The sequence below is a fragment of the Manacus vitellinus genome, unplaced genomic scaffold (genome assembly GCF_001715985.3).
Source record: "Manacus vitellinus isolate BGI_N305 unplaced genomic scaffold, ASM171598v3 scaffold_4_pilon, whole genome shotgun sequence".
NCBI lineage: Eukaryota > Metazoa > Chordata > Aves > Passeriformes > Pipridae > Manacus > Manacus vitellinus.
In genome coordinates this window covers 5,224,962-5,471,656 of record NW_021940604.1, presented here as the reverse complement: position 1 = coordinate 5,471,656, position 246,695 = coordinate 5,224,962, and the positions used below count along the sequence as shown (strand labels likewise).

Below are 246,695 nucleotides of genomic sequence, written 5' to 3'. Positions count from 1 at the left end.
CACTGCAGAAAAGGCCTCCAATCATGTGATTTTTCCAGAAGAGGTGTTAGAGCTTCTCCCACCCTGCTTTTCCGTAGGCACCTGTTTGTTTGTGTGGATCCCCTTGGAGTAGGCCTCCTTCTGCCCTGTTTTGTTGGTTGTGAAATCTCTCCTGTTCACATCATCCTACACAAGTTACTTGTTGCTTTTGTCCACCACTTCCTCATTTGATTGTTGGTCATCTGCTCCCTCCCCATCATGTAACATTCTGATAAGCTACTAAAGGGAGAAAAATATTTCTCTATATCCCAGCACAAAAAGTTAAACTATATTCAAATTGGTCTGAGGCATAACAGAGTTCACCAGGATCACATAACACATTTATCCAGCCACATGATAAAAATGGGAGGTAGAAAACATCCTGTGTATGTTAGCACTTGAATAAAAAATGACAACATTATATATGTACACTTACCCACAGATACAAAAATACCCACTAGAGGGGACATAACTGTATAGACAAAAGCAACAGAACAATAAAAATTATGTGACAGACGACTCCAATATTATTTTATACATCTTATACTGGGGATACAGTATGTGTGAACTGAGATTGTTCTACAAGATACAGTTGGATTATTATTGTATTATTATTAAGTTTAGGGCAATGCATCTTTGTTTTAAAATTGTTGACATTTTTTTAAATGCCTGCCTATGTGAGATGATTAATGTGGTGCATACTGTGTAGCAGTAGAGTGAGTAGAGAATTAGAGCCTCTGCCAGTTCACCTAGAGGCACTTATCTTTTATTTTTTCCCTTGGCGCCCATGCTGAGCCTAGGGGTAAGCTGACACATTTTCTAATATAAATTAAGCTCCTTTTTTTTATGTGTGTTGAAAATCTTGAAGGAAATGAGAAATGTGTGTAGGCACCAATACCAGCTGCCATTGCATGAAAGAAAGAGGTGACAATTTCCTGCAGATTCTGAATGATTGTTTCAATGCAGTTGGATTGGAGGTAACAAGCACAAAGATATTGTGCTGCCAGAAAAACAGGATCTGTTCTCCCCTCAGTCTCATGCAACAAGATGTAACATTTAGCTTCTGGCTCAACATGGCATCTCTTCACTGCTTTGATTTATTCCCACTTTTGCAAATCACTGTGGTATGCTAGAGGAGATGCATTTAGAGCCCTTGTTATAGTTCATTGAGTAGCACTGCTGTTATCACCACCAGAGGAGAATTTCACTTGTATCAAGACTGAGTGACCTACAATAAAGGAAAAATAATAATAAAAAAAAAAGTGGGGAGGTTTGTTGGACTAGGATGAAACTACATTTAGGTTGAATGAAAATCCCTTTATTACAAATACAATTTGAATCAAAATGGGAACTAGGAAGATTTGGCTTCCTGCCTTGTTTTGAATAACACTGAGCACACAGCAGCTATGATAATGTGAGTGCATGTGTAATGACTCTATTATTGTGTTTATATATGGAAACATCATTCACTGTCAGGGAAAATGAAAGATATCTTCATGGATTTGTCCATTCAGCTGCTTCAGCAGGAAGTGTTCAGCACTGTGTAGGAAAATATTATTAAATAAAATACAGTCATAACAGCACAGACTCACCACATCCTGTGACAGAAAACTAATCATAGACAAGGATCATAAATACACACATTAATTACTTTGGCTCTTACAATAAAAAGAGTGGTATTATAATGATTGAAGTTGTGTTATGATAATTTAAGTTTATTCACTCGGAATTGCAAATTGAAATACATGGGTTTATACATTCTGGTTTTCCTCCCTCTCCCCCTTCTCCCAAGTTGTATGTGGTAGAAATTATTTAAGTAATTTTGTTCCTTAGTTTACAATAAATAAAGAGAAATTGCCACTCTTAACAGGAGATCCATCACACAGTGTCTGTGCCATATCATCACCATTACAAGGACTCTCCTGCTTCTTTCCTGCTTTTAGGTATAATTAAACGGTTTAGAGGAAATACTGTTAACTGCAAAAAAATGACAAACTTTTCAAAGTTTCGAGCACTCCTGATTAACAGGAGATTTTATAGGAACTGCCTCACAGGCAGCTTTGTTGCTCCAGAAAGGTAATAGACTAAGTGACATGGTAGATTTATAATCTCGACTGGTCAACAATTTCAGTGATTTTTTTTTTTCTTGAGGGAAAATCACCTGAATTTCTTCAGGAACAGAGGAAAAAAAAAGAGAAAAAAGTGACAGTGCTTCCACCCAGCTTGCCCTATAAATACCAAAAGCTTAAATGAAACATTCATAGTCAGCCAAGTAATGAGGAATGCAAAACTGAGAGGGACAAAGCAGCATAGCAGGCAATGGGCAGCAGAGGGAAATTGTCCATAGGCCATCATCTCATCTCCTCAGACTTCTCAGGCAATCAAGTACCAGGCATGAAGTCACCTTGGTGACCACTTACAAGGTAGAGGGCAGCCTACTGAGGACTGTCTGGCCTAAACCTTCCTAGTGCTGGAACCTGTCTGAGATGAGGCTTTCTCACCTCAGTCAGGCTATCTGTTCTGCAGCAGCAACTCCAATTCCTCCTGTGATCACTTAATTGTCTCAGAAATTCTGCCTTCCTGCAGAATAAAATCGGGTGTCCATTTCACTAATGCTGCAGCCACATTATCCAGGACTATCTACTTACATATTATAGAATATGGTCAAATGAGAGTGGGCAGATGATTTGCATTTTAAAACTCTAACCAGTTAAGTCTATTCAACAGGAATCTATGTGTCCTTCAATCAGTCATCACTTGCAGTGAAAAAAATCTCAATTACATGATGGTCTTAATATATGGGAACAAATGTGTTAGTTGACATGGAAACACACTTTTCTCCTTTCAAAAGCAAGAAAGGACAAAGAAGCCTAAACTCTTTGAAAGATATATTAGTATCCTTTCAGAATACATAGAAGGAAACAAAAGTTGTATAGTATAATGAACAACTCAAACCAGCATAATTCAAAGGCTATCTGCTGCAAATATTTGCATCTATTATTTCTAAACAATAATGACTTTTAACATAGTAAGACATTTGTATTCATTGAGGATAAAAGCCCCGAGCCTGCCAATACTTACACATGTGTTTTACTAAGTTCAAACAATCTTTTTACAGTCCTAGAGGACTAAATATGGTTTCCTTTGAAGCTCATGCACAGAGAACTGATGTCAGGCTCAAGGCTGGGTCCTAAAGGCTGATCTCTATTATTCAGTTATTAAACTACCAGACTGTCTTGATTCTTGTCTAGAGATCGTTTCTCTGGTACAGTAATTCTGAATATGAAGACAACTTACAGTCACACTCGCCTTAAGGTACACAGATAAGATTGCACTTATACACCCTAATAAAAGGCCTGGTTTTCAGTGGTCCTACAGGTTTTATTAAGCAAAAAAATGTGTTTAGGGAGAGCTTTTATCTTTTTTTATTTAGGTCAAATGATGAATATGCAGATCTGAACATTTTATTCTGTGGATATATGCAAATAAGCAGGAGAGAGGGCAGATATGAGCCTGTCCTCTGAGACAGAATTTCTGGTCTCCAGCCTACTGCTGACCATTCCCCAGCATCGCTGCCTTAAACATTGAATCTCCTGTGCACTTGCTTGGGACAGGTTCTCTGCTGCTAAGGCTGCGAAAACCCTCACAGAAGTCATTACTGTCAAAAAATTGAATTAAATGAGACTTTGTGAGCAAAGATAAGGATGCATGCGCAAGGCCAAGTTAACACACAGTAGCTGTAGTGTGGATGCACACAGGAAATTTGCAGGTACCTATCTTCTTTAGATCTCACACACACACAATTCCCTCTTTCTGTAACAAGCATGATGTATTTATTCTCATGTTTCTAGGAATTCATCAGGGTTAAAAAAATTAAAGGCAAACTTTGAATTCAAAAGGTCGCAGGCACATAATCAACCTGCAACACATCACACTCATTAATTATACATTACTATACAATTACATTACATTTAGATAAAAATGTTTAGATTGAAGAATGTCTGCATTTGTTCATTAATATTATTAAAATATCCATGCAATTTTCTGAGTTTGCGTGCTGCTAAGAAAATTCAGAGGGCTATGCAGAATGCATACCAATGCAGAGTTAGCCATTTAAGATCACTCTTTTTAGATTCCTTACCATGCTGGCAAGAGGAAGATAGTTAAGAGACACAGTTGGACAACTTTGAATGCAATATCAAAGGTTTGAGGCTGAAACAAACAAATGTATGCTGTGATACTGGTCAACACAGAAGCTACTTAAAATATAAATCGTGCAGAGAACAGATAGATTTGACTGAACTGGACTTTGTGTAATACAAACGTGCCCAAGTACAATTTCACTGACAGGAATGTACATCAACTATTTAATTATGTGGTTGGCATTACAAAGATGTATCAATAGTAGGAGTCATCAAGCATAATCACAAATGCTGGCTGCCCTATATGTATTTGAGCACATACATCATCCTTCTACAGCATTGTGCATTCATAAAGGAGCCTGAAAACGCTTTAAAAATGGTCTGATGCTGAGAAGTGAACTGAAAGAGCTTTTAGTGAAACCAAAAGAAACTATCTGCTTGGCATTCTGCAGAATCAGACCTTTGTAGTCCAGAAAACAAAATTAACCAGAGTTTTTGCCAAAATGAGGACAGTAGAATTTGGCTCAATTAGACAATATCAGTGCAGATATTGAACTGAACTTTAAAAGAAAAAAAATTACTTCAAACTGTCTGACTTGTTTATAATGAAATAGCCAGTGCTTTACTACAGGCAATTGTCTTATTGCTATACATGTAGATATCATGAATAATAAAGTTTGTAAGTGGGGATACACCTTTTTGGGGATGGATGCAACTATATGCACATATATAATATATATAATATATATTATATTAATAATGTTACTATAACAGGATCCAGTTCAGCAGAGCGTTTTTCATTACGCTTAGTTGAAAGCATATGGGGGGTTTGTTTCAAGGGGTTAAACACATGCTCAAGGCTGTATCTTGAGAGCTTTGTTCAAGTGAGACACAAAATGCCTCCACAGGGAAGTTTCTGCTAAATTAGAAGAGACTTTTATCTCCAGAGAGTGCTGGACCTTGGAAATTAGTGACACTGAAGAAGAAATTGAGGCTTTACTAGACAAATATCACACACTTGGTAAAATAATGTGGCAAAAGAGCTAATTGTTCCTTTGTAGATGAGAGAGAGGAGACTACTACTGGTATATTGCAAATTGTTCTGTTGAACATCTTCAGATTTTAAGAAATTAGGGTAGAGAAGAGAGTCACAAAAGTATTCAAGGACTTCAGAAAATACCTTGCAATTAGAGGGCTCAATCAGTTTAGCACATCAAAAATATTTTAAGAGATTACTCTGTAAAAGCCATACAAGTACCTTTATGTGGAGAAAATCTAGGCCTGAGTGCTACTGTGGAAGATCCATCCTAACCAGACACAAGTATGTCTCAGTTAAGTAGAAGTACAGCTCGGTAACTGGGTTCAAATCACTGGCTGCTGCTATTTAAGAATCAGGGGTAAAAGGTGTAGTGGTCCCTTTGGGGTTCAAAATGCTTTGAATGTATGCTTTCTCATAATATCCTTGTCAAGTGGAAAATTTATTACTTCCAGTCTTAGATGGGAAATTGAGACATAGAAATGCTAAGTGATTTGCCCCAAGCTCTCAAAAGAAAGGTAAAACAAGGATTAAACCACAGCCTTTCAGGACCAAGACTGTTGCTTGAACTGTGACAGCAATCTTCATCTCCCATAAACTGTATTACATTTATTTGACATGACCCTTAAAAATATCTATGAGCTTTCCGACCAAACATAAAACTGAATTGAATTATTTTCTATCTTAATGGCAATGGTTAATATTGTTATTGGGCAGCATGGTTTGAAAGGCAAGTATTTTGATTCCCAGGACAAGTATGATACATACTTGCTTACTCCTACAATTCTATCTATGAGATAAAGTATTCACAGGAAAAGTAGATCCTCTGTCAGAAAACAAGTGATTTTTGTGATAAAATAGGAGGTTTAAAACAAACAAAAATAATATTTATCAGAAAAGAAACAATATTTGGGTTTTTTTACTGAGAAATATTATCCAATATCTGAACATAGATTTTGATGTTGGACTCAAGTCTGATCCTACTCTGAACAAAAAACACAGGAAAATGCTTGTTGCTTCACATAGTAACAGGATCCAGCTAAATACCAGACAGCACAGCATTGTGCTGTCAGGAAAGCCAAGATTTCATTTTCATGTAGGACAGATCAGAATACTTTCAAGTGTATTAAAGCCCCTCTTTAAACATTTCATGTAAAGAATATACAATAAAAATAATAAGGCTAGGTAAATAAGTAACATTCTGCTTCAGTTTCCTGGGATACACTCATTCCCTTTATAACCATTTGAGGCCATACCTCATTTGTTTGCTTTTTGATTTCTGCCACTTGCTTGTGCTTAGAGGATTTTCTAAGATTGCAAAGGGGGACCTGGTTATTTCTTATGTCTATCCTCCATTAACAGCTTAAAATAAATTCTAACATAACCAGATATGAAGTCTTCATCGTGACTCTTTATCACCTCACTTATTGGCTCCATAGTCATCCAGACTAATGGTATTTGGTTATTTCCCAGCTTAAAGGTACATTAAAGCTGTGTCTGCAATAATACTGTTTACAAGAGTAAATTCATTTCTTCTCATTCTATTCACTAGGATTTTCTATTAAATTAATGCTATGGGAGGAAAGATTTAGAACACTTCACATCCTGCAGAAGTAATCAGAAAACATTTATGAACATTTGCAGTTGTGATGGGAGGAATAGAACAGAAGGCATTTTATTATGCTGATTTTATCCTATTTCTTTTGATTGGTGTTAACTAGTATACAAAGATCCAAGGCTCATTGGAGAAAAGGGATCTGTGCATTTTCCAAATTTCCTGTTAATAAAATAAATTTGAGGGGGGAAAATGTAATTTATACCTTACTGTGTAAGTTCAACTCCACTAGCTGCCAACACCACAAAGCACTGGGGCATACTGTTAAGATGACGAATGAAAACTACTCTAAAAGACAATATCAATCTAGAAATTCAGTCATTGAAAGCCTGCTTCATGAACTGAAGCTAATTAATGCTCTCATGTAGGGTTGAACCCAAACCATCAGAATTACAGCAGCTCCACAGCTGAATTACTTTTTTAGTATGCTGCCACTTAAAATTCCACCCAGTCACTTTAAAAGGATGGAGCACATGATTAAATTGTGCTACAGGAAGGGAAAAGACGGACAATTAAAGTGAAAATCTCCTAAACCCCAAAGATTATCTAAGACATTTAAATACAAAATGACTTTGTATTGCAAAAAAGCTTTCTGAAGAAAACATCTTTTCATTATCTGCACAGACTTACTCCTTGTACAGCTCTGTTTAGAAGCTCTAGAAAAGGTACTTTTGACAGCTCAGTCTTACATAGGTGCTTCAGTAAAGGACTTGGATATCCTAGTATCAAAGCATAATGATGATGCTGACAGTATGAACTATGCAATTTTTTTAAATAGAATAATATTCATGTGCAGATGTCTGGAAGAATATAAATATGAAAATATGAAAATAAAAAACCAAGGGTAGACTGAGCAGATACTTTTACCTTAGGAGTAGGAAAAAACACAGATCATTCTTGATGCCTTAGGATTTTTAGCTTTTTGTAGATTTTTAATATAGCTGTGTAGTTTCTTACACTTTAGAAAAGCAGTTGACGTTTATCAAACATATTCTCACATTTCATATTGAATTGTCTAAATTCTCTAAGCTTGTTTAGGTTCTTTTTCAAGGAAGGTCTCTTGCAAACACATCCTGTTTAAGAACATATGCACCCTAGGCTGGAACAAGAAGATATCACCAACAAGATTGTAGCCAAAATAGCCTTGGATGCCCAGAACCTTAGAGAAGCTCCAGAGATAATGTGTGCCGGAAGGAGGAGGAGGAAGATGAGGAAGAAAGGGGTCTTGCGACCTCTGACTCAATTCCAAGGAGGGGTGCCAGGGGGGCAATTCCAGGGCGGATCTAGGGGCGGATAGTTCTCATATTGGATGGACAGCACTATAAAATTGTAGAACCCTTGGACACAGGCACATGCCTTTGTACTCCTTGTGCCAGAAGGCCTTCATTAAAGACCTGCTCTCTACCTTATCTATACTAATACTGCCTGGTGAGTCTTCTTCTCCCAATTTTCAGGCATCATTCTTAAGAAGGGTATGAATCTATAATATTTGCAAGTTATTTTCACATTTTGCAAAATGACTTTAACTGAGACACTGTCCATGACAATGCTTTCAAGTCCTTCTTATTCATTTGCATTCCTCGATGCTCTTGTTTGGATAGTGTGCTTTCTGAAATAGACAACATTTCCATGTGTGTTTAGGCTGGGAGAAGACAGTCAGATGAATATGACTATAAAACCACATCTGCTAATGTCTTTAAATGATGATACAGCTGCTGAAAATCATAACATTTAGTTGTCTAGGTTATCAACTACATCGAAATTATATTTACAACTGGATTTTTCATCAAATACATGGGATTATCAAAGGTAACATTTCAAAAGGAATTGAATTACGAGACTAAATCACATTGACTTTCGATGCAATGCAGGCATCTATATGACATAAATATGTGACATATATAGATTAGTATTTTCAATACTAAGCCGTGTCAAAGGCATGAGGCCTTCCACTGTGTTGGGAACCAGCACATTGTAATTGGGAAGAAGCCAAGGGAAAGGAAGGGGAAGAGAAAGAGAAACAGGGGGCACAGCATTTGTAGAGACTATTGTTTATGGAAGTATGGTTCTCCTTTCTGTCAGTAGTTAGGAGGCTTTCTCATGCTGCCTTGAAGGAGGATTATTGTCTTCTTCTGCCTGGTGTTTGCTTTTGTTGTGACATGCACACTGAGCCAGCTTACAAGACTCAAACCAGCATCGTTTTGTCAATCCTCTGTCATAGTCTAAAGATATGAAAATCTTCCCAAAGTGGAGCAAACATGGGCAACAAGGTCTTGGTCAGTGGCAGAATAGGTGACAGGGCAACAAGAACTGCAGAAGGCTGTTCTATTGCAGGTGGAGGCCTAGCAATAAGTCTTTTTCAGATGTGTCACATAAGGAGAGGGAATATTAGCATGGTGACAGCTCCTTCACAGATGTTTCATAATGATCTCTGAGGCCCATAAATGTCCTGGATATGAATAGGTTGTCTTTATGTGACTGGCATGGTGTGTGCCACCGGGCATAGACCTTCCATCCCTGACTATAGCAATGTGACTGAAGATGCCTACTGATGATGACTTAGGCATGATGATGATGTTCTTTTCAGACTCATATCCAGGACAAAATCCCTGCAGCTCAGGAGTTCTTCTCACTCAGAAGCATATTAATCTGATGAATCACTGATTTTGAAATAGCCATACAAAGAAAAGTTTCACTTCCAGCAATGTCTCTAGTTCTGAGAAAATTATATAACATGTAGAAAACTGATAGGAATTTTGACTTGCACTTTAAGACAACCAAAAGAATCAAAAGCCTAAGATCTTGAGCTGCTAAGTTTGTCAGCTACTCCTGAAGTTCTAGTCTCTGTCCCTCCTTCTGAGCATGGTCTAGTTTTCTCTGTCCACACACAATCACGGTATCATGGTACCAGGGAATCATGGTAGATAAGTGATTTAGGACAGGTGAATACCTGTAGCACTAAACCTGCATTATATGGGAAAACATGTTTAAACATGTCTTAAAATGGCTTTTTGTGGTCTCTTTGCAAACACATGCTTCTTCTTCCCAACACCCCCCACGACAAGTGTTATCCCATGCAGGAATGTCCTGAGGAGATATCCTGAGGTGTTCTCATTGGCCCCTTTTAACCCCTTCCTATTGGTTGTTAACCCCTTCCTGCGACCTGTAATTGGTTACCCTGTGAATCTTCCTAACCCTATAAATGTAATATCCCCAACAATAAACGCTCTCTTGCCTCCTCTCTGCACCAGTGTGCTGCCTCTGTGCCTGCCATGAGACCACGTGGGTGGAAGGAGGGGAGATCACCTCTCCCCTCCAGGCTCAGGACCTGAAGAAACCCCTGGCGCTGGAGTTCCCTTTCCCTATCCACCTCAAGCCGTTGGAAATGGTTCCTCAGATGGAAATGGAACTAGAACTGGGCCGCCCCACACCATGGGGGAAAGGGATCCAGAAATACCTCAGAAGAAATGAGAGGTCCTTAACTGATTTCACTGTGAGCAGTCAAAAACCCAATCTATTGTTCTCTCACGTTGAATACCCTTAAGTATATCTCAAAGGTTGCTGGAGAGCGTATAGAACTACAGTGGAAGTAGAGAGGTAGCAGATAACTGATACTGAAGAGACACCTCAGGACTTCCAAATATCAAATCTTGATTCCCTTTAAGACAAATCATACAATTGCAATAGGATTTGGGACAGCATTAGGAAGAGCAGGCTGAGGGAGGTGATCCCTTCTACTCAGAGCTGGTGAGACACATGTGGAGTAGTGGGTCCAGTGTTGGGCTACCCAGAATAAGAAAGATATGGATTTACCAGCATGAATCCAACAAAGGACCACTGAAACAATTATGGGTCCAGAGCATCTTTTATGAGTGAGCAGAGAAGAGCCTGGAGAAGAGAAGGCTCAGAGGGATCTTACCAGTGTGTCTTAACTCTCATCTACCTGATGAGAGAAAATAAAGAAAAAGAGATCCAGACTCTTCTCAGTGGTTCCTAGTGATAGGACAAGAGGAAATGGGCACAAACTGAAACACGTCTAGATTATCTCAAAAGCTTCCTTCCAATCTAAACAATTCTGTGATACTTTAAAGACATTGCTGTACTTCCTGTTTGCAATTTTACAAGTCTCAGGGCCATCTATGTAATTTTCTGCTTTTTCATAAGGTAGCACTGGGGAATGTTGAACCTGCAGAGAAAAAAATAGGGACCAGAAGTAAAAATGTGATCTGATTTAAACTCAGTTTGAAGATGTTGTAGAGTTGGATCCTTTGCCAGTAACCTACATCCTACACAGTATTCTCAATAGGGGTATAATTCAGCGTTGAGTGGTATTTGCCAAAAAGATGATCAGGTTTTGCTTTCTGATGAAAACCAACACCCAAGTGTCAGTAACTGTCATGTCTCATTTGAGATACCAAAGTCACTGTAGAAGCTGAAAATGTCATTTGTTTGGTGGGGAAACGGGGTTATGATACTCTGCTGCAATTTTGGAAAACAAGGAAGATTTGTTAAATTCAAGGTTGCACTGCTGAAACTAACCTTAGCAATTCAAATATGGGTCTTGGCAGAGGATCTACACGACTTCTCAGAGAAAACCTACCATAGATCTCAAAGAGGAAGCTACATGACTGGTTAAGATGTTGTCAGATGTGTTTATAATCAGGTCAGCTGAGTGCCTTTCTAACAATATGAAATCACTACGTAAGTGTAAGAGAACACTTTGTGAGGGGGTTATCAAAGACAACCAAGAAATACTTGCAGAATATAGTTCATTTAAGATCTCTGAAAAGTACCAGCTTGTAGTATCTGCCTTTTGTATTGATTACTAGAAGGGTACCGAAAACCAATTCGACCCACTCTGATGCTTTGAACTGATAAAATGCAAGAGACTTGGAGAATAGCCATTGAAAAAACAACCTTGAGTTAATGAAGGGATATTGGCAAGCTCTGTTATTCCTGAAAACCAAGAGTTACATTAACTGCCTTTCTAGTTCCTATATCCGCTGTATGTGTTCCATGTCCTGCTGCTAGGACTAGGTGGAACTTGTGGATGAGGTACTTTGATACTATGGATATCCAGACATACATCTTGATATACGATCTTGCAAACTGAGTCTTTGCACAGAAATCTCCTCAAGTCTCTAAGGACTTTTTCTCCAGCAGTGTCACATAATTGACTGCAGGCTTCAGTAGTATCTAAAAAGGTATTTAGACCCTGTGCAGCCTAGTTACTGTGGGTTTAATCAAAGGAAGTCTCCATTTCTCTCACATCAAATATAAGCCACTTCTCTTCACCCAAAGTCTCCCAATGTCCTATTTCCAGTCTTATTATGATCTCTTGTGCACTACTGTGACTCTACAAGTCAGTGAGCTACTTACCCAGGTAAAGCCATGCTTGGATTCCTGCTGATTTTAATTCCCATTTAAGGCCTTTTATTTGACACAGAAACAAAGCTTCCAAGGTACTTAGAACAATAAACCTTCAGTCTTGGCTGGATCTTCTCTAATACTCAGCTATCCTAGATCATAGCCAGATCCAAGCTTTCATATCCTCCTCTTTTACAGCTTCAATTCTAGCAGACTCCTCCTGTCCTTCAAATATTTTCCTAAATTCTTTCTGCTATCAAGTATATGGAGTCTTTCACAAGTGCTTTCTAATCCCAGTCTCACTTCACTCTTAGCAGAGTGGGGAGCAAGATGTAAAACTTCCTGTGTGTAACTCTGTGCCCAGAATGAAGCCTGGGGTGGCATGGTCTGGACAAAAACCTTAAAATGTTCTTCCTGCGCATTCCCAGCGCGGGATTTTTCTGTTCACTGCCAATAATATTATCACTGTGCTCACAACTACTCATATAATCAGATTATCATTATCATCTTGGATCTCTAATTGGGCCTCATTCCTGCTACACATTCTCAACATTTGTCTTGTAGATCTTTTCTGCACAACACCTGTAAGTAACTTCTTAATGTAGTTAAAAATCTCATCCAATTCTCAACTCTTATTATCTTGGATAATGAAACAACCCTCTCTCCAGCCTTTATAAATGCTTCCTTGTCCCACCTGTCATATCCATCCTTCATCACGTATCTACCTACCTTTTGCTTTGGCCTGATCCCTCCTCTCTTTATATCTTCCACTTCTTCACCTTTTATATTGTAACATATGTCACATACTCTCACATTCACTTGCCTCTATACAAGGTTTCTGAGCCTGCTTCCTGGAAACTTATTGTCAAGAGGCCATGGTTCATGAGAGCAGCTCGTGTTTCAAAGAAGCACCTTGATGTTTTTTCCCCTCCGCCTTTCCCGTAAACATCTGCAATGTTCCCCCACTGTACTCTTTAGAGTACTCTTTGTGATTCTGTGGGAAAAACGCTGCCTTGCTGAGACCACAGCTTGTTATGCTTACCACTACTAACTCAGTGCCTCCTTATTCTCTTAATCTGTCAGCATCTGCTTTTACCTATTCTTTTCAACTCATATGGCAAGGTTTTCCTGACAGAGGTCATATCTTCTGCTGTGCTAGTACAATTTCTGACATGCTAGAATTCTGCTGGGGGCCTCTGGGTGTAACTACAATTAAAAAAATCCATTATAAGCTTTGAATACAACATCGAATAGTATCTATTTAATACAGAGGGTTAGACAGGCACATTCATTAGCGGTCCAAGCAGAGGCATGATTCCGAATTAACTTCAAACGAGAATTTTGCAAGTGAAGAGTCAGAAAGAAATCAGTCTTTCCCCCATCCACCTCCATTTTCAGATCACAGTACGACAGAATGTATCTGGAATGAGCAGGTCAATGTTGCATTTTCTAAGATGTTAGAATATGTTGGTTTAAAATCAAATCAAACTAAAAAGACATAAAAGAATTAAAAAGCATTCCCACCTTTTAGAAATCAGCACAGTCAGCACAGCTTTAACAGAACTGCAGCATTTTATGCCAGGTAAAGTCTCAGAACAATATATTTAGAAAAACTCACACTGTTGATTAGGGGAGCTATCTCTTAGTGATGATTTTTGATTTGTCTTTAACACTTCTCTTAGTCTGGACAGAGAAATTATTCCAGTTAGCTTTACTTTCCCACACTCAATACTACAGCAGTGGTGGTTGTTTGTCCCCTTAGAAATGCACAGTCAGAATGCTGTGGCAGTTACGGCACCCTAATGATAGAAATATGTCATGGTTCAAACAGAAAATACAAATTTTGATATCACCTTCTTAGGAGCTCCCAAAAAGCAGAGCAACCATGATTATCAACCTACCCTTTCATGTGGTATATTCAGCAAACCCGAATCTCCAGGTTTTACTGCTTGGATTTTGTTTGCTGAATCTTCCTTTCTTGTTTACTGCAAGCATCTAGCATTAACCTTCTGCTTTTTATTTCTGCTAGGCGGACTATACAGCATTCATATTCTGGCAGCCTGATTCGACATAAGGACATCCAGTGGAGTCAGTAAACTTTTTGGTCCTTGCTAAAGATATGGTAGTTCACTTGTCGTGGAACAAGAGTGGCACCCAGTGGCCAGAAAGCTTGGTTCAAAATTCATGTCCTGAAGTTTCTGCTTTCTGCATTTTATAAATCCCTTTTTTTGAAGACAGAAATCCTTTCATGCTCAAGCTCCCAGACCCCATTCCCACCTCTGGACTTGAAAGACAGAAACTAGAGAGCTGAAGCTAAAAGGTTTTCTCTCTGTACTCTTTTTGAGTGTCACGTTTTCTGAGAGCATAGAGAATCCACCACAGGCGTTAGGCATTTATAAAGGGTATTGCTTATTTCTGAGGTATCAGATAGCAATGGACAAACATGGAAGAAGAGGAGTTCAAGGACCTCATCTAACTCTAACACGTTGTCCAGAAGACCTGATGAGGTAAACATATATTTTTAAACTGCCCTGCCAAAAAATGCGGCAGCAGGAAAGGAAAACCCAGGGACAGAGCCTGCTTTGTGATCTCCCCTCATGGAGAGGGCTCTGTAACGCTCCCAGCCCACGGGTGGGTTTTACCAGTTCAAATTATTGGAATGGAGGCATAGATGGTGACATGGTGTGGCAATGAACACCGTTACCTGTGTGACAGAACACATCTCGTGCTTCTCAGAGACTTAAGTAATTCTGTATTCATTTTTCATGATAACACAATCAGAGTACAAAAGTCTGCATTTCAGTTATGCAGTATGTTGTACTTTTAATGAATTTCTTTGTGGGTGCTGTTGCAAGTGAGAAAGCTTTTACTCTCCGTTTCTTTCTTTAACTTGGGAATACTTAATGCTTAAAACTGGAACATCAGTTCTGAAAACCTTCCATCAGAAAGCCAAAGACACAAACTCTCAAGGGAACATTCTCCAATATGGAGACTTGGGTGTTGTTGGGTGAGCAAGACCAAGCTCACTATAAAACCAATCTTTCAAAATGGTCTAAAATTCCCAATGATAAATGGGTGATAATAGTACAGCTGCTTGCAGAGCTATGTCTGGATTTTCGTTTTTAGACCCTACTTGCAGTGTGAAAATCCTCATTTCTACAGAGGCCAGCAGGCAGTGTAAGTGAGAGTAGTCTTGATTCTCCTCATTCCTGGCATTCCTCAAATTTTAACCCAAAATTTGCATTAACTGGTATTTCTTCTAAATGGTCTAACACCTAAAATAGGATGATCAAGTGAAAGTCAAAACTATTAACTAAAAATAAACTAACTAGTGTGGATGGCTACAGCTAGAGCTTTACAATGTGACTTGAGTTGATTAAGGGGCTCACAAATAAAAAGGCACATCAGAAGATTTGAGCATTAAAAGAAATTCTAATGTTTTAAAACAAATATAATGATTTTTAGGCATCTGCTATGGCAATACTGAAAGTCATGGATCTTTGTACTTCCTGAGATATGTTAGTAAAGACCTCAGCAGTCTAGTCAGAAATTTCTGCCAGATTTTTTGATAATGCAGTCTTTGTTCTTTGAGTGTTTAGTTTTTGCTACATGACATTATTGAATTGGTAACAAGAAAACTACTGCTCTTGATCCAAATGTGGCCTGATGGATCCCTAGTGGTAGACTGACAAAAGTAGGAAGATTTCCCCCATAGCTGGATTGTTTGGCTCTATGGGAAGAAATGGCTGTAGTAATAGTCAGGTTTATTTCACATTCAGTGTAAACATTGCAGTGAGCAGAACATTTATTTCAAAACAGGGACTAAAATGCATTGTCTACATCATCAAAGAGAAAGAAAACATCTTACAGATCCTTTACAGAGTTAATATTGAAGAGGTTTCATAACAGTTTTGCACTTTTTTGCAGTGCTTTCTAAAATTACTGTGACTATGCAAATGTACATCTCTCTGCTGTTATATTACCTAAACTTCTTCCCATTTGCTAATTTATTTTCTTCAGCATTTTATTTGGTCACAGAAGTTTTCTTGAGGGAGGGCAGTCACTGTGTTGTTTGTACAGTGCCTGGTGCGATGGGATCCTAACATCTATTTAGGATCCTTATGAGGTAGTGTTATAGAAATAATAAACATCTTATTTTAACAAACAATAGAAAACAATGTCTTTGAGAGCAAGCTGAAGAATAGAGGCCTTGTGGTATTAGATGTTGTTTTCCAGCATGTGGAAAATACAAGATTTTCTGCATCTAACCTCTTTTAGGTGTTAAATTTCCTTATCATTTTACAATGCAATCTGGACATTTACAACTTGTCATCTTATTTACCTTAATTTGATGAAAATAATTGTCAAACAGATTTTTCTGTGTCAGAATTGAGTAGAGTATGGCATTTCAAAAGCATGGTGTGAATCCTGTTTTCTACAACATGATGCTGTAACATAAAACTAGTTACAATACTCCCAAGCAACAAAAATCATTTTAGATCAGTAATACTGTACTTGCTCTTAGAGGGAGCTACTTTTAAGTTGTAAAAACCTGAACATAGAACCAGAAAAGAATTAGTATCCATTAATGAGCTCAGCAAGTCTATAATTTCCCACTGGTGAACATGCTTTGTTATCATTAAGGACATAACTTTGGTTTCAACCCTTGCAAAGCTGGCAGGTGAACCTGAACCAAAGCTGTAGTCAAGAAAAGAACAGTAAGAAATCCCATAATGGTGTCTCTGCACAATGATCTCAGAACCTGACCCTGCGCTTCTTCAGATGCCCAGTTTATCTTTCCCTGGCATCTACCTGATATGTGGAATATATGCTGAATGTTTCATTGTCTTCAAAATTAGCAGGCTCTGTCTGTAAGGTCAAGACATAACTGAATAATGAAATAAGTCAGATGGTGGATCGCTGCTATTCTCAAAACAAAGTATTTCTCCAGGATTCCAAAATTCTGTATTATTTTGTTTATGATTTTGTCACTCCTCTCACCTCAGAGGAATGAAAGAAAATAGATTAAGAATGTCTTTAATAGATTCTTGGGCTGAGCTCCAGTATGAAAATGTAATTGCCCAAAGTCTAACTTGAGAGGTCATGGAAGTTTTACTATTGCTGTTTATGGTAGTGCTCTTCATATTGCAGCCTCTTTCTACATATTTAAGGACTCTCCTGACTGTGGTGCTCATAACCCTTTGTTGTTGTTACACAAGTACCTTTGTGGTAAGTAATCAGAAATACCTGGAAGGGGCAACACTAACACATCAAGAGAGAAAGAGACTGAAAGAGTCACAGGGTGGGTGTCAGGCATTCACAGGAATGGAAAAATTCCTTCCAGCTTCTTTCTCTCACATCTTTTCTGTGAACTTTGTTAGGATCATAAGAAGGAAGTGCTCTTTCTGCAGACACTACCTAACTTGCAAAGGCATGAAAGGGCTGGAATAATTAGAACGAACAGAAAAAAGCGAGGAAGGCTCACTTTTCCTCTTGCATAATATGCAAGACTTAGTTGAAGACATCTTCTAGAAATGACCAGTTAATGCAATGAGTTAAGACTTTACTCATACACTTTTTCTTTGTGAGTTTTGGGGGGCCATCTTCACTCTCAAACCCATACACTACTACCCTCAAAGCAACTTTAGGAGTCTGAAAACATTTTAGCAATAAAGTGGAAGCAATTTTAGCAAGCGATTTTTCTATCAAATATTTTCTACGAGTAGACCTATTAGCACAGATTACTGTATTACATTCAAGTATTTCAGTATAAATCTATTATAGCTTGTTATTATTACAGTAAGAGTCACAGCCACATGAAACACCTGCAAACTTAGGCATGTGCATCTAATCAAGAAAAAGTGTGTACTTTAACCATGACAGAACAATATTTGTATAGAAAGTATACTCTATACTGAGTAGATTTGAGGTTGTGAGATTAAAAAGCTCAGCTTTGGTGATAATCAAGTATGAAATGCATTATTAAAACAATGCTCTGACATGACATTTTTTAAGTAGGGAAAAACTTTTAAATTGGTATCTTTTTTTGCCTGAGAGTTAAAATAGCCTGAATGTCTCAGCTGGTCATAAAGCTGATTGATCCCATGTCATTTTCCTACTTGTTCCTCCTGAGACACAGCCCATATTCCTTCAAATGTCTTCAGATTTTAAGTAGAAAAAAAATCATCCTTATATTAATTTCTTGCAAAACCCTTTTGGAATTGAGCTACTATCTTTGGGCTAGTAAAAAATATCACTTGAAGTCCCACACTTTCACCGACAGGTGGAGCTTACATTTTATATTTAATTTATAATGACTTTACACTCAAAAAATATATATTGAACCCAATACTTTATATCTCACAAACTCAAAACTCCAGTGTTTCAGATAAGACTAGGACCATAAGATTTTATCCCAATATTCCACTGTATGCAAACGATAAACCCTAGGCCAAATCCTTTTCTTGCTGATATCAATTGCAAAGTTCTCTGTATTTTTAATGACTGTGTAATTAGGTCCATTTTCATTTTTTTGTAAATGTGGCCCCTTCTCACTATATTCCTATTTACTCCGCCTGCTCCCTGGTGTTCGCACACATAATATTTATCTTCCGTGCATAGGTTTCAACTGCAAGAAACTTGATTGATCTCAGAACACGACTGAACCTGCATCTATAAAGAAATATTGATGTGGATATTGTGTATCAGCCCCCTTACACTTACTTCTTCCAGGGACAACACTAACATACATTGCAGCATCTGCTGTTATTATTTAACTAGAACGGTCTATTGATGGCAGAAGCTTTGTCTAATGCAGAAAGCTCTTTAGAATTACATCCATTATTTCTCCTGACTGAGAAATTACGTTTTGCAAATCCTTTAATGTGTTTATTTCTTTATATCTACCTAACAATATCTTTTTTTATTTCTGTCTCTTTAGTAACATTCTAGCTTTCTGGAAATATCTTAGCATTCAGTTGCATTGTCATAATAGCATGGAATGATACAGGCAAAATGAAAAAGAACTTCAAAATCCAATACTTGTTTAAAAGTGCTGTTCAGAAGGGAACTTCCTTAATCCACTGTGACAAAAGATATTGCAGAAATACTCTGCCAAAACGGCTTTTGCTGCTACCAGTGTATTTCAGGATGAACAAAACTGGAAAATGTCTTAAGAATATATCCACAGATATAGATATACATGCACATACATATAAGTACATGCACCTCTGTGTTGGCACAGTATATTGTAGCTAAAATTCTGCTGCAACATGCAATTGCTCAATTATATAATTTATTACTCTTAAGAACACTGCTAATTTTCTACTCTGATTAAGATGTGTATTGTATGACTCCAATTGTAAACTTCAGATATACAAAAACATAGAAGCAAATGAACTACAGGTTCTGATCACACTCTAGAATTAATCTCGATGCATGGAAATGAGCAGACAGTTGTGCAGTATTCAGACTAGCTGAAAAATAGCCTAAATATTGGTTCACTCAGATTAAAAAACCAAACTAAAACAAAATAAAGCTCCATTGTAAATACAGAAGACCAATTAAATTACAGACCAATCTGTAAATGTGAACCTGAATTTCCATTCGACTTCCATGGTTTTTGGAAAGCATCCTTTCCATACCCTTATGCCTGCTCCTGGAGCCTGCAGGTGAAAGGTTACCTGTACGCTAGAGTGTCAGACAAACCTCTCTGCCACAGAAATGGATAAACTACATTCTAATGCACAGTAATGAGAGAAAACAGTATTTGGTTTTTTATTGCCTAGAATCACCTTTGTTGTGGTATCACACTGGCACACACGGAGACAGTGCTATTTGGTGTCTATCCCTGCCAGCAGGGCCTAAGGTTTCAATGGGGCCTTCCATCAGCCTTAAGTCATAGTCTTCAGCTGTGCCAGGGGAGGTTCAAGTCAGACATTAGGAATGATTCCTTCACAGAAAGAGTGATTACACATTAAAATGGACTGCCTAAGAAGGTGATGGAGTCACTGCCCCTGGAAGTGTTTTAAGGAAAGACGGATTTTCTGTTTGACAAGGTGCTTCCGTCATAAGGTTGGACTCGATGATCTCAGAGGTCTTTTCCAACCCAATTGTTTCCGTGATTCCCTCCGAGGCCTCCTCCCTGAAAGGGAAAGCTTTCTGGAAGGTTTTTACTGTGGGCACAGCAGGGCCCAGGCTGGCACAGGCGCCCTCTCATTACTGGGAGCCGCAAACAGTTCCCGCCTGCCCCGGCCCGGCCCGAGCACCGCCCCCGCCACAGCTCCGGCGCCCACCGCGCATGAGCACGCGCCGCAGGAGACGCGCGCGCGGCCCCGCCCTCGCCGCGCCGAGTCCCGTCACGCGCCGGGGCAGCCGCGTGCGCAGCGCAGAGGTCCTTCCTCTTCCGGGTCGGCGCCCGCCGTGTACCGTAAGGAGCCGCGGCGTTTCTGGGGCGCTGCTCGAAGTGTCCCTTTCCGCCAGAGCCGGGGACGGGTTGGGGGGGGAGAGAAAGCGCGTGCGGGCGCGAGGCGCTCCCGGCCCGCGTTCCGCCCCGATGCTGCGTTGGGCCTTCCCCAGCAACGCCGGCGGCTTATGCGCATGCGCAGGCGGGCGGGTGCCGCCGCCGGGAGCACGCGCAGTGCGGTTCGGGGTGCGCGTGGGCGGGGACGGAGCCCGTTAGAGTCAGGCTGAGGGGCAGGGCGGTTGAGTGTCCCCTGTGTATGTGTGACGCCGGGAACTCGGTATCCGTAACGAGTCGTTTCTCAAGTAATGAACGGTTGACATGGAGCAGTTGTGAGGGGGCTTTGTTTTACTTGCTGCTTTGGCAAAGCTGCAAAACGGGTCTTGCCCAAATCCCCCGGAGTCATGCCGAGCATAAACACTGGATCCAGTAGTCAAAATACTGATGTTTGGAATTTAGCTCTCCTATCATGATTTGTAAATCATGTGTTGGTTTGTAAACTAGCGTCTTTAGTATTAATCAGAATTTACTGTATATAATAGAATCATTTTTGCAATGTCTCTCTAGGAGAAAGAAACCAGAGTTTTGGCTTATGGCTGCCCCAGGAAGGGTGGCAGCTTTCCGTCTGCCTCCCCTGCCAACTATTGGAGAGATTATTAAGCTCTATCGCCTTAAAGCACAGAGACAACTTTCCCAGAACTTTCTACTGGATTTGCGATTGACAGGTTAAATACTTTTTTCTAATATTTTTAGCTAATAACACATGTCCCAGTTTTCTTCAGAATCCACAGTACGGTTAAGGAGATATTTGCATAGTAACATCTGTCAGACTAATGGCTGCTCAATGGGAAGCCTTTAAAGACTTCTTTTAAAGTTTAGCTTAGAAAAATTTAGCTGAATTTTAGCTTAGACAAATTCTTTTTACTTGTTAATGCCTCAAAAATAGGTTTATTTATAAGTTATAATTTTAAGGTGAAACTACATTCCTATATAATATATGGGTTATTGGCTGAAGTGCAAAAATCCAAGCCTTTTACCATTAGGGTGCTATTATAGTTTATAAATTTAATTTAAAAATTAGTGTTTTTTCAGATTATTGTGTGTCAGGGAAAGTACTATAACTCACTGTGCAGCTTAGTTTGCTATATGCTGTGTTTAGGAAGGTAATTTGTTTCAGTTTATCAGAAGTGTTGTAGCTTTTGAACCCGTTACATTGTTCTGAACAATTGGGTTTTCTCCAGCTTCATGTCAGCAGTGGTGGACAAAGCTGGCACTGTTCAGTCCGTGGTGGGTGTCTTTACTGGCCTAGTGGTGGCTGGGTTTTGCAGTAACAAATTCGGTACAGCTTCATGTAGCTAATGATTTAAATACATTTGAAGATTCAGGCTGATAAAAATTCAGAACATGAAACTCAGTTCCACTTCCTGAAAAACTGAACTCTTACCCCAGAATAAAAATGTCTGCATGCATTTTAGTAAAGCCTTACAAGTAGACAAGTCTTCAGATATTTCTTATTTTTATTGCATACATAATAAATTGTGGAGTGAGAAGCATAATTCCTGTCAGTATCTTCTCTTCCCTGCGTACTCAGGATCCCTTTGTTTCATTGCCTATATTTTTAATCTTTGTTTTAGTCCTTAATCTGTCTTCTTTCCTGGCTGTCATACCTTCCAGTGTTGTATCCTTCCACTTATGTATAGGTATTCTTTCCTCACCTTTCAGCTGTCACACTTTGTATAACTACCAGTTGCATGTGTTCCAACTCTTAATTTAGTCTAGTTCCTCCCTCATAAAATTGTTCTGTACATATTACAATCTTGATAGAGCTTCACTCTAGTTTTCTTACTTAAATTTCCTTGAAATAGAGATACCATAAGTAATGTAATTTTATAAGGACGAGGAGTGATATTTTAAGATGTTGAACACAAATGCTTGTTTGCAGCACAATAATACTGCTAGCTTACAGATGAGTAATAGTGTCTTTTTATTTGATTCTGTAATGAGCACAATATATACTAAAGACATTAAACTAAAAATAGTCTTTTTTAAATAGTTCAGTGTATCTCGTAGTATGAAAGAAATCTGAAATCCTGTTCAGCCTAGCGGGTGTGCGATCATTTAACTGCCATGTGTCACTGTTTGTGTCTGTCCTGAGATAAGCACGCCTGTGTTTTAACAATAAACAATTACTTTATCTTAGTGAGTTGGATCTTCTGGAAAATAAAGGCTTAGTATGTTCTCTGTGTCTTGCAGACAAGATAGTGAAACAGGCTGGTGAGCTGAAAAATGCCCATGTTTGCGAAGTGGGCCCTGGGCCAGGAGGAATTACCAGATCCATTCTCAGTGCTGATGTTGAACAACTCCTTTTAATTGAAAAAGATGCTCGATTTATTCCAGGATTGCAGGTATTAAAAAGAGAATAATTTTTAAAAATGTATCCACAGCATTGAATAAGAACATTTTAAGAACACAGAAAGGTTCCAAGTGTCTCGTTGAGATCTCAGCATTAAAAATAGTTTTGGTTCAGTGGCTTAAACCGGAGCTATAATTTGCTTGAATATGAAGATACACAGTATAGCAATTAATTGCTCCTGCTTTCTCATAGCTCTTCAGGACCTGATCCTGCAACTGAATTAATGCCAAGGCCTGTTAGTTTTTTTGAGGTTGAGACATTTTGGGTGCATTTCACCATGTAGGTAAAATTGCAGTCAAAAGGCTGAACTTAATGTCCTTTGGTCTTAATTTTCATTTTAATGCTAATAATTAAGTTTTATAGAATTGGGAAAGCATATCTTCAGTTAATACATTCGAGATATAAGAATAAAGCAAACATTTATTTTACATTTTCAAGAAAACACTCAAACTTTCTTCCTTTCTTTTAAAATTGGTATAAGTTCACAAGTCATTGTGACATTTTTCAAATTCCATTTACTTGTGTTATTAAGTTTCCATGTTTATGGAAATCGGCTGTATAAATCTAGCAAGAAAAACAGAGTACAAAATATTTAAATTTGACTATTTTCTTATGCCTATACAGTCTCAGATTAGAGCAGTTCAAAGGGCTTTCCTTATATTGCCCTGTGTCTTCTGCACTAAATTGGCATTTGAATAAGTAGGTGGTTCACTTGAGGACTGCTACCATTTCTTTGTATGACAAAAACAATGTAAGGTATGAATGAATCCTGGAACCTGAATGTGCATGTAACTATGTCTTTTTAGGTTAGCAATTGATAACTCACACTATACCATCTTTACCTTATGAAGTATGAAACCTTCATGTTTTCACTTGAGTGGGGTCAAATCTGCATTTTTATTCTAGATTTCAAATTCTAGATTTTGAGAACTGGTTTGGGACTGAAGAGGATTTGAAATGAAAAGACACTTGCTTTAGTTAACAGAACTTTTTAAGTAACTTGGACATTTTTTCTGATCTCCCAAAATGCATCCAACTGTTTATTCAACAGTTTTCTCTGAATAAACTGTACTTTCCAGGGTCTATAATGAGCTTTTGGTATGTAATTATCTTTACTATTCAAATGAAGTAATGTTTGTTGTTATTTTTAATTAGCAATCTCCTCACAGTAGAAATGAATTTCTGAGATTACTGAACATAGAGACGGTATAACTTGGTAATGGTGAATGTGAATAAACAAGAAATGCATTGCATTCATTTCTGTTAAATTTGATATTCTTTTTTTCCCTACAAGTAAGAAGATACATAACACTGAGTCTTTCTGTTCTGATAATGTGGATTGTAATACCTATTTTTTTCTGGATTCTCATTGCAAACTACCAAAATCAGATGCTCATAAAAGGGTTGAGATTTTAATAAGACAAGATGTCAGAAATTAAAATAACAATTGAGGACTATTACTTAAAAATGTCTCTTTAGATACATTTAAAATCACTGATGCAAAGCATACAGCATTTTTCATTTTCTGTTTTCCAAGCCGTGGTCTCTGTTGCAAAACTGAAGTTCGGATTCTCTTTACTGCAAAACTGAATTACAGTGAAGAACATGTGTCCAGAGTTGAAGTTTACACAAGCTGAGTCTGCCAGTGTTCTGTCTCCCTCTTAAAGAATCATAACTGCCCTGTGCCACATGCCCTAGCAGTTTTTAGGCTGGAAAGATTTATGAGGAGGGAAAGGGACCAAGAGAGTGTATCAGATATGAAATGATTGCAGGAACACCATTTTATTTTTTAAACTATGCCCCTTGTGTTTCCTTTGTGCCCTTTTGGTTGTGTGTGAAGAATGAGAGGATCTGTATGATGGAACACTCTTGGCTGGTGTCCTTGGTGCACAGCAGCTCCTGGAACTGTGCTAGCTGCACACATTTTCCCTTAAAATGGAAAAAACTTCAATGGGTTTCCAAGTATTTTGAGTTAGAAATATATGACTATGATTTTCTGTTTACAAATTAAATGCAGTTCTCTTTTATGTCGTGTGGTATTCAGCAACCCCCAAACTCTTTTTGATATGAAAACCATTATTAAAAAATGACACTATTTTCTAACTTTATTTATATTACATTATCTTTCATCCTACTGTAGCATTTATAATAGTGTCAAAGAAAGATTTGACAAATAGGAATTTGTATGCCATATAATTGCTAGTGTAATGCTGAAAAATCCATTAAGTGGTTTGGAATTGAGGTTAGCTTTGTTTTTCTGTTTGGAAGTAATTGCACTTAAAACATGTAGGAACACTTAGTTTTTAGTTAACCTTTTATTTTAGCACTCTACGCAAAATTTCGTTGTTCTGATAAATAAAACCCCCAAACTTTTACTCAAAAAAATTTCACCCAGATATTTTGTGAACAGTATGAGAAAGCAGCACTTTCCTTTGGCTTAGAGACCGATGAAAGCTGTTTGTGCCCCTGAGCATATAAGCATCATTCTGACTGAAGATGGAACTAACAATGGTGAGCAGTTTATTTCAGCAGTTAGGCCACTGGCACTTAACTGTTTATGGGTTTGGAAGTGCAAAAGCAAATTTGTTCAGTAAGCCTTTTCTCATTATTCTGATGTAGGATCAATAAATAACCACAAATGTCATCTTTGAAAAAGTTGTCTTTGCTTTTGAATTGTGCTGTTTGTGTGTAGTTTCATAGAGAAAAGATTAGTACAGCATTAAAACAAAAATTAACTAATTTTGATTTTGGGAACTGACATCCGAAATTAAAGAATTGGTTGTCAAACCACAACTAGTTCTGACTTAAGATAAGCTGCAGAAGTGGGCTGGAGAAGCTGACAACAGTGGATTTTGTAATGTCTAGAAAGACAGAAATTTTTGAGATTTTCTCTACTGCTAGGTACTCATTCCCTCTTTTGGGGAAATTCCTTGGTTTTTAATGTTACAAGTATAGACTACTACAGGGAATCTCTTTCACCTTTTTCATGTAAAAAGAAAAATGACTGAATATTTTTGTAGTGTTATATCACATATGACTAAAAGTTGATGATAGGCCCTAAAGCTGTGGGGGAGACAGGATAAACAACACGAGCCTTGTTTCATAGGTGATGAATCTAAAAACTTTTCAAAACCTGCTGCTTGCGTTGTTGCTTAAATCAGGTGGGGTCCTGCTAGTGGCCTGTTGTTATTAATTGTTGTTGTTGAAGAGACTCTTGGCAGTCTTTTCAAGTTTGAATTCCCTTTAAAGATTTCTACAGGTGTGAATAGTGTTTACACAATTGCACATTAAACATTTTTCTAGTGTTTACTTTTTGAAAGTAAATACTAACTGATGGTGTTCTCAGTTTAAACTCCTATTGTGCTTTGTTGCATACTGAAGATAAAAATACAGCAATGGTTTCATTCCTGTTGTGGCTGAAACTGGAAATCAGTTTGGTTAATACTCGCTGTGAATTCTGCTTGCTTGTTTATAAACAGATGTTATCTGAAGCAGCTCCAGGAAAAGTGCGCATCGTTCATGGAGATATCCTGACCTATAAGATGGAGAAGGCTTTTCCAAAGCACTTAAAAAAGGACTGGGAGGATGGTTAGTATTTGCATTTGGTTTATTTCATTTTTTATGGCTTCTGAGTTAGTGTGATGATAAAGTTGAATTTCGCTCAGTGCAAGTGTTACTCTCTTCTGGTACATTTTGAAGATAAGAAAAGGCAACCTAACTTTTTTTTTTGTCCCTAGAAGGAAACAGAATTGTCTTCCTATTCTAAGACAAAACAGTGGAATTGGTATGACATTGACCTTAGCCAACAGTGTGTAGCTTTGCAGTTATTAATCTTAGAGCATCTTGACTGTACAATAACAACTCATGGAAAGTGTAAAAGCTGATCAAATGGTGTACTTCCTAGCATCTTCCTCTTTTTGAAGAAGCCAGAAATGACCACTGCTGTTGTTCCACTGAAGAAATTTCTGCATTTGCTTTGAAATTTTTAGAAAATTTGTCCTCAAAACCTAGTTTTTGCATCGTTTTGGTTCCAGCTGAATGTCTTTGGCAAAAGTATTTGGATTCATGTGGGTTTGGTTTTTTTTAAATCTGACTTTCCAATGGGACATTGTTTCACCCACCTTTTAAAACATGTAATATTATTAGATAAATCAGAGATGACCTCCCAGTCCCCTTTCCCAAATTTCTAAATTTAAGGTACAGTTGTTCTTTGCGCTGCCTGAAGAGCAGTGAACTGCTTTCTGACTTAGGACATGAAAGACCATGGCACGTTATGTTCACCTCAAAAAATTCCAGGCTGTATTTGCCCATTGCAAAAGGTAAGTGCTTCACAGAACAAAACTATGATCAAATGCATGTATGAGAGTGTAATGCAGTTTGTAAAAATTTACCTTTCTTGAACATACAGTCGTTGGTTTTGGATCTGATTGATTAGGGATAGGGTGTATATCTTTGTTATTGCCATATGAAAATCTGAAAGGTTGATGGGTTTTAGAAACGTACTTAACCATCTCTGATATATGTGTAGTATGACAAATATGCTAGAAATATCGCAGCCTAAAAAGTGCATAGTAAGTAAAGTGTGCCAGAAAAACAACTTGAATTTTATACTATCATCTGTTATTCATGTTATTAAATATTGTAGTATCTAAGAAACAGCACACTTGCTTTTGGTTTTTGTCCACCTCTGCTGCACTCCTGTTTCCACATAAGGATCCCTGCATTGAAATGAAATGCCTGCATTGTGTTATACAACACATGTGTATACTGATATGATCCATAATTGAAAAATAGGTATTGCTTCTTATGGACAAGTCCTGTACTTTAACACCTTTTTGTTTCAGAGGGCTCTATACAGAAGGAGAGCTCTACCCAGTATGAGTTAGGTGGTTGATTTGGGGGTTATTAAGGCTTTGTAAAATGCCCCTGGGAGGAATGTGTCAGACAGAAATATGAGTATGGCTATTTACTCTGTACCTAATGATCATAGTTTAAAATGACAGAAATGCTGTTGGAGCTTTGCTGTTGTAAAGTAGCTCGGCTGAAATCTACCGATCAGCTGAAAGTCATCTGAAAGCTACTGACTTATTCAAATGTAAATGAGAACCAAACCTAACCACTTTTTTCCAAGTAATTACTGAGATTAGTAACACAGTTTTGTTAGTGTAAGATAAGTATAAATGGAAAGGCATAATTTCAGCGTGGCATGATAAAAATTGTTTTCATATTTTAAGTCTAGTTTGATAGGCACGTACTTTTGTGTTATTTCTTGGCAAAATCTTATCAAAACTTTTTGACAGTTGTTTTTCTTCCATCAAATGTCAACAGAGCCACCAGATATACACATCATTGGGAATCTGCCCTTTAGTGTTTCTACTCCTCTAATCATCAAATGGCTTGAGAATGTTTCGAAAAAGGATGGACCTTTTACTTATGGCAGGACACAGATGACACTGACTTTTCAGAAGGAAGTTGGGGAGGTAAGATTTTAGCATCTTCCCAAAGTTGTACAGATGCTAAATTGAACAAAAATTTGTTTACATGCAACCTTTTGTTTAAAACTGCAAACAGAGTTGGCTTTAAAAAGAGAGGAAAGGGTTGGTTCAATTTTTATTTTATATGACTGTAAATCACAGATTTTGATGTTGAGTTAATCATCTACTTTGATCCTTTCACAAGTGCATAATTATTTTTTTTAATGTCTTATGGAAGGATATATTTCCTTGAGGTACTCTATCCTTTTCTGAAGTCTGAGTTCTTTGGCATGAATGAATTGCACAACACTCTTCTAATTTTAAATATCTTTCTTCTCTCACAGTCATTTATGTGCCATTTCGTCAGTCAGTTTTTTCTTACCTTTCTTTCATCTCAAGAAATACACTTACATTTATTTCCTTTGTCCTCTTTATTAAACACATTTTTTTTAAAAACACCTTCTTGAGATAAGGAAAAATGGAAGGTTAGCATTATTCCCACTTGCGATTAAACACTTAAAACGTGAGAGACTTGATATTAGAATTATTATTAGAATTATTAATGTATTGCTGCCATTCTTATGGGTGTAAAAAGGCACCAATTGAGTTGTGTCACCACAAGTCCTAGGGCAAATTGAGATTCTGCTTTGTATTAATAGTTATTTTCTTAAAAGAAGGCCAGACTGATCTGTGATGCAGTATTAATGCTAGATCAGTTGATACTAGGTTGACTTATTCCACAATGCTTTTAGACTTAACAGTTTATTTCTATTGTCATTGTATGAAACATGTAATAACAGAGACTGGAAGGCTTTTTGCTTTGTATGTATGGAAGTGGTCTGGCTTCTCACGTGCATCTCGCTTTTAAAAAGGTAAAAAGAAATTGCGCGTTAATCTGAAAACTGAATTTCCATCTAATTACTTCACTGTTTGCAAATACTGGGTTTTCTCTGTGCAGCCTAAATGTGTATGTTGTTTTAATTGTATCTTTCAAAGTAAAAATTTGAATAGGAAAATTTTGCTCTGCTTTTTTTCCAGCATGTAAATTAGTCATAATGATATATGAAAGTGCCATGTCTGCTGTCGTTTTTTGGGGTCAAAGAAAATCATATTGTTCTGTCATTACTCTAGCTTTGCCATCAACATTCAAGACAGGTAGTAAAGTATTTCCAGTAGGTGGCTCTAAAGACACCAGGGACAAACATTTGGTATGAAATAAACCAGATTTCTTAATTCAGTTCTGGGCTCATGTTTCGGGCATTAAAAAAGCCAGATCTATTTTCCAGAAGGACTTCATGTCATATGGGATTAGACCTTGTTGCAAAACATGGCTCATGGACTGTGATGTAAAATGCAATGTGATGATGGGTAAGATGCATAGTTTTGTGACCGCAGTAAAAAAATTGGCCTAACACTGCATGAGAGCGCTCTGTACTTTACATAGCAGTAACCATCTGCATACATCATTGGTGACACACAGACTACAGTGCTTCTGCACCCAGCGTGGCTCAATTAGATGCCAAATACCATGCATGCTTAAGTTCTTGTACTTAGAACACTGAGAAGTTAGAAACACTAGGAAATTGAGTCAGCTGTTCAAGGTCATGCAATGAAATGAATGTTAACTGTTGTTGAGTTTACATTCGGGGATCTCTTGATTCTCGTTCAGCATCAGTTGAAACAGAGGCCTTCCTTTGAAGACAAAATCATTCATAGTTTTTGGTTTACATTTCCATTATTGATCTGATATCATGAAAGAACATTGTTTGAAAGAGACTACTTGATTTTATGATTAGGAGAAAGAATGATAATTAAGATCCATGCCTTTTCTCCAGACCCTCTGGAGTTGCTTACGTTAACCATCGTTATTTGGCATATACAGTACCAGGAAGGAGAGAACAGTGTAATGCACATAATAATGAGTTGGTACTGATACTTTATGTATCTCTGGATTTATACTCTTGAAAGGGAAATGTCTTATACTCAAAAATTTGGGGTCCTCCTTGGATGTTTCTAAGTTAAGAGCCTAAGTATCAAAGAAAGTCTATGTATATGCCGTAAGCTCAGCAAAAGGGTAAGATGCTGTCATGGAATAGAGTGATATGCTTTGTAATTAATTAGAATAACTTGATATTAACAGTAGGAAAGTAAAGTAAGAGGCTTTTTTATTTATGGTCAGACTTTGTTTTGCTAGTATAGCAGGGAGAAAATAACCTTTGCCTTTCTCGCTGGTTGTATTTCTTGCTTTTCTGTTTCCTTGTAGCACAGCAGTGTTGGTGTGAGTTATGTCAGTATAGACCTACTACTGCAACCCACTCTGTTCTGATATGATTTGATTAAATGAATTAAAGCTGATAAGAACCAGCAGTTATGTTATGTGCTAAATTCTGAGGCTTGTTGAGGAGGATAAGGCCAAACATCTACAGCAGTAAAATAGCACTCTTGAGTTTCAAGCAGATCATTTTGTTTCTCTGTAGTTTACACCTGTAAAATTATTATTTACTTTGTGGGTAAAAATTTTTACCTTACCGCAAATTCCTCAATGCTTCATCTTAAATCTGCCACCTAGGCCAGGTAACTTCCCAGCCCACTTCCTTCAGAATGACTCTTATTTCAGTTTGAATAGGAGATCTTCGTCAGTCTCTAACTTTGAGTAGAACTGGGCAGATGGTAGTTGGGAAGTGAGGAGCTAAACTGTTTGATAACTAGAAGAGAGGTGTGTTAAAAGAGCTGAATACTTAATTGTTTTGTATCTAACATTGCTGTCTATAACACCAGGCAAAAGATGATAATAAAATAGGAAATAATTCCAATTTTTTGAGTGGCATACATAAGAAAAATTGCTATTTTGTTTTCATAACTGATGTAGGTGAAATATAAATACTTATGTTCTAAAAAATTGCCTTGTTTGGCAAAAAGTGGCTTGTGTACTTGTGTTAAATACTCCTTTATTTGATCAACTTTGCCAGTCTAATTCTTCATGTAGGTTACTTCCTGTGTCAGATTTTGCAGATTCGTTTATAATGGGGTTTTAATATGTGTTGATTTAAAGCACAATTTCGTTGTACAGCTTTTGTTGGAGAACAAAAGAAATAGCTGTTCCAAAACACAAAATCACAGAATATACCACATTGGATGGAACCCACAAAGATCAGGTCCAACCCTTAGCGGACCATCCCCAAGACTCACACCATGTGCCTGACAGTATCATCCAAACGCTTCTTGAACTCTGTCAGACTTGGTGCTGTGACCACTTCTCTGGGGAGCCTGTTCCAGTGCCCAACTACCCTCTGGGTGAAGAACCTCTTTCTAATATCCAGCCTAAACATCCCTTGACACAACTTCAGGCCATTTCAGGGTGGTTGACAGTGAGCAGCATCAGAAGAGATGTCAAGTATCACTTTGATTGTATTCCAGGTTAGGCTTATGAATCTTTTCTTTTGCTTCATGCCTTGCTAAAGTTTTAATAGTAGATGCAAAAATGTTACCTAGTTAGCTGAGTTTCGGCATGATTTACTTAGAGTAGTTTCAGGTGCTATCCATATTTAGAAGTAGGGACAAAGAAAATTTTGATAACTGAGATTCAAAACATACAAATATAGGCCAAGTTACAGAAGTATGGAAACAAACTTTTTAACAAGGCCTGTTGTGATAGAACAATGGGTAATGGGTTTAAACTGAAAGAGGGTAGATTTAAATATAAGGAAGAAGTTTTTTACAGTGAGGGTGGTGAAACACTGTAACAGTATTTCTGTTGAGAGAGGTGGTGGATGCCGCATCCCTGGAAACATTCCAGGTCAGTCAGGGCAAGGCTCGGAGCATCCGGATCTAGCTGATGATGTCCCTGCCCATGACTAGATGACCTGTGTATATGTGCCATGCACAGGTATGTTCCTGCTGATATGGTTGAAGTGGTTTAAGATGTTACTGCCCAGAGGTTGATGATGTTAAGTTACCCCTTCTGTAGCTGAGAAGCAGGAGCAACACTTGTTGCTAGGTGGATTTTTTGAGGGAAGTAAAGATTGGCTTGTTTGAATTGGCATTGGAAGGACTACAAGTGTTGCCATTAGGTCAGATTCATTTCCACTGTGGAGGATAAGGAAGCACATATCTTACTGCATTGTTAGACTTTGCAGTCTGGGTTTTTTTCAGAGAATGCTAATGATAGTGAATAGGTTTTTATTTTTTTTTTCTTACTACATTTCCTCTGAAACAGCAATGAGGCTAGTTTTAAATGCTGGCATATGCAAAAAGAATCACTGAGCTTTCTTTCCAAAAAGTCGTTGAAAAGTATTTATTTGCTTTGTGCTGAACTACCTTTCAGAAGAGTTGTTTAAAAAAATGAGAATCTTCAGCAATAGGCTTAGTTTTATTTTTCAGGGATATATTTTATAAGCATGGCAGCATTTCATGAGTAGGCTTTTTATATGAAACTACATGATGTACAGATGTTACCGGATATGCAAATTGGGGTTTAGTTTTTATTTTTTATGAGGTGGTGGTAAAGAAGAACAGGAATCTTCAAAATTCTCTTTCTGCAGAGTTAGTGTAATGTATTTTATCATTTGAGACTTGTTTTTTGTGTTTAAATCTTGTTTGTGCTAGCAAAGCACATAAAATGTATTTCTTGCCTGGTCACAAAAGTGTAGAAAACCTCTGACCAGGCTAGTATTTTAATAGTCTTTGTAAAAAAATTCTTGGGAAAATCAGAGAGTTACTAAATTGAGTTTTATGTATTAAATGCTCTCACGTTAGGCATTCTAAATTTATGTAAAGTAGATGCAGCTTCCTTGCAAGTATTGTACATGTAGACCAGCTAATAATGAAGAAATTTTGGTTTCTAGCTGATCTTGAGTTTATGGAGCTTTGCTTCATCTTGAAGAAGAAAAAAGGTAGTAATATTTGATACAGAAACAATGGAAGGAAAGGACGTGAGAATACTGTCAGATGGTGTAATGTTTGTTCTGAATTCTGCAGTCAGAATAGTTTTAGTTTTCTCCTGTGTCCATACAAAATTCTTTTGGCGTTCATTTAGTTCTGCAGAAGTTCAAGGAACTCCTTTTCATGTGCATTTGATTGCAGGACTAATGTTGTGAATCAGCATGGTATCCTAGTGAAATGCTGCTATATTGGAGAAAAAAAACTCTAGATCAACCAGGCATACAATTTGATGTGAGTTCTTAACTATTAACTAGTGGTGGCTTTTCTAATTTGATTATACTGATAATCAAGCTTTAATGTAACTGATCCCTTGGTCAATTCAGTATCACTGATGTACATGTTTTGGTTCTCCCGTAGAGGCTTACAGCTAATCCAGGAGGTAAACAACGTAGCAGACTGTCCATTATGGCTCAGCATCTCTGCAGTGTTGAAAACTGTTTCATAATTCCAGGTGAAGCTTTTGTTCCAAAGCCAGAGGTAGGTTTTGCTGTATTTATATGGGGTTTTTTTGTTAATTTGTCAGTCAAGCAACGTATCTCATTTTGAGTAAGGAACACAGTTGGCTGCTCTATTTCAACATGTCCACGCTATGAAGTGGAGTGATGTGAAATTCCTGTAAACCAAGTGTGCTTACTCTTAAGAAGTTGCTTTTCTTTTTGGTTCCTCAGAATTTGTCTTTGACCTTCAAACCTGTCTGCAAGATCAGCATATTTCTTTGGGTGATTGTGGAGAGGGAGATTAGGATTTAATGGCAGGATAGTCTGCTACTATTGTAGCATTTTTAGAAAGCCTGCTGTTTTACATTTTGCATTTATAAACAGTTTGGGAATTGTGCCTAGAGAATTTGATGGGTCTTTTGAAAGACTGCTTTTAATTTGTCATCTTTGTCAAAGATCTCTAATTTTACCATGTTTATAAATCTTTGTTTCAACGTAGTCATCTTTAGCATATTATACTCCCTCCTGATTGCTATAGCACTTTGTCACCTATATCCCTTTGCCTGTTTAAAAAAGTAACCATCTTTTCTACTTCCTGTCTGTGAGGCAGAGTGAGTAGAGAACAGTCTCTTTGTTGTCCTCTTATCTACTGTCACTGGTTTTTATTAATAGACATATGATTACAGGGGTCAAAAATTAATAAATTAGTCTTATTTTGGACAAGAATGTTTTTTTGGTTTGGGGTTTTTTTTGTAAAAATTTGTGCCTGACATTAAGGGAGGTCTGTTTCCCCTGAATGCATGTGGAAATCATAGGATCATAGAAATATTTAGGTTGGAAGGGACCTTTGAAGGTCATCTAGTTCCCATCCCCATGCAATGAGTAGGAGCATCTTCAACTAGATCAGGTTTCTCAGAGCTCAGTCCAATCTGACCTTGAATGTTTCCAGGCATGGGGCAGCCACCATCTGTCTGGGCAATATGTTTCAGTGTTTTACCACCCTCATTGTAAAAATTTTCTTCCTTATATCTAATTTAAATCAACTCTCTTTTATGTCCTGTCAAACTGCTGTTCTGTTTCAGAAATGAACTTGCAGCCTCTTAAAGTCCCTCTTAAACTGGTTGATTCAGCTCTTCATTACATCTCCATTTCATCTTATTGCAGTCTCTCTCAAGAGATTTTCAGGCATGTCTCTTGAGAACCTTTGGAAGGTTATTCTCTCTCATTTATCACAAAATTCCAGTTTTGTGGTGGTGGTTTCTCAATGGCAGATGCAATTTGAGTATTAGTAGTGCTAGTGTAGTCAAAAGTTTTGTGCAGCCTGTGTCTCAAAATTGGGAAGCTATAACTGATATTCCCATTTTCCTGTACTGAAAAGGCCATAGTTGACCAAGAGAGAAGTAACTTACAAAGTTGTGACAAATATCTTAGTTTAAGCACATCCTACAGTTAGTTGGTACTCTGTTGAATAAAAAAGCAGTACCACTAAATGCAAGCATTTTTTTATTTAACGTATTTCTTTGAGTTAAAACAAGAATTGCTTATACTGCAGATACAGAAAGAACAATTTTTTCAGACAGAACTGGCACCTGTTTTCACTATATTTTGTTTCCTTCAAACTCCTGTTGTAGATTGATTTTCTCAGTACATCTTCTCATAGAACCTGTTTCCTTGGAAAGGTCCTTCAGCATGTTGTGAATGAAGGGCTCAGTGCTTGATTTTTTGTTTCATAGCTATACAAAGTTCAGGTACTTCTGTATAAAGTTTCAGGAAGAAAAATCTCTAGTGCATGTAACCGATGAATACTTCATTTTGCTCATAGGATGCAATTATTACCTTTCTCTTATGCCCTCCTGTAAATTGATGCCTTTTGGTTATAATTTTACAGATGTTAATTTTAATTAACCTACATAACAATGATCACATCTAAGTGTCATGTCAAACCCCTTATTAAAGGTGGAGATGCATGTTTGTGAGAAGGAGTTGTTTACCTCAATTCTCACAATGTATAAATATTATTTCAACAATACTATGAATGTTGAGACATAAAAGACTTGGTTTATGGAATGGAACGGTGCTCTATGACACTGTGTCTAAGAAAAGAAATTTTGGCTTTTTGGTCATAGTTAAGACTGCAATACCAAATAACTGGTGATAGTAATATTAGGAACAGTACAAAACAAACTCCTTGATTAATACATAGGAAACTCAAATGGCTGTAACGGTCGTAAAAAAAGCAGATGTAATGCCATTTTGTGTATGAAGAATGAAGACTCTCTGTGAATAGATTCTGTACATGTTAAGCTCATAAAACAGTCTACTTTCCAAAATGCTATAGCAGAAGATCTTACTTCTTCCAACTTAATGAACATATAATGTTTAGGCTCCTTCATACTGCTTTAGCAAATTTCAGGCTAGTAACATGGGAAATGAAAGTTGTATATAAATACGCAGAATAAATAGCAGTTGGTTTTATTGAAAGACTCATCCAGCGTTACCATATTCCTAAATTTAAAGGCCTGAATTGTACCCCTTTTCCTTCATCATTATGGTTGTTGTTTAGGGATGTATTTAGATACAACATACCTTGCCAGTGACCAATACAAAACAAAATCTGTGTGGTGAAAGAAAAGGTTAAGGGATTTAAGATAATTATTCAAAATAAGGGAGTTAAGAAAATAAATAAAGGAGCAGTCTCTTTATGATTGTTGTATGCTACATTTTACAGTAAGAGAGTACATGGGAGTGGGCCTGAAAGAGACCCTACAGGGGTTTATATGCCGTTTGTTACAATTTGCAGGTGTTTTCAGAGTTATGGTTACATTTCTGTTGTTGTATTGCTCATCCTCTAACATTCATTGTGCAGTGATAGATTAGTAGCAATTGGTGAATGTCCAGCAGACATTTCTTAACAATTATCAATGAAACCCACAGCAGGTGGCAGTTTGGGGTGCGAGAGCTGTGTTTGGCAAGATCTAAATGGTACTGCTGATTATTCAGTCTGATATGCATATATCAGTATACAGTATACAGTGCAGCTAAGGTTTGGAGCCATGGGCTTTTGTTGTGGTTTTTTTTATTTGTTGGGTTTTTTTGGTGGTGGTGTTTGTTTGTTTGTTTGTTTGTTATGAAATCTAGTTACCGAGGCAATTTACAGTTGAAAATGAAAGGCAGATGTGTCTGCTTTTTAAAAACCATTGAATTGGGCTTCTTGGACAAATAATGTTTGAGCTTCTTTTCCTTGCATCATAACTAAGATAGAGATAAAACTGTAAAATACACTATAAAATCTTACATTATTGAAAGCCTGATTCGCTAAATAGAAAGCAGTTAGTCTTTAATCATCTTTCCTATAACAAGACATCGGTACCTTAATTGTACAGTCAGTTATGTTTGAAGATAGTTCCTTTTTCTTCAGTAAATGCTACGTGGAAAGTCAGCATGGTTTGAAAAATCAGCAAAATAAAGTACTTTTGTAGCAGACAAGTATAATTTTCTACTTCTTTCCTTTTTGTGGATGCCCCTATGAATTAAATACCTTTTATAAACATAACTGCAGCCCAGTTATAGGAAAAGTTAAGTGCTTGGTTATACATTCTTTGAAATAATCAAACTACACTTAGCACATAAAAAACCCCTTGAATGGATAGAAATAACTATTTACACATAGTCCTTCAGATTGTAACCTTCATTGCTCTCCTGCTCTGTGGATGGGAAATGGTGCTGCTTTGGAGGGTAAATCCATCCTCCTTGCTGCCTGTTAAAACACGAAGTGCAGAAAATCACACCTGCGATAAGCAGAAAGCCTGCTGAAATGAATCCTGTATAAACTGCTCCTCCTGGTTCATGTTTGCTGCTCTCTGGAATGGTCTGGTCCAGAAAATTTGAAATAATTTCTCTTGTGTACCAGGATGTTGGTACTAATCCAGAGATTCCTGCAAGAATGAAGCAGATTCCTCCAGCAAAACAAGCGTGACTTTTGCTGTCACTGTCCCCTCCCAACTTTGTGCATTTCATTCCAACTGTAGTGATGCAGATCCCAAATGCTGATAGGATACAAGACAGTACCATGGTGGTCCGTGCAGCCTGGATGTAGACGGGGAGAGAGAGAATGGAGTATTTCAGGGTACAGCTAAACATCCCAGTGCTGTACCATGTGCAGTCCATCCAAAGTCCTTGCATCTGTGTTATAGCTGTTATGATATTTGAGCCAACATCTGCATTTACCTTCCAGTTTGGTAGCAGGGTGGCCGCGATATCTCCAAAAACACCAAACAAAGCCAGAATAAAAGCAAAGAACTGCAGACTTGCTGATGCCATGATGATTATCTGCTGTCACCTTTTGTCTGTCCTTTCTCTCGAGAAAATGAGTGCCAAGCTGTAGCCCTCTGTGTAATAGGGAAGGGGGGGGGAGGAGAAGTACGAGGGGGAAAAGAAAAAGAAATCAGCAAACAAAAAACGCTTGCCTTTAAAATCAGAGCTATCTGAATGAATATCTGAACGCGACCCTGCAGCAGCTCAGCAGCTGTACACAAGGTACTTGAACAGAAATGATGGCAAATGGACAGTGTTTTAGAATTGCTTGTAAAAAGGAGCTGCTGCCCTTTCATACATGATTGCAAGCCATCAAGCAAAACTTATTTTACTGCAGTTGGTTTTGGTAATAGCAGACAGATTGCAGGCTTACTAGATAAATATGCATTGTAAGGGGAACATTAGGAACTTGCAGATTAGAAGTCATTGCGGTAGAAAAACACTGGTAGAAAATATATTCTTCAAGTACCTTATTTGTGTTGATGGCTGTTGTCAGCTCCTGACTATTGACCATTTTATAGTAATGTATACTGTTATACTCGCTCTTGTGTAAACTGTGGTTAAAGGTAACCCTTTATTCCTGTTACTTAAATATTACCTGTTCAACTTTTTAATAACTGTTAAAAAATTTCTTAGTTTTGAAGGAGAATAAAATTGAATTTAGTTTTTGCAGTATGTTCACAATTTAGTCACATGTGACTTTTCTAAATCAATATTTTATTTTCAGTCAGTGATTCCCATTCCTTGACTTAGAGCAGCAGTATTTAGCAAGTCATAAGAGTGAATATGATCTACTTCTGTCTCTAAAATGTGTTTTTTTTAATACTGGTATGAAACAACTCATTTGTGGAAGTGTATTTTTTTAATCAGTCTCCTGCCTGAAATAATTTGCAAATTTTCCACGAAGTGGCAGTTTTAAAAATTCATTAAAAAAAGCTCCCTGCTATTCTTGCATAAAGAGTCCAATTTCATTTGATGGATGAGAACATTTTAGGCAGTATGATAACTGTGCACCTGGGAAGATTGAACTTCTGCGGTTACATTAGCTGGAGACTGTTGGGATAGCAGATGAAGAACAATGGTTTGAAACGTCTGAGAGGAGGATTAGAAGTGTTGCCCTGCCCTGCCTTTTGCGTGGGGCTGTATAATTGGCAGGTTTTGTCTTTTATCATAAATAAAAAAAGGGCAAACCTCAGTCTGGATTATGCTAAGACATTCTATCTAAATATGAACAATAACATTAAAATTGGTCTTTAGCATTAGAATTTTTTGAAAAAACATAATAATAGGCAATAAAATTGAAATAAGTGGAACGCAAAATATCTGTAGCATTGTACTCATTTCAGTTCATGATACATAAGACAACAAGGTTTTGATCAACATGTTCTATCAGTCTTTAGTGCCACTACTTAACTAATTAATATATTTATCATCTATAAATATAATTATATTTAATATTATTATTCTCTATAATAGTATAATATAATCCTCTAGATCCTCTATACAATATATAATTTATATATTTATACTTTAATTTTTATATTGTACTTATTTCAGGTAATGGTTCAAGGATATGTTAACTCTGTCCAGCATATATATATTAAAAATGCTTATAGTTAAGGTGAGAATATTAACAACTACTCATTTTTAAAATCTTACTTCAAAGAACTGCCTATTTCCAAATCCCTCCACTTTGTTCAGATTGTGAAGAAGTGCTGTGGCAAATACATATTATTTGCTGTACAGGCCCATGGAAGAGATGGCTTAACTTCCTTTTACAGAAGGAACTGACACGTCCAGGTAGCTCAAAACTCATTCAAAAGCATATTCTGGAACAGCTAATTAGGGTCTTGAGTCAGCCTTTTTCATTGCTTCCCTTTTAAAATTTCAGTATATACAAACATGCAAGCATAAATGCAAAACACTGCAAATGGTAGCCGTACATTATATTTAATTGGATGAACCAAGTTAAAGGCATGATAAATTCAAGTATAAGCACTACAGTTGTAATTAAAAATACAGTCATGTTTCATTCCTGTTTGTGTAGGACTTACTGCTGGATGTGAGGTCTGAGATGTTTTCTTCAGTGTAGATGTCCTCGAAAATGCAGTTTCTCTTGAATGGAACTATCCCTTCTCATATAAAACTGCATTGGCATGTATTAACAAAATTTCTTGGAATGTTTTTTTTTTCTGTTCTCTACAGCAAGTGCATTACTGCTGTTTGTTCTCTCTCTTAGTTCCATCTACCCGAGAATAAAGGAGTACTTTGTTTAATGAGTTTTGTTTGAAAAACACTCAGTAAGGGAAAGCAAAGAGATTATGGAATAAAACAGACAGAGGCCCTTAGTCCTAAATACATAATGATGTTCAGGTTCTATGATGAAAAGTGTGAACAGTGATTAAACAAAGTAAAATCTTGAGAATCCAGAAACTGTAGACTTACAGAGTGGGGGAGGAAATCATTTAAGTTGCACTGAGAGCCAAAGAGTTTTTTTGTTTGTCAGTTGTTGTTTTTTTATCACAGATAATCTTATTAAAAGTTTAAATTTCCTAGAAAAAAACTGTGCAATTTATTTTAATTTGTAATTGAAACAGCAGGGCATTTTTCTTCAACTGCAGGCTTTATTTATCTGTTCCTGATAGCTTTAGCCTTCCGTAGGTCATCTTATAACTTATTACCTTTGTATGAGGCTGTATAAAAGAATGAAGGAATAAAGCTACTAATAAAGGTTATATGGTAACTGCAGCACATTGGAGAAGTGGGCTTGACAAGTTGGTGTGCGAAATCAAGAAGTTAGGAGAAAAGTCTTGCTCATTGCAGCAATGATACACACTGACTTCTGGTTTCCTGTGATTCTCTTTGTGAGCCCAGTGTGAATGGAGTTATTACAAAACTGTTCTTACCAGACATTATTGCTGTTAGTGAGTGGTGTAGTTACTTTGTGCTGGAAGTGAACCAAAAGTAAACTCTTGTATAGGAACAAGTTTGCTCTGAGATGCACGTGTCTGATGTTAGACTTAATATTTGTCTGTAGTAGATAGATAAAATGCTGCTGTTGAACACTTGGTTTGTGAAAGTGCTGGCTTAGAACTATCTCAGTAGGATCTCAAGCAGTCTGTTTTAATGAAGTTGTAATATGTTCTGCTTAGGTTTCAGTTCCCTATGAGTAAATTGCAGCCTGAGAAAAGGTTATGTGGGTTTGATTTTAATATAGCCCTGTCCCAAGATACATGTATTGCCCATTATGAGACTTTTACTGTCAACAATTAGTAAAAACTGTCTCACTTGAGTTTATTCTGATTTAAAGTGTTGATTTCATTAGCAAGGCAGCAGACTTGCCTGGATTAAATTGTACTCTGTCATGTGTTCCTCCCACCCTACCAAAACATAAATCTTCATTGTACAGATACACTAAAACAGTAAGGGATGAATAGTTGCTGTACTATTGACAGTTCAGGATAGATCAATTGAATGATTTTCATATTCATTAATTTGTAAGATTTGAGTGCTATTTTGTAAATATTTTTAACATACGTGGTGGGGTGAAAAGTGTTATTCATAAAATTGTCATCAAATTGACTTGTGTATTTTAAATATTCTTGTGTACTTTATTGGCTTTCATAATTCTACTCTTTATTTTATGCATATTAAAAAGGTTAATGAAAAATAGCATGTATAATTTTAAAGGAGTGACCAATTACAAGTGAAAAGTTTTCCCCTATATCTGTTGCTATAGTAACCAGGCAGCTTTCCTGGGGTCCAAAGAAAACAGCGTCTATAATGGAACTGAGAAGTGTTGTGTTTTGTTTCAGAGTCAGAAATTATTGCCCACTGGCCTTGAGATTGCAAATTGAGCTGTTTGGCTCTGAAGTGGTACACTGCATCTAGATTGTGTTCTTTTCTCCTTCAGAAATTTTTGTTAAAGACACAGTTCTAACTCCCAGAGAACCCTCGTTTCTCATGAGCAGTTCTGCAAAATTGAGGTGACTAGGAGATGCCACAGGGTCTCTGGTTGTTTTCTTTCTTACCCCTAATTTTGTGGGGGAAATACCTAGATTTATTTCTTGACAATACACAAATGCATGTGTAAATAAGCCCTTAGTACATGTGAAGTATGTATTTTCTCTGTTCAAAAAGATTAACTTTTCTTACACTTAGTGAGAACACAAGTTTTTTCTGTATTCCTATGGTCTTCCTCATAGGTAACAGCAACCTGTGGCAAAGGCAGAAGCTATGAATACTTGAAAATTAAAAATCTGTTTTGGAAAATACATGTATGTGCATTTCACTGCAGATTCCATATGTCAAGTTTTCTTTGTCACCTGATTTTTAAGTAAGTTCTTGTGCTTCACATTTTAGTAATTTTAAGTGGTTTTTCTGCCTTATTCTTAACTCTAGCTCTCAGAAAAGGTGGACAAGTAGAGAAAAAACATTCAGTAACATAAACTTGAGATCAGTAGTGCTAATGCTGGAAACATGCTCTGTTTCTTTTTTTTTCTTCATCAGCACCATTAATTGGTATTTTCTTTCCTTTCTCTAGCCAGTGTTTTTGTTCAGCTTTGTAAGTTCTGTCTACATGAAAAACCTAATGTTGTTTGGATTTTATGATTCTGTTGAAATATAGTACTTTGTGCGTTGAAGCAGTTGTACTGCGTAGATGTACTTGACAGCTGAGCTGTTCCCACTGAAAGAACAATTTGAATAGATAGTACCTTTGTGTCAGAAGAATATGTCCACATCAGAGGTTGCTATGAGCAGTTTGGGTTGAAGCAGTAGGAAAAACCTTTCAAGTACCCCCGTGATCTGGACTATCTCAATTGGTACACTGAGTGTGTGCTTAGAGCAGCAGCTGTTCTTTAGCCTGTGTGTGTCTCTTATTTCAATCAGAACTAGCACATCTTCAGTTCAATGCCAATTGAACATCATCTGTTCAATTGGCATTCATAGAATGCCAGTATTGGTTGTCAGACCTTTTAAAAAATGAACGATTGTCCGTCATATTAGCAGACTCTTTTAATAAGAGACTGAATATCTTTTAAAATCTGGTACTTAAAAATTTTTAGTCACTCAGTACCAGTACTTGTACAAATTGTACGAATTTTCAGTGTTCTCTTCCACAGAATGTTTTCCTTTTTATTGTTGTTAATATTTAGTTTGGAAGACAAACTTCTTTATTCATTACTGTGCAGAACTGGATTTTTAGCCCAGCTTCTGTTTTTTTAATACAGAAGTCTGAAGTCAGGGCATTTCTATATAATACAGTGTCTCTGTAGTTGCATCTCATATAGATATATACATATAGAAACCATAAAATGTGCACATATAACCTCAGTCTCTTTTCAGACACAGGGAAAGTGACTGTTCTGTCAACCAAGCTGATTTTAGAACTACACAAGAATATACCTGTGTGGAATCATTCAAACATAACTTTGGATTAAGTGTGATACACAGTTTAAATACAGAGTTGTGTGGTCACTTAAGATGAGTGCAAACTTATTTCTACCTACCATTCCTTTAAATAGGCTAGCATTTTAATAGTATGTTGAAAAGTAATTCCTTGGCTTACATTTTAGAAAAGCCCTAGAGCAACAGAAAACATACAGGGAATGAGTTTGATTTCTAATTATAATACTAATTTTCTCCAGCTGCCCTTCAGCCTGTATATCAAATATTGTCTAATTTGTGTATTATGTCAGAATTGTCTTGTGGAAGGATCTGAAGACAGAAGTGCTAATTACTTTCCAGATTATATGGAAGTTGCTTTAGATGGAGGAAGTGCCATGGGGAAAAAAGAACCAAGTACTAATGGCATTTGAACTAATTGGAAATATGTAGATAACTAAGACTAAAATTATGTAGGGCCTTGAAAGCTAAATCTTTATATCTTTATATTCAATACTACAACACTGGTCACTGCACAGCTGTGTTACCTGTCGCAATAATGTCTTCCTATCTTGTGCTGGTTTTCTGATGTCTGGCCAGTTAACTGAGAAGTAATCTGTGCCAAAGGAATATGTGTACTCAAATTTATCTTTCTTTTCCATATAGGTGGATGTGGCTGTGGTGCATTTCACTCCATTGGTGCAACCAAAGATACAGCAGCCGTTTGAGCTAGTAGAAAAAGTGGTTCGAAGTGTTTTCCAGTTTAGAAGAAAACACTGTTTCCGTGGACTTGAGTAAGGATTTTTAATGAAAAATTCTCAGATAATGTCTTTGTAAATGCATCAGCTACTAAATCAGTTAGCTATGCATTTGATTTTATTCCTCTCAGTTTACATTTGTCATTATAGTTCATTAGATCTTTCCTTTTCAGAATTTCTGAAGACAAATGCGGAGATTAATATCTTTCTGATTTAATTATATAATAATTACTTGGCATCTTTGTTAGTGCAGTTGAAGTTGTTAAAATCACTAGAATAAATTGGTCATCTTTTCAGTATTTTGTCTGTCTCAGAAATGAAAACAACCCAGCCCAACCACAAAAATTACTGCATGATTAAATTAAAAACCAAAAGTATCAAAATTCAGAATCAAAGATGGCAGTGTGAGGAGGTTTTGATGGAAGTTTGAAGAGAACATCATCTGTAGCAAATTTTACTTATTTGGGGATAATGTCAAAAGGTCAAATTCTTGTTTCTGTGCTTGCCCTTTTATTGAGCTCTTACTGGCTCTTTTAAAATCCCCATGTCTTACTGAGGAGATTTACTAGGTTCTCTAACGTGAGAAACCTGCAGTCTCTTCGCCAGAGTTCCTGTTAAAACTCCAACATAGCCACATGTCTGACTTGGTATGGGCAAAACCCAGCACTCCGCACTGTAGAATTTGTGACAGATGCTGTTAGGACTAGAAGGATGCTCCTGCAGCTTGGGCTAGCTGAGTTTGTTGGGCATAGTTTTGGTGTGATTCAGTCTAGAATTAGAGTGGATGCCACCTTACTGAACTACAAGCCTTATATGTCACTATTTTGAAGGTGAACAAAGAATTTTGCCACTAGTTTTGCTTTGGCTTTTTTTCTTGAGGCTATGAATGCCACTGATGTCTGGGATGCAGACATTGGATCTAAAATGAGTACTGATTTGCCTGTGTTAAGGTTTGAGTGTGCATTTGGAGGTGTTTAGAAAAAGAAGTATCCAAAGTCTAGATTGATTTGTATTTGATTTACAGGGGGGTGGTGGCTTTCTTTTTTTCTTCTTTTATTTTGTGTGTGAAAGAATGTTTCAGCGACAGTGTAAGCAGAAGGCGTGTGCAATCAGCCTGTATATGTTACGTACAATATTTTTGCCAAAGCTGAAAAAAAAAAGAAACCCAACTATTGTGTAATCTCAAATTGCTAATAACTGCTTTACATTCTTTTGAGGCAAGGAGGGGGAATCTGAACTTTTGGACGTCACGTATTCCCTAGCAGCTTATCATACTTTAGCCCTAGTATGCAGCTAAGAAACACAATCCTCTTACTCTTTAGCTGACCTGAAAAAAATAGCAAATTTTAGTGTACAATAAAGCTGCTAAGTTCATTTTAAGGTTATCTATCACATATAGTATATAGAAACAAGGTATAGAATCAGTTCACATTTGTCTGTAAATTCTGGCTCCAGGTATGTCTTTTAACTACCCAATCAAAGAATTACTTGAGGGGTATTGAAATAAGGATCGATCCATTTTTAACCTTGCTGACTTGGATGCTGAACTAATGGGTTATACAGAGCTTTTTTATTATTTTGTCTAGCCAACCTTCAAAACACATCTGGCGTATGAGAGTGTTTCTGTATTAGATGCACAACATTTTTAGATATTATTTATGTATCATAGGTACAACTTGAAAATTGGGACACACACATAAACCATGCCTTTATCTATAAAGAATGACAGAGCTGAACCCAAAATTTAGGACTCCTGCCATATTTTCCAGGTTCTAAATATTAAAAATTGTATGGTTAATTAAATAGTCTTCTCCTACTTCTTTGCCTTTTTTTTTCCTGGCATTAGAATTATGATATTAATGACAAGTGATAACAAATATCTTTCCCATTGGAATGAAATGGTCTGAAAGAAAGTCATACGGTTTGGATCTGATCTGTTTTGCACAGTTTAATCTGTTGTTGCTTTCTAAATATGAGACTAATTCTAAGAAGCTTCTGTGCTTGTATCCATACCCAAAGCTCTTTTTAATGTTAGCAAACAGGACCACACATGCACGGGTTTAATATATTTATGTATGTGCTTTCTATGGTGTCATAATTTGCATTTGCAGAAAAAGGACCCTCATATGTTTCCATTTGCTTAGATAATGAGTTATATTAAGAGTGCCAGAGCTAAAATAACGACATAGCTAATAGTAAACCTGTATTAAGTAAATTCTGTGTTACTCTTAAGGGAAAATTAATTGTCTGTCTGAATTGTTTGAATTTGGGTTTTTTTCTCCCCGCACCTTCTAGGACCTTGTTTCCTGAAAGTGGACGTTTGAAAAGAACAGAACAGCTGATGATGACAGCAAATGTTGATCCAACTTTGCGTCCTTTTCAGCTCTCCATGTCACAGTTTAGAAATCTGTGCAATACATACAGGAAAATGTGTGATGAAGACTCAAGCCTTTTTGTGTTCGACTACAGAGAAGAACTAAAGCAAAAGAAGACGACAAGGAATTTACTTAAAAGTACTAGTCAGCCTGAACAGACTGAAGAGGAAGATCAGTTGTAACAATTGTAATTGCAGCAGACCGATTTTTTTATTAGTTTTAACTCCTTGATCTAGAGGTGTTGATTCAGTAAAAGGAGGCTTCTATATTCCTACAGCTGTGTGGGTATGGAAGAACTACTTTTGAGAAAGTGGTAAAGAGAGAGGGCAGCTCTCTCTATTCCATTCAGCTGCAGACAAAAGGGAAAAGACAGTCCAGGTTATTTTTACTTCAGGGGAATTACTAGACCACATACCAGGAAACAAGGTATGTTGTGAGACAGGTAATTAAGTTGTGATACTTCTGAAATAATTGAGTTTTTTTATGAATGAAAGTGCATTACTGAAATGTAAGAAAAATACTTTTCATACTTCAGCATGTAAGACGGTGTTTGGGTTTTTGTGCTTTTGTATCCTGGAACATCCTACTGTACAGAGTAATCTAAAAAATAGAAGCCAAGGCTTTTATAAATACGCTCAAGTGACTGGCTTATGGGAGGATAAAGTGCACCAATTGCCTCAAGGTCTGCTAATACTCTTCTCATTTATGCAGAAGCAAAGAATTTGGTATTTAAAGCTCCAACTGTAGAAAAGCAGCACGATAAAAAGAAGAAAACATGGCTAAGTACAATACTTATTTGTCTTTTACTGTACAGATTGGTAGAGAAAATAAAAAATACAGTCAAATAAAAGATTACAGGCCAAGCTTTGTTTTTGTATTTACACATATATATAAAGTATAGACAGCATTGAAACATACAAAATGAAACTTCTGCACTGTTGTGCACTAAAACACATTAAAATAACTTAATTCTGCTTTAAATAAAGCAAACATGAAAACCAAAGAAATAAAATGCCCAAGGTATTGAAAAATTAATTTTGCAATGCTACTTCCCATTGTAAAGCCCTCTGCCACTCACTAGCACCTCTTCCACATTACTTAAAATACTAATGAGGCCATCCCCAAGAACACTACATCATCTTAATAACTGCTTGAAAGGGATGAACTAATTTACAGACCTTGGCCAACTTAATCTATTTTTGATCCACAATAAATTAAAATAACTTAAGAATCCTTTACAGCTGTTTTTGTGGAAAAATGTATTAGTGCACAAAATCAGATAGTAGTTTTCCTGCAGCTTCCATGAATTTACTAGTTTTAAAACAAAATGTTTGTTGAATTTTATGTGGACTTCAAATGAATGTTTTAAATAATCTGCTTAGAAAGCTAGGATTTTCCATGCCTCTCCACAGCTTCATAAAAACAATCTTCATTAACTACAGATGTTAAACTCTGAACACTAAATTCTCTCTCTAGAATAGAGTTCAGATCCAGGTTTGCAGCATCAGAGTGACTGTCAAGGGACTGGTGACGTTCTTGCATTGCCATTAAAGTTCCTCTATTACGCTTTGTGCTGTTTACTTTTCTCTTCACTGGGCAGAAATGGCCACGCACAAGCTTTGGATGCTGTCCTATCTCAAAGCCATCTCCCTCATTTTCAGCAGCCTGATCCCGTTCAGAGTCAGTACTGGGTTCCTCTGAAATCTTCAGCCGCTGAAACTGTATTTCAATGTCTTTTGTAGGACTGCCCTTCTTCAGGCTCTGATAATCCTCCTCCTCCTCGTCATCACTGAGAATATCAGATTCTTTGACAAGAACATTAGAAAAGTCGGATGCACAGCTCTCTACATGTTTATTGGGAGATGAGTTTTTGGGCTCCTGTATGCTCTCAGAAGTGTGGCAGCTGCTGCTCTGAGTACTGCTGCTCAGGCTGCACTCATCAGAGTCCTGGAAGGTACCTTTCCCCGGGTCACCATTCCACTCACTACTGGATGAATTCTTCAATACCTTCAAGGACCTTGTGGAAGCTGTGCAGAGGAAAAATGTAGATTTATTTTTTTCACCAAAACATCAGCTGGTTACACCTTCTACCTCAGTAGCCCACTGATGATTACAGTGTATGTAGTCTCATTTGATAATCATTCCAAGTCAGATGTGCCAGCACTCTGATACTGACAGTGTGATCCCATGCCACAGTTTTCATTACAACTACCCCAGAGCTATGTGCTTGCCTTCCTGTGTAATACGTAAAAAATACTCCACAAATTGTAGTCATAAATTACACACTTCTGCAGGAAAGAAAGACTGATTCAGGCAGGGTCAGAATGTAGGCAGAAGTTGAACTTTTCCAGATCCTGTGACGTTAAGGGGATTTTACAGAGGACTGATCAGAAAGACAACTTGAAATACTAGTAGGTGCTCTTTTAATTAAAGCCTATACTTAATTAGAATATCTGGTGGAATGCAGATTTAGTGCACTGAAAGAAGCAAGACCTCTGCCTTTTTCAAGTTTTAGCTATAAATGGTATGAGGGCTGAGTTACTAAAGGGAAAGAACAGAGGAAAGAACACCAATACCATGCCAAAGGGAGTCTGTTCCTTCCCAGCAAAATTAATTTAGGCCTTATTAAGTCTTCCCTGAAGAGAGCTAATGACATATCACAGTGTGGGGAGGGGGGATAGCAAACTTGCTTATCTCATCTAGCCCTTGTCACGCACTGAGTGGTGGAGAAACTACCTTCTCCCCAGCCTAAATAAAGCCATGGGATTTGCGGGTCTGACACGCGGCACTCTACAGTCATGGTAATAATTGCAAACCTTCTGCCAGCACTGAAGTCCAGACTATTTTTCACTTTGAGAAGGTGTTTCTTACCCAATTTGGCTGTTGCAGGTACACGATTTTTGAGTGGGACAAGGCGATCTTTACAGGTTTTCTCCAGCGGTAGCTCACATTTTATGTGACGTCTGAAATTCTCCCGCAAAATAGAACGGATCACCTTCACAATGTTACTTTTGTTCTCAGAATCACTGCAAGTTTAAAAAAACAGAGAACTTAATTTCACCCTCTGAAATAAGACACTGGGATAAAATCTGCCTCCTTCCTTTCTGCTGATGTACTTTAGTGCAGTGAGTTTTTTAATAGCTTATATTAGTAGTGGGCTTGCAGCTATCACAAAATCATAGAATGTTTTGGGTTGGAAAGGACCTCAAAGATCATTTAATTCCAACTCTCCTGACGCGTGCAAGGATATCTTGACATGTTGTTAGGCGTTTCACATACCTTGTGTTTCGAGATCTTGATTACTTCCTCTTAGAAAACAAGTTGACAGGTAAATTCTGTACCAAGGAATCACCACCTTAAGTGGTTCTTTATAAGAAAGTAATTTCTGCTAACCAACTGATCAAATCAATTACTTTGCCCATAGCATACTGGAACTTATGCTCATATATGTGCACAGATTTCTGATGTTAGATCACTGCACCAATTCACTCCCTTTTGAATTTGTTATACTTTATGCAGTTAAACACTTATGTAGTGTCTGGCTTCAAAGAGTGAGTACTGCATCAAAACTGCTGATGCAAAGGTGACATGGGGGGAAAACCTTTTTTAATTCCATTAATGTGATTTGTGAAATACAATCTCCACGTAAAGCTTACCTGCTGCACAACTGAAAAATTGTTTCTGGCCTGCCTTCTAGTTCTGACTTGGTGTGAATCAGTTCCCAGATACAGCTGTTCTCTGTTCCTATGCATGGAAGGAAACATTACTTGTGTATATACCTCACAAAGCCTTTGGCATTGTGAAAGTAGTAGAAAGACCAAGCTCCTCACTCCTGAAGGCAGTGTTAACATAGGCATGTGTGTATCCCCAGAAGATCTCACCCAAGATGGAACGCAACAAAAAGTCCCCTGAGTGCTCCTGTTGAGGCAGCCTAGCACTGCCTTTGATAACTTCTCTCTTGAAGACTTGCTTTCCCCTGTTCTTCCTGCTTCTCCATGCCTTCCAGCCTTAGAATGCCTTCACCCAGGTGTGCAAAGCATTTGTTTGTTTAAAGAACTTGTGACACTTTATAGAACATGCAGGAATGAATAGGAGCATAAAGATCAACTTGAAAATAAAAACATGGGCCTCTACTACCACAAATTACAGTCAACTTTGCCCTTTTTGGAAAAACATGAGGATCAGTGCACACACAGCATCAGGGTGTCACCAGGATGTCAGCTATGGTAAATCACCTTCCTGTTATTGGGGATTTCTATTCTGTCATTCCTTCGCATCTTCCTGAACTCGTGGAAGAAATCAACATAGCAAACTAAAAAAGTTTGTAAATGTTTCAAGCCTGTACTCCCTGACTGCAGAGACAACAGTGCATAGTATTTTCTCTACACCTGCCTGTTCCCAGAGGCTCCAGAAAGACATATGGAAGAAGCAGTATTACAGAATCCCAGAAAAGCATTTAATACTCAAGTATTTAGAGCAAGAGAGTTACCTGCTGTGTTCCCCAGTCGAACTTGAAGAGCAGATAAAGGAATCAGCCAACGAAATTTAAATGGATCCAAGTCCCCATAATTATGTGCAGCACGAACATTAGTAGGCTGCAAAAAAAACCCCAACAAGGATATTTCTAAGAAGTAGGAGAAAAAAAGTAGTGGTGTTTTGTGTTACTCTTAAAAGGCCTGCCTCTGAAGAGAAACTAAATTCATTACACTTTACTTCAGTCCCCTAAAAATGTGCTTGTAAGTGTAGTTGAAATGGTGATAGACACAACCTTGGAATTTGTAATTGCTTCAACTTTTAAAACCATTTGATTTGAATGGATAAAAATAATATCTTGCATATAAATACTACTAGGGAATAAGTTTCCCATGAAAGAATGTGCAGACTGTTGATCAACAGACTACATTAATCATGTAGCTGCTGCTGCTTTTAGAGCCCCTCCCATTTGTTACAATAAGCATGGCGCAGTACATCACTGTTGGTACTTGGGATGTACAACTTGCTACCTGACTTCAGCAGTCCAGGTTTGTAAGTGGGGACAGGGAAGGTTATGTTTATAATGTCCCTTTTCCTTTCCTTCCAGGATGATTGAGGGTCTATAAAACCAAGGTCTTTCATCTACACACTGTGTTAAGGTAGACCATCATAAATGCCATCTGGAAGAATTAATGATTTCTACATGGCAGTGTTTCATATTCCACCTGACAAAACTAACATGGGGCTCACACAGAGAAGATGCTGCTGCTTACTAAATAAAAAAAAAAAATATTTATTGCTATACAGATACTGAGCACTTCTTGTAGCTGGGATAGCCAGAATTCCAGCCTAGTGAGAGAAGGTGATGTTTCACCTGAGTGTCTTCACCTTCAACACCAGTATCTCACATTGGAGTAGTATCATAAACACCCACCACCTACATTGATACCAGACTTACCATTTTCTTTTTAAGTTTGTAGTTCTCCTTATACACCAGTATAACAGCCCTTTTAAAAACTAAAAAGATTAAAAAAAAGGAAGACTGTTAGTATTTTCATTGAATTATTACACCTATAACTATCTTGGAGAAGCTGATTATTGTAGTCATGGGAATGTGAGGGATGAGATAAGCAAACATTGAAAAGCACTTGCCCTGTATTAAGATGACAATTGGTTTTTCATCCTACACTTTCATGCAAGGGCAGTATTTTTTCCTCACATTTTGTTCCAAACATTTAGGATGAATCAATTCTATACATTTATTCTGAAACTACCAGCAAACTATCTCCTGTAAATCTTCACATAAACAAATACAATAGATGTAGATTACACAGAAAGTTTTCTTTCTGTAATCAGTGGACACTTTCAAGTGTAGTGAGGGGCCTATACCAAGCTGTGAAAAAGGACACTAAGTCTGGTCTTCCTGCAGTTCAACATTGGATTAATTGGAAACTGAGACATCTCAATTCCTACTTTCCTTCTGCAGGAGATCTCTGGCTTCCACAATATCCAAGCGGAGTGTCTCACTAATTTTATCTAATCTTTCAGCCTCCAGGGAGATGCCCATGTTTAGTGTAATTTGTAAGGAGGAACAGAAACATGGAGGCATTGAAGTTGCAGGTGAACCGAGGGATGGCTCTTCAGGGCAGTGCTGGATCCCAGACTGGACTCTAGGGCAGAATCAGCTCTATCCCTGCTCATGCACGTTTCCTTCCAGAGGAGAGAGGGGCAATAGTATGAATTTGAGTCTTGTCTCTACGTGAAGCTGGGATGCAGCCATAGCAAAGCACAGCATTAACCCCAAAGCTTGGCAGCTTTCTTCAGTTACACATACTGGATACATTTTCTAGGCTGCCTGCAGGGTGTTTGAAGTGAGGATAAAATTCAGTTTCCCAAGTGGCAGACAACCAGTCCAAGTTAAGCGTCAGGTCAGAGTCCTTTCATTTGTACGTGTCATGCTGGGAATTGTCCAGCATATGTAGATCACCAAGAAGCTCATCCAAGGAGCCTGGTAGGTAGTTTCTGTTTGTTCTGTTCAAAGCATCCTCTGCCCTAACCTGTCATGCTTCCCAGAGAAAGGGAGAAAGATAAACTTGTCTGAGAAAGAGAAACATGTCTGTCATCAGCTTGGAGTTCTTTTGTAGGTATTTATTCAGTGAAATATTAAAATAATGTTTTTTAAAGAAAGGGATGAGTGCCTAAGATATTTCACTGAAAGATTTAATTACTTAGGTAATGAGTAAATGATTAATTGTATATCTATTTTATTAAATAAAACTCTTGTTTGTATGCTCTCATTTCCACATTTGCTTTCAGGTTAAAAAATCTGGATGGGGATTTCAATGCAGTAGCTGTAAAACAGAAGTTAGCCTGAATTCACAAGAGTAGAATAAATCATGATTTTCCTACCAGCTTCCTTTGAAAGCCTCATTTAACAGATTGTTCTAAAGATAATATAGCCTCTTGAAAATCTCTGATTTCTGTAGTTTAAATATAGGCAAGACAGCAGCTGCAGGTGGCTCACAGAGCAAACAGTACCAGCAAGCCAACAAATAGAAACTTTTCTCATGTTAGAAAATACAACTGTGTATTTTTCAAATATAAGTCCACCCCAGATATCACATGGCTACAGGGAGCGGGTTTGGGGCTTTTATCCTGTGAGAAGGTTTAATGTGGTAATCTTTAGATTTGAAAGAGCAGAGTCATTAAGGAAGGCACTTACCAAACACTGTAAGTTCAAGGTCTTTTCTTGCTTTGCCCAGTGATGGGAACGGATTCAGCCATGAAACTGTAGAGTGCATCAGAAGTTCTCCCATTGAAAGCTCTGTCACCTGTATTAAATTATAACAGTTGATAATAGAAATAAACAGTATAAATATAAAATGTTCAGGAGTACATATCAGTAACTTTAAGGATCTGTTTTCTGTATTTACTCTGTCTACAGAAAGAGATCTACAATTACAGCAGGAAAAGTGTGAGTAATCGCCCTTTTTAAAAGAAGTAACAACTTTACTAAGTAATAGCCCCTAAGTTATAGAAGCTGGATAGAAGTTCTCACTATTAATAACTTAGAAGAATATTAAATTGACCTAATAACCTGTCACTTACATATAGCCAGTTGTGAACTGGCTGATTTAGTAGCTGTAAGTATAGAGTAATTAGTATTAATGACACTGCCAGTGGCAGAATTAATGGAGGTCTTGTACTCTGAGGCTCCTTTCTTCTGGGGACACAACATAACTCTGAAGAATCTCACAGACTGTCAAGTTTTGTTTCCCATAAGTGATGAGAAACCAGGTAGCCAAACGGAAATAAAACAACTGAGCTGACATCTCTCATATCTGATATCCAACTTTACAGATTTGATTTGCTTAGTGATTGTTTGATGTAAATGACTAAGTGGAGACCTTGCTGCCCCAGTTCTGGGAGATGAGTGCACACAGTTCTGCATAACTAATGGGTTTTGCTCTGACAAATACCCATGGATGCCTCAGCACGGGAAGTGTAGAGAATGAGAGTAACAGATCTTAATGTGAAACTCCTTGAATTGTCATTTTCATTTATACGGGTGAAAAAATATCTTAAGAACTTAAGAACTCTACAGCATAAAATCAAAATGCCTTAGGGCATGGATAATCTTTGCAACATTTTGAAAAAAGAAGGATTTTTCCTACTGAGAACTATGTCTAGTCCTGCTTGCAATTCATGTCAGTCCAGAAGGCGGCTCTGGTAGCTGTCTGAAAATTTTACCATAACCTAGTGACAAAAAGAAACTTGACAGGCAGATACAAAACAGAAGTCAAAATATTAAAGGAGAATGGAGGACGCCCAGCAAAAGTTAAGTTTCCAAAATTACCTCAAGAAGAGATGAAACCCCAACAGCTGGATAATGCTTCAAGAGTCAATAGAACATGTTTCTTCTCTTACCTCTTTTTCTGTTCCACTTTGATCTGAAACCAGTTGGTCAAATACAGTGCCATAATCTTCATATATTTTCTGCATCTCATTGATGTGACTTGCTACTTTTTCCATTGCCTTTAGTGCTTCTATAAGGTTTAAAAATTTTATAGACAGCTATGTAATTCAATTGTATTTTCTAAACGTGACATTTCTTTAATTAAGTTCCCCTTGAGGCAGGTAAAATAATGCTGTCTTCCCAAGCTCTGGTGAACTGAATTTTAGCTTTACATCAGTGCTTTCTCATAGTAGTAGAGGGAATACTTCTTGATCAGAGCAAGTAAAAAATGCTCATCTGGTGTCTTAAGTGCCTAAAAAAGGTTGCAATAAGCATTCCACTGACAAGCCTCCAAATGTTTGAATATGTATAGCAATAAGATAGTAACCACAGTTAAATTTTGCATCTAATAGATATAGGGCCACTAGGATTGCTGAAGTAATCTACACTCATTCTAGAATAAGTTACCTGATGAGCTTTAGGAGAAAGAAATTGCTTTCATCACCACAGAATGGACAAAGTTCCTCATGGACTGTATACATGAAATGAAATGCTAGTGGTCAGATTTTGTTTAAGTTTTGGGGTTTTTTTGCAAGCAAGATTACATTAGATTTTTGTGTTAATTCAGAATGGAATTGGAAAAGGGTGCTTCATTTCATCAGCTCTTAATGCTGCAACCTTTTAGCAGTTTGGCATCCATCCTGACCTGAAAGTAAATCACCTCCAGCTTGTTTGGGCAAGGGAACAATATCAGCAACTCCTTTGAAGCCAGTAACAGCCTCATGACTTTTTGCTGACAATGGATTTTTGCCTGAATCTATTTTGTGAAAATGACAATCGATCCATAAAATAAATGTCTTGATTTTCATCCACCAGGTGCTGACAGACCTGAACTGGAATTTGTCAGGGTGAACTCCCAAGCGTCAGAGCATAGAAAAGCAAGCACTCGAATGTGTGTTAGACAGATAAGTCTTTCTACATAGAAAGACTGTAAAGCTTTGATCTCCTCTACGGAAGCAAGAGTCAGAGAAAAACCTCAAACAACAAAAATTTCCTTCTGTGGTACTCTTAAACTTTGACACATTTCAAGAACTAAATAATAACCACAAGATGGAGCCTTGGTCAGTGTTTCTCAAGTGGGGAAAAAAAAGCAACACTGTGACCTGAAATGCTCCTGTGCATGAGGATAAAGACCCCAGTCCTACTTGCCAAGGCAAATACTGGGCATATCTACTTCTCAAAGGGACTTGGACACACCAGGTAGCTAAAAACACAAGAAACCTAATTATTTTTAAGGAGAGGGAGGGACTTCTCTCTAGGTTCTGTGCTATCTATCAGAATGCCTACTTGTATCTTCAGAAAGGGGAGGAAATAAAACTTAACTCATATTCATTCCTGTAGAAGAAAGGAAGAAGTTACCTGTCAAATGATAGTGCTCCTCACTCTCGTTATCTGTCAGAGACACCAGCTCTTTTAAAAGCAGAGGATATTTCAGCACTCTCTGAACAGGCTTTATGAGATATGACTCCAGTGTAGAAGAATGTTGCTTTGTGGGATTTCGAGCATCCAGAAAGGTCTTAAAGGCACTATCTGTTTTGGCTAGATGTAAAAAAAAGAGTTGGTCAGTTGAACATGGAGGTCATAGAAGCTACAATAATTGGAAAGCATGGAATTGCAACTTGAACCCAGCACCAAAACTCTCACCCTTTTCAATAGATGGTTTACAGAGTAGTATACACTATTCATTTCATAATAATTTCCTGCATGAAATAACATTCTTAAGGGCTGAGAGAGCAATTTTATCAAGGTGAGATTATTCCTCAATGTAATTTTTCCACTGAACTGCAATGAATGGTAGAGGAAGTAATCCCAAACTTATTCTACCATTTGTTGCTGCTTTTTGGAGTCTGGGTCTGCAGACAGCACAAACTTGTGGAAGATGTTTCTGTAGCTATCCAGGCTACGGCCTAGAGGTTACAAAAGGAATCTCATTCTTCAGGTCTATACATACTACAGCAGAACCTCTGATCTTTGCTCTTCCTATTGAAAGATACCTGATCAGTCCTTGTTTTGTACCAATATTCATTTTTTGATTTACCAAGTTGCAAGATTTTTTACAGTAGTTCACTGCAGTTTGAATTCATGCAAATAAATTACAATAATGAAGACAATAAATTACCTCTCTCAAGAACTTTCTGAACTTTGATGTGGTTTGCACAGAAGCCACTGTACAGTTTGAAGTGGTCAGCATAATACAGAAAGGAGCCTCCAAGGGAAAACAGCAATTTCTGAAATCAACACAATCAGATGTTAATTCATTGCTAGAATCCTAAATAAATATTGAGGAACATGACATGCAGACTCAATGTTGTGATTATCTGCTATCTTTCTACACATATCTTGTATTTTTTATGTATATATACATACACATATATAACATGAGTATACTACTGGTAGTAATTCAATGATGTTTTTGTATTTTGCTGAGTATAGAGGTCAGCCTACTTAGGCATAGCCTGCAATTTTCTTCTTTCTTCCTGAGCAGGTAACACCACTGCAGATATTCTGTTTTACTGTATATTTCAGGCAGCACAGGAACAAAAATCAACAGACATGTAACTATGCTGTGCTGGGAAAAAAACATGAGCAATAGGAAGCAAGGCATAAAAGTGCCAAAGCCAGAAGGGACAGTGTAAAACAAATACAGGATTGCTTTTCAACTGTTTTCCTTTTTTCCGGCAGGTGGTAATTACAGGGCACCTCTGATGTTCTTGGATGAAGAGGAGGTTGGGAAGATGTGGGAGGGATTGAATCACAAGAGAGAGGTTTTTAGAAAATGCCTCCTAAAGCAAATATAAAAAAGAGGAGTCGTGAGGGAGGAGGAGAGCAGCCCTCTCCCCTCTTTTTAATCAATGTTTGCTCCACAAAATGCAGCGAGTGTTTGGGACACCTGCCAGCAGTCTCGCTCAGTCCTGAGCCAGTGACTCCATTTCCCATTAGGGAAGGTCCTGGGTGGTGCTACAGCCATTTACACTTTGTAGGCCCTCTTCTTGGACCTCACATAAGAAAAGCTCCCAGTCTGTAGCAGGTAAGTTGAGAACAATAGGGAGAAGCACGGGCAGGGCAGAATTCAGCACAGCAACAATCACCTTTCTACAAAAGGAGTTGGGCATCACAAGCACTGCTAGTTTATAGAGTACTCAAAGTCTACTCTGTGTTTTCCCATGTTGCATCTTCTGCTAAGCGAAGATAAAACCAGGAAAAATAGCACATATCTTTCATTGCTGAATAGAAGTCTGTAAGCCAAAATAAAGCTTCAAACATAAAAGCAACCATATGAAACTTCTTAGAGCCAGAAACTTCTTAAAGCCAGATTTTCACAAACATTTTCAGGCACACTACAAAGTATGAAATGATGAAGTATTTACCCGGAACTGAGATGGTGTTTCCAATGTATTAAAATCTGAGGAAGAAGATATTCCGTCTTCAAGGGTCTCCAAAAACACCTTCTGGAAATCCAGCATTTCTGGCAGACTGCCGAACAAGGACTCCATCTGTGAAAAACATCAGGCTATGAAGTACAGCACTCCATAAGAGTAGTCTTATGAAAACAGTGGACTAAAGAGACGTAACACACAAAGAGGTTGCAAAGGCCACTAGTGTCTTTATTAATACTTTTCAAAGGGGTTTTATAAAAAAATCCACACAAAAAGTGAAGATTTCTTAGCAGTTAATTCAGAAGAACAATTAACCTTTAGGAAAAAGAAGTGATGCACGCACGAGACAAAAAGGCACTGACTGCTATAATTCCTTTTTTGTTATCTTTGTTGTCTGCTTTTTCTATCATACTCTCAGTAATGAAAAACCCAAGTGCCAAGGTCTTAACCCATAAAAGAATGAAAAGCATGTATTTCAGTTATCCCTCACCTCATCCTGAGTGAGGAAGGTTTCATTTTGAAGGGGTTCCAAGTACAGCTCAAAGAGGCAGCTCAAGTCCTGCAAGAAAGAGTATTTGTTCACTTTTTATGTAACATTTTGAAATTGCTCTTTTTGTGACCTTGAGATAGGGGTAAGTTTTGGGAACAAAATAGAGATAAAATTAGTTTCCAGTAACAAAATCACTTGCATGTTGTTAGCACTGAAATTATTGCTAAATTAGACACAAACTGATTCAGTATAATGTTTTTGTTTCATCCTTAAAGCTTTACAGCTTGATTATAACAAATTATATTTTACCCTAGCATGAGGAAAAAATGTTACAGATGATGGTTTTCTGTTGAGTCCCTCTGTTCATGTGTGTTAGACAAACCATATTAATAGCCACTCATTTAAACATCTGTAGTAAAATTCAGGGGGACATGTAGTATTTTAAAATCCTATTAGTTAATAAAGTACTCAGTTACGTTGTCAGGTGGATGTGATCAAGGGCTTTTTCAGTCAGCTCTTCAAGGAACTGGTGCTACTTTTGAATACTTTAACTATCCCACAACAAAGTATGATGTCAGAGCTGGGGCCCCCTGCACAGCTTTCCGACTCCGAGAAGAGAAACACCAGAAATTCTATGTAGAAGGAGTAACAAGCAACTACCTGAGAACATCACAATGAGTATGTGCAACCTGCCAGGATTTTTCCTGGTGCAAAATTTCATATAAATCAGTGATCTCCATGGTCATGCTTTGTTCAAGCAATTCCTCGAACAGAAGCATCAGGACATACATGGGGGTCCATGTTCCATAAAGCTTTCTCAAGCTTTAGAGCATATGGCTGTATCAGTATACTGGTGGATGTACAAAGACAAAGTGTGTTCTCTTCTGCAAACATCATTGCAGCAAGTGCAACATCTGTAACTATGTGTTTTGAGATCCAGTAAAGAAGATGACTCCTCTGTGCTAAAGGTCAATGAAATCAATGTTTTCATGTTTCTTTTGGCATCCAGTCACATCAATTTGGGGTTTATAAAAAGAAGAGAGATATATCTAACAAATTACGGACTTACCAGTCAGAGGAGAAATAACATATGTGTGATGCTACAACCAACTGGAGTTGTGACTTTTAGCTATTTTCCACGGTTAAACTTTTTTTCTGATTTGTAGGCGACTAATCTGTTCTTCTACCAGATTTATTTGCATCTTGAAAACTAGGGCAACATTCCCTAAAACCTGTTTTTGTATTGCAGGTATCTGCTCCCCACAAATTAGCACTCTCCGATGTAACTACAAATTGACTAGAACTAATGCTACTACATCAAATCCTACAGCCCCTGTTACAGGAACAAGCCTGCTCAAAACAACAGGAACAAGTAGATAAGCAGACTTTGTAGCTTATGGCCCTTGTTGAGGGCTGGTTATATAAAGATAAGCATGAAATATTAAAGAACATCCACAAGTTATGGTCAGCCTCAAAAACAAGGCTGTAGCGAGCCAGACTTTATTTTTTTTTACCTTGACATAAGATTTCTCAGTGTCCATAAGTTCTTGGATGACTTTTCTCAATCTATCTGCATCAGAAAGGTGGCGAGCCAGTGGTCGTGGAGGTGGATCCTGGTTGTCCTTCTGTCCTTCCATACTGCTTGCTTGGACTTCTTGGAAGTTCCGGCACAATGCACTGATCTGTTCCGCACTCTGTTAAGTCAGAAGAAAGAGACAAACGCCAATGTTTTCAGAATACAAGCTCTACTACAATTATTTCTAAATTCCTCCAATTTTGGTCTTGTTCCAAATTCAGGGGCCAGAGCTTGCCATTGATTTTTGTCTGATGTGTATCTTGATAGCTTTGAACAGCTTTAATTTATAGCAGATCCAGATCACAGCAGTAAAATTAATTTAAAATTTTCTAGTGATTTTCCAGTGCAAATTATTTTCAGTCTTCAGAGACAAGCTTGTGAGATGCAAAAGATGAGAGAGCAGATATACTTTGATTCTTATGACAGTAGCTTCACACTGTTTTCCATCTCTCTTATTTTGCAACACTCACTGCATCAAAATAGAAAGAATCAGTAGATAAATATCTTATAAGCATCGAGAACAATTCTTTTGTCATCTGCTACCTATATTGTGTTGTGTGTTTTGTTGTTGCTTTTTAAACAATGAAACGTGGAACTGAGGATTCAAATTCCAATGTCCTGCATTGTCAAAAGATGTTCAGATGCTTTCTCTCCAAGGAGTCAACTACATATCAGGATCTTTTGCTTTCAAAAAAGGCAAACGGAAACCTAAATCTTTGAGATTCTTTAGAGGAATGATAAAAATGAGAAAAAAAACAAAACAGAAAATTTTCAAGCCAGGTAGGAACTGAAGATAGAAAAACAACAGTTAATCTTGTAAGGTAAAGATGGAAGAGAAAGAGATATTTCTGACATTATGAAATAGGTAATTTTCTCTTGTATGACCACCACTAATATCCAAGAGCAACTTTTGCAGGCAATAATCTTTAATGTTTAATTTGAAAATTATTCCACTGTTCTCTTTCTTACAAAGTATTTCTCTGAAAGCTAAAATATCACTATCATTACCCAATTTTACCTTAACAACACCTTGATACTACATGAAATATTTCTTCAGTGCTTCTGTCATTCAGATACTCACTAAGAAACTGGACAGTTGCATATGTTGTGCCATTTATCACCTTGTATTTAGCAAATGTATTCAAATAAGGACTTACATCAAGTGTAACTCTTGTTTCAGTGAAGGTATCAGGACATGAGTGCATTTCAGAACTGTCTGTAGTAATTTACTCCACATGCTGTTTCAAGTGATCCTTTTTGGGTGGTTCACCACTGATTACCTGTGTAACTAGGTTCACCAACATACTAGGCCATCAAATGAACAAGTGCAGAAGTTATTCTACAAATGAGTTGAGCTATACAAAGCCTTCAGTAGGGTGGAGGCTAAATGAATTTGCGATATTTAATCTCAACCATTCCTGTGATAAAACACCTATATGATGAAAATAAATGTTAAAATTTCAGATATTTGCCATGTAGTCCATATTACTCTGTAGCTTCACATCTTCCAGTTTTAAACAATGCCACCACTCTAAAAAAAATTAAGTTACTTTCCTCACCGATACATGCAATCAGCTTCACGGTTTTGTATAATGACAGTTTGCAGGACTATAAAATTTAGATACATTTAGTATTTTCAACACTTATTAGGACCCAACAAAATGCAACAGAAAAAATTGAATGGTGTTTGTTGGAATTACAGCTGCACACCGATGAAATACATTTGAAAATCAGAGTCAGTCTGTGAAACTAAAATTAATTAGTGGTTTGGAAACAAATCACAACTTAATTTAGGAAGAGGGGTGTGTGTGTATGCATGTTATTTCAAAGCAACTTCTAAACAGCTGAATGCCAAAGTACTTCAGTTTTTTTTCTTTGTTTCTGATGTCAGAAAGGTTTGTATTTGCATCAGAATGTCTCAGATGTTACACTCTCTACAGCTGAAGCTGCACGTGGGCAGCTTGATTTACATCAGCCTGATGACTGATCAAGGACACCAAGATCAAGGATGCAAAGCAGCCTGTTGAAAGAAAGTCATAAGCATCATCACCAGGCACAGTTTTACAAGGAGGAGTTAGAAGTCCTCTATTCCTCCTCAACCACCTTCCCATAGAGAGAAGGCAGACATTGGGGAACATGCTATTTCTACATCTCCTTCAGTTTTGAGGTCAGAGCTGCATCTGTCACCAAGAAACACTGGATAAGAAAGCATATGGAAATACATGATACTCCTCAACATAGATACTTTTTGGTCATGTAATTTTTATGTCAGAAATTATTCTGTATAACTGGTCTAATCCCAAAGCACAGGATTACCTCTCAGGTACAGCAAACAAGCACTGATTTTTATAAACTTTAATATGTTCCTGAAAATACATGCAAATTTGGCATTAAAAATATTGCTCTTGACCTCCCGTGCTGCTCACAGGATCTTGTCCTTTCCTGAAGTCTTGCTGCTCTCTGTCCTTCCCTTTATGTGGAGATTCCAGACTGTGCAATATCCAGACATCACCCTTTGTACCCACTGTGGTATTTACATTTGAGTCAAAGCAAGCATGAAATGCTACATGATCACAAAAATATTTCACATTCACTCATACACATTGCATGGACCATAGAAGATGCAGGAACCCCTTTTGCCAGTAGAAGCACTTTTTCTTGACAAAGAGCTTAGCATTAATGAGAAACTTCATAGTAACAAATAAGTACGTATAAAAACAATTCCCACTTCATGTTTCTTCCCGAAACTCCCTTACCACCCAGGCTGGGATCTCTACCTTTTTTCCCCAGTGCCCTGGATGCTACTTTCTGCCTCCAACACTAAACCATTTCCTGCTCTTTTAAACTGTTTAAAACAGATCTTTTCTAGAAAGACTAGTGACAACCCCTAAGAACATCTCTTTTGTATCTTGTATGCCTGGGTAGGGGAGGCTCAGCCTCTGCCCTGTAACTGGCTGCAGCTGGGATTTCAAAGCCACCTGGGCATTCTGGATGTCAAATTAGAGCTTGGCAATCAAGTGCCCTTAAGCCAAGAAGTCTCAAGAGGAACCCCCATTTGATACTACATATATCCACTGTAATATTGAACTAAGGTAGGAATTAACCCTGAATTTGTCCTGACATTGACATTGCAATGTCTAACACAGGCAGATTTGACTCTCAGATGCAACTGATAAATGCCTTGAGAGCACACAGCTGCTGTTTTTATTTGCACAAGACCAAGACTGCCTGTACTTAGTAAATGGTAAAAAAAGTATTTATGCCGACCTTTATAGTGTGTAGCTCATTAGAATAAAAACATTTAAATCGGTAAAAAGAAAAGTCCAGATGACTTACTGTGGACAAGGCTGCAAAGTAGTTGGGTACAGATAAAAGTTGAAAAGAGAGTACAGTGGAAGTAGCAAACTTCCTTCAAAAATCCATCACTTGACCTTACGTATGCCACTTTCAGCAGGATGTATAGGGGATTGCAAGCAGCTTCAGCTTACCTTTGGCACTGTAGTGCAGACAGATAAGGTTAAATATCCAAAATTTAGACTAACAGTGCTAGAATAGGGAAAGAGAAATGGAGTTTATGCCTGGTTTATAGAAAAAACCCAAGCATTTCAAGTAGAAGGAAGCTAAGCGGTGTTGTGCTGTTTTATTGACCATATTTAAAGATTTTCTAACAAAGCTGTATAAACTCTTCCACACATCTAGCAGTCAGGGGAAGCAACCTCCTGTCCCATACTTTCTCGGCCTCTAAGAAAACAGAAGGATGTTTAGAAGTAGCCTTGAAACACAGTTTTGTCATCCCTGCATCTTTGAGACTCAGACTTAGGTCCCACATCCTTTTGTAGGGAGTATTCCCTGTGACTGTGGACTGCCCATAGTAACCTTAGAAGGAAAAGTTCCAGTCCACATAGTTGTAACCTTGAACCACTGCAGAGGTGCTCAGCTTGTCAGATGGACATGAAAGCACATTCCATTTGCAATAATACCTGTGATAAGAAATACTACAGATTATTCCCCTAAAGAGAATAAAAGGATAATCTTACAAGGATGTCTTACAGATTTGCTTTGCTCCTTGCAGACAAGCGTATCATCATTTGAGGCTGTGCTATCCCCACCAGAGTAACAAAACTCCATAAAATTAATCAGTGAGAGAGCAGAAGACATTAATCAGCAGTGGCTAAGAACTAGCACAATGATTTCATGGCTACCCTGTGACTTTCTACCAAATGATACTGATGGAGCATAAATGCTGCACAAGGTCAATTAGTGTTATGGTGTCTCTGCACATTGCTATTTACTTTACCCTCATTTATACATATCATGTACTCCATCAGTCTGTCAGGATTTGTTTGAAAAAGTGATGGAAAGGAATATTTTGAGTAGTCTTAGAAAACTCTACACAGCTTAAGAAAGACTCCTTAGTGAGGTGAAAACCATGCATGCCCTTTGAAGAGTTTTCAGGTTTCTGTACCATTGTGCAGGGCACTGACCACATCTATGGGGTGCATCACCAGTCCTTTCCTATCCTAAAGAGGAAACCTGGTCAGAAAAATCCTGCAGAAACAGATTAGGCTTATGCCCTCTACAAATGAACAGCTAACAGCTCAGCTCTGTCTGATATAGGTAATTCAAGGAAGATTGAATGCACTAGTCAGCAGAAGAAATACAATTACATAGAATTTTGAGAAATTAACAACTGGCCAGAGATGCCTTTACATCTCTCACTCTGAGTAAAGGGACATCTTGGAGATGTCCATCACTTTTACTTTGTTGGGAGGTACTTCTTTCCAGAACAAAGTATAGCCCTAACAGCCTCTTTTTTTTGTGGTTGCAACACTCTATGGACATGTCTGACATCTCCTCAGAGATGTAACCAAGAAACATAAAAGGCTAGAAAGTTGCAGGCCTTAGCTTCCTTAAAGACCACTGAAAAAGGTTGCTTTATGTTACACTGTTACAATACAGTACATCACTCCTCTAATTTGTTCATTAAAACTGAAAAATGTCAGCAGTGTTTTACTGAAAAATACCTTGTGGGATTTTCACCATAGATGTTTGGGCAAGAGCGATACTCAGCTTTGGAGCAGCAACAAAGCTAAAACAAAGCTTTTGGAAGCTAAAACAAAGCGGTAGCCTCAGTCATCACTTATCTTCTGCTCCTTCTCCTTCTTTACCCAACTTCAAGGCCATTCACTGCTGAAATTTTATGGGTCTGTTTTGTTTCATTGTATCTCTTGCATGTCTTTTAATTGAAATGTTTAAAACTTTGCTAAAAGAAGGATATTTTTTGAAATGTCCACTCCACTCAGAGCCTTCATAGCAATAAGTGAAGCATAGTTAGAGTTATGCTTTAAGGAGGAAGAAGCAACCCCTACACACTGCAGTATGAGATATTGCCATGCTAGACACTACCAGACTATAGAACAGGCGAGGAATTAACAATGAACTTCTGTCTTTGAGTTAGAATTTCCCAATTTCAAGGAGATTTAAGTTAGCAAAGTCAGTAGATGTCACCAACCTCATTTGGAAATCACAAGTACAATAAGAAGAAGGGTTGATGACCCAATAACTCTTTCTGGACAGCACAAAGGCCTGAGAGAAGGCTGAACATACAGTTGTGTAAAACAGCTAAGATGCAACCCACCTGATGTGGTGCCTGAGCTATTGATACTTTCATGGTGGCAAATCTTCCCTCTCACTTGCCACACAGAAAGATGTCCATCTTTCTCCTCGAGTACAAAAGAAGTACCAGTGGTGACTGAAGTACTTGACTGAATCTCTAGTTATAAACCAAGTCACGCAACATGAATCTGGGCCCAAGAGCCTGCATCGACCAGGTCCTCAGGACTAGCAGCAACCACTGAGGTCAGAATTGCTGGGCTCAGCTTCTCTAATATCAGTCCCCAGTGACACCTGACCCAACTCACACCAAAGTCAAAAGGAAAACAAAGAAATTTCCACTGCAGAACATTAAATCCTGACTATACAAAATGTAAGGATGCGAGCAGTAGGAAAACAAAGAGAGAGGAACCCTAAAACCCCGGTCACAAAAAGGAGACTCTCATCAGGTAATATCAAAACACATAAAAATTTTCCCAAACCCTGATTTTGTGAAAACATTCAGGCTCTTCCATCCCCATGCCCTTATCCTGATGTTGTCAATTTTACTGCAGAAGGCTCATGTATTTTTCTACCACCTGTGTAACATATTTACAGCCTTCTTATATTTCCCCAGCAATATTTTTTCCTCCCTATTTCCACAATCCTAATTTATTTGTGAAAAAAAGAGAAACAGTTAAAACTTTCATGCTACAGTTACTTCCAAATTTCCCTCAAAAATCTTTTTAAAACCATCCCACTTCTTGTCAAAATATGGATCTTAGTCCTTTCTCTGACAGATGCAAGAAATAACGATTTGCTGGAGCCTAGCAGCAAACAGTGCAGGCAACCAACCCACCCTTCCCTCCCTCAAACTTCACAAAGTCCAAACCTTTTCCCATGCAGACAGACTACTGGTATAAACTCACCCACCAACTACATGTTACCAGAATCCATTATTTGATTACTGGGACAGTCACTATTTATCAAGTACTGGCAGCTCAGCATGCTTCTGCAGCCCCATCACCTTAGCCTGATTAAGCAGCACCCCCAGCTTAACCCATGCCACTGCAGAACTCACCACAGAAAACATCCTGTGCAGAGAGCCGTAAGCTGCTGCTGCCTGCTGCTGGGTTTTGCGAGCCAACGCTAAACTCTTAGCTCTGGTTTTACTCCTCCTGAAGGCAGGCATTGTGGCTTGTGAATACAAACTTTGCCAAAGGAAAAGGGCCCTCGGAAGGAAGTCATGAACGTTGTGATCCCCCCACAAACACACCTTCTCTCTGAGCTCAGCTGCTCAAATTTCTCTTTTGTGCCGATTAACAAAAATCAAAGGCACTGACAACATCCCAGTGCAACGGGGTTAAGCAGTGCATGAGAGCACAAACAGACCTGCTGTGCCTCCCTTTATTGCTACAAATACAGGGAAAAGGTGCCAGATGAGGGGGTTTTTTATATCTTGATGTAGTGAGTGCAGGACAAAGTGGAGTTATGGCAAGGGAAGATGGGTTTAATCTCCCTAGAAATATACCTGCATCCGTGCCTGTGAAATTTACTGCATAAACAAAACATCAGGTGCTTTGAGAAAGTTAGCCAAATACCTAAAAATATCTAGAGGGTGCTGACTGCCCTGAAGGTCAACATGAATTATCAATAGACTGATGCTCTCTCAAGGGTATATACTGCTAAATGTTGTGGCATACAAATACTTTTACAATGATAAAATGAAAAACAAATAGGCAGCTCTCTGGATGATTTCTTTACATAATTTTGTTTGTCCTTTGTTTGAACTTTTTAGCCATAATTACATCAATAAAAAGAAATTTAAACTGGGCTCAGTAATAAATTCAGGCTTGAAAGTAAAAGTCCTGATGTGGATATATTTACACAAAACCAATCAAGTCTATAGATAGATTAAGAAAAATGTAACTTTTAATAAAACATTACAGGACATGACAACACTGAGCTGAAGAGATAAAAGACTGAGAAGCAATTCATTAATAAAAGGAGAACTACAGCAGTGGCATAATAAAACACAGCAACTCCCTTGTTGCCCCTACCACAGCACTCCTAGAGTGCAAGGAAGTCCAGCTATATGAAGCTTCATTCAACACTGCCCTTGCCACCGCCTATTGCTCTCTAGCAAACCCTTCTCTTGAATCCAAATGAACCCCCAAGCCTGGGTATCTGTATCTTTAGTTATGTGTGCACTGCTACAGAGGTTTCAAGGATATTCAGACATTCACCTTCATACAAGCAAGGGAATAACACAGCTTTCTCCTTTAATTACTGCAATTAAACTTACATCCATCTCTTTCCAAATCATTAGCACAACTTGACAGCTCAACATTTGCCAAACTCAGTCACTGAGAGGCTGCCTATCAGAGGAAAAACAATTCTGGAGCCCTGAAACAACATGCTGCTGATAAGGCACACAGAATGCATCACAGTAGTAGGAACCTCTTGTTTAGCTATGCTCTTTCTTTCTCTTGGAAACAGATATTGAGTTCAATGTATGAGATGATTATATAACACAAAACTGAGGAAATGGTCTCAAAGGACTGAGAGAGGTTTTGCCTGCTCCGTAACAGTTCATTTTTCATGGGATGTACAGCCTGGTTTAGAAATCCCAGTTACAGGGACTATTTTGTAACATGTACAAGGATACTGTTCTTATACACCACTAGTGGTTGCCTTTGCAGTAGTCCACAGACTCTAGGGATCCAAAGAGCAAGTCTGAAGAAAAAAAAATAAAAAATAAGTAGTCTGTGGAAATTAAAGACTTACAGTACTGCATATGGCATTTTAAAATAACACAGGACAGATCACTAGATCTATGTTTATTAAATATATGACTATACTTTCTGGAAAAGTACTGTTTCCTCCTTTCCTATCTGCATTAGTTGTGGCACTTTCAAACTCTGTCTTTGTAACAGATACCTGTTAAAACAGAGTTCATCCACTGGGACTGGGAAAAAAAAAAGGTTGCTAAATTTCAGGTCCAAGCCATATCATCGATTTGATGAAAAACAATGACAGGTCTTTTTTATTCCATATTAGGAAGTTATTCTTTCCCCAGATTTGCTAATTAAGCCTGCATTATTAGCTAGCCATATGCCAGCTAAAAGATGTTACCAATTAACAGCTTTTTTAAAATGTGTATTCATTAGAAAAAAGACAATTATGTTTTAGTAATCTTTCCAACTCCTATTGAGGAACTTGGACAAATCAAAAAAGGGAACAACATAAACTAGAATAAACCAAATGAATGAAAGTGTTTTCTTTAGCCTTCGTTCTCTAGAAGCACACAATAAATACTCAAGCCCTTTTCAAAAATCTCTCCTATGTAAAATTTACATGTAAAATTATCCATCACCTTGAAATATTTTTAAGATCACTGGAAAAATGACATAGCCTTGTTGTTTATTCCTGTGTACTTTCAGTAACACACATTCCCTATACAGACATCTGGTTTTCATCTTTCCATTTCAGTGGCACCAGGCTTGATAGTTACCATAACAGTAACATCCTCTATAACGCAGGCTTCCCTCTATTGTCCTGATACGTGTAGGTGTGCTTATCTGCATAAAGTTCATTTCCCATCCTGCTTTTGCCCTTAATGCATGAAGGTAAAAGGCTAATTTTGCTCACATTGAATAAAAGGAAACGGTGGCTTGCCTCTAGGACAACTGAGCACATTGTAACATCTGGTGACACAGAAGCATAATTCGTATACACAACATATATATGTATACACACACGCACACGCGAGCACACACACACATACATCTATAAATATATATATAATATGTACATACATACCCTGGATCAGCAGGAGCTCTGCGACATTAGTGGTCCCCAAGCATTATAAGCTCAGGCTTAATACAGCTGGTCTCCAGATCTCTACAGTGGTCTAGAGAGACTCTGTTTTTTACTTTTTATAACTGTGGGTGGATGATTTTTCAGAATATTTTCCTGTCATGCTTATTATACTAATAACATGGGTTTTAAACGCCTTCAAAATCTATTTTCAAAGCATAATTGACCACAGTGAAGACACTTCCTTATAAATTCCAGTGCTAAAAAGTATTAGTTAGCATTCCAAATGTTTAAAATGAATTCCTGTTTTATTTCTAATTTTAAGCATCTTAAATATTGTTTGTAACATTCTCACTCAAAGTGTTTCGTGCTGAATGCAAAAACTTTTCTCAAGTGTTGAATTAGAAACTATGGCAACATTATCTTTGCAGTTGCACTCATGTTTCACAATACAGTTTTGTAGTGTGCAACCTTTGGAGGCAGAGAAGGCAACTAGTATCTATTCTTGTTAGTAGCCAGCATATTGCATTTCAAATGTTAAAAGATGCAATAACTCCCCTGTAAAGACAAATATAGATTCTCTGAACTCCACATCAACCTCTCCCCTGGTTTTCACAAGGCTTTGTTTAGCTACTACAAAAGGATTCTGCTGTCACAGAAGGAAATAAATACCATGTGAGAGGATGTCTATGTCTGCCCACAGTATGTTAACAAGTAAAGAGGCAACAGGTAATGAAACATGAAAATCTGGTGGAACCTCCCTGTGCATCTGACTTAACTGACCCCTTAGTTTTTTATAATTCTCCTCCCTCTTCCATCCTTTCAGGTGTCTTTTTGTTATCTTGGATTTTGCAGGTAGCAGATTTTTTTTCAATTTTGGCATTTCAGGTCTACCTTTATCATTACATGTTCCTGACAGATCAAAATAGGAATCAAAGCTTCATCAAAGTGTATGATGGTACCCAGGATGCAGTATTTGTCTGAAATCCTTTATTGAAACTTTCTGCAACTTAGAAGTGACTTTGTGTCCTATGGGTAACTGCTGGACACATCACATACCCCGGCATGCATTAAAAATCGGCTTAAATGCTTTTGCATTGCAAGGAAAAAACACATATGTTACTGTCAGCACTGTAACTGAACAGTATCTTGATTAAATTTAAAAAAGCTCTCCAAATATTCTGCAGCTGGCAGAGAGGATACCCAGTTCCCTGTGTGTGTCAGAAGTGTGATTAGATATCTCTGCCTTTCATTGCAAAGTGAAACGCTGCCGTCATATCCTGCACTGCAGGTGACGGGGGCTGCTTTTGGAGGCCCAGGGTGGTGGACTCCCAGGCAGCTTCCTGCCCTTCATCAATGAAGTCACAGGCGTCTCGAGAGCCACTGCTAACCATATCCTGTTGTAATGATTCAGGACTGTTGTCATATGATTCCCTTTTCACCTGCAGGTAAGACTTATGGATTTTTCCCAGACGACTACAAAGAAAAGCTGCATTATAAGTCATCTCCCACTGGCTTCCTTAATTTGCAAGCATCAACACAACACAATTTCTTTTCCTGATCAAAACCATCTGCATGTTATACACCAAAAACTGTGTCAGTACTTTTGAGAGGACGTTTCCTTCAGTCAGAGGAAAGACAACAAATACCAGCTCCCTCCTAGACCCCAGTGTCTGAATGTAATAGCATAAAACAGAGCCCCACAAGGTCACAGCTCTGCATGCAAGAACTGCACAGTCTCCATTTGGTCTTCTTTCCTACTGTTTTTGTGCCTCCCTACGAGTAATTGTGCATGCAGGTCTCCATCTACAGCATGACCTGATGTCTGCTTACAAGTTCACATTAGATATAGCACCTTCCATACTTTATGATCTTGAAGCTCCTTGACTCTGTTAGCCAAGACAGGCAACTCCTATATTTGTATTTTGGGCCATCTGTAGGGATGCAGAACTATAGGATTAATGCAACAAAGTGAAAAAGGACTGGGCAGTAGCACTCACTGGTAGGCTTATAGCAAGTTTTCGGTAACCTATAGTCCATCAGTTCTGGTGCCTTCTCTGAGTGATAGATAAATATACTGAAACCTAGATTAATTAGAAAAATTATTATGGACTTCTAACAGGCTATAGTTTCACTCATATCACTGATACCCTTCTCAAAAGGCACATGAAGACAGCAGGGGTCTGGCAGCAGCTCCACACTGCTGGACCCAGCAACTCTGGTTTGGCTCACCACAAGCTGGGCTATCTGCAAGGGAAGCTATCTGCAAGGGAAGCACAATAATTAGCAGAGCTCCCCACAGGCTTCTGTCATGCTTTTGATGCAGAACTGTACCCTCCAGGCACAAATGAATCAAGGAAACCACTGCTGAGAAACTTGCTATTTTCCCATGTTAGCTCTAAGACTCCCTAAATCCATGTCACATCTGGAAGAAAATGACACTTGGATTGCAGAGGCCATACATGATTTTGAGAGTACCATGTTGTTAATCCTTCTCCAACAAAGAACAAAAAAAAGGATGTTAATTGCAGACTACTCCCCAAGCTTTTGGATCTCATCAACTGCTAAAGAGAAGTTCTCACGATTAAAATAAAGGAAAGATCCTCAATGTCCTATGGATGCTGAATAACCTTCAGAGAGGCAGTTCTCCCGCAATTAATAACACGCTGTGCAAGTGGGAACTGCCTGGGCAATGCAAAATAGAGCTAATGAGAAGCTATCATGTTTAACTGGAATTGCCTCCATGTAAGACATAGATTTGGGGCTCTGGTGAGCTTCTGGTCATTTCTGCTGGGCTTTCTTTCAATGTAGCTAAACAGTTGGCGTTTACTTGATTAGTAATAACATTCACTTTCCAAGATTTTTAATTTTTACAATCTGCTTAACAAAATTACTCCACGTACACTTTTTTTAGGTTTTTTTTGTTTTGTTTTCTTTTGGTTTTTTGTTTGTTGTTGTTTTTTTTTTAGTTTCCCACTGTTTTATTTCAATGCTAATGTTTCTTAAGGGATATTCTGGTGGTAGGGTTCACTAACTGGCTAGCAAGAATGATGCCACTTATACCAAATGGAGAGAAATACAGCTCTGAAATCTAGCAGACACATGTAGATATATATACATAACCACACCATTCCAAATGTAATCAAGGTACCAATTATACTTGTCAGGTTTTATGTTTTATGCACCATATAGTTGCAAATCTTCCTTCTAGTTCAGTATACTTTGTTAAATCTTTAACTTTCTCACTGAAAAGTCATACTAGGAAACTGGTTAACTTTGGTGGGAAAGAATAAACATTTCTTGACATCTACACACTAGAAGACAATTATCCACTGCTTATATACATGCACTCAGACTGATGATCCCAAACTCATTTCTGAGAGTGGGAGTGTCTTCATCAGACCAAAATAAATAAATGAGCCACAACATATATAATATATATTATATAAAATATATATGATTCAGATAATATATAGGATTACATTTACCGACAGTGCCAATAAAAGACTGTTGGGTGTGTTTTGAATAAGGGTGCCTTGAACTACTCCACAGCACATCTGCTACAGTTTACACCATATAATGTTTTCTAGGTAATAAATCAGAGGAATAAATCATTCCTAGCATCCACTTGCATTCCTCTGGAAGATAAAATACCATTCAAATCATCCACGAAAACTGAACAATTGTATAAATTTTCTGTTGGGATTGCACTGTATGTGTAATAATTACTAACTACTTTCTACCCCTACCATTCCATGACAACTGTCACAGTTGCCCCCTTCCTCTCACCAAAATCAAACCGTTAACAATTCAGCATTTAGACAGACCAGCAATGGGATACCCAGTCTTTCATCCAGCTTTGAACCTAGGCCTGAATGTATATTATACCTTAGGAATGTATATTATACCTTAGGACTTTTGCCCTTAAATTATTCTATCTGCATAAGAAGTCAATGGATGGAGTGCTGCAGCTAATGAAGGGGTTTTGAAATCAGTTTTAGACAGTTTGAGGACAAAATATTAATTTCTTCAACTTATGAAAACCATCTCTCCAGTACTTTGCTATGCTGTATGTACAAGAGGCCAAAATCACAAAATGCATCAAACTCTTTACAATACTTGCTGATTTTCGTTACAGAAATATCTGTGTGAAATCAGCTAATAGGTAACAGAGGGATTTCTTTTTAGAAACCATGACACATGTATTTTGCATCTATTGAAAGCACTGTTTCGGGAAGCTTGAATGATGTAGAACTCGGGAGATGGGTTTGCTTTCTGATCCAGTCTCTTGCTCTGGATTCACACCTCTTGGGCACCATCAGACATGCAAGTGAGTTTCTCAATTGCACATATACTTTAGATTGGAAGGGCTTGAAAAAAACCCTCAAGAGTTGCCAGGTCAGGTACATTTGCACATTGGCTCCTTGTCATGAGAAGCGGCACTGCGTGCAGGGAGATTCACGCAGGGAAATCCAGATTTCTTGCCATGGTCCAAGGCATGCAGACTCCATGGAAACATGTACTTCTCACTGCACTGGCAAATGCTCCTGTCTGGCAAATGCAGGAATGTCCACAACTGGCATCACAATAAACAGAATACACAAGTTTCAAAAGCACTGGAGGGATGATTTGACACAGGAAACTCAAAGATCCAAAAATCAGACTTCCGAAACACACAAGCATATGTTTTTTGCTACCTTCTTTTTTTCCCCCTATATCTATCAATACGGACATTTCAAGCAGGGCCATTATATTGACCTGCACCTCATCCCTATGAAAAGCTGAAAGCTTTGATGAAAATGCTCCATCCTGCAGGAGATGCAGATTTGCGTTTGCCAAAGGTGCCATGAACTCTGCTGATCAGACTTGCATGAATTCCTATTTTCTTACCAGATGAAGAGAAAGTGAACACAGTCGTAGAACAGAAGAGGAAGGTGATTGAGATAATCTGAATAAGCTTAAGCTAGGGAAAGGTGTTCAGGAATTTTAACCATAACTTCTGTTAATTGCATTAAGAATGGTATTCCCAAGGGGGGAAAAAAGTTCACTTTTTGTCTCTGCAGTGTATAGAGTTTTCTATTTATTTTTTATTAAGAGATGTTATGGATAGACTTGTTTTCATACACACACATTGGTGTATGATCAATAATCCATTCTGAGAGCAAAGTGACTACTTTAAGAGGCAACAGCAAAGGCAATTTCCCTAAGTTTCTATACCCAGCTTATTCCTGGCATCAATTTTACTTCATTGTTTGAGAGAAATATAGCACCACTTCAAAAGCATTGCAAAATCAAACTAGTTGGCCATTCTTTAGAAAGCAAATTATTGTTATCATTCAAGGTTTCTCATCACAGTTGCTTCCACTTACGCATCTGCAATGTTAATTTTTGAAGATGCTACCATAAAACCATTCCGCATTCACTGATTATTTTTATCACGATTACAAAGCATCAGACTAGCTAATTTTACTGAGTTTCTTGAGTTTCTTAAAGACCGCTAAGATACAGCTGGTAGTATAATGAAGATGTGAAATATTTGCAGAGTATACTTTAAGGTTTTTTCTTATGACCTTTTTTTCGTATGACCTGTAAAATATTTAAAGTGAAAATACATCTACTCCTTCTCACACATGTATTTATATGAAGTTGCTTCTTTCTGTCTATAATATTTAATATGATTTCAGAAATACCTCTCTCTGGTGATATTCAAAAGATTCAGGACAACTGGAAGTCAGATCACAGCATTTGTTCAAGAGACCTTAGAATAATAACTACTTATATAGTAAAATTTCACATTTTAGCTATGTTTGTCTTTCATAAAAGGGCATTTTTAATATACTGAAAATACAAAGTAAAGATAAGCAAGTTAGTAACAGACTATTAAACTTCATCTTAAAATAAACTGTGGGCTGGAGAAAACATTCCTAGCCAATACAGTTTGCAATTAGAAATCATGAGCAGCTAAAGGGAAAGTTGCATTTTTCATTTATTCGACTTTGTGCTACTTTGATGTACAGAGCGCTTGATTCTTGGCAACTGTCAACATACCAGGATTTAACTGAGCACTAGGAGCACAGACAATTAGTTCTCAAAATGATTAAACACCACTAAATTTAATTACACTGACAGGCATACTCAATTCTCAGTTTTCTGAGATCACCTATTCTTCTGTCAACAATACACCTACATACTGAAGAACAATAGCAAGGATGAGATGCTGCTGCCACAGAAACAATATTTTAACACAGCTTGAAAATGTACTGCAACAAAATGTATTAGAGTTATAATATCTATCTTTGTTAAATAAAACAGAAAATAAGGTTAAAGGTATTAAAGTATAAATGGGGTATCCCAGAGAATACAGAGCTGTCAGAACTAATGAGCATCTGGAAGGGATAGTTATCAATGTCCATGTGTTTTTAATAATATTTTATAACTTAAGGAACAGCTTCTATTTCTGGAATGATATGATCCTCTCTTGCCCTCTTAATTAGACTGAACGGATGCATGTTTGAATGTAGTTCACATGCAGCAAAACATTTACTTCTTTGAGATTACAAGGCACTTCTGAAATGCCTTACTGTCTTTCAGTGAAGATAATGCCTAACCTTAGCTTTATATGAGATGAAGAAAATAGTGAAAAACAATGAAACAAAAATGCTCAAAATGAGAAACATGAAATCTAGAAATCAGACATGCAACCATTAAATCCAAAGCTTTAAGACTACTTTTTTTATTTACTTACATGTTATAGGACAACCAAACTTCAAAGGAGCCTGCCCCTCAGAGCCAAAAAATTACATCTACAGTTGCTGTCAACTGGAAAGTGAGCATTTCTAGCTGTGTCTCCCTGAAATAATCCCAAACTGCCTGTTGTTCCAGGCTGTGCTCAGAATCGTCTCCTCCACAGAGCTGTGCTTACAGATCTCCTCTCCCCCACACTCCTGTAACGTCGCCTACTTGCCTACTGCTGAGGTGTCTGCACTACTGTTGTCCTGCAGGCGTGGGAGGTCAAGTCAGCATATGCAGGAAACAGAAGGTAAAGGAAAAAAACCCCAGAAACCCAAATCCAGATGCTATGCTTTTCGAGGCTGCACAGTTTCCTCAAACTAGCTTTTATTAGCAATAGCTACTGTGCATCTGGTGAGCAGTCCCAAATCATGGCTATGAAAACAGAAATAATTTTAATTCCTTTTACACACAATCACAAAAGCACATACAAAATAAGCCACCTAAACTTACTGTTAGGTTTGGGTTTTTTTTAATTCTACATCTATTGGAGAAATCAAAAGGGTCAGACAAAAAGCTCTGACAGTAATAGGCACCTTCCAACAGAAAGACAGCAATCAATTTCAAACCATTTGCAGAAATTGTAGAGCTGTCACAGACTCCTTTACAGCTGCAGTCCAAGTCAGACTGCCTCTGATTGCCGGGCTGTTTTCCCCCCTTGTACCTACAAAACTAGGACAGCCTCAGGTAATTTTTAGAATGACCCTAGCAGACCCACATGTCAACCCAAGAAGTGAACTGCAATACAGCATGGGCAGTTATTTCAGCAAATCATGCAAAAGCATAATAACTGCTGGATGTTGACAGATTTGATGCTGGAGAGAGAATAGGGAATAGACTGTTTTCTCCTCTTTTTTTGACCTTTAATTGCAGCCTGTAATTCAAAGCACTGAAGCAAATTTAGTGCATTCAGAGCAACAACTAGTGTACATAAATTGTTCTCTCTGTATTTAAGTCCTCCTCAACTCTCTCTCATTTTCTGGCATCTGGTGTATTTGACACAGACGATCAGGATTGGCTTTGTTCTTCTGCTAAAGCAAAGCTGATGCCCCAGAATCTACTCCCCTCCAGCAGGAGGTCAGCCATATATTTCCACACAGTGCATGGGGGGCAGTTTATTCTTGTGTGGTTGCAAAGGCTTTTGGGAAGCATAAGCAGTGTGTTATACAGGATATAGATCATCTCTGTGGGAATCCCCTTGTGCAGCAGGAGATGGGCTGAAGACCCACAATCACGAGGCTTCTCCTTATTTTCTAGAGAAATGGCATAAACTCACCTATATTGGACTGAAGTAGGTTACAAAGTAATTCAAAAAGTAAGAGACGAATAGCTCCTCTCAGTATGTATGGTTAGAGGCACAATATATGTTCCCTGTTCCAGTCTTAGGAGTTTTTACATTCTGCCTCATCTCCACCAATTTTTCATACAACCAGTATGTTGTACGAGACAGTAATATATTCCAGAACGATAAAAACTCTAACTCCATTCCTGTTATGCAAGAGTGTAACACAAGTGTTACCACAAATTTGCTTGGAGATACAATCAACTCATCAAAAGAGTTTAAAAAAAAAACATTTCTGTTGTCAGAATGGCAGTGTCTGGTAAAATCACAGCCACCAACGTGAAAACACTACCCATGCTAGCTGTGGGAGGTTCCAAACAATATGCACTTGAGCTGGGCACAGGTTGCAATTTGTCTGACTCAGAGCAAAATGAACGAAAAATTGCTCTTCCTAGTGCAGTGCCTTTGAAGGTGGACACTAACTTTGTGCTTTCCTGCCTCAACCTCCAAAGTCCTGACAGAGAGAAGGTTTGAGCATCCGTTACTCCATCTGAAGTCAAACAGTAATTGCAGACATATAAAGGTTCTCCAAATTAGAGTGTGGGAATCACTCGCTCTCAAACACTGCACCTCTTCAAGTCTGCAGTCCAGTTTAAAATTACTGACATTAAATAAGTATTGCTGTGGTCAATACAATCTTAACAGCAAGCCCTGGAATTATCAGCAAAAAGAAAACACAAACCAAACTGAATCAATTAGAAAGCTGTAACAGCTTTAGTGTTCTCTGCAGAAACAGGGTTCAAGGAACACAGAAAGATAAATCTGATAATTCTCTACCTGTTTGCCATTTTCCCCTGTCAAACTGCTCTTGGAGATGCAGCAGCTGTGCTGTATCTTGCTGACTTGTCAGGGTGACCTCAAGATAATAAAACACTAAGTACAGTTAATATACATACAAAATTTTCCAAATTAGTGGAAAGAATTAACCCTAATTCTTTCCAACAAAATGCAGAGCATTAACACTACAACACTATCTTTTTCTTCATAAGGATTGTTATGTCCAACATGTTCTTACCCTGAAAGGTGGATCAGTCTTCTCCCTGTGTGGCACTTGGTCCAGAGTGCCATCAGTACTGCTCCTTTTCAAACTGGATGTGACATCAGGCACATTACTAAAATCTGCATTCGAAAGAAAACAAATAAATAAGTTAGAGGGTTACAGGACAGGAACAGGACAAGTATTTGCTCTTACCTGCAAATATTTTCAGTGTCTAGCAGAATTACAATAGGGGAAGAGAATCATAGAATCAATAAGGTTGGAAAAGACCTCTGAGACCATCAAATCCATGACCTAACACTACCATGTCAACTAGACCATGGCAATAAATGCCACACCCAGAAGGAACACAAATTTGCAGAAGAGGTCAAAGCAAGGAGCAACTATGCTTGGAAACTGCTTTCCAAACAGCAGCTGGACATCTGAGACTGCCTGAAGCAATGTGCGTATCTGATCTACCAAAGTAAACCTAACAGCTAAAAGCTGCTTTGAAGGAGCACTATCTATAATCAGCACAGTCTGTGCTGAGAGAACCAGTGAAGATAATTAAATGCACTCTGCAGTTCTCCTGCACACCATTGCTTGAGCACACCATTGTTTGAGACAACACAACTTAGTCCTGAATCCCTTAAAGCTTTAAGAAGAAAAGATAATTTTGCCCTGGAACAAAGACCACAGTTCATAATACTTCTTCTTACCAATAGTTTAGCAACTTTACTAAGTTTGGAGTCCATCTACATAGCAGCTGGCACAATGTAAATCCAGAGGCAGCACTGCCCGGCTGTACTTACTGACAAACTGTACCTTTCAATTACATTTATGTGTAAACTCAAAATCTATCCAACAGTGGTGAAAATTCATATAAAAATTATGTTCTTTCTCTTTATGTTTCCTCAATTGGCTGCTTAAAAGCCAAAGAGATGTTTACATGGCAATTCTAACTAAAATTCTTAGAAGTGGAAATTTTTTTCTGCAGTACTCTCAATCCATGTAGTTGAAAATCATAAAGGAGCCACCAAAAAAAAAAAAAAAAAAGAGGATTTTAAGCAACCTAAGATGATAAAATAGAAATAAAAATAGAAAGTGAAAGTTGAGATTCTCATTTAATTACTGACACCAGCAACTGAGATGGTAATTAAAACAAATACCACCCATCTTGCAGTAAAATCATGACAGCTAGCAATAAAGAAATTGTGAAGGACAACAATCTATCTGCCTGGGTGTTGCTGTTGTCCTGTCCATGCAGAGCAGGACCAGCTCCTCTTGGCAAGAATTGACCAACATGGACTGAAGAAGGGAGGGAAATGGAAATTTCAGGCCCAAAAGAGTAGCTTGCAGCCCATGAAGAGACTTTCTGGGAAGAAAAAACATGGTAGACAGACTCCAAATGAAAGTCAGGGAAAGACATGCAAGTAACTCAGCATGATGTCATCCTGATACTTTGTTTTTCCATATGTTATTAAGGTGCCCAGGTCGAGCTCAATATCAAGACTGACACTTTCCACACAGATGCCAAAGACTTGACTACTCTCTCATTTCCCTATCTTTGCAGAACCAATGCCTCATGGCTTTTCTTCCCTCAAACTCTTTTTTTGAGGGAATTCTTTTATCTTTTCCTCCTGGAGTCATGTGTGGCTCCTGATATTTCAGAGCCTATATAACATGCAATACCCCAAGAATTACCACTTTTGCAGAAAAAACGCATTTTACACAATCCCACCAAACAACCATCGATTGTCTTTAAAACCTTAACATAGAGTCTGCCTTGTCTGTTTATTTTATTATGCTTTTACCTCTTGTCCTTCACCAGGCCTGAATAACTTTCTCCTTCCCTCTGGACTTTTAAAGTAATTTTGAGTCTCTCTTCCGTATATGAGTACACATGAATGCCTACTGACCTCCACTACTGTCACTCCTGGGTATACAAAAGGTAAGCCAACCCCTAAAACTTAAAGTGACTTTTAAGTAACATTTTCTTCAGGGTAAGGTGATGCAAAGGATATTTTTTCCTATTGTTTCCCAGTTGTGCTCTTTTTACTTGCCTTCTGGGTTTTAATGCCCTTCTCCCCCATACCTCCAAGCAACATGCACCTGAGACAGATTTTACTGTAGCATAAAGGATCTAGAGTTTGATCTCAGGTAGCTAGCTAATAAGAAAAAAACCTTATGTCCTTTCCCCAATTTTACAAAGTGACCATTAAACACATTTGTCCTTTACAAAGCAGTAAAACTAACATACACGAGCAATCAGGAGAAAGCATAAATGTGGGAAGAGTAAAATAGGGTAAAATGATCATCAGACAACATAAACAGAAGAAATCAGGATAACACACTGAAAGTAGGCAAACAGAATATTGTATTGCTTTGTCCAGATGACCCGTCTTTTCCTCCCTTCACCCTCATCTTTGTTTTTGCTTTGTAATCTACAGGACTGGTAGATGTAGGTCTACATAGTCTTGCCCATTTTTATAGCATTTGCTGTTGGCAGAACGAGTTACTGATGATGGGGAACCAACAGTAAATGTTATTTTAAATGGCAAAAGTTAAAAAAGTTACACGGAAAGGATCCAAAGTGAAAAAAGACATCCTGCTGCACATTGTATGCAGAACTAACAGGGGGAGGGAAGGAAGGAAGGAAGGATGTATGGCTTGTTGTTCAGTTTAGCATCCATATCCTGTCTCTTCTTCCTTCTTTTGCAGTAGAAGGAGACTTCATTTGGATCTGCTCCTACAAACCACTCCCAAAGAGCACAGAAGCATCATCATAGCTGAATAACTAAAAAAAAAAAAAAAAAACAAGGGGGAAATACTAAAATATTAAAATACTAAAATATTAGTATTACCTTAGAGAATGAGTAATTTCAAATGCAAAGCCTAAGGACATAATCACAGGAACAAGTTTAATATTTAAATTCTTTCTACTTCTAGTACTAAGTGGAAGGGAGTAAGAAAGCCAACCCCTACAAAATGTATTGTCTTTAAACATTCAAATTTGGATTTAACTCTACAATGGAATTCATATTATCAAAGATGTTCACCAATAATAATATGAAACTGTTATCTTAGAGGCTGGGTAACCAGTATTCTTTCAGGTAAAACTGGCAACAAAACTGAAGAGAATATCCACAGAATTAAGAAAAATGTTATCATGCAAGCACAAATTTGTTTCACTATATAACATTCTGGATCTTTGCTGGGAATGAGCACACAAAAGTATGCAAGGAGATACATATTCCTAAAAATCATCCAAATTCAAGGTCAAATCAGCACTTCCTGGCTTTTTTTTTTTAAATTATTATTATTTTAAAAAGGGCCACAGACTATCTTTGATGTCACAACAGCAAATGCTATAAAAATGGGCAAAATTACATCTGTCTACTTATAGCAACCATGGACTACTTTGCTGGAAACATTGCTGGAAAAGTTTTCCAGTATAGTAAATGGTGAGTATATTGTGACTAAATCTGCCCATGCAGCTCCATTACAGTAGCACATTTGATTTATTCTACTGACATACTTGTGATAAACCTGTCTGGAAGAAAAATGGGACTGATAATGATGAGTTAAACCAAACATGGTTTAAATTTTTTAACATTTTTTTCTCTGCTGCAGTACACCTCTCTGTCCTGTTTACACACACACACATTCATGTTTGGTGAATTAAAATGTCTACCACTTCCATCTGGGATACAGGAACCTCTTAGGCAGATTCTTTCTTCTGGTCTAGCAAATACGAGTGTCTCCAGATGCTAAAATACCAAGTCAGTGTGGTGGTTTGACTCTGGCTGGACACCAGGTGCTCACCAAAGCTGCTCTATCACCCCCTTCTTCATCTGGGTAGGGGAAAGAAATATAATGAAAGGCTCCTGGGTTGAGATAAAGACAGGGAGAGATCACTCAGCAGTCATGGGCAAAACAGATTTGACTTGGGAAAATTACTTTAATGTATTAATCAAATTGGAGTAGGATAATGAGAAATAAAACCAGTACTTAAATACACCTTCTCCCCATCCCTCCCTTCTTCCCAGGCTTAACTTTACTACCAGTTTTCTCTCCCTCCTCATCCTGAGCAGCATGGGGACAGGGAATGGGGGTTGTGGTCAGTTCATCACACAATGTCATTTCTGCCACTTCTTTCTCCTCATGGGAAGGACTCCACACTCTTCCCATGCTCCAGTGTTGGGTCATCCCATGGGAGATGGTCCTCCATGAAATTCTCCAGCATGACCCCTTCCCACGGGCTGCAGTTCTTCACAAACTGCTCCAGCATGGGTCCCTCCCATAGTGTGCAGTCCTTCAGGAACAAACTGCTCCAGGGTGGGTTCCCCATGTGGTCACAAGTGCTGCCAGCAAACCTGCTCCAGCGTGGGCTTTCCATAGAGTCACAGCTTCCTTCAGGCATCTACCTGCTCTGGCATGGAGTCCTCCCCACAGGCTGCAGGTGGATCTCTCCTCCACCTTGGACCTCCATGGGTTGCAGGGGAACAACCTGCCTCACCGTGGTCTTCACTATGGGCTGCAGGGTCTGCTTCGACACCTGGAGCACTTCCCTTCCTTCTTCACTGACCTTGCTGTCTGCAGAGTTGTTTCTCTGGCACATTCTCACTCCTCTGTCCAGCCGCAATCATGCAAGATTTTTTTCCCCTTCTTAAATATGTTAATCCAGAGGAGCTACTGTTGCTGATGGGCTCAGCCTTGGCCAGTGTTGTCCCATATTGGAGACAGTGCCAGCCATTAGACACAGGGGAAGCTTCTAGAAGTTTCTCAGAGAAGCCATCTCTGTAGCCCCCTGCTACCAGAAATCTGCCACAAAAACCCAAAACAATCCACTTGTTCAAAACAAGAAGAGTAGCAACCTCAGACAAACACTAGAATCCCCAGAAAAGTAGAGGGGGAAAAAGCCATTATGTGAAAAGCTTAACTACATTGCATGAAATGCATAATAAACTTTTTTCTTGGTTTCTAGCAATGAACCACCAAGTACTAAGAATCCGCTCAGCACCTTTAGCTACCAAGAGTATCACCAAAGAATGCTACTACTCCTGTAATGCTGTGCCTTGCTGGCAGGCAGATAAGTTACTCACAATCATTTAAGACAAGTTATAATGTAACAACTAAAAACTGAAAGAAAGAATACTTCCTAAGTCATGCTCCTCGCTGCTCATCATTCAACTAAAAGTAGGCACAGAGCACACAGATGGGACAGTTGGTTAGAAATATCCAAGAGCTCTGTATGCCTAAGGGAATGTCTCTTTCCATGTTGATGCAGCGATACATGTACAAGTGGTGAATATGGAAGTTTTTCATGTGTTTGTGAGCAGCAAGGTACAATGGAAATGCATCCTCTAGCAGATGTGTGAGACAATAATAATCTGTGCTGCAATCCCAGCCAAGAAACCAAAGGAAATCAAGCAGAAAACATCAACATGGACCATCCGGCAATTCACTTACCATAAAGAAGCCATCAACAAATGCAAATGTCACTTATCTCTCTTTTCTGTTTAACTAATGAAGAACCCTTAATACTTTCTAGTTAGCAATGTTCTTACCAGTTTAGCTGCTCACTCCAAAGGCAGATTCATCATGAGGAGAGAGTAGGAACCAAGGATCCTGTTTCTTTTATAATTCTTTTTTCATAATGCATCAGAATTTGCTCTGTTTCAGACTTCTCTCACCGATTTAAAAAACGACAAATAACCATCACAAGCATGTCAAGTGTTATTAAATGTCAAGCACTGAGTAGGTAGTGTAACCACCCCTTTTATCAAACTATGGCAAGAGCGTGTGTTTCCACTTGCCACTCTAATGACAGTGATAAATTGAACCAAATATTCCTTCTACCTCTTCCAGGAGACGACAACACAAAAAAATTAAATGTACTCCGTCTCTCACTCCAAGAGAAACTCCAAGATCACTGCAGGGCATCATTTTCACAGAATCACAGAATATGCTGGGTTGGAAGGGACCCACAAGGATAATTGAGTCCAACTCCTGGCCCTGCACAGGACCATCCCCAAGAGTCACACCATGTGCCTTAGAGTATCATCCAAACACTTCTGGAACTCTGTCAGGCTTGGTGCTGTGACCACTTCCCTGGGGAGCCTGTTCCAGCACCCAACCACTCTCTGGGTGAAGAACCTTTTTCTAATATCCAACCTAAACCTCCCCTGACACAGCTTCAGGCCATTCCCTTGGGTGCTGCAGTTCTGTGCATGACTTGATAACTATCCTCAGTGGTAGGAGAGAGAGGGAGAGGTAGATGAAGTCACATGTTTTGTCAGATTCAAGTGAGGAAACTGCACCTAGGTGTGTCTCAGCTAAAGTAAGATGACTGATTAACAGCTAGTAGCGGTGAGTCTTTCCTGGTATTCCTGACTTCACCTGCTCCACTTAATCACATCACCAAACATTCACTACAACAAATAGATAAAGACTCCAAGGGTCACAGTAAAGCTCATCCCATAGGACTTGGCTGAACCAGGCTGAAATCTGTCTGTAATCAACGGGGGTGAGTAAGGCAGGACAGCAGTTAATGACTAAAAATTGTCCATGTCTGAGGTGGGTGCAAGCCAATTTGCACTCACACAGCTCAGCAGAGAACTAAACTTTCTTTAGCTCTCAACATATAAAACCTGGCATATAAAATTCAAACTCAAGAACATGGATTTTAATAAATTATTCAACCGATGATGGGGAAAAGAGGATGAGGCTATACAGCTATGTTCAAAGAAGGAACATTGGAAACTACAGATCTACAACCCATGTAGTAACTTAAAGCTTTCACAATCAATTCAAGGAGAGAAAATTAAAAATGTGGAAATAAATGGAATATCATGTACATACAGTATGGCTAAGATGACTTTCTGGAAAACTTTGTCAAAAAAAGAAAAAGAAACAAGAAACCTTTATAATATCCCAAGGGAAGTTTTCAGGCAAAATGAAAAGGATAGTAATTAAAACAAGGCAAAACTGGCTATCAAGTAAGATAACAATAGATTGCTCTGAATGAACTTCTAGGCCTGGTAAATTAGATTGTAGATTCTGTCCAAGGTGACTTTGAGGACAAATTTTACTTTATATTTTCATTATTTGTCTCAGCAAATAAAGTACAATAGGAAGTACTCCAATTAAATACTCTAATCATCTGAAGTTAATATACAGCATTAATTAAGAGCATGACTGGAGATGTATAAAGGAAATGCAGGATGACCTTGAAGATGAAGCTGCAGTTCTAGAACGAAATCACATAGAACAAGGTTTCAGGGATCAGTAAGAACAATTCCTTCTATAATCTATGACTCATGAGTTGGAAACATGAGAGAAGAAAAGCGTGGAAGTGTGAAAAAGGGGTTAACAACAGGTACTTGGGAGCTAGAGCTACTTAAGCAATGGTCAAGGGTAGCAGATACTGATCAGTCATAACACTGGCCAGGAATATGCCTAAGGTGACAATCAGAAGACTGGTTTTCAACCATTACATGAACAAATTTCTGGAACAGGCTTACCTGGGCACAAAGAATGCAAACAGTCTACCCTATTTTAAAATCGAATAGGATAAATGTATCAATAGAGTTGTCCAAAGCCTTAACTAGCAGAAGATTGGACATGCCAAGCCTCAAAATCCCCTCCCATCCTAGGTTTGTCTATCACCAGCAATACTTGAACTTTCATAATAACTGGTATATAAAGATCCACACAAAGAAGGTTTATTACTAAGAGAATATTTATATCACAAGTGCACGTGGGTGATGAGCCCTGACAGTTGTCCTACACCCCAGCTGCTTGCTGACTCTGTCTCAGATATTCATTAAGAACTCCAGTGGTTACACTGCCAAAAACTAATCTTTTTCTTATTTGTAGTTCTCTGGCACTTGAAAGGGAAACAGGGCTCTCACTTCCTGTTCTCTCTGCTGCAGTTTTTAATGTGCAGTAGTTAAATGTTTCAGACATGGCAACACACACACATTGTTTCAAACAGTTATGATGGGCTTGGTCCAGTCTGTAGAAGACTGATACCCTGATCTCAGATCAGAGCAACTGACACCATTTTTAAACACTAGTATTGTCCAATGATTTCAGACAAATGTGGCAAAACAGCAATGAAGTGGGCATCATTTCTGGAATATTAATATGAATTTTCACTTGGAAAAAAAAGTAGGATCAACAATTATAAGAATTGTAAGAGGTCCAGGCTGTCCACTAGGAAAAGATGAATTCAATATTTTCACTAATTCCCAAATGTTCTAGAAATTGCCAGTAAAACACAACACAGCCGATCTTCAGCATGTAGATATTCTCCCTCTCCCTCTTAAAGAGAGTTTCTATAACACGGCTGCATGGTTTAGCTGGAAATGAGATATTACATTTGGGTAATAAAGTTAAGGCAGGTGTATGGAAAGCTGCATTTTTCATTGTTGTGCAAATTCTCCAGACTGATCAGTTAATTATCATAAGCTTACAGTTCACATATTTTTCTAGCCAATATTACTACCAAGACAAAAGTAAACTTCCAAGAGAAGATAACAAATATTTCCAAAATCCCTGGTGCAAACAATATCAAAGTCTGAGCCAACTCTCAGAAAGGAACAAAGCTTTGGTGGTCTTAATGCCTTTAGACTTACTGAAAAACAGGGAGTGGTAGGTGAACCATTCCAGCATTGCCTGGAGAAGAGAATTATCAGTGTAGTGAGCTCTAAAAATGCTCCCTCAGAGACCAGCACTCATAGCTTCAGTTGAACAGTTCAACCTGGCAGGTAGCACACACACATGTGCTTATTTCTTTTGGTTCAACACAACTAAATATATTTTAGGTTTTCAACAGTATATTTACTCTTTTGTAATGAAGTAGAAAAAATAGGTCTGTAAGCATTTCCTTCTGTAGCCTTTTCCTTTCTGAAAGACAAGAAAGAGCTTTCAAAAAGTAACAGTTGATCCAAAGGAATTTATTGAATGACTTTCAAGAGACATTCTCACAGTCTCTGTTAAAGAAGGCATCCAAGTTTCACCAGAGATACAAAGGGTTCTGGGTTCACTAGTTCAGCTATGAATAACTTATATGTCTTGCTTATAAGGGTAAGACCTTTCAATTCTTTGGTTCATGTTATCCCCAGGATCAGCATGGAAAGGGCACCCAGCAGCTGGCATTTAGGACAGAGCCCACACTATTTCTACAGCCTTTTAGATTTCTGTCTGGATTGCAAAAAGCACATTAACAGTGGTAAGGAAGAAGAAAAGCAATAGAAGATTCCATGGAAGATTCATTAACTGACTCACAATGGCCATTTGCACTGGAGAAATTGCTAGTAAGAGTGAGGAGTGTCTAGAAGATGAAGTGTGGGCATACAGCTAGGGAAGGTTTAGTAAAGCTGTGATACAGGAGGACACTGGAGTTGGTCCAGGGTTTCCATCATGAAGGCCCAGGTCAGGAAACATCAGGAGGTGTTTGGAGGCATAGAGTTCTTCAAGGCCTTCATAGAAAAGCAGTTTTCTTCCTTCAAACTCTCTTTTGCCAGAGAAGGATGATTAGAAATTTGGTGATACATCAGCTGAAGAAAAATTCAGAGTGCATAACACAGGAATAGTCCAGCTCAAGTCACACACGGAGAGCTTAATTTCCACCTAGGAAAAGTGGGCAAGCTATTCATCTATTTCTTTTGCATGTCATAGTAGCAAATAAATAAACAAACAAATCAATTTTTGGACTCATATCCTACTAGTACAAGCCTCAACATATGAAAAATGACTGCTACACACAGGGCTTATTCATGAAGAGATTTATGGTTTTTAGACCAAAAACTCTCCAGACAACTTCTGCACTAAGAAAACAGGTCTAAGGGAATGTGGGTAAGTTGCAGCTACAGATAAGAAATATCCATTGAAACAGACCATATCCTCTACCACTTCAAGCTGAAAGCCAAAGCAATTTGATTCATTTTTTATCTTCATTGAGGTTTTCTGTGAATCTGGGCAAGAGACTGAAGTACAATAGACCCCAACTGCAGATTGTTATTAATCTCCAGTTAAGTTTTCCAGATTTAAATGAATGTTCACGTTAGATCAATTAATGGAATTTATATAAGTTTTAAACTATTGCACAGTGCCAGTCCATTTTTTTTCCCCACAGTTGGTACTCACAGGCAAATATTAGTACTTAAGCAGTCACACTCCAACACTGAAGTAAATTCAAAATTATGTGGTTAACTGTACAGGGGTTTACAGCCTTCATGCTGCTTTAACCAACTGTTAAAAAGATACTGAAATACTAAATTTATTATCATTTAAAAAAACCTTCCTCTTTTCGCTTACAAAATTTTCAAGTTCTTCTGAAAGGCTTTAAGCTAACTTCAGATAACAACTAGCTCAAATTCTCATTGCTAAATTAATATGACTAGAGCCTACTAGTACGAGTAACTTCAGTTTCTAGAAAACTAAACATGTTAGAGAAACACAAATAAAATTAACTAAATTCAGTGATTCAGGAATTATTAAATCTCTGAGAGATATTTTGGCTTTTATCACTTGTTGGTGTTCCGGGTGTTTTGTAATGTATTTTGGGACTGGCTGGAAAGTATGTTCTCAGCTTATCTTCAAGGCTGTAAAAACCGAGTCTTTGGCATAGCTAGAAACTCATTCAGGAATTCGTTCAAGCTGTTAAATCTGGAAAGAAAATTAGCATACAGCTGTCATAACATCAGACTTCCTAGATAGGATTCTTAAACATAGAATTACTAGATGCCTGTCACTAACAAGACTAATTGTTACCAAACAAGACATGCAATTACAGACCAGACAAGAATGTTCCCTTCATGGCCCCTCTCATCCATATGTTTTGGCTTCAGGGAGCAAACCCTGAAATATAAGAAGGCACTTTACATGCTTCCTAATGTCCAAACAACGAGGCTGCTTCTTTTTGCATATGTGATACTGCCTAGACAAAGAGAAACTCATATTTTGGGCTAGGATCTGAAATGCTCAAGCAGGACAAATCTTTATCCACTGTTCTCACCCTTCAGGGAGGAAAGTGACACTTCTTCAAACATTCTATAATTTTAAGTATAGTAAAAGCCAGTATGTTCGTGCAAATATTCTTGTGTCGTACAGCTTGCTTAGGACATGTTGAGCCACATGCTGAACAGTGGCTTAGCTCCAGTCAGCCACCTACATGTGCAAATTTGACTTTCTGTAGGCTGCTTTATACTTCCTTTTTTTTTTTATTATTATTCTCCCCTCCCCTGAATATCTACAGAAACATCCATTTTGAAGCTGGAGCAGAGTCCTTTAGATTCTTTGGAAGTTCCTTTGTCCATCAACTGCTCATAGTGAGGCAAAGTAATTTGACTCACTGGCTAATTCAGGAATCAATAGGAGATACAAATTAGCAACATAATAGGAAATATCTGCCTGTACTTCTGTAGCAATGCCAGATTAGCCCCTGCATCTCAGCAGTATGTTTTTACAGGGTTATTTAACATTCTAAACTTTGTCTAAGTATCTGCCAGTCAGACAGCTGTTTAGGCTTTTCAGTTTTAAGATTAACAATTCACACTAGCTTCTCCAATTTTTAACTAAATGCATTTGTTTCCTAACAAATGCCTTCTTGCATACAGCCTCACTGGAGGCCAGTGTTAGCCATAGCTAGTGCATCACCCTTCTATTCCAGTTCAACAACTGGAGATGTGTGGCTGCAGTACAAAGGACAAAGACACAGCAGAACCCATGTTAGGTCACCACCATCCTCTTTAAAAGTCAGTAAAGGCTACAACCTACTGCTGCCACTACGTCTTCCAGGCTGCTACTGCTAGACAGCTCCTAGTGCAGAATTGTTCATGTGTGATGTCTTTCACGTCTGTCAGAGGTCATTTGCACTGAGAAGAGTTGGAAAGCTAATGGAGCTAGACTTGCCCAGGTTTCAAGTGTACCGCCCTAGTGGTACATTTGCTTCTCCATCTCAGACTCATATTAATGAAAACAGAAAGGAAAAAGGGGAAAAAAAGAGTTACTTAATAGTTTAGCAAGAATGTGTGGCTAGCTTAGGCAGCTTTTATAATTACTCAACCTGCCTTTCCTCTGTGAAACACAGGACATCCACTGTTTGATGTGTTTCAAATCATGCCTAAGGCACTAGTCTATATGTGGACGTCTCTAACTTTATCACAATTAATAAATCTTTTTGCTATCCATATTGTTACTCTACAGATACGATGATTTCTGCCTACATATCACTGAGCCAGAAGATGCAGCTATACAGGGCTTAATGGAGTTTACACCAGGAAAAGAAAAACAATTTGGCCCGCTGACTTCACAGGGATTAAATCATAGCAGCATTTAGCAAAGCAGAACAGAATGCTCTGTTGGTAGAAAAGAACAATGAAGAGCGTTTAAGACTGTCCCATTTTATAGCACAAGCAATCTTTTAATTTGCAATACACACATCTAGCAGAAAGCCAACGGGACAGTTTAGCAGCAGCAAGAGTTCATTAAACCACCACTCTTGGGAAACATTTGTATTGCAAAACATGCATAGGCAACAAGTGCTCCTGTGGATTCAACTTCTGAAGAGACAAATGCTTTCTCCAGTCCCATGTATTGTCACAGGCCAGACCTAGTCTTTTCCCAGGGATTAACAAGAGGGCAGGACAAAGACATTTGTGTTAACAGCACACAAACAGCTGGAGCAGGAGCCAACCTACCACAGCTGTCCAAGACTACTGTCAACACACGCCTCACCTCTTAACCTTGCTCTGATGAGTATGTTCTATCACATCTATGTGGCTTCCTGCTGAATTGGTTAATAACTAAAAAAAGAAAACCCAGCAGAGTCATCTAACTTCAGGCAGATAAGCAGTCATGCTGCATAGACAACTATGTATCTACGTTAAAGAGAGGCACTAATATGTTGCCTCACACCACACAAAACCATCAGATAGTTGGTATTAGATTCAGTAGGCAAAAAGTAGCAATGTATGCAGACCTGCACAATTAACACAGATCAGGGCCCATATCTAACAGGATTGTGAGTGTCCTTAGGACTCGGGAAGCTAAGAAGCAATATTTAGCTTTTGTGAGCTCAAAAGAATTTCTTGTGAAAGAATAAAAACAGATTTCTTTTATTACACTCACATGAAGCACAATGAGGGACGTGCCCTATCGCATGATGAAGAGAATTTAAATGTTGAAACAGCAGCTAGACAAACAGGACCTGATTTGGCAGAACTAAAAGTAGAAGTTATTTTAGAAATGCTTTTCAGTTAAGTTTTAGTTTTACTTTTGTTTACAAAATGCTTTTAACATTACATTAAAGACGTTTCTGAAAAACTATAGGCAAACAGCAATAAGCAGAGTGGTCTGAGTCAGTGCTCCAGGCACAGCCCCCAACTGTCTGAGGCTAGAGACCAGCTTAGTGTTACATCCTCCTGACTTTCTCTCTTCTCTTAAGTGGATGTAGGGACTGCTACCTGGAAAGGCGTGCACAGTGACTTGCAGAGAACCAGCTGGCAGAGCTGACCTCTGTCTTTCTTTTCCTCCCTTAACTCAGTGGTATCTGATGAAGCTGAATGGAGTTTTCTGAAGAAGCAGTGAGTTGCAGTTATGCTTTACAGAGGCACCTAAGCCACCCAGAAAATTGCCTTTGAAACAGAAGGTACCTTGGAATTGAATCCAAACCAGTTATTATTAAGAATATATTTTTTAAAATAATTTAGTCATATCAAAATTAAACTTGGGGACAACTTATGTGCTTTGCTTCTGTGTGTGCTTACTATGATTAAAATCAGAAGCTGCTCAAGTCTTGGTAAACAGAAGAGCTACTTTTCCATGTGAGGATTCAAACCACTGATCCTCCTCCTGAAGCAGTGGCACTTTGCAAAAGTATTTCAATGTTTAGCAGAGCAGGAGCTGAAATGTAATTGCTCCTCTCCAGCACATAGCCCAGCCACTTGCCCAACAGCACAAAGCCTGACTCTCTCTCCCTGACTCCAGCCATGCCTTATAGAGCATGAAATAGCTTCATCGGGAGTGACTCAAACTGGCATGTCCCAGACTACATCGCTTCACAAGGATTAGTGCAAGAGGAGGGAAAGCAGAGGGCAAAATCCATGCTCCAAAATGGCTAGAGAGGTGCTCTGTGGGTAGGTCAACTGAAGGAGAGCTTGTTGCCTCTGAGAGTAACTCTCCTTACGACCAGCTCTCCCCCAGCACCTGCCTACTCCCCGCTCCTCCTCCTTACCTGGCTCTGGGCCCTTGTCAGGACTCTGTACCCATCATGTCAACTCCCTGAGTTTGCAGGGGCTGGGGTGGGGGAGAAAGATTTCTCCTTAATTAGCTTCAAGGGCCCCAGCAAGTGCTGCTATCAGCACAGGGGTGGGAGGAGTGCTGTGGGGCTGAAAGGAAGGCTAGAGGAAGAGAAGGAGGAGCAAGCCTTTTCCTGGTAAGTAGCACCCAAGCCTTCTTCACTGCTCCTGGGACTACACCTCTAGAAAGGTGGGCCAGATAGGAACCCAGACCCTACCCCACAGATGAGGAGTACAACATGGAGCACAGGAACAACTATGTTAATTTATTTTTTTCTTTTTTTTTTTTTTTAATTGTTTCTTTCCCATTTAGCTTTCTAGCCCTCCCAGATGAAAGTGTTTCATCATGGAACTGCCATCCCCCACCTTTTTTTTTTTTTTTTGCTTTTAATCACAGAGTTCTATTTACAAATTAGTGTTGATTTCAACAGTGTCAGCTAACCAAAATGACAGCTTTTTTTGGCAAAAACACATTTGCCAAGTTGAAAAAAACCCCATCCAACTCTGACAGCAACTTGCATTCTGCAATGGGTTTTCACACCTACTAATGCTTCTACCTCCTGCCTCAGCACTCCATAGATATACCATAAACCCACACAGCATTGCCCTAAATATATAGTTATCAATTCATGTGCCCTCTCTGTTGTTTATTCCTCAGATACCCATGCCATCTTAAAATGAGGCATTTTTTCCTCCACAACTGTAAGAATTCCAGTCCAATTCCCTCATTTTTTAATTCTACTTAAATATTTTTTAATTTCCTTAGCACTGGAGCTTGAAGCAAATTTAGTTGCTCTGTTATTTGGGTTTCCACATTTATAGGTGCATTTTTTAAAAGTATTTCATCTCATTTCTTTTCCAGGATAAGCTCATGATTAGCCAAGCAGCTAAGCAGCAAGAACATAGCATTGCCATGTGGTAGATCAAATGACACAACCACAGCAGGTCCAAAATACAGCTACAAGGGTATAACAACCTCTTGGAGAAAATGAATCACTCTCAGAAAATTCCCTGGGAACGATTTTCAGGAGTGGCAGAGTTAGTGGCTTTGGAGAAAGTCAATCACTTCCCTTCTGTACAGTAAAGGTTGCCAAAGTTTGCCACAAGGTATAACTTGATATCCTCAACATAGCAGAATATGTAGAAAAAGGCACTCACCAGAGTTAGCTGAGCAGCTACAAAACGGTAAACAAATGTGGACAAACTACTACCGCCCAGGTTATATGAAGCCAGTGATTTAAAGTAAATTCTGTTTTGCTTCTGTCTGGTGGTCATCACTAAGTGCTAGGCAGGGCATTACTGTTTGACTTTGTGCTGAAAATTTCCATTTTCTAAGCACTTGTTAATTTTAGCACATTAATCCTCACAGTACTCTAGAAAGACAGAGTAAATTTTATAAAAACAGGGAGGCAACAGCAGAAGGTTTTCAACTCTTTGTACCTTGAGCCAAATTGTGCTTGATTTTTGAAAGAGGTCTCCTCTGCTAGCACCAGCTGACTTTCAAAGGCGCTGCTTTGGAAGAACAGACTCAACATGGACAAGCAAACATTAGAAATTATATTTGAAAAGTGCGGTCTTAAGAGTGACCCACTCAACTCTACCAAAGGAGACAGAGCAGTATTAAACAGGATAACCAGGGGATCAGGTCCAGCCAGCATGGGTTTAGGAAAGGTATATCCTGCTTGACCAACTTGATCTCTTTTTATAACAGATGACCCACCTAGTGGATGAGGGGAAGGCTGTGGATATTGTCTACCAGGACTTCAGTAAAGCCTTTGTCTCTCAGATGATTCTCCTGGAGAAACTGGCTGCTTTTGGCTTGGACAGGTGCACTCCTTGCCGGGTAAAAAACTGGCTGGATGGTTGAGCCCAGAGAGTGGTGGTGAAAAGAGTTACATCCAGCTGGCAGCAGGTCATGAGTGGTGTTCCCCAGGACTCAGTGTTGGACCCAGTCCTGTTTAATATCTTCATCAATGATCTGGATGCACACTATCAGTCAATTTGCAGGCGACACTAGGTTGGGCAGGAGTGTTGATCTGCTGAAGGAAGGCTCTGCAGAGGGATCTGGACAGGCTGGATCAACAGGCTGAGGCCAACTGTATGAGTTTCAAAAGGTGAAGTGCTGGGTCCTGCACCTGGTTCACAACAACCACATACATCACTACAGGCTTGGGGAAGAGTGGCTGGAAAGTGGGCTGGGGAAGAGGACCTGGTTGACAGCCAGCTGAACATAAGCCAGCAGTGTGCCCAGGTGGCCAAGAAAGACATCCCAGCCTGTATCAGGAATAGTGTGGCCAGCAGGACCAGGGCAGTGGTTGTGCCTCTGTACTCAGCACTCAAGGCCTCACCTCGAGTCCTGTGCCCAGTTCTGGGCCACTCACTTCAAGAAAGACATTGAGATCCTGGAGTGTGTCCAGAGAAGGGCAACAGAGCTGGAGAAGGGTCTAGAAAGTAAGTCATATGAGGAGTAGCTGAGGGAGCTGGGGTTGTTTAGCCTGGAGAAAAGGAGGCTCAGGGTTGATCTTATCGCTCTCTACAACTGCCTAAAAGGAGAGTGTAGCAAGGTGGGGATCAGCCTCTTCCCCCAGGGAATTAGTGACAGGACAAGAGGAAATGGCCTCAAGCTGCACCAGAGGAGGTTCAGGTTGAACATCAGTAAGAATTTCTTCACTGAAAGGGTGGTTGAGCATTGTAATGGGCTGCCCAGGAAGTGGTGGAATCACCATCCCGGAGGGTGTTCAAGAAATGACTGGACATGGCACTGAGTGCTATGGTTTAGTTGACATGGTGGTGTTCGGTCAGAGGCTGGACTCAATGACCTCTAAGGTCTTTTCCAAGCTTAATGATTCTACGATTTCATAAAGACTGGATATGAATTTAAGAGTTCCTAGCCTCCAAATCCCTGCTTGGATCATTAAATGCCCCCTCTGCTTATCTAAAATCTTATTCAATTCCTGAGTGAGTAACAGGACACAGAACAGTTAAACCCTTTATGATTATCTATTAATTCAAAGTAATGCCATTTTTTTCTGTTTCCATTTGAACTTGATCAGGTGATCAGACACTAAGCACTGAATTCAATAAACATAAAAATTCTTCTCATGAAGCTTAATTTAGAACTATTTGTTCTCTTTGAGAAGAAAATAAATCTTTCTTAACTGCTTTTAAGCAGAAAAGCAAATATACTATGTCCCTTTATCTACTAGTGCTTAAAGTATAATATATACTCCAGTAATTTCCTGTTATAATGGAATATTTGCACAGGTTGCAAATTTATCCCGGAGGAATGAGGAATCTAGTGAATGGACACATACATTTATTACACTGAATACTCCAGGTAGTGCTGGTCTATGATATCAAGCCAATAAGCTGGATGATAGCCCTGGTATAATTGTGTAATTAATTAGCTTTATCATAATTTTTGGTTTATGACACTAACTTTTATGTGCCACTAGTCAATTTAATGGCATTTTAAATTGAAATAAGGCCCCTGAGAGAGATGCTACTTACTGAATCCCAAATTTTGTATTCAGTTTTCTTTTAATTTCAAAAGATGACCTAATAAAATTTCTTTATAATTAAATCGATTCTAGGAACTTCTCCTATGTGATTCTTTCTCTTCTTCCATTTTTAATTACAAAAAAAATTCCAATCAGAAAACACTTGCCACCGTAATTATACATAAAAATCAGCGATCCCTTTTTGTACCTCTTGCTGTTCCCCTCACACAGCAGTGCATCCTGGCTAGCTTTCCTGCAGAATTTTACTAGCATCCTCCAGAGGTACAATGAGGAAACTGCACCTTTCAAAGTGAGAAACTAGTTAAATTTCCTTCTATCTTGTTTGAAAAATAGTCAAGACGTGGGAAGAAAGGTAAGCAAAACCCCATGTACTTTCTATTTTAGGCAGACATTTGCAAGCATTCCGGTATCAGAAGTTGTAGTTCTCCAGCAAAGTATGATCAGCTAAAGGAAGGGAAGGGTGACCAGGGCTCACCTCTACCCAACATGGCAGAGCCCCCCTACATGCCACCTCCTATTTCCAGCCAAAAAGGCAACCCAAAAGTGAGCATCGGCCCTTCCTTGGGGCCAAGGGGTTGTGATGTCATCCAGGAGCAGTTCTTACCAGATAGGCACCTTCCCTGCCTGGTGCCCATCATACAGAAACCCATGAGGATCACATCCTGACGCAACACTGTTAGGATACATCCTCCATTCAATGCTTAATACAGTGGTTACATTGAATAAGAAATATGAGCAAGACAAGCCCTATAAAAGCTGTTTTCATGGGCTTTATCCTACACAGTGGGCAGCTGCACCCAACAGGAACACTGGGTGGGAGCAGAGCTAAATGACTCCTTTCTGAGGTGATGACGATTCTTGCATTGAAGGTACCCTTAATGTATGTGCTACTTTACCACATGGTAAACACAGAACAATACTCCACCTCTGAAAGTCATCACAACATTTCAACCACTGGTGCCTGTGAAATGGATATGTTGGAGGCACCCAAGATGACACAGAACAGTTAAGAGAGCACTTGATAATACCGGATGGTGCAGCCAAACAGATTAAAATACTATCCTTTCCCTGCAGACATAATCATATTCTGTTCCACTTCTACTCCCTAGAAAATAATAAAATAACAGACAGATATTGATCATAAATGGAACTTCAACAGTTTATACTTGTGTTTCTAAGGCAAGTGTATAATTTTAAACATAACTGAGTTTTAAAAAACAGTGATATTGGAAGTGAAATGAAAGTAATGGAATTATTGTCAACCTCTTACCATTTGCTGTGTTCTTTTTGAAGTTATCTAGAAACTCTTCCAGGAGCTGTGACTGGTTTGGAGGGGGCAACAAACTCTTTGGATCCCGGGAAATGTCACCATCTGACCAGGATACACATAAGGGTTGCTGGGTCATTCTCACTGTGAGCATTACACTTCTCTGTGAAAACAGCAACTCCATTTGCCCGAGGTTAAGAACAGACACAGCCTCTCCATTTATGCTCAGGATTTCATTGCCTACTCGGAGCCCTGGGAGTATGTGAAAGCAGAGAAGGAAAATAAAAAAAGAGGTAATATAAAACATAAAGGGTCACAAACCAAACCTTATGGTGATTCACCTTTTACTTTTTTGGTTTGAATTCAAACAGCCTAATCCTACAACAAGTCTATTAGAATCAATGGGAGCTTTATTTGTGCTATAATTATATAGATTGACCTCATGCTTACTTTGATAGGTGTTACACATACTACAGCAAGTGAGTTGTTTCTGTTTAAAGATGTTAGAGAAATGGGTGGGTGGGAAAGCAACACAGCTTTCAAGAAGATTAGAATAGAGCCACCTCTCACAACCAGATACCAGTATACAGCACCATACCACATATTTCATTATCTGGGAATAGCACGACATTAGTCATGCAGATCAAATTATTTATGCAAAACTGGAACAACAAAGGATGGAGTTTTATCAGCTTTTATATAAATCTAAACAGTGGCAAATGCTGTCTTTCAAGGTCAGCAACAACTAAGTAGACATCACCATCAAGCAGCAAATTAATATCTCTCTCTCCATTTCTCTGGGTTTGTTTTTCAGAGAGCAGAACTTAGGTGATCCTCAAATGTGCTGATGAAGAGAAGCACAGTTTCTGAGCAGTGCCGTGGAGAAGCTATTCACAGAAATTTATGCAGAAAACTACTGGGGGGAGAAAGGCTACCTTTCCTTGCCAGAAAAGGTGGAAGTGATGGGTCATAGAAACTGATCAAGCCCATGAGGTTCCCTAGTGTGAGACGAACTCTTTCTCCAGTCTGTTCCTCTGCACAAAAGTACTTGGTTGGATGACTGAATACAGACTTTGTCTCCAAGGCTGAACAAGAACTCTCTCCACTATATTGAAAGGATAGTTTAGTTACACTGTGTACACTATTTTTCCTGTATCACATATTTCCAATGGTCTTCAGGAAAGAAAATGGTGAACAGCAAAAGCCAAGAACTGTTTCAGACAGCATTACTAAACCTTCTTTAAGTTTTTGGACTTAAAAAAGATAATGAAGAACAGTTTTAAACACAACCGTGATACAGTACCTTCCTTGTATGCCAGTCCATCAGGGAGTACATCACTTACAAAGATATGGGTGAGATGCTCATTTTCAGCAACTTGTGCTGTGACAGCAAAGCCTGAAATAAAAGAGGTTTTAATCAAATAAACTTCCTTGGGGACATTTCCTTTTCATTTTGTGTATTTAGTAGACTCTATACAAGAAGGAGGGTACTTCTTGTGAGAACACACCCACAGAGCATACAGAAATTATTACATTGTTTCCCAGTCATTGTTAGGCCTGTTAAAATTAATAGGACTTTTCAACTCCCAGGAAATGTCATACTCTGCTGTTAAAAAAAAAAAACAATAAAATCACATTGCAAAAAGTAATTTCTACCTCCACTCCATATGACATTTCAATAACAGGCACAGCTTATCATTATGCTAAGAGTTCTGCAGCATGTCCATCAGACAAAGAGGTGTCTTAAACAGGTCCAAAAACTGGAAACCCAAACTATAAAGCAGCAAACTATATAGACCAGTGAGTGGGACAGCCCAGAAAGGAATAATTTATTGCAGACTTGCAGCTAAAAAACAGCACAAAGCTGCCTTACAAGGGTATCCTTGCAAGGTATATAATTATTCCTAGGCATAACTGCCTCCCACAGACAAAAAGCCTGTCAGAACTTGTTCCAAAGGACACTGTTGATACTGTGCCAAGAGAGGATCCCACTACAAAAAAATGGCAGACCTTGACCATGGCCTGACTGACAGCACTTTTATTAATCCTGGCAAAGGACTTTTGTTTTCTGACAAGTTCATGCTTGAATTATTTGGTCATTTTAGCAAAACTAGAAAGTGGTCTCTTCCAAAACATAAGAAAGACACTTGCAGGCTCACACTTTGATCTATCAAGGATGGCTCTACCTGCTCTCAGAGACAGAAAAGTCCTGAAGAGAGAAAGCAAGCAATGAGAAGAATACAATAGAATTCCTGACAGCTTACCATAATCACTTATGTTTTCAGTCTTTGTAAGATGAACATGATAAACGTTCAATGGACAAATTTCTATTTCATCATACACCTGTTGAAAAAAACCAGTAACACAAGTCATCAAATTATGAAAATATAAGCATCCAAACCCAAAGATACAGCATGAGAAACAAGCACGTTATTCTTTGCATCAAGACTTGCTGTCTTCACACAGAGCATTGTGTTCCTGTGTAAGCATCACTGCTATCAGTGAGACTAAAGCTAAAGATCAAAAACCCAGCCTGAAGTAGAGACTGACACTCTGCTTTTGTACGAAAAGCCTCGCTCAAATCTTCAAACAGTTCTTGAAGAAAGTGTTCGCAGTGCCTAGCCACCCAAACGTGTGAATAAGGATGACACAATGCAGTCTGGGAACAGCTTTAAACCTTATTTTAGATCTAAATTTCACAAATTTGTAGGTAACAATTCAACTGCAGCTGCAGACAGAGCTTTATCTAAAAGGAGTCACACTTTCCTGGTCTAATATGTACTCGTATGGTTCAGGAGCACAATACTCAGTATTTTCATCAACCAGTCTTCTGAGTTGAAGGCCATAGTGTCTTGGCTCCAGCTGTTTCATCTAAGGAAGAAAAATAGTTTGGAATTCGTTATTTATTTCCAGAATCCTAGAACACAAAGAAGTGACACACACACACAAAAAGCTTCTAGAACCATGCAAAAGCAATCCTCAAAAGTAATTTTCCAACTATTTTTGTGGTATAAACAAAATCAGATGCATTGCTTAAAAGATAAGGTTCGAAAGCAATTTCCATTTTGCCTTACGATCCTCCCAGATCCTTTTGTAAACATGATGTCTTGGCTATTAGATTAACTGAGCAGTAATATATGTTTCCAAAGATATCAGAACTGGTTTCTGTCCTTTTGAATTTAACACTCACAGCCACCTTTTTCTATGACTACTTTTAATGATTCAGTTCTGTTCAGTAAGTTTTGCTCCTTATATAGAAAAGGCATATGCAGGTACGGGCAGTTAGGAGAGGGGATGGGATAGCAACTAGGTTCCCTAAGGGTTTGCCTTTATTGGACTGTATTTTTATTGCTGGGTTTCATCTATGATCAGAGAGTTCCACGTATTTTTTTTTCACCATGAGGTCAAAGCAAAGATCCTATCTCAACAGGAAGTAAAGGGAAACAGGATTATTCCCCGAAGATATTAGTCTGAAAGTGCCGAGTCCCTGATGGGAGGCTCTGAAAAATCAGGATACTGGTGACACCATGGCACAAAACATTTCACTTTAGCATATTAATAGAGCAATAATTCTAAAACAAGAGGAAGCAACACTTCTGAAAGAGAAGGAATGACAAGCTCCCGAGGGTTATTTAACCCCTTTAGTGCATCTCTGCAGCTTACAAAATCTAAATCTACTGAGTGAATATTAATTACCTTAAGATTTTATTATGTTTTACAGTTTAAGAGTTGCATGTGTTCTGTATCCTGAACAATTCAATGTAAACGCACAAGATTTTGTATACATGGTATTCAAAAACCTCAGATGGAAAACAGAAATGAGAAAAGTAGAAACCCCATAAAGCATGGGTGAAGGGAAAAAAAACCCCAACAAACAAACCAACAACCCCGGTGAACTTCATCCTTATCCACATAACATTCAAACATGTTCTGTTAAGAAGAAAGATTCCTTACACTCACCAGAGCAGAATGAAAATGTAAGAAGGAAAAGAACCAGGATAGATGAGCAGAAAGTATTCAGCATTAGAGAATGCTTATGAAAAGCTTTACACATAGAATAGAGAGACAAAATAAAACAGAAAAACATTTAAGAAAAAAATCAAATAATTTAAAACTAAATTTTCATGTGATACAGACACTGAAAATTAAAAGTCAGCTTGAAAATTACAAATATTTTGGAATGATGGAGTAAGAGAAGTAAGGAATTTCCTTTTCAACTTAATTTTACTTAATTTCATTTCCTCCCTTAGGGGTCTTGCACATCACTTTAAGGACTTCAAAATGTTTCAGCTCTACCATGCCACCTGGTGGCCAAATCATGACTCAGACACCCTTTTGCCTGACAAGGTTTTAAAAGTAAAGGCAAGCATTAAATGTTTTCTCCAGGATTCAGTCTCCATCATCCACAAGAAGATAATTTCTTCTTAGTGATGCCATGGAGACACAATGGGACTTCGCTAAGCCAGTGTGCTTATTTTGATTTTTAAAACCATAGTTTACCCTGGAATTTTAAAAATTTGTATAACTTAATTTTATTTGTTGGTTTGTTTGCAATATTAACAGGTCCAATAAGCCATTAGATTGTGTCCTTTCCTTCATTAGAAGCCTCAAAATTCATTAACTTCAAGCCAGTTGAATGACCTCACCTACAAATTCACCCTAACCTCTGCCAAAAGATACAGCTGGATCTTGTACAGCACAGGACTCCTTCTTCTCCTGTTTTTCCCCTTGTGAAATAAATACAGTATATTTACCAGAAAACAGAACTCAGGGGTAAAAAGTTAGTTTTTCCAAAAAGCTTGTTTGCATAATTTAAGTGACCTGAATCCTGAAGTTAGAGCTAAATTCAAGCACTGACACGTGTGGAGACAAAAGTGCTAGGTACATTGTGATGTTCTAGAGGTGCTGATGTTTGGTCTGTAGTTAAAACTAGCATCTCTATTTCAACTTCACCCTGTGACTCAGTTTTCTGTCCCATGATCTATAGCAATCCTCTCGAATTGTGGCACTGACTTTCACAAGGGAATTCACGCTTTGAAATTCACAAATAGAACTGGTATTTAATTAAAAGCTTAAAAAGTTCCTTTAAAAATCAAACATCTATGATAGCCTTTATCACAGCAGTCTTAACTATCTTAATTTCCTGGCATTAACTCCCTTTCGCTCCTCTGTGATTAATTTGTACGGAACAACCACGTTTGCTACAAGGACAACGCAGAGTGGACATGTGCTGAGATTACTCAGGGGTTGACTACCTGGCAAACTGCCTCTGCTCTTTAAGTATCAACAGTGCACTGTCTTGAGCAACACCTTTTGAAAACCTTTCCACAATCCTGCAACCTTGGTTACAACATATAAATAACACAACTAAAGGAAAGGGAGCAATGTGCCTTGAGACAGTGACTGGAAGATGCTGGTATTACAATATTGTGTATTATTAATATTATATATAATTATTGTATGATTATTATATAATAGTGATAATCTTATCACTATTTAGGCATCCTCTGATATACTATGTTCCTTCTCAAGTCCACGACTATCAATAAGGTGCAATTGTGAATGAAAAGTAAGTACCTTGCATGCCAAAGATAGAACATCCTCCACCCTGTGCTCTGGCTTGAGTGTCAGCGCCACTCCTTGGCCATCACAGAAATGAACATATGTCTGTGTTTCCCAAGCATTCTCCTTCTGGATGCTCTCTGGCACTGAACAGTAGATATTCAAATAATCATCAACTTGCTGCTGGAACAAGGGAGAAATGTACAAGATATGTGGATATTAAAAGAAAAACACAAAAACAAACAAGCAAAAGTACAATTACATTAGCGGCTTGCACTGATTATGTATTTAGACACAGTGTTGTGAATTTCCAACATGGCAAGCCAGGGAAAGAATTCTGTTACCTTCTCTTATTCACTATAGAAGATCTTATTTTCTAAAGATCAGACTGCACTTCCTGTACATTCCCACTATGGGATTTTATATCTTTATTTCATTATAATTGTTGATTTAACTCAATGTGGATATATGTAATTATCTGGTATTATATCACAGTGGAAGTAAATCTTGAAGAAGAATTGACTACTACAATTTTACCTAGTTAACAAATGTAAAATAACTCTATAAATAACTCTATAAATGACTCTATAAATAAATAAACATAATTACTGTAATTTTGACGGAAAATGACAATACAGTAAACTTCCAGCAGAGAGCACTGTGGAGCAAGGCTAGTCATAACATAATAAAGTACTAAAGCAGGAATAAAGTGCTCCCATTCTATTTACAGTTTAAGAACATATTGTTTCATAGGCAAAAATATTTGCCTGTTTACCATTTTGCTTCACATTCTCTCTCATTCCAAAGCCACTCCGCTTGATCAAATAACAACATCCACCCTGAATAAATTCCCTGTCACTTTCTCACCCTTTACTTTCAAACTTTCTCCTGTACTGCACTTGAGGCTGCATGTTTCAAAGGAAGCCACACAAGGAGGAGAAAAACACCAAGAGCTGTTCAGAATTTGAAGTTTCACGTGTATATTTGGGTCTGCCTATTCAGCATATCACTTAAATACCCACATCAAGACATTTGAGTTTATGCAGACAAGGTCCCTTGATTCCCCATGCAGTCACTGGAAAGGGACAATAACACCATGAAGTGGCAGAACTGCCACCCAAGACATATCTTAAGATATCCTGAACTGTTCTCTGGAGTGCCTACATCCCTAATGTTTTTTCCTTAGTATTTTTGGTTGGTTGGTTTGTTGTTGGCTGGGGGGATTGTTGCCTATATAAAGACCCTTGATTATGCAATTCTTCCTCCTCTCCATAGTGACACAAGCCCAGGGGTGCACTGCAATTAAAAGCTGCTGTAAAATCACTGCACAGAGCTGCTTCGCTTGTTGCAGTCAGCAAAGTTATTGACAACAATCTACCAGTAATAACAGAGAGACCAATACTATTTTGTTTTTCCAAATAGCAACTGTGGCTGTGAAAATGATGAAGCAAGTAATGCTATCCAGGTAATTACCAAACAATGCAGAAATTCAAGTTGCAGCCGACCCAGAATGTGGCATAGTTATAATTTGATGCCAAAATAACTTTGGTTTGGTGAAATAATACTAATGAACTAGTGGCATTCATGAATCTCGTCTATCTTGCTCAACTGTCCCTTTTAACTAGTTCAACGTGAAATTTCAATTAACACAGGTGCATGGCAATCCTACTAAAATTCAGCTACTACTTATACAAAACAGGAATCATGTTATGCTACTGTAATTAATGCAGCAATGAAATCCACCAGGTGAAGTTTGACCTCAGCGGCTGTAGTTGCAGACTGCTCGTAACACTGGTGATATTGAAGAAGATAATTCCCTTAGAAGCATAGTTCTCTCAGCACTAAATCTAGTGCCTGGGAATAAAAGCTGACCTTCCTTCACAGTGTAAATAAGAGAAAGGAGAAAGGGGGTAAGGCAGGCAGGTTGCGAGAGTGAAGCACAAATGAGTCAGACTGAATTCCCCGGTGGCTTCCTCCAGGGAAAATCAATGCTATGCTTGCATCAACAAGGGAGGTGCTCCCAGCAGCTCAAAGGTTTGCAACTACCACAATGGTTTATTGCACTGCAACAGCAGCTGTTCAAATATGCTTAACTGAAATAAATCTCACTATTGCCAGAGATGAAAAAAAAAACAAACCTCAAATCATAGAGGATTAAGGTGATGAGAACTACATTCAAGGCCACCTTTTGGTGTAAGCTTTTAAGACAGGACAGAAAGCTCTGCAGCCAATGTGAGATACATCCATTCCTTGCCATGTACACTGATGTTCAAGCATACAGCTTGAGATAAACTCGCCTCTGTTACTAAACATGACTGTGTTCCTTAACTGCAGTCAAGGTACCATTGCTTCATCCACATTTTCCGTCTCAGAAAATCTGACATGAAAAGAGATTTTTTTTCCTGTTATGCTTGCAGTGACTAATTCCACAATAGTTCATTCATTCATTGCCACATAAAGTTATAACAAGCCATCCAATTTTCCAGCGAGAGGTGCCAGGATTTTCAGACTGTCACACGTTGTGCCACAGGGCTGCTGCAGGACCAATAGGTTACTTCATCATTTCCTCCCACTATTTGCCTCTGTTTTATCACCCTTTTTAGAGAAAATACAGCCTCTCCAGAAGACTCCACTATTTATCATTTGCTACCCTCCTCAGGCAGCATTTTATAAAAGTTTTGATGCTGTTTCTGTTGGTTTATTTATTTATTTATTTATTTTTAATCAGCCAGTGAAACCAGGCTGATGCCAGAGTAACGGTTTTCAGAGTTATGATGAATCATTTCTGAGTTGTTGTATGATTCATCAAAATGTCAGGATCTTAAAAATGCCTACGCTATATTTAATACCCATTGAGAAAAGGTTTTAGAAATAGGGTTGAGATAATAATAATAATAATAATGTTTTTCTAGCTCCAGAGCTCTGCTCAGCACCTAAATTCAGTGGGTTTTTCTAGTCTTGAAACACAACCCTGCTAAATTTGTAAAATCTGGCCCAAAACCTTGCAGCCACACTGCCCTCCTGCTGGTCCACCCCTCTGCCTGGGGAACAGGGCTGTAAGCCTCTACCTGAATTTGGAGAAGGCTGTTTTATCTAGAGCTGGGACAAGAAGACAGACCTTGTCCCTTCACCAACACAGCACTAAAGAGAGAGGACTTCATTCTGCCTGCTCCCTAGTCCCTTCAAAACATTTCTCTGTCTCATCAGAAGGGTTCAGGAGGAGCAAATGCTCCAGTTAGGCCAGGGGACAGGAGACCCACAGCAGATACTCTTGCACAAGGCAGCTCCCTCACCCTCACAGACACAAGGGAATCAGCATTCAACTGAGGGACTGGTGTCACAACCCTTTTGGAGAAACCTTAAGGGGCTGCACCCACAGGATTTTGCCACTTCTCACGTGGCAAACCTTTCCATGTTTTAACATATTTGAATAGGAACAAATTGTGTTTGCTGTCTCCGAGGTGGGACATGGATGCCATCTAATACCACATCCAAAGCTACATTCTTGAGGAATTTGTAAGTGTTCTCTACAGGAGATCATATCAACCAGAAATACCTCATAATTATAATTTATTTTGAAAAGAGAGGAGTGATTTAGTTTAAGTACTTTCCTAGCCCAGGAAATAACATGCAAGTGGTCAACTAAAAAAGGGACCTCAGGTGTTTCAATACACTTTTTCAAAGAACAGAGAAAATGTGAAGATAATTTCAGGAGGCAAAACAGCATTATAGGGGTAGGTGCTGTCAATAGGAGATGTCTCTCCCAGTAGCATAACTTCTGTGTAATTATACATTTCTTTCTTACCTAGCCATTAAAAAAATGCACTCGATGAGAAAATAAACCATGTACTACATAACGATACAAAAAACCCTCATAAAAATCTATGAGAAATGATGAACTTTGTTCAAACCTTCCTCACAAGATTCACTAAAGCTCTTCATTACAGTTAATCATTTTCCAGAGCAATATTGCAGTTTAAATGCAGATTTTGGCTTCTTGTCTAATACCTGGTATACAAACTCAGTTGAAATGGAACAGTGTTGTAGAATGATTTTTTAAAGTCTTTCAAGATTTAAACTGCATCATGAAACTATCTGGTTCAGGGCACAAAGGAGGAAAAGGGGCAGGGAGTAGATGGGAAGAAAAATACCCCTTTGAGTCTGACACATGTTGCTATTAAAGAAATCCAGCTATACCATTCAGAAAACAAAGTCCAGAAACCCTGTGCCTAAGACTTAATTTGACATTTTTATCTGGAGCCTGCACAAGCCTACTGAGGGAGGACACTGTCTACATAAGCCCTGCAGCACACAGACAACATTCACTGGTCCTACAGATATGCAGTTACGTATTTTGGAGTGTCTTGCTTTGCTTCCAGACTGAGGGATAGTAGTGCTATCCCCTAAGGAGGCTGCAGTAATGGAGAGGGACCATGACTGAGGCCAGGCAGGAACAAGCAGCAGCTCTCCTCCTCCTGGGCACCAGAGAACATCAGTCACAGCTGGATAATGCTGCTGGGGGGATGCTGCATTCTCTTCCTTTACTTGGGCAATCTCCAGCTATACATTAATTCTCACTTCTCTGATGGTATGCTCTACAGACTTCACACAGATTTTATTGCCTTTATACTCAAAATACAAAGGTTCTGTTGAAGTAGGCAAAGGGGAAAAATATACCTTGGGTATCGTCCCATCCCTGGAAACCATCAAGGTAAGACTGGATGAGACCCTGAGCACCCTGATCTAGTTGAAGATTTTTCTGCTCATTGCAGGGGGGTTGTACTAGATGACCTTTCAAGGTTCCTTCCAACCCAAACCATTCTATAATTTGTCATACTGTGAAGGATGCTTTCAAACAAGCTCATTCCCAAATCTTTCTCAGACAGTGTACAGACTGTACAGATTAGTGCTGTGAAGAAGCTTCTAGACGAGTTTTTTGGTTTGGGTTTTGTTTGGTTTTTTTAAAGACTACATGAATGTTCAGAAACTTGTTAGAGTGGTTTCATTAGCAGAATTACAATCCTGTCATCTAACAATAACCGCATTTTATGAACCTCTTCAGGGTTTCTGAACCAGTCCAATCATAACACTTAATGAAATACATTCAGGAATTCAAAAACATGATGATGTGGAACGAGGACAGGCATATCTTACCTCAGCAGAGTTGGCTGAATTCTGAACACCAGCAAATCCATGTCCTCCAGCTGAATCAAAAACCTATTGAAAATATTACAGATAAATAAGTAGGTTAAACAAATAAACACATTTACTTCTTATCTGTGTTGGGTAAATACTTCAAAAAAATAAAAATTACAAATTAAATTAATAAATATATATAAACCTGCTAAATCCAGGGGGTATTTTTGAACTTTTGATTGCTTTACTCTGACTAGAATTATTAAAGAAATACAAATCTATAAAGAAAATTTAAGCAGATTTTCTCTTTCAAGCTACAGGCACACATACATATTCAAATATGTATAAAAACATTCATGTCCTTGCTGTTTTCCTATCTACTATTTAGCGATAAGATTAAAGTCATTTACCTTCAAATCAGGCCCTACACTGGAAGTTATAAATTTCACCTTCAGAATACTGTTAAGTACAGTTACAAATCTCATCATGATTTCAAGGAACTATTTAAAACCATTGTTGCTGGTTTCTAAAACTTCCTATCCTACAGTTTTTCATCTCTCTAACCAAGCAGTTTGCTTGACACTATTGACTGAAACTTTTAGCTTAGCTTTAAAGGCATACTTGACCCAAACTCCACACTATTAAGTAATGAAAATAGCTGACTAACTACTGTGTCTGCTTTGAAAGTGATGAAAGCAGAAACTGAGACGTACACTGCCCATCTGGAAGCTTAACTACTAGCATCTCACAAATGTATTAGACTTATTAATGAAAATTCTTAAAATCCAATAAATGCATATGGATACAATCAGGTATTTTGGTGATAAGGCTGGTATAAACACATAGATAGATCTATACAGTTTATACAGGACACTGAGATTTGCAAATAATAACATTACCAAGGTGCAAAATAAATAGCATTTTTTAACTCTTTCTGCAAACAAAAAATCAGGACAATATCAGACTTATATCTGAGCTTTTTTTTTTAGTTTTTGGTACTAGCAAAAGCCTTTCGAATAATCCAAGACAACAAAAAACTCTCTCTTAAGATTTCATACAAAAGCCAATGTCTGCCAATGCAAATAAAGGGCACCACTTCTGAACTTCCTTGTCTCACCCACGGACATAATCAAAGTATTTTATTGCTTATTATTTCTCAAAACAGTTCACCATTTAGACATAAGAAAGAAGATAAGCATTTAAGAAACTGAGGATAATGTGAGCCTAGACATCCCCCATCTGCTACGGTGCAGTTTTATTAACTGATTTGTAAAAGACTGAGCCACTACATTAATGTTTACAAAAGCCTCTGAGCACAGAAACTCTGAACATTATTTATTAATGCCATAAAAATAAACAAGATACAATTAAAAAATTCTCTGACACAACAATGTTGAAAAATATACCATCTGATTTTGAAGCTAAGGTATGTCAGATTAAAACATACCAGCTACAGTCAAATGAACTTAAATCCAAGAAAGCAAGACTTTTTTTAATCTATTGTTTGACAGAAACATTGCAACACAATGAGCAGAGAAATGAACTCCACTTCTCTGATTCACCCAGCTTCCCAGTGGGCTGAAAGAGATAAGAAAGTCAGCCTCAGACCTATTCTAATTTTGATATAAAATTATGTGTATATACACAAGTCTGAGCAAAGATGTGGCTCTCTTTTCAGCCCCCTTCTGGGTTCATGGGTCAATTTTCAAGCCACGCTCTTAAAAATTCCTCACTTTTATGGGTATGAATCATTGCATGGTGTTTTTCATATGCAACACTCAGCATTTACATTTCCTTAATTGTGTTTTAGGATGTTTAATTAAAAAAAAATTAAAACATCAAGAACCTCAGCTTGTGTATGAAAACGAACACATTTTTGGACCAGCTGGTTGCAAGGTTTGGAATAAGAAGGGTGAAGACTCACTAGGGGTATTTTTGCCTGTGACAGAGCCCCCTTCTCTGTGCTTAGAAAAGCGCTGCGAGGGCAGCAGGAACCTCCTCGTCTTGCCACAGGTATAAGATTCCCTGTCCCTGAGCTCCACAGAATCCCCTTCATGGGCTATAAAGCTTGTGAGAAGACATATTACCCAGTTAAAAACTGTGCGAGGTATCAGCTCTGGTGGGAACAGAGCTAAGGGGCATAACATCTCTTCCCTCAGGGTTTGTATTAATAAAGAAATAAAGGTGTAAGACTCGCAGACCAGACTCACTTGCTAGGGAGCATAGCGAAAATTATGTGGAAAGGATGACCTGGAGAAAATTTCTCCTTCAGTTCCTTCTTTTGTAAGACAGACTTGAGTTTTATTAATCAATTTCACCGTGTTAACACATCTCGATCAATATGCTAAGATGTGTAACAGCCACCTAAAGAAGCTTAATGCCTGTGGAACACATAGATATTTACCTATTAAAAATACAAACCACTAGACCAGAAAATCCTTATGTGTTATTTTGCAACACTGAATCTGTTGCATCAGCTTTGTGGCTATTGCAAGATGCGTACAGATAGGCGTTAAATATTCCACAACAGATTAGCAGATGTGCAAGAACAGCCAATTTCCAAGTGCTAATCAGAGATCTTTGTCTAATTAAATCAAAATACAGGGCCACAGAATAATAGGAACAAAGTTACCTAACGAACAATGCACGAAATACTGCTTTGCAGAAGTAACAGCAGACGTGGCAGAGGCTAATGAAAACAGTAGTGATCTGAGTGTGGGTACACCTCTTTGCCTTCTGCCTCACTGTCATGAAGTGTTTCTGCTCTTATTTACCTTTTTTCAGGGAAAAAGCAGCAAATGCTTGTTTCACATATAGCTGTGCTTTTATTGAGAAAGCACAGACTCCTGAAGTGTGGGGTTTACACTGAATGTGTGCACAGACCCTTAGTTTCACAAAGAGAAAAAGTTGCTGTGAGATGCTGTGGTTTCACCAGTAATGCAGCCCTTTGGTGGGACCATGCATCAGCACAGCTCCTCTCCACGGAGCCAGCCTGACCCAGAAACATCAAGCCTGCACCAAGCCTACAGCTGCTGTACATTGGCCTGGCATTATTTGTTAGCTGCCTACACCAACAGCTGACCTCTTGCATGACAGAGTTCTTCTTCTGTTTGCTAAAATGTACTTCCAAGTGTTGCTTTGAGAGGCCAATGTCAAAGATGGCTGTCTTTGCAGCAGTCTCTCCTCCTTTCTCCTTGAAAAACCACCTGTGTTACTCTATAATCAATTGTAACAGTACTTCAGAGTCCCAGTCACAAACAAGCACACGCTGTGCTAAGGACTGTGCATACAGGCTATCTCCAAAGAAACCCTACTTTCAAACAGTTTGCAATGCGCCAGAAGAGAAGTTTTGTTACAAATTAAAATCTGAAGGTCTTATGCTGCTACTAATTAACTTAGTGGGTCAAAATCTGTCATTCACCAATCTTATTTATTACAAAGAAACACAAAATTAGATATATACACTCACAAGTGATGATCCCACTGCAAGTCTGCCACACCTATTGAACCATTCTACTGTATGTACCAACAGCACCTTGCAGAATGAGCTCCAGGAGAAACAAGCCATTCTATGCTCTCTGCAGCAAGACCTACCTGAGTTATGGAAGGTCTCTTTTCTTTTCCTTTCCTTGCCAATGTGTCCAGTCCTTTTAGTGAAGAAAATAAACCCTTCTTATTTCGAACCCTTTGAGACAGAGACAGGGTACGTTTCCTGAGAGCAGCTTCATCCCTGGAGCAGATCTGTTTAAACAGAGACAGGTCTTCCTGTATCATTCTCACAACAGCAAAATATTGTCAGCTTTTTAAACCTGAGGTATCAAATGAGGGTTACTTCAGTTCACCTCAATGTAATTTGCCAAGGTACAAGGAAAATGTTTTGTTATTCCAGTGGCGTGGTAGTGACATTTTTTTGTCATGGGGCAAAATTAGAAGTCATAGGAAAGGAGGAACTGAGAAAATATTGCTCTGTACAACAAAAGCATTTAATGAAAAGGCTCTGAAGAAGAATGATAACCTATCATTCAGATACAAAATTGCTAGAGGAAGACATTCTCAAAGTTGCCAAACGTAGGAGATAAATGTGCTGTGGCATTGAGTTATTAACAAGCAATGGCACAAACCACACAGATAAAAACAGTGGCAGAGAGAAACACATTCCTTGGCAGGACTTTCAGTATCACTGTTCAGACTTCACATGCAGGAAATGTGGTCTAGATCTCTCTGCCAAGATCAGCCTTGCAGCCCTTATTAAGGTTAAAGAGCAGAGGTGAACCTGCTACTGCTGTACTTCCCTTAAAGCTGACAGGGTGACAACAGGTTACAGCAGCTTAGGATCTCACTCATTCTTCTTTAGAAACACAGCCTACAGTTCTTAAGAAAGGGACTTATAATTTTAATTGTCTCTAGTTTTAGCCTATTCCAAGAATACTTCCTTTTTAGGAGGGACTCCCAATTCTGAACTTCCCAGGGGCCAAAAAAACCATCATGGCCATATCCTGCAGAGGAAAGCTGATCTGCAGTCAAGGAAAAGGTAGATAGGGTGAGAAAGAAACAGGGCTGTCTGAGCAACACATGTGGGTGCAGCCATGTATTTTCCCAGCACAATTCCACATCTGAGCACAATATTAATGATGGCTTTGTGTAACACACCCATGAAAAGTGCATTCAGACTTACCAGTGCATGGAAGGATGAGACAGAGAAAATGCCGAGCCTCCCCAGTGCCAGTTTTGAAGGACGACTGGCAGCAGCCAAAAGGCTCTTTGGGTTTGGGAGCTCCCCACCTTGCAAACTGGCTAGGTAACATCGCATTCGGAAAAGGTCCATGTTAAATTTTTCCAGGTTTTGTTCCCATTGCTGGATCTGTTTAGATATAAGAAGGGACAATTAAAACGGGAAAAATATCTTTGCGGTCTGCACTGAAAATTTGAGCTCTTCCCCAAACCCATAGTAAATTACTTTCATCTGGTAGTATAAGGATTAGATTAGTTATTCCCTGCCAAAACACATCCAGTTATATTGTGTTACATCAACCCAAAAGATGAGTTGAAACAAAACGAAGCTGGTGGTCTTAAATGCATACTGACAAGATGAACATACCATGAACTTCGGGTAGTTTGATAGCCACAAAAACAGTTACATAAAACACAACCTTGTGCTTCAGGAAGGCTTTTTTTCTTTCTTTTTTCTTTTTTTTTTTTTCCCCACTCTTCTCTCTCCTTTTTGGAAATTAGTCTTGGTTGTTTTAGCTTTGATTGTCTAGCTGGCTGGCTGAAAGCAAAGTAGCATAGCTATGCTAATGCACTGTGCAAAGCGAAGTAACTACAGTGGTAGGTCCTGCTCATTCTTTACTACTATCCAAGGCTTCCCTAGCTTTTAAACAGGAGACAATACTCACGGTTCTTGTTCTTAGTAATAGGGTAAGACACACTTACACTCAGGCAAACTGCAAAAACCAGCTATATAGACTCGATACAGACCACTGGATCAAAAGCAGGAATGCATATATGCAATTTTTAAACATATCTAACACAGGTACATGCAGATGTAACAACTTATTTCAGTTTCAATGTAAAATTAGGAAAGTGAAGACTCAAGTATTTACCAGACAAAGTTCTGAACCAAGGTTTAGATGACAGATTTTAAGTATTTGTGTAAATATACACTCATTTAAACAAACACATATTCTTATGCACTGCATCAAAGTAAAATTTTGCTGTTCATTTCCCCAAATGACAGACTGGTAGTTGCAGCTACAATCTGACCTGCAGACTGTACAATTAATGTACAACATACATTAATACCTACAAATAGTACCTATAAATAAAAGGCAGCAAGCACATTGACTCAAGGCAGAAAAGCCACGTCCATTAGGTTATCATACGCCAAGTTTATGTACTGAAGACTGTTAAAATCCCTGACAATGCTGTTCTTCCAATGTCAGCTCCAATCACTGCATGTTTGCTGTTCAACAGGTGGTTTAGGGCTGTGGAGAAAGTTCATCACGTTTTCTCTAATGAGCATTGGCTTCATATCTTCTGCTGGCGCACCCTGTCTCTGCATGCACAGGACATTATCACCTTACACTGAGATTAGCCAAGGCTAGGACAAGCCCCTTTGTGACTCAGGAAACAAACCAACAAATATAAAAATCACAGGTGAACTATGACCTGTAGGCTCATCTAGAAGCAAAATCAGTTCAGGTTCCTTATAATGCTGCCAAATACCACAAAAATTAAACAAGTATCTTGCCTCTTTACTTTAAACAATGAGGAAGTAAGCAATGAAAGGGTGAAAAAGGCCCTGTTAACAAAACAGTGCTAAAGTTTGTGCTACAACTGATAGAGACCCTTCCTAGTCCAGCTAGAAGCATGTGCTCACAAAGTGCGGCATCAGCTGTGGCTATACTTTTGGAAGTAAGAGGTGTTCTGATTTGGCAGGTAGGGTGAAGAAAGGGAAGACAATATTCCATTTTGTTCAGCTACAAATGCAAATTTGTAATACACTTAAAAAATCTTTCAAAGAACTACTCTTAAAAGGAAAAAAGAAGGAATTTACAAAAGCTTACAATGAGAGCAATTCTCAGAAGTCCAGTGAGAAAGGACAGAAACATACTCATAACAAAGATGCCTTATCTAGTCTTACCAGAGACATTCGCAACATGCATCCTCTGCACTTCAGAAAGAATAATCTTTTTTTTTCCTTAGGTTTATTTGATCATTGCCTTTTTTTTTGCTTTCTTTGTGCTCTCAGACACTCCCCACAGAGCATTTTTCTGCCTTCCAGTACTTTACACATGTGACAACTCCAAAAGGAGAATGCGAGATGAGCTCTTTCTCTGTGTCAACACCCAGCTAGAATAAAACATGGTTGTCAGCTTTTCACAAAGCCAAAAGCAACAAGCTCAGGTGATGCCCTTCCCTTTGAGATGAAACCACTGTGGGTACAGTGCCAAGTCGACTTTTAATACCTCAGGAACAGAGCAAGGCTTGTTCTGGGCACTGCTAGAGTGGAGCATCCTGTCCCCATGGAGCACAGTCTGAACAGGCATACTTGTGTTTCTTAGGCCTTCTTCAAAATCCCCATTAAAGACTTGTTCTAAGTTATATTTCAAAATAAAGATAATCAAAGAAGGAGGAGTAGGGTACAACATTAGGGCATGCTGAAGAAATAATTAAATTACAGTGTTTATCAGCCACGCAGGATACTAGTTAATCAGCTCCCAAAGCATCAGTAATCACAATGTTACATTTAATGGCATTAGTAAAAGCTGTAGGCAAGGAATTTCTGAGATTGTCTTGTAGCCTTATCAAAACCAGGGATGTCTGGAACCAATTGGAGACCATGAACCAATACCAGCTGCTATTTGTCTAAGCCTTTTAAACTATGATAATTCTTCCTAAAGATTTATATTCTTGAAGACTAAATGGGGGAAGCACACAAATAAAAAAGCAACAACTTCAAAGCACAGTATGACCTGGTCCATGAAGTTAATTTACAGCCTGCAGACTAGCTGCTGCAAGCAGCTATTGTGTGAGGCAAATCTCTGCCCCACGTGGGAGGACTGCCCAAAAGATGGCTCAAGGACTTAACTTCATCATGCATAGAAAAAACGGCCCTTTTGAAATCTGCTCAAAAGCAAAAAGGAAAACGTGGATGCAGCAGACAGCTGTGGGAGCAGGAATGGGTGACAAAGGCTAACAGCAGCATGAAGTGATTCTGCAAAGAGATAAGAGATATGGTCCAACATAAGGTACACCAAAACAAGCAAGCACACGTGAAATGTGAAAGCGTGTAAGGCTTTTTCAAGAGGAAAGGGAGGATGTCATTCTCAATCCAGGCAAATGTTAAGCAAGGGATCATGGGTTTAGTGGCAGCATGAAAAACCTTGGAAGAAAGGCATGGAAAGGCCATCCAAATAAATGTATTGAACTTAATAGGATCCTGTAAGGTAGACAGAAAAAGGAAGCTGTGATAGAAAGGAGTAAAATGTGGGAAGCCTTGACAATTATTTAGCCTGGGACACCAGGAGAACTTAAGCAAGGAAGTCTGGTGCAGGGACAAGACAGTAATTATGTGAGGGGGTGGGCTTTCGCATCAAAGATTTAGTACAGGAATGAGTTATTAAGAGTTAACACACAAAGGAACATTAGCATGGTAATTTTGGCAGTACTTCAGCAGCAGTGATCATTTTCAGAACAGAAATAGTCAATTCTCCTCCAGGTTAATGAAAAATCTATTCAGACACTGAGAAAAAATTGCGAATTAATTACATTTTAAATCATGAAACAGAGGAGCTAAAGGAAGTTGCTTGAAAACAGGTCTCTCACAATTCAATAATCCTGCTAGGTTTTCTAAAGGTAAACTTTAAAATTGCAGCTTGGGAAAGACCAGTGGTTTCCAGAGGTGACAGTATCCATAGTTCCTATGTGCTATACAGTTGTCTCTGCAGCTGACATTTACAGTGGTACCACCACCTCAGCTGGAATATTTTTAGGGCTTGCAGACTGCAAAACGGAGGGCCTCAATGTTCCAGCGAAGGCAGTGCCAACAGGGCAGGCACTGTGAAGGCAGGGACAGTCCCTGGCTCCTTGTTGTTCGTACACTACAGTGCAAACAGTATCTTTTGTTGGGGCTGAGGAAGAACTGTCTCTTTTTTAAACACATTCTCTACAAAGTAAAAAGAGTTCAATGAGATAAAACCCAAACCACTACGCAAATGATGTAAAGCAGTGCCAGAAATGACACCATATCAACTCAATGTAGCAATACTTCAAGGACCTAGAAGAAGGATGGAAGAAACTTCCTGGACAGCTGATCTGATAACAACACACTGGTTTTTCACTTGGCACCTATTTAAAGCTTCACAAAAGAAGAGATGCACAGAGAGGAGGTCCTTCTCTCAGTGCTTAAATGAAGCTAAGTGCCTCAAAACTGATTTTATTTAGTAAAAGTTCTTATACCATGCAGAAACATGACTGCCTTGCTGACACAATTCACTATCTATAGCAGTAAAAATTCAAAATTTTTCCCTACACAACATCTTATTTCCAGATGGAAAGTGTCTCTGCATGCTGATGTAGGGAACTCAATGGATTTAAAAGAAACTGCTGCTGTTTTATATGCACAGCTTTTCAACCACATTACAAACAACACTAAACTCTTTGCATTCCAGTCCCTGGTTCTCAGACACAATTCATACTGTACCCATCTGGAAAAATGAGTCACTTGGTTTCTGGGGACAAGGAACAGATTTTTATTGTCATTAGTTCCTAAAGAGAACTGGAAGAAGCAAAAACATCATTCTCCCAGAAATCCTATTACTTTAAAAATGCCAGTGAGATACTGTCATAACTTTCAGTTCAAAGAAATAAAAATGGCAACATAATAGAGTATGGCAACCCTGATGTACAAGTAGAAATACTTTATTCTTCATTCTACCTGGTGACTTAAAAAAAGGTTATAATATCTTCCTGAAATAACAAGAATTTTTTTCCAATAAATGCCATCTTTTTGGCTGTTTTGGAAGGACAGAATTTTCATAATTTCTAACCAAAGCAGACAGAGGAAATCTTATACCAATACCACTGATAGCACAAAAGTGCATGCACATCTACCTAATTTACATTCTTGTCGATAATCTGATTGAAATTGGTGGTACCACATATATGTCTATAGCTAGGGATATAAGTAAGAAAGCCACTGAACTTTATTACCCAGCTGCCCCAAAGTCCAGACCTCCAGCCCTTTCTGCACATTCTCCCCCATCAGCTTCATCATATGAAATAATGCTATCCAACTCCAAGTTCAGTAATAGTTTAATAATTTTTCATTATTTTAGGCCAAATCTTTGCAAAACAAAGATGGAATTTCACTCATCTGTAAAACAGTAATTACAGTGCAGGGAGACTGGAGATGAACGTCCCTAACTTTCTGACTGCCTACTCATTTTGTTCCCAGTCTACTACTAGTAAAGAGAAGTATTTTGCTAATGATGTAGGGAAGAACCATCCTTACTGAAGAGTTATACCAGAAAAGAAATTGTACTGAATCTCTCAGAAAGCAGAGCTCTGCTTTTAGCCAGTTCAGAGACCACACAAACTGAAGATCTGTTTTAAGAAGTGCAGACAATTTTTTTTTTTTTAGTTTAAGAGGATATAGAAGAAAAAAAAAAGTTACTGTGTACTGTAATTCAAATTGAATTTGTATGTGGCAATACTGGCATGTCCTAGTTTCCTGAAAAGATTCTCTTTGAGTGTTGTTATTGTGAATTTTCATCTCAATGTCAGACAATATTTCATCTGATGTTTCACAGAAAGTTAAGACATGAAATTTGGGCTTTGTGGAGCCTGAAGAATAAATTCCCAGACACATTCCAATCATCTTCCTTCAAATGTGAGAGAAACGAGGAAGAGTCAAGGAAATTGGAAAAAACAAAAGGTAATGAAGTTATGCTCTTTGTAAAAAGCTGAAGACCACTATAGGGAAGGGAAGAAAGGTACTAGTGGATTTAATGACTACCCATAATAAAGAGACCACCATCTTACAGATCCCCCTTTTTTTTTTATGGCAACTACTTTTAGGTGGAGGACACATACAAAAACTTCTGGAAAAAATGTCTCCAAGCAAGTGCCTGTTCTTCTCATTTATACCTCATCATCTCAGTGCCTGCAAGTAAATATCTATGTTCAAAACCCATCTGATCAGTAAGTTAAGTATCATGAGCACAGAAAATATGAATCACTTCAGAAACACCTGAATAGCCTGGAAATCATGATTATACCAACATATTAAAATCTGAAAACTCCAGATGCTTTCAAGCAACTATTATTCATACTATTGTTCTAAAGTGAGATAACAGGAAAGATTTATCTACCAAGTACATAAAGAAGTATAGCCAGGGCTACAGTACCCTCATTGTGAGATTTTCCATCCCACTAAAACCAATTCTACAGGCAGAGGTAGCTCCACTTTTGACTTAATGTGCAATATTTTGTTAAAAGAGTTTTGAATAAATGCTAATAATCCCTTTCACTAACTTCCCTACAAGTTTTCCAGAACTCCATATTTCACAGCAAACACTGTGGTCTCTCTGGCAGGTTAAACACCTAGGAAAACTAAAATTTTTTTAAAGACAGGCTTTGAAATTCATCTCGGCACCAGGGGATTTTCAAACTTGTTACCTTTTGTCCTAATTCTCTTAGGTTTAGGGGAGAAGTTACATGCTGGGGGAATACCACCACTCACAACATATTTATTTCACATACTAATAAAAATGTACGTGGCTATAGGTAGTATGTGCAGATTTGAGATTTCCAGCCACACTGCCAGTGCGGTGGCTGCTGTACATACGTTGCTGTTGCAGATGCTTGCTTCCCTGATCTCTTCTAAACTGACCAACATGACCCATAGCCATGGGAAGGGCTGCCATTTTCTCTTAAACTAAGTCTATTATTACTATTGGACCAGTAAAACCTGATAGAGAGAATCCCTCACGTAAACCACAAGGTTGAAGACATTTCCCAACCTGTTTGATAGCATCAAGTCTCTAAAACTATGATTTCCACAGAAAAACAACATTTTCCCGTTAGTTTTTTTGTTTGCACTTCTGCTTAGCACTGGCTTTATCAATTGATATCCTTCAAATTCACCAGATTTACAAGATGAGCTTCTCCATTCCATGTGCTTAACACCAAAAAGAATCATATATCTATCTGTAGCAACTTTAGAAGTCTAGGTTTCCTTAGTAAAACTGCCTTTCAGATGATGGTAACTGTGAAACAAGAAAAGTCTTTTCTGCTCGTAAAGCCCTATTTTTATTAAATTTTTAAGTCTTCAGCAGAGAAGTATTGGTTTTAAATCTATCCAGATGTGAAAGAAAATAGCCAACTGAGGTTGGGTGGTTGCTTTTCTGAGGAAGAGGAAGGAAAAGGAGAAAGGCTATAGAAATCAGAATTTCCAAGATAATCTCCCAGTGCAAATAAATTAAGACTATGTCTCATCTTTCTGCATTTAAAACCACCACGATCCTCCTGAAGTCAGTCACACTATTTCCACTGACTTCCCAAAATAAATCCCTAGTGAAAATTCCCAGTACAGAATGCTTATAAACTGCAGTATTCGCAACATTATGTACTTCAGAATGGAGGAATCATAACTGCCACATGACTGAGAACACCATCGAATTGACACAAAATCTAAACCAGAATTTATATTCATCTTCTTAATCAAAATGGGCAAAAGACAACTAAACAACCAGTTACTAAATAACTGAGTTACGTATATGCAAACTGTTCCCTTAGGTGTAATGTTTTCTTGATATCACTAGCTTACTAAGTATACTAAGAATTCTAGGTTACTAATTAAATCAAGATTTTCTTTTTTCTTTGCAAAAGCCAATCTCTGAGACAACAAATCAGAAGATTAGGAAACGCAATTATCTCTTGATTTCTCTCTGAAGCAACTTTGCCAACAAAACTTCAGCAATTGTAAGGAGAGATTTTAAAGAGATCAAAGAGATCAAGAATGGAGAAAAATCTCATAAATTTATTCTTTGCTAACTAGTGGACGTTTGCAATGATCTATTTCATTCTCTGTGTCAGTGGTTTGCCCCCATTCAATATTCTGAGACAGGCATAGACAGAAGATTAACAGAAATAAATATTCTGCAGACCCAGTGATGGATTTCAGTTCTTCAGAATGAAGCCAACTTCCTCCAAAGCTGGAAAACAACAGCAGTTGTTCAAGGACAGAACATCTAATTAGCAGATATTAAGACAGATCATTAATACTCTTCATCTGATTCCAAATCAACTAGTAGCATGATGGGGGAAGGGATAAATTAAGTTAATATACATCAGGATTTTTCCTCAGTGCATTACATGTTACAAGTTGTAACATGTAATCTGTAGAAATCTGTATATTCTTCTAGGTCTGAAAACCTGCTCCAATAAAAGAATGCTTAACTATTTCCTTCTCCATTCACCTCACATGGCTCTGGACTATGAAAAAAAGTGACCTGGAAATAAATTATGAATGTCTGAGCACTCAAAGGGCTTATGAACATCTGCATCATCCCTACACAAAACTGCATATTATTCGAACTCTGATCATATAGCTTCAGACTGAAGTGTGCCACAAGAGTTTGACAGTGAAATCAGTACCAGTCAATTTGCTCTTCATCAAGTTCAAACCAGTACAGTAAGAATTTTAAATATTATAAGCATCAGATTCTGAAACTACAAGTGTTTCACTAACCAAACAAAAATATTATGCTCTATTGGTTCAAAGGAAATAAACTTTAGTTGCTACTTAAGGGGTCATAATGTGCAGACTAAAGTAGTGACAGAGGAAGAGTTACTCTGACTGGAAAGGCAGTTAAGGATGGGCTCTCAAAGACCAGTCAATAAGTTCATATTATCAGATGTCTTCTGTTAATGGCCTAATAAAATAAAGGATACAGCAAGCTCAGTTCACAGACTTCTTTAGGTTAAACTACTAAGACATGTTCAGTGCACAAGAGGCCCTGCGTAGTGAGGTCTTTGCCTGAATGCTAAGCATGTTTAATTAAACATCATCTGCCACTTGCTACCTGTAAAACTGGGGACATGGGCAAGACATCAACACCGCAAGATATACTTCCACAGGGTATCAGTGAAGAGATTCCTGGTTCACACGCTAGCATTGAGAGCAGAGTAAGGCTTCATGTTTGTTCACCACTGTACAGACAATAAGGTGATCATCAGTCATGGCTAAATTTCAACTGGAAGCACGTGGTTTTGTCTGCCACTATCCAAATAAAGTTGGAGGAAGGACTAAGTACTCTTCATGTCTTGTCTTAAAGTGCAGAATAATATTGCTAAATACCTATACTTCAATCTCTTCCGCAATTCAGTAATAAATTAGGTTATTCACAGAACATACTGAACATTCTGTGGTATGTAATGTAACAGCTATATATTACTAACAGATAAGTATATCATAAAGCAGTGAACATTAATTACATTTTCATTTGCAGAAAAGAGAAGAAACAGCTTTGTGGTCATAAAACAGATTGGTCTTTGAGGAGCCTACCTCCCGCACTGTTCTGGATTGCTGTAGAAACCTGGTAATAATTACAACTACCATGCCAGCTATCCCCAAGACAATTACTCTCAGGCCTAGAAACCAGAAACAGATCCCAAAGCAAGAAGTAATGATAATTATGCTCCTACAAAAATATTATTTCCAGTACCTGATTCTCTATGGCCTTTCTGTTTTTTGGATCACTAACAATTGAGAGCTGCAACTCTGCCATCTTTTTCATTTTGCCATCCATGTCGATCTTCTGGAAGAGACTCTTGGTTTGATTTTTTAGCAGCCTAACAGTGTCCTCTTTCCCAAGCTTCTTCGCAAAAAGGGAAGCACAGGCTGAATGTATAGCCGTAACCCAGTTTTCCAGATCTGTCTGGCTTGTTGCCTGTGAAACCAATCAATGGTGCAGCATTATGAGAACATAAAAGAGAAAAAAACCAACAGCTCTAGAATATGGAGTGCTTGATCGGCTCTCATTATCTTAAGACACTTTATCTTAACTGAGTGAAATAAGGTTTTCTTTAGAACTGTGTAAATAAAGGAAGTGTAAGCTTTCCTGCACTCCATCATAACTTGCCTCCAAACTTCAGTTTCTGCTTCTTAGACCTGCACGGTCTGTACACCCCAGAAGCACAACAGAGCTGTATAAGCTGTGGGAAAGATGTGACTTGCATCTTTCATCCCTCCAAATAATTAAAGTAAAACCTACCAGGTTTCAAAGATAAACCTCCACTTCTGCAAGTAGCACACAACAGAGAAGATTTTATATGTAAGGTCTGAAGGGAGGTATGCTTACTTAAAAAACATCAAGTTAGTGAAGAGAAGACATCCAGGTAAAGAGAATGCAATCTGCACAAAGTGTCTCTGGAGATATGTACAAGTGTGCCTGTGAATCAACATGTTTCTATGGAGGCAGTTCCACATAATAATGTTCTTTATTAACATTTCCAGTGCTGCACTTAAGCAGTCAAGATATTTAGATTATTTTTAGCCTTCTTTCTTGAGCATCTTGCTCAAGCAAACTCTCTTTGTGGCCAGCAGATTTGGGGTTGAGCACACCATTCTGTAAGGGTGGAATGCTAATAGATGTGAAAAAATTTTATAATAAAGGTGAATTTCTAGAATCTTGTGATCAACCAGGTACCAAAAGTGTCTTGCAGATTTGTGATCATTGTTTCTTTTGTTTCTGAACCATTATTGACTGAGCCAATTGGTGTAATATCACATACCTGAAATCAAAACATACACTCAATATTATAATAGTATAGCACAATAGTGTAATTATGCTATTATTTAGAAGTCAAAGGCAGAAGCATAATGTGTGTGTGTGTGTGTGCATATGTAATCACATACATGCATGTGCAGACTCAAAAACACATCCTAAAAGAGAAACAACGACAAAGTTATGCATGCATCCTGTTACCTGAAACAGGTAGACATCTCCAAAAGAATTGCTGAGACAGAACACATTTTCTTTCTTGGGATCTTCTGGAACAGACTGAACTATACTGTCTTCTGCAAACAGGGCGTACCGAGGCAAACTGCTCTGCTCCATTGAGTTCCTTCCATAGGTCTCATAAAACAGTAGAGTACAACCTTTGCAGTTCAGAGGGACAAAAAAACATAAGGAGAAAGTAAGTTCTGGATCTCCCATTTGAGCTCTATTATATTAATATTTTTGTGAATTAAGACACCCTTCAGAGAAAGGAAATATTCTGTTATTCTGTCATTAAGCTCAGCCTATTAAAAAGTAAAGGCATGTAGAAGAGATTAACTTCTGCTTAGTTAAACTGGCTTTTGTATTTGTTTATTAAATTGAACCAACTCTCTCAAAACAGCCATTTAAGAAATCTTTGTATTTGTTTAAACGATTTGCAGAATCTTTTGTCTTCATACAACACGCTTAGTGAATAAACTTCTCAAATTTAAACTGCAAATTGGAGACTAAGACAATTCTGAATAACTTAAAACAGTTTAAAGGGGCTGAGTTTGAGCATGTTCAGTCTTGTAAATAATGTAGTATCTAAGGTATGAAACTTGCATTCAGAAAATAAACTTCATCCTTGATGATGACAATCCCTAAGTAACAATTACTTGTGGAGGACAGCAGAAGAGACCTGCTCCCTGCCCACAGCAGTATGACTACAGTGCCATGTTGCCTTCGGCAGTGAAGTTGGCTAAAGAAGGGCCCGTTGTCTTTATTCCCATCAGCCTTTCCTTACTGCCTCATGTTATAATCCACTGTCCTCTGAGACGCACCAATTTGTCTGTTCAAGGAGTCACAGACTGAACTCCACTTCTAAAATACAATTAGAATTATTGTATTATTATTATTATAAAATACAATTACTATTATTATTACTAAAATACAAATACAATACACCAGTGTTGGTGGTTCAGTGGCAGAATTCTTGCCTGCCATGCAGGAGGCCTGGGTTCAAGTCCTGGCCAATGCAGCTATGTCTTTTTACACTGAAAGAAGGTAGGTTTAGTTTTGATATTAGGAAGAAATTATGTGGGTCGGTGAGGCATTGGAACAGGATGCCCAGAGATGCTCCATCCCAGGAAGTGTTCAAGGTCAGGTTGGAAGGTGTCCCTGCCCATGGTAGGGAGTTTGGAATTAAATGATCTCTAAAAATCCCTTCCAAACCAAACTATTCTATGATTCTATGAAAATAATCTAGTTATAAACTAGATTTCTCAAGAATTTCTTAGGCTAAACTGATTTCTCTGCACATCCAGAGAAAATAAGTAACCCTCACTTCACCCTTGTGAAATGAAAGAGCAGTTTAACAGCAGAGGGTTTGGTGCTTTTTTAAATTTAGAAGGTAAATTCTATACTACACCTGAATGTTTAACCTGGAAGAAGTAAGACCAGATAGGTACTACAAAAACATTTTGAAAATGGAGGATAACCTAAGCAGTTTGAAAAATCTGAGGCTAATGGTAGATTCTCCAGCAAGGCAAGCCTTTTCCAGAAGATATGCTCAAATTCAGGAATGAATTTAGAGAAGACCTATGGTTGCATTACATAGCAAGTCAGATTAAATGATCACTAGTAATCCATGAATATGTTACTGCTGCAAGCCCTATACGTATCCAGTAGACGGCTTGAAATTCAATCAATACAAGGACTGAGTTTGCTAGGGCTACAGCATTGTCATCTCTCCAGCCCCATTTTTGTTGTTTTTCCTTTAAATCAAAAAGGCAACACAACACAGGGCAGCACCAAAACTGAGATTTTGGGTTGATTTTAGGGCTGTTGGTTTTTCTCTATGTGACACACTGTTTGTGTTTATGCACATGCAAATATGCCTAGGAAATACGTATCAAGGGAACACAGCTAAACCTGAAAAATAGAAATGTTTCCTTGGTGGGTGCTCTTAAACTAGTTAGGTAAAAGCAGAGTTCAACCTTTATTTTAGTAATTTTTTAACATTTAGACTTAATACTGCATTAAAAATCCCAGACACATCATCCAAAGTCATGCAAATTTGAGAGGAGCTTCCTCTAAGGTAAAATCAGAACCAAAATCAAGGGGAGTTTTGATTCTTCTGTCTGATAAGGGGGAAAGCTGGGCCTTCCACAGTCCATGGGACACATTTGTTGTGAAAAGTTATGAGGTGGAATACACTGGTCTTCATACAATCCAAATCCAAAGTGTACGAAAAGTGAGATCCATCAGAGGGATTTCATCACATTCTCCAGTGTCAATGAAAGTACAAGTGTTACAAGAGAAAGGGAAACACATATCAGATGTTACTGATTAAATTATCTGTTGACTGAAAAGTTTTCAAATGAAGGAATCCAATAAACAGAAATGTCTCTATGCTACATAAGTCCACCTTTTCCTATTACTGTCCAAAGTGTCTGGTAGAATTATCTTGGGTAAGAACAAATCCTATAGATTTGGTCCTATCCTTTCCCCTTGCCATCCCTCACTTAACCTTCTTTATGATACTGAAACACTTGAAGATCTCTGCAGCTGGAAAAGAAGGACATGGTTTGTTACACTCTGCATATCAGGCACAGCACTTCTGTAATCACTTGAACATAGCAGGGCAAACTAAACCAACAAAACCAAGTCTCCTCTTGTATTCAGCAGCAGCAGCAGGAATGTAAAGCCACTTCTGCATTTCAGGAAACTGCATATTAAGTTCTATTTTAAACTCCTATATTTCCTCTACTTGCTATAATTGAAGATAAGTCATATTTTATCCTGATAGTTTACATGAACATAAATAAAACGTTTTGAAGGATATGCATGTATGTTCAAGTGTATGGCACCCCAAGTATAGCTTCAGGTCAAGTGAAGTGATTTCTGGAAGCAGCTAGCTTCATAAGCTCTGTTAGACCCACTGGGACTGATTATTGTCCAAGCATTTTAATCAAAACTTGAACTGAAGGGAGAGGGCAATGGGAAAGCAATTTCCCTCGTTAAAATAAGCTAATTAGACAGGACAGATGGAAAAGACAGTTCTTCTTGGTACAGGATTACCATTCAAGCTCAGGTCTTGGTGGCCCTCAAAGTAGAGCAGAGGCCTCAGGACATGCATACTTTGAAGTCTAGCAGGTAACCAGATGGTTGTAAGCCTTCTACATATTTATAATTAAACACATCTCAAGAGACTGCAAAGAAACATGCTGTTCTCCATTTGCATACGTGGTCATTTTAAGTCACACTTTAAAATATCTTGGCTATTTAAACTTCAAGAACAAATTAAATACAGATTTATCAAAACCTTGTATAAGGAGAACCAAAGCAAGCGCCTTGATCTTGATATAGCATATTATGAAAACAGAACTATGCCTCAATATCCAGACATGCAAGTTTATTTTGGCATCAGAAGTCTCCACAAGACAATAAAGGTAAGAGATCAAGGAAATGAGGAATGTATATTTAAAACAGCTAACAAAGTGGAAGAAACTCTGCACCATAAATGCAGCCATATCAACCATCAAAGTAAAAAGCATTGTATCTAACTTATATATTAACTTATAATGTTAGAAGTTAATGAAGGTTTCTACAAAGAATTATTCCTCTCCTGTAGCTGCAGAAATTCAGTTAGCAAGAAGGGATGTAACTTGTTCAAGGTCACAAATAAGCCAATTTTATAGCAAAAAAATGAACGTGAAGCACCTAAATTCCTTGCCAAAGCCTCATTATTCCAGAAATACATGAACTACTACTATATAATGTACTTCAGTTTAAAGTTTTGATAGGATTGTTTAGAAACTAACTGAATTTTAGAAGAGGTAGATCAAACTCATATTCATACTCGGTAACACAAATACACACAGTAAGAGGGTGGAATTCAGATACTGTTTTTCCCTTTGTATACACTTCTTGTAAGCATGAATCATGCTATCTGATGATCACGGTAAGTGATTTAAACTATTAAGACTGCCTACATTTTGATTCCTTGATAACAAGTCTACGAATTATTAGGCAGAATTGCCTCACTCTAGTGAGTTTGCTTCTTTTAAATCAGCACTGTCAAGGACGACATTACCAGAACTTGATGTTTGCTGTTCATTTTTCTTCAGGTCTACACCCACACAGAATTTTGAAAAGGGCAACCTGTGGGAAAGTTGTTATTTTCTCTCCTCTAGTCCCATATATGCTAGGAAATTATTAAGTTTGATAATTTCCCTACTCATTAACTTAGCATTATATTTACTGAAAGGCAAATCCTCTGGATGCAATTCCAAAAAAAAAGGCCTATGAACTCACTCTTCCCACAATAGATGTTATTTTCCTTCTCACACTTCCTGACATCCATACACTTCTTGCAGCACACTCCGAGCACACTCCATACACATGGAGAGAGCAGTGCTGAGCACAATCACATTTGCAGCCACCCCTTTTAGTGAATTGCCTTCCCACGAGGCTGTTTCACAGCAGCAGTAGCTGTGAGAGATGGGAAGCTGGGCACGCTAAAAGCCAGAAGGGGTTGGTATTGCAGGGAGCAGGCAAGGTGAAAGACCATCCTGGGAAAGGAGGGAGACTGGCAAGTCCTAGGAATGGTCCATGGCAACTACGCCTTGGGCACCACAGGCCTTGCTGTGCTGCTGCTGCTTCAGTCTCCTCTGCCCTGAACCACACACTTTTTTGTGTAAATGTTTTGGCATGTGGAGTTCACCTCTTCATTATACTGCCACCTAAAGCACTGGAAATAAATTAAACTTTTTATATTAACCTACCCTACTTTTAAATAAACTTCATAGAAGAGCCTAAGGAACTGTGTGTCTGTGACAGGGAACTGGGCACCAGTGACCTCTCCTGACCCTTATGTTTTGAGTCCCTCCAAGACAGAGGTGTAACTTTGGTATTTTTCCCAGCTTTGATTCAGTTTGGTCTTTGACCTTCAAACATCCAAAAGGATCTTCTAAACCCGCAGTTCTGCATGAATACACAAACTGGGAAATCAGACAAAACAGCTCCCACTATGGTATGAAACACAAGGCTGCATGTGCAATACTAAAAACATTGAGCATCACCTCAATTCAGTGGGCTGCTTAGGCACATGCTCCACTTTAAGTGGTGGGTAGACCTTGTAAAGGTAGGTATGATTTTCTGATCCCCCTAAACCTGCTAACAGAAGCCAGCATGCATGAAAGGCTCCTGAGACATGACGGAAAGAACTGCTGCTGCCAAGCTGAATGATAAACATGGTGGTTTACCTTTGAGTGTGACCCAGTACTGCTTCCACTTCCGCCGTGTGATCAGCTCCAGCTTTTTCTCCTTCTGCAGGGTCACCAAGGGTTTGAAGAACAGCCACCCTGCCTTGCGCACCACTCCTTGCTCTTTCTCATACAACAAATCCAGCTGCTCCAAGGAGCTGAGGGACTCGCCACTGGAGTCTTCTGTTTCTGATGAGGTCTCGGTATTCTCCAAGTTCATCCTGCTCATCTCCAGCTCCCGCATGAAGTTTTCATAAATGTTCTGCCTCAAGGCATCACTACTGACTGCATTGGTGGACTCGCTTCTCTGGGACAGGACATGGCTGGAGCCAGGTGACCACAGCAAGCTGGAGAGCTGCGATGGTGCCAGCGTGTCCGTACTGAAGTTGTCCGTTCTGCTGTCTAAGTATTCATTCCCATCTCTACACTTTGGTTCCTGTGCATAAAAGGAATTTATCAGTGATCAGTCAGCAGAGCTACAGTCAAAGACATCTCATTTGGCAATTAAACTTGTTTCATGAATAGCCACTTCCAGTTCCTTCATCAAGGCCCACCTCTTTTCACCATTACGTTATAGGCTTTGCCTCAGCAGCCACTGACACCACCAGTGCCACCATTCACAATTTTTTCAGCAGAACCCCATTAAAACCTAACTACTAAGTCTGAGCACTTTGGAAATTCTTACACCTGTGAATAATCTCATTAGTGACTACTGTGGCTTCTACTGGCTGAAACTTGAGGTATTTTAGGAGACAAGTATATCTGCCATCTGAAACGCAGGCACCACCACTTACATGCCTGTTTGAGTCCAAATAGGAACAGTGTCACATAGATTTTTTATTATTGTAGGGTCTTCAATACTTTGGTGCTATCCTATTTGTGCAAGGTGGCTAGATTTAGCTTCAGCACAGCAAGGCTGATTTTACCTCCATTTTCTATTTGTCATATAAGCTGTGCTTAGCCAACAAAAAAAAGGTCAAAAGTTGAGAATATTTTAAGATTGTTAGTATTGATCAATTGACTAAAATCTAATCTAATAGAATATGTGACTTAAAAATAGAAAGACACACTTGCTGACTGGCATGGATCCAGTCTCCAGACTGCAGAGGTGTGTATTTTCTGACTTGCTGTAAAACCCCTGAGAGCTTGATCATCTCATCAAGCACTGATGGGCCTTTCTCCTACTGCACTGTGCAACTTCATCCTTTGGATTGAAAGGGCTGGCCAATTTTACTTGGAATACTCAGGCCAGATGGTATGATTTTCTTGCCACTGCTTGTCAACATGGGACCTTGTTGCCAGACTGGACCTTTTCTTTCTTAAGCCTTTCCCAGCGATATGCTGACTGCTCCCCACTCTCCCAGGATCCAGTGATGGACAAGGATTTTTGTACTACCCAAGACAGAGCTCCTTGGACTAACTTCACTGTCAAGAACCACACCATCCATCCTAAGAAGCCATTTATTTTCTTCAAAACTCAAGTGTTGCCAATGCAATTTAAAAGCAACCAAGACACAAGAAAATAAAACACATTGCCTTTCCCAGTAAAAGTATGAGGGAAGAGAAAAGAAGAGATGGCTATAAATGATTCAAGAAGTGAAGCTATTACCCTCAGGAATAATAAAGCTATTATACTTTCAAGTTTAGACTGCTTCTCTAAAAGCATTTTGTTGCTCATAGACTACTGTACATGAACAAAGTAAATAAACATTGGTCTCCTGTGAGCTGTTCTCACCAGCAGCTTTGAAAGCAACTACTTTTTTGTTCTTTTGCTTCTTACTTGTTCTTCAAAACTGAAGCGGAAAAGCTGTGCTGTGTTTTGATAGCATCAGGACCTCCAGCACATGGCCAAGAACAACAGTGGGATTGCACGCCCTCCCAAGCAATGCCAGACAAGCCGCTTCTAAAGCAGCAGGACACTGCTAGCTGTGGCCTCACAAAAGCCAGTTTGAACTGAAACCCATGTTCCCTTACAGTGCATTGAACTTCAAGTCTGGCTTTTCAGAACACTGTCTGGTGATGAGGATCCAGTTCTCCTGATAATGGAGCATCTTCCTTAAATCTTATTTCAGAGTGCTAACCAGTGTTCTCCAGGAGTAACTCTCTAAACATCAATGGTTTAGCTCTTTTTTATATAGCAAAGGCAGGAAAATAGACACAGGGAGTGGCAAACCAGGAAATAATCCTGCATGTAATGCGTTAATGCCACAAAGTGACTGTAGAACATGGATTATACAACTGCACTGGCCATCTGCAGTTCAGTCAGAAACTGACAGCTTTCTCCACCCTTGTTTTAATTACTGTCACTGTACTTGTGTGCCAAATTCCTGCATTTGAATTGTTTGACTATTCTCCAGGAAATGTTAGTGTCCCCTAGAAAACATTAGCATGCAGCTTATTAAGAATATGTATTTCGTTCAGTCCCAAAGCACCAGTAAGAGAAACAACAAAAGACACAAACATAAGAAGGTGTCTGCTGTGAAGACCCACCGCTGGAACAACAAACATTAATGAAAAGGGTGGGATACAACCTACCCATGAACAGCCACTATCCACAGCCTATGTTTTCTCCACACACATAGAAAGTGTAGAAATGAGGAAGTAAATGGACAAGGGATCCAAAACGAATCAACTTCACCATGACAACATCACTTGTATTTTTCTTTTCTTAAAGAACTCAATTGGCAGAGTCAGGCAGTCTCTGTTGGTTCTTGGGGAGGCTGTCACTGTAGCAGTATCTGTCACCGCTGAAAAGGTTTGACCCAAGTTGCTGCTCCTGGTGGTTTTCCTGTCAGGCAACTTTTTGCCCATTTTCCCTCTGTTGCATCTAATGATGATAGAAAACCACCACTGTTTCTGCTTAGCTGTATTTAAGGAGATCTCTCAATGTTTGAGATATACTCTGGAATAGTTATAGATAATACAAAAGTTAAAGGGGCTAAGATACCAATTAGACAAAGTGACGCATGTAATAATTATCTGTAAAGAACAGCACAGGAAACAATGCAGCCTGCTACATTTCTTAGGATCCCAGCTAAAAGGAGAATCTAATACCAGTTTTCAAGTCAAATAAAGAGGTTGACTCAATGTGTTTTTCTTTTACATTCTCTTTATACCACTTAAGGGCTCCGGCTTATAAAGTCATAAAATTTCAGATATGACTCCTATAAAGAGGCTATTTGAGTTCATTGAAGAACTTTCTTCAGTAGCTGTTTCTGGTGGTTGGATTTCCATTTTACACAGAATTTGCTAATTTTCTCCATGTTATAGAGTTACATACTGACGTTACACCACCACTTATAGCAGTATCTGACTGTGCAGCAAGTCTGCCTAAATTCTGTCCACAAGTCTCACATGCATCACATACACCTTGCAGCTCACACATAGTGTATTGTGATATAGCATCATCCCAATGCCACTTTAGCACGGATTAAACTAAATGAGGACATGCTCTTCAGTAGAGTATCCATGATGCATTGAGGGAACACTTTAGGACACCTTCATGCAATAAAACCTGGGTCATGGAACAGAATGAACTGCAAGTCTTTATGCAAGACCATTATTAGAAAGGCAAGCTCAAAGGGAAGTGATTCTTCCCCTGTACTCAGCACTGGCGAGGCCACACCTGGAGTACTGTGTCCAGTTTTGGGCCTCTCAGTTCAGGAAGGATATTGAGGTGCTGGAGCAGGTCCAGAGAAGAGCAACAAGGCTGGTGAAGGGATTTGAGCACAAGTCCTGTGAGGAGAGGCTGAGGGATCTGGGGTTGTTTAATCTGGAGAAGAGGAGGCTCAGGGGAGACCTCATCACTCTCTACAACCACCTGAAAGGAGGTTGTAGCCAGGTGGGGGTTGGTCTCTTCTCCCAGGCAACCAGCAGTAGGACAAGAGGGCACAGTCTTAAGCTCTGCCATGGGAGGTTTAGGTTGGATATTAGGAAGAAATTTTTTACAGAGAGGGTAATCAGGCATTGGAATGGGCTGCCCAGGGTAGTGGTGGATTCACTGTACCTGCAGGTTTTTAAAATGGGACTGGACATGGCACTTAGTGCCATGGTCTAGTAACCACGGCGGTGTTGGATCAAGGGTGGGGCTTGTTGATCTTGGAGGTCTTTTCCAACCCGGTTGATTCTATGATTCTATGAATTCCAGGATATATCAGATCAAGTCGGACATAAGGAAACATTCAAGTAAGTGGACAGGGCACAGCCAAGGACTCCTCTGGAATATCCCATACGCAAATCTGTTTATGGATGATTTAAAACAGGTGCAGAGGAAGGGTGCCAGAAGGAAAAGGAAACAGACTTTCTATCTTAACACAGGAGACCAAGGGACTACAATTACTCTGCCAGTTAGCAAGCACCAGAGTAAGAGGGTTTGGAAAGAGCCTTCAAGATGGGGAAACGTCTACCTGTGTTTAAGTTGCAATTCATTCACAAAGAGGATTAAATTCCACTGCCTTTCTAGAGTCAAGGGTCTGGCCTCAATATCCCAAACCTATGCTTCCTGGTCCTGCATCCCCATGAAGCAGGCAGCTTGGCTGACTTGTTTCCACTGGGGTAGCTGGAGGGACTATCCACCCAGCCAGCACCACTACTTAGGCCCACTTATAGGGAAATATTCCAGCTTTCACCTACGTTCAGCCCAAGTGATTCATATTCAGTTCTTAGTAATGTAACGATGAAGGGACACAATGTTCAGAGCAAGGCACAGAGGCTACAGTCGCTGAGATGAACAGTCCTGCAAACAGGACTAACCATCTAACAGATCATAACCACTCGTGATATTTCTGCATTTTTAAGCCAAAGGGCCTAGTGAGAGTATCATCATTACCAAACTACAACACAGCAAACCCCTGAAGAGACAGAAGGGGTTTGCAAAGCATGCAAGACGGAAAGGAACCGACCAAGCCTCACAAGGAACTGCAAAACTATAAACATTCACTACTTCCCTCCTGTCCTTCCTGTTGCTGGATACTTGTCTGATTAAAATCAGTGACTAACCATTTCCTATGCCTTTTTCTAAGAAACCACCATTTTTGGAGCTAGGGCTGTTCTCCCTCTACCAGAATCTAATTCAAGTTTGATGTAATCTCGCCAGCCAAACTTCCTTGCTGTGTCTGAAGCCAGTTCACTGCACAGTGAATTCAAAACAGCTATGAATCGCACACCACAAATACCATTCTGAAAATGTCATAACTAAGTAATACATGGCAAAGGTCTGGGATGCAGAAATCATATGTAAAGCCTGGCAGTAAAATCCAGAACAGCTAGAGATGCTGAAGCCAGTGAAGAATCCTGGAACACAGCACTGAGGTTCCTCCGTGATTCCAGTTTTTTCTGCCTTCTCTTTCACAGCTGAGTAAGAAGGTGAAAAGATAGCATCTGATAAAACACATGAGGAGCAACTCATAAAAGAAGTGATTCAAATAAACGGCTTTCATTTTCATTTCCCAGTTCTGTAGCTGCTACCTAGGATCCACATTGGCAAACCTCATTTCTGAGCCTAAGAGTCTCATAGAGTTTTACATTGCAATGACAGATACGTGTTAAGCACAATATTTGTCTGAATTTCCAGCACAGGAGACAGTGTTTGCTCTACATGCCCCATAAAGCATGTATTATGATCTACTGCTTAGCTGCTGCCTAAGTTGAAGAAGTGGGTGTTCCCTTCACTCTCTGCTAACTTCTGAAGTGGCCAGAACCTCCTCAATGTTGCTTAAAGGGAGCACCCTTCATTTAGGGAAGCACAGTCACTGTTCCTGTATGAGAAACACTAGGGAAGATTAAATAAAATAAAAAAAAAAATCCAAACCAAAACGAAAATAGGTCTGTGAAAATAGGTCTGTGCCCTCCATTTCAGCTTGCAAACTCATGTGCAGAGTCCAGGCACAGTCTGGTATTTAAAGAGCCCAACTGTGGGGCCTACAGCTAGAGATGAGAATTTCATTCCTGACCAGAGGCATTCTAAAGTCCTATTAATGGGATTAGTCTTAAATTCTTCTAGGAAACATCCTTTCTCTCCCTCTTGCCCTCTTCCCATCTCCTTCTTCACACTACCATCTCCCAGTGAGCCAGATGGCAGCTCAAGCTTTTCCATGTGGCTAACTAAGCTGACACACAGGGAGGAGGAGGTTGCTCCATGCAATGTCTTCAGAAGAGGTGGAGGCAGAACCAGCAGCTCTGGTCAATACAGTTGCTTGCCTTGCTAGAGACAGACCAATAGTGAAATCACAGTGAGTGGTGAAGCCAGTTACACAGACAGAGAATATCTGCAAAGATAGTTACAATGTCCTCTTTCTACTACTCCTTCTACACTCTTTAGACAATGTATGCTGATTCATAGCACATATATATAGCATTATATTTTCATAGTTGAAACAAAAAGAAGTCTTAAAAACTCCCAAGTCACTTTTTAAGTAATGCAATGATTTCAAAAGCAAATTCACTGAGACATTAGGCTGCAAAGATTGGAGTTAACTTAAGAAGGGAAAATTGCACACAGAAACATATATCTTTTCTTGCTGTTGACACTTCAGACAGCACCAGGGATGCAGTACTTTTCAGAATTCCGCAAAGTACTAAAAGAGATAAGCAAGTAATTATCCTGCAAGAAAGACAAACATGATGCAATCACTATGTTTATAAGAGGAATCTACAAACCAATTTTCAGACACTTAGGCTGGGGTTTGTACATACCTGCAGCTTCCTTTTCTTCCTTGACAGACTTCCTGTCCAGTCACTGATGCGTCGCATTCGGTTTTTTAATGTATCCTTCTTGGATGCATCTTCACTGAGAGGCTTAGACTTCCTGCATGGGAGTGTGTAGGAGGTGTAACGTGCAGGACTTCCCTGCTCTACCCTGGAGGGAACATCAATGTCTGAGGCAAATGAGACACGGTTGCTCAGGCTTCCAGGAGTGCCAATATACTCATCAGACAGCCTGATCCCAGGTGGAGGAGTGCTTTCCAAATTTGTATCCTTATAGAGATCTCGAAGTGAGGAAAGAGATGAACTTTGGTTGAAGGACTTCTTGTTTTCGCTTGCTGGGAAACTGGCTCGAATGCTTGTATCCGGAGTGCTCCTGGTCAAATACGAACCATCCAGCTCATTAATGTCCCCAGCATTTCCCCAGAGAGAGTCATACCATGAAGACTCGGAGCTGAGGGAGCTTCCTTTACTAGATCGAAGCCTTGAATCAGTAGGTGACAGACGATGGCTTGAAGAACAGTCTGCACTGGAGTTCCTCCTGACATCCAGCAGGTTATTTGGCTTAGATTCCAAGGCAGGTGAATACCTCAGCAACTGCACTGGTCCACTGGACTCCTCTGTCGGTACCTTGCTGTTGTTGCTGTTGTGAAACTCGACCCTCAGGCACCCGTCCAGCTTCCCCAGTGTTTTAATGAGAACTTTTGGACTCTTCCTGTCCTCTGATGGGGAGGTTGATGCAAGACTCTCATTCTTTCCATAGCAATTTAAAATGTGGCCATTGCATTCTCGAGAGGCAGCATGATTACTTCCAGCTTGAAGGCCAATATAGTGGAAACCATTCTCCGGCAAAAACATTGCATTATTTCCTTGGCAGTAGTCCCCTGAGGCATTTGTCCTGTGTTTGGCATGGGCATTGCTTTTGGGGACCTTCATCACAGTGTCACTAAGTCTGGATGAATAAGGCTGACTACTCTTGAAGTGTGAAAGGCAGCTTCTGGCAAGGGACCTTGATTTGTAGTTTGAGCCACTGCTGGTATGTCCCCATCCATGCACAGAGCAAGACTTTTCATCTTTAGCATGAATGCTGCGAATTTTCAGAGAGCAAGGCTTCTGCTTGGCACCAGCTGTAGCAGCAGCATGACTTTTTGATCCCTGAAGACTGTATTGGCTTTCTGAATTCCCCATTTTCCACTAAACTAAGAAGAGTTTCATTAGAAACAATGGCTAGAAGACAGAGCAAAAAATAACAGACCATTTTTACCCTTTACACAGGAAAACGTCTATTTAAAAAATGATATGAAACAATTGTTTCAAAAAAAGCCATTAAATAGCCATTTACAACATTAAATTCATAACTGAACTTATTTTAAGGGCAGCCTAGGAAAGTCTATTCTCTGTATGGTTCATTACCCTGCTGTTATAATGCTGGAATCTAACTCCATTGAAATCATGTCAACACCTTTCTCCACCCACACACTTGGCAACATCCTTCTAACTTACAAAATCTCTGGCTCCCAAGAACAACGGCATAATGAAAGGGAGACAGCAAGATAATAATAACTTAGATGTAGAGTGAACTGTACTTTCAGAGAAATCCCTTCTGCCAGGAGGAAAGCCCATTGCAGTTTTAGCTTGACTGATTTCTGTGCAACCAAGTGTTGCCTCAACAAAATGTTCACTAAACCCCAGCTTTGTGTTTAAATGGAGTTAATCTAGGAGAAAGGAAAAAAAAACCGCCAAAAATCAAACAAAAAATAACTCAGCTAGCAAATAGCCTCATCTTCCACTACAGCACAAAACTGCATTATGTTCATTCAGCACAGTGCAGTTCGATAGTTCACTTAGTAAAATGCTCTTCAGTTTTTCACAGAATTCACAGTGAATGGTACACAGTGGAGCAGTTACATTGCCCCAGTGAGGTGACTGAAGATTTCAAACCTACATGAAGTGCACCCTAAAGTAAAAAAATTGTTCTGTTCCTTTTGTTACTCGGAGTGAATCTCCACTGTTCGCAATTTACAGAAACAACATTAATGTACTTTTTCCATTGGCACTATGCTGCTTTACACATTGGATCTCAGACTATCACCCGTAGGAGAATACATTGCCACCTCACTAAAATTTCATCAAAATAAGCCACAGTGAAAGCACAGTCTTCTTATCTTCTAGGGTTTGTATATGTTTTGACATCCCTACTTCTAGCCCTGAGCACTTACAGATTAAAAGTATAGTATAAAACAAAGAGCAAACCTGTAGGATCACTCAAACATGGGCGCGGTTAGCAGTTAGCATGCTCTGCATTGTCTACGTGGCCATTTACTATGCTTGCCAAACCCAGGATGAGTTGCATGCAGCCTTCCTAGAAAACACCAAACAGACAAAAAAAAGGTTTTTGGTCAAATAGAACTTACATTTTACTCCAACTGTAAGCAAAATGAATAAGAAAAAAAATCAGAGTTTACAAACGGAGAAGGCTGGTGAAGGGGACTCCTGGACTTAAGATACACATTTTTATAAACATACTTTAACAATTGGAATTGAATTAGTACAAATAAGTCACTAAGTGTCTTATTTTCTAATTCTTTCTTTCTCCCCTCTCACTGACAAGTAAAGATAAACTTTGAGCCCCCTCCAGTTTTCGTTTTGGAAGACCAATTACAGTTGGCAGGATTGCGCAGTGATCCATTACAATGTGGACCAAACTGATCAGAGCAATGTCCTACAGCATCTGTTTATCCTTCCCCATGCCTGGATTCCAACTATGACCTTTGCAGCAAAAGGCCACCATGCAATTCACTCCAGCAGCCATCCAGCAACCTCCCTCTTTAGGTTTCTTCTGATTTTAAGTAAATCTGCCAGTAAAACAAGAAGAAGGTAGCACCAAGCATTGCACACACTCAAAGGTAACAAGACTCAAGTTCTTCCTAACACTCTGAAAGTATTGGCTCTTTACTTGGCACACAAAGGCTGCAACTCACAGCAAAAGAACCAAAGCTGGATCACAGAACACACCAGCAATGTAGGGATTGAAACATTAGTAGGAAAGAAGTTGTACAACATCTTAGACTCAGTTTTGGAAAATGCATTACAGCTAGAAACCATTCTTAATACACTACCACCAAAATTATTCTTTTCTGTCTAAATTCCATGGCTACTCTTCATCATTTTCAATTGAGTACCCACTTGATTTGAACATGCTGGATTTTGCTCTTTTTGTGGCTATTCACTGTATAAGAAACTTGAAGATATTTAAATTAATTCACTGGTAACCTAGGTATTTTGCTAACCTTACCAAAAACAAAGGTAAAGGTTGCAAACTAGAACCAAAAACAGTCTTAACAGCAAGCCTAGAAAAAGGTTAGTAAATAAATTACTTAGAAAAGAATATCATGATAGAGGTGCTACAGACCTATAAAGATAAATTCACAGCTGTTATCACGAAGATATTTGATAAAACAGATCAGCCTCAGAACTTTCATTTTACATTCAAAAAAATCTGTTTAATTTGCTTATTCTCTCCAACAATTTGGAAGGTTGCTATTTATGACACGCTTGCCTTGCAGGATTGATTTGCCTATGCTGCTAAGTGCACTCCTTTATGTAAACAGTTTTTAAAGTGTCATATACAACTTTGATTGAACAAAAGACTATTGATTCAAGGTTAACAGAAGAAAACACACAAACTTCCTAAGCTCCAAGCTGCTGAACAAACTGCGAACACCCAGCAAAACTGCGTTCCTATATCTAAGAGGTACAGACCACAAACAAGCAATGAGTTTATGTTCAGAATTCTTCATCTGGGAGCAGAAAGTACATTCAACAAGGGGGCTTTGAAGGGCTTATATCTATTCATAAGGAAACACTAAACACAATTTGTCTAAAGAAACAGGCAAAAAGACCATCTGGTCTCCATAGTGATTGTGCAATGGTTAGGTAATCCTTTTAACAGAGTAGGTAGTAAGCAAGCTGCTGTTGTGAAACTCAAAAGACAGACATTCAATTCATTAAGGCTTGAGCTGCTGCTACCAGGGTCCATTGTACACGTCTGATCCCATATACAGGCCACATAATGGATGAACGAATAAATTTATCTCAGGGTACAATGTCTACAAAACAGTGTCTCAGTCTGTGCAGGAATCAGTCTGCACTACAACAGAACAGTCAATAAATCCCATAGAAATAGCCCCAAGGGATTTTCCTCAGCATTCCGGCCATCCAAAAAGCTATGATAGTCTCAACATCCGCGCATGCTGCGATAGCCCATGGGGGCATCTATGAAGCTGCACAAAGACCATCACCCTGGAAATCAGCTGTCATGCCTTTTGCTTGCTTCACATTTGTGTGAAACAATTTTATTTCTGCTAATTCCAATTGGTGAAGCAGGAGCAGAGCAAGCCAGCTTATACCCAAAGGCAGTGTGACACAGGGTCTGGGTGGTGGTCATGTACAAACTCTGGCTGTGCTCACTCCAAACACTCATGGTGTTTTACACTACTGATCTGTGGAAGCCCTGGAAATTACAGTGCAGGGCACAGAGTTCAGCTTCCACTATTTTTCTCACAGCAACCTATCACTGCAGAAGACAAGGTGCTTTTCTTGCTTCCTATGCAGAGGGATGAATACTTCTTGTGAGCAAAACCAGTTTCTATGAATATTTTCAGCAATTATAATCAGCATAATTAGAAAGCAGTTCACTGTGCCCGAAGATGACTATTAAGAGTGTATTTGCTTTCAATTATAACCACATTCCTTAAAAAAGAAGTTTTCAGTCTTCACCCTGGTTCCCCTTGACACATTCAAAAAAATCCAGCTATGCAAACATACTAATCCGGGAACCCCACCATCCCCACCACACCCAACCATTAACACCAGTCATAACCCTAGAGCTAAAAATGCATTTCCCCACCTTGGGGAAATGTTCTCCCAGATTTTTTTTACTTCCAAAAATAAACACATGAGCTCAGGCATTCCGGAGAAGCGCCTGCCACCTATACTCCCTAATTATTACCACCACAGCTAGGCTGCTTTATGAAAGCTAGATGAGAAAATTACTTTCTAAGATTAAGGTAAGCACACATACAAGTAGTGCTCAGCAGTTGCAGGGGTACTTTCCTTTCCAGTCTTAATCTCTCAGAGGTGTACAAACTTGACTCACTAACCATATTGCAAGCAAAAGTGAATCAGAACAATAATATCCCAGTACTACGTTTGCATATGAGATATAACTAAGAAATATTGCATTATGAATTGGTGGAAGATCTGAGTAAAGGGATATGGGCTCCTGCACTGCTTTCATCTGCTACAGCAGGAACACATACCAAACACAGTTTTGCTACTGTCAGACATCTGCTTCCCATACAGTCACACTAACCAGGCTGAGACTTTCTAAAACTACAGGTCAGAAAATGTCAAGCTTCTAGATGGGAAGCAAGCACAGAGCCAGGTTGAATGTTCCACAGCCACAGTCAGCATCGGACAGTGGTCATATACCAGTCACTAAAAGAGAAGAGTCTATGCCCTTCCTAGGGAGGTTCATCAGATTTCCCTGACTGAGACTCACCATCCAGGACATTAGAGAAGCTCAACTAACGTCAATCCTAGCAAGGTTAAACTTTAGCCTGGATCACAAAGTTACCCTCATGAGACAAACACATGTACCGAAGTTCTCTCTCTGATGTATTTTGATGTCTTTAATTCCTCTGGATGGCTGGTTAAAACCAATCTTCACTGGCAGTTGAATAATAAGTGATCTACGATTAACCATTTAATCCCTGCTGAACTTCCTCACAAAACTACTGAAGACTTACAGGGAAGTTGATTCTTACTTTACTAAACACGGCATCCATGCAAAAGTGGCAAAAACAATGACAAAAAGAAAAAAAAAAGAGAACAGAATGGATTGGTCTAGAGGAGGATAACATCATCCCATCAAACAGGCACCACTGAGTGAAGGCTCATTAAGAAATGCAGGAACTCATGAGAGTCTCCAGTGCTATCAGGAACAAAAATCTTCATGCACAGTAGAAGAGGTTAAATTTAAAACTTCCTATCATTAACAAGGAAAAGGCATTTAAAAGAATAGCTAGATTAAGAGTTAAAAAAGTAAGTAATAGCTAGAGCTAGCTGCCTTGTCCCTATAAAATAAGATCCACATAGAATCACAAAGGTTGGAAAATCTCTCTAAGATCATGGAGCTGAACTGTTAACCCAGCACTGACAAGTCCACCAGTAAACCATAATGTCACACCCACATACCTTTTGAGAACTTCCAGGGATGGTGATCCCATCACTTCCCTGGGCAGCCTATTCCAATGCCCGACCAACCTTTCAAATGAAGCATTTTTTTTCCAATATCTAATCTAAACTTCCCTTGGCACAACCTGAGGCCATTTCCTCTGTTACCTGGGAGAAGAGACCAACCCCCATCTTCTCAGTTCTTCACAATGACACACCAGGACACAGTTTAAATGTTTTAAGAAAGCCTTTTCTTGAGGGAGGAAAGAAAGAAAGAAAGAAAGAAACTAGCCAAGTATTTTATTTTTCACTTGTAGCAGCAACCACGTGTCACAACCTCTTCAGACTTTCTTCACCAACAAGAGGATTGTTACCTGTACCAGGGCAGTTCCTTTCAAGAGGGGATAGGACTCCTACCAGGAGTACCTGCCACTGGGTACAGTCCCTCACAGCCATCCACATGGGTATAAACATCTGTCAAAGAAAGGCAGAGCTTCAACTCACTCTGCAGTGACATAATTACTTTTCCAAAGGCCCTTTCTATATTAAGGGCAGAGTGTATCTCATCAACTACTCTCCAGTGATGAAGCAAGAGGAGTCATGTGCTTTCTGCTGTGTTTAAAAATTGTATTTCTATAAGGGCAGGTAAAGACTCCCAACCACAGAGCAGGGCCGTGATGGCACCTCTGGACTGCGCACGTGGAGCAGGAAGGCATGGAGAGGAGAAAACACAGTGCCAGAGTCTTTACATACGCAGTTGCCCTGAGTGCATGGCTCATAAGTGCACCACAAGAGACTGTCATCAGGATTAGAGGAGCTGAGGTAGTGGAGAATCTGAAAGTATTTCAAAGTAATAAAAAAGAGAAAACAGAGAATCACCTCGTTAATATGAAATTACCAACTTGTTTTCTTTTAATGGCAGATCAAGTTAGAAATGTTGCATGTTTTGATGTACATCAACTATGCTAGTGGGTTTTCACATCAGGAAAAGCCTTTTGTGTTGTTTTTTTGTTTGTTTTAATTGCCTGAGCAATTCCTACCCTTTCTCTCAAACTACTTTTACATCCTCTTTCACCTAACGGTTAAAACACTGTCAATTTTATATGGTTTACAAAGTCTTTGAAATTGTATATAACTAACTTTCAGATACTAATGTGTTCAGAAGTTTTCAAAAGAATCACTGTGCTTTGTGAATTCTTATAAGGATACAGAATTACAGGTTTGAAGCTTTAATTAACTTTTAATCTACTCTGGCTTTTAATCTGAAAGTAATACATAATGCTAGAATGTGAACCTGCCCTCCCCTTCCTGCATGACTGTGTATGGACGGATATGTGAAATTAATGAGGGGGGCAGGTTAGCACAACACTGTAGCTGGATTAAATGTGGAGTTTCTTACTGGAAACAATTTACTGTATGTTTTAGAACTACGCAGTTTGGTTACACGCTTCTACAAATCAGAAGCAGATTTCTTATTCCTGCAATCTCAATCACATTCCTATTATAAAAATATACCATAATAATTATACTGTGGTATTCTTGGCAAGATACTTTGCATTATATATCACTGTATTCAAAGAATGAAAAACCAAAACACCACAAGTATGCCTGTATTTAAAAAAAAATAAAAAAGGACTATTTTGCCTTAAAAATTCAGTTTAAAGACAGAATTCCTCACTGACTCATTAGTCTCTATAGAGTTCTAGCTTCCAGTATTAGAAACTGTTTGGTAGCTTACAGATCAAATTAAAGCCAATCGTTTTTCTCATTAAACATAAGTAGCCATTATGACCCCAGACAATTCTTTTCATGCTGTGACTCATAAGTACATTGCATATGGACTTCTAATTTCACATTTGAAGCAAGAAAAGGACAATCTCCTTTTCTGGTTACTTTTCTTAAAATAACATTAATTCCAACAGGTCTATACTGCATCATAGTTATATCACAATGGAATTACACATCCCGTACCTGGGATGTGATTCCTTCTTTTACTCAACCCAGTTCTTCTGGGTCCAAGATACTGGCAGCTTAATTAAATTAAGCCTTATAGCTTTCAAGTTAGTGCAATATGGAAGGTTGAGTCAAGCCTGAAGATCCTTATCATATTACACCAGTGCTGATACAATCTAAATCTCTAGGGTCTTATTTTTCTTTGGCAGCAAAAACAAATTTCACCATTTGTAAATGTTATTGAATTTATACACAATGGCTAAAGTGGACATCCATTTAAATAAAAGCTATTAAGCTTGTTAAAAAACAAAAAAAAAACAAAAAACAAAAACCACACAACACCAGGAGTGCCAGCTGACATCTCTGCTCAATGCAGTAGCTGCAGTAGTTAGAGTTGATATGTCAAAGGGTCTATTTCCTGCCCTTGAAGGGGAAATGAACTCAGTGATCTGAAAGGTCTTTTCTTCTCAACCTACTCCAGCTGTAAGCATACTGGCAGGTCCTGATGCAGATTAACACGGTGCTTTCAAGGGATTTCAAGGCCTGAGGCCTCAGATGGGGAGGATGGTGCGCCTGAAAGGAGCCACAACTGGGCTCCAGCATCACTGCCCACCCTGAGCTGTGGAGTAACAACACTTTGGAGACTGAGCTCAAATCTGCAGTCTTCACCTAGACAAACTCCTGAAGAGGTCTCTGCCTCAGCCCTCTCACTTATGATAACAACAGGAGGGGAGACTGGGGCTTTCTGGTCAAACCAGGATTCCCAAAGCTCTGCCAAGAACATCTACCTTTCTCCTTTCTTGTCTTTTCTGGTAGTAACCACCTCATCATATCAAATACAACCATACTTGGCATGTAGCTATGGGGATATTCTCTCATGCATACCCACCCAAACATCAGCTTTGGTGAAGGTAGGACAAGGTTATTTTTGGACTAGGATACAGCTCAAAACGCCATATCTTGAGTAGCCCCACAGACCCTACCAAAACAAGAAGCAAATAGCAGAAAGGATGAACAATCCAAGACAGGAACATCAACATATTCTGCCCACAAAGGTTCTTTTTGGCATAACACATTCCAAGTCTATCGGACCAACTATTAACCCATGACACCAGAGAAAAACTTCCATTAGCAACTGGCAGAACAGTGTGTTTCAGGCTGAGGGACAGGGGTTGGACTTCCTGCCTGTCACCTATTACACAGTCCACTCCACAAGTGGGAGGGGGAAACCGCATCATGTTTGGGATGGTCTTTTCTACTCTCAGTTTCCACATTCATAAACACTCGAGGGTGTCGATTCCAAAGTAAATGCTTTCCTACCTTTGGCTCTGAGACTTCCTGAAGAGGACAGAGGATCTAGGATTTAGACACCGAAAGTAAACTTGAGACACAGTTCCTTGGAAAATTGAAAGCAGATCTTGATTTTTGCATACCAAGAGCTCTACAGCAGTAACACAGCTTAAGGCTTCCTTTCCTGTACCCCTGTAGTACCAGCATATTACTCACACATTAAAAGAACAATAAGAGTACACTGAGGATTATGTTTCCCCACTAAAAAATTTGCTTTGCAGCTTCAGAACTACAGAGTGCCCTATTCAGAGGGTCCTCTCCTCCATGGTACATGGATACCCTTCTCCCATTGAAGGTGATCAGATAAAAAAAATTCCAGCCTTTTCTTCCAAATTATAACTTGCTATATATTGAATAACATTATCAAATCATTCACCCTAAAGGGAAAGAAATGTATGATTACCAGAATGAAGTCACCAGTGTACAAAATTAACTCAGTGACCACATCAGCAACAAGGATAAACAAAGCTGCAAACTTTCATTGCATTGCACAAGCAATTAATCACTCCTGTTAAAAAACAAAACAAAACAAACAAAACTCCCCCCAAACCTAACCAAAACAAAAAACCAAAACCAAACAAAAATCAAAACAAAAACCAACCAAACAAAAACAACAAAAAAACCCCAAAAAAACTCACAAAAACAAACACCCCCCAAAACAAACAAACAAACAACAAACAAAAACACAACAACAACAACAAAAACCAATCAAACAAAGAAAGGAAAACAAAACAAAAAAAAACCCACAAACCCGAAAGGGGGAAGGGGTGAAAGACACTTCTCCATTTCTTGGGCATTTGCCTCTTTTTTATTTTGTCTGTGCCACAGAACGTAGCATTTTCACAAGTGGTGTACAGTTATGTATTGAAAATCTACATAGAAAGATGATAACCTGTGCAGGACCTACCTCTGCCAGATACAGAAGCTTTGGTTTTCCATAGCATCCCAGTTCAGTATTGGTAGTAATGTTGACTGAAACTTTTCCTCTAACACTACGCCATCATAACACCCTTGCTTGGCTACACTATTTGTCATAAATCACTTTAACTATTACCAAGAATAGACAGAATAATAAAAAAAAAATAAAAGATTCTGAGGGATTATTCAAGATACTGTATTGGAAGGGTCACTTTAACATTACAGAAACCATAGTACTATCATACTTTCTCATACTTTGCCTCAAAAAAAAATCCAGCCCTGTCATTGCAGAACTGTAAAATAATCCCAGCACTGGTTTATTTAGCAATTCAGGCTAATGGAGTTTGACAGATAACCACCAAGAACTCTTTTCTAGAGGAAAACCATTCATCTTGAGTGCAGCCACTGATAGCAGAGGCAGCACAGGGGCTGCGAGTCCTGGCATCGCAGCGGCCCGCTCTGCCCTCCGTTTTCAGAGGCTTCCCAAGTCCTTCTCCGCTTTTCTTTCAGTGCTCCAAGTCTGGCTGGCAGCCGGTGAGCAGAGAACTGACTGTTCTCCCCCAACATCCCCCTCCCCGTCTCCAGTTCCACTTCCCGCTCCTACTTACCCTCCCCGAGCGCTGACTCCGGCTGAATGGGGCGCTGACTCCCGGCTGCCCCAAGTCTTGCCACGGGAATACGGACACGCAGACACACGGACTGTCCCTGCCCTGGGCATGCCAGGAAACTGTGCCTAACACTTCAAAACGCTGAGCCGTTAGGAACTAAAAACAGATCCTGCGCGAGGCTGGATGTATTTTTGTCTGCAGGCTACACACCCTCCTCCAGTTCAATTTTTTCCATTGGTGGAACAGCATGATGCAGACTTAACCAGAGAGTGGTTTTCCACGGTTTTCCGTCTGAAACGATTACGCGGGCCGGCCTGCCACCATGCCGGGCAGCCGCCGGGGAATACACCGTGACTGAGCTCTTGTCTGACCCCACATTCCTCAGCCTCCAAGCTGCTTCCACAGAAAAGCTGCTTGGAAGGCTGCTCAGTGGCAAAGGGTTTGCCTGCCTGAGGGTAGCTCCAGGGTCTCCTCCTCTTTTTTTTTTCCTTTTTTTTTCTTTTTTCTTTTTTTCCTTTGTGTGTGGGGTTTTTTCCCCGGGCTTTTTTTTTTCTTCTTTCCCTCCAAGCTTGCTAGGAGGGAGTGAGTATCCCCAACATCCTTGAGTGAGACACCCTGGCAAAAATGTAATTCCTCCAACCACAGCGGGAATGTTGTAGTTATGAAAACCCACTCTCAAGAGCAGCTCTCTGTTGTGTTCAACAACTCTACACAACAGCATCATGTATACAACCGTAAATTCTGGTGCTCTCTTCCTTACTACTTTCTTTTGTCAGACATTTATACTTTCCCGTGGAAAGAATTGTTTTCTAATAACTGACCGCAGATAAAATATGTCTCTTTACTTGCAAATGGAATCCCCAAGTTTCAATATACAGAGTTAAGCTGTTAAATCTGTAGTTAGGTGCATGCACAATTGCTTTATTATCAGAAAAGTTCAACACTTCACTGATCGCAGCAACAGTTGGTGAACAAACTCGGCCAAAAAACAAGGCATTTATTCAAATATTCTAATAAAATTGCACAGTTACATTCAAGTGCCAAGCGTGAAAATACAGCCAAGTTACACTGCAGATGACGTGTTCAGTTGAAAAGAAACACATGAACACTATAATAAAAATCATTAGTGACCCACAAAAGCCCAAAATCATTATGTATGTCCACAAAAATGAAATAATGATTTGCACAGTAACAGAGGAATTGCCACCTAAAAGTGGACCCCTGTTCCACTGTGTCCACTATCCTGACTCATTACATAGGAAACTTCAGAACCTAGCAGCTTTGGAGTAATTCAGAACAAAATTTTATTTCATCTCCAAAGCCCAGTTATACCTAACTCTTCCACTGGATAGCAACAACTCGGATCTCTTCTCAAACTTCACAGGTCGACAATAATAGCACTGAATACGCTCCCCTCATCACAGCAAAGGTTAAATCCTTCTTTGAATTTTACTGACCTCCATTAAGTTTTCCACAAGCGAGTTCCACAGGCCAGTTTTTGTAAAACCTAATACAGCAGAACATGACTTATGCCCATACTGCTAATTCCAAAACTGAAAATACATCCAGGGGCTTCACATCCGCTTGTTCTGGAAACAACTTTACTCTCTGTGCAAAGCAGACTATTTTCTTTTTCATTTTCCCGGTACGGTTATATTCTCTTCCCTTAGCACTGCTGTGGTCCAATCATTTCACTAACAGGCCAGATCCAAGTTCTGGGACTAACATGGAAGCAATGACAGCTCACGAGTCAAAGTACCAGGTCTCTCTGGGGAGCAACAGTTGGCCTCTGGTCCTACCCCCCTTCTCACACAGAGTACTGCATTTTCCCCACAAATTCATCTCTTAGGTCATTAAAACATGTTCAAATGATTCCTTAGATAAAATTAGTATCCAACCAGTTCATCATCACCTATTCTGTTGAATTTATCTTTCTTAAAGATGAATGTTCAGAAGTATAAATACTATTCCCAAAGATGCCTCTCCAGCATCCTTTTCAATGACAATGACTCTTCCTCAATTCAATTAAAAATATCTGGACCAACATAACCTTCGACCCAGGTGAATCACATTAATGCCTCACAATCTTCCAGTAACAGGTAATAAAGCTGTCCATTCCCTTTCACTTCCATTTCCAGAGTTACTCCCAAATGTGAATAGGCATTCTTGCTATCAGTGCAAAGCACTCAACCCAGTACTTTATCCTTCTTCAAGTTCACTGTATCTGATCATTCCAGTCTTGGGGGTCATTCAGCTATTTACTACATTATTTCTAATCCACCTGTGTATTCACTATGTCTTTCACTTTTTATCAGCCAGTTCCATTGATGCATTCCCACTTTTTGTAACAAGGCAATCAACATTCATTAAATTTGGTCTCAAGACTCCAGTTGATACCCCCAAGTTCTTTTATCTTCAAATAAATTTTATTTTCAAAATTTCACCTCTAATATACTTAACTGATTACTTTTAGCATACTGACATTGCATAGGACCACCGCCTCCCTAAGATCTTGCTTTATGGTGAACTTGCCACCGGCTGCCGCAAGAGAGGAGCCCCAAAGAGAAGATACAAGGACTCCCTGAGACAACATCTCAGCCTTGGCCAGATTGATCAATATAACTGGTCTACTCTGGCCTCCAATCGGGAGGTCTGGAGACACACCATCTATAACGCTGCTGATGCTTTTGAGAAAGCACGCAGGATCACTCTCGAGGAGAAAAGACAACGCAGAAAGAATCATGTCTTGCAGAATATACCACCTAAGGAGTCTTTCTGCTGTGCCTTTTGCAACTGGACGTTCCTATCTCGTATTGGCCTTTTCAGCCACCAGCGCACTTGTAACAAATGCAGGTAGAGCCCTTCCCAAATCTTCATTCATGAAGCTTAGCCATGATGATGACTGACATTGCATGTTGAAGGCATACTTTTCTGACTTCTACTTGATTTATTTGGTACAGTCTAGCTTGTGGGTTACAATATGAGGATCCTTCTTTACTACATCCCCAAAACTGAGTCTCCACATCTACTTTGTCCCCCTTTTCTCACCCACTGCCTTGTCATTAGCAACTTGGGACAACCTGATGAGATATTCTCTGGAGATAAACAAAGAGTAGGCAAGCCCCATGGTGAAAACAATAAATTAATCTCTTATTACTATGTGAAGTATTTGTGTGCCTCACAATCTTCCACAAATGTATCATCATCACAACATCACTGGGAAAGAGAAGGGTGCCATTATCCTTATTTTCTAGAGAGCTGCTACGTCACACAGGAAATTAAAGGGTATTTCAATACAGCAAGAGGAAACTCCATAGCTTGTGTTAATGTATGCCTCTGCTAGTTTAATGGCTCTTAACATCTGTTTTGCAGTAAAAACAAACTGTAGTTTGTGCAGAGAAGTCCTCAATGGAATTAAAAATAAAGTTGTGTATTAATTTTCAGAGTTCATTTCTCTCCCTCCAAAAAGATGTTTTAAAGCCCCTAACTTATTTTTATAGATGAAGAGAAATGAATTCTCAAAAAGACAGCTATTTAACCTACCTTTTATACCACTTTTACATTAAAAAAACTTAGATTTTACTTTGAAAGTGCTAGGACATCACATCGTCACCATGGTTTTGTTTCCTAAGCAATAGAGATCCATGAAGAAAAACACAGAAAATGCACATATTCCCAGTATTCATGCTGAGATAATGACACACCTCTTTCCCTAAAGTCAGCTTACTTTTATACACATATGCCACCCCTATAAAATATGTTTTGCTAGACACAGTTCAGTCTATTTCTGAAAGATCAGTTCGTCGTTTTGCCTCTGGCCCTCTCCTGCCTAGCTCACTTAACACTGATACAGCTGAGCTGTGTGAAAATCCCTGGTCCATAAGGTCCCTCGACTAATGCTCCACAGATGGGTGCTGGATGGGTACATGTGGAAAGATATCAGTAGCTTAACCAGACTGGTAGATGAGTACAGAGTCTTCCCATGAAATCCAAAACATGTTCCCATGCTCTTTGGAACAGGATCTGTGTAGGAATTAAAGAAGTTTGAAGTAAGAAATTTGGTTTCTCAAATCAGAAACCTCTAATGGAGCTCTCAAGAAAGCTGGGAAGCTGTGCTATACTAAGTGTAACTAATGCTAAAAAATAATTGCATGTTATTGTCAACAAGATAATAACCAGAGATGAGTTTCAAAGCCTTGTTTATCTCATGACTAAAACATCTGAATCATGCAACATCTGCTAAAGAAATATTCTCATTAAACTGTACTTAAGGTCCATTCTTGGTATTTTTGCCTTGAAGGGGAACTGCACAAGAAACACAGTGGTCTCCCATTGAGCAAGTAGTGAAGGCAAACCTTACACCCCATTAAATTCCTCTAGAAGATGTCAATTCAATATCTGAGAACTCAACTTTCTGCAAACCAGTGCTCATGCACTCAGCTTCCTAGTCTCCTCTCAAAATGTTTGTCAAACACAAAAGGACAAAACCAGTGGAAGTCATTAATTACTTAATTCTGATTCAGAGGAGTTTGGGGAAAGAGTAAACGAGCCTGTGTGTTAGCCCATTCCTGCTTGCCAGAAAGCAGGTCATTTCATTTACCAAATGACAGCATCAACACAAGTCTAACAGCTCTGGCTACAGGTCAGAATAGATGTTAAACAATGAAAATGTGATGTACATGTACTCTCAGTTATCACAGAGACTAACAAAGCCCTTAGTGCCTACTATCTTTCTGGCAGAATCTCCTGTTCTCACTGTGAAATGCTGTAACAAAACAAATCAAAGGGATTCTCCCCATCCTCACCTCCCTGTGGAGTCTGTGCCCTTGTCCAACTCTGCAGGGGAGAGGAACTGCTCTACACTCTCCACACACACCTTGTGCTCCCCTCAAATGGGTTTTCCTCGTGTCCAAAACAGGGAGAATCCACTAACATTTAAGGCATGCAATTAGCCACATTTAATGTTTAAAGCAAGATGAAATTTTTCCTTTACTTTTATGTTGCATGGTTCTTTAGCACTGCTGCCAACAAGGGCTTACTATTTGTGGTTATGATCTATTTTCAAGTGTTACAGAGAATAGTTGGGGAATCAAACTGCCTATAGTGCCTGTCTTATTAATTTCAGTAGAATTAAATGAAGAAAGATAAAGCATGATCACATGATGGCAAGGCAGGTGGCATAAGGATTACTGAAAAATGGGAAGTTAGCAGAGAAAAAAAAAACAACTATGCAGCAAATCTATCTCCTCAGTTTCAGTGACTTGCACGCTGGATGCAAGAAGCCTGGCCTGCAATGATCCATCACTAAGCCAGTACTGGGACTGGCTGGGATGGAGCTAATTTTCTTCATAGTAAGCCCTATGTTGCAGTGTTTTGGATTTGTGACCAAAATAGTGATAATAGCACACCATTGTTTTCACTGCTGCTGAACAGTGCCTTCACAGCATCAAGGATTTCTGCATTTCTCACTCTGTCCCGTCAGTGAGAAGGCTGGGGTGGGCAAGAGGACACAGCTGGGGCAGCTGATCCCAACAGATAAAAAGGATATCCCATACCATATAATGTCACGCTCAGCAAAAAAAAAAGAGAGGTTGTTTTGCCAGGGTTCTCATTGCAACATCTGAAACCAACAAGGCACTCACAACAGTTAATCCCAGAGAACAAGGCTGCCCTCAACAGCAGTGGCACCTACATCATGGACAGGCTCGTCCTGCACAGCCTCAGAGACTCATACTTTTTAAGTCTTTTTTCTTCAGAACTTATGGTAAAAGCTTCACTTTTGAAACACAAAGAGAGAAGTACTGATACACAAGATCAAGATGGGAAATACTTTCAATATCAATAGAGCAGAGCTGATGCATCTTTTTTTGATAAGCACTACTTCAGCAATACACTTTCAATACACAGAGGACAGCAACAAATTTTAGTTAACCAGGTAGTTGTATCTTCTGAGCTATAATTAAAAGTTCTTTTACTGCAATAGATACATGTAAAAATGTTCTCAGTTTGGGATTGTTACTTTGTAGGAACAAAAATTCAAAACCTGGACAAATCTCATAAAAATAAGAGTGGAAAGGTTTTCTGAATGCATTAGGTTGAAAAATGAGAACTGAAGCCTTCTCACATGCCATTAAAAAAAGCTTGCCTATTAAACATGTAAAAATATTTGAAGGCGGAGTCATTTGTCACAACAATATACTAGATCTTACAACATAAATATTTACAAAGAACACATGTTACTTCTCATTGCATTACTACCATTGCTTGTTCCATTAACTGATCCAACAGACCAGCTAATTGCTTGTGCAAGATCAACTATTTGCCATCACCCATTCAAGACAAAAGTGCAAACAGTTACCGGGGGGACAGGAAGCTTTAAGAAGTTGTTTTCCAACCAACTTATTAAACAATTTTTCTTTAAAATACTGATCATTGGTTCATCAATGAAATTAGAAAAATCTGCAGACATAAATAAATGTTACAGAAGGAGAATTATGGCAAGGTTTCTAGGAAAATTGTCAAAACTGTTTGCTTCAATTGCATGAAGCAAAAGGCATATGAAATAACTCTTGTTGCATAATGAATTTAAAGTAGTCCTGCATATGCATATGATTTTATAGGATTTTTCAAGACATGAATGTTTCCCAAAAAGTTTCAGATCCTAGTGTTAGATGAGTATATAGAAAATTCTGCTTAACAATACCTCTAATCATTCTTTTTGTAGAGAAGCACTTCAAAATGAAAAATAAGAAATTAACACAACAAAAGGAATATTAAAAAAGTCAAATTTGGGGAGGGGAGGTTGTTCGCTTTTTTTTTTTTTTAAGTCTTGATTGTGGCTTTTCATTAGATCTGGCTGGCAAATGTACTAAAAGTGGTAAATGGCAATATTAGCAGCTTATTACAGTATCATTAAATTAACTAAAAGAAATACTGGGGTATAAAAGCTAGATGAAGTCTGTCCAACATGTGTTGCTTACACCAGCACGCACCGCCTGAACAGAGTGATGCAGAAATACTGCAAGCTGCTGCAAAGCTATTTGCCTGAAGCAGAGCGAACAATGAGAACAAGTTCAACATCTGCCAGGGTGTCCAACCGCTCACAACCATTTTTCTGGTCAGAAGGGGCATTGTTTAAGTTGACAGGTTCCTAATGGTCTGAATTATTTAGCAATTCTCAAAAGACTCTTCCTACTCGTTAGAGAGGAAAATTCGAACCACCCCAATCAGCTCCCCGGGAGCCGATCATGCTAATTGAGGAGAACTTCACAATGTGTCCCATTTTAATCACATGAGTTAAGTAGGCAAGAGGTTTCTATTATCCCCACCATACAACAAAAGATGGAGGGCGCCAGGTTCCACAAATATAAGCACCATGATACATCATCCCCACATTTTTTTAAAAACCACAGTTTGAACAAAGAGGATATGTCTTGCTGATGAGCACTACACCTACCAAACTAAGTAGAGAAGTAAATTACATTAAAGAGAAAGTTGAAACACACAGTTTGAAGCCTGACTGCTAAGTGAGCAACAGTAAGCATCTCAACATATGGTAAGTTAGTGGGAGGTAAAATAGCTATGTATTGATTTTTTCCTTCTCATCTGCCATATGATAGATGACAGGTATAAACAAACTACTGTAGCACAGCACAGAAGTTACAGGCAAAAGACACTCATACCTAAAGAGCCAAATCGTTCAAACATGTTCCCATTTCTTATACACATAGAAATGAAGGCAAATGCTGCTAGTAACAGCAGCTTTACTTATGATGGATTATTTCTCAGTCACTTAACAGCAACCAAACATGCTCTGCAGCAGTAATTATCTCACCTAATACTAGCCTTCCTCATTGTGGGAAAAAGTGAAGCAATCTTACAATCAACAGGACTGTCTTATTTTCTTCACAGCATTAGGTGACCTCTAAAATCTGGAATCTCTTCAAAACCCTAAGATCTGAACAGAGCTTCTCACGTAAATTTTGTAAGGAATGCTACTGCAGTAATTAGGAATGCCTTCAATAGACCTCTTTCACCAAAACACAGACCATGTGTGCAAAGAAAGAGATTTACAAATACATTCAAAAGCTATAAGGGAAGACATGTAAATATTTGGTAGAGTACCATACGGAACACAACAATCAGGAACTGCCAATTTGATGGAAGGACAAATGGAAGGAGAACACTTCCAAATTAATATTATTACTTCTGTTTCTCAGCAACCACAATATGAATAAGAAACTGCAAAATTAATTACCTTAACGCTTATAATAGGAGTTCAGAAAATTTCTTTCTTATTCTTTAAAAAGATGCCACAAAGATAAGCCTTTCAGTTAACATGAGCAAAAAGTAAGCCACCAGTTTACTTACAAAATCTTTATTTTGTCATCTGCGTGTAAACATTTCCAGAAGCAGAAGATTAAGTCAGCGAGCTAAATGAAAAATCATAAAATATTTTGCCGGCATGACATTGTAATTAAACAACTAAAAGCCCAAAAAAAGCAAAGAGACAACATGATGCTGGCCTATTCAGCCATAAAATTCATTTCCAATAACCACATTTCAGCATGCAGCTTAGATCATACGTAGCATTTTCCTATTTGAGAGCGTGCAAGATGGATTGTTACAGGCTCAATTGTCCCATACACAGGCAAACAACATGTAAGGAATGATTAAATCAGCAAGATTCCCCCACTGAGCCTCCTACACATGCTTACACTCAGGCAAAGGAGAGGTGGGGTCTCTCCCAAGAAACAAAAGCATAGGATTATGCGAGAAGCCTTAGACCATCTGCACAAAGTCATGTGGTCAGGGATTTCCTCTTTCCCTTGCTGTGTACTGGGCATCCTTTCCCACTTCCAGTCTGAGCTGCGTGGTGGTCAGCAGAGCCAGACTTAATTCCCAGCTCAGGGACAAAAGAGAATCAGGGACCAGGGGTTTCTGGGGCCCTCTTTGCCCATACTTACTGCCTTCAAAGCTAAGCCACTTAAGGATGTAATCCTTAATACCCCAATGTGCAGAAGTTCATAATGTCTGGGTCATTGTAAAATTCTGCATACCTTGGTCCTAGCCCAGTCTCTTTTGCATTCCTGAGAGTGAAGTCAGCCAGGCACAGTCACCCTACTTTCATCCATCTTCCAGGCACAGAGCAAGGGCCTTTTCCCTGCAACCGTGAAGCCTGCAGGAAAGACACAAGCCTTTCTCCATGTGTATCCCAGTTTTATGTGAATTAACAAGCAGAGCATCAGCATTTTGTGTTTTCTATTTTCTGTAATTAATTTAAGTTCCTTTCTCCTTGTCTGAGGTAGAGAGATCATGGAAGTAAAAAATGTTCTTGACCTCAACAGGACAACTTGTTACGTTATGGCAGAGAACTCTTTCCTCTTTCCTGGCATCTGAGAAGGGGGTTACAACTAACGTTCCTGTTGGTTCAGTTTTTCCATGAGGCCCAAGGGGGAATTCTATAGCATTTCTCCAAATATAACGAAACATTATCTGCAGTAAAGGCAACTCACAAAGCAATGTTTGGATGCTCTTTGACTTCAGTATCCCTAAGCAACTTGCTGCAGCAGATCCATTTTTCTGAAGTGCTCAGTGCTCCCTAAACAACACTCATGCCTGTGTGAACAGTCTGCTCTGTGGCAGTGATTTCTGAGTCCTGCCTGCTCTCTCCCTCCTTATCAAGCTGCTTTTTCAGCTCCCTGAAATATTATTGCTGACATAATCACATTGCTCAGACAGAGCCCAAACCAAGTCAACTACTGAATTCTCTGGGGCTTTGGATCAGGTCAAAAGCAGTGAAAGTACCCAGAGGATGAAGTCACCGCTTTTCATTTCAGAATGGTCCTTAGAATATGCCTAACTTTAGGTGTTTTATTCTTGACTTTATGGTAGGCTGGCAAGGTACACTAAGACAACATATTAAGACAAGTTTAAATTCAGATTATTGCATCTTTTTTATCTCAAATTTGCAGAAAAAATAAATAAAAAATAAAATCAAGAAAATTTTACATTAAGCAACCTATCGTTTTGTTTAACTCTCCTAAATACAGAAAAAGAATACTCTGTTCACCCGAGACACTCACTACATACTGAGTTTATCAGTTTTGCAATATATGAGACACTCTGCAATGTCTTCTTGCAGGCTGTGTTTGTGAAATGCAAGATGACCTCAGGACCACCGCCAGGAAATCCTTAACTCCTCATCTACTCATCACTACTCATCAAAAATATTAAGTAGACATTACCTTCCAGGTCCAATCAAACCTTGTTAAATATCCTCCAGAGATGTATATAAATTGGTCAATCTTCCAATGCAAGATTCATGTCTGGACTTAGATTTTGAATAATATTCAAAAACTAGGAATGTCTGGATCTCAAGGTTTTGAATCTGGAATAAATCAAATCTACAGTCTAGTTTGCACTTAAGCTCTACATTTTCGAAGTGCTTCCAGTGTAATATTTTAATCTGGTCAAATTGCTACTTTTAGTGAGTGGAGGTGGTTGAAAAAGTTTCAAAAATCACGTGTTTGATAAAATTCTTTTCTTGAAATGTGAGATTTTAGGGGGGGGGGAAGTCCATATAAAAATCTGCAACATTTTCTGGTAACTTACCATTTTTCAACAACAAACTACTATGGATGGTAACTATGAAACTGATAAATGAACACACACACAGAGAAACACATGTAGAGCACCTCATTTTCCATGCGGTGGTATGTATTTATGATGTTAAGATAAACTGTCACTGCTCAATGTCCCTGACAGGAACAAGCCTTCTCTAGTGGGGACACTTGTTAGGGCCACCAGCATTTGAAGAACTGAGCAAAACTACAATAGTGTGGCAACAGTACAGTGCTTTTAATAAACTAGGTCAGTTTCAGTTATAAAGTTTGTAGCTGTTACAGCAAAAAAGCTAACACCTCAACATGAACAAAAGTGAAAACTCAGCAGTGACCCTTGTAGAATTGCAAACATTTTTGAGTTTGTTCCTTGTTACTTTGCCAAGGTGCACGCAAATAAATGATTTAAACTGTGAGCAATTCCATTACTAGTAAATGAGAACAGTCAATTAATCAATGGTCATACCTCACTGTAAAAAAAAGTGCTTCTGGATTATCAGAGGGAACCTCCTGTGGCTTCTGTTTGTGCCCATTGCCTCTGGTCCTGACACCAGGCACCACTGAAAAGAGTCTGACTCCATCTTCTTTGCATCTTCCCTTCAGGTATTTCTACACATTAAGGAGATCTCCCTAAGTCTTCTCTTCTCCAGACTGAACCATCCCAGCTCTCAGCTTTCCTCATCCAAGACGTGTTCCAGTCTCTCCCCAGTACCTCTATTCTCTTTTGTACTGAAGAGCCTAAATGTGGACACAGTATTCCAGGTATGGCCTCATCAGAGTTTAGAGATAGAGATAAGCAGGAGGACTGCTTGTCTGGTGTTTTGGGTTTTTTTGTTGGGGTTTTTTTGTGGGTTTTTTTGCTACTATTGCTTAAAAAAACTGTTACTGCAGAAGAGGTGAGGTTCAGAAGTATTCACAGAAACCTGCAAGCAAAGGAAGGGAACCAAAAACTCCTCTTCACACTTTCTGGCAGCAGAGGCTGAGAAGCCCTTAAGCCAAATGCCCATGACCATTTGCTAGCCACAGGCTTATGGGAAAATGGAGATGCCAGCAAGCCCCACAGCAGGAGTCTGACTAGAGCTTTCTGGCCAAGAGCTGTGCTGCCAAGCTCCCCTCCAGGCCAAAGCCCCTCTGCCTTGATATGGAGAGAATCCCAGTGTCACTGTGAACCAAAGCTAGTACATGTAGCTCACTAGCTTACCAACATCTGGTGCCCTTTTTCATGTCTGCTTTCTACAGGTTTCTGTATGGCCATTATAGATGATGGATGAAAGAAAGCAGCTACTCTATTTACATGTAGCTCATTCTTTGGCAGTAATAGGCAAAATATCTTTCTCTCCTTGGCTCTGAAATACAAGAAGTTATGAACAAACACAAATGGATGCATGTGTATTTGCTAAGGACAGAATTACAGATCAAACTTTTTCCTCTGAAGAAATCCATCTCCCTTTGAAGCACTGTCTACAGAAGACTATCTCTTATTCTGCAAGTGCAGGCTGAGCATCAAATTTAACCTGTCATAGTATGTAGCACTGTTCCCCTGGTTCGTATTAGCATAAATGAATGCACAAGATAAAAGGATCATGAAAGATGTTCCCTGTTTTAATCAGTTTTTGTTCAAAAATGGAGTGGAAACAGCAGATCTGGCCATGCCGCTGTCATTTATTCTTATTGGTTGAGAAAATAAGAAAAAGTTATAATCAAGCTTGTCACAAGTATGATCATCAGGGAGAGTAGTCTTTTGAAAATACTGTGTTAAATAAAAACCTGAGTTCAGAGCACAGACTCAGAGGATGGCATTTCTGGCAAGTGTACAACATGGACTAAGAAACACACACTGTGTCATTACTCTGTGAAACAGAATTTCTGATGATCCCAAAAGTACCATTTACTAACCAGGAAATGCAATTTCCCTGGAGAAAAGCACTGTGTGGCTTTTCTGCTATGCACAGATTTGTATCTAGAACTATTAATTTTTCCTTTCTTTCTGTATTATTGCATTTTTCATACTACACCAAGCTTTATGTAGGTACTCTTCAGAAGCCAATAAACAGCAACTTTCTTCCTGTGCTTGGCTTGTACTGCTCAGCCATTGTATTGCTTTTTCCTCTCCCATCCCTGGGGACTAGAAGCACCAGGTCCTTTCACTTTCCCTTATAATACAAGTCTCTCTCAGTATTGTTTTTTGTGTTTCATATGGCTATTTTGTACTCTATGAGGTGATGTAGCCATTTAGGATCCAAACGAGGTGAGAGATGAAACAGTAACTTTATCCTGCAGGCTTCAGGTCAACAGCAGAACTGAGGGCTAAGACAGCAAAAAGATAAACCTCTTCTCAGAAAAACTAAATGCAAAGTTCATGAATTCATGTTTGCTAAGTCTAAACCATGAGGTCATATGTAAGATTTTCATTTTAAATGAATACTATGTTATTCTTAAAAAAATTAAAATCACTTTTGCTGTATTTTAAAGCAAATTGGCTGTTAAAATCTACAAGTCTACCTGTAGGACAGACAACCATAACAATGCCAGATTGTCATTACATCAGGAGTAACTTCAATTAAATCTATGCAATTATTCTGAAGCAAAAGGAAACACTGGAGAAAAGGACAACCAAGCTGTTTTGCTGAGTTTCATTCAGCTATTTCATAGAGTTTCATCTGTTTCTCCGCTTTCTCTGTATATTAGATGAAGCAACCCTGGAACACAGGGGAGCTGAGAAATGTGTTTCAAGAACACATGGAAGATTTCATGACTTATGTAAGTTGGCTACATTATTTACCACCACCACACCTATTTCCTTCCAAAAAGATGGTCACACCAGATTTTTCTGAAGACAATGAAGGCTAAGTGAAGAGATGGACTAAAAGGTCTCCTTTGTCTTTGCTAGAACATTCTATTTTCAAGCTGACTCTGTCCCCTTAGAAAAGACAGTGTAAAGCTGACAAGTGGGAAAACAAAACCAAAACATTTCACTCACAGAATATTAATTCAGCATGATCTTCATGAACTGAACAAATTGAAATTGTGGCAACCCCCAACTCATCCCAGAAAATCCCACAACAGATGACAAAAGTATCGAAATTGTCTCATTTTCCCACTAAAAATGCCTGAAACCAGATGGGGTTCCCCAAAGACATATGGTCCTACTTACATTAAAGTAAAATTCAGATCTGATCATTTCAAAACCCCATAGCTAATCCTATTTGCCTAACCAAGAGTTAAAATAAGTAGCACAGCTCTCCTTCCTCTGCTGGTTCACTGGGAGTCATCTACTCTGCTTTTTCCTGCTTTAAGCACTCAAGAAAAGTAGCTCTTAAGGGCCACAAGACATTACCCTATAGATCCTATAACTTACATATTCTTCCCTCTTCAGCTTTTGGGAGGAAAGTTCTCCATTTTGCTTTCCCTTCTGAAGCTGTTCCTTAAGAGAAGGCATCTCTGGGTTTGGGGGTAGTTTGTTTTTTGTTTTGGTTTGTTCATTTGTTTGTTTTGCAAAAGCCATATCTGCAAGTTTTACTTACACCACCAGCAGATGGAAGAGGAAACCTGCATCTACAGTAACACAGGTCATTAATCAGTCCATAAAATTGTTGTCAAGACCTGGACAAAATTCATGGACTGCTCAGTGTTCATTAAGTTTTCAACAAACACCTGTAGAGCAGGGGGACTCCAGAGCACTTAAGACAATTTTGCCAACATTATATTACTAAAAAATCCAAAAAACAACACCTCTGGTGTTCAGACCACATATCTTAGTGTGCCTCCTTTTTATTTATTTTAAAAACATCTTCTGCCTAGCAAATTTTAACCTTTTTACTCAGCTCTGTCCTCAAATACTCATCAAATATTCATCACTCATCACTTGCTCCTTTTCTTCCACAATAAATTCCTCTTTGGTCAACATCATGTGGCTTCCAGGTATCATTTAGTTGTCTCCATACTTATAATTTCTCTTTTCATAAGGGGCTGGAGGCTAGGACTTCTCCTAGTTTCTGTGTATAGTGGGACTGGAAGGCTAGGGCTCTGCAGATTTCTAGCTTCTCTCCCCACTGGCAGCAGCCTGATTAGGTGGTGTGGAAGGGGTTAGGAAGGAGGGTAACAGAACCACACTTCCACGTATCTTTTGAACTAACTTCTGCCAGCTCAGTTAAATAACTACAAATTTTTTTAAACTTTCTCTGTTCCCCTCTTTTAGCCACCACATTAAAGGCATTCTGGCCAACAAAATAAAATGAATATATCGTTTATCCATTTTATATATAACTCAAATCTCAAAAAAAAAAACCAAAAAAATCACAAAAAACCAGAACTTGACTCAACTAACAGATTAGGAAGCCATGAAAACGTCAGATGTAAATGTATACACAAAAGTGCCAAATTAACAATTTGCTAAAATTAGGTCAAATGTATAAATAGGAATGATTCCTTATAATGTAACTTACTGATATGCAAAAAAATAAAAACAAAAACAAAAACAAAAGACAACTATGATGACAGCTTCTCAGTTACAAAACAGAATTTTGCATGGTAACTAACCATGGAGAACCAACCCAGCTCTAGGAGGATAATTTGTACCCAGTACAAACTTAGCTTAACACACTCACTACTACCATACATAAGTGACCCTTAGCATGACAGCACAAATCACTCTAAACCCTCCCATGTTGATGAAGCCCAGTTTCCACAAATGTACAGGATTTTGGACACAGAAAAAGCCTGCAGTCAGACACACCAGACGCTGGTCTGTTTTTGTCCTATCCTAAATCAGTTCACATTTAAAACTCTGGTTTACCACCAGGGAGGTAAGTGGGTTTGTTTCCTCTGCCCTCCCTTCCCACTTCCCTCCCAGGCCACACATGAAGGTAATGAGAATGCATAATAAGAATCAGACCAAATGCCATTTACTGCTTCGTGCTCATACAATAGCCGCACTCAGATGAGGGCCTCTTTGCACGGGCATGGCATGAGAAGGCAACTCCAAAACTCTCCTTTTCCAAGGCTGTTTCTCTCACAAAGCAGTTATATGCAATGCCATTTAACTCTGAACAATCTTGTATCCACCTGAAAAGAAGACTAACACTTATTTTTGTCATTGCTCCAGACCAGAATAAACCCAATTTTGAAAAGAGAAGGAAAGACTGCACACAAGCCTCCCAAGGGCAGGGTACAGTCCCTTTATATCTTTTTATACAGCAAGGGATATAATCAATTTATGGCACTGCTACTTGCAAATTAACTTTCTAGATGAAAAAAATTTTCACAGTGAAGCTAACTACTCAACTACAGATGAGATACCACAGCAGTAGAGAAAAGAACATTCAAGGGCTCCATCTTAAAACCCTAGGTACCAATTCCATTTACAGTGAAGCATGTACACCAGCATTTACACAACAATGAACCTGCCAGAACTAAGGAAATAAAAATATTATTATTCCAAGTAAAAATTAACCAAAATTGCTGAGCATAATTGCCCTTCATCCATGTATAGCTTTTGGAGCAAAGCATTTGAGCTGCAAGGTCTGCAAATAGAGACTGTAAGCACGGCCAGTCAGCAGCTGGGTTCTGCATTTGCTGGGAAGACAATGTTTCAGGCTCATCAAGCCTGAAACATCAAACCAGCAGATGGAGTCTGAAGAAATTCAAGGTCATTGAGGGAAATGCTTTTGTCCTGGCCCTGAGATAAATCAAGGCAGTGCTGTTTCAGTACAGTGATAGCTGAAAAGCAGATTGGGGTGTTAAGGAAAAGCAGAAGATCAATCCTACTGCCTCCTGCTGCTGGATTCCAGCTGCTTGCTGAAGGGAGGACTTTATATATTCATCATAAAGGAACAATGTTTCCTCAAAGAAATACTTAATTCTAAAGGTCACTCTGCTTCCTAATGTAAACAATCCAAATTGCAAACCAGCACCAAAAGACATGCCAGTATTTCACACAGGAAATGTTACTGAGATCAACTGCTGCCTTTAATTTAAAAAAAAAAAACAGACTGCTTAAGGACTGATATCTGTTTGTTGGTCTGCCCTCTTGGGTCCTTGAATCCACTTGATTATGTCCAAGGAAAAGTCTTTTAAGGACACTTGAAAATATACTGGCACATACTTCACGACGGAAAGTTATTCTTTCGCTCTTCATTCCTCTGACAGACAATCCCAGGAAGCCGCAACTCTTGAGATCTCTTGATCAGCTTCTCCTGTAATCACAGTCAGGCAGCAAAGTCAAAAAGGAAACAGTAGCTATAAAACAATTTTTAACACTACTTCGGATTTTTTTTCTTCAAGAGTTACATTATACAGAAGACTAAAGAAAATGTGTACAGTTTCTTACAAAAGGGAAGCATTTATCCACTTGTATTTCAAAGTATGTTCTTCCTTTTTTGTTTTAATGCTTTTTTCCTTCCAGTAAGCAAGGAGAAGAGACAAAAAAAATAGAAATAAGTGATATATTGTGATCCCAGACAGCATCCTGTCCTGGTTTGCATCAACAGTGTCATGAAATAAAAAATGACACAATGTGCAACAGTTCTCCCAGCTTTGAAAAACATGTGTTAGGGTGGTGCATACACTGCAGAATACTGCAGCCAGAGTACACAACTGGAGCACTCAGGTTTCTATTTGTGAAAAATCTCAGAAAAGCATTTCAAGCACAAGTTTAACTTTTAACACATCTTTATCCTACTGATGTCCTGTACCTTGAACTAGTGCTTGATTTTTTTTATTTTATTTTATTTTATATCCCTAAAGGTGAAATCCCAGCTAGACCAAAATTAGCATGAGGTCACTTCCTGCAAAGCCAGGATTTCACTTCTGCCTTTGAATTTTCTTCAGATTAGCCTGGGAGAAACTGTGTGCCCAGAGTTGCAAGATTATTAGATAACTGGTACAAAACCTGTGCCCTCTCTGTGTACCTCTGCCTGAGTCCCCGTGAAAAGGCTGGATTATGCAGGGAGAGCAAAGGCAATGAGAAGTCCAAGGGACATTAGCTAAAGCCTAGAACTGCACAAAGTAATGATAAGCAGGTTTTTGTCAACTTTGTTTGTAAGGTTCTTCCCCCCCCCGCCCCCTTTCTTTTCCCCCCCAATTGGGAAGTTGCATGAAAATCCTTCAAGAGAAGAGTGCAGAATCTACCAGAATGAACTGGTCCCTCTTCCTCATCCTCTCCAAGCAATGTCCCAAACATTGCAGAAGTCAGTTTAAATCAACAAATTTCACTTTTGAAAAACATTTGATTGTGGGGTTTTTTGTTGTTTTGTTCTGTTTGTTTTTTTTTTTCTTTCTAACTATTCCAACTAACTGGTGCTGCAGCAGCCAGCACACACGGGTTCTTCTTGTTCTCAACAATGGTAATTTTGATGTGGTTTTGCTTACTGATGTCTGAGGAGGACCAGGAGACAGCAGAGGTAATTGGACTACCACTTAACAAGTCCTCGCCTGCAGAATCCCTTACTTTGATATGCATAAATTTATCTTACATGTTATTTCTGCATTATGCAGCCATTAAGTGGAACTTGGACGAGCTGCAAACTGGGCAGGAACCAGGGAGAATGGAAATGATAAGGGTGCTCCAGATGATTTCTGCAAGGCTGCAAAAGTATCAGGAAACTCAGAGCTCATGCACATGGGGTGTGGGTGACTGAGAGGAGGCAATAGCTTTAAGTTCCTCTCCATCCTGCCCAATAAATCTGTGTCTAACAGATCCCCACAGGCCTGTATATCATCTTCTTTTTCTTTAATTAGGAGACCAGCTGCAACTCCTTGGCCAGAGCCCAGCCAAGCTTCCCATGCTCCGTCCATAAACTTCTCCAACAAAGAGTGCTAAGAAGCAAAAAACTGAATAGAAAATTTAGCATGTGACAAACTATTCCGTGTGTGACTTCTGTACCAGGTAACCTGCAAATCTACATCAGGTTGACTTTCTGCATGACAAGAAAAAAAAAATGGATTTGTACAGTCTATGAACTTTATTTCCCACTCAGCCTTTCCCCTTTTCCCATCTCTCCACACATTATCTACCATTTCTGCACAATCTGAAAGAACAACAAGCACAGATTCCAAAATAAGTGTGTGCCATCTACAGCAGGATAGTTCCTCGTTTAATTCTGATGAAGATGCAGCTAGTTAAATATTTACTGGAGGGGAGCATATTGTCCCAGAGAATATTTCTGAGAACTTAATCCCAGAAGCAGGAGAGGCCAGTGTCATAACTCACTTCTGTCCAATATATCCAAGATAATGAAATACAGCTTCTTTCAACCCTTCCCTTTCTCTTTCCTCCAAGAAAAAATTTATTCTTTCAGAAATTTACTGGATAAATTGAGACTTGCCACTGCAAAAAGCTGAAAATCAAGAGCAAATCCAAATCGTGCATGTCAGTCTGCTACCAGTGAACTTAGGAACAGAGAAACTGCTGTCATGTGTATCTTCCACCTGCTGTTCCTCCTCTTTCCCTCAGAACACTCCATTTAAAATAAAATAAAAAATCTGAAAAATAAATAAATAATCAAAACCCAGAATTGTTCACCAGTAGGCACTGAATTTCTGTACTATATAGAGCCTCTGAGGTGCAGATTTGATTAAAGCTTGTGAGCTCAAGTTACCCTCGAAGCTTGGCACCCTTTGAATTTTTTTCTTTCAGAGGAAAGGTAAGGAACAAGGGGCTGCTTCCACTGCCGGGAAACCTCCCCAGCCTGACCACTGCCACTTCCACTGCTGCTCTGCTCTAGTAGGGAGAAACTAAGATGTATCCATCCAAGTCTATGCTCTTTGGAAAGCAACAGAGGGGATGCTTCCAAATCCATTTCAAAGCTTATTTCAGAGTAAGTCTATATAGTTTCCAAGAGAAGTTGCATATTTCATCATCAACTTAACTCTGAAAATACCAGACAGTGCTGAAGTAGCTTTTTAGCAGCACAGTAAGCTGGCAGTGCAAACAGGAATGGCTGAAATCATCACTCCCTCCTGCTCTCATTCTGAGTCCCACATCCCATTTCCTCACTCTATCTTCATGTATTCACCAGGGAGCAGCGCCCAATATTAAATGCAGGGCCTCTTCAAACACAACCAGATGGATAACAATGGGTCATTCTTTAAATGAATCTTGAGAAGATCATTCAGAAGAGATGAAAGGACAGTGGAAGAAAAAAACCCATGTATAATAAACAACCTTCGATTCACCTTAGCCTTTCAAGTTAGTGATCAGACAGCACTGCTAGTTTTTGTATGGGATACACTGGGGGAAGATCATGCTCTACACTCCCACAGACTGGTTTGATGTTCTGCTGCTACAGTGATAGCCTCAGTAGCCAGAATGAGTTAAAGGAAAAAATAAAAGAAAGGACTGCTGAGAATGACAAGTCTCTCAAGATGGTAGAGAGCATCTTAGGTTGTTACCAAATAAAGTGCACTTAAAAACAGTCCGTGCTATGATGCTTTGTTCTCTCCTATAACAAGATATGCCAGGTTACAATTTTGCTGCAGACAGAAAATATTGGTAAAGGGTCTTTCTACATTTATTTACAGCAGCTTTAACCTCCCACCAAAGCGCAGTAGGATGGTGAAATAGTGTTGCTGTGCTCCTCTGGTAGGTGCATACTCTGCACTGGGGCACAGGAGTAAGTGAGGGCATGGGCAGGCTGGACTGGAGTCTCCAGTTCCTGGACCCCTTGAGCACCTGGATGGGGAATGGCTGTGTGCCAAAGCCGGAGCCTGCTGGAACCATCGCAGATGTGACAAGAGGGAAGGCCGTCATGTCAAACCAGCAGCAACACCAGTTGCCTGGCAGGAGCACATTCACATGGAAGGAGAGGGTGAAGAGGCAGATGGATGGTGACGTGGAGCTGCATGGTGTGTCACAGTAATGTCCTGTCACCACCATCCCATGTGCACCAAGGGTCCATGAGCATGACTGTACAAAGACATCAGCTCCTGGTCTTTCTTGCAAACCCTTAATTCATTATGCAGCTCTGACCCTCCTAAGCTGCGCACAGGCATAGCAGATAACAGGACAGAACATTAACAAGAGCAGGTCCCTGGGGTGAGATTAGTCTCCACCTATGCCTTAGAGGATATCGGTCCCATCCAAAATTTCCCTAAAGTAGTTAGTTGAGGACTTCGGTAATTAATTTGGTTCGCTGCTCAGACTCTCCTTTGCTCCCAGTTATTCATCACTGTCCTGTCTAATTCACCATAAAGGAATTCCTGAGGAACTGCCCTGCTGTCAGGAAGGCTCTGTTTATTCAAAGGAAAGACCAAAAGTGCCAATAATTGAATGATTTCACTTGGCACAGACTGCTTAATTTAAATTTTTTTTAGCAGAGCAACAACTTTGTAGAGGGGGGATGGAAAGAAGAAATTAAAAACAAGCTCTGAAGCTGAGAGACCCTACACAGTAACTACCATACTTTGCTGTGGACTCATCAGCGTTCCTGCAGAAAACAAACTTAGCCGCAAGAGGAACAGCTGTGAGTTCGATACTGCTGGTCCCCTTTCGCTTTACAGTTTATACCATGCTCCTGGAGTGCTGGGGATGACCAGTGGAGAAACTGGTTCCTGTCCACATCTTTTTATTAAACTCCTGCTATTTTCCCTTATTTTCAAATTCTAAGGTGGGTCCCTTCCTGTCACAAAATGTCTGACATATATTGGCTGATACTGGCAGAATACAAATTATTATAAAAACAACACATGCATTGACAATCATACTGTCTTTTTAATGTATTATAACAGTATAACGATATTTCCTTTCCTCAGCATTTTCTACTCCACTGAAAGAAACCACTCTACACTTCAAAACACCAGCTGCTATAAGACAAACAAACTGTTGATGCTTGGAAATGGTATCAGGACTCAATATTTGCAGAGCTGAGATATAAGATGTTAAATAGAGTTTTCATTACTCTGTTTGGGTAATTTCTGTTTAACCTTTTTATTTTTCCCTTAGAAATTCAGAAAAGGAGAGTGATAGGCCAAAGCTGTAGCAGATCCCGAGAAATAAAGGTGCACATTTAGAGTATTTCAACCCTGACCCAGGGATTACAGTACAAACTTAGCATTTTATTTCCCAAAACATAACACAGGACAATATGAGACTGAAAGTGAGTAAGAGGACATTTGACAGAAAGCCAGGGATAAATTGGAAGCATAGTCCACAAGTTTTGCAGCATAATGATCTCTCTCTGATAATATCTTCCTCTTTTCTTACAAAGTCACATATAGACACAAATAGATACTCCTCTACCACAACCACTTGGCTTTCTTATATCACCAAGTTTAGCATTTGTCACTAGTCACATCTCTAAAAAAGCACCACTGTAATTGTCCTTTTCAAGAAATCCTTCCACAACATGTTGTTCCTGGCCTGTACCATGTACTTAATGTCAGAGATACAAAATAATGTTTTCTAAATTATTTCTATGAAAGCTTCACACTCTATCAATTAAAGCAGGAAATAGAATGTTAAAGAAAAAGCCCACATTCAGAATTTCCATAAAACTTTTGCTATTAATACACCCAGATTCACTTCATGCTGTGTTTATGATTAGAATCCTTTGCGGAAACATTGGCTGGTTAATAATCATCTACATCTGTCACAATATCCCATTTATGCCTCAGCCTACATCCTTCCATTGTTTTATTAGCTACCTTCAACAAATGATTGTCAGAATTATTTCCTCTTTGTTTGCAAGAATAATCTAAGGATGAAAGAGAAGAAAATAAAAGCGAAAAGGTGACTCTGACTTGTAGTATAATTGGGATGGCAAATAAAGATTTTTAAAGGTCTCGCATGTTGTTCCATCAGTAAAGCAGAGTGTTTATTAAGTAGAATTTACAGCCTAGACCACCCCCTGAGTTTTTAAGGGTCTGACTGACCAGCCCCAGGTGGTTCTCCCTTTCTCAGGGTTCATCCCAGGAGCAAAGCCCTGAGACTCTGGTGGCAGAGGGCACAGCTGTGTCATCCTGAGACCAAGCAGCACTGTCAGCTACATCCCCAGGGGCTGGCAAGGACCTGAGGCAGCAGACCCCTAATCAAACCTCTGTCCAGGGCTATTTATATATAATCCATGACACCACAACTATTGAGCCTGCAACAGGGACCAAGCCCAGAAAGCTCTGCAGATGTTTGCAGGTAAACGCACAGCTTGTTTCAGTACTTTCATGACCAGTCTCACCAAATCCTCTGTTCTGCTGGATTCTTAGATGGAGAAATAAAAGCTAGAGATCTCCATTTTTCCACAGGTTGAAATAAATTGGTGGGACAAAAATGTAGTCTGTTACTTTGACATGAAAAAAAGGGAGAGAAAAGGACAACGCATATTTTGTAGGCAACAGAGACCTAGGATCACATCTACAGCCAGGACAGTTTCCAGATTGATTTGCCCCATTGCAATCCTCATTTTATTATTTTAAATGCCACACACTACCAATTTCCTACCAGAGGTAACATGGCCTTCTCTGATCACCCAGGAGCCTGGGGACTGTCCTGATGGGCTGAGAAAATCCCAGGAAGTCTGAAGGAGAGCATGTAGGCACAATGCTACACAGCCTTCACCTGAAGTCCTGTCACAGTCTTTGCAAGGACGAAATCTGCTCACGCCTATCCTGCAGATACCCCTCCTCCCCACCTCATGGAGGTGTTGGTTCTCATCCTGCTGATGTCCTCAGGAGGGAAGCAACTGAAGCACTCTGCTTTAAGGCAAATCGGGCTGATGGGTAATGTTACCCCCCATAAAATGCGATAAGAGAACAATTAGTGCTGCTGAGAGCTAATGAATAGCCATGATAACAGAGGTAACCTTACCAGTGTTAGATGTCTTCCTTTAAACAGCCAGACTACAGAGTTAATCAGAGGCAAAACACATTCCCAGCTGCCAGATGAGAAGCAGAGGGAAAACAGTCCTTAAATATATACAACAGGTGTCTAAGGGTGATCCACAATCTTCTGGAAACTTGTTGCTGAAATTACTCAACTGATCTACTAAAAAGGCATTAAGAACAAGCAAATGCTGAAAGCAGCATCTCAGGCTGTTTGTCAGGCTAGCTTTTGATGACACCTTCTGCATATTAAGGCATTTGGTGCACTCAAGAGCACTAAAAGAAAAGAAAACAATAACAGTGTCCAGAATATGAATCTGATCCTTCATTTGTGAGCAAGATAAACACTGGTTCCACTCAAACTGCCTCATGACTTGATTTGCCATTGGAAAAGGCAGGCTATACTTCAGTTAATTTTGCCTGAGTGCTTTAACTAACTAATCAAGTCTTAAACACAAACATTTGACCAAGACAGAAGAAAGCATGACAACAAAATAGCATTGTTTTGCATGGTGTGGAGCAGGAGAAATATCTGTGAAGTGCAAATAATATATGAAAGAAAACAGCACATTCTGCTCTGGGGGGGAAACTGCAATTTTCCCTGGCTGGTGTGGGATGCAGCCCACCCAGTCAAGCCTTGTGCTGAGCAGCGAAGGTGGTGGCATTACCTAATCCAAGGGTATTAAGAAGAAATAGTTCAACATGACTCAGAGTTCTTCCGCGTAAGTGGGGCTAGAACAACACGCTGCCTGAAGCTGACTTCTGCGTAGGTACAAGGCAGGGAAACAGCACCTTGCTCATTGCCTGCAAGGACCCAGCAGGGAAGGGCACACAGAATCAGTTGCACCTCAAGACCTTGGTGGCATATGCCCTACAAGTGACACAGTGCTCACATGCTGCCCACAGGACCACACAGCTGAACTCCTCCTGCTACATGCTCACTTCTTGCACAACGAGTCTGTGACAGCATCATCACAAGATACACTACTAAGAATAAAACTGTGCGGTTTTGTCCATCCATTAATTAAGTGCATTCAATTCCAGTTTCCATCAAAACTTAGATGTCTCTAACAAATGTTTCATGTTGTTCCCCGCCCCTCCTCCTCTCTGTTCCTCTGCAGTTTAATTGAACAGCCCCACAGCAGGAGGATCATGGTCCCCAGTAAAGAGGAGCCAGCCCAGGCCAATTCTAGGAACAGGGAACTACACAAGCAAGTCATGCCCAGACAGCAGACAGCAACCTCTGAGGTACGGATGGTCACCAGCCAAACACTGGGTACAGTCACAGATACTTTTATATGAATACTCGAATGTGAGAGCTGGCTTTTGGAAAGGAAATCAGAAGCTGTTGCTGCAGTGCAGACCTCCCCAGGCTGGGCCGAAAAACAACATGGCCACAGTAGCAGATGTCCAACTCCTGACTGTGGCAAAAATGCAAGGGAGAAGCCTGTCAGATCACTCTGTGGCCAGAACCGCTCCTCAACACCCCACTACACCTCCAGCACTTCTGCACTCTGGGGGTGACCCAGGCTTCCCTCCAAGCTGCACAAAAATGCCTTAGGAACTTCAGTAGAAAACAGTCAGTCTGTGAGAAACAAGAGCAGGAGATTCACAGCCCCTACCAACCAGATATTGTGACTCTGAGCACCATAACTATATCATTTAATCCTGCTCTAGTATCTTATGAGGTAAGGAGAGAGGCAGGCACGTACTACAACAGTTAAAGCTATTGCTTTGATCAGTCTTTCACAGAAGTAAACTATAAAGCCACAGCATTTATTCAGACTCATGATGTCCTTGTCAGTTCCCAAATAATCCAGTTCCGGCATGCCTGCTCAAATAGGCAGCTGCAGCAGGCAGCGGAGGCTGCCTTGCACACAACCACTTCTCTACAGGTGAATGAGAAAACATCAGTGTCCTACAACAACCACCTAAATTCTGGGTTTAGATTAATTTCACTTTAAAGGACTTAAATTATTTGATAAACCGCAGTTACGGAAGTGGAAAACACAAATGAAACAACAAAGACTTTCTCAAAATCCTGCCTATGCAGGAAGCAGCTCCTGCCCTCAAACACCAGATTCAATACCACTGTTTTGCACTTCTGATTACACTTAGTTTCTCCAACAGCAAATTGAACTGAATATTACTTAATCTATCTGGGAGGGGTTGTTAAGACAGTTTGATTAACAAGCAGCTCTAACAAGGTCAGCCACATAACTGGACAAGACCCTTTCTTCTGAACACAGTAGGTAAGCCCTTCTCTAAGAGCAGCATTAGCTCAATAGACATAACATATTCTGCAAATCAAAGATAATTCATATTATAATGCACACTGTGTTCACATTCATACTGTAATTCATCCCAAATATGTCTAACTACCATAGTTCATGCAGTCCATCAAGAGGTGTCTCAGCAAAAGTGTGATTCACAACTTCACAAGAATGCTAGGGGAAGGTTTTTGCTATCACTGTGAATGCTGATAATTGTTTTACTCCTGAGAATAACTTGCGGGAAGGATGTGCATAGTAATACTAGATGAGTTTTCTGCACATGAAAAAGGGAGAGATTTCCCCTTCTGAGTCCACCACAAAGGCATGAAACTCCTGGATCAGTTCTAATCATCAGGCTCTTGCCACTATGTGCAGACTTATGTTTTCAGCTAATACGTCAACATCTGCTGTGGTCTGCAAAAAAAAAAACAACTCATTGGAAGACTACACCTTTGACATTTTCAAACTGGATAAAGAAAAAAAAAACCATGTTAAACCAAAAGTTTTCATTAAACTCTACTGGTTAACCCCTAAGAAGCACAGAGTGATAGATCACAAAGCAAAAACATCATAAGAAAATTCAAGTTTTTTTTTAGGAGGAAAAAACCAAAACCAGTACATCTTAGAACAAACATTTGTATGCTGTCCCTGTGTCAGACAAATGCTCTGCAGCCCTTCACACACCAGAACAATGGCTTCCGAAGTGACGGAAATGGCACCATCCAAGAATCTCGACAACATTAGTAGTGCAGTATTTCCTGAAACCACCACAAGCCATAAACAACGATGGAGAAGTCAGCCTGAGATGCCATTTTAACTCCATCTGTGCAACAACTAAACGGTGCATGAGAGCCAGCATTCACTCCTACTCAGAGACAGCAGTTCTGCCACACAACCCAAACCTTGCCAAAGTGCTGCCTGGATGCCTGCTGAACAGCTCTTCTGCACTGGGCACTTCCACTAACAAGCAAGGAGGGGGTGGGATTCATCTTCTCTAATCAGAGAAAACTTGGTACATTAGCTAGTACTCCAAGTTCACGCTGCAGTTAGTGGAATGACTCAAGCAATTTAGAGACTAACTCATCCCATTTTAAATAAGCTTCAGAGATAGCTGGGTGCTCATACTAGATGTTCTCTTCTGAGCAATCTTGCAGACAGAACATATGCATGTCTCCTCTCTTGCTCTTGCTATGAAAATACAAAATAAAATCTATTCTATGTGGTTGTTTCAGGTTTGTTTTGGGGGATTTTTGGTTTGCTTGGTTGTTTTGTTTGTTGGGTTTTTGTAATCCCAGTAGCATACTCATTAACACTTTCAACTGCTACTTTTTCTGGAAATAAGCCCCCACTCTTCAGTTGCACATCTTGCAGTAATTGAAAAAAGAAGAGCACCAGCTAGGAATATCCTGTCTGCCTTGAAATAACTCTCCTACTTCCTTTTCCAAGAAGATAAGAAACATCTGCACATACAGGCACTACTACAAAAAAGCTACCTCTCTATAAGGAAAAGCCTAATTGAAAATTCAAATAATTTCTACACTTCATGGACATAACCTGGTGTAGCAATTCAGGTAGGTAGGTTACAACCTGAGCAACGAGGGGGTGCTGTCGAGCTGTCCAAATTACATACAAGAGCTGTTTCTCATTAAGAGACAAATCTCACAGTTGCCTTTTTGTTCACCAAGTAATTAAAAAACACAAATTACACTACATATTGATTTTCTTTCCTGTGCTTCCTGTATTCTTTTTCTAGCTGTTCTTCTCCATCACCTCTCCTCTTCCCATCTTCCCTTATTCTCACATCAGCAACACAAATTTTATCTGCTAAACAACTCTACTCCCGTTCCCCCTTACGCAGAAGTATCCCTTTTTCAACTCAAGGCTGCTTACCCCAGTCCCTCTGGGGACTCCCTCCCCAGTAAGCTCTTCTGCTCCCTGTTCCTTCTCTGACTACAGCCTAATAATGAGTCCCCAAAATCCATCCAGTTATCCACAAGGCACCACGGCAGGTCAGGTTATGCCCCACTTGGTTCACCTGGAGTAGCTTTCTGCTGTGGGCACGGTTTTGAAGCTGGCTGCTCAGGAAGATGGGCAGGGAGCAGGGTTAGATCCTGGTGAACGGAGCTTCTCTGTCACCCAGCCCTAGCCAAAGCATCCACCTAGCTCTCCCCACACCCTTATCTCACTGCATCACTCACACAGCTTTTGCGACCTGGCCCTTAGGATATGGGTAACACTGTCTGCTACAGATGTCTGCTACCAATTTCTCACACAAGGAAGAACTGAGGATGCCCAAGTCCATGCCTGCGAGACAGACAGATGGCCATGCTGTCATCCTGCAGGTTTATGTGGGCTTTCTCCCACTCACATACTTGGACTTCCATGTTCCTCTACCCACCCCTGCTAGTAGAAGCATCAACTTCTGTTACATTTCTTTATTCCACCTGTGCCGCGGCATCAGAACTACATTGGGGCAATCTTCGAACAGCTAGCTTTTCTTCCACTGTAACAGTTTATTAAAGAAAACAAAATACAGCAATGAATATAAACTCTTTATTATGGAGACAACACTGATGCTCTGAAATCAGACAATAAATCAATATCAATTTTCCCCTTCAACATAAAGTTATTTTAGCTATCTGTCTCCGCCATTCAGAAAGTCTCCTAGGCTAAATGTACTTGTGACACTAAAGTTGATGGGTTTTTGTCGCCCTGAAAATAGAGAGGACAAGTACAAACATGTCCTAACCACCAGCTGAGAGGAGCAGAGGGACTGCAAAGGTGATGCAAACCATCCTGCAACTGTGTCACACAGGAGAGCAGAGCAAGGTGCTGCCTGCCTGGCCCTGTCTGCACCCCTTGCACCAGACCCTTCTGCAATCACTTCAAAGACTTGAACTTGGGAGAAGGCCACAGTTAAGTCCCTTTCTAAGGACATTAAGAACAGCTCACTCAAAAGACAATTCATCATGTATTTGGGCACCCCACCTTCCAGAGAGGGTTATCTTCCCACCAGCCTCTCCAATAGGTGCTCCAGTGGATGCCAGCATCAGAGGGGCAAACCGGGGGGCTCCCTTTCCTGCAGATGCCCTAATGGCTCCTGGTTGCTATCTGGTGACCCAGGCAGATCCTGGCAGCAGCTGCAGCTGCCAACAGGAACCCCACCCTGGACCACTGCTGCTCCCTGACACACCCGATATCGCACAGCCTGTCTCCAAATGCTCTATTATCTTAGCCAAAAACGTCTGAATGTGTTTTCATGTGGAACCTCTATAGGAGCACAAGGTCCGAAAGCCCAGTTCTCCTTCTTGAAAGTGCAAGGCAGGAGATTTGATTTGTAGAAGTTGGGTATGGAAAACTAAGCCCCATCATCCAACTAAACAGTAACATAAGGTTTTGTAACTGCATCCATCTATCATCTTCCTTACTTTAGCTAGCAATATTCCTACTGTGCATTTGCACATTAGGTTGCTGAATTTAGGTGAAAAACTCCTCTGAATGTGTGACACATTCTTGATCTTTACCAGAAAAACAACAGCTCCATTCTGCATTTTTCACTGTGGTACAGCTGTGAAGCAAAGCGAAGTCACATTTTTCTATCTGGCTGAAAAGCATGCCCTACAAATAAGTCACAGAATAAAACATCATGATGGCAACAGGTATGGAAAAAAGTAATGAGTTTTGAGAGTAGCTCAAACAGTTTCCTTAAATAAATGGTAATTCATTTATATTGTTTCTCCTCATGCAAATCATCATTTTTGTGTTGTTAGTTTTATTTTTTTTCTTTTAGAATATTTTTTTCAGGTATGCATGAAGGAAGTAGGAATGACATTACAACTAAAAAGATGTAGCCACAAAACAGTATGAATCAGCAATTTTTAAACAAAAATAAAATATTAATTTGTTAAAATGATCAAACATAATAATTCTTTTATCAATATATTTGGGACTTTTACAGAATTATTTCGTTCAGTTATTTTTTTTAAAAGACAGACAATTTGAGGAAATTAAAAAGGAAAGACAAACCTATTTAGAAAAGAGAACAAAAAATGGAAAGTAGAATATTCTTTCAGGTTGGTATAAAGAGATTTGGGATCAGCTGTTGGCCAGCCTCATCAAGAATACATAAGAAATAAATCAGCTTGATTTTCAGTGAGGAAACCTTTGTATAGATGCCAAGGAAAGCTTTCTAAGTAGAAGGAAGCTAAGGCCAAGCTACTTTAGGAAGGTTACATATACAAAAAAGGTAACATGGGAGGAACATTACATTATGATCCCTTACAGTAACGCTAAAAGCCTCCAGTAACTGAATGTGCCAAAATGAAACAAAAAATTATTGTTGCAAGTGTCATCAGGCTGGATTAATTTTTACATGAAATAGGCAAAAAAATTAATTTGCAAATAAATAACACGCAGCTTAAAACTAATGGCTTTGAAACTTTTTAGTAACATTTTTGCTTTAAAGTAGCCTTTTTGGATTTAGACATCATCCTGGGAAAAATCACAGTATAAATTTTCCATACACTCCTTGCAGAAGTGTTTGGAAGGAAAATCCACAAGCTGACAACACAGTTGTGCATTTATATAAGAACTGATCTTCACGACAAAGACAGTTTTTTGTACGACATTCAGAATATTTTTTTACATCTTGCCAAAAACTAAGCTACCACTTCACAGTGTAACACTCGCTCTTTTCTTTCCACAGTCTAGACAGAAGCAGTGACTCTGTAACTAAGGTTTCCAAATCCTTTCAGTTATATAACCTCGGTATTAAAATTTCACAACATTTTAACTAATGAAGTGCTTCTGACCAGAACTGTTAATATCCCCAACTGCTTGTTGCAGGAGGCAACACTCAGCAACACAAATAGATTGCCATCTGTGTCCCAGGAGGGCAAATTTTCCTCAAAGTTGTCAGCATTAGGAGGAAGAAGGAAAAAACAGCAGTGAGTGAGTGTTGACCCAGATCCCATTGATGGTGGTAAAATCCCCACAGCGCTTGGGGATGCCAAGACTTTGTCTAGCAAAATTATTACAATTTTCTGCTATCATAACTAGTTAAAAAAAACAGGCTGTTTATTGCAGAATGGCACCTGCTACTGCCTGGCCAAATACATTCAATCACTCACACAGGGCATACTATCATAATGAATGGAGGGTTTCAATTACAAACCCATAAGTGCTGTGCTGAAGTGGTATCGTTATCCCCAGTCAAAGGCAGGGGGAAAGACAGGGAGAAGAGATGGATGCATGGACAAGAGGGCTTCTCCAGGCAGGATGATGGCCAAGGGGTGGATGGGGCTCAGCTATCCCAGGCACTATTGCTGCATCTTCTCCTATAGGCTGCACACTTAATCAGCAGGAAAGGATTTCACATGGTGCATAATCTGTCAAAACACATGCAGAAAAGCAGCAGCTGGTAAAGCACCATATAGTGCTTAGTTCATCACATTCTGCAAGAACTTGGAAGGGGACACAGTGGGTCAAGGTCACTGGTCCATTTAGGAGAACAAGCCTTCAGCAGTGACCATCAGCAGCAGAAGCAAAGCAAGATCTGGGGGAATTACAGAAATACAGTAATCATGAAGTGGTCTATTAAAGATTAAAGCCTGTTTGCTTTTTTTTTAAAACCAAACATTTCTTTAGAAAGAAAAAAAATTTTGGTCACACAATCTGTATTATTCAGGAAATCAAAACAGATGATCAAAATGATCACTTCTGGCCTTGCAAAATATTAATTTTTTTTTTTAAATTGTCATTCTCTCTGTTTTTCCCCATGAAGTCCAAAGAATTTAGGAAACCCAACCTTCACTTCCTGGATTTTACAATAAATCTTTCTTTACTGATTCTACAAAAGTCTTGGAAATCAAATATTTTTTCATTTCCAACTTCTATGAATAATCAAAACTTTGTTCAACATTATGGTTTTTATTCCAACACACATAAATAGCTTCTTGACTTGCTTAAAACCTGAAACCACTTTAATCAATTGGCTATACATAGTCTGGATAAATACTGAGTTTGAGATACTGGGTATACAGCCAATCCTGTGCTATTTGCTAATACTTTGATCTAATTTCACATTATTTTAAGAAGAAATTAAAAATATTCTGGTGAGGACAAAGGCAACAGTAAAGAAATTATAGCCCGGGAAAGCCAGAGAATATTTACATTAGCTAAAAATTCAACTTGTTCCAAAAGAATTCAAAAGACAGAAATACATATAGACTTATCACAAAATGAGACACAAATATCCACAAATTTTTTATTTTGTTAATCCCAGAGAAATTCACTCTTGATTTTCCAGAAATCTACCACTCTATAAAGTATATTTAATAGCATTAGTAGACAGCACTACAGTCTCATTGTGTCTGTAAGGCACTGCTCCATTTTCTATGGAAACATTAGAGCAGAGGTGATTTATGTCTGTGTAACAGAAAGGGCTATTCTGTAGAAATATCACAGGAAATGACACACAGGAAATAAACCAACACAGACATCTTACAATCATTTCCTAAGCTGTAGCACAGCAATCTGCTGAGCTCCTGAAACAACCCAGATGCTTCTGATGAAAGAATGAACAAGCACCAAAAAGGCTTCCCTCTCCCAGCACGGCTTCTGGGTCCTAAGAGGAGAAGAGGATGAACAAGGCAACAAGCTATGGAATAGCTGGTTATTTGCCACCTGGAAATATTCTTTATTGGGTACTAACTTTTCAGTCCTGTCATGGTTCATCTACGGTGGCTATGGACAAAGTGGGGGGACCTGCAGTGGCTGTGAAAACAAGAAAACTGAAGATTAATATGTGGTGAATGCCCAAGTGATGGCTGGGGGAAAGGTCATACGGAAGAAAAGTTGCAGTAAGCCTCACACCAAAGCTTTCTCGTCTCATAAGAATAGACCTTTTAGCAGGTCCTGTAGAGATAGGACAAGGGGCAACAGTTTTAACCTAAGGGACAATAGATTCAGACTAGATATAAGAAAGAAATTTCTATGATGAGGGTGCTGAAACACTGGATTGCTCACAGAGGCAGTAGATGTCCCATGCCTGGAAGCATTCAAGGCCATGTTGGACAGAGCTCTGAGCAACTTGATCTAGTTGAGGATGTCTGTGCTCATCGCAGGTGACCTTTAAAGGCCCCTTCCAACCCAAGCATTTCCATCTTTCTATGATTCTATGAACCAACCCCCGCATCATTCACATAACATCCCGTTACCATGTGTTATTCTGCTCTAATGCTCAAAAGCATCTGTTCCCTTCCCACAAGCTCCTACTGTGTCAGGTAACGGACAGCACTGAAATTCAGTTCCTGTCCTCAAGTGCACTTAATTCAGGTTACAACAAGGTATCAACAGATGCAAAGAAATAATTGTGCTTTAGTCAGGTTTGCCAATGTGCAACAAAAGACCGCGACCAGGAAACCAGATGAACTCAATAACATTTTAACATTAATTTTATTAAGGAACGCTAGGACATACCTCATGAGTGTTTAACTGAATGCACAGTATAGAGAACTGCTTTTCATCCAAGTAAATTTTACCAGTTAAAAATAGCCAGAAAATGAAGAAATATCTCATCATACTATCACATTATTGCTTAATAGTCTACTAGTCCCACCCATGTTTCATACAACTCTTTAATAGAAAATAATATATATGAAAGTCACATATGCAGATCTCTGTACGATATATTAAAAACCACATCTGACATTGGTGTCCTAGGCTACAAACCAATATGAGACATCTCTATACTATTATTTTCTATGGAAAAAAGAGCAGAAGTATTCTATACTAATTTGCATACACAGAGGTTTACACAAGCAGATTACACTTTATATGTAATATTTCTTGTAATTCTTTTCCTTATCCACTTGAGCTGAAACAGCAGGGCTGTTTCAAGACTGCAACCAGAAGAAGATCCATGTCATTCCATGACACTTTTTTTTTTAGACAGAAGTTCTTTCCTCAAAAGATTTCATGTGATATTTTGTCATTAAGTATATTGAAGTCACGTAGCTGGTGAAATACCTAGTAATACTTATTTTACTACTGTATAACTTAAAAGTCAAAAGATACTGTTTTAGTCTGCAAGTAAAAATGCCCTTTTCTGTAAGAAAAAAAAAAAAAAAGCAAGTTTTGAGACAAATGAGTACAAAATTTACTGTAATTACATGAAACTTCCCACAGTAAAAAGGAGTATGATTTTCTTCAGGTAACTAAAACAGGATATCTAACACTTCTAACATTTACACTACTACCTACAAATCAAGGAATCATAAAATACACAGATGCTGTATTAACGCCCAAACCATCCTAAAACACTGTGGGTGAAATTTTGGTCCCTTAAAGCTGACATCAAACTTTCTGCTAACTTTGACAGCGACAGAATTTGATTATTTGTGCCAACTCAGAAAGCAGAAAAGGGTAAAGAAAAGGCTTTGAAATAGAAAACTAAAACAATAAATAAGATTGCTTTAATCACCACTTCTGATGTCTTTGATCATGCAATTTCTGTCCCTCCCTCTGCTATGCCAACAAGCCAAAGGTTCAGTGCCTGGGTAGTTGATTTATCACTCCCTGTGACAGAGATTTGGACCATGCCCTTCCTACTGCTTCATGCCTAGCAAAACACAACACAGCAGCTCTTACACCAGTTGCATTTTAACAGTGCAGGAAAAGATCCACAACATTAAAACTCAGATTTGCAGTGACTCTGTCCAGAGCACTGCACTTTCTAAAACTAGAGTTGGTTTTTTGGGGGGTTGTTTTTTTTTTGTTTTGGTGGTTTCGGGTTTGGCTGGGGTTTTTTTGGTTGGTTTTTGGAGGGAAGTTCCTCGGTGATCAGTGTGCAAGGGATCTTGCAGGAGAAGGGGTGGCAGCATTTGGCTCCAGTCCCAAATGAAAAGGTGTTCTGCAACTATATGGTCACCTCTTCAGATATACTGCAGAGACTTCAAAGGAAGAACATTTCTGGAAATCAAATGGCTCGATGAGTCCAACAGAAGAAATATACCTAAAGGCTAAATGCCTTTCATAAGAAACTGGACTCCAATGACAGCTGTTACTTATACACAAACCACCCATTCTGGGGAACCTAAACAGCAACTATATCAGTGAATGAAGGGCAAAGCTTTCACGAGAGGCCTTCATGAATGAGTTGAGGCAACACTTAGTGCCTCAGCCAGCTGAAAAACAAATTCTGCAGCACTGTATGAACTTCTACCAGATTAGTGTTGCTACTGGGAAGTACATTGAACTCCAGTACTACTTAATTACTATACATATGTGGGGGTTTTTTAAGTATTTTTAAATATGTTTATAAACATCTCAAATTTAGCTCACTGGTTTTCTTTAGTTCCATCAATAATTATTATTTCAGTGCCAACAACAGGCAGATAGAAAAGTAATTAAAATTTCAGTTCACACAAATGCATGCAACATTTGCACTGGACTAAGCACCAAGTTTGCTTGCAACAGCAAATATAGAGAGGCAACATTTTCTTAAATGTTGTCTTTTAGACCGATGAAACCTCCCAAAACTTTCTTTTTAATATTGCCCACATTGCTTTTACAAGACAAAGCTGTGCAAGGCATGAGCATGTGAAGAAGAAACACTGACTTTGTTTTGAAGTGACAATTCTCAATACCTACTATGTGTCATTTTCTTTTCTGATCTCTGATTTCCAAGACCATTTTGCTATCCTATTTAATATTAGCCTGTATTACACAGTCAATGATTTCAAAATATGTTATTCTCAAATATGAAAGTATAACATGTTTTTTAAGAGACTAATTCTATATGCAAATTCAGCAGAAGACTGTAAGGAATATTTGATGTACATAATTTTAAGAAATAATAATAAAAACCCACTTCTCTGATATATCAAGGTAGAAGACAATACACCAGCAGATCATGCTGTGAGATTTCACAGGACACTGGAATAGTGGAGCACAAATGAGAGTTCACCTTCAGGAGGGGAGTACATCTCTGAGCAGACAAAAAGCAGCAGCTGTCAGAATCTCAAGCAAGGATGTCCACCGCCTGTTAATGACAGTGGTAAGGCTCAGGCGGGAGAACAATCATCTATCCAGACTGCCAGAGACCTTAGTAAAATGTCTCTCAGAGAAATATAAACACAAATCCTCCTTTTGCTCCCATGCTCACACACAGAGCACTGCTGTTTCTGCTCAAGGTGTGGTCTTACAAACCAGGAAAAACCTGGGGTAATGCTTACTGTGTATCAGCTACACTACCTACGCACACCAACTCCCACCCAGTCTGTGTTACAGTGGAGGAGGATGGGCTCTCTAGCATGATGGATGAGCTACACCTTGCTGGCTGCAGAGCAAGAGTGGACACATAGATAGTTATCCTGTGGGGCCACAGATCAGCACCCTGTGCTCCCCTGGGAAGTTGTATTCTCCTTCACACTGTACCACGGTCCACAATCCCAACAGCTCCACAAGGGAAAGGTGCCACTTTGCTCCTTTCATTCCAGCATTCTGTCAGCACTGCCAGCTTAAAGAAGCATCAAACTGGATATACATAACGGGGACAGCTGTCCTGTGGATGGAGAGTAGCATCATTAAACTTTGTCAGGCATGCCTAAATTTTTGGTGTTGTCTTTAGTAAAGCTGGTGATCCTTGCTAACGGTGTAGATCAGCTGTTAGGCCATGGCGGACAAGGCTGTGACAGTGAACACCAAGGAAACAGGGAAAGCAATGCACAACAAGAAAATAAGGGTAGGCACTAACTGCAGATAGTCAGCTTTGGAGACAGGAGTATTATCTCACCTTGAAGCTTTTAGGGCCTTATATATTTCTTATGGGATTACCCTGCAAAAAATGCATACACCAGATTGATTCTTTTAGGAAATCAGTAACTCAGTTTTACTGAGTTTATCTGCTGTTGCCTGCCAATAAGAAATTGTTTCCTGGATACAGAGCTTAAACAGCAGGCCACAAGACTTCCTTCAGTACACCAATGTTTTCTGCTTCCTCAGCCTTTTTTGCACATTTCTCCTTGTACACTGTGCCTGAATATCAGCCACGAGGCCTTGTCCAAATAGCCACAAAGCTTCTTTCTTCAGTGTCCCTACTTCATTTTGTATTAAGGTTGAATGTACATTGTTGGTACTGACATTATCTATTACTGAAACAGTTTTTAGATTACTCTATTCCACGGTTTTTGTGAAGGTACTGGTGGGTATTCTTCTCACGTTTCATTACTTTCCCAATCAGTCCATCACAAACTTGGCGGTTTTCTTCCCCTCCTTGGTTTACAAACTTTTGTTTGGTATTTTCTCATCCAATCAACCCCATGAGTAAGACTTTTACTTGCAAAGGAGGTAAATAACCAGGCCTTGCTTTTAATTACTTTAACCTGGGAACAATTCGTTGCAAGAGTCTACAGATGGAGTGCTGCCCCTTTCCAGGCATTTTCTAAACTGCAAATCAGTGCAGGGCCTTGCCTTCCTCATAAGATTAGGTTTTAAGCCAGCTCTATGTCCTGAACATACTTTGCTGGAATACTTAATATAAGTCCACTGACACTAACAGAGCCAGCCTGAACGACTCTGCCTGTATAGGTGGCTGCTGTAACAAAATTCAGCACAATGTAAATGAGGAAACAATCAAACTTGTTACTGTGATTCACAGAACAATTTCAGGTTGCAAAGCTGAACAGATGGCATTTGTGAGCTTTATTCAATATCTTGGACTTTTTAATTAGATTCCTGTTCATGTCAGTCTGCTGGTTTACAGCAGGAGACCCCAAGTTTCAAAGTAACCTTAGGAATCCCATTGCTCTATCTGATAGAAACCACTATGTCAGGAAACTGCTGCAGGCATAGCTCCTGCTGCTTCCACACCAAGAACTGGTCAGCAGGTAATTAAAAGAACAAAATTAAAGGGATAGTCCAAAAATGCAGCTATGCTTTAGCCAAAATGCAAATTAGAGGTTTAATGAACCACACTGTTTTGTAATTTTAGGATGCTCTTGGTATGTTTATCATTAGGAGTCTGTATGCCATAATTTTCTCCTCCGTGTCTTCATGTGGTTCTCAAATTCACCTTCTGCCACTGACAAGCTCCCTCTGGGTTTTCACTGCAGGTGGGCACAATGAAACAAAATGAAACAAAAGATACTGACTGATAAAAAGCTGAAGAACTAGAAAGGGAATAAATAGTGCATCCCTCCCACAGCACTCGACTGTGGCAAATAGCACCAGCAGACTCTGATGGCTGTGGGTACAAATGCCCCGACAGACACTAGTGTTGTTAAATTTTAGAATCAGGTTCAATACTTCCTTTTACCAATACAGATCAAACAATCAACCAAACAAGCAAAAACAATCAAAAACCCCACAAACCCCCAACAGATTGACTAACATAACAAATTAGGACTTTTATGAGTGCTGCAGTGCATAAAATCTCTGTGACGCTTTTAATCTGTGGCAATAGAGTGTGACACAACACATTGGAACAGTAAGTCTAGTTGTATCAATCACAATGGCACAGCTTTACGGCCGTCCATCAATTAGAAGTTCACTATTTTTGAGTTGTTTGTTTATATTATTTTACCTTTCTGAGGAGGGAAACTCCAAAATTCAGAAGAGCTTCTAGACTGCTGTAATCACATTCAACAGAGCACTGATCACACCTGCAAATCCATTTTCATCTTATAATATACCCTGAATGTATAAGCTAGTATTAAAATTAGCCTGTTTTAGAAAGAACGGGCCAAATACTCTGTAACCAAATAACAGCAAATGAAGCATTTGTGCATATCTACTTTTTGTGGCATCAGTGCCCTAAGTCCCTTTCAAGTGGTAGAACTCAGAAGTCATCACAAAATGTAGCAATGCTCCATTATATACTGATTTTAAAAGAGATGAGAGGGTTACAAAATAAACTGAACATAAACCTATATATTATTTTTTAACTCCTTGAATATTATAGACCAATCAGCTCTAATAGTTACCAGCCTAGTATGTGTGAGTCAGGGAAGAAAAACCTGCAACTCTCTGCAACTTGGAGAGTTCCCCCATTTATTCGGCACGATTTTGCCCCAAAGTATTTTGTCAGGAAAGAAAAGCAATTTTGTCCTAGCACAGAATGAGACTGAATTCCTCTGAAACTGCATTCCTTTCTAGTGGATGTGATCGTGTCAGACACACTCCTGGGGAATGAGGATGAACAGGATGTGTTGAGGTCCAACCATGCTTCCCTGTGATGTGCAAACTGCTCATAGGCCTAAACTTCCTAAAGAGTGGTTTTGTCAGGGTTGTACAGTGAACTCCAGCTTCAAAGGCCAAACGGGTCTGGATTTCGTGTTAACTAGTAGCATATATGTTGTAGTAGATAGCACAGTATTGATAACAATGTAGTAACAGCACACAGTGCTGAAGCAATCAAAAATAACCAAAAGTTGAATAAATGCTCTCAATAAGCCTTTTAAAAAACATCGTGATTAAGTCTTTTAAAAATCTCTAAATAACCCCTTTATTTCCAGATGACAAAACGAAACAGGGTGGAGGAAACTGGCCCTACCATAAACTCAGTTGCACCAAGCCTTTCAAACCCTCAACCAAAGCACATCTCTCCCTCATATGCCATTCACAGTGTTTCTAACTACATCTGGCAGACACCTGATGATCACCAGAGTTTAACTGTAACACTGCTCTGTCCTTTGGGTGAGACATCAGGAGCAGGTCATCACTTCACTGGTGATTTTCTGTCTAATTCTTGAATGATGCACACACCAGAAACTGCTCATCCATTCCTTCTCCTTTGAGAGGGAATCTACCACATCATAAGACACTGAGCTGAGGAGGAAAAAGCCTAAACCCCTCCCTTTCCCTACTGAGTTAAGTATAGAAAACTGCATCTATGCTATTTACAGATTTGAAGGCTTGTCTGTTTTGTAAATACAAACTATTTTGAACCCAGAGGCCTTAAAATTTGGATTAATGCCTTGAGAAAAACAATTCACATAGCCTACATTTCCCCCTGTGCTGATGTTCACTACTGGCTGACTCTAAAGTCTCAATATGAAACATCAACACCGAGGGACTAAAACAAATTTTAAGCTGGTTGTATCTGGATCTTGGCCTATAATGTTTCATAATACAATTTACCCATTCAGAAATAAACAAACCAACAAAATAAAAGCAAACAAACCTTGCATAATTTATTTGATCTCCAAATGTCTTCTTTCTCTCTGCATCATGAGTGAAAGCACAGAGAGAGGGTGGGGTGTCCTTGCAGCTTTCCAAGCTGAAGAATTATTTGCTGGAAGTCTTTATTTTTGTAGTGCTGGCAATCTGAAAAACAAAAATTGTTTTGTTAACACCTGCATCCCTAGATACATTAGAAATAAGGTTTGTTCTGAAGCACTGCCAACTAAATGATTAACCCCTCCTATCCAAAAGCCGACAATTCTTATGCAAAAAAAGCAGCTAGAAACATCTCCACTCAATTCGTACCTTACTTGCACATTCCGTGCAGACTGCTCACGCACAACAGCTAAAAAACTTCTTTCTATGTAGAAATGGAAATTAGAAACCCAGTAAAGCAACACATTACAACCATATGCTTCAAGAGGAGCTTTTGTTAAGCTGTCCAGGTTTCCATCTAGGAAACACACAACCAGGAAAGGTGGCTTGAAACGGGCCAGCACCACCACAGTCCCTTTTCTACATTGGTGGCAGAGACCACAAACGGTACCTGTACCATAGCAGAATTGCCCATTTCCACATGTTCTTATTTAAAACTGCTATCAAATCCCAGCCAGGACCTCCGAAAAATAGCTGCACATCAGTTACAAAGAACTCCTGTGGAAGTTCTCTTGCACCAGCCAAGCTCAGCTCTGAAAAGCCAGTCACTACTTTTGAGTAGACCAATATGGAACAATCGGCTGCTCTTTTGCCCACACCACCTGACAATGGTAAGACAGAAGACATAGACACCATCCTCAGTGTATTTGCACTGAACAAGAAGAGTGCCTAACTGAACTCCCAAAAGCTGGCACAGAGAACTTCATGCTTTACCAAGTCTGTCATTTTCATTCTGTGAAGTGTCATTCTATCATATTTTCTGCGATATTTAAATTGGCAAAGTTGATTTTAAACCGCTTCTTCATGGTACACAGCACCTTGTCAGAAAAAAAACTTACCACAGAATTAAAATTAACACTAAGAATTTTATCATACTCATGCTTAAAAAGGCAGATCTTACTGAAAAGCCTGGTGATGGTCACTACAAAACTAAACAGATTCTTAACTAAAATGTTCCATGTAAACCTGTAAAATAGAAACTAGGTGTTACTCCTGTCTAAAGCTGTTAAATTTCCTTTTTCTAAGATTACTAGTGGAGTTGGAGCAAAGTCCTAAACTGACTTCACTCAAAACAAAGGCTGTTTTATTAAAATAAAATGCAAACAAAATAGCAAAGAATACAAGCTGCAAAACCCCCATACAAAATGGACAAATTAACAATGGGTGAGCAAAGTAAAGAGCAGTATCAAGCTGGAAGTCACATCCAAGAAGAAACTTGAGTCATAAGATGTAAGTAATATTTGTCTTAGTTGTTACCATAAAAACACTTGCAAAGTTCCAAATACAAAACACAGACTTGCTTTGACGGTAGGGAAAGGTATGTATCTATCTACACAGAACATTTCGAGCACAGACCACCAAAGCCCTCCTAATCATGGCTGTAAGAGACACAGAGCCAAGCACTGCAGGACAGGGTTGCAAGTGCCATGACTATGGCATTCAGATAACACCACTGTGACCCATGTGTCATGGATATCTTCTTTTGCAATGTTCATAGTGCTGCTACTGTGGTCGACCTCTATCTCTTCCTACAGAACGGCACAGCATGGATCCACTCCTCAAAGACACACAGCACTTCCTTCACCATGATATCCAGTTCCTGAGCACCTGCAACTAAGACTCAAAAGACCTGGGTGATAACTTGCTCTCACCTACATGATTGCAAAATCCCTGAACTGAGAAGCACCCTTTTTCTTCCCATGTTCCAGCTCACTGCAGAGGGCAGCTCGAGCATTTTATTTTTTTGTCTGGAACCACATTTCCAGCTCTTCATAGATGTAGCTTCTTAACTAATGCTTTGATAGACACAGAGTGAGACCTAGTACAGATCTAAATAAAAGACCTATGTCAGTATACACATGTAATTTCAACAATGTAGAGTTAAAATCTGCCCTCACAGGCAAACCTGACTCCCCTGGATTTTTGCTGGCCCATAACTATATGGGGAATGCAGCGAACTGTTAGCTAATTACAGCCCAGGTGACCTCACAATACTAACACTCAGTCATCCCAGATTTGTAAATGTACAGCTAAAACATTTCAATCTGGACAAGAAGAGACAGAAACAAGAACACAATGTTTTATAGCAGGCAGATGGTGTACTACTTTTGATACAAAAGAACCATTTTATGGCAAAGTATTACCAGTATCCCTACCAATCAGGTCTTACTTGGATACTTATTAAGGATGATATCCTGCTCTGTTTGAAGAAAACTTCCTGGCCCGGGTAAGAGGGCCAGATTTTTTGAAGTGTTTCCAGCACTCCCAGCAAGCTACCTCTTAGGGAGGTCACAATGCTCCCCCGCAAGCAGTCCGTCAAACATTGAAGGAAGTTTGCCATGGTGAATACAAACTTCCCAGCAGTGCTCTGCCAGATCTGTGATACCCATCTCCCCAGATCTGCACAGTCTTGAATTATAAGGCTTAACATAAGAAAAATCTACATTGTTCCACACATACGGAGCTTTACACATTCAAGTACCTTTTTCTAGTAGGCTAAGAGGAAACAGGTATCTTATATCAGTGATCTTACTCCTCTTTCCCCTTGCCCAAAACACGTCTTTTAAGACCAATGATTCTCATCAAACCTCTACTGAGGGCAAAGCACTTCCAAAGGAATCAATCTGAAGAAAAAAAAAAATCTGCCACATATCAAAAAAAAAAAAAAAAAAGGAAAAAAAAAGAGAAAAAAAACAAACAAAAAGAAAATTATAGAAAAAGACAAAGTAGTACTTAAAAGACAAAGAATTGCTGTACTATAATAACAGTCACATAAACCTCATACATCCCAGACTCAGGTTCTTCCTTCCTGCACATTAACATTTCCTGCAAAAATCCCATGCACTAAGCATGGCAAATACAACACTCTAGGCTCTGTCATTTAGTTGAGGACAGACAGGTAGGCATAGCTGCGATTGTCTGAACAGAATAGATTAGGCAGTGTGTGCTATGGTAAAAAAACTACAGTTTGTCATTCATCTTGTACTCACTTTTTCATTTTCCTGCTCAATAGTGAGGTACACAAAAATAAACACCAGCAAAAGGCTGAAGTAAAGTCCTTAGTACAAAGCTACCAAAGGCCTTTCCAACTCTACTGTAAACAAAGAGTGAATTACATTATACACTCAATAGCAACACTAAAGTCACAGATGTAATTCCTCAATTGTGATTTGAGAAGGGCTGTACAAACTCAGGGCAGGTGCCATTTGCACGAGCAGCAAGCAAATACTGACTGTTGGTTGGTTGGCTTCTTTTGCCGGGTTGCCAGACATCTTCATTATAAACTATAGCCCCTGGTTAAAGCCAGTGTACAGTGACGAGGTGCTGAGCAATTCAAGAACACAACTCTACAGACACGTCCATTCCTCTGAGCTGTAGTACACCTCCTGTGTTGAAAGGGAGGTATGAGATGCTACCAAACCTCAACAGGTTTGGTAACAAGAAGGAAGCAGAGAGTTGATGTTTATTCATGTGGTTCCTGGGAGAGTTAGCTACTTGTAGCTAAACTGAGTACACAATACCCTCCTATAAAGTGCACTGCAAACAGCTTTCCAGGATAGTTACAGTATATACATCCAGATCTTACTCTGTCAATCATCAGATGAGAGAGATTCTGTGACATCTATGTTCAACCAACAACCAGTGAACAGCCTGTGGCAGCTGTTGTAGCTTTCTGCAACAGTCCATCAGTTTGCTGCACATGGTTTTCTTGGTTTTCCACCCTTTTTCCCCTGGAGAAATTTGGCAACAGTCTGAAGCTCACATGCAATAGCATGGAAAGCTGCTTCTCCTTATAGAAAACAAACCAAAAAAAGAATCCCACAACTTTTTCAGCCCCATGGAACAACCCTAATTGTGCCATGTGTCATACTGGACACATCAGTTTATATTCAGACATTCAGCATATAATCAACTCCTGGGAGTCCAGGCTGCCCAGTGACACACTGAGCATCAGCTCTGCTCATGGGCAGCAAACACTCCAGTCCTTGGAAAGGGACCATTGACTGGGCACATCTATTCAGCCCACCCACAATGGCAGAGCTGTGCCACAGCATGCAGTTCTGCCCAGAAGGCAGAAACCTTCAGCACAAGGAAGGCTGGACTTCACTTCCCTGTGCCTGGGTGTTTGTTTCACGAAATTTCCCGTTCCCAAACAGAGTTTCAGGATCTACCCTAACTGCTCTGTCAGATGCAGAACGGAGACAAGCAGATATGTATGTCTGGGATGATCCAAGGCATTTCCTTCCCCACCTTTCTTGCTACTTTGAAAATATAATTCTGAAAGCACTTGAAAATATTTTTTTATATTTGTTGATAATTTGCATTTCAGAGGTCCTGACCTTTTTCCTAATTTTTGACTGATCCTATGAGAAAAAGGAACATCTTGTTAACACTACTTTCCTTTCATTCACTGATTCTACACAAAACTAATGATCAACCTCTAATCCTCTAGCTCTCTATTCAGCATTTTAATTAGAAAGATGATCATTGATTAATCCACTTGAGTTACCCTGGAGAAGGTGTGACTGAAAACAGATCACTCCACCCCAGAGAAATGGGTACTAATTAGTTCTGCATTAAACCACTTTCCTCTTTATTCAACTTCAAAAAAAGTAGCAAAAACTCACAACTCAACTACGAACTTTCAGTCTCAAACTTCTGAGGTTTTTTTTATTTTACTATATTCTTTAGGAAGTCTCATATTTTCTTGCCTTGAATTTCATAATCATCTATTTAATTTTTTTTAATTATTGTGATTCTACAAAACAAACAAACCAAGGCTGGAGATTCAATACATATTTTCAAAGCCCTGCCAAATACCTGCAGCCATGAATTAGTCAGCTCCAGCAAGCAATGAGGGTTGACACTGATACTCAGTGGGAATGTACACAGCATTAAGCACATACCACAACTGAAACCAGGTATACTCCCATCCAGCCAGTGGTTTCAGTGTCCCACCTAGGAAGACAATCAAAGGGAAAACCTTATTTAAAGGTTTCCTCACTCTATTTTTAAGATCTCATTAAAATTTCTCAAGCCACAAGCTGGCCTTCAGCCTGATCATGAGTCCTTTACCCCTGAAAAGCAGGTAAGCCTTCATTGACTATATCTCTGCTCATGCTTCACCAGCACTTAGGGTCACAATTCTGTTTGCTGATGCTCTGAACAGCCTCAAGGACTGGCTAACTTTCATCTTCCTGTGAAAATCCCCTCCTGGTCTCCACACATGAATAGAAAGCATCCCCATACCATGAGCTTTGCCTTGCCCACTGCCCTGTGACCAAGGTAGACACCATCTCCTTCCCACAGGTTGAGTGATAGAAGCCCCAGATGATTTCAAGCAAATAACCTTCCTGCTCTGCTTCCCTTTGTCTAGGACGGTCATCTGCAAAGGGGCAGGTAGAGTTGGTTACTCAGCTTTATGTAGGAGCAGCCCTAATCCTTTTCCTGGTCACCAGAAAATGACATTAGGAAGGCAGACATGGGGCAGACAGGACAACCAGGCTAGGCAGGGCAGGGAGGAAGGAGCAGAGCTTTCTCTTCCACATCCTAAATTGCATGCTTCATATCATCTCTTCTGCTGTGCATGCTTCTTCCCATACTTGGCATTATTTATTCACTTTCAAAGCACAAGCCACCATACAGGATACAACACAGCTCCACAGACTCCTGGTACATGGTTAGAAAGGATTTTTCCACTGGCCTCTGTCAACTTAACACATAATCAATATGTGGCTTCAGCAAAAGTCAAGCAAGAAAGCTGAGGGTACACTTTCAGATTCACATCAAAGATTTACATTATTAAGAAAGCTGATTCATGCCTTTTTAAGAGCATCCAGAAGCAATCTATTGCAAACCCATTCTCTATTGCCATTATCCCTAGTGGTGAAAAGGTTTTTTCTAAAATTGTTTATTTCAAGGCTATTTCATCATCCACAACATGTGAAGAAAAGAAAGTAAGCCTATGTTATTGCAAAGGACTGGAAGCAGTAACTAAATCTTACTGAGGCTTCTGATGGTTTTGCCAACACCCATAGATCAGTTCAATTATGCAGTTTTTAAAAAGGGATGATCGATAGGGAAGGGCCACAGAAATACCAGAACTGAGCCTGATCTACGGGAGGTCCATCACAAAACCACAGCTTTCTACTGCTGACGGGATTATATCTGCATAGAGCACAAGCAAGAGATGCACAGACCCCATCACCAGCCTGGGACTCTCCATTTCAAAATATTTTTGCAGTGAAGTAGCTTCAGAAAATAAACATTCCAAGACAGGCAAAGATCGGTCATAAACCTTTTCTGAAAGGGAGATGAACTCTCTTATTTTGTATTGGAAAGCAACACTATAAACCAGGTCAGATCTATATAAAGCAACGCTGTGGGCTTAAAGCAACAGCATTCTTACTCTGTCAGAGAAATAAAAACTTTTGGCAAAAAAAAGTTGGAGATTTCTTTGAAATTTTCCATGAAGCTAACAAAAGCAACACAAAAAGCTGCACACAGAAAGGGAAGCCTTAGATTTTCTATAAAGCTAGTAGCATTACCAACAGGTCATTACTCACATTTCTTGATAGATACCAAATTTAACACTTAGATAATCCACATTTTACAGATATCATGCAGTAAGATATACTTCAGAAAATACTGTATTATCTTACATTTTTTCAAGTATTTTATTTTCTCTCTTCCAGAACATTCATCTGGTATAATTTTTAGGACCTTACATCATGCACAAGAAAATAGCCTAGTATTTTAATTCTGCATTTACATCAGGACATTCATAATTGATTAAAAGCAACAGAAATGGTGGGGAAAATGACTTCAAAATATTAACATGAAATATAGTCTCAAATTCAGTCTCTTTTGCTTAAATATGTATTGAAAAATTCAGCAGATCAAGACAAACATTTAAGGAAAACACTGGAGTTTCTCCTCACCTCAGCACCTGAACTCCCCGGGAAGTCACCCACTATTAACTCCAGCTGGCAAGAAGACAAACCTACAGTTTGCCACATTGATTAACTCTTATCTAAGATTTTATAACACAGGGTCCTGAACTGCTTAATTGTTTTAGTTAACTATAGCAACACTTACATTTTTTCAAAATAAAGAGCATAAAGTTGATGTTAATGATAACATTTCCACTCACATAAGTTTTAATTACTGGCATTTTTGTTGGTGGAAGCATGCTTTGAGATGGAGAGTGCTAAGGAACTATCCTCACAGACTACCCTAATTGTTTGAATAGGCTGAAAATGCTAAACAACATATCATGAATGCTGCAATTGCTACGAAACACATTGTAACATTCACCTTTGGGTGTGAAATGTGAATGCATGTTTGAAGGGTGACAAAATATCAGTCTTCATCATGGTTAGCAAAACAAATTAGCAGAATTATTGTAAAATAATCTAGTCATTTATACTCTGCAAGCAATTACCTATTTGCCGAAATCCTGGTCTACTTCTTAGTCCACTAATTTGGCCAAGTACCGGAGGCTGGCAAGTGCTTCCCTCTCCCTTTCCACCCCAACTGCGGAAGTATAAATTTCCCGTTTCACAAAAACTCCTGGTGTCTCTTCCAGGATCATGACTGAGAAGGCATCTAAAGCACTTCTCACTAGGAGAAGCATTCTGTGTTTTCTGAGCAAGATGAATATTTTAAAAGGGCTTGAGATAGGGAGAAGCAAGAATTATCAATGTCATTATAAAAGTGAAAGAACTAGAACACGGTAAAAGAGAATGCCAACTACATGAAGCCTTTGGACCTTGACTGGAGCAACACTGACATGCCAGCAGCAACTTCATTCCCACTCTGCAGAACGACAAAGACCTGACCTTAGTCTTGCCATCACCCTCAAGTCATGAACCGCTCTTATCCTGATTTCTTCAAAAGCTTAAAGATACCATGTATTGGATTATTGTTTTCACTGTTTTATTGAAACTTTCATAAAACATCCAGGTCGTATTTTCATGCTTAGCTACTTTTTAAACAAAACAGATAGATCCATCCCCTGTATGGAAGACTTGACTCAACAGTTGCTACTTTAAAGTAACAAAGAATTATCAGAAAAATCCTATATCCTGGCAGTACTAGAGTCTCCCTGCAACCCGAGAGAAAAAAAAAAGGTAGAAGACAAAAAGTTATTTTTTGAATCTTGTCCCCAAACTTTGGGCATCACATCTCTTATCCTAGGCACTCCTGAGAGCAGTATATGGACTAGAGTATAAATTCCACTCTCAGCTTCATCAGAATTAACTGCATGAATGGTGACTGGTAGAACAGTAGTGATTTTCCAATTATTGTCTCAAGTATGCCTTGGCATAAAGTTTTACTGAATTTGGAAGACTATTAAACACCCAGATACTCTTTCCTCCAACAAAGCAGAGACAGTGGGAATCATGGAGCTACCCAGCTGGTTGTTCAGTACTACCCATCATAATCATCACCCCAGGCACCGAAAGAGGCCGGTGAGGTTGAAGCACATTTTAGAAAGTGGGAGTATTCTATGATTGTATCAGCAAACCTCTTACCTGCTCTTGTGAGCACGTGCAGATAATTTTCACCAAGTCTGGTAGGTTGGCAAATCTGTGTTAATTTCCATGGGGCTGCAAAAAGCACCCAAACTCCCCTCTCTACTCCCTGAAGGTATAATAATACTGGAATGACTGGCTAAATAAAGTTGACAAATCTCTCTACATTTCTGTAATGCATTCTTTTAAAAACAGTTGGAGTTCTTCTGTTGAAAATCTTTCCAAGAGGTTTCAGCCTGAAGCAGAAAAAAGACTCTGGAAATTTTTGTCTGAATGACTGAAGGCTGGCCAGAACTAAACACAGGTGAAAATATTATGCTAGAATACGGGAGGCATCCTTAAGGGTGCTCCTACTACCTCTACTGACTATAGTTTATATATAATATTGTATAATGCAGTTGGAAATGTAAAGACATATTAAAACAGCTTTAAAACCCTAATGGCCCATCCTTTCTGTTATTGTTCCTTCAGTATTTTAAATAGTGGAAGGCAGGATTACTGCAGTTTTAGCAATATAAAGTATGAAACATCCAGATTCTGTGCTGAAAATCCCTCTCTTGAGACCTGAGGTCAATAAGGGACCACCTGGTTCAGCCAGTCCTGCTACAAGCAGCCAGGTACTGCAGGCATCTTGTTCTGAAGGTTCTGTGGGCCACATAATCCATCAGTCCACATCATGACTCACAAAACACTTTGTGAGATCTGACATGAAACCTGCAGCCTTCAGAAGGGGACCAAAGCCAGAGGCATGAACCGTACAAGAGAATGAAGACCTCACAAGGGTCCCACCACAACACAAGATTTTCTATGCTAAAGGACACAGTTCTATAACAAATCCCCATCATCCGTGAAGAAAAAACAGACAAAAACATTAACCTTCTAACTCCTAAAAGGGATTTTTTAAATAACTTACATACAACTTATATCACAAATCACAGAGGTCCTCTGCTGACCCCCACATCACGCTGTATTCCTAAATCAGTGCACCCTACACCACCCCTGGGGCTAACAGTCACATTCAAAAGATGACATAGAGCAAAATCTCTTCTGAACATAACCCTCTTTACTGTGCACATGGCGAATCTGGAAGACCAAGCTCCTAATTTAGGCACCTCAGTAGATTGCTTCTCTGAGGTAAAATAAATCTGAGCCTCAGAGTATCTCTCCTACCTCTTTTAGAGCAACAAAAAAAAAAAGGAAAAAACCAAAGAGGAAGAAACTGCTTTTAGTAATGAAAACGTACTTTAAGAGGTTGATACCCTGTTAAAAACTTGAAGTTATAATGAATTCCAGGATTCAATCGAGTACTCCATTCTTAAAAAACACAATAATGAAAGGCTTACAGATGAAATTTAGTAGTAATGACTTTGGGGTCAAATCCATAGTGGTTTCTTTGGCAAAGCTTTCACTGACGACACTTATATGTGATTTCAATGGGTGTTCTGCCTGAAAAGGACTTTGGGATTGGCCCACAATCTGTATATTTAAGTCACCCCAGCCCCAGCATTATACAGCGCCAACCAGACACAAAACCTAACATTATTTAAACCATTTGCATGCCAGAATCTCCAATTGCAGGGTGCAAAAGCCAGCAGGAAGAATTGATCATTCCCTTAGTAGCAAACAAAAATGCAATCTTTTTTACTTGGCTTTCTTATGATATCATTTACCTTCTATAATAGCAATTGCTTTTTTTAAAACGTGGATTTGCACAATATTCAATTTGCCAGTTTCCACATATAGATACAAATTTACTGAAATAGCTGTTCACAAAATCCAAAGCCCAAGGGTGGAGTCCTAAAAATAAATATATGTAGTTTAAGTTTTTATATCCACACATGATAAGAAATCTGGTTCTTTTCTGGTGAGCCATAAAAGGGGAAGAACGGTAAAACCACAAACAGGCAAACAGAAAAGAAAAATTCATATCTTTTGCCCTACCCCCTCAAAATTGCATAGATACTTCAATGCAACCACTTGGCTAAATATTTCAAATGTTGATTTTTCAAAGTATTTAGCCATATAAACTGCCCTTTTGTTTCTGTTGGCTCCAAATATTACTAGGCTCATGAATTCTTCTTTACATCTTATTATTAAAAAAAAAAAAAATACAGCCAATACTGCCTTTATGGAGCAAGAAAAACTTGAGTATCATTTTCCAGTTAATTCTTCTGGATCTGCGTGGAAGTGAAAACAGCAACAGCAATTTTAAGCCAGGTTTTCTAGTCATTGCACCTAATCACTACCTTTTTGCAGTATTTTATTTTCCAAGCAGTACCATAGAAAAATCTCTACACAAACTGAAGTTGCAACAGTGGTAGAGCAAATGCTCTAAAAACTTAAAATAGTCCATGCACCCAAAAAACCAAGAAGCAGCAGCAGGCAAGACTTACTGCCCTACTGAATGCCACAATCCCAGAAATATTTCAAGCAGAAAGCAGTTCTTCAATTTGAAAGACTTGCACTGACAGACCTGATACTGATCTCCCACCTTCCAAATGCAAGTATTTCAGTGCTTCAGCAATTCCATCCTGTCATGTTACACTATCATGAAAGGAAATGTTATAACTGTCACCTTCTTAATCTTTCAAGTATTCAGTTTTTTGTCTGGCTTCTGTAATCTGGGATATCGGTGACTAAGCAAGCAATTTATCTCCACTTCGATATTTTCCACTTATTTAGCCTCACACTCAGATCTCCAGTAGGTCAATGACTTCATAGACAACAGCTGTCAGTCACCGTCCTTTAACCAAGTCCTTTAATCAAGTCCATGAAAAGGCTGTTTCAAGCACCAGCCACTAGCAGGGAAAAAGAAGAAACGAAACAGTGAGGTCTATCCCCTTGAATACCACAGGTACACAACTTGCAGGTCTTTCCCTTCATTTCCTGCAACCTTCCCTCGTGTTGCATTCTTCAGGACCAGAGGACCCAGCCAGAAAGAACTCCAAATGACTCCAAATAGAAAAACATATTTTCCCTTGCACTCGAGCTGAGGAATGAACTCCACAACACAGCAGTGAAAATTTGCATGCTGCTATTTTTCTCAAGAAGCGCTGCCCATCCCAACAATTCCTGGATGAAAAAACAGTATTCAAATGACAAAACCATAAGCTTACAAGTTGACTCTTTAGTCAGAGAAACAAGATTTCTTCCAACTTTAAGGAATGTGACAATAACAGCGAATCTAACCCTGCTTGATAAGTGGCAGGCAATTCTCCATATAAGGTGAAAAATGTGCTAGTGCTGCTCATGCAACACTGCTAATTCCTTCCCTGCTCTCAATATTCAAGAACATAAATGAACATATAAATCAAATTTGTAAGTAAACCTTTTGCTTGCTTACAGCTATAAACCATCTAGACCATGCTCAGCACACAAGGAATTTTGAACTTAACTATTTAATTCCTTTTAAACACTTGGTATGCAGAAACTGGCAAATTGAATCACAGAAACTGCATAAATTAATATAAATCTGAGAGGTCCCATCCCCATTCAATTCCTAAATTCCTTTTATACTTTACTATTACCCAGTCAACCTGCATACTCCAGCCCTTTACTAACAATATCGCTGGTGGCAGCGCACTCGGCAGGCCAGGAGAGCAGCCTGGGGAGGGCGAGGAGGAGGCTGAGGGCTCAGTTAGCCCAGGAGCCTAACACAGCCAGCAGTCACACTCCTCCAAGTCCCCAGGCTGATCTGTGGTGGAAGCACCAGGGTACTGGCACAGGACTGCTGCTACAACTGCTAAGCGCTTTTATTTCAGCTCTGATGGTCCCATAATTTCTATGTAATAGCAACAGAAAAATAAGCAGCATTTACCTAGTTGTGCATTACAAGAAGATGGCAGGCATCACTCATTACGAGGCTGATGAAAAGACTTCCATTGATTTTAATGAGCTCTACATCAGGGTGTAACCCCGGAGGAAAGCTACTTTATACGATTCCTTCCCCTCAAAGCAAGTTAGAGCATCTGCAAAAGATGCATCAGTCCTGGAAATGAAATCCACTTTGTTTTGAAGTTAGGCACACATCCCAGAGCCTCTCACACCCCCCCTTCACTGTTTTTTACACATTATTAGTTATCTTACTGGTCCTTTTTTTTTTTCCCTAAGAAATGATGTACCAGTGACCAATAGGGCATAAAAGAAAGGAGATTCAGAACAAGTGCCCAGAGGTCTTTTGGAAACCATTCAAAATGATAAAATGATGGGATTATCAGGGACAGAAGACTTCCTAAAATCCTATTGGCAATGATGGATTGGGGGGGGGAAGGATTAATATGATTAAGTTATTAAAAAAACCCTCTAAGTTCATGAACTGCTTTGCAGAATCTGTACTCTAGCAGTCAGTGACTTGTATGAGAGGCACAGAGAGGATGTTTCCACAGACATTGTACATATCCATACCAAATGTGAGTGGGAACAGTGGGAAAAAAGTTCATTATTTTCTTGAACTTTAATGAGAAGACATGGGAAAGTATGATTTGATTATTTTACCCACAAAAATTTCAGGAATATCAGATGACAGCTTCAGATTGCCAGCCTTCCTAGTTTATCCATGTTCAGCCATTTTGTAATACTCCCAAGGCATGAAAACGTAACATGATGTGCTGAGAAGGCATCATAGATCGATTAATTGCTACCATAAATGTAGGCTTCTATTAACTGGAGATTCTGTTTTGTTGACTCTTTTTGCATATCGTCCATTGCATTATCATGTAAAGTAGCAACGCCCATGAAATACCATGGGGCAGCAAAGTATCACAGTGATATGCACCTGAATTTTAGGACTTGAATTACACTGTCAGTTGTGTTCTACAACAGAAAAAAAAAATCAGGAGAATTACCCCTAAACATTATTTAATTCTTACAGAATGACTCTTTTAAGCATGTTTACAGTCATTCACATGTAAGACTTCCTCATTTCCTGGAACCTTATCTCATCTAAATTCCATATGGAGGATTTTAGTGGTCTATTAAGTTGCATACAAATTACCACACTCCAATTCATTCAGATGAAACAAAACTAAATTTAATAGTGATGACACTAGAGCTGTCAAATTATCTCAGTACTTACAACAAAAAATTCAGATCTTTTTGTATAAATTTACTTAATATAGCTTTAATTCAGAGGATAACTCTGATGTGGCTTAGTACAAACATGCTTCCAGTTGAGTTGCCTTTTATTCAGGGAATGTCTGTTATCCATGTGATAGTCAAGAGCTCACATGGCTAAACCTCAAACTTGAAGCTTTTCAGGGTTTAGTGCTTAAAGCTTCAGAGATTATGGCTCCTGAACCAAAACCAGTCCAGAAAGCATGGTAGGAACCAGGATAAGATACAGTAAAGAGAACTTCAGCGTACCTTTACAGACACAGCTTTTCCATAAACTTTCCATAAACTTTAGAGGGCATCATTTAATCATTACTATCTTTCTCTGCAAAATTACATACATATATATATATATATATATATATAAAATAAATGTGTGTATATCAATAATACATACAATAATAAATACAATAATATATAAAATATATAAATACGCTTATCATAAAATGCCAATAATGAATGGAAAAAACTTAATGAAAACGATGAAAAATTGTCAATAATCCTTTGTACTGTAATACTAAGTGCAATATGATAAATAATGTATCACAGATTAAGTTTCTGCAAACAACCTCAACTACAACGATTGAACAAAGAAATCCATAGAGATGAAAGGAAAAAAACAACAGCAAAACATAAAAGTTCCCCATAAAAAGGTCTTTGGTTGAGGAGCATAACTGCACAATAAGAACTTCCTGTCTCAAGAGGATATACTTCTCTATAATGACTGCTAGCAGACTTACACCTGGTCCCATAGAGAATACAAGTGAACAAAAAATTGATATCAAGTTCTCATCCTGAGATCCAAAATCAGTTAGCTCTACATAGCTGCTTGAAGTATTTACCAAACAAGTTTTATTTGGCAGACTGTGTTCCCTATAACACAGAAGCCCCTGTGAAATGCAAAATACTGCAAGAAACAAAAACGTCAGCATGTGGACCAGAGGAAAAAGAACTGTTCCAAACTGAAATAAATTGTTTTAAAAGAAACAAAATTGGTTGAGCACAGCTCAGAAGCTGGAAAAAATCTTTTATTATGATCTTGTGATGGGGGAAAAAGAAGTAGTAAAGACAAGATTTTCAAATAACCTGGACACTTTTTTCTGATGCTTTAGGCCCATTTGTTACTCTTCATATCTGGCAAGCCAAAGGTCTTATTTTCTACACCAGTTTTATAAATAAGAAGTAGCCACTGTTTAGAAGCATCACCGTCTGAATTCAGTGAATGGCAGTTAAAATCTCCCCTCCTTTACGACTGGGATTTAATGTTCATAAAGTCCAAGAGAACAAATGTAATTGACTAAAGGCAAACTTGAAAGAAGCAATAAAAGCCACCCTTTACACCTGTTCTTAGCCCTCAGTACACACTGTCATTTACAATAGGGGGTTTAGTGAATGATCTATCAGTATTGGCCTTGGGTGACACTCTCTCCCACACAGACAACTGTGCATGTGGAGATCTTGAAGGATGTGTTCTCCAACACACATGTTGGCTCAGAGATTCGACAGTGACAATTCATCACGGATATTTTCACCCCTAGCATTATACCAACAAAAACTCAACTGTTTTATGGTACTAAACCCCTGTGTATTATTCTAGGAAATATTTCATCATAAGAGCATTGCTGACGGCCAAATATTGCAGCCAATCCTGATTCTGCCGGTGAAGAGTTTCCTCCCAGCAATGCATATTCTGATGTCCTGCCTAGCCCAAATTTAAACAACTCCAGGGACAGGGTCCTCATCCCTTCCCCAAAGAAATGTTCTACTACTTATGAGATCTGACCGTGAAGATTATCTTCTTTTTATTCAGATTAAACTTCCTACTAAATTTACTACTTCCAATTTTTACCATTCATAATCCTTCACAGTGCCTTAAGTAACAGCCCCTTCTGCACAAGGGTTATAACTTTCAGGGATGCTGATTAGCATGTTAGTCCTCTCCTCATTAAACTGAGCTATCCCATGTTCACATCTTAGTTTACTCTTCTTGAACTAGTCTTCAGTATGCAATCATTTGTTACATTCTTAAAAATACACACAATGTCCTAAACACCAAAAATTTTCAGACTGCTGTGAACTGCCTGATAGTTTCTATACATTATATTCCTTTTAACTGCTGCAATGCCCAGACCTGAAGGCAATGATCCAGATGTAGCTCTACACAACTGCAGCACACAGCAGTGCTATTGCCTCCCCGATTTCTCCGATTTCTATAATTCTAAAATTCCGGTGGTCAGTTTCTGATGGTCGGTCATTGTTTCCATAAAACACCAGTTTGCCAGGCAATATTCCATGTCTCTACAACATACTTCTCTATAATGACTGCTAGCAGACTTACACCTGGTCCCATCTTCTCCTTCCTCCAGTTATTCTCAACTTCAGCTGCTTGCCTCAAATTCAGCTTCATTCCCTTCATGCTTAGATCATCCTAAAAGATTTGCAAAGCATCTTGATCCATTTACAAGTATCACTCTTTTTCCTCATCCCTCTCCAGAACAGTTTTGTGCTACTTTTGAAGAACACACTGGAGACCATCATGCACGTCCCTCCATTGCCAATGCGGAGGGCAACCAGCGCCAGGTGTTGGGGTCAGGCACAGAGACTCTGCTGAAGCTTCATCTGAAATGCTTACTGACACCACAAAATTAATAAAATCTTTTCCATTGCCAGCAGTAACAGGCAAAATCCAAGGCAGCAAAAAGGATCTGTGGCTTTATAGTATGCTACTCAAAATATCTGCTGATGGTCATAAGACAGAAAGAATATGCCAAAAAAACTGTATTATGTAGTCAGTTGGCAAATGGGGAAAATCACACACAAAATGAAATGCGTTCAGCACTGTAAAAGCAGGGCTGTGGGAAACTGTTGGTTCTCTGTATAAGGATCCAATATTTTTTCAATTTGCCAGCATAGCATAAAGCACATAAAAATCTTTAAATAAAATTCTAAATGTTAAGCATGAAGAACAGTTTTTACAATATTTTTTAAGAATGTTCGTTCTGTACACCCATGAGTCCTGATTTTACAATTTGCAGCCGGTCTAAATGAAAAATTAGAGGTTTTTTTAAATTCTCCATAAAAAACATCAACCACCTTTTTAATTGAGAGTTAGAAAAGTGTAATTGAAAATTACTATCCTCAAGCACTCATTAGTGACAAATCCAAACCCTAGTTAAACACAGCCCTAATAGGATTAAAGAGACATGCAGGATGATGTATGCAGACTTGGTATGTAAGAAAAGCCAAAGAAAAATCTGGACCCATCCACAGAGAAGGGATCAGACAGAAAGCTCTGGGAGCAGCAGTACTTTGGTGCCAGAGGTGCACACGCGCTCCTCCTGATACCTCCCTCTATTGTTGGAGCTCCAGATGATACTCACAGACACACTCGGGACTGTAGTAGCTTAGACCATGCCTCGCTACAGCCTGGAGATACCAGTGCTGAGCCCAGAAGCTGCAAGGTCACCCAAGCTCCCACGAGAAGGAAGCAGGGCATAGCATGTCATGCACCTCACAGCAAGGCATTTTGCAGAGCACAGCCACCCTTTGTATGTTTTTAATGGTCCTTTGCCACTTCCCCTGCCACACAAAGCCCCTCAATAAGTGGGCAGTTTGGTCCACCACAGCTACAAAAATCTCACATACAGGTAGGCAGGGACCCAGGCTGAGTTTCATGGTCTCAAAGTCCTTCTGCAAACATCAAAATCATTGAGCATGAGATTTCCTATTGATCACATGCCACTGGCTGCACATCTAAGGAGGCTCAGGAGGGTAAATAATTTTTTCCCAAGTCAATTTTAAATTGGCTTCCTAAATTGTCTCCAGATCCTTTCCAGACAGCAGAATGGAAATAATTAGAGGTGGTTGGAAAATGGAATTTTTGTCCTGTGGGGAAAGTCTGATAGTCCTGTACTTATTTTTATCCTGACATAGGCCAAAGTGTAAAAGCCTTAAAATATTTCGTAGAGCAAAATACCGTAAGGTATTCTGAAACAGCATCCTGACTACACTGACTTATTTTGCTGCTAGAAAAGAAATCAAATAAAAAACACCTTGAGCTTGATTACCCCCAGTGCCAGCTAGGTGTGAGGGGTGCAATACCCAACAGGCACTGCCATCCACGACTGCACCTGGGCTGGGAATCAGGTAAGCTGCAGGAGGAGGGAAGCAACCAGGGAAGCTTTCAATACTAGACGGTGAACTGCAGCACCAGGAAAGGGCAACCAGTCCTGCCACCCATGCACTAGACAGGAACTCGGGCTGGTGGCTACCCCAACAGCACTAATGGGGACAAGGCATTGCACAAAGAGCTCTTTCCAGATTTGGCAACACACACACAGTGCTGGACTGCTCTGTGGCCCTATCATGCAAAATCACATCTAAAGTCTGGGAAGAAACCAGACGACCACTGCAGCTCCTAATGGACAAAGTTTCTCTCCTCCAACAAGGGAAGCTGTCCAAATCACACATTTGGATGGGGAAGACCTGGGAATGCCATTGCCAGGGTGGCATTCCTAGTCAGCAAGGTACAGGAGTAGCCATCTACACTCTACATCTCCCCACTACAATGCAGCTGGCACAAGGATGACCCATTCCTCACATGGACACACCACCAGCCCACATAAATAGCTCAGTTTTCTCCCCAAGATTCTTTTTACTCCCCAAGACCACATGGAAGTCACTAGCACTGTTGGCACAAGCTGTCCACACACCTCATCCTATTCCTCTCACTAAGTGTGTGACAGGCAGACAGCAAGAACTAGACTTAATCACTGCTCCCTTGCTCATCTTCTGGAAACAAATTTAAATTACATGTTTTGGAGGTTTGGGTTCCCCCCCATTTTTAAACAAACTTTTGTGTCAGTCAGTAGTGGTTCATCTTAACTTTACTTCTGCTTACTGTGCAGCCAGCACTTGCCCACCACCCACATGCACTCAGAGTAGCCACAGAGCTGAGACACCATGGGGAAATCCACAGAGAAGTGATCCGTACAAGTTGTGAACAAGAGTAGACACTCATCACCTCTTAGGGAGAGGAATAACACATCTCCTCTCATGCTTTCCATGTGCAGCACTATGCCTTCTACTACCTAACCAGAGGTACACTGTTGAACAAAGAACCTAGGTAACCAAGAAGAGTAAAACTCTTTCTTCCTGACACCATGGAGAGGGCTGCTTTATACAGGTCATGCAAGTAGAATGCCTCATGAGAAAACCTTCAGTGCCACCACTCTGTTAGGGGTCTTCTCTGCAGCTGTTTATCTGATAGAGCCACAGAAATCCTGAGTACATGTGAATTCTGCATTATCTGATTCTTGGCTTCAAGTGCCCTTGACTGGTACTCCTGATGAGGATGACACCTCTGTCTATAAGTTGCTCTTAGCCAGCACTCCCTCAGTGCAACTTTCCAGTGTACAGCTAAGGAGACCTTGGCATCTCTTCCTCTCCCAGGTCATCTGGCAACTGTTCCCAGAGGAACCTGTAGCATGCTGTCCAAGCACAGCTGAAGCAGAGAGCCTGAAGCACAAAATGGCCAGACATGAACACCAGAAAAAACGCTTATACCACTGTATCTTTCTCCAAACGCTCTTTCCAAGCCAGACCAAGATAGCAGGGGAAATAAAGGAGCCCTTGGTTATACACAGGGAAGTGAGTGATTGAATCAGTTCAAAATTTTCTCCTCTGCTAACCTTTCCAAATGGAAACACTGCTTCCAATAAAGTTTATACTGAAGGCTGCTGAATCTAAAGATACAGAGCTCAAAAGAAGGTTTGATGAAGAATATGAAACACAGTGCAGAAAAGATCTTTTGGCACTTTGGACTTAGCTAGCCACCAGATCAAGAACTGCCTGGAAAGCAGCCCCACAGAAAAGGAACTGGGAGTGCTGGTCAACAACAGGCCAAGCCTCAGCCAGCAGCGGGCTTAGGTGGCCAAAAAGGCCAATGGCATCCTGGCCAGTATCAAAAGCACTGTGGGACACAGCAGGACTATGGAAGTGATTGTTCCTCTGTACTCAGCACTAGCAAGGCCACACAAGTCCTGTGTCCAGTTCTGGGCCACTCACTACAAGAAAGACATTGAGGTGGTGGAGTGTGTCCAGAGAAGGGCAATGGAGCTGGTGAAGACTCTGGAGCACAAGTCTTACAAGGAATGGCTGAGGGATTTGAGAGTGTTTAGCCTGGAGAAAGGGAGGCCCAGGGGAGATTTTATTGCTCTCTACAACTCTCTGAAAGGAGGTTGTAGCAAGGTGGGAACTAGCAACAGGACAGGGCAACATGGCCTCAAGCTGCACCAGGGGAGGTTTAGATTGGACATGAGGAAGAATTTCTTCGCTGAAAGGGTGATTAAGCATTGGAACCAGGCTGCCCGGGAAGATTATGGAGTCACCATCCCTGGAGGTGTTCAAGAAATGACTGCACGTGGCACTTAGTGCTATGGTCTTGGCAAGGTGGTGTTCAGTCAAAAGTTGGATTAGATGATCTTGGAGGTCTTTTCCAACTTTAATGATTCTGTGACTGCTTCTTCCTATTTTAATTTTCTACAGAGTGAGGCAAGTTTTACAAAATTAAAAAAAAAATAAAATCATTAACAAACTCAAAGGCAGTGGGAGGCAAGATACCAAACCATGCCCGTTTCCTTTCATCAAAGACACAGATATACAGGATATATCTATAGGTTATAATGCTGACAGGTTCAAACTTGTTCTGAACAGACACAAGGAATCCCTGCCCACACTTGGAGATAACCAAAAGTCTTTTAAACACTTACCATGGCTCTGGGCCAAACTAATAAACTCTGCTGAGCTGCAGGGACATCTCTGTGCCATTGCCTTAGGCTTAGAACAGCTGGCAATGTTCACAGTGTTTTGTGCTGGCTCAAACCACAGGCAGAGATCATTCCTGGCTGCCTTTACCAGAGCACGGAGAGGGAAATGCCACCACACTCACAGCTTTGTCTTCAAGCCTTGACTTCAATCTTGGGGCCATTTACACCCATTACCTGCATTATCAATGTAACAAAAAACATTTCAGGCCAGTTTTTGACTCAAGTGTCAATATTTTGACATGGACACAAAGTTTTTTGCCTGAAGGTGATGAAAAGTGTTGCAATGGCAGTCTAACTAAACTGATACACTTGGCTTTAGCTTTGAATTACACTGTTTATGACAGCTTTTCTATTGAAAATTAGGAATTCACACATTTGCACGAGGCTTCTTAAGCAAACAAGCATTTTTTTTCCAAGTGTTTCTTTGGAATGCTTCCTCAACCCTCTGAAGAGCACGTCTTAGTGGGCTGGGTGGGGAGCAGAGAAGGGGGATGATGAGACGTCCACAGTGTTTACAGTGGGTAGAGCTGCCAGGGTTCTATCCAGTTTTAAGACATACAGCCTTTGAAAGCCCTTGTGTCTGGTCTTTGACTCAAAAATGACATCTCTACAGACAGACAGAGGGGTATGAGGCTGTAAAACCAAAGCATATTTTCTTAACACTGCTCCAGAAATATCCTCTGCTAAACGTGTAACAGATGCGTGTTCCTCATTAAAAAAGTGTTGCTATACATTATGTCTTGGCTGTAGACAGATTCTGGCAGAGATTGATACACTGTGGACATATAATTCATGTGTATAGTATGTGAAGTCTGGACCCTGCTTCTCAACCTGCTGAGGTCCTGTTGTGGATCTCGGGCCATGGAAATGGGAGCAAAGGGAGAAAGCAGGCAGACGTGGAGGACCAGTCGTGTAACTGAGAAAACAACAAAGCTATTGGACATACTTTTCCCAACACCATCCCCAGACACTCAGCTTTTATTCCCACTTGTACTGTGAACTGGGAAAGCAGCACCAATTCCAGCTACCTTTCTTTGAGCGGAAAGAGAAATCAACACTTCATGATGACCGTCTTCTTCCTTGAGTAATCTCTTGCCTTTTGTTGAAATTTAACTTTTTAGTTTTGGAAAGGTAGGTCCTAATGATGAATTACAATATTTTCTGGCTGATTGGTGCTTAAAACCAGCCCATGCTAATCATAACTTCATACTCCACTGGGAGACCCTCAGTTTTATTCCTTGCCTGGTATTCAGACTTCCATTTAATTACTGGTTACTTAGATTTATAGGCAGATTTGCTAAAAACAGTGACTCTCTGTGTGCAGACAATAACCTTTTGATGGGTATGGTAGTAAAACTGAAATTCCTATGTAAACAGGACCAAATTTTAAAAGTAGCTGGTGTACCTCTCTAATGAAATTGGCAGCACTGTGTGGGTACTTTGTCTTGGAGAATGCTAAATGGGGCATAGCCAGCATTTGCTCCATAAACTGTCAAACAAGAGAACCGCAACTGTTTGGTGATTTGTTTTTCTAATGTAGTTCTCTACTATGGGAAATGTCTTTTCCATGACCAAATGCAGAAGCTGTCAAGATCCAAAAGAAATAGAGGGGAGAAAGATGATGTCTAGAAAGTATCTCCCAGCAGAGAAAAAAGGAGAAGGAAAACATTTCTCAAAGACTCGGGTTTGGTAGCATTATGAAAAAGCAAAATGTTTAGGAAAGAATTACTTCAAGGATGCTATAGTTGAGCTTCAATTATGCTACTGTCAAACTCAAATATTTTCCGTCATTAGGCAGTACGGATGATAATACTGTTGCGTATCCCAATAGGAAGATTAAACAACTATATATGCATCTAGTAACTTTCTTCTCAGGGACTTCTACTGCTTTACAAGAGGAAACAGACTTCATCACCTTAGAAAGGTAGAAAGCCCCCCTTTCATTTCTGAAGAAACAAACACTCTGCAAATAAGTGGTACCTGAGCTATGCCTCAGCAGATGAAACAGAACATGAGCACTGGTTCCAAGCTTCCTCTTTTGTTCTATATTCCTCTTTGCATTTCATTGCAGTTTTAAGCTCATGTCAGTACCACAGACAACAAAAACAAGGTCATTTTATTCATAATAATGGAGCATAGGTAAATAGGTAAAGTCTTTACTCCTGGTGAAAGGATGTTCCCAAATCAGAATTTTGAAAACAATCAACATGGACTAGCTTTATTTCAGACAGGTGCTCTGGTGAAGTCTCTCTCTCAATAATGGGAAAAGTAGCACAGTTCTCCTTTTTCCTACTTATGTTTGGACCAGAGAAAAAGAAAGAAAAAACTGAAACACAGATTTCATCATCTGAATTCAAACCCCATCTGATCTGGTCCTCAGGAAGACACATAGCATTTAAATATTTGCAATGGCTATTGAGGGATTGATTCTGGAGAAGTAATCAGATAGACAATATTTTGACCAGGGTTCAAGTATCCACAATACCCAGTAAAATAATCAAGACGACCCTGAGCAGACTGCAAGACTCCTCTGTACATGTAGATACTTCCCAGTGGTGCAACTGTAGCTGTTAATTAGGCCTTGCCACTACCTACTGCACACTTCCAAGCAGCTGATGTAACAGTTTGCTGCCCACTACCCTACGATTTTCCTGCCTGCTGCCAACCTAGGAACCAGTTGTTCATAACAAGAGCAAAAGGGAGGACAGGACTACTCCAAGGAATCTGAGAACTATTAGCAATAATATGCCAACTACAACAAATCTGCTCTAAAAGAAGGGAGTGTCAACACATATCAGTAGCCTACATTGCAATTGTTGAGAATCAAAGCTCGCGTTGTTTTATGACCCTGAAATGTCAACTCAATTGCAAGTTTAAAAACAATAGTTTTATCACTTTGCCAGTCATAGGACAAATCTTAATAATCTTAGTGATGTTTGATCCTTGACCAGGTTTGAGACAAGTAAATCACAGATGCAGAGAAAACCAGAAGCCCACAGAGTAATTACAAAAAATGAAAATCACAGCCATGGTATGACAAACTAATGCCCTGCTCAGCCCCTACTATCCACGGCATCTATATTACCCTTAGGGAATATTTCTAGCAGCATCTTCTTTTATTGAATGCCCAGTGCATTACTGACATTATATAAACAGATAAACCTTATGGATGGGAGAGCATTGTGAGTGTTGTGCAGATATTTCTCTTTACAGTTGTTAAGTATTACATTCTGATACAACTTAAAAATTGTCCCCTAATTCAGAACTCTATGAATGTAGTGCACTTAGTTAAGGTAAAATTTTTTACTTTCACCAACAAAAATTATACTCTCACTAAATAAAAAATACCAAGGGAGGGGGAAAGATCCATAATAAGACCATAAACATAAGGGCACAAAAGTGTCAGCAAGAGTAATTACACTATTGAAAAAAAAAAAGTCCTTTTAATTATTTATAATAACTTAGCTTTTCAGGTGCTATTTGTGCTTGTGATAAAGACAGAGCATAACAACACTTAGCACCATTTAACATTTTTCCATATAGGAAGTATTTTATAGCTACAGTATGCCAAATGGGGACCAGAGTCACACAGATTAATAGTTACACTGAAATCACTATTGTCAGGTGACAATGATATATTTTGTCAGTGAAAATGAACCTCAAACCTGCAGCCCCATAACTGTTCCACCATCGGTTTCTGGCTTTAGCCAGTTACCTATCTGAAAACGTGAACAACTTTAAGCAAATATTTTCCCCTGGAGATCTGACAAAGTGGTATATACACAAAGTATTTTAGTTCAAATAAAACATACCTGTTGGTTTAAAACCACAATTAGAAAAAAAAGTAAATTATGGTAACAATTTCTCTTTTCAAACAAGATGCCTTGCAGTCAGTTGGTAAAGCTTGAAAGCTGATAACTGCTTAACAAGTTTTGTATTCTAAACAAAAGTATCTTAATAGTTCAAATTTCTCTTCTTTCTGCTGTCATAAGTACAATGATCACACAACTTAATTATAGAGCATGAACATTGGCAAATATCTCACACTAAAATGGTGATATACTTCTATCAGAAATAACAAAAAAATATACGCTAATTATTGGTGCCACTACCATGTTTAAGAGTGAGCTCTCTGTATCTATGGGCAGTCAAGATTTGCACCATCTGGCCTAAAAGAACACTCTGCAGAGGAAGCATAGCTATGTCAACATCAGCTCCAGATCATGGACTCAGTCTTTCCACAATAGGCTGGTTTCTTGAACTAGAATGAGAGGTGAATGTCTTATTTTTACAGCGCTGCATTAAATGTTTCCTTCTAAAAGCTATTTTACTAACATTGTGGTGGTTCACAAAGGACACTAATTCAGCATATGGTTAACGCATATAAACATGCCTCCTACATCTGAAGAGATATAGTCTTTAGGAGCATTTTCAAGTGACTAACATCAAAACACCATCAATTGAAGATGACATTTTGGCACGTAAGCATCCAAACTCTTCGCAGAACCTGCAGAACACATATATAACTCTCATTTTTACACTCAATGAAGATGCACAGAGCCTTTCGAATTATGGTGATGCAATTTAAATGATTTAATTAGATTAATATGTTCTAGTCCTTGGCCACTCTCTCACTATAAAGTAGGAATTTCCTCTGAGCAGGCACAGCACACAAGCCAAGCTGCAACTGCTCTTTCCAGGTCCAAGAAATGTGGTCTTACTTCCCATTCCTGTGAGACAACAGAAGGGTCCACTAAATTCTTCTGACAACCTTCCTTTCTTCACTAAGTCTAAATCCATCCTAAGAGTACAAGGAAAACAGGAGCAGTTGTTACTATGACACAGAGTTTAAAACACTAATAAGAGCTATTGAAAAGTATGCATGTTTCTACTACCTTCTGATTTACTTTTCAAATGTAAACCAGAAGTCCACTTCTTCTGCCAATGCGGTTTTTCTTTTTTAATTAAGAGACTTTAAAATCTGAATCACTCTCTTTCTTGGGAAGACATGGAAGAAAAAGACAGGACAGACTACTACCAACCCAAATTTATCTCAAACCATAAACTTTGTAATGGTTGGTTTCTCTAAAACTGGATACCAATTTAAAAAAAAAAACTGGTTTTTAATTACAGTAAAAAACTGTTTTTACAGCCTTTCCTCTATTGTGTTTAAATATTGAGAGTGACAAAGTTGAATTTAACTTACTACGCTTTAAAAAAAAGTGAAGAACTGAAAACAAGCAGCAAGACCAGTTTTCCTGCGTTTGATTTTTATTAATGATTCGGAGAAATTTGGTTTTTTACGTATACGAGAAAGTTGCTGACTTAAGTGAGCAACAAACTTCCACAACTGAATTCAGTGGAGCCCCAATTAATATAAAGAGACATTTGTCTTCTCTTTCCTAACTGGAGATAAGAAGTTCCCTTCTAAATTACATACTAGAGACATTTGACTAAAACTGTTTTCCTCCAGGCAAAAAAGTAAACATCTATAAACATTTTATACTAACACTGCACAGCAAAAAAACAGACTGAGCACTATTAATGTGCACCTCTTTTTTTTTTTTTTTTCTTCATCGCATTTATAAGAAACAGGCAGTGATGCAAGCCACAAGGCTGGGATCTAATCAGACACAGTAAGGCCCTGTCTAGACAGGCAAAAGTTATTACAATCAGTTAGCGTGGTTGAAGAACTCCATTAAGATGCAGGCCAGCAAGAAAGAAACCACATTAGCAAATGGCACAGAACCACCAGGCGACAAGGCAGCCAAGGGGCGTTCTGGCACTTTCAAAATCGAGACTCTCTTTGACTCACTGGCAAGCTGGCATGTCACAGCAGAGCTCCTTCATCAACATCGAGTTTGACAGACTATGGACATGTGGGCAGTGGTGACTGCGTAACCCCACAGTGCTCTGACCCAGCCACAGCATCACTCAGTGAAAAGGAGTTCACAGGTGAGCAAAGAGGAGCTGGAGTGCTATTCCATGGTGCTGTGCCCAGGCACAGTCAGACTCAGTCCCAACAGCAAGGCACCAAGTGCCCACAACAGAAGAAGCACTGTTTACTCACCAGGTGAGGGTGTTATTCTCATCCCTTAGATTGATATCACTGTTGTTTATAGAGAAACACACTTCCCTGATATTTGTGATATAAGCACACAGGTCCTAGACATAAGAAACCCTATACTAAAGAAGAAAGAAAAAAAAACGACTAAACAAACCATAAAGAAAATTTAAAAATTAGTGATCAGAATTACATATAAAGCAAAGTAAAATTGCTTCTATTGCTGCCATATTACCCCTTGATCAAAATTTTTAAGGCTTCTCAATAACACCTATTTGCTTTGCCAAATGCATATCACAGCCTATTTGATTCAGTGGTAAACGTGATAAAACAAACACATGCAACCTATTTATTAATCTTACTTTATTACTCATTCTCAAATAATTTAGTTTAAAATATAGAAAAAAATACACAGTTCTAAAGAGACAAAGGAGGCAGTGAGATCATCTAGGAAATTTTTATCTTGACACCTATAGACAGTAGGAACACTTCTAAATTTAGACATCCCAGTATTAAATCATGGTCCAGAACAAATAAAAACAAAGCCCAGAAAAGTGCTCATATTTTAATTGCTATCAACAATAAATGCTATTTTCAGCTATGCTATCCCAAGCAATGAACTACAAGCCTTGAAACTGCTATTAAAGCCCTCTCAAACTATTTGCTGAAGAGAAGCAAGGATATACTTACAATACGACACATACGCTTTTGGGATGGGAGAGGAAGTTATAAACTATCCACAATCCACCAGGGAAAATCTTTCTTCTTTGAATCAAGAACAGGCTTCATAATAAATTCCTTTGCTATTGTATTATATAATCTCATTGGTAGCATTTGTCCAAACTTTTCCAGTGCATTACTTTGTGTCACTGCAAGTTACTTTATAGAAGGGGAAAAAAATCCCACAGAGAATTTGAGAGTATACACAGAAACTGCTCCAACTTTTTCTATCAATTATGATTATATTATTAAATTTTCAGAAGCAATGGACTTCACTTTGGCACCATCAGAATGGCACCTTTGGCTCTAAATGGTACGGCAACCCTACCAATCGATAAGGGTGTTCCACGGCACCATGAAGGATCCTTATTATTGTGCCTATGCACAATCGAACACAAGGCTGGAGTTAAATTTGTCACTGCAAATGCGAGTAGACAGTGCAAGAAGCTCACTTGTGCAATTAGGGGGCAGGGCACTCACATGACCTCTGTAAGCATCTCACTGAAGGCAATTCAGTGAGGTCTTCAGCAGTTCCTGATGGTGACATCATTAGCTGAGCATGGAAGAGCTCAGATGTGGCTAACAAATGCAGGTTTTGGAAGCACATCTGCTACTAAAAACAAACATCAGTCTTTCAACCAACTCTTGGTCAGCCCCATGATGAGCTGGACCATGACCCAAGAAGAACAATGTCCAAATCCTATAAAACAATACCATCAAGGATAACTTACAAATATAACATAGAATCATAGAATGGTTTGGGTTGGAAGAGACCTTAAAGGTCATCTAGTTCCATTCCCCATGCTGTGGGCATGCAGCCTACCTCTCTTCTCTAGGTAAAAAGTAACAACTAACTATCACCTGCAGCAACAGTTATTACTTACAGATAGAATCAGTAGGGATCTAAGGTGTGACAGGGGGTGATCCCCAGGACCTGAGCACCACATGAATACCTCGTGCCAGCTTCTCAAGGGACTGCAACAGGGGGAACGGAAGAAGCAACTGCACTATCAACTCAACACCATCTAAAACTACACTGCTATCGAAAGGGGGAGGTCTCATAGCACCCATCATCTCTGGCCATTGATGGCCACCTCCTGTCTTCAGATGATGCTATTACAAGTGCTGAAATGAAAGCAGTTCAGTCAGCATACTGACAGCTTTTTTCCAGTTGTGAGCACTAACTTTCAGCCCGATCAGTGATCTGATCCAGTAGAGCCAGCACAAGTGACATGAAGGAATTGTGTAACCAGGAACAGAAAGGACAGATCACCCATCTTCTGCTACAGCAAAGGCTTTGTTGTCTTATGCTGGGATCCAGTTTCTACCTTTCTATCAGCTCAAGACCAAAAAACACACACACAGCTTATTTCATCTAGTTGATCAGCACCTATTCCTGTCACAAGCCCATGTGATAATTACTACTACAAGTGTCATAACCAACTGTAAAACTTCTGGCTCGCCCTGTGTATCAAATGCTACACAGACACTGTAAAGAGCAGCAAAATCCAGTAATAGCTTACAAACTCACACACTTTTTATGAAAGGCTGCATGTTGTGCTGTGCTACCTACAGAGTTTATTATTTTCCAAAGCAGTAATTATGCAAACACTTGGGAACTTGCTTAATTTTTCTGTTGCTAACTACTCCATTACATTTAATGGATTAATTAGCAAAAGCTTATTTTTACCCAGGGAGGAAAAGCTCCAAAGGATACATACTGGACAGGCTCCTGGGGGGAAGCAGGGAGGGGGAAAAGCACCTGGGAGCACCTATAGTCACACTGCAGCTCCAAAAGCAGTTTTGGCTGCAATAACAAGTTTTGCCAACTTAAAAAAAGCTGCCTTGCCTTCTCCACACCCTCTTTCCTTCTCTCTTACCCCCCAGTGAACCAAATCATGGAATTGATCCAGATTAAAATTACATTTGTTTTTGCTCAGTGTCTAGATCCAGATCACCACAGGGCAGCATAAGCATTTGTGCTGTTATGAATGGGGATAAGAGGCAGAGGTAGGCAGGGGCTGCCAGGGCAACCCGAGGTTATTGCAGTTTAAACCACACAAAGCACAGTCACAGTCCAACTCTGTAGTTTCAGCCCTGCTATACTCATCTGACACTAACATTAGAACGATAAGGGTGGTCCTCCCCTTCTTCCCTGCATCTCCTGTCCTCTCTCCACAGCACTAGGGCTCAGCATCTCTCCCAGACACTCCTCTGAGAAGGTAAAGCTACAAAAAAATCTTGCAAAAAAACCCCTCTGGGGCTAGATTAGGTTTCTGCTACATTGGTTCCTGGAACTGGCTTTCCACAGGGTTGGATAAACTGGCATAAAGGAGAGGGTCCGACGGGTCCACAGCAGAGCATCCAGAGCAAAATATCTATATTTCTCTCAACAACAGAGAGCAAGCCTCTCCAGGACCAACAGATGCCTCCCACAGGGACCAGCCGCAGAAGTAAATCCATTTGTAGGATTTTAAGTCTCACTTATGCCAAAATCATAGAAGCACACTATTGTAAGTTTAGTTAGATAAAAAAAGGTCATACAAAGTACTGGTTTCCTTTCACATTCTTTGCATATACAAAGATCCCAAAGGTTCCAGTGGGATTTTCTTGTATAGCTTTACTGAAAGCTGATTAAAGAAAATGACCATTAATCCCACTGGTAACTTAAAACAAAACGTCAAATTAATTTCAGTGGGAGTTCTGGACGCATACGAAACCGGCATGGTACCGTCAGATTCACACACACAGCTCTCTTGGTAAATGACAAGAGCTCTGCAGACGCGCAAAAAGGCAAAATTTACTCCACAGTATTAAAACTCGGTACAAAAATCACCAAACCATTTGCACCGGGCTCAAAACCATTTCCACAAACCCGACCTTCCGAAATTGTTGTTGTTCACTACACTGTTTCCCTTTTCACCTCTTTCACTTTGAAAGCTCGCCCACCTCAATCATCTTTAAACCGAGACCCGCGCCAGCAAACCTTTTCATTTCGCTAACATTCTGACCTGCGTTTTCCCAAGCTGCTGTGCGCAGCGTTGCGCGGCCAGCCCTTGAGGGAGCGAGGCTCCCCCGTAAGCGCCCGTTGAAGTGCCGGGCATAGGCACCAGCATGTGCCAGCTGCCGGACTCCCTGCAGGGCCCGGATGCCCGTGTGCCACCGATGGCCAGCGGACACGGCGCGGGAGCGCTCCCGGAGCGGGGACAGTTCGTGGACGGAGACCGCGCTGGCGCTGCTGCTCACCTCCGGGCCGCCTCAGCCTGCGCGGGGCGCGGACCGTGCGCGGGCCGCGGCCTCGGCTCTATTGTTCGGCGACGCCAGAGGCCGGAGCGGCGCGCCCGCGGAGCGGCGACGCGGTCAGCCCCGGAGGGCGCGGCGGGGCGGCAGGAGCCCGCGGAACCGGGAGGCAGACGGACCCGTCCGCGGCGCGCAAGCCGTCCGCTCCCGGCGCAGAGATTAGCACGGCGGAGGACAGTTCTCACCACCGAAGCAGACAGACAGACATGCGGTAGCTCCTGCCGGGGGCTGCCAGCCCGCCGCCCATCCCCTCTCCCTTACCTGTCCGCGGGTGCGGAGCAACCACGAGGACTTAATCTCCGCGGCGCGCCCAGCTCCCAGCGGAGAAGTTTCTACCCCTACTTCGCTCCTTGCAGCCACAGCGACGCTTTCCTCGCCCGCCCACTCCCTGCGCTCCTCCCTCCCTCCGTCCCTCCCGTCGGGATGGGGGCGGTGGTCCGGAAGCCGGCCCGACCCCGCCCCGCGGCTCCCTCCAGGCCGGGCCCGGCACCGCGCGACGCCCGTGTGTCCTGGCCCGAGCGGTGGGGGCTGCGGTGCGGACGGCCCGCCGCGGTCAGGCTGCGGGGCTGGGGGACGTGCCCGCCCCGGTGGTGCCCTGGGAAGGGCTGGGCGTGCTCACCTGTACCTGCTGGCCCCAGCAAGGGCAAGCGAAGGGTGCAGGATGCAGGCGTTGCCACCCCATGCTCCTCTGTTTGCCCGAGCAAGCCCTCCTGTCTTTTAGTCTTCGTTTATTTACAAACTTAACTGTGAGTTACCTAGCCGGTTAACACAACAGCAGGAGAAATTAAACCCAGGAGAAACCTCACACCTCTCAGGTTTTTCCCACACACAGGTTTCTAGAGGAAGAGAAATCACCTGGGATAGCTCTTCTAAGAGGGGTTACACAACAGAACGAACTCCAAAGGGAACGGCTCCGGCAGCACAATTCGTGCAGGTATTTAGGAAAGCTGGGACAGGCTCCTGCCTCTTCTCAGCGGAGGTATGAGGGCAGAGAGAAACAGACACACCATCTGCAATTGTCTGCTCTGTTCGATTCTCCTGATGCACTTATTGCCATTATTGCAATGTGCAAGCACAGCTCTGATCCGTGTTACATAATTAACCTTTGTTGTGTTGGTAACTTTGTCACTTTACGCAGGGCAATTGTGAACATGAGAAGGGCTTGATGTTGGGATTAGCCAGTTGCTGTTTTCCTCCCCTGACAATTTTTGTTTGGTTTCTCTCCAAAAAAACAAGATCAAAAAAGTTCTATGCCATAGAGAGCAGCATAGTGAATGTTGTGGTAGGCCTTTGTTCCTCAGCTAGTCTGTGCCACAGACAGCCCTTAAAGTTTCCTCTCCAGGCAGGCTACACCCTGTCTTCAGAGAGGCCCGGTGCATCACAGTAGCAAAACTGGGTGGAAGTCAATATCTACAGGAGGCTGAAGTGGAAAGCAGAGGACATATATTCATGGTAGACTCAACTTCTTAGACAACACACTAAGCTGGAGTTTTCTGCTGGCTTCCTGCCTGCAATTTTTTTTCTGTAATCTAGTGAAAGACAGTCATTAGAAGAGACTTTTCTTGCCAACAAGTGCTTTCTGTCAGAAAACACTGCTTGCCCACTGTAGGATACCTAAGTGAGTGTCAATGAAGGTTCCTGACAGCACTCCTGCCCCACATACTAACTTAGCCGATTGTGATTATGACATTTCAATGAAGAAATCTGTACTATGACTATGAACTCTTTAAATATAAAACACTAAACTGTTGTAAGACTACAATGAGTGGCATCTCCTACTGGTATGGTTTCCCCTATTGATTTTACAGAGAGTATTTAAGCTAGATGTACTGCCTAGAGAACTAGGGATATACCTCATTGTCATTACTGATGAAAGGAAGCAGAGGAACATTGCAAAACTATTATATTATGAGAATTTTTTATTATGTGAAGGTGAAAAAGAGAAGTATCAGTCAAGTATTCGTCAAAAATCAGGCTCTTTCATTGTGTTTAAGGTAATCAGTCAGAAATAAGTAGACTTTCCACACAGGGTGGAAAGAGTCTGCTGAAGGTTATGCAGAGGGGCCATCTGTACCATATTTTAGTTTAACCAATGTCCTCATGGACAGAGGTCTCTGTTGCATAATTGATGCATTTAATTTGGGGTTGGGGTGTTTATCCTGTTCCAGATCACCTTCTCCCCCCTGTGGATAGTTTTTCTTCTTTATACACCTGCAATTAGAATATCGCTTTGACTTTGTGCAACACCCCTCAAAAAAGGCTCTAGGGACAGACTTTCAACTGGTGACCATGGTGCTGGATTTATGTGCTGAGCAGGAGACAGAGCAGAACAAGTCCATGGAGAGCTGTTGGAAACACTCAGTGGCAGTACTGCTAATATGATATATGAAAAAGTCATACAAAAAGTCATATGGAAGCTCTTAAAAACTATTTGTTCTTCAACAGCTACCTCTCGAACTTTCAGGATTGTTCCAGGATTGTGTTCCCAATTTATTTTTCACAGGTCTGAGAGCTAACTACTTACTTTTAAAAAGAAATAGAAGCTTGAATGGTCTTATATTCAAATAACCTCTGGAACTAGGAAATTAAAAAAAACAAACTGAATATCATTAAAAATACTGATATCTGTGGCATTGGTAGCATTGCAGCAGTGGTGATGAGGCACTATTGCCCCTCTGAGCCATACACCTTTATTTTGTTTAATAGATTATGCTTATAGTAACTTCATATTAGTGGTAAATGCAGTTTGTAGTGTACTTCAGAGATGAAAATCTTTATGTTTACAAATGCTGAACCACTTGCCCATCAAAAAAGACACAAGAAAATGTCGTACCAGAAAATATCATCTGCTATCATGAATATTTAAAGGTAACATCACTGTCAAATGCTCTCAATACTGTAAATTTACTCTTAAGGCCACCATTAAAATTCCTGAGAACGTCACAAAATAATATGTCCCTTGCAGACTCATATATTACAATGTTTTGTGGTCTCAGATCCAGCCTTTACCTCATGACTCGCTCAAGCAAAACGTCTATTGAAGTAAATGGGAATTTGGCAGAAAAAAAGATGGAGACGGGCCAAAATCAGAAGAGGGATGGAAATACTCTGGTCTTTCAAGGCAATTGAATTCTTTATGTGGATCCAAAGTTTGCTGTTCACAGCTTAATTCTCAAGTGAGATTACCGAAGGACTTCCGATGGGACTTCAGCCATCGTGTCCTGGCTAAGCAGGCTTTAGTGAACACCATCTGTGATTGCTCCTCATGCACACCAGCTTCCCAAGGTACACAACAGAGTGTTATTTTTGTAAGAATATTCAGTTCCCCCTTTTTGCCCTGTATTGGTTGGTTTTCCCTCTCAAGGAACCATTGTGTTAGAAGTTTCTTCAATCTTAACCACTTTTATCCTCCTCCCTTTGGTTTGCTGTGGAGCAGCGTGTCTGACTGACTCAGTGCTTGCATGGATTTCCTCTCAGTCGTTGGTGTTCCTGCTTGTCCTCGATGTGTGTCTCTCTCTCCCTTTTAAGTAGTGAAATCCTTTATCTGTCCCCTCCTGACCTCCCTGTATGTCTGGCTTCTGGGCATCTGCTTTACTTTTGTTCTCTGCTCTCCAGGAGCCGTCCGTGTTCCATCCGGCTGCAGTGGCTGCTCATCATTGGGTCTGCCTCTGCCTGTTACCCTCAGTGCTTCTGGAACTGAGCATATCCCCAGCACAAGTAGTACAGACTCTGGAGCTACCTATTCCCTAAATTTCAACTCATAAAATCTGATGTTCTGCCAGTCAGGAGCCTGGGACCCCTTAAATATTTGGGATCTTTCTATCCTTTCTACTCTTCTTGTCCATGGAGTATGGAATCACACAAACAAGTTCTAGCTCTGTTATTGGAAAATTATATACGTGATGCAAACCATCAGGTGTCAAATACTCTACATCCTGTTCAAATGCACTTTCTTTCAACATATTTAATGAAACACAGTCTCGGTGTAATTAAGACAGAACACATTTTCACCGAGGGTAAATTAGTAAAGGTAAATTAAGGAATATGAAAATGTTTCTCTTCTACTCTCTGCATGCGCACACATGCACAATACACACAAACACACTTGGGGAAAAATGCCCATCTCCAACACATCACCAAAACAGTGTTTTGGCTTCTGTGCCCCCTCTACTGGCTGGCCTTAATGTACCTGCATTAACGAAGTTACTTTAAAAAGTTATATTGAAATTATTGATGGTGCTGGCACCTTAGCAAAATTGGTCAACTAATAAAACTACTACAAAGAATAAGAATCTTTACCAATCCTGCAGAACACTAATTCATACTTATTTGCTCTGAAGATATATTCAGACTCAAAGTATTTTTAAAATGTTAGGATAAGAGATGTCAAAAACTGATGGAGTAGAGTAAAAATGCCAAGAAAAGGAGCATCTTCAAAACACAGATGTGTGTAGGTGGGATCTTGCATTAATTTTTTGTAATTTCCAATTTTTTGATGCAAAGACTTCCTCCTTTTGTGTTTTTCCCCGTTAAAAACAGATTACGAAAACTGATTTATCATTCTGCATACTATATAGATCCAAATATACACATTTGTCAATATTTTGAGCTTATGCATTGAAACTTTTAAGGGAAGATGTAATTTCAAAAATAAATTATAAAAAAATCCAGAAAAATAAAATTAAATATTTGATACAAGCAAAAGTACATACAGAGGGAAACAGACGAAGGCATAAAACTTAGATAACAGTTCCATTAGAGCCATGCTCAGCATCTGGAAAACCTGGACTGAAACCTGCACTGGTCTCATTGACATCAGTGCAACTGGTCTTTTCCAGCCAGAAGCTTTCAGCAGGAAGGCAAAGCTATTCAAAGTATGTCCAAATTCCTGAGGACTCACCAGTTCCAGTTCAGGTGTGAAAAAGGACCAGAGCAGAACTAGCTGTGGGGCTGAGAGGCCTAGACAGTAACAGGAGTTACTCTAAAGAGTTTGAGCTGGAACATTTGAGAGAAAAAAGTAGATTGTCCCACTCCCTAAGGAGTTTTTATGAATTATTAAAAGAGAAAATATTTATTGTTCAAACAGCTGAAGTACCGTTTAATTCAAGATGTTACGAGTCAAGAACTAAAGGTATCTTTCTTAAAAAATATGTATAAAAATCGATAGCTGTTCTGCAGTTTTATAATTTTAAAAATAGCAGAAAAAGTTGCCTCAAAGGGAAAATGAGCAAGCTCCCTAAACCCCTCTTGCTCATGACCCCCACACGAGACTTACCGCAGACAGGGCTCATGGCCATGGCATTATTCTCAGGGAATACTTTGCACATGACTAGGTACCCAGAACTATATAACTGCAAGACAAAGCCACTTCTTTGCACTGACAATGCAAATGAAAGCAATGACTTTGTGCTCTTTAAAATAAGCAATACACGGGCTAATTTCTGTTGAACTTCAAGTGTCCTGCAAGCACATTGCCTCCTCCCCTGCACTCACCCTGCCATGTACACAGCTCAGCTCACCACCAGTCTGGCATTATTTTAGAGCCCCTTGCTGTTAATTCATGCAAACAATGCAAGAACAAAAATGTTTTCTCTATTCTTTAAGCCATTGCACCAGCCAAGACAGTCAGGGAGCAGTGCATAGCAATGTGTGTGTGGAGTCTCTCAGGGACCCCCCTACATGACCACTTCCAAGTCTGTGTGCCCTCCCTCAGGTAGGAGAGGCTCACCAGGCCTGCCAGGTCCTTCTCTTCTCAAAACCCCATCGTCTGCACAGAAAATGCCCTGGCCAAAGTCTTCAACAAAGAGCACTCCAAGGCCCATCTGGGATGGTAGTATTTTTCTAGCGCAACAAATCACACTCAGAAGCCCTTGTCTGAAGCCTGTAAAGCCAATGCAGTTATATATTGAATTGTCACATTCATCTTAAGTCCAAAAAGTAACACCTTTTCAAAAATGTTGTGTGAGGGCATCCTCTGGTGAAGCCTCTTTGCCACCATCAGAGAGGGAAGATAAGGAAATGGCAGCCCCTGGAAAACACAAGTTCATCTCTAATTTCATAGTTTTCGAAAGCTCTACTTAAAAGCTCCCTGTGTGAGAGGTAATGCTGGGTCTGTCAGCTCATTCAAGATGCTAATTTCCCTTTGAGATACCAATTTCACTTTATGATACCAAAACTTTGAGTTTTAGCACATTCTCAGAACGCTGATGGAGAGATGATGGGTGAGAGTCTGTATCAAAGTCTTTCTCAAGCTTTTATCATGCTTGGACATTAACATTTTTCCAGTCAGAAATGGCAGAACTGCCAGGACTGCTGACCCAACTCCTCTCTTTTAACGAGCTGGCACTGATACCATCACTGGTACAAAAGATACTACAGTCACATCATATCTTATCTTTCAGACCAGGGTGTTTACAGACTCTTCACTTGACTTATTGTATTAGCACATGCCAGCCTTTAAGACAGCTCCAAAAAGGGACTATGCTCTCCACCACTTCATTTAGGTGTCAGCATTTAGCTTCTGTGCTCATTCTGGTCTTTTCTTCTTCTCCTTCCATTGATTCCTGTTTTTTTTATTGGATGTATATAAATCCAGTTCCCCTGTGAATTTATTAGCCCATTACTGCTAGGAAAAAGAAAAGGATAATCTCCCCTTTCTCCATTTCTACCAGCAGACATGACTCCAGATAGAAGAAAGGGGCTGATTAATTATACAGAAATAAGATTTTTTTTACACATTAACTTTATAAAACAAACACATATTTAAAGGAACATTGTAAAGGTGCTTTCTCCCTTGCAATTTCAGAGCTGTATTTATTATTTGTAAAGAAAGCATATAAGCAATGTTGTATGACTAATTTTTCTTTTCAGTCCTCAATACGTGCCAAAGCATGTTTAACATATTAGTTTAAACTGCATAATCCATGCTTTCTTGAATGTATCTTTCTTCATATAGACATGGCTTTGTAAACTGACTAGAACAACATCTCACTTCTTCATACAATCAACACTATCTGACCAAGATTTTTGGCATGAGCTTTGAGGCACAGTAAGAAAAGCGTAACACTATCACTCATTTCCATGGTTTTCATCCCTGGTTCCTGTCTGTCCCAACATTCACAGCCACGACAGAGCCAGGCAGCTGTGACTTGGTTTTTACATTAATTCACTGCTGGCTCAAAAAAAGGGTGTGTTCTAATTAGGTTCCAGATTTTAATAGACCAAAGCATGTGCCTACGTGTTGTCCTGAACCAAGATGTCATCTGGAGTCCAGCCCTAAACTGCCAACACACGCAGAGTTTCTTTGAAGACCTCTTATCCAAAATCTAATAGTTGCTTAGAAAAGTAAAAAAACCCAAACCCAACCATCCAAAACACCCTGGCCAGATACAGGCATGAGTTGTGAGATATAAGACTGCATATATTAGAGCACTTCTAGATATGCAGCATGTCCTGGCCTAACCTACAACACACGACTGAACTTCTTCCTGGAACAGGAAAATTATGCTATTGCTCTTTCCTATGTACTGTAGCATTTGGACTCACAGAGCTGCCCAGTGGTGACTTATTTCTTCTGTTTGCCACCAGTTGCTCCAGAAGAGTGCTTGAGCAGAGAAAAGGGTCAGCATTATGTGCCTGTGAGGCAGGCTGGTAACCTTTTATATAATGAGCCTCTACCACTGAATCCCAGACCACAAGTTTCTGCAGCAGGCAGATTTTTCATAATTAAATCCTGATGAGGAACACAGAGTTTAAAAGCATTGTGCTAGTCTGTACTGTTCTTTGCAGACAATCATGGAGCACAACAATAAGGGTCTAGTTGTGTGTGACCCACAGCTCTGACTTTTACTGATTTACACCAGGCAATCCAGAACTCAGGCAGGCACCCAATTTTCCTCATCCTCTATTTTGGATTCACGCTGTAGATGTCATTTTAGTCCTTTTGAGGGCTGGCAAAGGACAGATTGGTTGGTTTAATTCTTTCCCTTCCTTCTTAGGGGTTTTGTAGGGGTTTTCATCACCATGAAATCTGGGTACCTATTTCCTTTTTGATTTTCAGAGGCAAAGAGGGACATGTGGATGATTCTAGTGGAAAGTTTGGTGGACTCCTTGTCAGCACAAGGAATTCCTAGAGAAATGAGCTGGTGGGAGACAAGGACTGACACTGGGTTTAAAGGGGAGTGTTTGGTAGGAAACTAGGGACAAGCTGGAAGCCACAGCCAATGATGTAATTAAAGCACATCCTGAGCAGCAGCGGTGGATCGTACTTATGACCGTCAATGAAGGCCCTGCGAACATGGAAGAGATGACACTTCATGGCACTGACCACTTGTATTAGGTGACTTGTGAGCCTATTGCACACTAGTCTCTGCGTGAAGGGGGTAGTTTTACTTGGAATGACTCACAACCCACTAATTGCACCTTCAGTGTCTGAGCCACAAGGAGGAGTTGGTGTGAGAGCAGTCCCCAAGAATTTAAGAGGGAAGGTGCTGCTTGGTCATTAGACAAAGGTCTTTGACAGGCAACTGCTTTTTATCTTCCCTTTGCATTCACTGAGCTTAATTTACCAGGTTTTTGTCTCATTTGCTGTTCTAATCACTCATTACTTCACTCCTCTGTCAATTCGAAACCTTTGAATAACCAGGTTACAGGCATTCATTATCAGTTAGTAGTTACTTCCTTCTTGACTAAGTGTTGTATTCTAGATCAAATTTTTTTCCTGGTCTTTCCCTTCTCACATATTCCCAAACAGCAAACATATTGCTCCTCAGAGAGAAAGATTTTAAAGAATTTTCTTTGGGAGAAGTGAATTTTTCTCCATTTTCTGAAAAGATCAACATTGCCATGAAGGCACAGCTTGCTTGTCCTCCTAGTGTGGTAGGAATGAGCATTGCTACTACACCTTTGACATTCCAGCAGAACTCCCCAAGGCTGAGCGAGCTTTTCACACTACTTTGAGGCCTTGCCTGTGAGAAGGCAAGGCCACTGCTGCTACACTCCACCCAGGGCTCAGTGAACATCAAACACACACAGAGGGACATCAGATAAGTACAGTGTGTGGCCAGAGAGAGGAGTCTGGACAGTATGAATGAGAGGAGAACTTGGCCTCCTTTTTGTTTCTTTTTGGAAGCAGAGAGGAAAAATGGGCTGTGGTAAGACGAAGACCAGTAAAAAAAATTTCTGGATTTAGCAGGACTGGAATGTGCTGGTGTTCCTCGTGGGCCAGGGCTGACCAGCACACATTCCTTGTCTTTCTCTTAACCACAAGTCAGCTGAGCATGTTAATTTGACATTGAGGCATTTGAAGTCAGTATTAATTAGAGCACAGCATCATATCCCTTGGACTGCATGGAAGTTGATGTGACAATAGACCTAGGTCTTACTTCTTGGCACTAAATGCTCTTTGGTGCTATTATATTATGGTACATAATAACAATGAACCCATAGCAACAACAGCATAAACCCCAGATCTGTTAACCACAAAGTACAACCAAGAATTATCTTTTTAACATTTCTAAATGGTTTTCAGCCTGGTTTATAAAGAAACAAGACTTAAGTGAATTGATATCTATCTACCCATCCATCAGCTTTCCTTATCATCCGTGCTGCTACTTGCAACACCATTTGAACTTTTTAATCAATTTCAAACAAATGTAGTGAAACATATCTCAAAACTGCCCACATTTAGTGTAAATCTGTTAAGGAGATGGAGAAGTGGCCACATTAATGCTGCTAGTGATAGAAAGGTAGTCATCACCTTTTTCTTTTGTTTGCTCTGAAGGGATTTAGGAGAAGCAGTTGTCACAAGCTACTAGTGGAACACGATCCACCTAAGTGATTGGGATTTTTCCAAGCCTCAAGAAGATGGTGTGGCAAAGCATTACCTAAGCTCCAGACTACCTCCAATTAAAGACCTCCAAGATTTGTGTGTGATTTGTGATCACACAGTAGATTTCTGAGAAAGGGTTTTATATGTAAATAACAAGGAAGACCCTTCCCAAATGTGTAATTTACCTCCATAACAGATATTAAAAAAATCATTTGCATATATGATGGGACAGAGATGGAGCTAACTCAGAAATGGTGTGAAGAGAAACTGATATCTAGCATTATTGACCTTGTGGGGTTGGAAACAGTTCCTTTATTTGTCCAAGAAATATACTGTAAAGCCTACCAGAAAGATGTAAAAAAACTGACTTTAATGAAAAACTAATAAAAAATTTCTTTGCTTAGCTAAATTTTTTTTTCTGTTGTTCTGGTATGCACATGTTGGTTCAGTAGCATGATTATTTTTTGACAATTCTCATTATTTGTAGACCCCATGAGGATAGAACAATTAAAAAATAATAATCTATGGATTTCCAATGAATTTCTGCATGGCGACAGAGAAATGTGTAGGCCTGATTTTGTGTGTACCAGATATGTTTCTGATTCTCTCACTCTGTAAAACTGCATAAAGTGTCTAAAGTCTTTTTACTTTTCATAATTCTGACCTTAAATAGGTTGAAAGGAAGTTATGATTCTCCCTTACCTACTGAATTTCCCCTGAGCTGACTTGCAATATTGCTGCCCTTCCCTTGGCTCGGTGCATCCTTGATATGTAGTCTTTCTTCAGCACAAGGAAATCTCATGCACAAATGCCTTTAGTGCAAAAGGACGGGGTATAAGTGTGTGAAATACATACATGTGAGGATGCAACTCTGCCTAGCTTTGCTGAAGATTTAACGCACTCTTTATGGTTATTCTGCAACAGCAGAACAGTCCCATTCACTAGGAAGCCTTCTTCACAATAGTCCTGCTATCCAATATCCAATATACAAAATTAACTGGAAAATAAACAGCACTGTACACAAGCAAGTAACCTTTGACTAGCCAACTTACTGCAACCAAAATATTTCCCTAATTTTGTTTAATTTTGTCTGTCCTTTCCTTCTTTTTTCTATGCTTTGTTGTCTCTCCTGAAATGTCACGACAGCAAACAGCCCACAAAAAATTATTGCCTTCTCTTCAAACACTCAGAAAACTCCTTTTGCCACAATAATTAGTTTGAATTGGATGACTAATCATAGGAAGTTGTGCCTAGAGCAGTAGCACCATGAAAGGGCTATATAGAAATGCAAGTGCAATGTGACTCTCAGTCACCCCTAGACTTTTTCTGCAAATGTGCCAACACAATGCCCTTTTTATACATTAGTGATGGTGAATTTAGCTGCTTAAGTACAAGAATAATCTAGCCTAAAGCTAAAGTCACATACATGCATCTTGTTAGGTTATATGGCCCCATAGTTTGGCTTATTTACCTGAGGTCTGCTTGCCTTGCTCTGAGAAGACACCAAGATCTGCAGCGTACAGCAATGATGTTCTAAAATCTACAGTAGACCTGAAGTATCAGGCCATGGAAAGAAGAACTGGGATTCAGGAGCTGTGTTCTGCCATGGCACAAACTCTCTGGCTGTATCTATATGGATAAGTTAAACAGTGGCAGGAAACACTCAACTGCAGTTGATTGAGGGGACTTAAGCTTGAATTTATTAGACCTCTTGAACCATGACTAGCAGTTTTGTCTCCCAAACTGTCTCTGGGCACATGTAGGGTAGGCCAAGTACCATTCCCCACAGGCAGTTCAGGTGCAGCCACACTGATTTGGAAGGCAGAAGAATTTGAGACTAAGAACATGGTTGGCTTTATCCAGGAAATGGTCCTGGGCATTAATTTACTGGTATAGCTGTAGCCCATGCCTCCCTGAGTCAGTGAACATACATACCACAGATGAAGAGTAAAAAGGTGGTGAGATTCATGTTTCCTACCTATCTTACAGTGAATTTGGGAGCATAATCTATTTCAGTGCTCTGAAATTTTCTATAAGGAAATAATGAGCAACTATTGGTTCTCAAATCTATTTCATATACATATATTATAGAATAGATGTTCCTAAGTAAAAGCCTTAAAGGGACTGACACATGCTGCTGTTTAACTAAGCTTTGTGTGAATGCTTATTTCCTGATAAAAATCAAACCATTTCCAGGCCAGCATGCTCAGTTACTCGCTTATCTTACATTTGGGTGAGTTCTTTTTTTTTTTTTTCTACCATGCAAGAACTGTGCATAACAAAGCCTAGACATAATTTTAAAAATTGAAGGGAATCATACCAAGTTACACATATCAGCAGTCTCCATCTCCCATCAAAGCCAAAAGCAGGGGTTTTGGAAGCACTGAATAGTAACAGAAGTGAATTCTGCAGAGCACTCTTATCTAAGAGAGATGGGTAGTTGAGAGGAAGGATGTTCTTAGATCACATGTTATGCTGCACCCAGGAAAATGCAGATAACAATAGTTCTCCTGATATTTGTAAGGGCTCTGCAGCCCTAAGATGGGCTGTGACAAAGAAGAGAGAGCAAGGAAAAAACTATTGAATGGAGCAATCAGATATTACAGGGGTGGGTATTAAAGAAATTCCTATTAGAAATGCCAGAAAGCCCTCTAGTCTTTTGTCAGCATATTTTTTTTAACAGCTGAGATCACTGTAGTAATTTATATTTTGTCTTTGTTTAACATGGCATCTGCCAATCCCCGCTTTTGCATGTGTTGCTCAATTACTCCTGTATTCAAACTGTCATAGAAGACTTCAGGGATGAGCTGGGACTCATTGCAGGTGTTGAAAGGCTTAGAGCTCAAATACATTTGTATTTAAAAATAGTTCAGTTAAAAGCTGGAATCTGAACACAACTTTACTGTAGGAGAAAGGCAATGGGAACTGTCATCAGGAACGTATACAATTTGTCTGATTCATTTGGATTAATGTATGGTTTCACTCCCTTACCCCCATTGCAAATTGGTTTTATATCCAAACCATCCTGGATAGGAAGGTAGCACACTGATAGATGAGCAAAGAAACTACATAAGCCAGGTAGGTGGGAAATGATCTGACCATTTCCTCCTCATTCTTCCAGCTCAGTGGCTGCATGGGGCAGCCTGGAGGAATTTAGGAAACCAGGACAAACTCTGGACCAGCTTTGCAAATCTAGACATTTCTTATCCTCAGGTGCTTTGGAGGACCCTAACAATTGCAAGATTCTCTGCTCTTACAAAGTACCACATAGCATCTGCTTTGCATTCTTTTGCCTCTTCTCTCCCTCTCACTCTGAGCAGCTGTTTCTTTACAAGGAAACCACAGAGTGGACACTGCAGAAGTACCTTCTTTCAAACACTTTGTGAAATGCTTGTATCTGGCTGAGAGGTAAATGGACCCAGAGATGAGGGGAGACATTGCTCTAAGTTGCCACCAGCCCAGTAACTGCCACCAGCCTGTAGGAACAAGCCATTGGTTTGTCTTGTAACCTGTGCTTTCTATAGAGACCTGACAGAGACAGACCAGAACCTGCTATAACACAACTAATGCACAATACCATGACCATGTCTTTCTGTTCCTTGATGTAGAAATAACCATGCTTCAAAGTGCAGTGTCTGGCTCTACTTTTCATCACGGTTGTACTTGGGAGCACTGCTATTAATGCAGCAGGGCCTTGGAGCTTTCTCTTCCATTCTCTGGTGGATGAAGACCCTGCATCTTCATGCTGTCACACTGGTTTTAGTCTGGTGGAGCTCATCAGTGCTCAGTAAAATTGCACCAGCGTAAAAATGGCATAATGGTGCAGAGAATCAGGCCTGCAGGCTGCAATTTGTTCTGACATAATAGGATAAAACTATTTGTCTTACATGTACTCTCAAGTGATAGTGCTGATGAAATGTGTCAGAATAAAGGCCTGGAAAGTAGAGTCCTTTTTCTGTCCATTAATCGGGCACAGAATGGATGGGAAAGCAAAAGCTTCACCAGCCAGGCTACGTGCTGCTCTCCCAATATGCCTGCACTGAGACCCGGGTGTGCCCTCTCCCATGTGACAGGGTAGTTTTGTTTCCTTGTCCATTTATTTCATGACATCTCTGTGGAGATCGCCACGGGGGACACCAGTCAATGTCAATGTCAGTTGTGATGCTGTTTTATTGTGCTCTGAAAATGTACCCTAGAAGTGGATCAGCAGCCCTCACCCCACATAACAATTGGATAACCTACTTCCACTCCTTACTGACCTACTTATTTGCACACTGGTGACCTAGATATGGAAGGCCTCTATCTTGCTGAGGTCTCTGGGTCCTTCCACCATAAATGAGGTAGGATGTTATGTTTATGCACACTTCACCACCATGAATTTGGTGCTACAGAACCACCCACTGGGAGAGAAAAATCACATTAAGGAGAGTAGCAATCAAATAAAGGAAAACATTATCTTTGCCACTTCCTATGTTTTTAGACAGGGATCATTTGCAGCAATAGAAAGGCTAGGATGAAAAGAGTAGTGATGGATTAGCAAATGGTAGAGTCAAGGGAATGTGAGAAAGAGAAATTGTTATGATTCTGCAGTTTGCTGATACAGTTTTTACTAAGTACAATCATGTAAAGTCTGAAGACCATTTGTTGTTCACAACTCAAGTTTTCAATACACGTAAATTATGAGGAAAGGTCTATACAGTGCAGTTACAGACCAGACATACTACTATTTTAACCAAGAATTATCTATTATCTGAAACAATTATCTTTTTCTGTTATATATTGAATTGCTAAAAATTCTGTGGTTATTGCCATTCCTGTTGTTTGGTGGGATGCATCCTCAGGAAGTGGAAATTAATGGTCCTGCATCAGTCTGGATCACTGGGACAGTCTAGTTGTTGCTGTAGGATATGCAAGAAATTAGACCCATTCACAGACACTGACCTTGCAGTCTTTGATGTGAGAATAATGATTAATTCTGTACTCGTTGTATTTTTATCAGGAGCAGATCCAGAGCAGGATTCACAGTGTCTGAACTACGTATGAAAACTGGGGTCTCCAAACCTCTTGAAGTCTCATTGCAGGAGAAGAAAAATAGTTTCTAAGCTTCACACACTCATTTTACATGCTGTGAGAAGCAGATGTCTACCCTCACCTACCTGCTTTCCAGGCCGTCACTGTCAAGGATTTTTTGTAGCTCATGATATGTAAGAAACTGGTACTGCTAAAGCATCATACCTGGTTAACCCTGGTGGCCCAGATACCTGTATCAGGGCACTCTGGAGAAAGACTTCACACTCAACTAGCAAGGTGCTAGCACTGGGTTTGTGGTGAGACAATTTCACTATGCAGTCAGTGGACTTCTCACCCTGCACTTGCTACATGCAGTTTTTTTACTGCTTATCTCTCTTGATTTTGGAACACACTTTAAATCCATGTTCTCAGTAACAACATTTAATACAGAATCTGGAAGTCAGTAAACATCAAGCTGGCCAGAATGTTCTCAGGTCCTTCTGGCATTGTCTGTTGCCATAGATATCACTGGTGTGATGTTCATACACTGTACTTTGTCTTGGCTGTTTATATCTGCTGAGCAAGAGCTAATGAGATCCCTTCGGGCTGTCTGCCCTGGGACACACACAGTTATCTATGGTCCTCATCACCCCTTTGGGTTGAAGGTGAAAGAAAGCAAAAATGAACACTGCCTTTTGTTGCCTCATAAGGCTCTAGAGCCAAATCCAAATCCAAATCATACATTTTTCCCCAAACAGTAACATTCGTTTTGACAAAATTCTGCTCTACTGACTTGCTTTTCTTGACAAGTACAGCTGTATTCTTCTGAATTTTCATCTTCTTCTTTCATTTTCAAAATGACCTGGTTGTTACAGCCTCTCACCATGCTGCAGCACTGTAACAGTGAATGGGAGAGGAAGAGATTGGTGAGAGGTCTGTCTACCTGCTTTGCTGTAAATCATCACTCTGAATACACTGTAAAGCACTTTACCCAGTTTTACACTACTCCACCCTATTTTCTTTATCTATTTGTATCAACAGTGACCCATTCACAGACTTTGAATGTGTAGCCAGGGGAAAATGAGTTTTGCAAAAGCCGTTTTTCCAAAGGCACTCACGTGTGCCTGTAATTTGATGTATGACTTTGTGAAAGCTGTCACAGAGGTATCCTACATGCACCAGCACTGATGGATCAGCATACTGGCATGATGACACAAATACAGTCTTTCACCATTGTCAGCGCCTTTTGACTCTACATTTTAAAGCTGGACAATTTTCCATTAGCCCCTCACATACCCTTTGCCTGTGCTAGAACAGACTTAGAGGTATGAGTCATGTACCAAAAGTCCAAAATTTTGCTTACAAAATGGCTAATGGGGTGGCTCTGCATCACATAGTGACATGCTTTAATGTCCTACATCCTTGCATGTAGGATTACATGCAAGGAAAGGACTTCTGCTTCTATATCACTCCACAGAAAGGACATAAGACTTTCTTAAATACTTCTGCCCTAGAAACAGAGAGCTGTTGTGACAAGTGGTCAGTCTAAGGTGAAAGGAAAGTCCAGTGAGGTTTCCCTGCAAGATGGAAAGCTCACCACTATGATCTCCTGTCTGGACTTTAACTCTGGCCACCATGTGTCACTCCGCCCTAGTTACTCAGATGTCTGGTGTGCACTGAAGTTGTATCCTTTGGCAGAAAGTTGACCTTCTTTTTAACCAAGGTGAAGCACAGCCCAGAGAAATGCATCCTGCAAATGCACTATTGCAATAACATTCCCTCTGACCTGTCAGGCCTGGTCACTGCAAAGAAATTAATGTCCATGGAAACAGAAGTCTCCCCTAGAACCTAGGGTGACTGTCCAGTCCAATAGCAAGACATGCTGTGGGCATAGTCAGCTCCTGCCCCTGGTCCAGTGGGTGGCAAGTGGTATATTTTTAAATCAGAAACAGGACAAAGTACTGTCACAACAGCTGGTTGCAGATATCAGACACCAGACTGCTTGAGGAAAAAAAAGAAACCCTTATTGCCAGTGAGCCTGTAGCCTGATAACTCAAAGTTGCACACAAGGCTTCTCGATATCAAATGCTATTACGACTTTCCAGCAGCACTGGTGCAGCAGTAAGAGATTCCCTTCATCTCAGACAGGCTTTGCCACCTCATCAAAGGAGCCACAATTTCTCCCCTCTTTTCCCGACACATGCTTCTTCCTTTTTTTGTCCATTTACTTCAAACAGTGCAGCAGGTTGGGGCAGCGTAAACAAAATGAAAACTGCCAGTCAAGTTACCAAATAAAACCAGAGTGCAGACACATGAATAAATTCACCTTCCCAAAATACATTTGCAACAAAATAAACAAGAAACAAAAATCTGCTGGAACTCTCCACCAGGGTTAAACAGATATTACCATGGAGTAAACCTATCCCTGTTCAATGTCAGCTGTATGCCAGGGCCTGTATCCAGACCATAGCTCTGCAGCTGGCTCCCAATGGAATAAGCACTTAGGAGCTCCTCAAAAATGCAACACTGCCTGCACTATCTCTAAATCAAGATGTCTTCCCCTTAAATTAAGCTCAGCAGTTTGATATTACTGTTACAGAGCCTGATCGCAGCAGGATCTGCAGCCATTGTCAGCCCCCCCATGCCTGCTGCAGGAGTTGGTGGCATTGCAAGGAAAGGCATCAGGCAGATGCCAGCAAAAGCCAAGGTAATGTTGCAACCCTGCAAATAGCACAAGTGTCACCTCTCATGGGGAAACAGAATAATCCCAAATCAGTGTCTGATGATTGCATTGCCTTGAAGGTGAAAAATACTACAACACACTTATAACACTGCTGAGCAGCCAATTTGTGACTGGTGGAGTTTCAACACCAGTGGTACAGATCTGTATGGTTCCTGGAAAAGCAAGGGCAATGTTCTAGTGGTACTCTGTGAAGCAACAATTATAACAGCATGACAAATAAAATATTAAAGGAACAGGTGTTTTGCAATGTTACCAAGGAGAATTTAGTGCTAAGACAGTGCTGTGGGCTGACACAGAGGGAGGTCATTGTTCATAGCATGTGTATTTTCAGAAGAGGATGGGTTCAGTGTCTTCTTTGCTACATGCATTTGGCCTTTGTTCTTTTTTAAAGGCAGACAGATCATAGGATCATAGTTGGAAGGGATCTTAAAGATCATCTACTTTCAGCCCCCCTGCTACGGGCAGGGAGACCTTTCACTAGACCTGATTGCTCAAAGCTACATCCAACCTGGCCTTGAACACTTCCAGGGAGGGAAGAAAAAGGTTTTAACAGGCTCAAGTGCTAGTGGCTGTCAAATCCTCCTGCTAATGGGTTAACGCTGACCACCTTAAGGGGTTATCACTGACTGAGAAGAGGCTTGGGACATAGTACTGCAAACTTGACAGAGAGCCCTTATTCCTTTCTTTTGTGTCTAAAGCTAGTGGTGGGATCATTGAAAATGCTTTCTGGTCCTACTGGCCTGGGCCAGACTGGTTGAAAATTTCATTTTCTTCTTCTGTTATGTCGTTTCTCCGTTAGGTTCAGAATTAGGTACTGGAGTTACTGCCTGGCATCACTACTGGAACTGCTTTAAATTCAGCACAGGACTGGGATTACACTATATTTGACTTGTGAGAGACTCAGAAGGTATTTTTGGTTGCCCTGGCTCCTTCATGCTGTGACAACTCTGCTCAGTACTAACAGCTGAAGGATGAGACAAAGATAATGTTACCTATGTCAACTGAGATGGGCTTGGATCCCGAGCTCAAAACTAATTTCTGGTTCATTCTGCCCACATACCTCATTACAGTGTGGTGCCAAAGTAATGTGATGGGTGTTCAAATATCATGGTATATTGCCTGTGCAAAACACAGCCAAAAGCAGGAAAGGGAAGGAAATGAGTCAAGAGGATACACATGAGAGAGCTGAAAAATGTATGCATGTAAAGTCTAAAATAGTCATGGAGAAAAGAAGGCTTCAGAATGACCTAATTGTGGCCCTCCTGTACCTGAAGGGAGTCTACAAGAAAGGTGGAGAGAGACTATTTACAAAAGCATATAGTGACAGGAGGGGGGGCAATGGCTTCAAACTGAAAGAAAGCATGTTTAAATTAGATATTAGGAAGAAATTCTTTAGTGTGAGGGTGGTGAGGCGTGGGAACAGGTTGCCCAGAGAAGCTGTGGATGACCCAGCCCTGGAAGTGTTCAAGGCTGGGTTGGATGGGGCTTTGAGCAACCTGGTCTAGTGTAAAGGTGTCCCAGTCCACGGTAGAGGGGTTGGACCTAGATGATCTTTAAGGCTCCTTCCAGCCCAAACCATTCTGCGGTTCTATTATAAACATGGATTCAAAGAATGAGAAAATTCAAAAGCAATGTGTTTCAAACTTCTGCCAGTTATAAATGAAACTATTCACAAAGTTTCACTAAGTTTGACATGAGCAGTTCTTAGTATGAATTCTCACCACAGAAATCCACCACTAGGGTGGATAGAAATTATTTAACACTAATTTTCATTATGGTATTAATTTACAATGCAGCTAATTATTTTGTTTGAATCATTACATGCAAACCGTTGGTTTAAGAGAATGACAAATATAAGGACTTTTCTCTACATTTTTTCTTGCTATTGCAAGCTCAGTTTGTCATTAGAAAATCCCGGTTAATTAAAAAGTTTCAAGAAGTTTGGTTCACAAGCATCCTTTTCAAATGGAGGGCAGAGCCAATCCCAGAGGGTTTTGGCTCTCAGTCCACAACACCAACACTGAACAGCCAGAGAGCACAACTCTTAATAAGAGATACAATGCCTCCAGCATTCCTACAGGTTACTTAGTAACTCCCTGTGAATAATGAAGGTATCCAGAGAGAATAAAGGTCACTTTGCAAATGCAATTAACAAAAGGAGGCTGAAATTTCTCATGAACATATTTGGGAGTGACAGGTTGGAGAAGGGCAGCAAGCAACAAAATTATTGTTAATTAGACAGAGCGCAGGCTTTGCAAATGAGCTGAAATGAAACACAATGAGATGGTTAATGGTAGATGAGTGGGATGTTTAAACAAAACTTGATGTAGAGGACTTTTGAAGTGCAGTCCTAAAACACACAAAGCATTAAGGAATCTTTTTTAGATCTATAAAACAGCAGCTGATTATGGATAGATGAAAGTTAATGAACTGATATGAGCTGAAGTGTCTTCTTTTCTAGATACGGCTCTGTAACTTCCATTAGCATCCACAGACTCTTAAATACACAAACACATTAGTCATGCATTGGATCACACCATACATTTTGTTAAGTATCCAAAGACCGAAGTGACTCATACGATCAAAATTTCTTTTCCCATGTGAATCAGATGCAGTGCTTGACAAATCTCCACTGAAAAAGGATGGTGTCTTTTGAGCAGAATTTTTAGAGCACCTAACTTCTTTAGGATCCTGCCTGCAGAGTGGTCACATCAGTTACAAAACTGGGTTTTAAAAAGTGTATGAAAAAACACATCAAAACATCAGAAAGCAGTTGTCAGTGACAGAAATGAAGTCCTACTCAGAGTTGCCTGGCCCACGTGTAGCCAATTTGCTCCACTAAACACGAATGCCTGATGTTACCAAACAGAGACGGCCTTGTTTTGCAATCACATTGTGGAGCATTAATGAAATTTTATCAAAGGCTAGAATTAAAACTGTCCTCGTCCTTTCGCTAAGAGCCTGCTTTTCCAACATTTTTCCTTCAAAACCTCCCTTTGGTTTCCAGGTTGGAAATGAGTCATGTCACGACTCCCAAGGAATTAAACAAATCAACGCATTCTATGGTGATTCACTGACAGTAGTTTTGCCATCTTCTGCATATGTCGTAACTCCAAGCAGCGACAATCGTCAGAGGATTTGTGTTTGGCTTTTGTAATTCCTAATTCTCTTCCCCCCTCCCCCCAAGCTTCTCAATCTGTTTTTAATTAAAATCAGACCCAGGCAAATGTGGAATAATATGAAAAAAATCACCACACGCACACCATGTAAGAGCTGCAGAATCTGGCAGCCTTCAAGTGTGTCACTCTCTTTTAAAAAAGGCAACTGGCCTCCCTGTGTGCATACGTCACATTCTTTGAGGAGTTTTATTTTTTCTGGGTAAACATGGCCTGTTAATGACTTCACTGGGAGGGTGGCTGCAGGCGCCTTCTAGAAACACGTCCAGAAAGTTCACGTGGGGCTCTGTAAAGCACAGCCATGCTGGCACCACTGGATGCAGTCCAGCAGTGGGACTGCAAAAGGAGATGTGAACTGGGTTAAAGATCTCTACCCCTAGGGTGCTCCTCAATTGCCAGGCTGAGCTCTGGGGAGCTCAAGGGGTTTTACCCCTGTGAACAGAACTTGCTCTGTGGCTGCACTAAATCTTTCTGGATCTGGGGGAGACAGCTGATATATTTTCACAGCTGAAAATCCATTCAACCTGCCTTCCCGCCTATCTGCTTGCAGCCATCTCTCTTCTATGACAGGCAATAAAAGCCACAGAGCTGGCCTGGCAGGCACAGGGGCTGTGTTTTCACTGTGAAAGAGGTGGTTCTTTACACTAAGCACAACATGTGTGCATACAGAAAGCTATCTGGTTGTACAAGAGCCATGTAAAGCAATCAGAGTTCATACTCATGAGTTCTCCTTGGAGCTGACCCATAGACCCACAAATGAAGGAACGGAGAAAAGCTGTTTCCGGAGAGAGAGGAAGGTGAACCTCAATTCAAAATTCTTTAAATGTGGGGATTTCATATAAAGATGGAGGAGCAGGAGCATGTCAAAAAAAGATGATACAAGAAGCTGGAAAGAGAAGTATAGTTGTGTTGAAGAGGGCAGAGACAAAGCAACACAAGACAGGGAAATGTCTTGATTTTGCTAAGGCATGAAGGAGACCACTGTCTTTCTTGCTCCATAGCCTGTCCCTGGCTGCCCAGTGTGGAAAGTGAGAGCTACAGCTGCTGAGGAACATACAGCAAAGCAGACAGAACCACTGATTAAACGGAAGAATACAAATTTGTCCAAGCGAATGAGTATTACTACCCTGGCTGCCACTTCTGCTCCAACTAGGCATTTCTGCTAGCTGTTTAACCTAGGCTTAGCTGCTTTGGCTTAAGCAGCTTGATGTTTCTGGGTCTTTAAGGTTTAATGCCAAAGGTAGAGGCTTTCTATCTGAAACACCCCACATGATGGAGGAGGTCTCAGTATTTCCTTCTGTTCTGGCTGAGTTATAAGAGACCTCCTTGTCTGCTTTTCTTTGTCTTTCTCATCTCCTGCTACAATCAAATTGTTAGTTCAATTTATCTTTGGATTGAACCTTGCCTGAAAGCAGTTACTAACCAGTGTGCCAGGGACTGACATCAGTCTCTACCTGACTGCAGCACTTTCTTTCACTGCTCACATTACAGGTTACCCAGTTTGAATATTCACACTGACTTCCACTTCTCCAAGCATGAAGGTCCTCAGGCTGTGAGAAGATGAAATGAGGTTTCTCTTTTGAGCAAATTGCTTTTCCTTTTTCCAGTGTGAAAAGCTGTGTACAGTAACTCCCCTTGCAGTTCCCCACTTCTCACTCTTCATGCAGACAGCAAGCAGACAATAAAAATTCTCTCCACACCTCCATAGCCTCTGCTTCAGGAAACATCTTCACTTGTTCTCAAATGCCCCATAAAGGTTTGTGTGCTCTGCAACCACTGCTGAACTTTGTGGCATCTCAGAGAGCTGATGGGCGAAAGATTTGGCTTCACATTCCTTCTCAGTTTTCCTTTATAAGATGACTCAAAGGTCACTTCAACTCTTTATTGGTCAGCTGCATTTCAGTTTCTTGAGATATGAAGATCTGGTCAAAATAGGCTCTTTTGTCAAGCTACATCCACACAGCATGACACTAAGTCAGTTCTGACCATGCTGCTCAAAGGCAACAGAAACAGTAGGCAGGCATGTTCAAGCACAGCCTTGATAGAAAGCACCTTTGTCACTCTGCTTACACTAGGAAGCTCCCATGTCAGGTTTGTCTGCTAGGGTAGAGACAGAGCTTGAAGTCAGCTGACAGGGCTCCAAGGTATTGCTGTGGAAATCTGGGGGCCAGTTTACCTACTTTTTGTCCTGGCCTCTGCATTGCTCCATTCCTCCATGGCCAGCCACATGGACCAGTTCAAGGAGCAAGTGCCGTGAACGTCCCAGTGCCCAGACATAAAAGCTAATCTCTTAGCTGTTAATCCTCAGGCCCAGCTTGGGTGCACAGAGACTTGTGTGGGTGTTTGCTTTCCACTGAGCAGCCTGTGGATGCGCTCAGCTGCAGTGGAATCCTGAGGAATGCAGAAAATTTCTGCAATAAAATTGCTAATGGTCATGGCAGGAGAGTATGTCACTTCCAAGGGAAGTAATGACAGAATGGGCTGCAAGTATAGAGCTAGAATCAAAACGAAATTTTTCTGTTTATTTCTTCAATATTTTTTTCCCCGCCGTGTGGCTGAGTGAAAGGTTTCATCAAATTAGAGGAAAGGGGTGATGGGACTGGAGCCTGAAAGCTTGAGCCTGCCTCGGAAGGGCAAAAGCTGCTGGAAAACCCGCTTTACCCACCCACTCTCCATTCTCACCTCCCCCTCTCGGTTGTATTTTTCCCTTTCATTCGAGTGTTTTGAAACACTTTGGAGTGGGAAAGCGCAGGTCTGCGAGGACGGACAGAAATGACCGAGAGCAGCCCCTTCCTTTCCCAGCCCCCCGGGCATTCCCTGGTTACCCGGGCGGCAGGGGCTCCGCGCTGGACAAGGGCGCCCTCCCGTGGTGGCCGAGGGAAGCACTGCCGCCAGCCTCCGGGATCTCTCCCGCACGGTCCCGCTGGAGCCCGGGACACCCGCGGCAGGGCCGGGAGCCCGCCTGTGAGCCGAGGGAATGACCGGCGTGGCAAAGGCGCTGGGCACCGTCGGCCACTACGCAAAAATCCAAACCAAACCAAACGAGCAAACAAACAAAAAAAAACCAAAACCCACAAAAAACCGCCTCCAAACAAAACAAAACAAAACAAAACAAAACAAAACAAAACAAAACAAAACAAAACAAAACAAAACAAAAAAGTGAGCCAGAAAAAAGTAAAGGGAAAGCAAGAAAATCTGAAATCACTTTGATTCTGAAAGGATGAAAAGATTTAACAGTGCATGAAAAAAAAAAGGTGGTAAATTTATATCGGCCAAAAGAAAAATGTACTAGGGCAAACAGCCTTTGCTTTGGAGTGAGACTACTTTTGAGAAGTGTTTTTATTCAAGTCTTCCAATGAATGCAATTTGTCTTGCCTAAACTTCAATGGCATATATATTTCATTTAGCTAGTAATTGGCTCCCTCCACCTTTATGCAGAGACCCAGGAATGCTGACAAAGATCCCTCCCTGAAGTGTGCAGTGGCAACCACCCAGCTCCCGGGCACTGCTTCAGCCCTTTATCTCTTGGCAAGCCCATCGGGACACACCACCTGCTCCTGGGCCCGGCGGGGAGGACCTGTCATCCCAGTCCATGGGTTGCAGTAAGAAAGGTGGCAAGCTTTGGAGCTCAGAAAAGAAGAGAATCTCCACGACTGTGCCCCTGACAGGGGGTTGCATGACCTTGTGGATACAAAGTGCCAAATGTGGCAGACAGCTGCTCTTAAACCCACTTAAGTGCCCATCCTCATCTCTGAGAATATAAAACTGCCATTGATAAGCACATTTGAAGCATGAGTGACACTTAAAAAGATATTCCAAAATAAATACAAAATGGTTCCTAACAACCAAGACTTGTTAAGAAGACAGATGAAAAGAGTTAGGCTGACTGGGATATATGGTAGCAAAGGGAACCGCAAAGAATCTGATTTTTTTAATGTATAGTTTAATAATCTGAAAAGTCTAAGACTGGAGTTAAGCTTTATTACAAGACTCTTTTCATCTGCATTTGGAAGTTATATAACCCACACTCACAGGCTGCAGCAGGTCGGTAGCTGTCTACATCAGAATGCTTTGCCATGCTGCTGGAGCTCTGAGCTCAGACGTTCCTCCTTGGTTTACCTAGAACATGGCAGCTGCTTTGCTAGGAGTGTGTATTAAAAGACCAAAAGACACACTCATGCTGGCTCTGCTGTGGCCAGCTGCCCTGAAGGGATGCACACAGCTTTGCCACAAAGCAGTGCCCAACATTTCCAGGACCAGCAACACTCATTATAGTTTTAATGAAGCAAAACTGGTCATTGACTTCAACTCCATTGCATGGCCATGACTCAGAGCATGGTTTTAGCTTTCCTGTGCACAAACAGAAACACAGCAAGGATAGGAGGAAGGACCTATAGGGCACCGAGACAGGTAAACATGTCACTGACTTTGAAGTTGCTTTTCCAAACCTGAATGGCAGCATTCATGATTCAAAGTGGTACTGCTACTGAAGAGGCTTCATCTTCAATTGGCCTCTATGTATTTTTAGTATTTTTCATTGTTCTTGACTAAAGATCAAGAATCTTAGGGACAAGAGAGCTCTTGTTTCGCCTCAAAGCCTAATGTGTCCCTGGAACCGCTGGAAACTCATTTAAGGTGGCAACTGAATTTTTGTTTTGGATAAGATTAGAAATACATTTATTACAAAAAAATGAATTGTGTCATCCTGTATCTCTGTGTTTTCTTCTTGTGTCTTTTGGGTTAAATTGTCAATAGCTTTGAATATTTAGGATTAATTGATTCCCATTAACTGGGTGAAAAACTGGCTAGGTTACTGTACACACTCACAGGACATGGATATCTTCATCATCCAGCACACTTGTCTCCCTTGGACTTCTATGTCCACACTGGCTCACAGCAAGTTCAGTTACACAGGGATGTCATCATAATGTAGACAAGAGTTTCCACATGTGGCAAAGAACTGTGACTTTCTGCATAGCACTTTGTGTCTCTGCTATGAACTAATTTACAATTACCATCCTGAACCAAGCCTTGGTCCCACAGAAGCTTGTACAAGCTTTGCCATGAACTTCAAGAGGTAACTGAACTACAGGAATTCAGTCTGTAATTCTTAGCACAAATATACCCTACAAATCAGTGTAGGCAAGTACTCTGTACTATTACAGGAAGAGATAACAAAGTGATTAAATACAAGAAGGGCCTGGGGCCCGGAATGCAATTTATTACAGAACTGATTTGCTATGTATAGGTTCTTCTATTGATTGTCTCTGCCATGGCACATGATGCTTTCCAAGACTGCTTTGATTTATCACCTAATATTTGTTTTATAGTGCTTCTGGAGCACCTGAATTTATGGCTATGAATAAAGAAAAAAAAATCACCATCTCTGGGCTGGAAATTCTTAAATACAAACAGACAAAAAGTACTGACAGCACAAAAAATGGAGCCTCATAATTGACTAAATTTTATAAACTGTGACATTTGGGAAATCCAATGTTCTGGCCTTGAGATGGGATGGACCGCCTTTAACAATGAATCACTGCTCTGGTATTCCCTGCAGAAGTTGACTGTAAAACTGCCTGAGAAGTGGATCTGGAATTGGAATGAATATCCTTCTCTTTGGAGATTACCTTAACAGTTAAGTAAACTCCATTTTCTTATTGTAACAGTACTTGAAATCAGTTAAGTGAAGTTAAACTGCATTAAGGAGTGAAGAAATTATGACAATTTCAAAGCTATGTTAACAAATCTTTCTCTTACTCTGTCACTGTGGTAAACACAGGGAGGCTGTGAGAATGCCCATGGAAAAAGAACTGGCTGATGAACACAATATGCACTCTAAAAAGAAAAAGAAAGATTCCTCTGAGTGTCTTCCAGATAGACATGACAATAATTGTTCAAACTCTGCAGGGAATAATTGTTCAAACTCTGCAGGGATGGTTTTACTTACACTAGGGGCTGTTCCTGCTTCCCCTGCTGCACAAAGGAGCGACTTCAGGAAACAAAAATGACAGGTCCCATCTCTCCCAATTTGTGGCTTGACTTCTTCAGAGAGCCTATTCCTCCAGATATTCCTCCCGCGAGTGCTTCAGTTGTTACCCAAGCTAAAGAAAGCCACGGTACTTTGCACCTCACATTGGCCATGAAGAACCAAGCATGATTTTGAGCAAGGCAGGGCAGAGAAACTTCAGAACAGCACTTATCAGTTGCTTAATAAACCCACTGGTAGGCTGCGGGAGGTTATCTGTGACATCAGACAGGGGCTTCCAGCTGGAAAGCATTCAGGTCTCTGCCTTAGCTTACCTGGATGCACTTTTACATTCTGATTTTTATTTTGCAGCTCTTTTGTTGATGAACAATAAAAACAAAATAGACCAAACAGCAGATCCTAATCTGGGTGTTGTGAATGTTTTTGACAAGAAATCAAAATCTGACAAAATCTGCTATAAATAAGGCTGTGGGGAAAAGAATTCCTGAAACCGTCCAAATTTGTATCACACAGGACACTTCAGTGTCTCAGCAAAAGCAAGACTAACAAACACAGTTTATAGTTCTTACGTGGTAGGAATCTGATCTGGATATCACATATAATTTTGTCTGTTTTTTCAAAACAAAACCTCTCGTACACAAAAAAGTAAACACTCTTTTGGTTCTGGCTAGCTTCCAGAATTTTACTGAAAGCAATAAGTAATACAGTTTTGAATACCTAGTTGCTAATTTTCCAGTTTCAAATGGATTTATTGGGATGCTTTGTGCCTAAGTCAGAGTCAGGGGCTTTACTTTTTTCAGTCTGAACTAACCTAGTTGTGATTTTAAAGAAAACATCATTGTTTGGCTATTACAAGGTACATCTGAAATTGCTATTTTTCTGACACCCACTGAGTGTTAGAGCCCTGCACTGCCAGCTCCCCATGGAGACAGAGCATGAACTCTAGTATGAAAGCAAAGTGAATATTGGAGTAAAATGAGGGTGGTGTCTGTAAAAGGAGTCTGGGATTAGATAACAGAGAGCTCGAGGTCCTTCTGATCAGCAGCTGAGGTCCTTCTGATCCTCTACAGAACATGTCAGCAACAGTTCCCATGTCAAGCACAATGTTTCTGCCTGTACCAGGGCATCACCACCCTTTGAATGGCTACAAAGTTTGACGTAAGTATTCCCACTGGCAGTGAATCCACCACATGTCTTGGGAATCTGGAATAATAATTATTGCTTTAAAAATGCTCCATATTGCCACTACAGACAGCTTCAGTTCAGTTCCCAGTCAGTGCCTGCTATCACTATGTGATGTGCTGTCCCCAGGAGTAACAATGAACTAGGAAAAGCGCTCTCTCTCCTGCTGAAGCTCGTCTGCCATGAAATGTGCCTTGTGGAGCCATGGCTGGGCAGTGCTTTCTGCCTCACAGCAGCTCTGGCAACAGGTCCCTGCAGTAAGGTCAGGCAGGGCACAGTCTGTGCTGTTGCCCTCTGCAACCACTGCCTCCTACATTCAGGAACATTTCATTCAGCTGCTTTAGTTAATACTGAATCCATCTGTTTCCCTGTGAGCTGGAAGGTGGCAACTTTTTTCACACTGTTTTTTTCTTTTAAAGTTAATCAAACATTTTTCTGCTTATTCCTAGTAGTAGTAAAACAAAGGCAGAAAATTTTTTAACGCTCTATGCTGGCAATAGGGAGCCTTGGTGAAAAGTAGAACTTCCAGCTCTGACATGCAGTTTAAGAAAACAGTGATAACATCTGACCCTTTACCAGTGACTCCTGGAAGGCAGTGAAGGTTATCATATAGAGTAATACAACATAATTGCTTCTTGCAAGATGTAGAGGGGACAGGTACAGA

General features: G+C 39.6%; 3 protein-coding genes, 1 long non-coding RNA gene and 1 other non-coding gene across 13 annotated transcripts; 2 read left to right on the top strand and 3 right to left on the bottom strand.

The window, feature by feature from the left end:
* Nucleotides 1-10,915: 10,915 nt before the first annotated feature.
* LOC108640646 lies at nucleotides 10,916-20,293 on the bottom strand. Its single transcript, XR_001921329.1, has 3 exons — nucleotides 19,972-20,293; nucleotides 16,991-17,047; nucleotides 10,916-10,997 (listed from the first exon to the last, which is right to left on the bottom strand). It is a non-coding gene; the product is annotated as an uncharacterized LOC108640646 (long non-coding RNA).
* A 225-nt stretch (nucleotides 20,294-20,518) lies between these two features.
* TFB1M (transcription factor B1, mitochondrial) lies at nucleotides 20,519-47,593 on the top strand. 4 transcript variants are annotated; one of them, XM_018077901.2, is made up of 8 exons: nucleotides 20,519-20,606; nucleotides 21,207-21,364; nucleotides 22,893-23,044; nucleotides 26,532-26,640; nucleotides 28,381-28,532; nucleotides 33,825-33,944; nucleotides 44,270-44,397; nucleotides 46,657-47,593. In XM_018077901.2, exons 2-8 carry the CDS (start codon nucleotides 21,232-21,234, stop codon nucleotides 46,916-46,918), a joined length of 1,056 nt encoding a protein of 351 aa, XP_017933390.1. In that variant the 5' UTR covers nucleotides 20,519-20,606; nucleotides 21,207-21,231; the 3' UTR covers nucleotides 46,919-47,593. The 4 variants fall into 4 exon arrangements, with proteins under 4 accessions (XP_017933390.1, XP_025751473.1, XP_017933392.1 ...); XM_018077902.2 differs by lacking the exon at nucleotides 20,519-20,606 and adding an exon at nucleotides 20,856-20,919; XM_025895688.2 differs by lacking the exon at nucleotides 21,207-21,364.
* On the bottom strand, nucleotides 37,565-40,543 carry CLDN20 (claudin 20). Its single transcript, XM_008932325.3, has 2 exons — nucleotides 40,273-40,543; nucleotides 37,565-38,292 (listed from the first exon to the last, which is right to left on the bottom strand). Exon 2 carries the CDS (start codon nucleotides 38,222-38,224, stop codon nucleotides 37,565-37,567), a length of 660 nt encoding a protein of 219 aa, XP_008930573.1. The 5' UTR covers nucleotides 38,225-38,292; nucleotides 40,273-40,543.
* TIAM2 (T cell lymphoma invasion and metastasis 2) lies at nucleotides 47,419-233,800 on the bottom strand. 6 transcript variants are annotated; one of them, XM_018077894.2, is made up of 29 exons: nucleotides 233,735-233,800; nucleotides 187,391-187,533; nucleotides 164,229-164,319; nucleotides 138,691-138,799; nucleotides 136,429-137,631; nucleotides 129,736-130,171; nucleotides 124,475-124,647; nucleotides 123,212-123,436; nucleotides 113,656-113,841; nucleotides 112,575-112,721; nucleotides 108,999-109,061; nucleotides 103,860-104,027; nucleotides 101,049-101,153; nucleotides 100,547-100,625; nucleotides 99,586-99,678; nucleotides 98,286-98,534; nucleotides 79,225-79,328; nucleotides 60,606-60,785; nucleotides 59,092-59,160; nucleotides 58,593-58,718; nucleotides 57,344-57,452; nucleotides 56,584-56,763; nucleotides 55,137-55,255; nucleotides 53,932-54,040; nucleotides 52,168-52,226; nucleotides 51,226-51,331; nucleotides 50,393-50,480; nucleotides 49,608-49,762; nucleotides 47,419-48,763 (listed from the first exon to the last, which is right to left on the bottom strand). In XM_018077894.2, exons 5-29 carry the CDS (start codon nucleotides 137,623-137,625, stop codon nucleotides 48,123-48,125), a joined length of 5,166 nt encoding a protein of 1,721 aa, XP_017933383.1. In that variant the 5' UTR covers nucleotides 137,626-137,631; nucleotides 138,691-138,799; nucleotides 164,229-164,319; nucleotides 187,391-187,533; nucleotides 233,735-233,800; the 3' UTR covers nucleotides 47,419-48,122. The 6 variants fall into 6 exon arrangements, with proteins under 6 accessions (XP_017933383.1, XP_017933381.1, XP_029818559.1 ...); XM_018077892.2 differs by lacking the exon at nucleotides 233,735-233,800 and adding an exon at nucleotides 218,364-218,435 and having other exon boundaries at nucleotides 136,429-137,664; XM_029962699.1 differs by lacking the exon at nucleotides 233,735-233,800 and adding an exon at nucleotides 218,364-218,435 and having other exon boundaries at nucleotides 136,429-137,636.
* Nucleotides 125,437-125,507, top strand: TRNAG-GCC. Its single transcript has one exon. It is a non-coding gene; the product is annotated as a tRNA-Gly (tRNA).
* Nucleotides 233,801-246,695: the final 12,895 nt, after the last annotated feature.

Excerpts from the sequence above, each read along its gene's own strand:
- TFB1M (XM_018077901.2), top strand. The coding sequence starts at position 21,232 with ATGGCTGCCCCAGGAAGGGTGGCAGCTTTCCGTCTGCCTCCCCTGCCA. Across the intron at positions 21,365-22,892 it reads ACTGGATTTGCGATTGACAG|ACAAGATAGTGAAACAGGCT; the intron begins GTTAAATACTTT and ends TGTGTCTTGCAG. Across the intron at positions 33,945-44,269 it reads CTTTTGTTCCAAAGCCAGAG|GTGGATGTGGCTGTGGTGCA; the intron begins GTAGGTTTTGCT and ends TTTTCCATATAG.
- CLDN20 (XM_008932325.3), bottom strand. The coding sequence starts at position 38,224 with ATGGCATCAGCAAGTCTGCAGTTCTTTGCTTTTATTCTGGCTTTGTTT.
- TIAM2 (XM_018077894.2), bottom strand. The coding sequence starts at position 137,625 with ATGGGGAATTCAGAAAGCCAATACAGTCTTCAGGGATCAAAAAGTCAT. Across the intron at positions 130,172-136,428 it reads GGAAGAAAAGGAAGCTGCAG|GAACCAAAGTGTAGAGATGG; the intron begins GTATGTACAAAC and ends TTTTATGCACAG. Across the intron at positions 52,227-53,931 it reads CCTTGAACTTACAGTGTTTG|TTTTTAAAAGGGCTGTTATA; the intron begins GTAAGTGCCTTC and ends TAATCTTTTTAG.